The sequence below is a fragment of the Drosophila obscura genome, unplaced genomic scaffold, assembly GCF_018151105.1.
Source record: "Drosophila obscura isolate BZ-5 IFL unplaced genomic scaffold, ASM1815110v1 contig_29, whole genome shotgun sequence".
Classification (NCBI taxonomy): domain Eukaryota; kingdom Metazoa; phylum Arthropoda; class Insecta; order Diptera; family Drosophilidae; genus Drosophila; species Drosophila obscura.
Window position 1 is genome coordinate 303,099 of NW_024542816.1, and position 207,475 is coordinate 510,573.

Genomic DNA, 207,475 nt, shown 5'->3' on the forward strand with positions numbered 1-207,475 from the left:
TCATCAAGCACCCAAAACAAAATTCAAGACGCACGTCTGCCATGTAAACGCCTTTTCTGCTTCATTGCGTCTATTCCGATATCGATAGCAGACGCACCCAGTGTAAAAAGGCTATAATATTACCAGCTAGCTGGGACTTTCAGCCCTAAACAAATAATTTTATCCGATAGATTTTCTACAAGATTGGCAAGTTTTCAGAAGTCCTTTTTATTGCATTATTTACAAGAAAGGCTCAAACAAAATCAACATAAAACGAATGTGACGTCGTTTGTGGCGCTGCCAGACTCGTGCAATTCGTAGTTGCTGCGAGCTGCCATACCATGATATTTTGTGATGTGAAATTCGTCAATTTTGATATTCAGTTTAATATTACTAGGTAGTTGGCCCTCTCAGCCCTAAACAAATTATTTTATCAAATTCCTCAATGAATTTTGTTTAGGATTGGCTAGTTTTCAGAACTATTTTTAATGGGATTGTTTAGATAATAGGGTTCAAACAAAAACGGCCAAAGCATAAAACGTAAATGTTGACTTAATGTGACGTCAGTGTTGCTGGTCAACCAAGTTTCTTTTATGCGTATGGGCTTTTGTATACCTTATTTCTTTTAATTGATGTTAAATGTTTTGTTCCAAGCTCCATTGAAACATTATTTATTTGTATCCTAGATTGACATGTTTTTTACCTATATATGCACATGCTTGTGTTTTATAAATACATTTATCCCGGTTCTGCTACCTATTACACTACTCGACAAAACCGAACTTTTTTTTTCCTCGAGGATCCAAACCGACTTTTTCTGATAGATATGGGGCTTTAAAATTTTTTAAAGAATTATGGTTTTTTTTCTATGGCAGAACTTTTTTTTGAAGAATTTTTGAAGTCTGGTATTTTTTTTTAAGCTTTTTTCAGAGGTAGCGATAGTTTTTTTCACATAACTTTAATATCTTACGTCTGGTTGTACAGAACTTTGCTATTTTGGTAATTAAAACAGCTAGAAGTTGAGCCCAAATACTTTGTGATTTCAGCTTACTGTCTGGGAAATATAAAGCATTGAAATGCAAAAATGATGATTTTTGTGGGGTATTTTTAACGAAATTTTGACTTTAAAAATTCAGGAAAAGTCGAAAAAAAATTATATCTTGTGGCCTCTTTTTTTTTTTTTTTGTGTATAGGTGCGTTAATTTGGCGTCGTTTAAGGTATCGCTCATTAAAATCTATGGAGAGACTTTGGAGCTAAAATTCGTTAACCAAACCTAAAAAATGGAAAAAATGAACAAAAAATACGAAGGCGCGGGCCCAACTGCCAATCGGGAACAAAGCAAACGAGCAAGGGTTGTACATTTGGTACCTGATCGCGTTCCTTTGTTCCCAATTGGCAGTTGGGCCCGCCGCCTTCAAAAAGTCAAAATTTCGTAAAAAATACCCCACAAAAATCATCATTTTTGCATTTCAATGCTTTATATTTCCCAGACGGTAAGCTGAAATCACAAAGTGTTTGGCATCAAGTTCTTTACAACCAGACGTAAGATACTAGAGTTATGTGAAAAAAACAAGCGTTACCTCTGAAAAAAGCTTTAAAAAAAAATACCAGTTTTCAAAAATTCTTTAAAAAAAAGTTCTGCCATAGAAAAAAAAAATATCATCAAACCATTTCTAAGCCCCAAATCTTTAAGAAAAAGTTCGTTTTGTTCCTTGAGGAAAAATCGTGTTGACTAGTGTTATTGGGAGTCTTGAGCTGCAAAACTTTGTTAAAATCTTTAGAACAGAGACTGAGTAGTTTTTGCATTAATTGAAACCTGAAAATTCAAACAATATCTCAAGCCCATAATATCCATTTTTCCAAGGTATGCAGACTGTTGCTCATTCCGTGCCAAAGTTGCATAACAATGCTGCTACTTCATTTCCCCATGTTGCTGAAATTGTTGGTGCGCTAAATTGAGTTTGGCGGTCAATTTGAAATGTGTTTTTATATTTTGAAAAATAACTTGATTTTTTTTTGTCGAGTGACCTCAGAAACCGAGACTGGTTCTCCAGTAAATACAAAAAAAAAAAAATTAATAATTAATAATTTTTTTAGCCCGATACTATCATGATAGTATCGATTGTTTTTTGTACATGGTAACTACACGGTAACTACACTCTACAACATATTTATGAACTATGTACATTTTGTGTTCCATATTTTCTTTAATCAATGCCACTAACCATACAGTATATAGATGTGCCAGTTCATACAACGAAAGGGGCGCAGCTGAGTTTGCAGCGTACGTTCCCAGATCTTCGGCTTTGGGAATGGCCGCGTTCGGCTCATTACGTCACACGAGCCGACTGGCAGAAAGCATGCATGTGTTGTGTACGTGTACACTCCAAAATAATAATAATTAAATACCCTGCAGTACCAGAAATGAGCGATGACAAATTTCAACTACGCGTCATTCAGGATTATTTCTCTGCCGCTGCTACAGACGAGTAGAATATGACGTCGACGTCGCGATCGACGCGTCGGTCAGACCAAACTCTTTTTTTCTTTGTTTCTTTCTGTTACGACTCGTGCCGTAACAGAATTCGGTTTTGCCGTCGGCGTCGACAACGTAGTTAGAATTGTGCGGTGAAAAGTGAGACGCAGGTTTTGTTTATTTTGGGCAAAATTATTATCAGGTAAGTGCAGTGTTTCATTTAATTAAAAATAGTCTATTGTGCGTTGTAAAAAATGAAGAAAATGTGCGAAATTATATGCGTTTTGGACGAAATTTTTCATATTCATCAACGAAAAAAAAACAACCCGAGTGGTTCTTGCGAGTCTTGAGTCGAACAGGTACATATCTTGGCGAGTGTTTTGTTTTTGGCGCAAATGCACTGCTGATCTACTGAGAGCATTGTTAACAAATTGAAAAATATTTTAATTAACCCATCTTTTTTTAAAGGCGATTCAGTTGAACATGAGAAAATCAAATAAACTAAAAAGGTTCTGTGGAAAAAAGAACACACAGCACACAAATGTGAATATGTATACATTTTTATAAGAAAACAATAAATAAAAGAAATTTAATATTTTAAAACAGAATTTACCCATGCCTTTTTCATAAAAAAATTAAAATTTTTTACTTAAATACATCACTTATTAGGGCCTTACTTTTTAAGGGAAATTCATCGCTTATTAAGGCCTTACTTTTCAAGGGAAATTCATCGCTAATTGAGGCCTTACTTTCGGCTAATTCTCGCTTACTATGTCATCGATTATGCTCCTAGGACATCCCTGTGTTAAAGTAAACAGCCCATCGTATGGCAGGTCATCGCTTATGTCATCGAGCTGCATGACGTTGCCATCGATGTGTGGTTGCTTACACATCGCTTACCCGTACTGCAGGGTATGCATAGAATAATTTTTAGCTGCCGAAACCGACTTTGTTCGAGATTTCAGTTTACGTAAACGTGTGTGTGCCATGTATTCACACATACTGTGCTTGTGTGTGGGCTCTACAATTTTTGGCAGTTTGAATTGGTTTTTCGTTTTGTTTGAGGGCTGATGTGATGTAGCGACCTGTGCTGACCTGCCGCAATATAACTGAGGAATGGGCAGAGTGGGTGGGGGTGGGAAATAAATACAATATATAAAAATAAAGGATGTTATCTCTGCTCATATCTCCTAAACTAAAATTATCTTGAAAATTAGATTCGCTAAAGCTCTGGAAAATGTTCTACTAGATGTGTACATTTATTTTATTCAAGGCGTTCATAAAATATTTTTTCGTTTTGTTTTGAAAATCTGATGTTGCGACGGGCGCGCGGGGTATTTCTTCCATTCTCTTTTAGTTTAAGCCTAATACTCAGATCGAAAAAAACACCTAGCGAACAGAATCAGGGTTGATATTCGTATGAAACCGATAAGAAATGTAGGCTCTGTACGGAAGGCAGTACTCAGATCAAAAAACCAAAAGGTCGGTATATACTGGAAAAGTATCAGAAGTATTTGCTTGTTTTTTTTGGTATGTTTCGACCCACCTCGAAAAAGATATAAATTTGATATCTTTTGCCAGCAAACATTGCAATAAGAGAACAAAAAGCCAAATGAAATATTTTAATAATGAAGACAAATAGAATCAAATTAATGCAGCATTATATAAAGGACAATTATATGGATATTATAATATAATATTTTTATTAATTTTCATAAATATAAAACAAATATTGCTTTCAAAACAGTTTGTCTTCACGGTGGTCGGCACGGGTGGCGTCGCCATCTGCTGCTGCTGATAGTCAGACACATTACCTTGCCAATAAAATATTGGGGAGCCAAGGATATGGCTGGGGAAGAGCGACCCCAGCCGAAGAAGTGCATTTCATTAACTTTAAACAAAACCAAGCAGCTGTCTGAGCAGAGTAACCGTTCGGAATGACATGTTTTTGCTAGCAAAGAACTAGTCTTTACGGTATTTTTTAATAATGAGCAGGTATATTTCGGAGGGTCTGGAAGTATATTTTTTTTTGATAAATACGCGGTCACACTGTTTTGCCAACCGCGTGCGTACGAAATGAAAAATTTATAAAAAAAGTCGGAAACATCTGAAGACGAGCAAGCGCAGCTGCAAACAAGTGACGAAGAAGAGCTCAGTGGCGAGGAGGAAGACCAGATAGAGGAGTCAGACAACGAAAATGATGTCAACGAAGGGGGATAGCGGCGATGAGGATGAGGCCGCTAGAAGTGGGTCTGAGTCGGACGGTGCTGCACCAACTGAGGATCAAAAGTTAACATGGAAGGACCTTGTATGTTACCGTTAACCCCGCGTCTTGAACAAGTTTTATTTAACATTTGATCGGTCCACAGGGTCTGAACGACACTCTGTGCCAGGCATGCGATGAGCTGAAATGGAAGGCACCGTCAAAAATTCAAAGGGAGGCCATACCAGTGGCTCTTCAAGGCAAGGATGTGATCGGCCTGGCCGAGACCGGTTCTGGCAAGACAGGGGCCTTTGCCCTGCCCATTTTGCATGCGCTGCTGGAAAACCCGCAGCGCTATTTCGCGCTGGTGCTAACGCCCACACGTGAATTGGCCTTCCAGATAGGCGAGCAGTTCGAGGCGCTTGGTAAGTGCTCAACTAGTTTTTGATATCAGAACTTCCCTTCTGCACAATGATGTTAAACCAGTTTTGATTTTGTTGTTCAACGAAACCATGAAATTATTATTTTATTTATTCGTCACTACCTCTGAGCAAATACGGCTAGAGGCACGAAACGGATTCTCCTATAAACTCGCATCTCATGCAAGCATTTCCATTTGTCTCTTTCAGGCAGCGGAATTGGCATTAAATGCTGTGTGGTTGTGGGTGGCATGGACATGGTGGCCCAAGGCCTGCAACTGGCCAAGAAACCGCACATAATCATTGCCACACCGGGCCGTCTGGTGGACCACTTGGAGAACATGAAGGGCTTCAATTTAAAGGCCATCAAATATCTGGTCATGGACGAGGCAGATCGAATACTCAACATGGACTTTGAGGTGGAGCTGGATAAGATACTGAAGGTATTGCCACGCGAACGTCGCACATTCCTGTTCAGTGCCACAATGACCAAGAAAGTGAAGAAGCTGCAGAGGGCGTCATTGAAGGATCCCGTCAAGGTGGAGGTCTCCAACAAGTATCAGACTGTGGAGCAGCTGCAGCAATCGTACCTTTTCATACCCGTCAAGTACAAAGATGTCTATCTGGTGCACATACTCAACGAGCTGGCCGGCAATAGTTTCATGATCTTCTGCAGCACCTGCAACAACACTGTGAAGACGGCTCTCATGCTGCGTGCTCTGGGTCTGGCCGCCATTCCCCTTCATGGCCAAATGTCGCAGAACAAGCCTTTGGCGGCGCTCAACAAATTCAAGGCAAAGAATCGCTCCATTCTAATCTCCACAGACGTGGCCTCTTGCGGCCTGGACATTCCGCATGTCGACGTGGTCGTGAACTTTGACATACCCACCCACAGCAAGGACTACATTCATCGGGTGGGTCGCACAGCTCGAGCGGGACGCTCAGGCAGGGCCATCACCATTGTCAGCCAGTATGATATTGAGCTGTATCAGCGCATCGAGCATCTGCTGGGCAAACAGCTGCCGCTCTACAAGTGTGAGGAGGACGAAGTGATGGCCCTGCAGGAGCGTGTGGCTGAGGCGCAGCGCACGGCCAAGCTAGAGCTGAAAGATCTTGAGGACACCAAGGGCGGCAGAGGTCACAAGCGTGGTGGGGAAAATCACGATGATTCCGAGCACTTTGCAGGTGCGCGCAAGCGCATGAAGCCCATGGCCAATGGTGGTGGGGGAGGGGGTAAGGGCAAGAAGCCCTTTGCCAAGAAAAACTGGAGTAAGGGAAAGCAGAAAAGATAATAATAAATTAATTTTAAGTTATTTAAGTCCCGTTTTATTTAATTGTCATACAATTCGGAACACAAGAAAATAATTTATTTGTACGCAGCAGTTTATTTGGTTTTTATATCTTCAAATTTGCTGGTCCAGCGATCTCTTCAGTTGATGGTATCCTCAGAGGGAGTGTAACAAGGGCTCAGGCATATATCGTCGTCGATGTCGGCGTATGAATTGGTACTGGCATTATTATGATATCCAGGCTTAATAATCGGTGACTTCAGCAGTGTTTTTTTACACGCCGTTTTGCATGTAGCTTTGCAAGAGCTGTGTAGCCTTTAATTTCAATTCCGGACTTCCTTTAGTCGACGAGATAATTGTTGACAATATCTCGGGTGGTATTTTGAACCCTTCTGTCTTAAACATGTCGCTAAGCTGCTCAGTATAAGTATACCAGTTAGAAGATGCTACAAGTTGTAATATTTTAAGGTTCAGTTCTTTAAACTCGAGCGATTTACTGGTAGGCCATAGGTACTCCATAATGCAACCCATAGCTTGGATTTCCAACCCGTTGTTTTTCAAGATATGGAAGGTAAGACCAACAATGCCCGAACTATGAGATTTATACAGCCGACAATCGGCGAGCAAGTGCAACAAGTCGTCTAGTAGATTGCGTTTGTTGAAAGCATACGCGAAGCATTCAGCGAATTTCAAAAACAGAAACTGATGGCGCCGTAGCAGACCATATGTGATCAGAAGGCTATCCGCATCTAGGAGCAGCAGTTGGCTAAACACGTCTCCAGTGTCTCTGGTTGTATGCTTACAATTCGGAGCATTACATTCACCATCCATATTTCCAAAGCACTGGACCCCAAATAAATCCACCAACCAGTGTTAAGAGTGCTGCCTTTGTGTATCAATCACACTTATCAGCTTCGCAGGACGAGGGTGATAGTCCAGATCGAAATCAATTCCATTAACAGATTGATTTCCAAGTGATGACGACGTCTTCACTGAGGGGTTATACTCTTCTATATTCCTATGCTGTGACTGGGCATTCAGCGAGTGCATCATAGGTTCAGTCTGAGGTGGCACTACAGGCACAGCTGAAAGATTCATTACTGATTCAGTTGGAGGGCGCTGACCTAATAAAGTTGGAGGAGACACTGCATATAACATCTGCATCATGAACTGTTCTTGGTTGTGGTGTATTATTGGAGGAGGACGCGCTGAATATCTGTTTTGTGCGATTGGCATCCACCGTGCCTGGGCCTGGTCACTGGTTGGGTTTACGTTTACCCAAGTTGGCGGCACTGAAGTGTAACGCTTGTTCTGGCTTCCAGCTGGAGGAGCCTTTGAAAATTGTTTATGCTTGCATGGGCCCCTCTGAGTAGGCGCCACCTCTAGTGCCAGCTCAAATGTAGGGGGCACCGATGATTGTTGATTCGTTCGAGGGTTATTCTGTTCCTCATTAATTTTCCTTTTGTATGGCGAGGGCCTAGGCGGCTTAGTCTTTAGGTTTTTTTTATCATTCTGCATTTTTTTATTTGTATCATTTTTCGATGGCATTGTGCTTGGATTATTCTCGTCCTCCGAGCTCTTCTCCAAATCATCTGTGCCGTCTTTATAGGCGAGAGCATTCTCATTTTCATCTGAGAGCACATCCACGACATCGACCACAGTCGGTTTCGGGCAAAATGCTTTGGCGATTTCGTATGCTGATATTTTCCAAGACATTGTTAAGAAAATCTCATATGTTTAACAATATTTAAAATCGTGGCAGCAAATTCAAATCAGTTTAAGCACTAACCATACAGTATATAGATGTGCCAGTTCATACATCGAAAGGGGCGCAAGCTGAGTGTTCTGTCCCGGCTCCCAGCGCTTCGGCTCTGTGAGGCTGAGACATTCGGGTCGGGAGCCAGGCCATTCGGGTCGGGAGCTGGGCCGTTCGGCATGTATGACTCATGTCGGGAAGCGAAAGCAAGCTGAGAATTGCAAATGTATGTGTGTAAGCAGACACGACAAAATTTTGTATCAATTCTTATTTTCCGAAACCGTTTTGAGTTTGTTTTGAGTTTCGTTTCCAGGTTACGTAAATGTGTGTGTGCCATGTATTCACATACTGTGCTTGTGTGTGGGCTCTACAATTTTTGGCAGTTTGAATTGGTTTTTCGTTTTGTTTGAGGGCTGATGTGATGTAGCGACCTGTGCTGACCTGCCGCAATATAACTGAGGAATGGGCAGAGTGGGTGGGGGTGGGAAATAAATACAATATATAAAAATTAAAGGTATTAAAGAAATTGTTTCGCTGGCTCCGACCTTATACAAAATATATTTCTCAAATTTTACTGACGCAAACACTCTCGTTAAGAATAGCGATTTGAAAAAGATGAATATAGTAGCATTTATACCACGGAATTATGTGGAATCCTTTGGTATAATCAAAGGTGTTCCACTAGGTTTTTCGAATGAGGAAATCAGGGAGAACATAATGTCAAGTATCGCGATAAAATCGCTAGAAAGATTTGCAAGGAGGGAAAAAATGTTGATAGATGATACCAACTCAGAATTTAAGTTCATACCAACAGAGACGGTAAAAATCGGGTTTGAGGGTGCTGACATTCCAGAAAAGATCTCACTTTTCGGGATATGCAGCATGAAGGTATATCAATATATTCCAAAAGTACGTCAGTGCTTTAACTGTGGCAGAATTGGGCACACTTCAGCCAGATGCAAATCGGCGAGAAGGTGCACCAAATGTGGAGTGGGAGATTGCATCGGAACATGCACGGTTCTAAAGTGCATCTTATGTAACGGGAAGAATCATTCAGCCAGGGACAGATTTGTTTGCCCAGTATGGGAAAAAGAAAATGACATTAATAAGATTATGACAATAAAGAAAATAGCAAGAAAGGAAGTGCTAAATACCTATTCAGTACATCAGAATTATTCACAGATGGAAAATTATGAGGTTAATTATCCCAAATTAGTCAGAACCGAGGAAAATATACAAAATAAAAACATCCAAACCAATGAAATACTCAAAAAGCATAGTTATGCTAGCAGAGTAATTCAAAGACCAACCATTCCCATACAAAAACCACATTTTCAGCTAGAAGCTTATACAAACGATACTAGTGACCATATACCGGTCGCTGGTTATCAGAATTAGAAGAAAACAAATTTACTATCCAGCAGGTTATAAGCATGTTGTCGCAGTTCAGTTCAGTAAGTGGCATACGAAATATGTCCAAAAATTACATCAATACCAATGAAAATACAACGAAAATACCACAAAGGATATATAGGACACCAACAGAAGAAAATGAGAAAAGTTTAAAGTCTCGACGTGAATATGAAGTGCTTACAGCATAATATTCAATCGATAAAAGCAAACAAAAATGATCTTGAATTTTTTTTAAATAATGGAGACTTTAGTATTGCCATTCTGGCTGAAGTTTTTTCTCACGATCTCAGCTTTAGGAAATTAGCAAATTTCAATTTAATTGAAAAATACAGAGATGATGGCTATGGAGGTGTAGCGATCGCTTATAGAAACGATCTTAAAATGAAAAAGATAACCTATGAATCTGATCAGGACATTGTCATTGCAAGCACTACCCATAATAAACTAAATCTTTTTATCGCTTCCATATATTTTGAACCAACAACATCGTTTGAAACGTTTAAGCAAGCTATAAATACCCTTCTGGAAAAATTAGACCCCTTTGAAAATGCAATTGTGGCAGGGGATTTTAACGCTAGACACATAGGTTTTGGTGACACAATAAACAGTAGAAAAGGGGCTTTTTTAAAACAAGCGATGAACAATGCAGGATATGCTCTGGTAAATGATCGATGTCCTACATTTAGGAGAAATATAGATTCAATTGCAGGGTCCGTCTTGGACCTCACCTTTGTAAAGGGTATTAAAGTTCAGAATTGGAATTGTGAGAAACTGTTTCTGGGAGGTAGTCACCACCACCCTATAAGTTTTGAATTGATTGGAAGAGGAAAAAAGCTAAGTAAGTTTCTAGCTAAAAACAAACTAATTAAAAAACTGGGAAAAATAGATATAAAAAAAAACATAGGAGACTTAGCCAAATGCATGCAACATGAAATCAATGCTGCTACCTTTGAAGTTGACAACAAATGGCCAAAGTTATGGTGGGATGAGAGGTTAGCCAAACTATTTAACGAATTCTCTGAGGCCCAAAAAAAGGCATGCTCGGAGCCAGCTTTTCAGAATTATTGCAAGGCAGTAGATCTAAAAATCAAATGGAAGAAGGCTGTCAAAATTGCAAAGAAAACTAGCTACGCCAGAAAACTAACAGAGCTCAATGTGAAGGCAAATACTAGGGAAGCCTGGAAGTTTCTAGCTAACCTTAAAAATTGCAACATAGAAACTCAAGAACAATTTGATTTAGAAAAAGCTGGGTCGTACTTAGTATGGCTAAAAGAACAAGTACCTGCTGAAGCCAGAAGCATTGATGCCACTTTGCATGCATCAAAAGAAAACGAGAATCCGAAATTTACTCTTGAAGATCTAGAAATGGTCCTAGGTCGAAAAAAAAAAACTTCTGGAGGCTTTGACAAGATCACTTATGAGATGCTCAACGCATTAAACAGGGATACTAAGGCAGAATTAGTCAAATTCTACAACAACAAAATTGCAAACTGTGAAGTACCAGCTGAGTGGCGCACGATTAAAATCACGCCAATCCCAAAAAAAAACAAAGATCTATCAGACATAACAAATTTTCGACCAATATCCTTAATTTCGGTCCTGGCCAAAACAGTTAACAGTATTATCAAAAGCAAGCTTGAAAAATATATACAGGACAACGAAATTCTACCCTATAGGTCTTATGCGTATCAGAAGGATAAGTCAGCTGCAATGTGCATTAATGATGTGATCAATGAGGTAGCTGCAAGGAAAAAAAGCAAGGAGCATGTGATAGTAGCGGCTGTTGACCTAAACAACGCTTACAACTGTGTAAACTTGAATTTTTTAAAGATGTTAATGGAAAATGAAAGTTTTCCAAAATGTATGTGGACTGGATTATAAGTTTCATGTCCATTAGGTTGCTAAGACTGGGAGATGCAGTAGAAGTGGTGCAAGGAGGATTACCCCAGGGATCATGTCTTTCACCACTACTTTTTAATATCTACACCAAAAGACTCCATCAGGTAGGGGACTGCAACACACAAATCATGCAATTTGCCAACGATTTTATATTGGTGTCACACGGGTATAACTATGTGGGCCGTAGTTGCAAATCTGAAAAACAAATTAAACGATTTTAGCCTATTATGTGGCGATCTGGGTTTCAGTTTCAATCCTAGCAAATCTGTGATTATGAACATGGGAAGGGAAGGTGGAAGGTCTCTGAACATAGAAGTTAAAAATGTTCTAATACCTGTGAAAAAAAGCTTTTTGTTTCTAGGTAGGCTTATAAGTTCTAACATGTCCAATACCAGTCATATAAAAATGGTAAAAGAAGTAACTAGGAAAAGCAGTAGGCTTATACAATTAGCGACAACTATCAAGTCGGGACTGAAACCTAAGACTAGCGTTAATATCTTCAAATCATTTATAAGAAGCAAGCAAGAATATGCAATTACCAGCTTCTCTGACATGGGAGTTGGGTCCAATAAAGACATGGAAATTGCACAGGCAGGAGTGCTGAGAAGATGTGTAGGTGTGCCTCCTGATACAAGCAAGCACGAAATCTTTGTGTTGGCGGGTATAATGCCTCCAAGTTTCAGGGCTAAGTGGCTTACAGCCAAAGAACTTTTCAAGGTCAAGAAGCTGAATCCCAGGATGTTCGATAGCATAAGACGATCAAAAGCAAAGACGAGTTACACTTGTACCTTAGAAGAATTTAAAACTTTCTTCGACAATTCACAAAGCTGTGATAATTATAAACACTGTAAAAAGATTAATGTAAGAGAAAAAGAAATGACAAAGAACAAAGAAGAATACTCGAGGGAGGAAATCACAGCCAGATTCTCTGAAATCTTGGAAAAATATTCAAAAGAAGGCTGGAATATTCTGTTCACAGATGCATCGGTCACGCAGGACAGGTGTGGTATAGGAATTGTAGAGTTACCCAGTGGAAATATATATAAATATAGAACAGTTAATAGGCTTTCATCTGTAGGGGCCGAACTGATAGGTATTAAAAAAGCGAGTGAGATATGTGCCAATAATGGATACAAGAAAGCTGTTATTTGTTGTGATGGTCTAGGAGCGATAAAACTAGTAAACAATGAACAAACAGACTCATACATAGTAAGAGACATTCACAATATTATCGACACATCAGGCATGCAAAAACTGGATGTTCTATGGATTCCAGGGCACAAAGGGGTAACGATAAACGAAAAGGCTGATACGGCAGCAAAAGACGCCATACGAGAAGGGGAAACCATTTACATTCAATTTAGTGTGAAAGAAGCCTTAAGAGAAATTAAAAACTCCTTAGAACACAAGTGGAACGAGGAGTATAAACAAAAATGTAGTAACAAGTGCACTAGTTTAATCGAAATCTTTCCAAACATACCCAAAAAACCATGGCACTATAATTTAAAATGGAATGCAAAAAGCATAAAGACAATAAACAGACTGATGACAGGACACACGTACGATAAAGCCTTTCTATACAAAATTAAAGCGATTGATTCGGATATCTGCGAGTCATGTAATGTCACAGAATCCGCTGAACATCTGCTTTTTAAATTCCAAAGATTCGTCCGTCTTAGGGGTAAGTATCGAATTTTTAAATATTATAAGGATCTAAATGAACTCTTGATCAAAAAAGAGCCACTCCACCTCAGAAAATTGGCACAGTTTATAAAAAGCGCTAATATGGACTTTTAAGCATTTTGTGATAAATCATTTTAGATTAATAAAGTATAGGGAAATGACTTTTAACGCCTGTCAAGCTCGCTGACAGGAAGTCTGTGCAGGCCAAAAGGGGAGGCCTGTAAAAATTACATAAAAGATACAATTTTCACAAACAAGTTTTTAAACAATACTTTCGGAGGTTTTACACTCTTCGAACTCAAGATCTCACTAAACACATATTCTGGAGACACACCTTGGGCCCATCAAGCGTCCGAAACTGAATAATCGGACAATAAGTCATACACCAGTACCTGATCAATGTGGCAACACAGCTGCGATCAAACCCCTGTCATCCATGCGATGATTTAATCAAAAAAAAAAAAAAAAAAATGTCGGAAACATCTGAAGACGAGCAAGCGCAGCTGCATACCTACTGGTAGCTAGGTACTCCATAATGCAACCCATAGCTTGGATTTCCAACCCGTTGTTTTTCAAGATATGGAAGGTAAGACCAACAATGCCCGAACTATGAGATTTATACAGCCGACAATCGGCGAGCAAGTGCAACAAGTCGTCTAGTAGATTGCGTTTGTTGAAAGCATACGCGAAGCATTCAGCGAATTTCAAAAACAGAAACTGATGGCGCCGTAGCAGACCATATGTGATCAGAAGGCTATCCGCATCTAGGAGCAGCAGTTGGCTAAACACGTCTCCAGTGTCTCTGGTTGTATGCTTACAATTCGGAGCATTACATTCACCATCCATATTTCCAAAGCACTGGACCCCAAATAAATCCACCAACCAGTGTTAAGAGTGCTGCCTTTGTGTATCAATCACACTTATCAGCTTCGCAGGACGAGGGTGATAGTCCAGATCGAAATCAATTCCATTAACAGATTGATTTCCAAGTGATGACGACGTCTTCACTGAGGGGTTATACTCTTCTATATTCCTATGCTGTGACTGGGCATTCAGCGAGTGCATCATAGGTTCAGTCTGAGGTGGCACTACAGGCACAGCTGAAAGATTCATTACTGATTCAGTTGGAGGGCGCTGACCTAATAAAGTTGGAGGAGACACTGCATATAACATCTGCATCATGAACTGTTCTTGGTTGTGGTGTATTATTGGAGGAGGACGCGCTGAATATCTGTTTTGTGCGATTGGCATCCACCGTGCCTGGGCCTGGTCACTGGTTGGGTTTACGTTTACCCAAGTTGGCGGCACTGAAGTGTAACGCTTGTTCTGGCTTCCAGCTGGAGGAGCCTTTGAAAATTGTTTATGCTTGCATGGGCCCCTCTGAGTAGGCGCCACCTCTAGTGCCAGCTCAAATGTAGGGGGCACCGATGATTGTTGATTCGTTCGAGGGTTATTCTGTTCCTCATTAATTTTCCTTTTGTATGGCGAGGGCCTAGGCGGCTTAGTCTTTAGGTTTTTTTTATCATTCTGCATTTTTTTATTTGTATCATTTTTCGATGGCATTGTGCTTGGATTATTCTCGTCCTCCGAGCTCTTCTCCAAATCATCTGTGCCGTCTTTATAGGCGAGAGCATTCTCATTTTCATCTGAGAGCACATCCACGACATCGACCACAGTCGGTTTCGGGCAAAATGCTTTGGCGATTTCGTATGCTGATATTTTCCAAGACATTGTTAAGAAAATCTCATATGTTTAACAATATTTAAAATCGTGGCAGCAAATTCAAATCAGTTTAAGCACTAACCATACAGTATATAGATGTGCCAGTTCATACATCGAAAGGGGCGCAAGCTGAGTGTTCTGTCCCGGCTCCCAGCGCTTCGGCTCTGTGAGGCTGAGACATTCGGGTCGGGAGCCAGGCCATTCGGGTCGGGAGCTGGGCCGTTCGGCATGTATGACTCATGTCGGGAAGCGAAAGCAAGCTGAGAATTGCAAATGTATGTGTGTAAGCAGACACGACAAAATTTTGTATCAATTCTTATTTTCCGAAACCGTTTTGAGTTTGTTTTGAGTTTCGTTTCCAGGTTACGTAAATGTGTGTGTGCCATGTATTCACACATACTGTGCTTGTGTGTGGGCTCTACAATTTTTGGCAGTTTGAATTGGTTTTTCGTTTTGTTTGAGGGCTGATGTGATGTAGCGACCTGTGCTGACCTGCCGCAATATAACTGAGGAATGGGCAGAGTGGGTGGGGGTGGGAAATAAATACAATATATAAAAATTAAAGGTATTAAAGAAATTGTTTCGCTGGCTCCGACCTTATACAAAATATATTTCTCAAATTTTACTGACGCAAACACTCTCGTTAAGAATAGCGATTTGAAAAAGATGAATATAGTAGCATTTATACCACGGAATTATGTGGAATCCTTTGGTATAATCAAAGGTGTTCCACTAGGTTTTTCGAATGAGGAAATCAGGGAGAACATAATGTCAAGTATCGCGATAAAATCGCTAGAAAGATTTGCAAGGAGGGAAAAAATGTTGATAGATGATACCAACTCAGAATTTAAGTTCATACCAACAGAGACGGTAAAAATCGGGTTTGAGGGTGCTGACATTCCAGAAAAGATCTCACTTTTCGGGATATGCAGCATTAAGGTATATCAATATATTCCAAAAGTACGTCAGTGCTTTAACTGTGGCAGAATTGGGCACACTTCAGCCAGATGCAAATCGGCGAGAAGGTGCACCAAATGTGGAGTGGGAGATTGCATCGGAACATGCACGGTTCTAAAGTGCATCTTATGTAACGGGAAGAATCATTCAGCCAGGGACAGATTTGTTTGCCCAGTATGGGAAAAAGAAAATGACATTAATAAGATTATGACAATAAAGAAAATAGCAAGAAAGGAAGTGCTAAATACCTATTCAGTCCATCAGAATTATTCACAGATGGAAAATTATGAGGTTAATTATCCCAAATTAGTCAGAACCGAGGAAAATATACAAAATAAAAACATCCAAACCAATGAAATACTCAAAAAGCATAGTTATGCTAGCAGAGTAATTCAAAGACCAACCATTCCCATACAAAAACCACATTTTCAGCTAGAAGCTTATACAAACGATACTAGTGACCATATACCGGTCGCTGGTTATCAGAATTCAGAAGAAAACAAATTTACTATCCAGCAGGTTATAAGCATGTTGTCGCAGTTCAGTTCAGTAAGTGGCATACGAAATATGTCCAAAAATTACATCAATACCAATGAAAATACAACGAAAATACCACAAAGGATATATAGGACACCAACAGAAGAAAATGAGAAAAGTTTAAAGTCTCGACGTGAATATGAAGTGCTTACAGCATAATATTCAATCGATAAAAGCAAACAAAAATGATCTTGAATTTTTTTTAAATAATGGAGACTTTAGTATTGCCATTCTGGCTGAAGTTTTTTCTCACGATCTCAGCTTTAGGAAATTAGCAAATTTCAATTTAATTGAAAAATACAGAGATGATGGCTATGGAGGTGTAGCGATCGCTTATAGAAACGATCTTAAAATGAAAAAGATAACCTATGAATCTGATCAGGACATTGTCATTGCAAGCACTACCCATAATAAACTAAATCTTTTTATCGCTTCCATATATTTTGAACCAACAACATCGTTTGAAACGTTTAAGCAAGCTATAAATACCCTTCTGGAAAAATTAGACCCCTTTGAAAATGCAATTGTGGCAGGGGATTTTAACGCTAGACACATAGGTTTTGGTGACACAATAAACAGTAGAAAAGGGGCTTTTTTAAAACAAGCGATGAACAATGCAGGATATGCTCTGGTAAATGATCGATGTCCTACATTTAGGAGAAATATAGATTCAATTGCAGGGTCCGTCTTGGACCTCACCTTTGTAAAGGGTATTAAAGTTCAGAATTGGAATTGTGAGAAACTGTTTCTGGGAGGTAGTCACCACCACCCTATAAGTTTTGAATTGATTGGAAGAGGAAAAAAGCTAAGTAAGTTTCTAGCTAAAAACAAACTAATTAAAAAACTGGGAAAAATAGATATAAAAAAAAACATAGGAGACTTAGCCAAATGCATGCAACATGAAATCAATGCTGCTACCTTTGAAGTTGACAACAAATGGCCAAAGTTATGGTGGGATGAGAGGTTAGCCAAACTATTTAACGAATTCTCTGAGGCCCAAAAAAAGGCATGCTCGGAGCCAGCTTTTCAGAATTATTGCAAGGCAGTAGATCTAAAAATCAAATGGAAGAAGGCTGTCAAAATTGCAAAGAAAACTAGCTACGCCAGAAAACTAACAGAGCTCAATGTGAAGGCAAATACTAGGGAAGCCTGGAAGTTTCTAGCTAACCTTAAAAATTGCAACATAGAAACTCAAGAACAATTTGATTTAGAAAAAGCTGGGTCGTACTTAGTATGGCTAAAAGAACAAGTACCTGCTGAAGCCAGAAGCATTGATGCCACTTTGCATGCATCAAAAGAAAACGAGAATCCGAAATTTACTCTTGAAGATCTAGAAATGGTCCTAGGTCGAAAAAAAAAAACTTCTGGAGGCTTTGACAAGATCACTTATGAGATGCCCAACGCATTAAACAGGGATACTAAGGCAGAATTAGTCAAATTCTACAACAACAAAATTGCAAACTGTGAAGTACCAGCTGAGTGGCGCACGATTAAAATCACGCCAATCCCAAAAAAAAACAAAGATCTATCAGACATAACAAATTTTCGACCAATATCCTTAATTCGGTCCTGGCCAAAACAGTTAACAGTATTATCAAAAGCAAGCTTGAAAAATATATACAGGACAACGAAATTCTACCTATAGGTCTTATGCGTATCAGAAGGATAAGTCAGCTGCAATGTGCATTAATGATGTGATCAATGAGGTAGCTGCAAGGAAAAAAAGCAAGGAGCATGTGATAGTAGCGGCTGTTGACCTAAACAACGCTTACAACTGTGTAAACTTGAATTTTTTAAAGATGTTAATGGAAAATGAAAGTTTTCCAAAAATGTATATGGACTGGATTATAAGTTTCATGTCCATTAGGTTGCTAAGACTGGGAGATGCAGTAGAAGTGGTGCAAGGAGGATTACCCCAGGGATCATGTCTTTCACCACTACTTTTTAATATCTACACCAAAAGACTCCATCAGGTAGGGGACTGCAACACACAAATCATGCAATTTGCCGACGATTTTATATTGGTGTCACACGGGTATAACTATGCGGCCGTAGTTGCAAATCTGAAAAACAAATTAAACGATTTTAGCCTATTATGTGGCGATCTGGGTTTCAGTTTCAATCCTAGCAAATCTGTGATTATGAACATGGGAAGGGAAGGTGGAAGGTCTCTGAACATAGAAGTTAAAAATGTTCTAATACCTGTGAAAAAAAGCTTTTTGTTTCTAGGTAGGCTTATAAGTTCTAACATGTCCAATACCAGTCATATAAAAATGGTAAAAGAAGTAACTAGGAAAAGCAGTAGGCTTATACAATTAGCGACAACTATCAAGTCGGGACTGAAACCTAAGACTAGCGTTAATATCTTCAAATCATTTATAAGAAGCAAGCAAGAATATGCAATTACCAGCTTCTCTGACATGGGAGTTGGGTCCAATAAAGACATGGAAATTGCACAGGCAGGAGTGCTGAGAAGATGTGTAGGTGTGCCTCCTGATACAAGCAAGCACGAAATCTTTGTGTTGGCGGGTATAATGCCTCCAAGTTTCAGGGCTAAGTGGCTTACAGCCAAAGAACTTTTCAAGGTCAAGAAGCTGAATCCCAGGATGTTCGATAGCATAAGACGATCAAATGCAAAGAGTTACACTTGTACCTTAGAAGAATTTAAAACTTTCTTCGACAATTCACAAAGCTGTGATAATTATAAACACTGTAAAAAGATTAATGTAAGAGAAAAAGAAATTACAAAGAACAAAGAAGAATACTCGAGGGAGGAAATCAGAGCCAGATTCTCTGAAATCTTGGAAAAATATTCAAAAGAAGGCTGGAATATTCTGTTCACAGATGCATCGGTCACGCAGGACAGGTGTGGTATAGGAATTGTAGAGTTACCCAGTGGAAATATATATAAATATAGAACAGTTAATAGGCTTTCATCTGTAGGGGCCGAACTGATAGGTATTAAAAAAGCAAGTGAGATATGTGCCAATAATGGATACAAGAAAGCTGTTATTTGTTGTGATGGTCTAGGAGCGATAAAACTAGTAAACAATGAACAAACAGACTCATACATAGTAAGAGACATTCACAATATTATCGACACATCAGGCATGCAAAAACTGGATATTCTATGGATTCCAGGGCACAAAGGGGTAACGATAAACGAAAAGGCTGATACGGCAGCAAAAGACGCCATACGAGAAGGGGAAACCATTTACATTCAATTTAGTGTGAAAGAAGCCTTAAGAGAAATTAAAAACTCCTTAGAACACAAGTGGAACGAGGAGTATAAACAAAAATGTAGTAACAAGTGCACTAGTTTAATCGAAATCTTTCCAAACATACCCAAAAAACCATGGCACTATAATTTAAAATGGAATGCAAAAAGCATAAAGACAATAAACAGACTGATGACAGGACACACGTACGATAAAGCCTTTCTATACAAAATTAAAGCGATTGATTCGGATATCTGCGAGTCATGTAATGTCACAGAATCCGCTGAACATCTGCTTTTTAAATTCCAAAGATTCGTCCGTCTTAGGGGTAAGTATCGAATTTTTAAATATTATAAGGATCTAAATGAACTCTTGATCAAAAAAGAGCCACTCCACCTCAGAAAATTGGCACAGTTTATAAAAAGCGCTAATATGGACTTTTAAGCATTTTGTGATAAATCATTTTAGATTAATAAAGTATAGGGAAATGACTTTTAACGCCTGTCAAGCTCGCTGACAGGAAGTCTGTGCAGGCCAAAAGGGGAGGCCTGTAAAAATTACATAAAAGATACAATTTTCACAAACAAGTTTTTAAACAATACTTTCGGAGGTTTTACACTCTTCGAACTCAAGATCTCACTAAACACATATTCTGTAGACACACCTTGGGCCCATCAAGCGTCCGAAACTGAATAATCGGACAATAAGTCATACACCAGTACCTGATCAATGTGGCAACACAGCTGCGATCAAACCCCTGTCATCCATGCGATGATTTAATCAAAAAAAAAAAAATGTCGGAAACATCTGAAGACGAGCAAGCGCAGCTGCAAACAAGTGACGAAGAAGAGCTCAGTGGCGAGGAGGAAGACCAGATAGAGGAGTCAGACAACGAAAATGATGTCAACGAAGGGGATAGCGGCGATGAGGATGAGGCCGCTAGAAGTGGGTCTGAGTCGGACGGTGCTGCACCAACTGAGGATCAAAAGTTAACATGGAAGGACCTTGTATGTTACCGTTAACCCCGCGTCTTGAACAAGTTTTATTTAACATTTGATCGGTCCACAGGGTCTGAACGACACTCTGTGCCAGGCATGCGATGAGCTGAAATGGAAGGCACCGTCAAAAATTCAAAGGGAGGCCATACCAGTGGCTCTTCAAGGCAAGGATGTGATCGGCCTGGCCGAGACCGGTTCTGGCAAGACAGGGGCCTTTGCCCTGCCCATTTTGCATGCGCTGCTGGAAAACCCGCAGCGCTATTTCGCGCTGGTGCTAACGCCCACACGTGAATTGGCCTTCCAGATAGGCGAGCAGTTCGAGGCGCTTGGTAAGTGCTCAACTAGTTTTTGATATCAGAACTTCCCTTCTGCACAATGATGTTAAACCAGTTTTGATTTTGTTGTTCAACGAAACCATGAAATTATTATTTTATTTATTCGTCACTACCTCTGAGCAAATACGGCTAGAGGCACGAAACGGATTCTCCTATAAACTCGCATCTCATGCAAGCATTTCCATTTGTCTCTTTCAGGCAGCGGAATTGGCATTAAATGCTGTGTGGTTGTGGGTGGCATGGACATGGTGGCCCAAGGCCTGCAACTGGCCAAGAAACCGCACATAATCATTGCCACACCGGGCCGTCTGGTGGACCACTTGGAGAACATGAAGGGCTTCAATTTAAAGGCCATCAAATATCTGGTCATGGACGAGGCAGATCGAATACTCAACATGGACTTTGAGGTGGAGCTGGATAAGATACTGAAGGTATTGCCACGCGAACGTCGCACATTCCTGTTCAGTGCCACAATGACCAAGAAAGTGAAGAAGCTGCAGAGGGCGTCATTGAAGGATCCCGTCAAGGTGGAGGTCTCCAACAAGTATCAGACTGTGGAGCAGCTGCAGCAATCGTACCTTTTCATACCCGTCAAGTACAAAGATGTCTATCTGGTGCACATACTCAACGAGCTGGCCGGCAATAGTTTCATGATCTTCTGCAGCACCTGCAACAACACTGTGAAGACGGCTCTCATGCTGCGTGCTCTGGGTCTGGCCGCCATTCCCCTTCATGGCCAAATGTCGCAGAACAAGCGTTTGGCGGCGCTCAACAAATTCAAGGCAAAGAATCGCTCCATTCTAATCTCCACAGACGTGGCCTCTCGCGGCCTGGACATTCCGCATGTCGACGTGGTCGTGAACTTTGACATACCCACCCACAGCAAGGACTACATTCATCGGGTGGGTCGCACAGCTCGAGCGGGACGCTCAGGCAGGGCCATCACCATTGTCAGCCAGTATGATATTGAGCTGTATCAGCGCATCGAGCATCTGCTGGGCAAACAGCTGCCGCTCTACAAGTGTGAGGAGGACGAAGTGATGGCTCTGCAGGAGCGTGTGGCTGAGGCGCAGCGCACGGCCAAGCTAGAACTGAAAGATCTTGAGGACACCAAGGGCGGCAGAGGTCACAAGCGTGGTGGGGAAAATCACGATGATTCCGAGCACTTTGCAGGTGCGCGCAAGCGCATGAAGCCCATGGCCAATGGTGGTGGGGGAGGGGGTAAGGGCAAGAAGCCTTTTGCCAAGAAAAACTGGAGTAAGGGAAAGCAGAAAAGATAATAATAAATTAATTTTAAGTTATTTAAGTCCCGTTTTATTTAATTGTCATACAATTCGGAACACAAGAAAATATTTTATTTGTACGCAGCAGTTTTTTTGGTTTTTATATCTTCAAATTTGTTGGTCCAGCGATCTCTTCAGTTGATGGTATCCTCAGAGGGAGTGTAACAAGGGCTCAGGCATATATCGTCGTCGATGTCGGCGTATGAATTGGTACTGGCATTATTATGATATCCAGGCTTAATAATCGGTGACTTCAGCAGTGTTTTTTTACACGCCGTTTTGCATGTAGCTTTGCAAGAGCTGTGTAGCCTTTAATTTCAATTCCGGACTTCCTTTAGTCGACGAGATAATTGTTGACAATATCTCGGGTGGTATTTTGAACCCTTCTGTCTTAAACATGTCGCTAAGCTGCTCAGTATAAGTATACCAGTTAGAAGATTCTACAAGTTGTAATATTTTAAGGTTCAGTTCTTTAAACTCGAGCGATTTACTGGTAGGCCATAGGTACTCCATAATGCAACCCATAGCTTGGATTTCCAACCCGTTGTTTTTCAAGATATGGAAGGTAAGACCAACAATGCCCGAACTATGAGATTTATACAGCCGACAATCGGCGAGCAAGTGCAACAAGTCGTCTAGTAGATTGCGTTTGTTGAAAGCATACGCGAAGCATTCAGCGAATTTCAAAAACAGAAACTGATGGCGCCGTAGCAGACCATATGTGATCAGAAGGCTATCCGCATCTAGGGAGCAGCAGTTGGCTAAACACATCTCCAGTGTCTCTGGTTGTATGCTTACAATTCGGAGCATTACATTCACCATCCATATTTCCAAAGCACTGGACCCCAAATAAATCCACCAGCCAGTGTTGAGAGTGCTGCCATTGTGTATCAATCACACTTATCAGCTTCGCAGGACGGAGGGTGATAGTCCAGATCGAAATCAATTCCATTAACAGATTGATTTCCAAGTGATGACGACGTCTTCACTGATGGGTTATACTCTTCTATATTCCTATGCTGTGACTGGGCATTCAGCGAGTGCATCATAGGTTCAGTCTGAGGTGGCACTACAGGCACAGCTGAAAGATTCATTACTGATTCAGCTGGAGGGCGCTGACCTAATAAAGTTGGAGGAGACACTGCATATAACATCTGCATCATGAACTGTTCTTGGTTGTGGTGTATTATTGGAGGAGGAGGCGCTGAATATCTGTTTTGTGCGATTGGCATCCACCGTGCCTGGGCCTGGTCACTGGTTGGGTTTACGTTTACCCAAGTTGGCGGCACTGAAGTGTAACGCTTGTTCTGGCTTCCAGCTGGAGGAGCCTTTGAAAATTGTTTATGCTTGCATGGGCCCCTCTGAGTAGGCGCCACCTCTAGTGCCAGCTCAAATGTAGGGGGCACCGATGATTGTTGATTCGTTCGAGGGTTATTCTGTTCCTCATTAATTTTCCTTTTGTATGGCGAGGGCCTAGGCGGCTTAGTCTTTAGGTTTTTTTTATCATTCTGCATTTTTTTATTTGTATCATTTTTCGATGGCATTGTGCTTGGATTATTCTCGTCCTCCGAGCTCTTCTCCAAATCATCTGTGCCGTCTTTATAGGCGAGAGCATTCTCATTTTCATCTGAGAGCACATCCACGACATCGACCACAGTCGGTTTCGGGCAAAATGCTTTGGCGATTTCGTATGCTGATATTTTCCAAGACATTGTTAAGAAAATCTCATATGTTTAACAATATTTAAAATCGTGGCAGCAAATTCAAATCAGTTTAAGCAATGTGACTGCGGAATTATGGATAAAATATACCGTCAGATTCTCAGAAATATACCTTATCATTTCCAAAATATACCGTAAATATACTGACGGACACGACAAGATGTGTTGATATTCCTCGATTTCCTCGTATATGTATCATACGGGAACGCGTATGGAATGACGCAACAATGAATCTTTATTCCATACGCGTTCCCGTAAGATACATTTGATTTGTATGGGAAAAATTTCAGCAACATGGGGAAATGAAGTAGCAGCATTGTTGTGCAACGCGAATGAGCAACAATCTGCATACCTGGGAAAATGGATATTGTGGACTTGAGATATTGTTTGTAATTTCAGGCTCCAATTAATGCAGAAACTACTCAGTCTCTGTTTTAAAGATATTAACGATATTTTTTATCTCACGGGTTCCAATAATAGGTATCAGAACAGGGATAAAAGTATATATAAAACACAAACATGTGCATTAATATGTAAAAAACATGTCAATCTAGGATAAAATCACAAATAATGTTTCAAAGGAGCTGGAACAAAACATTTTACACCAATTAAAAGAAATAAGGTATACAAAAGTACATACGCATAGAAGAAACTTGGTTGACCAGCAACACTGACGTCACATTTAGTCAACATTTACGTTTTATACTTTGGCCGCTTTTGTTTGAACCTTATTATGTAAAAAATCGAATGAAAAGGAGTTTGAAAACTAGCCAATCCTGAACAAAATTAATTGAGGAATCGGAAAAAATTATTTGTTCAGGGCGAGAGGGCCAACTAGCTAGTAATATTAAACTAAATATCAAAATTGACGAATTTCATATCACAAAATATCACGGTATGGCAGCCCGCAGCAACTACAAATTGCACGAGTCTGGCAGCGCCACAAAACGACGTCACATTCGTTTTATGTTGTTTTTGTTTGAACCTTAATATGTAAATAATCCAATAAAAAGGACTTCTGAAAACCTTTCAATCTTGTAGAAAATGTATGTATCTATCGGATAAAATGATTTGTTTAGGGCTAAGAGTCCCAGCTAGCTAGTAATATTAAATCGAATATCAAAATCGAGGAATATCAACACATCTTGTCGTGTCCGTCAGTATATTTACGGTATATTTTGAAAATGATAAGGTATATTTCTGAGAATCTGACGGTATATTTTATCCATAATTCCGCAGTCACATTGCTTAAACTGATTTGAATTTGCTGCCACGATTTTAAATATTGTTAAACATATGAGATTTTCTTAACAATGTCTTGGAAAATATCAGCATACGAAATCGCCAAAGCATTTTGCCCGAAACCGACTGTGGTCGATGTCGTGGATGTGCTCTCAGATGAAAATGAGAATGCTCTCGCCTATAAAGACGGCACAGATGATTTGGAGAAGAGCTCGGAGGACGAGAATAATCCAAGCACAATGCCATCGAAAAATGATACAAATAAAAAAATGCAGAATGATAAAAAAAACCTAAAGACTAAGCCGCCTAGGCCCTCGCCATACAAAAGGAAAATTAATGAGGAACAGAATAACCCTCGAACGAATCAACAATCATCGGTGCCCCTACATTTGAGCTGGCACTAGAGGGTGGCGCCTACTCAGAGGGGCCCATGCAAGCATAAACAATTTTCAAAGGCTCCTCCAGCTGGAAGCCAGAACAAGCGTTACACTTCAGTGCCGCCAACTTGGGTAAACGTAAACCCAACCAGTGACCAGGCCCAGGCACGGTGGATGCCAATCGCACAAAACAGATATTCAGCGCCTCCTCCTCCAATAATACACCACAACCAAGAACAGTTCATGATGCAGATGTTATATGCAGTGTCTCCTCCAACTTTATTAGGTCAGCGCCCTCCAACTGAATCAGTAATGAATCTTTCAGCTGTGCCTGTAGTGCCACCTCAGACTGAACCTATGATGCACTCGCTGAATGCCCAGTCACAGCATAGGAATATAGAAGAGTATAACCCATCAGTGAAGACGTCGTCATCACTTGGAAATCAATCTGTTAATGGAATTGATTTCGATCTGGACTATCACCCTCGTCCTGCGAAGCTGATAAGTGTGATTGATACACAATGGCAGCACTCTCAACACTGGCTGGTGGATTTATTTGGGGTCCAGTGCTTTGGAAATATGGATGGTGAATGTAATGCTCCGAATTGTAAGCATACAACCAGAGACACTGGAGATGTGTTTAGCCAACTGCTGCTCCTAGATGCGGATAGCCTTCTGATCACATATGGTCTGCTACGGCGCCATCAGTTTCTGTTTTTGAAATTCGCTGAATGCTTCGCGTATGCTTTCAACAAACGCAATCTACTAGACGACTTGTTGCACTTGCTCGCCGATTGTCGGCTGTATAAATCTCATAGTTCGGGCATTGTTGGTCTTACCTTCCATATCTTGAAAAACAACGGGTTGGAAATCCAAGCTATGGGTTGCATTATGGAGTACCTATGGCCTACCAGTAAATCGCTCGAGTTTAAAGAACTGAACCTTAAAATATTACAACTTGTAGAATCTTCTAACTGGTATACTTATACTGAGCAGCTTAGCGACATGTTTAAGACAGAAGGGTTCAAAATACCACCCGAGATATTGTCAACAATTATCTCGTCGACTAAAGGAAGTCCGGAATTGAAATTAAAGGCTACACAGCTCTTGCAAAGCTACATGCAAAACGGCGTGTAAAAAAACACTGCTGAAGTCACCGATTATTAAGCCTGGATATCATAATAATGCCAGTACCAATTCATACGCCGACATCGACGACGATATATGCCTGAGCCCTTGTTACACTCCCTCTGAGGATACCATCAACTGAAGAGATCGCTGGACCAACAAATTTGAAGATATAAAAACCAAAAAAACTGCTGCGTACAAATAAAATATTTTCTTGTGTTCCGAATTGTATGACAATTAAATAAAACGGGACTTAAATAACTTAAAATTAATTTATTATTATCTTTTCTGCTTTCCCTTACTCCAGTTTTTCTTGGCAAAGGGCTTCTTGCCCTTACCCCCTCCCCCACCACCATTGGCCATGGGCTTCATGCGCTTGCGCGCACCTGCAAAGTGCTCGGAATCATCGTGATTTTCCCCACCACGCTTGTGACCTCTGCCGCCCTTGGTGTCCTCAAGATCTTTCAGTTCTAGCTTGGCCGTGCGCTGCGCCTCAGCCACACGCTCCTGCAGAGCCATCACTTCGTCCTCCTCACACTTGTAGAGCGGCAGCTGTTTGCCCAGCAGATGCTCGATGCGCTGATACAGCTCAATATCATACTGGCTGACAATGGTGATGGCCCTGCCTGAGCGTCCCGCTCGAGCTGTGCGACCCACCCGATGAATGTAGTCCTTGCTGTGGGTGGGTATGTCAAAGTTCACGACCACGTCGACATGCGGAATGTCCAGGCCGCGAGAGGCCACGTCTGTGGAGATTAGAATGGAGCGATTCTTTGCCTTGAATTTGTTGAGCGCCGCCAAACGCTTGTTCTGCGACATTTGGCCATGAAGGGGAATGGCGGCCAGACCCAGAGCACGCAGCATGAGAGCCGTCTTCACAGTGTTGTTGCAGGTGCTGCAGAAGATCATGAAACTATTGCCGGCCAGCTCGTTGAGTATGTGCACCAGATAGACATCTTTGTACTTGACGGGTATGAAAAGGTACGATTGCTGCAGCTGCTCCACAGTCTGATACTTGTTGGAGACCTCCACCTTGACGGGATCCTTCAATGACGCCCTCTGCAGCTTCTTCACTTTCTTGGTCATTGTGGCACTGAACAGGAATGTGCGACGTTCGCGTGGCAATACCTTCAGTATCTTATCCAGCTCCACCTCAAAGTCCATGTTGAGTATTCGATCTGCCTCGTCCATGACCAGATATTTGATGGCCTTTAAATTGAAGCCCTTCATGTTCTCCAAGTGGTCCACCAGACGGCCCGGTGTGGCAATGATTATGTGCGGTTTCTTGGCCAGTTGCAGGCCTTGGGCCACCATGTCCATGCCACCCACAACCACACAGCATTTAATGCCAATTCCGCTGCCTGAAAGAGACAAATGGAAATGCTTGCATGAGATGCGAGTTTATAGGAGAATCCGTTTCGTGCCTCTAGCCGTATTTGCTCAGAGGTAGTGACGAATAAATAAAATAATAATTTCATGGTTTCGTTGAACAACAAAATCAAAACTGGTTTAACATCATTGTGCAGAAGGGAAGTTCTGATATCAAAAACTAGTTGAGCACTTACCAAGCGCCTCGAACTGCTCGCCTATCTGGAAGGCCAATTCACGTGTGGGCGTTAGCACCAGCGCGAAATAGCGCTGCGGGTTTTCCAGCAGCGCATGCAAAATGGGCAGGGCAAAGGCCCCTGTCTTGCCAGAACCGGTCTCGGCCAGGCCGATCACATCCTTGCCTTGAAGAGCCACTGGTATGGCCTCCCTTTGAATTTTTGACGGTGCCTTCCATTTCAGCTCATCGCATGCCTGGCACAGAGTGTCGTTCAGACCCTGTGGACCGATCAAATGTTAAATAAAACTTGTTCAAGATGCGGGGTTAACGGTAACATACAAGGTCCTTCCATGTTAACTTTTGATCCTCAGTTGGTGCAGCACCGTCCGACTCAGACCCACTTCTAGCGGCCTCATCCTCATCGCCGCTATCCCTTCGTTGACATCATTTTCGTTGTCTGACTTCTATCTGGTCTTCCTCCTCGCCACTGAGCTCTTCTTCGTCACTTGTTTGCAGCTGCGCTTGCTCGTCTTCAGATGTTTCCGACATTTTTTTTTTTTTGATTAAATCATCGCATGGATGACAGGGGTTTGATCGCAGCTGTGTTGCCACATTGATCAGGTACTGGTGTATGACTTATTGTCCGATTATTCAGTTTCGGACGCTTGATGGGCCCAAGGTGTGTCTCCAGAATATGTGTTTAGTGAGATCTTGAGTTCGAAGAGTGTAAAACCTCCGAAAGTATTGTTTAAAAACTTGTTTGTGAAAATTGTATCTTTTATGTAATTTTTACAGGCCTCCCCTTTTGGCCTGCACAGACTTCCTGTCAGCGAGCTTGACAGGCGTTAAAAGTCATTTCCCTATACTTTATTAATCTAAAATGATTTATCACAAAATGCTTAAAAGTCCATATTAGCGCTTTTTATAAACTGTGCCAATTTTCTGAGGTGGAGTGGCTCTTTTTGATTAAGAGTTCATTTAGATCCTTATAATATTTAAAAATTCGATACTTACCCCTAAGACGGACGAATCTTTGGCATTTAAAAAGCAGATGTTCAGCGGATTCTGTGACATTACATGACTCGCAGATATCCGAATCAATCGCTTTAATTTTGTATAGAAAGGCTTTATCGTACGTGTGTCCTGTCATCAGTCTGTTTATTGTCTTTATGCTTTTTGCATTCCATTTTAAATTATAGTGCCATGGTTTTTTGGGTATGTTTGGAAAGATTTCGATTAAACTAGTGCACTTGTTACTACATTTTTGTTTATACTCCTCGTTCCACTTGTGTTCTAAGGAGTTTTTAATTTCTCTTAAGGCTTCTTTCACACTAAATTGAATGTAAATGGTTTCCCCTTCTCGTATGGCGTCTTTTGCTGCCGTATCAGCCTTTTCGTTTATCGTTACCCCTTTGTGCCCTGGAATCCATAGAATATCCAGTTTTTGCATGCCTGATGTGTCGATAATATTGTGAATGTCTCTTTCTATGTATGAGTCTGTTTGTTCATTGTTTACTAGTTTTATCGCTCCTAGACCATCACAACAAATAACAGCTTTCTTGTATCCATTATTGGCACATATCTCACTCGCTTTTTTAATACCTATCAGTTCGGCCCCTACAGATGAAAGCCTATTAACTGTTCTATATTTATATATATTTCCACTGGGTAACTCTACAATTCCTATACCACACCTGTCCTGCGTGACCGATGCATCTGTGAACAGAATATTCCAGCCTTCTTTTGAATATTTTTCCAAGATTTCAGAGAATCTGGCTGTGATTTCCTCCTCGAGTATTCTTCTTTGTTCTTTGTCATTTCTTTTTCTCTTACATTAATCTTTTTACAGTGTTTATAATTATCACAGCTTTGTGAATTGTCGAAGAAAGTTTTAAATTCTTCTAAGGTACAAGTGTAACTCGTCTTTGCTTTTGATCGTCTTATGCTATCGAACATCCTGGGATTCAGCTTCTTGACCTTGAAAAGTTCTTTGGCTGTAAGCCACTTAGCCCTGAAACTTGGAGGCATTATACCCGCCAACAAAGATTTCGTGCTTGCTTGTATCAGGAGGCACACCTACACATCTTCTCAGCACTCCTGCCTGTGCAATTTCCATGTCTTTATTGGACCCAACTCCCATGTCAGAGAAGCTGGTAATTGCATATTCTTGCTTGCTTCTTATAAATGATTTGAAGATATTAACGCTAGTCTTAGGTTTCAGTCCCGACTTGATAGTTGTCGCTAATTGTATAAGCCTACTGCTTTTCCTAGTTACTTCTTTTACCATTTTTATATGACTGGTATTGGACATGTTAGAACTTATAAGCCTACCTAGAAACAAAAAGCTTTTTTTCACAGGTATTAGAACATTTTTAACTTCTATGTTCAGAGACCTTCCACCTTCCCTTCCCATGTTCATAATCACAGATTTGCTAGGATTGAAACTGAAACCCAGATCGCCACATAATAGGCTAAAATCGTTTAATTTGTTTTTCAGATTTGCAACTACGGCCGCATAGTTATACCCGTGTGACACCAATATAAAATCGTCGGCAAATTGCATGATTTGTGTGTTGCAGTCCCCTACCTGATGGAGTCTTTTGGTGTAGATATTAAAAAGTAGTGGTGAAAGACATGATCCCTGGGGTAATCCTCCCTTGCACCACTTCTACTGCATCTCCCAGTCTTAGCAACCTAATGGACATGAAACTTATAATCCAGTCCACATACATTTTTGGAAAACTTTCATTTTCCATTAACATCTTTAAAAAATTCAAGTTTACACAGTTGTAAGCGTTGTTTAGGTCAACAGCCGCTACTATCACATGCTCCTTGCTTTTTTTCCTTGCAGCTACCTCATTGATCACATCATTAATGCACATTGCAGCTGACTTATCCTTCTGATACGCATAAGACCTATAGGGTAGAATTTCGTTGTCCTGTATATATTTTTCAAGCTTGCTTTTGATAATACTGTTAACTGTTTTGGCCAGGACCGAAATTAAGGATATTGGTCGAAAATTTGTTATGTCTGATAGATCTTTGTTTTTTTTTGGGATTGGCGTGATTTTAATCGTGCGCCACTCAGCTGGTACTTCACAGTTTGCAATTTTGTTGTTGTAGAATTTGACTAATTCTGCCTTAGTATCCCTGTTTAATGCGTTGAGCATCTCATAAGTGATCTTGTCAAAGCCTCCAGAAGTTTTTTTTTTCGACCTAGGACCATTTCTAGATCTTCAAGAGTAAATTTCGGATTCTCGTTTTCTTTTGATGCATGCAAAGTGGCATCAATGCTTCTGGCTTCAGCAGGTACTTGTTCTTTTAGCCATACTAAGTACGACCCAGCTTTTTCTAAATCAAATTGTTCTTGAGTTTCTATGTTGCAATTTTTAAGGTTAGCTAGAAACTTCCAGGCTTCCCTAGTATTTGCCTTCACATTGAGCTCTGTTAGTTTTCTGGCGTAGCTAGTTTTCTTTGCAATTTTGACAGCCTTCTTCCATTTGATTTTCAGATCTACTGCCTTGCAATAATTCTGAAAAGCTGGCTCCGAGCATGCCTTTTTTTGGGCCTCAGAGAATTCGTTAAATAGTTTGGCTAACCTCTCATCCCACCATAACTTTGGCCATTTGTTGTCAACTTCAAAGGTAGCAGCATTGATTTCATGTTGCATGCATTTGGCTAAGTCTCTATGTTTTTTTTTATATCTATTTTTCCCAGTTTTTTAATTAGTTTGTTTTTAGCTAGAAACTTACTTAGCTTTTTTCCTCTTCCAATCAATTCAAAACTTATAGGGTGGTGGTGACTACCTCCCAGAAACAGTTTCTCACAATTCCAATTCTGAACTTTAATACCCTTTACAAAGGTGAGGTCCAAGACGGACCCTGCAATTGAATCTATATTTCTCCTAAATGTAGGACATCGATCATTTTACCAGAGCATATCCTGCATTGTTCATCGCTTGTTTTAAAAAAGCCCCTTTTCTACTGTTTATTGTGTCACCAAAACCTATGTGTCTAGCGTTAAAATCCCTGCCACAATTGCATTTTCAAAGGGGTCTAATTTTTCCAGAAGGGTATTTATAGCTTGCTTAAACGTTTCAAACGATGTTGTTGGTTCAAAATATATGGAAGCGATAAAAAGATTTAGTTTATTATGGGTAGTGCTTGCAATGACAATGTCCTGATCAGATTCATAGGTTATCTTTTTCATTTTAAGATCGTTTCTATAAGCGATCGCTACACCTCCATAGCCATCATCTCTGTATTTTTCAATTAAATTGAAATTTGCTAATTTCCTAAAGCTGAGATCGTGAGAAAAAACTTCAGCCAGAATGGCAATACTAAAGTCTCCATTATTTAAAAAAAATTCAAGATCATTTTTGTTTGCTTTTATCGATTGAATATTATGCTGTAAGCACTTCATATTCACGTCGAGACTTTAAACTTTTCTCATTTTCTTCTGTTGGTGTCCTATATATCCTTTGTGGTATTTTCGTTGTATTTTCATTGGTATTGATGTAATTTTTGGACATATTTCGTATGCCACTTACTGAACTGAACTGCGACAACATGCTTATAACCTGCTGGATAGTAAATTTGTTTTCTTCTGAATTTGATAACCAGCGACCGGTATATGGTCACTAGTATCGTTTGTATAAGCTTCTAGCTGAAAATGTGGTTTTTGTATGGGAATGGTTGGTCTTTGAATTACTCTGCTAGCATAACTATGCTTTTTGAGTATTTCATTGGTTTGGATGTTTTTATTTTGTATATTTTCCTCGGTTCTGACTAATTTGGGAAAATTAACCTCATAATTTTCCATCTGTGAATAATTCTGATGGACTGAATAGGTATTTAGCACTTCCTTTCTTGCTATTTTCTTTATTGTCATAATCTTATTAATGTCATTTTCTTTTTCCCATACTGGGCAAACAAATCTGTCCCTGGCTGAATGATTCTTCCCGTTACATAAGATGCACTTTAGAACCGTGCATGTTCCGATGCAATCTCCCACTCCACATTTGGTGCACCTTCTCGCCGATTTGCATCTGGCTGAAGTGTGCCCAATTCTGCCACAGTTAAAGCACTGACGTACTTTTGGAATATATTGATATACCTTCATGCCTGCATATCCCGAAAAGTGAGATCTTTTCTGGAATGTCAGCACCCTCAAACCCGATTTTTACCGTCTCTGTTGGTATGAACTTAAATTCTGAGTTGGTATCATCTATCAACATTTTTTCCCTCCTTGCAAATCTTTCTAGCGATTTTATCGCGATACTTGACATTATGTTCTCCCTGATTTCCTCATTCGAAAAACCTAGTGGAACACCTTTGATTATACCAAAGGATTCCACATAATTCCGTGGTATAAATGCTACCATATTCATCTTTTTCAAATCGCTATTCTTAACGAGAGTGTTTGCGTCAGTAAAATTTGAGAAATATATTTTGTATAAGGTCGGAGCCAGCGAAACAATTTCTTTAATACCTTTAATTTTTATATATTGTATTTATTTCCCACCCCCACCCACTCTGCCCATTCCTCAGTTATATTGCGGCAGGTCAGCACAGGTCGCTACATCACATCAGCCCTCAAACAAAACGAAAAACCAATTCAAACTGCCAAAAATTGTAGAGCCCACACACAACACAGTATGTGTGAATACATGGCACACACACATTTACGTAACCTGGAAACAAAACTCAAAACAAACTCAAAACGGTTTCGGAAAATAAGAATTGATACAAAATTTGTGTCGTGTTTACATATTTTGCAATCTCCAGTTGTTTCCTCCATGAATCGAACATGTCGAAAAATTGCCGAACGTCTCAGGCCCACGACCCCGAACGTCTCAGCACCACAAGTAGGTCGGGCAACTTAGCCGAAGACCTGGGGTGCTGGGCAGGGATCAGCTGCGCCCCTTTCGTTGTATGAACTGGCACTCTATATACTGTATGGTTAGTGTCAATGCTCTGTCTGCATTAATATATTATTTTATTCATTGATCATTTTCATATTTTGATGGCACGTTTGTTTTAATGATTTAACATTCTTATAGTTCGTTCAACTTTGTAAGCTCACATACCTTTTCTATATGTTTTATTAGCTGATTGCTGCTTCAGGCGGTTTTGTCAACACTGGTAATGTTGGCGGGAATTGAACAAATGAGTTGAACAAAGTTTATGGGGCAATCGTTTTTAGCCATAAAATATTGGACTGCTGAATTAAGGCGCAGACGGACAAGCGTTTTTGACGAGTACCTTCCGGATTGGCAGATGAAGTCCACGGAATGATATTGAATGATCTCCAAAACAAGCAGCAACATTTTGCCCTAAACATTTCTCGTAAACGTGAAGAATCGTTTTTACACGAAAATTTAAATATGATTAAGCGGGTGGCGCGTCCTGTATGTGATGTCCTTCAAGCTGGCGTAGGGGCATCACGTGGGTTGGAGAGTCTTAATACAAGTGTCAACTGTTGGCAACGGATCTGGAAGTGATTTGGAAATCTCAGCGAAATGGAGCGGATATCTGGAATGCAATCAAGGGAGTCCGCCCGATTAGCCCAATGAGTCTGTCTGTGCATTTTTTTATTCATACTACGTTTATTTTTCGTATATATTTCTTTTTGTTTTCAGCATTTCAGCGACCGTTTTATTACTGCTCCTCACTTCTTCGTTTCAATGTCTTTTCGCACAATTTGCACATTTTATCAGCGACTAGATAGTCCCTCTCTGTCTGTCTCTCTCCCACTTATTTTCTCTCTCTCTCTCTCTCTCTGTCTTTCTCATTCACTTTCCACAGTACAGTCACACACATATATATATGTATGTACATGCGCAGCTTTATACTAATTTTTGTTGTTGTTTTTATATTTGTTTTTAATTTTTTACTAGTAATTCAATTGCTCCTTACGCTGTTCCCCTTCTTTTGCGTTACTTTTTGCACTTAATCTAAGTTCGCGAACTAGCGCCGTCTCCGTTCCCTACCGGCCGGATGCCGTCTCCGCCTCCTCACATCTCTTACATACACAGCGTTCACTTTATGGTTGCAAATTTGACTAAAACAAGGGCACGAACAAAAAAAAGGTACAATAAGTTAAAACTTGGATGGGAAGCGGGTTTTGTTTGCAGGCGGGAGGGGGATAGGATGTCTCGAAAAACTATCAACACAAGAGATTTTGGGCTTGGGGCTTGGGATTTTGGTTTGAAGCCTCCGCTTCCTATTCGCGCAGGGCCCGCTGCTTGGCATGCTTCTTTGATGTGGCCGTGGCCGTGGGCGTGGTCGCAGGCACTGGTACTGCCTTGACCGCCGCCGAGGCCGTTGCCGGAGCCGGTGATGGTGATGACGGTGAGGGAGTCTTTCGGTGCAGACGCTTGTGATAGCTTTGTCCCAGTGAGTTAACAATTGACACGACAAAATAGCACACCATTCCAATTACAAACGTCTCGAAAATCTTTGATAGCAGATTGCCCGAATCGGGTCCAACAGCAGCACCTTTGCCGGTGCCACGCTGCTGCCGATGGAGGCGCTGCTTTTGGTTTTTGAGAAAGGCCTTGAAGGGCTCTTGCAGCTTATGACCGAAGAAGGGCAGTGAGGCCAGCAGATCCACTGCCCGCTCGATCAGCGTTTCGTTGAAGGCAATTATCACGAACACTTTCTGAATGTGCATTTTGATGATGGCCTTGCCGATAAGTGTGGCGCCGAAAAAGGTCCAGAATGGCACTAAGAAATGGCCGCAGGTGATGCCAGCCAAATCAAACAATGGATTGGGAATCTGCAAAGGATTTCTTGGTCAGTACGGGATTCTGGGATTGTCTACATCCGTTCCCACTTACGCTTGCACAGGCCATGATGCCAAAGAAACCGATGCGCTCCACCACGCGCTCCATGAACAGCTTGCCCTTGTCCATCAGGCTGAGGTTCTTCTGGTTCCTTTTGGCGTTCAGGGCCTCAAACTCGGCCAGCTCCTCGGCATCGTCCGGATCGTATCCGGAGAGTCGCGCCGCCTTGGCCATGAAGTAGGGCGGCAGCTCTCCCAGGGCCGTGCCGGCGCCCCAAAGGAATGCCTCCAGTCGAACCTTCGACATGATGGCCCACAGATTGGGCACTCGCTTATCGTACGGCTCCTCCGGGCAGATGATGCTGCAGGTGAGTCAAACAAATAAAGCGGTCAATGCAGAGCCACACATCACGATTGGGAGGGAGTTTACTCACTCATCTGGGTATGGAGGGCGCGGGAATTTCAGTGAATTGCACTCGTATGCGGCAAGCGTGACGCTGGCTATGTGGGGCCCCAGATATAGAAGGAACGTGTGTAGGCCGGTGCCAAGTCCCACTGAGGAGAGAACGCCCAGTCCCAGCCAGTAGACAAAGAACCAGGTGTTCCGACGCACCAGCTCAATGGCCAGCTGATGTGGTCCATCGATTCTGTAAGTTATGCTAAATAAAATGCCTAATACTATCAAAGCGGCCAGCAGGAGACGTTGCTGCACCAATCTGAAAGATAAGAATTGAGTATTTTGAGTATTGTTTTCGGACTGAACATCCGTTGGGCCAGTGGACATTACCTTGCGCTCCAAGTGCGGAACAGCGCCAGCAGTTCGAGGCCACAATACATGGACGTGTCCAGGGGTCGACGCCAGAGCACCAACTGCTCGCGCTCGATGCGCTCCCTCTCGCGCTGTTTGTCTTTTTGGTTCTTCTCCTTTTTGCTCATTTGGAATTTTCCCTGTACCTGCGACAACTGGTTTGTCGACGACGAGGTGGACGGGGAGATGGAGGAGCTCGATCCTGATCCTGATCCCGATCTCGGTCCCAATCCCGATAATGTGGCCTGCATAATGGATACCTTGCTGCTGGTGCTGCTGCTGTTGGAGTTTTGGTTGGGTTTGGTGTTGGTGTTGGAATTGGCCTTTAGACTGCCGTTGGGTAGCTGCTTTTTGTGGCTGTGTTTATTCGTGCTGCTACTGCCGCTCGTGTGGCGTGTGCTCTGGGCATGGCTTTTCGTGCTGGTGGCGGCTGTTTCCTTTTCCCTTTTCGAGTGTAGTGACATTTAAGCGGTTTGCAAGCGGCTAAGAATGAAAACGAAAAAAATAAAGATGCAAAAATCTCCAATTTAGGTATTGAGGCCAATATTATTGAAAACAAAAATTCTTCTTTTACTGAATTGAATTTGAGTTGCAAGAATGCTAGTTAATGACACTATGACACATCCGACACATCATTCGTTATCGTAATCCTGGTAATCGCCGGGGCCTACTACTATTTTGTTTCAAATTTATGCAGAAAAACCGCGCTAGCAGGCGTTGCCAGATTGAATAATTATTTAAAAAATAAATAACTTTCCACAACTTGTGCGACTTTCCCACGGCAACGGCAACACATTGTGATACATATATGTGTGCACTTTTCCCTCTTTTCCCTTTACATATGCGGGCACAACTTTATTTCTAAATTGAATTAGATTGGTGACAATTTTCGACAGGCTAGCAGACACGCAGAAACACACACACACACACATATAGCGTCTCCCCATGCGCACGTGTTCGTGACTGTGTACGTGCGTATGTGTACGAGTAGCCCGCGGAAAAGCACAAGAACAACAATAGAAGGGAGATTATCATACGATACTCGGAGAACCAATAAAACGAATCCACATGCGCGTTTAACAGAGCAACGAAAGACTGTCTGTGCCACTGGCTGGTGTGCGGCCGGGTAGGGGTGTGGGGGTCGGTCCGGTGAGGTGCAGTGTCTTCTTGCTAATCAGCGTTTTTGCCACACAATAAATGGAACGGACACACTGGGGGCTGCTGTGACCAATTTTACACCCAAATCCGATGTTCTGAACTTGGAGTTTCAGTTTTTACGGGGTGGTAAGGCGGCAAAAGCGTGTGCTGCCAACCCCCTTTTGGAGCGACACTGACACCAATAACAACAAAGAAACAATGGCACAATGAAGTATCTCCAGAGGGATGGTGGGAAAGAGGCCAGTAAAAAAGAACGAAAGACAGGGCAAAACAACTAACAAACACAAAAATCAATTGCACTTGCACAAGTGCAAAAACAACAAAGACACGAAAACAGACGACCGCGAACCAGGAAAAAAAACCATAAACTAATCTTTGCTAATTTGTACGTCACGAGAACACCCAGCAGCACCAGCAACAACAACAACAAAAACCGTACAGCATAAGAAGCACTTTTTCGGCAGTATCGGCTGTTTTGTAACTGACTTGTAAATTGTTAAAAAAAAAACGGGGCAAAGGTAAAAGGTTCTCGAGGTGGCTGCTGCACTTTCTAATCAACGGCCATATTTACCTGGTACTCTAAATTTTTTCTACTGCCACCGGATTGGTTTTCAGCCGTGTTTGGACTGGAGCACGATTCACATGAAAACAGGAATTTGTTAATAATAATAAGTAGAAGTGCCCGAAATGATAAGTATATGTCAAACGTTTGACAACACTACAGATCAGTGCTGTGAAGCACTGGTATAGCCAAAAAGTGCTGCCAGACCGGGAGAGGGCTGCCATCTGGTTGCAGCTTAGCGCTAACTTCGAAGGGTGGCTTTCTCAAATGTCTTCGGGGATCTCAAATCAGAAACTCCGGATTTCGTTTGAGAGAAAAATATTTCTAAATAAGTTATTTAAATCTGCAGATACCGTGGCACCGACATCTTACAAATTTTAAAACTGAATACATTTTTGTTAAATAAGTATTTAGCCAATCTTATAGAAAATTAATACAATTTTGGGATACAATTCAAAATCCGCTTGAATTTTTCACTTCCTGCGAAACAGAATAATGCTAATTTTCTTCTGATGTCCGAAAACTCTGTTGGTATACCATGAATACCGTGAATGAATATGTATGCCCTTGGCCAACAAACAGAATGATGAATGAATGAACCATTGCAGGTGGAATGCACATTGCATCACTTTGCATTGCCACAGCGAGAATTGCTTATTTGAATGCATGGATTTCAAGGGGCATGGCCTCTTTCACAAGACAAAGTTTTAGCTTTTTTATATTCTTTTGTTTTTTTTTTGTTTTATTTATTTAATAATAGATTAATTACCGTAGACTTAAACCGAGAGAGTCCTATTCATAACCATACACACTAAATATGCACATCATTTGCTGCATTATTACACAAATTAAAGGCAAAAAAAAAAAACAAAAGAAAGTTGAAAAAACATTACACAGAAAATAGCGAATAAAGCAATGTATGTATGTACGGGTTCGATTGTACGGACCACCAGCACAGGCACAGCAATGTAACGTAAATGGGGGGGAAGGGCTGAATCGAACGGGCCCCAAGAGTTAATGGTAGGACAAAAGCATACTTTTAATCGGAAATACTAAGGTGTATAGAAAAAGTTATATATATAAAATAAGGTTCACATAACAATTCATTTTTGTTGGTTTGCTCATTTCCTCTGTTCAGATCATTTTTTTAAGTTCATCTTGTTGCATTTTGTGGTTTTTTTTTTCTCAATTCGTTTAGCTAACTCGCGTCGTATTGTATAAGCTGCATGCTAAACATAAAATATATTGATTTATATATATAGATTTCTGTATAGGGGGTTCATTTCATCTTCATCTCCATTTCCTTTAAGATTAGTAGGTGCCATAGACATTCTCATCGGAGTAGGCTATGTACAGGAAGTAGTCCTCCTCGTGGTGCTCCTGCGGGCATAATTAAAGTATTCAAAATGGTTAGGTTAGAGTATACTCAGAGGAGGGCTCTTAGGACGTACCTGGTACAAGGAGCCCATGGTAGCCGATGTTGGTGGAATGACATTGTTCACGAAGAAGAAGAGGGCATCTTCGGGACGCAGATGAATGCGCTTGCGTATGAGGAAATAGAACTGGCCCACAGTCAAATCCGATGGCACCAGATACTTCTTCTTGTCCAGATCCCCGATGCGTGCCTTGGGTGCCTTCTCTACAATCACCTGCAGGAATACAACAGAGGGGCAATCAGTAATGTTCGATGTTGAATAACAAGCAAATAAAAACATTTTATAGAGTAGAGTACGTGCCCTTGAAATATTTCAAAAACACACACATTTGGCGAAAATCATGAAATTGTAATTGCATTTTTCAGTGTCGCCACACAAGTTGCTCGTTGTATGCTCGACTACGTGATACCTCACAAATGTTTAGGGGTGTCATCACATGAGGAATTCCTCAATTATCTTTGGCGTTAACTGGTTACCCCTTCCCATTCCACCTACCCCGCCAGTTATTTAGCAGCCGAATTAAAGTTTAACTTGGAGCAGGAAGCATCAGCACAATGAATATACATGCGATTAGCATTCTAGCTGATTCTGCTATGTTTTCTCTCTCTTTCCTTTCCCTCCCCCTTTGTTAGCCGCATTAGCCAATCTGGTAAGCGTCATTGGCCGCGGCCAAGGTGTCGTGGATTCTATAGACGCTTATACTGGCTTAGATATTGAATTCGTTTGGATATGTATGCACATTGTACATAGATATGGTCTGACCAACCAGCTGGCCTTGCCTCTCGCTCTGCCGCTCGGTCAGCTGTTATGTGATTTTTGTGGCTGCCAAAAAAAACAGCAAATCAAAAATAACAAAAAGCAATACCCACATGCATATAAACAGGCGATTTGATTTCTCTTAGAATATGAACATAATGTACAATGTACATACAAATGTACCCTTTGCAGATGCTTCAAAATCAGAAGACTTTATGCAGGGACTCGCAACTGAATCGAAACATCAACTCAGGCGACTCCACTACACAATCGAAGCAATGCAACGGATGGGGGAGGGGGTGGGCACATGCAGGAGGGCTGATCGAGGAGTTTTCGCTGATAAGGTGAAATGGAATGGAAATGGTGAAATAGCAATATCAGACAATGGAGAAGTCCACTTTCAGACTATGACTAATTTCTGTGCAGCAGAGAGAGGGTTCTGTGCTGTTTCGGTTGCTGCACAAACAAAAACAATTGCTAACAACAAAAACAACAACCGACTGGTTGTATTAGTGAGCGATTTTGTTTTTATGCGCAGTATTCGTTTTTGTTTTTGCAGGCAAACAAAACCGAAAATACAAAATCAAAAACAACTGGTTGGGCGGAGGAGAGGGGTTGGGGTTGCTGCTGATGCTTGGTGGGGGATATGTGTAGGAAGGCATAGGAGAGTGGGAAGAGAACAACAGCACAACAGCTGAGCAAGTGGAACAGCTAGCTGGCTTGCGCACACTCGCACACACACACACACTCAAAACGCACAACGAAAAATAAGACAAAAAAAATTAAAGACAAAGCAACTCTACATGCATGTACGTTTGTATGCGTGCGTATGTGTGTAAGACAATTTTTCATTTTAATATTATTTTGCTATTGTTTTGCAAGTGCAGAAAGGCGTTTTGTGGTTAGAAAATTCGATTTTGTTATTAGCTCCAGACATTCATTTTATGAACAATTACCAACAACATCAATATGCGCATTATTGATTTTTCCTTGCCAACAAAAAAAAAAGATACGAACGACGCAAAACAAACGCATACATACATAGCCACACACTTGTGCAGGCACCACATACACACACAACACTTTTCCATATAATTTTATATATATGTACTTATATATTTGTTACTTACGGGTACACGATCTGGATATTTACGACGAATCTTGTCGCCCTCAGCGCGACGCTTCTCAAAAGCATGTTCTTCCTTATACTGGAACTTCATGATTTTGATAAGTTTAGCACAATCAGCTAGGAGACGCAGTTTTCACTTTTTTTCTTAGGTCCAACAAAATCGACAATAACTATAGCTGTTTGACTGTGTGTGTGGATTTGATTTTTGCAGTTTTCCCTGGCCTTATTTGCAACCGTGTTCGTGTAGTTCGTATTTTGTTGTGATGAGAGTCGAGCGAAGAAACATCGATGTTAACACCGATATCTTCGATGTTTTGGGCTGCAGACATCGATGATTTTACTCAAACATCGGCAAAACCAACCTTTATAAACTGGAAAATAGGACTCCTGGAACACTTTACTTTACAACAAGTGCCTGGAGGAGTAAGTGTGCAAGAATGTAATTATTGTACTGTAATATATAGTCATTATTAATACCATATCTGCATGAAGTTTTTTTTTCTTTGTATTGTTGTTGGTTTTCTTTCGGTCTGAAATACGTAATTTGAAATTGTTCGTCGTGAATGGCAATTATTTAGGACTGCATTTGAAAAATATCGCACAAAAATATCTATATTAAAAATATAAATATATATCGATATGTCAATATATATTCAACATACATCCCTAGGTTCCATTAAAATACTCTAAAAAAATATTGTTTTTCGCCTGAAAGCGGGGGCAAGGCGTACAATCTATATAATCTACGTAGTAAAAAAAGCCATAATACGAGGGTGAGTAGTGGGTAGGGGTCAATCGTAGCAACCTATCCGGCTGACACTCGAGGGTATTCGAGCAATTGTCTTGCGGCGTCATTTGTTAACAGTTCCTTACTCCACTCACACTCGTGCAGTTATACAACACACACACACACACACACCAACAGACTTCGGCCCACACATAGGCTCCCAGCGACGGAATGAGCAGCCAGGGACACCACAAGATGCATAGATCGTCCTCCTCCACCGGCAAGAGTAACAAACCTGAGCAGGAGTTCACCGATGAAATCGATCTGTGCGACCGCTTCTCGGCTGACATGGCTCGACTCTGCATGAACGAGCACTACTCGGACGTGGAGTTCGTTGTCGAGGAGCAGCTCCTGCCGGCCCATCGCGTCATTCTCGCAGCGCGCAGCGAGTACTTCCGAGCCCTGCTCTACGGGGGCATGTCAGAGACGACACAACGACGGATTACGCTGGAGGTGTCGCTGGATCCGTTCAAAGTGCTACTGCGGTACATTTACTCGGGCACGTTGCTGCTGTCCACCTTGGACGAGGATGCCGTGATTGACGTCCTCGGCATGGCAAACCAGTACGGGTTCCAGGACCTGGAGATGGCCATATCCAAATATCTGCGTCAGTATCTGGCCCTCAGCAATGTGTGCATGATTCTGGATGCAGCGCGCCTCTACAACCTGGACGAGCTGACCAATGTGTGTCTGGCGTTCATGGATCGCAATGCTCGCGACTTGCTGCAGCACGACTCGTTCAAAATGCTCTCCAAGGTGGGCCAGAGTCATTCAACCAGGAGACACGCACCAGCTAATCCCTAATGTATATGCGTATGTAATCTTGCAGGAATCTCTAGAGGAAGTGCTGCGACGGGACTCCTTTTTTGCCGCCGAGGTGCACATCTTTCAGGCCGTTTGGAAATGGAGCCGGTACAATCCGAATGTGGACATCAAGTCGGTCGTCTCGTTCGTCCGTCTGCCACTCATGAATCTCGAGGATTTGCTGCAGGTGGTGCGACCCTCTACCATTCTCGAGCCGGACAAAATACTCGATGCCCTTCAAGAGAGGAGCACCTCAAAGTCGCTGCCCTACAGGGCCGCCCTGTGGCCCGATGAGAATGTGGCCACGGAAAAGCATGATTCGCATTGCATTCAGGGCGATTGCCGGTCCGCCCTGCTCGACGGAGACGTCACCGACTACGACATGGAGAACGGGTACACGCGACACTCGATCACGGAAAACGATGCCGGCATTGTCGTCGAACTGGGCACCACCTTCATGATAAATCACATCCGCATGCTGTTGTGGGACCGGGACAGTCGGGCCTACTCCTACTACGTGGAGGTCTCTGGCGACATGATGCACTGGGAGTGCGTGGTAGACTACAGCGAGTTCCACTGCCGATCCTGGCAGTATCTGTACTTTCCGGCTCGTGCGGTCCGCTACATTCGGCTCGTGGGCACACAGAACACCGTCAATCGGGTAAGCCAGCGGCGTTTCCTTGCATCTAAAGATTCTTCTCAATTGAGGATTCCCCCTCCCCATCGGTCTCAGGTGTTTCACGTGGTCGGACTGGAGGCCATGCACACGAGCAATGTGCCCGATTTGGTCGGCCACTTTGTGGCCCCCCAGCGCAATGTGGCCACTGTCGATCTGAGCGCCATTGTCACGGACGGGGTCAGCCGCACCCGCAATGCCCTCATCAACGGCGACTATGTGCGCTATGACTGGGACTCGGGATACACCTGCCACCAGCTGGGCAGCGGCGATATCGTTGTCCGCCTAGGGCAGCCCTATCACGTGGGCTCGATGCGTCTGCTGCTGTGGGACTGCGACGATCGCACCTACAGCTTCTACATTGAGACCTCGACGAATCGCCGCGACTGGCAAATAGTGGTGGACCGGCGCAATGACAAGGTTCGCTCCTGGCAGAACTTTCATTTCACGCCCCGGCCCGTTGTCTTCATACGGATTGTGGGCACCAGAAATACAGCGAATGAGGTAAGCAATTGTCTATCCGTTGGCTTGGCCGGTGCCGCGAATCAACTCATGACTAGTCCCAAATACAGATATTCCACTGCGTCCATCTCGAGTGCCCCTCGCAGGACAAGAGCTATCTCAAGGAAAAGGAGAAGGAAAAGGAGTTTGCACGAGAGCGTGAACGGGAACGCAAACGAGATCTGGGAAATCTGCTCAAGCCGATTACCCCAACTGATGACAACATTGCCTCCACCTCAGCGTCAGCTATAGCCGCCCTTGCAGCTATCGGCTCATCAGCGGCGGATGAGCCCAACGAGAACGAGCTCAAAAGGAACATCCCTTTTTCGACGCAGCCAGCTGATGCACTGCTCGATGTTCCATCGAAGGCGGAGGCGGAGGCACAGCTTGAACCAGACACACCAGACAAAGTCTCCTCAGCGCCGCCTTCCCCTGTAACAACATCCACACCTGCAGAAGCACAAGCTGAACCACCTCTACGGCAGGAGAAGGACAAGGAAAAGGAGAAAGAAAAGGAGCAGGCTGCACTGCCCCAACCTGATGTTGAGTCTGTGCCAACACCCCTCCTGGTCGAGCTGGAGACAAATGAACCAGCAGCCAGCAACAACAGCAGCAGCAGCAGCAACAACAGCAGCAGCAGAAGCAGCAGCGGTCCTTCATCCCCAGCGACGCTGAGTGCTGAGGGCTGCTGAAAAGGAAGCTTATATATTTTGTACTTTGTTTCATGAGTGTCCGCCACTCTAAATACTCCTGTGGTCAAATTGTAATTGTTGTAGACGTAGACCCCTTACACCCAATGCTCCCATTGCACCCATTGTAGAGTGTGTCCTTGTGAGCCGTCCCCAGTTTAGTTGCAATCCTGCACCGTATTTGCACCGCCGTATTTGTTATCTAGTCCTTCCCAGTGCCGTCAACCCAAGACACGCTCGAAACATTCGCATCGCTAATTGTTGTTTTACATATGTATGTACGTTTTACGCGTATTTAACTTGTTTTAAAAATGGTTTTTTCCAATACTTAATTGGATAGGAGCTCCCTTTGTTTGCCAGGCATCAGAGATATTTTATTTCATAAGTTTTACCACTTAATTGTACAGATTGTGCGGGTGAGTCCCAGCAGCCGGTGAACCAAAATTGTATACGATATGCATCCCGGGGCAATCCCAACCGATACGCGACACCCGATACGGGATACGGATGTGCCTCTACACATACCAAATTTTATGAAAATTTTAAATATTCAAAAAATATCAACTGCACTTCGCATTAAGCTCCCATAGGTAGTTAAAGTAAGAGGAAAGCCCTCACAGATCACAGTTTCTGTAGGATAGTAGGCTGGCTATCCCTTGTGTGGTTTCCGAGCACGATCTTGCCCCGGGTGTACACCAAAATTTAAGTTATTAAAATTATACTTACTACTTGTCGTATATTATGCAATTTGTATCATAGATAATGCATACACTTCAATGGAAATTGCACCCAAAATAAAACCTAACCAAAAATGTTCCACACAAACAAAATCATGGTGAGGCAATAATCAAATGCAAGCTGCAGAGAGGGAGGAACCGCAACCAAGGCAGTGGGCGTCCAGAATGACAGAGACAGTAACAAAGCAGGGCACTAAGCAGTGCAAGCGAATTAGAGAGAGACGGAGATAGCTGGCTGTGCCGGCAGAGTAGTCAGCAAGACGCAGAAAATTGCAATAAATGTAGAGTCCACAGCGCAGGCGCAACTATGTATTGTGCTTGCGAGGGGGGGCAGCAGAGATGTGTGAGAGAGTGTGTAGCCGCCTGCCAGAGAGAGAGAAATATGGGAGCGAGCGCACCTCGCTCATTTTATGCAAGGTCTCTTAACATAAGGTGAGGCATTCCCAGAGAGGGCTTTCCCAACAACTCGCTTTCGTTTCTGAGGTCATATTTTGTGGCCATGTCTCAGGGGCATGTGTATATCAGATGTATCGTTTAAAGGGTATAGTAAATACGTAATCTATCGACGGATTGTACATAAAGCGGATCCGTAAAGTAAGAGCCTCCCAAGAATATAGTGATCATAGTGATCGGAGTGGGTATGCCATGCCCCCCACCTTGTTTATTTATATACCTTGGCTTTGTTAACCGTTATGCTGCAGGTAGCTAACTGGCAGTGGTAGCGGCAGCGGCAGCGAAGCAGCGCAGGTAATAAGCTTCGTCGTCGCTGTCACAATCGGCGACGCCTTGCGACACGACACTCTGCCTGCCGTCAAACGCGTCTCGTCCGCCGTGGCCACAGCAACGCATCGCATTCCCGATCTTGTGCCTCTGTGCTAATCAGATACCAAACACACGGACACACAAACACGCACCGATTGGCGCTATATATTTAAAAATCAGTGGCGCGAGGGTGTCATATATACGAGTATACCCACACCGATCTTGTATTTGCATCTAGAGGGGAAGAGAGAGCTTCACATCATCACATATACATATATTCTTTGAATAATATTCTTATTTTCTGTGACAAACCGAACGCGGAACAGTGTTTTAAAAATAGTTCCGTTCCCAATCGATCTATAAACTAAATAAATAAAACTAAATAAAAACCCAGCATCAAAATGGTCGAGACCGTTGTCAATGTTGAGCGCACAACAACAACTACAACAAATGGTCCACCCGGCGGACCATCAAGCGGCGATGGGGGCTTCTGGAGCGCCATACGGCTCAACATGGACTATTTCCGCACCCTGCCGGGCATCGTCAAGATTGTGGAATTCGTAAGTATTTATTTTCGTATTCCGAAATCAAAATTGGTATATGCGGACAGCAGACTCGGCAGACTTGCAGCCAATTGCATTGGGTGTTTATCGGGCAGGCAGTTAGTTATCGGGCGCTCCCCCTCCCTCCAGCTGTAACACCTGCCGGGCTAGATACTTGCACAGTTTTATCTATGGGTTTCTCAATCTTACCTTTATCAAAAGGCTTACCAATTGACACATTGGCAGCCCATATACGTACATACGTACGTATACAGTATACAGTGGAAGCACTCCGGAGTGGACACAGTGGAGGCTTCTGATTTCCAGCTAGCATGAAGCTTTCACTGTACCTGCAGCATGTACTCACGTGTGTGTCAGGATCTCATTAGACCTGCGACGGATAAGATAGGAAATCACGGCAAAGCCCAGAGAAATAATATGAAAAGAAGAGCGGACATGTGAGCCATGGGGCATGTGGTCAACGGCTGCCTCGGTACCCACCCCCCCCCCATTCGTACCCCTTCGAGAATTATGCAATTCCTTGGAAAGAAGAGTCGATGCTATTGCTGGAATTTGTTTCATTTCGTTTCGTTTCGCTTCGCTTCGATTACTATTACCACAGAATATTTCGATTGAAATTTTAAATTTGAATTTGAATTTAAATTTTCCCACAAGCGAACGAACAAACGAGACGAGCTCTGTTTTGGGATAATGGGAACAAATGTTTCGCCGTGTGGGCTGACTGACTGACTGCCTGACTGCCTGACTGCCGGCTGCTAGCAGCTCTGATCTGACCGATCTGCCCACAGCAAGTTGTTTGTCAATTGAACGCCAACACAACAACAGAATGTTGCTTTTGCTGCTGGTACTGAGGCGGTGCCCGTCTCCCCCTTTTGCCACTCGTCTCTGGTCATGGGAGTAAGAGTACACCTTGCAGTGATTGTCGCTGCCCAAAATACACAAAAGTTACGATAATTGATTTTGTTTACAGGCTCCTTTGGGTTCCTTTGGGTTCGATACTTTTTCTTGGCCACAAATCGAAGGAATAATTTCAAAAATTGACTTTAAACTGCCCAATTTGTTGCGGAAAGTATTCACCAATTGGACTTGCATCATATATAATTACTTTCCAAAACAAGGGCTAACCATATGGACAAATAATTAATGAAAACCCCCATTTGGGTATTTGGGTTTTTGTGGGGTCTGGTGTGGTGTGGTGTGGTGTGGCGTAGCGCGGATGGGTGGGTGGGATGGTGACAACTGCTTGAGCGTACACATGAAAAATGCATTATTAACTGCCGACAGCACTCGCCGTCGGTTGTTATAGAAAAATCAATAGGATGGGGAGTTACAGTTTAGTTGGGGGAACGCGAATGTGAAGGACAACGGTGGGTGGGAGGGTTAAAGTGCTGATATGATTACCATCGCAATAAGCTTTCGTTTATTAAGTGCTATTATTTATTGATTTTCTGCGACCGACCCCGAACCGACTCTCGCCGATTACCAGTCCCAGTCCCAGTGCCGGGCTCTCGAATGCGGTGACTAGTGACAGGTACAGGCTCGTCAAAGAGTCAACTATTCAAAGGAACCTGATCCATGCCCATGCCCATGCCCCAGACTGACTGATCCAATATTTCTGTATGTATGTACATATGTACATATGTATGTATGTATGTAGCTTGGTATTCTGTTTCTGTCAAAGGGGATTTATCATTTTATTTCGACCAACTAATCTTATCGTAGAACTCCGATAGTCTACACGAATATGCCCACTCCTGCATTTATTTGTGCCCCATTTAAAGTCTCCATCAAACCCTCCGAAGAAACTATGTACAATGTACATATGGATGTACATACATACATACATATGTATAACTATAAGTTAGCCAGACGTGAGTCATTGGCTAATGGTTAATCGGCCATTACTCATATGCATGGTTATCAGGGGGGACAGCGATAATGAGGCCGCCCCACCTGCCCCACCTGGCTAGCCAGGCACAGATTAAGCCACTTCGACTGCCTGTTGATGCCTGGTGACACCTGACCGAAAATTACTCATACGGCCCATGGACCCATGGACCCAAGCCCCAACCCCAGGCAGACCAAAACCAAACCCAAAACCCCAGAACTCTGTCACGAATTGAAGCCCATCTATCAGTTATACCTACATATATGCTGTGTGTATAGTGTGCATATATACATACATACATATATGTAATACTCCTATTGCAGATAAGATTGTTGTCCAGGCCATTAGTATTTTGGACCCATTCCCTTGCATTCCCCCACTTGTACTTGTGCCATACATATGTACATATACATACACATACATATATGCAAGTACTTGTCTAGTATATTCCTTCGATATTCCACATATATCGCAGACGTATTCATATAGCATAGCATTGGCACGATTTATTATTATTATTAATTTGTAGTGTTTATTTTTGTTTATTTTCTTAATAATAATAGACATTACGTAATGTATATGTATGTGTATGTTTGTATGTATGTATGCATGTATTTTGGAAGCTGGTGGGTCTACATTTAGCGCACAACATTGTTGTAGTACGTTAGTATGGCTATGGCTATGGCTATGGCTATTGTTGTTTCTGTTTCTGTTTCTGTTTCAGTTTCTGTTTCTGTTGATATTCATTTTAATGTTCTCCCCTCCAAAAGCGGAAATCATGACACACATTTGGTGTCAGATTTTTACTACAAGATCTAGTGGATGTTCGCCAAAAGGCGGGAGGAGCAGAGCTTTGTTTTGGCCCGTTGTTTCGTTTGTATGGGGGTGGTGACAGTGGTGACAGATCGCCAAAGTGATCCAGCCAAGGGGCGTTACAGTTCTGTAAGGTTTTCCTTCATTGAAGGGCAGCTGCAGGTGCTGGGGCTGGGGCTATCTCTCCTAAAGAATGTCTTTCCATCTTTAGGGCTGGGCAGCTCTTAAGCCGCCAGGCTTTCCTGTTTGTAGTTTGAAGAGCGGTTTCCTCATTGTATTGCACAAATGTGTTTATGAAACGGACTGCACTGGCCCCTCATTTGTATATATTTGTATATTTGTATATATGTATGTATGTATGCTTGTTAAGTAATTGTCGGTGACTAAGTGCACGAAGCTCTGACTGAAATGAGCTCATCTTTCAAGATCTGTAGAATGCCAGTAGACGTCAGATATGTACATATATGTATGTGTGTGTTTATTCCCCGGGCAATCATTATCCTGTACATGTGTATGTATCAGCTATTGCGATGGCGATTTGTTTGGCTTCTTGCCCCATAGCTGTGCATGGGTTGAATCTTGGATTCAGACATTCGGACTGAAGCAAAGGCGGAGGCCAAGAACTAGATACATTTCAGTGGCGTCTCATGTCATTGATCAGGCCCAAACGCACGCGTAAATAAATAGCAAATGATGAGCGAGCGAACCAGAACCATGCTCCACGATCGGTATTACTTATGACATATGTATGTATGTATGTGTGCGACGATCAGGCACTGCTTTTTCATGCTTCACAAAGCAAAGAAAATTGCCCATTACTTGTGCCCTGAGCAGGGGAGCCAACCCACTCACCCACCCACTCACTCACTAAGTACATACGTAAAACAGTGACATACATACATACATATGTAGGTTTGTAATTACTGTTGAAAAACAAACACAATTCTTCGAAAACAAATGTCGGAAAAGAATACAAATGGATTTAGAGATTCTTCCTGATGTGTCTGACAATCTTTACAGATATTGCACTATCCAAGTGGTAATTGTTTCCTAATACATACATCCGCTTATTTATATTAACATTAATTGATTTTGTGGCCAAAAATAATTATTATTTAAACCGCAACTGAACTAGAACGAACCTGGTTCTAGCAGGCGGTAGGGCAGGCAGGCAGGCAGGCAGGCTGTGGGCTGCTCTTCTTCCCTGGACCCGTGGAAACTGAGTGTGTCCAAGCATTACGCTTTTATATACACATTTACATATGTATGCAGCAGATATATCATACATACTATATATGTATATTTTTATACATCCAAACTGTATATTAGCTGTGACCAACACATCCACTTATGTACCACATACCACATCTACATGGTATATATGTATATATATATGTAGCTATACTTGTCATTCGCTTAATACATATATACAGCATTTCCACAGCACACCCAAAGCTGCACATAAATTATGCTTTCAAAGAAATAAAATTTAAATACTTTCCGGCTAGCTTTTCAGATTTCTTTCAAAACGTGACGCAAATTTTTGGTCTGGGAGCGGCAACGGAAACTAATAAAAACAGGCCAACGAATGGCCGAAGCCTCAAATCGGCAAATCGTTTCCATTATTGATCATAACTATCTTTGGATGCAGCTGAGATAAAATGATTCTTGCACACATTAAACTCGTGTGCTGGCCCCAGCAAAACCGAAGACAGATACCATACCCTCACCGATATACCCTGCATGGATGGGACATATGGGACTCTGGCTCCAAGAACACATCCATTGTATGGGACCTATCTATACACAAAACAGACATACCTGAAAATTGGACATTTGTGACGATGTTTTGTTTTGTTTGCAATCAAAAATCTACAAAATCGCTGATGTTTCAATCAGCCTTTGATTTTCTCAGCAGCAGCCGCCCCGCCCCGGCAATGCGCATCTGCTCCGTTTCTGTTTCTGTTTCTGTCTCTGTTGGTTAATTTTGCTTGCAAGATAGTAATATGTACTACTACTCACAAAGACAAGGCAGAGGCAAAAGAAAAAGCGACACAAGCAGCAAGTCGCTTTTGGCCCGGCCCCGACCCGGCGAACAACTTTCAGCTTTCACTTTTTACCCGCCTTTTGTTTTAGCCAAAAGCAGCAGCAGCAGCAGCAACACACACACACACACACACAAGATAAAGAAAATTCAATGGCAATGGCACAGGGACTGCGCACCTGTTCGTCGCCAAATGTTTATTACTTTTTAATTGCCCGAAAAACGAGTCGAGGGACAAATGTGTGGTGTGGTGGGGTGGGGTGTGCTCCTCTCTGTCACCGATAGACGTCGTGTCGTGTCATTGGGGCATATCGTTCACTTGGCCCGCAGATCGTCAGCGAGTATTAGCATTCAGCAGAGAGTATTCAGCTTAGAAATTCCACTGAAGACTGCCTGCCTAATGCTTTCAATAAATTATAGCTATGCATGAGACTGACTGACTTCGCTCATCGATCGCAGACAGGGTGTTCGTTCGTTCGTTCGAAATTAGTGCTCAATTAAGGGTGACATCATGGCCATGGCTCCAGTCAATTGGAGATCATGAGCATTGTACCGTACCGCACCATACCATAACCATAACCATTCATGAATGTTCTCTTCTTGTTTGCAATTCACTTTCAGGTTCTGGGCATTATTTGCATGGCCCTGGCCGCCCCGCCACTAAACTCGGCCACCTCGTTTTTTATGTTCGTGATCGTCATCTCGTTCATCATCACGATCCTGCTGATTGCCGCCTATTTCCTGGGCATACGCGAGGCCCTCAATGTGGCCGTCAACTGGATATTCTCTGTGAGTAGCCATCGCGTCGCACTGAAGCAGAAATTTGCAGCCAAAACTTATAATTTTGATGTTGATTCCTTCGCACCCCGCAGGAGCTGATCACCACCGCCGTGCTGACGCTGCTGTACTTCATTGGTTTCATTGTTCAGCTGGCCAGATGGTCGGAGTCCCAGGAAAAGGGCAACGGCTCCAACACGGCCGCCGGCGTCTTTGGGCTGTTCAACTTCTTGGCTTATGCGGCGGGCACGTACTTCCTTTTCCTGGCCCACAGATCGGGAGCTACCCATTAGTCTGGAAGCAGAAGCAGCAGCAGCAGCAGCAGAAGCAGCAGCAGCAAGCAGGAAGGATGAGCCGAGCCACATGGATGAAATCTAGCGTAGAATAATTATTAATTGTTAACAGAATAAGTGCAGTTTCTTCAACCCCAACACTACTCCCTAGCTCTATCTCCGTTTGTTTTTTCGTGAATGTATTCTTGTTTTTTTTGTTTTGTTTTTGTATGGTGTTAATCTACTCGTACATATGTACATATGTGAGGAGGACAGACAGGGCATGGCATCCATGGGTAAGGGAAGGGAAGGATCAGAATGCGCCCCAACCTAACCCCCAAGCTAATTTGTTTGTGGTGTTATTTTAATGATTATCTTTAACGCTGATCTGATGCTAACATTAAGTTGAAATCCAAACAAACACCCACACACACACACAGACACACACACACATTTACTAAACTAGAGACACACGCACACAAAGAAACAATAGCGCAAAGAATTAATAAGTTCAATAAATTATTTGTATTTTTTTTGTCAACGAAACGGCTATTGCTTTGATGGAAACCCTTCTCTCTGAGGTGTAGGTAGATTCTTCTACTTCGCCATCAATCATTGTACGTTCATTGCATTGTCCATTCCCTGCGATTTATTTGGCTATTCTACAGTATTCTTCCCTCCCCCCCAACCTACCTACATAGTTGTAGGCACTTATTCTGTGACATGAATCAGGAAGCAACATCGGTGCACATCCCATGTGAATGCCCTGCATTCCGTAGGAGGAGATCCCAACACTTGGGGGCAGCAACAGTGCAAACACCCACCGATACACAGCAAGCACATTCAGCATAACTCAACTTATATTTCTGTATAGTTTATAACCAGCGAACTATTCTAATTTGAGATCTGGAATCCGTTGGAATGGTTAGGCTGGGGACAGCCAGGCTAGTTGCTTCAGCCAGGAGGATGGTATTCTTGATATAGGGCTCCGAGACAAACGCCTGCTGGATGTGTCTAAAAGTACTTCTTGAACTCGTCGTAAATGGCGAGCACCAGGGCACCGCCTGTGCCGCGAATGACGTTCGACAGGGCGCCTTTGAAGAAGGCGGCCATGCCCTCCTGCTTGGCAATCACCAGCCAGCAGTGGGCCGTGTTCTTGTACAGCATCTCGGACTTCTTCAGGCCAGACTGCATCATCATGCGACGGCGCACCGTATCGAAGGGATACGAGGCAATGCCTGCGACAGTGGTGACCACCTGGGCAATGGCCCAGCTCACATAGAAGGGCGTGCTCTTCGGATTGGGCAAGAAGTCGCGGCACGTGTCATAGAAGCCAAAGTACGATGCACGATAGATGACGATGCCCTGCACGGACACAATGAATCCGCGATACAGGCCGATGGGACCATCCGACTTTACCACCTTTACCAGGCAATCGATGAGGCCGTTGAATTCACGGCTACCGCCCTTGCCCACGTCAGCGGCAAGACTGTGGAAAGAAAAGGAGCCAAGTTAAATACATAATACATAAATCCGTGCTGCTCTTGAAGGTGAGCAGCTAAGCCAGACCCATAGAGAATGGTCTATATGGTGGTATCTACTCTGGTTAAGAAGTAAGAGAAGGTAAGACAACGACAAATTCAAAGGATCCTCTTGTCACAATTCCTTCTCCCGATTCCATTCAATTAAAATCTGAATTAAAATTTCCCAGTCATTTAAGTGTAGGTTGAACCCTTAGCTTTCCAGCATGTTCCTCTCCTAGTCTAAATCTGCTCCAGTACTCACCGTGTTCGGGCAAAGTCCAATGGATAAACGAAGCACAACGAGGTGGCACCTGCAGCACCGCCAGAAGCTAGATTACCCATGAAATGACGCCAGAACTGCTTGTGCTTGTCCACACCGCCGAGGAAAACCTGTGGGGGAGAATGTTTTGGATTGGATTATATTTCACTGAATTGGAATGGGACTGATCAGAGATCACAGGGCATAGGACGTACGTACCGTTTTGTACACATCTTTGAAGGCAAAGTTAAGGGCCTGAGTGGGAAAGTAACGGATTACATTGGCCAAGTTGCCACGCCAGAGCGACGAGAATCCCTGCTCCTTGGGTATGCGAATGAAGCAGTCCATGATGCCCTTGTAGCGCTTATCCTGCGATATCTGCTTGGACACCTCCTGCACCTGGAGAATCAGCTTCACGCGCTCAATGGGCGCCACCGCTGTCTTGGCAATGGCCGCCGACACGCCGCCCATCATGAAGTCTAACATGAAGCCCTTAAAGTCCTTGCTTTTACCACCACCGCCGCCGCCTTCGTCACCCATTTTGGATATCTAAATTTGCTTGCTTCTGGGCCGAATTTCGGGATCAATTTAGTTGGGTTTAGGATAGTTGTGGTGAAAAATTGTACAAATTTGATTAATAATTTTGATTCAATACCGAAAAAATAAATTTTGCCGAAAATGGGTCTGAGTCTGATTCTGATTCAGATTACAGGCGCTCGGGTCTCTCCTAAAACTCAATTGAAATATAGGCTGGAGAATACAGGGCCTACGTTGCAGTTGAAGTCGGAACACAAAATATGAAAATACGAAAAACCCAAAAACATCAAGCGGCCGAACACCGAAAACCCCGAATGAGACAGAAATACGATCGTTTCAGTGGAAACCAAGTACAAACCGACATCCGATCCGACTAAAAGAATACGTTTTTCAATTTCAATGTGGAAGAGCGCGCAGCTCAACACTTTTACGTTGGTGAATTGGCGAACCTTTGCGAAGAGTTGGTCACACCAAATATAAAGCGGACTGAAGGAAGCCGAAATTCAGAAATTTCTGGTTCAAATATTAACGATTGTTGGGAATCACGATCCACGAAGGAAAAATGTTCCTTAGGAGCGAGTCTCAGTCACACACACGGCGTGTATTTTGTTTTTTGTCATTCTCAGGCACGAACAGCTGAATAACTCGCCGAGCAAGGGGAAAACGAGGTGCAAGGTACACACATATACCAAAGCCACATGATGATAAAGCTCAAACTGTTGCCAAGATCAGATAAATACCCGTACCGTAGCTTACCTATGTATGGGGTAAACCCCAGGACGGAGTGGGGCCACCAGGAGCCAGGGGCAATAGCAGTGACGAAAGAAAAACACATCCAACATTCTATTTTTATCAATTTTTATATATTTTATAAACCAACCTAAGTTGAGTTTGTTGTTTGTTGTTGGGTAGCAGGAGGCTGAAGAATCAACTAATGGTGTTGGGGTCGATTCTTGGTATGGTGCCCTCGCTATTGCCAACATTCTGGTTGGTGGCTAGAGAAATGGCGGCTGGCTCGGCAAACACGATTCACACGTACGAACGACCGATGCAGGATGCAGGACACAGGACACAGGATACACTATCCTATACTATAACCTAACCCAAAAACTTAACACAATACTATTCAATATCGTCGCTAATTTATTCGTTCGTCCATCCATCCACACACATGGCTATGGCTGCGGCTGCGTGTGTTTCTTGTGTGCTTTACCTCAGCCTCTTCCTCCTCTCCACCGATGTTGTTGCTGTTGCTGCTGTTGGTGTTGCTGGTGTTCTATTGATTCTGGCCATCGTTCAATTATTAATTATTATCCCAGTTATTCTATATCATATAATTTCGTAATTATATTTTGGGGAGGGGTGGCTGGCGGGGGCAGGAAGGAAAAGGGTTATTGCTTGCCGTTGTTCTGGTTAGGTGTTGTTTTGCAGATCAAACTCTGTTCTCTTCTCTGTTCAGTTTATCTAATATAATTAGCTGGTAGTGTTTTGTTTGTTGTTGTTGTTTTGTATGTATGTTGTGGTTTGTTGTATTTTGTTGGTTGAATAATTTAATAATTTAATTTACAAGACCTTCTTGATCTCATCGTACAACACAAGCACGAAAGCACCGCCAGTGCCTCTGAGAACGTTGGAGAAGGCGCCCTTGAAGAAGGCGCCAGTGCCTTCCTGCTTGGCAATGGTGCCCCAGCAGTGAATTGTGTTCTTGTAGATGATCTCGGTGGCCTTGCGACCAGACTGCATCATCATGCGACGACGCACGGTATCGAAGGGATAGGACACAATACCAGCGACGGTTGTCACAACCTGGGCGATGGCCCAGCTGATGTAGATGGGTGTGTTCTTGGGGTCGGGCAACATACCGCGAGCGGTATCGTAGAAGCCGAAGTATGCGGCACGGTAGATGATGATACCCTGCACGGACACACCGAAGCCGCGGTACAAGCCAACAAGGCCGTCACTCTTGAAGATCTTGGTCAAGCAGTTGCCCAGACCGGTGAATTCACGCTGTCCACCCTTGCCAGTATCAGCAGCCAAGCTGTGTGAGTTGAATTGAAAACATTCGTTAATATCGGATATCATTATACACATTGCATTTATATGGCACTTACCGAGTACGGGCAAAGTCCAAGGGGTAGACAAAGCACAGAGAAGTGGCACCAGCAGCACCGCCGGAGGCCAGGTTACCCATGAAGTAACGCCAGAACTGGGTGTTCTTGTCAACACCACCCAGGAAGACCTATGTGCGGGGAATGGCAGCGGAATGGCGGAATGGCGGAATAGATGTTAGAACTGCAACTCCATCTCCTCCGTTCGCATCGTCTGTTTGCTTACCTGCTTGTACTTGTCCTTGAAGGCAAAGTTCAGGGCCTGGGTTGGGAAGTATCTGATGACATTGGCCAAGTTACCACGCCAGAACGAGCTGAAACCCTGTTCCTTTGGAATGCGGATAAAGCAATCAACCATACCCTTGTATTGGCCTTCGGGGCTGATTTGTTTCGAGATGTGCTGAACCTGCAGAAGCAGCTTCACACGCTCGATGGGAGCGACGGCAGTCTTTGAGACGGCTGCGGAGATGCCTCCGGCAGCGAAGTCCTTGACGAATCCCATAGCATCGAAATCCTTGCCCATTTTGCTGTAATACACACATTTCAAGTTTGCCCGCGAGCAATCATTAGTTTCGTTCGACTCTCTGTCTCTCCTCCGATCGTCCGACTTCATCGCATCATTTTCTTCATCTTCTCTCTTATGTATATCCAAGCGCCCGATATTTATGTATGTTCCCGATATGCCCAATGGAGCCTCTCCCCAGGAGTCGTTGCATAATGCGGTGGTATGGTATGGTATGTGTGCGAGATGGGGTGGGGGTGTGGCGCGTATTTTATTTTCACAATTCACTTAATTACACAGGTACTGCACAAGCCACACAAAATAAAAGCCCAAAAGCCAAACGAATTTTGATAAAATTATCCAATGTTCCATGCACTTTTTTGTTTTGTTTTAAACACACAAAATAATATCACTTATATGTTACACATATATACAATTCCAATGAAAATTATAGGTAAAAATAAAAACACTTGCAACAAACGCGACAATGATCAATGATAATGATACAAACATATAAAATTTAGACCAAAAACCAAGTAAAAGTTTACATAAATAAATGAATGAATAAAATGTCAAATCACCAACACATATACAATGTACACAATCAGAAATATACTACACTCTTAAGGTTAACATGTTAGTGCTGCCATGGGAAAGGGTTACCAGGGTTATTTGAGATATGGCGGGGGGGTTATGTTTGGGTTTTGCTACGAGTAAATATATGATGTTTGTCGACTAGAGGGACCCTGTTTTGAATGCATTTAATTCAAGTTGTACTGGTGTTTATGCTCCCCCGCTAACTAACCCCGCTAACTATTCGAATTATTCACCGAATCACAAAGCCGAATCGTTCCTCGTAGTTTCAATTGAGGCAAATACCGCGTAAATTGCTTTCCAGCCGGTTCCAGTTCTAACCAGTTTCGGTTACAACTTTGATTCTCAGTTCCAAAGAGGCGGAAAAAAACGGTTACGTGGCAGACCATTAACCTTTTTTTGTAAATAAAATATTAAGAGGCATGGAACTTATTTTGCATATACTCTCATACGAATGCGTATTCCCATTTAAGATTTGTGGTGTTCTATTTTTCAGCTTTTTGGCAATGTTTGGATTGCATAATTATACGAAGAAAAGTTCATGGGTGTGTGTGTGCTCAGAGGGATGAGTGTAGAACAGGTATATGTATATATGTTCACCGATTTTGGCATTGAAGCGCTTCTGTGTTTCTGTTTCTCTTCGTTAAATTTAGAATTTCAAGTGTACCAAGGAGGAGACGGCAGCTAGCAGCAGTTAGAAAACACTGCGAGAGACAGAGAGAGCGCCATTTTATTTGATTTTAGCTAAATTAAATTAGCATAGTCTAGTCTCATGGACGAAAGCCAGATGATGGACTTATGTAACACCATTGAAAGAGAGCGTGAGCACAAGCACGGGCACGCTCGTGCTCTTGAAATTTCGCCTGCTCTCTTCGCGACAGCAAACAACTGTAAAAGCAGCGTTGCCTTGTGTTATCTAATCGGTTTTGACATTCGGTGAGAGAGAACAAGGCACAGCAGAAGAGCTTTTCTGCCAAGTTCAAAGAGAGCCCAAGCACACACGCGCACTCGTGATGTAATAGGTTCAGCTGGAAAAATTTTGCCGAACTGGTCAAAGAGGAGTTTGCCGCTTGCTTGGCACGTGGGAATCTAAAGCTGGCTAGCATTGTAAAGGCCTTTGGGCCATGGTTAATCCTGTCTTGTTGATTGCATAAGAGCGCACCAAACACAAGTAATAAAAAAAAAAAAACTAGAACACAATAGCTTTCAAGCGATTTATGTAACAGCAGAAAATTCTTTGCTGGAGTATAAAAAAAAAAGAAAAAAAAGTCACACACGAGATTCGATTGGTTTTGATTTGATTCGATGCTATTCGTATTATTATTATTTAGTTAATTGCAGTTCTATTTGCTTTTGCAATGGCATTTGCTATACGTACAATTTGTTTGTTTTATATCACAGCACAAAAAAAATATGATTAATCCTTATTCCTTCGAAATCAAAGGTCTGCACCGTCCGGCAACTAAATTGCTTGTGGCAGCAAGGTGCGTCTCTGCCAGCCAGCAAGCCTGCGCTGCTCCCCACAGCACAGCAGAGCAGAGGCCGACGACGCCAGCAGAGCCCCACCAAGTTCATCGCGGCACGCCCGCTCTTGCTCCCACTCACGCGCTGCCAGCAGAGCCACAGGGTGTATTTATATAGGGTAAACCATTCTCTCTGCACCGTTTGCTGAGCTAGCGATTTTGACAGCCAATTTCTCTCTCGCAATTGAAGCTGAAAATAGTGTACAACCGAAAGAGAGCTCCCCGGCAATGCTTCACCTTATTTCAAGCACCTTGGGCAGCAACAGTTGACAGTTGGGTTGAGAGCGATGGCTGAACGAAAGAGAGAGAGAACCGTGCTTGTGGTCCCACACCCCAAACTGAGTTGGCAACAACTTAGCACGTGTGCTCTCACGGACAACAAAAAAGAGACGGAACGGGATCGTTGTCGCCGTCTTATCAGTCTCCGTCACCATAAAGAATTCAATGCCATGTTGCATAACAGCGCCTCCCATTCATTTTGGGGCCAAATGGAACCAAGGAAGTGGCAAGAACACTTTCCTTTTAGGCCAAGAAGATGATCCAAATGCACATGTACATATGTTCGTACATATATGGCCAATTGTTTTTCATTTACCCCTTTCGAGGTTTTTGTGCTTTTGCTTAAGCACGATGCTTGCCAAAACCAAAAATTAGAAGAGAATTTCACTCAGTTGGCAACGCGACGAGCCGAGCCGAACCGAGCCGAAAGCGTCGACGCCCGCGTCAGCAGCGACGTAGCATGTGACTTGACTTTTTGACGTATGTATGTATGTCTGGTGGCGCAGCTCTTTCTTTCTGCTTCCCCCCATCTCCCGCACTCACTCATTCATCTATCGGCTCCCTGTTTCCCCGTCTCCCTCACTCGATCAGACGGAACAAAAATGCGTGAAGCGATTAGATAAACAGCACCACTAAATACAGTTATTTATATAAGTCGGCACAGCAATACTTTCAAGGTCCCCCCACCCCTTATCATAGCCATTACATAAAAAAATAGGCCGTAAGCAAAAAAAAAAAACATTTGGCGAGTTGCCCGACGTAAAGTGCAGCGGAGTTTGCCATTCAATTTATCTAGCCGGCCAAGTTTACGCAGTCTCAGATGTATGAATCAGCTGCAGCTGCCGCTTTTGCGTGGATCAGCAGAAATTTCCCCCTTCTCAAACTCTGAGTCAGTCTCGAGCTCGGATATCATTCCCCAGACTAAATACAAACAAGCCGTGGGTGTAAATTTCCTCTGTTAGTTATATTTGCCACTTGGAAACAGTTTCTGCTGAAGTAAGCGAATTGGATAACAGAGTTATCAAGAAATTGAGATGATGTATCAGTATGAAAAATGTTTGAGAAATGGCGTCAACGGCCACACTAAAACCCACACTCACACATGAGAAATGGCGCAAAACGAATACGCTGAAAGGCTCTCAAATAATTATAAATTACGCTTTCTTGAATTTTGTTGACGTCACAAGAGAGAGAAGGATAGCCCCATGAGAAACCGGTTCTTTTTCGGTGCAAAATGGCAAGAGAACTTTGTACTTTTGGGCAATTTCTTTTTCCGAAGAAAGCGGGTCAGAGAACACAAGAGAAACACAGTTACATGTTCGTTTACAAATACAGAAACAAGCAGTCACACACACTTAAGCTCCTGCACGCGCAAGGCACTGCCGAGCACCAGAGTGAGCGGGACAGAGCTATTAGCACATGGAATTCATATGCGGCTCTGAAGTGTGTCTGGGAGCGAGGGCAATAGAACAAGCAATTTCCAACACTTGTAAGACAATAAAATATGCATATGGGGGAATTTTCACCTCAATTAGTTTGAAAATCACTAAGTTTTTCAACTACAATTCTCAGTAGGCACTCACACACCCACATCTATAGGTCGCAGCAAGTGCAAGAGTGTGCGTTTGCCGCCGCAACTGCCAACTCACCGAAATTGCATAAGTTGGCAGTTCCAGCGTGGCTGCAAAAAAACCCAAGTGAATGAAAAATGATTCCAGCGTGGCTTGAAAGACTTTGAATTATATTAATTAAACTGAAGATCAATTTCGTATTAGTCCCCGACATATTTTCCTTAATCTTCCAATCAGCAGCGTGGAGACCCTCGCAACTTTTCAGCGCTGCCGCAAAATTGGCGAATTTTATTTTATGGTTATATAAGCACCGTTTTGCGGCATTTTTAGCGGCATGAAGATTTTTTTCGTGCAGCAAACATCATTTACTCAATATAGTATAAGTACGAACAAATTAAACCAACACCAGCACAATAAAAAAAAGAATTAGCACAATTACATAACTAAAAAATGTAGCGCAAGGTGAAGTGAAAAAAAATCAATGGCGGTACGAGAGTTCTTTATGGGACACCAGGCACTGTCCGTACTCCTGTTTTGTTCTTTTTTGCCCGTTTATAGCGTTCTCAATGTGATAATATAAAAAAATAGCACAATACCTTTAGTTGATAAACTTCTTACAAAAGTCACAGAATAAAAACTTCTTTTGCAGAATCAGACTTCCCACTGGCGATGCCGCGTGCTTGAACGAAATTCGTGAAGTGAAGTGTGGCCGCAGATTTATCGCTAAATATACCGCCTGACCCACAGAAATATACCCAAATATACTATGCCATTATCAAAATATACCGTAAATATACTGACGGATACGACAAGTCCTCGATTTTGATATTCCGTTTGATATTACTAGCTAGTTGGCCCTCTCAGCCCCAAACAAATAATTTTATCCGATAGATACGTCATTTTTCTACAAGATTGGCAAGTTTTCAGAAGTCCTTTTTATTGGATTATTTACATATTAAGGTTCAAACAAAAACAACATAAAACGAATGTGACGTCGTTTTCGTGGCGCTGCCAGACTCATCCAATTCGTAGTTGCTGCGGGATGCCATTACGTTCCCGTTAGATACATGTGGCTCACACCACGAAAATGAAGGGAAAGTCACCACGAAAACGCTCTCATCACCTCTGAAAAGAGATCAAATTTTGAAAACCCACCACGAATTGAGAGCGAAAAATGTCAGTATTTTTTGTGCGATAAATGAGTTTGGCGGTCAATTTGAAATGTGTCTTAATATATGGAAAAATAAATATTTCACTTGATAAACGTCATTTTCAAAATATGCCGTAAATATACCGAGAAAAATAATAGCTTAACCCCGCTCTATTTAATCAGGTGAACAGTTAATCCACGGAAAATATTACTCGTGTTTATTACTCATATATTACTCGCATATTACTCGTTGTACCTCGTTGACCTACAAATAATATTACCACGATATCTTTCACCTGAAATATTCAGAAATGTTTGTTAATTGGTCCCACTGGCGATGCCGCGTATTTGAACGAAAATTAGTGAAGTGAAGTGTGGCCGCAGATAAATCGCTAATATATACCCGTCTGACCCTCAAAAATATTCCAAAGTATACCTTCCCATTTTACAAAATATACTGTAAATATACCGATACAAAACTGAAATATCTTTTATCAATAAAATAGTTACAAAACCGTTATGTTTTAATACTTTTGTTATATTTTAGCCCCTTATTGAAATGTGCGTACATGTACATGACGTTTACGGTATTACTTTTCGGGAAAATTTGACGTCGAAATTGAGTTTATGGTATAGTACATACCATTCTACTTTGAAATGTCTAGGAAAACCTTTGTCATTAAATTTTCATAAATGAAAAGATATTAAGTGGGCTAGTTCGATATTTTTCCTTGGTATATTTACCGTATATGTTGGAAAAGAGAAGGTACATTTTGGTATAGTTCTGATGGTCAGGTTTACTTTGCGGTCACACTGCACCCATCAGCTGTTTCTGTAACCGGCGATTAAATTTTTTGTGGCATTTTAACGATCGGGTTTGTTTATCCTAGATAAGATTACAATTTATCGAGATAAGACGGCCCAAGCCATAGTACTAGTGGATTGATAAACGGCATAAACAAGCGCACACGCCTCCGGGACTTGGGGAGGCTTGGTGACAGAGAAGGTGGGGCAGTGGCGAGAGCTTGGAGTACGTGGCAATCATGCCGGGAATTCTGGCTTGAAAAGCACACAGACATTCCTCTCCCATTCAAGCAATATGACGGCCACATTGCGTTATCGTGGTGATAAAAGCAATCTTCTGGACTTTGCCAGGAATCTGGATGCCTTCAAGAAGGTCCCTGAGAAGTACACAGAAACCACGGAAATAGGCGGCACACGTAAGATTGAGGAAGTTTTATTCTAACCAGCAGCTCATTATTGTGTTTCCCGCTTTCCCCCAACAGTGTCCCTGCTGAGCCGCCTGCTGATTGTGTATCTGGTCTACACGGAGCTGCAATACTACTGGAATGAAACGGACATAGTGTACCAGTTCGAGCCGGACATTTCCTTGGACGAGCAGGTGCAGATGCACGTGGACATAACAGTGGCCATGCCTTGCGTCGCCCTCTCTGGTGTGGACCTCATGGACGAGACGCAGCAGGATGTATTCGCCTACGGCACGTTGCAGCGCGAGGGCGTCTGGTGGAAGATGTCGGATAAGGATCGCCAACACTTCCAGTTCATTCAGATGACCAACCATTATCTGCGCGAGGAGTTCCATTCGGTGGCCGATGTGCTTTTCAAGGACATCATGCGCGATCCGTATCCCATGAAGGGTGACCCCACCGCCGGCTCGGCCATGGCCCCAGTGGCTCCGCCTCCAGGGGCTGTGCCCGCCAGCCTGGAGCTGCATCTGCCCAATGGACAGCCGGAGACAAAGTTTGATGCCTGCCGCCTGCACGGCACTCTGGGCATTAACAAGGTTGCCGGCGTTCTGCATTTAGTGGGCGGCGCCCAGCCCGTGGTTGGACTGTTCGAGGACCACTGGGTGATCGAGCTTCGCCGTATGCCGGCCAACTTCACGCACCGCATCAACCGGCTCAGCTTTGGGCAGTACTCGCGGCGCATTGTGCAGCCGCTGGAGGGCGATGAGAGCATCATCCACGAGGAGGCCACCACAGTGCAATACTTTCTCAAGGTGGTGCCCACAGAGATCCATCAGACGTTCACCACGATCAATACCTTTCAATATGCCGTAACCGAGAATGTACGGAAGTTAGGTGAGCCCCAATTTGCGTTCGTCTGTCCTGTACGTTCCCTACTGATTCGATTTGATTTCGTTTCCCTTCAGACTCCGAGCGGAACTCCTACGGCTCGCCGGGCATTTACTTCAAGTACGACTGGTCGGCGCTGAAGATAGTCGTGAGAAATGATCGCGACCATCTGGTAAACTTTGTTATTCGCCTTTGTTCCATTATATCGGGTATTATTGTCATCTCGGGCTGCATTAACGCCCTGCTGCTCTGCTTGCATCGTTGCCTCCTGCGCACCTTTGCCCCGAACCTCTACCAGCGCCTGGGCAAGACCCCGTCCAGTGCAGCGGCGGCTGCCGCCCCGGTGCTGGCTGCGACGGCAGCGCCACAGCCAGCGGTGCCCATCAACGAGCTGCTGCAGACGGCCAACAGGATGGCCAACGTGGATATCTCGGCGTACCTGCCCACGGCCCAGCCCAAGTCTGGCCTCTAGATCGGATCGGCCCAAGTGGAATCTCCCCCCCAAGTCTATACAACTCCCAAATCTCTCCATCTCCTCTTCAAATATTTTATTAAGCTCGCCAAAAAAAAAAAGCAGGAAAAACTAACGAAATATGAAACATTTGTTATTGTACATAAATATGGATATGGATGTTTTTGTGCCTGGGCGCGATGCGGTGCGGTCCGGAATATCGATATCCGTCTCAATCGCTGCCAAGGATGCCCGTATCGATGTTACTCCAGTGGCCGGAGCGCCGATAGCCGAACATGCTCTTGAGGATCTCCAGGCCCGATTCGACGGTGGTGCGCACATCGCGCTCGTTTCCCAGCTTTGGATTGATCTCCACCAGGTCCACGCCCTGCACCCTCTTTGTGTCCCGCAGCGCCTCCACAATGCTGATGCCCTCGCGCAGCGTGAGGCCGCCGCGAACGGCAGTGCCGGTGCTGGGCGCCACGTTGCTATCCAGAGCATCAATGTCGAAGCTGACGTGGATCTTGTTCTGCGGATTCAACGCATCCAGGGTCATCTCTATGATTTTCGGCACACCCACGCGATCGATTGTCTGCAGAAGCAAGTACAGAAAAAGACAAAAATAATAAGAATAGCTGTGGAAGAGTAAGGAGGAAGTTCGATGTGCGAGGGATAGAGAGAGAAATAGAGATAAGGAAAGGGATAGATAGCGAATGGCACTGGCTCAGGGTATTTGAAGAAACTGATTGGCTGTGATTAATGATTTGATTTGATTTAAATTAATTTCCGCCCATCACATGTACAATACATTCTGGATTTTGCCGGTTATCTGCACAAGGGTTCCACTGCCATTCTATTTTTATGGGAACTCTATTATAGTCCATTATAGTAAGCCATTCTTTACAGTTTCCTATGTATTTGGGTAGCTAGTTAAGTAAGAATCGGAATCGAATCAGTGCCAGCTATCAGTATCAGCATCAGTCTCAAATGTTCGATGGGCACTTCCATTATCATATCATTTTATGGCCAACTGTACCACTAGCAGCCATTAGCCCAGTCCCAGTCCCAGACCACTGCCCTCCCCTCCCCCCATTCTACACCATGCCGCACGATCGAATATAATGAGGCTATAATAAATTTGCAGCTCTGGATATCGGGAACGAACATTAAACAATTTTTCAACAGACTTCAGACTTCGATTTTGCACGAGCCATAAATAATGGGCAACGAGAGCTGACAAGGATGCGAACGACGGATGTGGCTGCGCACGTTTTGGGCATATGTATAGCCACAGCCATAGCCGTAGCCATATAGCCACCACCATTGCCAATCTATACCGATCGGAAGTACCCAGAGCCTTGTAACGGGGGATGGGATGGGATGGGATGGGATGGAATGGGCGGGGTTGGCATCGTTCGCTTCCTGGTGGAGTGGGGGGCAGATTTAGGGGTAGGGCCCGGTAGGGAGGGTGTCTGTCCTGTCGATATGCTGCTCAGACAACCCCTATAAATGCCAAGCTTACAACATTACACACACACACACCAGGACATACTGTGTAATTCTCTGGGCATTCACGCACCTTCGTGTGTCATTTGATCCTGGGAGGATGGGAGCGAGAGAGAGCTACATATATAAACCGGAATTTTACAATCCATACAACCGGCATGGCATCGCAGGACGACTCGGGGGCATTCCCTCTGCTTGCTTTACCTAGGTGTCGCTCGCTTTCCCTTTACACATTTCTTTCGAGCTGAGCTGGTTTCGGAACTCGTATTCGGTTTCTACTCACATCCATGGCATAGTAGCGTATTCCAAATTTATTCAATATGAACGCCTCGTAGGGGTCAATGTCCCTCAGTCCAATGTAAACCAACTGATCCTTTGGCAAACTGAAATGACAAACAAGACGAATAAGAAGAAGGAAAGAAAATGAAAATGAACATAAGAAAAACAACTTCGGCAAAGTCACACATCATCGATTGTTGGGATGGGGATTGGGATCGGGATCGCGATCAGAATCGGAGAATGGGATGGATGGCATGGACCTCAAAACAGCTGACGAGCTGACGGCGTGGCGTGTAAACAAATAGGCGTGGGTTCCAGTTGAATGGGCCGGGCAGACCGGAAAAGAAGAATATGCAATGTGAAAGAGCAGGAGCAAAGATACAGCAGGAGAAATCCTTTAAGTGCAGCCACCACCCTTATTCGTCATCAGAAGAGAGGTTGGGTTAGGTCAGGCGACGATCAGAAGAATATCAGAGAAATGAGAATTTGTAATTGAAGTCATATAAAGTCATATTTTTCATTTGATTATTTTGACCATCGGTTAAAATCATCAGCTAGGAGCAATTAAAACAATTTGTTCGCCTAAGAGTTTAATTGATCGAAATATTATCGTAAAATGTAGATACAAAGGTATACATAAGATCCAAGAGTATTCTTTATTTTAATTTAAATAATTTTTCCCACTGTACTGCTTTGTACTTTTGTTTGATATTACAGCGATTCGATCTCTTCTGCGATTAGAACTGAACACTCAACCAAAACAAAGCTGGGGGGATTTGGAAGGTCAGAAAATGGGATCTATGGGATTCCCGAAGCCACATGCCCTTCCGGTTTCTTCTTTTTCCAACTTCAAGGAACTTTAAATTTATTGTTTTTTTTTTCGAGTTCGAGTTTTTAAAGTCGTTTACTTTAAAAAGAAAGAAACTATTTATAAAAATGAGATCAATTCTCTAAAGATCCTGCATTGTTTAGACTTTTTTTAGTTTCTTGTTTTGCCAAAAGGATAGGCCAACATTTCTCGTCAATTCCCATTCCTTCGGTATCACCCTCCCTCCTATTTCACCCACTGCCATTCGGCATTCCTGATTAGTAAGCCAGGTGGCTGGCAGCCGAGGGAACCCTGGTGTCTGCAACCGAATCGGATTCGAAAAGGGGAGTGGGAATCAGAATGGGAATGGGAGAGGCAGAGGGAGAGGGAACGGGAACGGCCATTGGCATTGGCATGAGAACGGGAGCAGACTGCAGATCGAGTCAACGGACAATGCTGAAAAAATTTGTAAAGAAAAAACGGCAACAAAAACAACAACAGAAACAGAAACATAACAGCGAGGGCAGGGAAGGGAAGGGAAGGGAAGGGCGACGGGGAGCAAAAGGAAACACATGCCACGATTCAAATGGCATGCAGCGTGTCCCCGAATGTCCTGCGATCGTTTCATTCAACCCTCCATTTCGTTCTTTCTCTCATTCTCATTCTCGCACTCTCACCTCACTCTCTCTGTCTGCCTGCCTCTCTGGGTCTCTGGTCCTGGACTTTGACCCGGTGTCTTATGGTAATTTCTATGATTATTAATATTAGTTTCGGGGAAAAAGTGCATCTGTCCATGGATAGGGATGGGGTTGGGGATCGGTGTCGGTGTCGGTTCTGCTGAGGACCTACGAGTAGTACTTCGTTTGTGCAGTGAGACGTGCAAAGTTAAAAGCGCCCCGAGGATCGCTATGTAAATATGTATGTGTACATATTCGTGAATACATGCATACATATGTATAAGGAATGGGTGACCAGACCAGACCAGACCAGGGGGTTGCATTGCCCTTATGCATATATTCATATGCTCTCGTACTCCTAAGGATGAATCATTGCAGCCAGCTCCTTTTGCTGTTCCTGTTCCTGCCCCGAGCTGTGCTGTGCTGTGCTGTGCTGTCTCCTAGACTAGACATTTTTTTGGGCGCATTCCCGGCACCTGGCTATACGAAAGCACTCGCTTAAGGGTGGGCCACGCCTCCCTATGCAACGGTTGTGTTGTTTGTGCGTGTCCCTCCCTTTCACTTCACTACACTCCACTCCACTCCACTTCCCATCACGTCACGTCACTCCAACTCCACATCCAGTCCATTCCATTTCCACTCCCATCTCAGCCCATCGACAACCCCTGGCCTTTAAATTTACCCCTGAATATTGTAATCTTGTGTTGGTTCTGCTTTTTTAATCCCGCTTTGTTGTAATATTCTGTTGCTGTTTTATTTTTGCCGGATTAGGCAACCCTTTCCTCCGGTCACGAATATTATTGCCTACTGTTTGGGGTATGGCATGGCACCCGTAAGAGAAGCTGCAGGATAGGGATAGAGCGGCATCTAGGGGGTGGAGATCCGTAGTTCAAGAGAGAAAGAGACGTGCCGTCTATTAGCTATCTCTGTCATCTCTGTCACACGTTTGAACAAAGCCGCGTTGTGCGTCTGCGAAATCAAATATTATCAATTATACTTATGGATAAAAACTAGTCGCTAATAAAGAGTAACCCATTTGCATGCCCATCGAATATCAATCTATCCATCTACCGTACAGATCAACGCACAATCCAAACGGCCGTCACGTAAGCCTGAAAGCTTTAAATTTGCATTGTTTAAACGTTTTAAACGATGCCCAACACGGACAACAACAACTGACCAACAACTTATGTTGTACCAATCGCAATAAAGTTTAAGTTCGGGTTGTAAGCTCCAAATTTGCAATTTAAGAAGTAAGTTGAAATATAGAAATATGTATTTTAGAGTTAAGGAAATTAAGAAAATAATTAAATATCATGTATTTATGATATTTAATTATTTTCGTTGTTCTTATGTACATGTATGTACATGTACTATGTTGTATGTAGTATATATGTACTGTGTATATATGTACTCGTACATATTTATATTCGTTGCAAACAAAACACTTGCGACGCCGATCTGTCTGAGCTCGCATCCGCAACTCCAGCATCGTCCTCGTCCTCGGCCGCAAACCACCCCCAAGACCGAATAACGTTGAGTTACAATTTTGATTGTATTTCGCGAGCCCGTTCAGTCCGTGAATTCGAACAGGAACAGGCTAGTCGTGGCCTGTAAACAGGGTAGCGCAACCATAAAAATCAGCACATTATATTGGGGGGGGGGGGTATCACGAACACAGGAACAGGAAGTTCAAATAGGGGGAGGAGGGTGACTATGTCGTGTGTGTGTGTGTGTGTGTGTGTGAGTGCTGAATATATTCTGTATACAGACGCAATTAAGCACATGCACGCAATACGGGTGCACGCACGCCTGGATTGGAGTTGAAATTGAACTGCCTCTTGGAACTGGGTCCTGGCCGGGTGGTAGAGGGTGTACAATTCTAAAGCAGGGCGGAAACAACCCCAGAGCTGCCAGCGCTGGTGGTTGCTACACACACAGTCCCGTCGACAGTGCAAAAACGAAAACGTGCACACGCCAAACAGCCCTTAGTTACTGCTGCTGCTGCTGCTGCTGCTTTTGCTCGTCTCTATTTGGTAAGGATAATGGTCGCGTGCATCATAAAACGGTTGACGACCTCACTGGAATACGCTTAGAGAGCATTGATTTCCAGCCTGGCCGATCTCCCCTGCACATCATGTTTTATGTTCGCATTAATAATGCTTTTTTGTTGATTTTTTGTTAGAAATTTTTGCAAAATGTAACATTTCCCTGCAGATCGATCGATCAGACTGACCGACGGCCATTTTAAGCCCTGTCTAAACGGGGAAGCATAAGCATGGCAGGAACATGCTGGATCGAAAATCAAACTAAGTTTGAGCATTATTACCAAATTAAATTGACATATTAAAAACAGACTTTTCGGCTGCGTTCCTTAATGTATGTATTAATACTTCATCCTCTTCAAGGATATAAAAATGCTCAAAATGTGGCTATTTGGCTAACAAAAAAAAACCGATATGACACAAATGATGCCAGACTGCTGCTGCCCCGTTTAAACACACGACTCTGTGGCAGCACTGCCATTTCATTCTCTCTGATGTTTGTCCTCTCTCTTTCTCTCTCCGTGTCTCTCTCTCTGATGTGGTGTGTTGTGCTTGGCAACATGGCCGTCGTTGTACAGCAACATTCAAGCAGAACGGGCAACATTTGAATACCCTTGAAAAAAAATATATAAAATTGATGAGATGAGACCTTAGTAACGCACATAAGTTTCGGGCCCAATATAGTTTCACACTCACGATCATTACAACGAAATTCAGGACTTTTACATGAATCGTTTTAAGGAAAAGGAATTATTTACCGTTTATTGAGAACTAGAGTGAATAAAAAATTTCATAAATAATTGAGTATATAGGGTATAAAAACTCCCATACCTAGCACTGTGCAGCAGAATGCGTTCGGGCTGCCAGCAACATGCAACTAGAGACGGGCAACATTTGCTAATTTTTTGACGCAGCGAAGGGCGTCGTTGTATGGGAAACGGCCTTGCCGCCTCAATCTTTTGGGCGCCGCGGACATTGAAACAACAGAAATTTTCCAGAATTCTGAAAAGTAGTTCCGACCCGCTCCGCGCTGCCACCTAACAACTAACAATCTCGTGCTCCATGTGTGCTCTTTTTTGCAATTGATTTTTTTTTCGAAAGTAGTGCAAAATAATAACCGTTGAACACAACAGTTAAGAACCAACCTCTTGGTCTCCTAAATAAAGTAACCAACAAAACCGAAACGGAAACCCAATCCCGTGGCAATAGCAACAACAACAGCAGCAGCAGTATCAGCAGCAACCAAAAGAAATGTAAGAATCTCTCGGCTACCGGACCCCGCTCCCGTCTTCTGGTAGAAACCTGAACGGTTTCTATCAAACAACAACAAAAACTGTGGCAACTACAAAGAAACAAATTGCTAAACGAGAAAATTGTTAAAATTGTTTGCCAAAATGAACGTGCGGCGCTGCATAATTGTGCAATTATACACATATTCGAGTGAACACATGTACATATATGTATGCATATTATATCCATGGTTTTTTTTTCGATAGTGTGTGTTTCTGAGTTTAAAAACTTAAACAATGTGCAATTTGGCATACAACAAAAACAAAGTAAGCGTCAGAAGTTGACGGGAGAGATACAGATAGAGAGAGAGAGAGAAAGGGATTGACTGATCTTTTTGAGCTGTGGGGCGCCTGGATAGATAGCCAGGGCAACTAACAGACATTCTCTCTCTCTCGCTCCCTCTATATAGTAGTAGTGGTGTAAAAATCTATTGCTAATGTGACGCTGCCCGATGCCATTCGCACCGTGTGCTGTGTATCTGTAAACGCTCTCTTCTATCTCACCAGGGTATGTTAAATAGAAGGTAGGACGGAGGGTGAGGGCAAGCAAGCTGTGGTACTCGGGGCGCCGGTACTGCCGTACCTTCTATTTAGCATGTCTTGTGCCTCCCATGTGTGTTTGTATGTTTGCCTGAGAGCGAGCGCCAGCTAGTGCTGTGAAAAGGGCGCAGCTAGCATATCGATTTTATGGTGCAAGGAGCATTGTACGGAGCCAGAAACAACAAAAAAAAACGCAAAAAGTACTCGACATTTTTTCCATTAACTGAAGTGGGTGTGTGTCGTGGCAGGAAGGTGAGGGCATACGCAAAAGTGAAGAATATTAATAGTAAACAAAACGCCGGTTGCCATAAAAAGCAAAACGCCCATGCATTTACATACATATGTGACTGTAGATGTACACATACACACACAACGCGTGGAAAACGCGCGGAAACAAAAATTGGAACAGTTTCAAGCAGCGGATCATCCATGTGCCGCCGCTCATCCAGAGATTTACGCAGAACAAAAAAATGTTTCTAAAAAAATTAAGGCAAAAACAAAAGCAAGGCGCGTGCTTAAGTTACAACAACCAAAAAAAAAAAACAACCTATAGATACTATGTGCTTGTACGTGTGTGTGAGTAGAGTCTCTCTCTGCGTGCCTGACTCGCTGTTTGTGTGCGTGCCATACTGTTTCGTTATAACAAAAACTAATTTAAACCCACGCAGCCATGTAGGTATACATATATATGTATATGTATATCATGTGTGTATGTATAATAACAATAGCAGCTGAGGCAGCCATACATTGTATTTTGGAAAGGAGTGTGTGAGGGAGGGAGGAGGATGGATAGCCACTGTTCCCGGCCTTCTGCTCTTCCCGCCATACACATACCATTTAAATCAGTGCAGCAGCCACTGAGCTAAGGCGAAAGAGAGAGAGTGAGAGTGAGAGAGCGATAGTAAAAATCAGCATTAGTATTGAAATATAGCAAAAATAGCAATCCATCCGTTTAGTGGAACAGAAATTGTATAATTGTACAGACGATATATGCACATACATAAATATGTATGCACGTACAGTAGATAAATTTGTTGTTGATGTTCATTTTTTTCGAGTGAAATGTAATTTTTCGTACTCCGAAAGTGTGTGTGTCCCCCCGACCCATTGGTGTGGTTGTAAATCAATAGAATCGATTAACGATCAAGCAAACTCACACAAACAAAATTTACCGCTGCATTTGTTTTGTTATTCTTTACCGTTTTTGTTTTTGTTCACATCAGACGGCAACAACGACGACGACGACGAGGAGGCCAGCGATTATTTATTGGCCTTACAAAAAAAAACTACGAAAGGAAAAGAGGCCTGGTCCAGGTTGAGACAGTGAAGAGAGGAGGCAGCGCCGTGTAGAGCGCAGGCGCGTAAATCCAGGATTCGAAGTCCAGCGAGTGAGAGAGAAAGCAATTATTAATTACTTAATTTTGCTGGCCATCGAGCAGAAAAATACAAATCCGTGGAATATCGCCCTCATCCCCAACACCCCGCAACGACCAACTAAACAGAAACAAGTGAGTATTTGAAGATGGGAAAGAATAGAATGTATTTCTTCCCTCTATCTACATATGTATGTATGCCTAAGTGTAAAAAAGGATAAATAACAGAAAGGGTGCGGTGCTGAAATTGCTGAATAGAGTGTGTGTGTGTGTGTTTCGTTCATTTAACCTTTTGACTCTTTCGTACCCCCATTCAAGAAAAGGTGCGAATTGGAACTTCTCATAGTTGAATGCCAGCCAATGTGACCCACTAGTTCCACTGATCTTTTGATCAGTTCCCAACCCCAACTAGTTCATTGAACTGGGGCTGAACTGCCGTACCCAAAAGCCGTTACCTACCGTTACCGTTACCGTTACAACGTTGCCACATCCCATGTAAATGTAACACAGTGGGGTGGTATTGCTCCGCTCACTGTTTGCATTTAACCCTTAAGCAGCGGCAAGTTTCCTGTTTTTTTTTTGCATCAGAATTATTACAACTTGCTTCTTGGTCGGTTTTAGGGGTTGATTTCAACAGCGTTGCGCCAGCCTGCACACACACACACACACCCACCCACTCACACACAAGCCGGGTCAAGAGCGTGTGTGGTGGGTGGGGGTTATACGAGCTCAAACGAACGAGCGGTTGCTCATTTTTCGCTGAACACACACAATTTTTGGCACTTTTCCTTCCTTTCGTTAAGGGGTGCGCTTTTGTATCCTGCCCCCTGGCCCCCTCTCCTGTATTACATAACTGGGTTGGGTGGGGGTATATAAAACTATGTATATGCCTGCATGTGTGTGTGTATGTGCCTGTAACAATTTCCCGTATCCAGAAGGGGGAGAAAGAGCATTAAATGAAAGAGCCTGGCCATGTCCTGCTCCTGGTCTGCGCTCAGAAGCATCGTGTGCCTTGTACGCAGCGGATCTGTTCTTGTAGCGGAAAAGGAACGGAACGGAACGGAAAGAAGAGGCAATTGCAATAGAAGCAGTAAACCAAATCGAGGCACACGGAATTCAAAAAGAAAGAAATAAAACAGAAAAAAAGCACAAGAGAAAAACTCGGAGAAGTTATTTTCCACAGCGAGCGGCGAGGTGTGTGTTTGTGTTTGTTTGTGAGTGCTTTGGCCTCTGAGCAGCAGGGGGTCAGTGTGTGCGTGCGTGGGTGACTGTGAGAAGAGAAGTGATAGATAGATAGAACAGAACAAGTAAGTGGGCCGCTGGGCGGCGCCAGTGAGCAAAGCTCCTTCAGCTTACCGTTAACCCCCGAGCTAACCCCAGGACCAGGGTTGAAAAGCACGCCTTAAAGTGATTTGCATCCCTGGCGGCACTTTAATATGTAGAATAGAATAATAAGTATAACTAACTAACACCGTACCTAATAGTAGCTGTAGAACGACTAACACAACATGCAAATGGTTTAATCTTGACATTTAACTACTCTTTCCATACGCCTCCCCCTGCGTTGGTCCCGCCATCGCCCCATCGTCACATCTAACTCAACTCAACCCCACCGATTGCCCCTCACCCAGTGGACTTTATGATGGCAAACACAGGAGCCGCCGGCGGAGTGGACACACAGGCGCAACTGATGCAGAGTGCAGCCGCCGCAGCGGCCGTGGCAGCCACTAATGTGGCCGCCGCCCCGGTACAGAATGCGGCAGCTGTCGCCGCCGCCGCCCAGCTGCAGCAGCAGCAACAGGTACAGCAGGCGATCCTTCAAGTGCAGCAGCAGCAGACACAGCAAGCGGTAGCCGCGGCCGCCGCCGCCGTCACGCAGCAGCTCCAGCAGCAGCAGCAGGCCGTGGCCCAGCAACAGCAGGCACAGCAGCAGCAGGCGCAGCAAGTGCAACAGCAAGTCCAGCAGCAGCAGGCGCAAGTGCAGGCAGTGGTGGCGCAGCAGCAAGTGCAGCAGCAGGTCCAGCAAGCGGTGGTGCCCCAGCCGCAGCCTCCGCCGAACACCAACGGCAATGCTGGCGTGCCGCAGAACGGTAGCAACGGCAGCACGGAGACGCGCACAAACCTGATTGTCAACTACTTGCCGCAGACGATGACGGAGGACGAAATCCGATCGCTCTTCAGCAGCGTGGGCGAGATCGAGTCCGTGAAGCTGATACGCGACAAGTCGCAGGTCTACATCGATCCGCTGAATCCGCAGGCGCCCAGCAAGGGTCAGAGCCTTGGCTATGGCTTCGTCAACTACGTGCGGCCGCAGGACGCCGAGCAGGCGGTCAACGTGCTGAATGGGCTCCGTTTGCAGAACAAGACGATTAAGGTGTCCTTCGCACGGCCCTCTTCGGACGCCATCAAGGGCGCCAATCTGTATGTGTCCGGGCTGCCCAAGACAATGACCCAGCAGGAGCTAGAGGCTATATTTGCCCCCTTCGGCGCGATCATCACGTCGCGTATCCTGCAGAACGCTGGCAATGATACCCAGACAAAGGGTGTTGGCTTCATACGCTTTGACAAACGCGAGGAGGCCACTCGGGCCATTATCGCCCTCAACGGCACAACGCCTTCCAGCTGCACGGACCCCATTGTGGTGAAGTTCTCCAATACGCCCGGCAGCACCAGCAAGATCATACAGCCGCAGCTGCCCGCGTTCCTCAATCCGCAGCTGGTGCGCCGCATTGGTGGCGCCATGCACACGCCTGTTAATAAGGGGCTAGCCCGCTTCTCGCCCATGGCTGGCGACATGTTGGACGTGATGTTGCCCAACGGACTGGGCGCAGCGGCGGCGGCGGCCACCACGCTGGCCAGCGGACCGGGCGGAGCCTATCCCATCTTTATTTACAATCTGGCGCCCGAGACCGAGGAGGCGGCCCTGTGGCAGCTATTTGGTCCCTTCGGGGCAGTGCAATCCGTGAAGATCGTCAAGGATCCCACAACGAATCAGTGCAAGGGCTACGGCTTCGTCTCCATGACGAACTACGACGAGGCGGCAATGGCCATCCGCGCCCTTAACGGTTATACCATGGGCAATAGGGTGCTTCAGGTCAGCTTTAAGACCAACAAGGCCAAGTAGGAGATGATCCCCGATCCACGAGGATGGGAGGGCCGAAATTACATATAGTCTACACTATTGTTCCCACATCCGCAGTTCCCTTAAGACACAGACACAGAACACACACATACACAACCTCACACATACCACACTCACACACACAAACACACATATATAAATATGCATGGTATAACGGTAACTAAGCGCAACAAAGAGTATGTGTAAAACACACACGAAACAAAACAAAACAAAACAAAAAGGGAAAGAAAGAAAGTAAATTCAAGAAAGCTCTCGTCAGAGGGCAGCAGGAGGTTGGAGTAGTGACACTGGCTCTCTCTCAAGCGTCGACACAACGAAAGGGGCGGCCCATCCTTGTAAACTCTGTAAATCCTGAACACCCCCAAAAATCTAATCCAAATCCCAAAGAATCATCCCAAATTGAAGGCCACCTCCGCCAAAAAGCCGTTGCAATAGCAAAATTCTTCTTGTTTAGCATTTAAGTAAGGAAACATAAACTAAACCAAAACAAAACAGCTGAGGTGAGAGAGAGAGAGGGTAATATGAGTGAAGAAGAAAGTAGAAGAAGGCATAAAGCATAACAAAGAAATCAACAAAACGAAGAAAAGCCCCCAAAGCAAATATGAAGAAAATACATTTAAAATTTAAAAAAAACTCCAAACTAGCAAAAGGAAACAAAAACAAGAAGCAAAGAATTTTAAAAAATGTATTAAAGTTAAGTAAAACAGCAATGAAATCTTCCAAAACAAAAAAAAAAAACAAAAACAAAAACAAAAAACTGGCAACAGGCAAGAAATCTGTTAGTAACACTCCAAAATTTTTCTACCATTAGCGAGGATTATCATGAAGGTACTAATAGAGTTCAGTGTCTAGGATATATGATAACAATATAGGGTGTGTGTGTCCGAAGGACATTGGTTCGGCTTGATGCTGCTGGGTGATTCTGGCAAAGTATTTGAAGATTCTATATAGTATATGTATACTCAACATGGAGGCTGCTACAGTATTACAAGAGAAACAAAAACTACATACTTAAGCGATGTGCAACAAAAAGTTCAATACTTCTATATATATATATTTATTTATATATATATATATATATATACATATATATCTAATCGAATGATAGTAATATATCTACCATATAGATATACACCTACATTGTGTACATATGCATGTGTACATGCGTAAAAAAATTTACAAATTTTGTTAGTGTTTTTTTTTTGTATGTTTCTTAACATTTAAAGTGGAGATTAGGGAGTGAAGAGATGTGAAAGATAAGAGGAAAGCCAGACCCAGATCAAGCTAAATTTGTGTCCTTTACACACACACGCACAGACACAAACATAAAAAATACGAACACACACACACACATACACACTGAAAAGCAGTTAGATCTGTAAAAACTTGGCTAAAAAAAATGAAGAAAAGCAAGAGTAATACAATAATTTATGCGCAAATTTGAAATGTTTTACTAAAGTAAATAATTGTTAGTGAATATTTATACTATAACTATGTCAAGTGTGTGCATGCATCTATATGGATATATGATATATTTGATATATAGATATAGATACGTGCAACCTATATACATATACATGCAGCATACTTTATCTAATGTATAGTTCAAGGAGCAAATAAGAGTCGAATATTTGCTAAAAACTACACAGTTTTTTAGCGTTTAACCAAAAGACAAAAGCGTAGCACAAAACATGAAAAAAACGAGAATAACTAAAAAACAAGTACGGCCACCACAAAAACAACAAACCATTTTTATATGACAAAAGTTGAAAACAAAGAAAAAGGAACAGAAACCGATAAAATGATGTATGAAATAGGTGTAAACAAAAGCATTAGCAAAGCGTTTTCTCTAGCAAAGTAAGTTAAGCGAAAAGTTAATAGAAGTCAGGCGAGATGGGAGAACCCTTAGCACATCCACCCGTATTGCCCCAAAACCCCAAATAATCTTTTGCGTTGATTTATCATCAGTTTTATTCACTTGAAAACTTTTGTTTTTGCTTCTGTTGATTGTTAAGCGAGAGAGTGGACACACAAGGAAAACACATTTACACACAGATATATTGTACGCCATATATTGTATAATTTCTGTTCTGAATTCCGTATTTCGATTAAGTTTTGTTTGATTTCTTTGTTTGCTTTGTGTAAAAATCGGAAATGGAGGCTCCTGCATACCCATAACCCAAACAGATCCATAAACTGATCCCAGCCCTGACATGAACTGACGCCATCAGAATTCCGACTTCAACCAGACCCAGACACAGACCCCACCCAGTCCAAACCTTAACGCAAACCCAGACCCAAACCATGCATATTTATAACAATGTTTTGTGTTTTGATCTATATTGATTTCATTATGAAATTATAGAAAAGACCCCCAACCCCCCCTTCCCCAACCAAAGAGAGTGCCCGAATTTGATTTCTCTCTCCCCTAATAGTGAAAATGATTAACTTAAGTTTTGATCAAAAGCAAACTGAACCGAACAGAACCGAATCCCCAGCAAGGGGGAGGAGGAGGAGGTGGAGCCACTTAGAAATTGATTGAATTCTGCTTATGATTAATCTACCTAGCTCTATAGAATATATATATATGTTTACCATATATCCCTAAATATAGTACCTTTTTTTTGTAACTGTAGGCCGTACAAGGAAAGGAATTTTTTTTTGTTTCTTTGTTTGAACAAAATTGCAACAAGAAATCTAGTCAGAAGAGATGGAAAAGGAGGAGATGATGATGATGATGGTGGAAAAAGAGCACTATAAAGTGGATGTAGAGAAGCATGAAAAAATATTTGAGGCAGCAGGATATGAGAGGAGAGAGAGAGCGTTAAATTGAAGATCAAACCAAAAGTACTAAGACAATTTATATCTACAACTAAGCATAGCGAAATGATTGATTTATTGATTGAGCCAAGCCTACACCCTCGCCCCTCATAACGCAGTAGAGAGCAAGTAAAAGAGAAATGAAGTGAGATCAAGTCCTTACACTCTTCTCCTGATTTTTTGCTTGTTGTTTCTGCCCTGCTAAACATTTTTAAAGAATCTGCTAGTTTATTTATATAGCACAATGTACATGATGCAGATATAAATATATAGTATGTATATCATATAGAGGAAAGTGCAAAGCAAGTCTAGGAAATCCGTTTTAATTGAAGAATCATGTACGTGATTTTTTAAATTTGTATTCGTATTCATATGCTCTTGCATATACATATGTGTGTGTACATGCATCTATATATATCTGTGTATATGTGTATGCTATATATATATATATTTAATTTAATTAACCCATTCTTTACCTTACTATATATATGGTTATTTTTTTTTGTCATCAATGATTTAATTAATTGTATTAATTATAATTTTTGTGCAATAGATTGCAACTTACGACAACAGCAACACATTTCATGCATCTCAATCTAACAATTAAAGATTATAATTTCAATAAGCAAAAAAAGGAAACAAAAAGAAGAATAAGGATCAGAAAAATACAAAACAAAAAAAAAAACAAAAAATAATGTTAGGGAAGAGAAGGATACAAGAGATGGAATCGAACCATCGATGACGATCGTGCAGGTTAAACCCATTATTATTCTATAAATCATGAAACAACAAGATCAAGATATGCAAGAAATCATATTATTTTTTTGCTTGTAATTTTACAAATGTAAGCGATTTTTCTATGTACATTATGTCTGTTCAAATGGATATGCATATTATTTATATTTATACCTCTCATAATTTTTTCTTTACGTATATTAAGTGAGCGAACAAAGAAACGACGGAGACAAGAGCAGAGAACAGAACAATCTTATTTATTGTATTTTTTATGAATTATGTAATTTATTGTAATGCAATTTGGGTTCAATATTCCTTTGATTATCGACCAAAGCGAAGATGAACTCGATGAAGAATATAGACTAATTATACACAAACACACTTTAACACATCAACACAAACATGCAGCGGGAGAGAGAGTATGGAGAAAGATGGAGAAGAAAGCGAGACCGCTATGTGGCACACCCAGATGCAACTCTGGGCCAATGTTTCAATTCACTCGTTCCTCCAGCTATATCTTTTTCCCTCTCCCTCTTTGGCCCCCTCTATGAAAACTTATATTTTGTTTAATTTTAATTTTGTATTTTATAATTTGTTTTCTTGATCCAAATTTTAACATTGTTTCAAGCTGGATTTCGATTTGTAAAGGCAACAAGAAGATGTAGTACGTTTAGAAATGCATCTACATACACGCGATGTACGATCCTTATGAATCGGAATTAGCATCAAATCGAATGAAAAAAATTACATTATGATTATGTTTATGATTTAGTTTGATTTTATTTTTCAATTTGATTTTTATGTATTTTATGGTTTTTGATTTAACTTAACGCCACGAACTGTGGAATTGTGCTCGACTATGATTATATTCATTATATTTACGTTTACACTTATGATTTCATTTGATTTCCGCACCGAACACGTAACAAGAGCAAAAAGCCAAATCGAAAAAATTTTCAATAAATGAAACACTTGATGAAAATTTTCGCATACTTATCTTTATTTATATATATTTCAATATTTATTTGTTTATCCTTTCTTTCTGTTGTATCATTTTCGTTGCCTTTCTTTTCTGTATTTTCTTTTTCCGTTTTTTTCCGAAACTATCGACGTTTTGTCATACCATACTAGTGGACTGTGCCCTGAACACTGGACCTAAGCCTGGACCACAGCGCAAGGGGCGGCGTGCTATCTGCCCTTTTATCCCCCTCTTTCTCTCTTTCTTTCCATCTTTATTTATCTCTCTTTTTACACACATACATACACACACATACTGACACACAGCTAGTCAAGCAGAGAAGCCATCGGAACCCATTGATCTCAGACAAAGACATTCCACCAGTACTAGTCCTAGGCCTAGTTTTAGCATAATCCCCCCAACTCGCACGCGACTCTCTGTGGGGCAGAAACTCCCAAACAAAAATTTAACCTTAAACGCATTCCAATTAAAACGATTTTCGGATGTTTTGTTCTTTCGGTTTAGAAGATGCGATATTATTTGTGTGCAAACCGGGGGAATACTCGTACTTATAATTTTGTGTAATGCCATTATGCTTAACGAATCACGATTCTTATTCCTAGTTTAGTTTAGTTTAGTTTAGTGGTACGACTGAGCCGAGTCAGTGCCGGTGACAGAGCCAGAGCTAGAGAGCAGAAATTGAACGCCTACAGTTGCGCTTCGCTCGGGCTAAGATGTAATTGATTGTATGATTTTTGAGTCTGTATCTTTGCTTAATTGTATCTGTACCTTTTTGTAATTTTTTTAAACAATTGACGACTTGATTTGTTCCACATCTAGATCGAAGTTTATCTATCATTTTCAAAGGGCGGTAAGCCGGCTAAACCGATGCCTGACGAACCGATGCCGATAGCGATACGATTACACAAATGATACCGTTAATAATCATGAAAGCAACAAAAAAAAAAGGATATATATAAATATATATATCTACATATATATATATATATATATACAAAGATTATTATGATAACGAAGATGATGAGGATGAAACTATTTAATTTATTTTATTAACATATTTATATCGATTAATTAATTAATTAATTAATAATATTTATCACACATTTCAAATGATATTTCAAAATGGAAACAATACAAAACCAAACCAAACAACAACCAAAAAAAATAACAAAAACAAAAAATGGATACAAGCAAAAGAGAAAAGAAGATATTAATATTATAAATGTATTTCAAAATATATAATTATGAGTTTTTCTTGCTTTTTGCATATATATATATCTCTCTATATAGTACTTATATATCAGAACACACCAAACTTTTTATTTCGATTGATTCTGTTTGCATTTTATTCTTTGATTGAGGTTTTAGTTGGACTTTCGTTCCCTTTCCCCTTCTTTCATATCAGTTCTATATTGTGTTTAAGCTCTGTTCAATTCGGTTTCTATTTCCGTTTTAAATCGGTTTATGTTTCTGTTTCTGTTCAAGTTCCATTTTCATTTTGATTTCCGTTTCTATTCGACTGCGTTTGCTTTGTTCCGTTCTCGAATTATTTCATTTTGTTAGCTCTGGTATGTTCTGGTCCCATCTTTGTCCTTGCCTTCTGTTCTTTGGTATTCGTTTCTCAAACACATAAATATTTTGTTGCAGTGCATCACACACTGACACACAAACACACACACACACATACACGGACACTATCTCTCTCTCTCTCTCTCTCTCTCTCTATTTCTCTATTTCTCTTTCCAAAATTTGTTTCAGTTTGTTGTGTGCTAAAAAGTTGACCCTCGCCCTTATGCTCTTATGATTTCGCTCAGTGTAATTTGAACGTACGCTTCTTGGTCCCACTGTACCTACGAGCCGGAAGCTAAATACCGCAAAATATGACAATGCCTGAGAAGGAGGAGACTTTGATCGGATTTTGACATTTGAGTTGTTGATTTCGTACCCGTACTACTTTCCCCATCCGCGCCAGTATCTCTCCCAGGGTATCGATTCGTGTTCGTAGCTGATTTTCGTTTTCAGATCTTTTCAGTTCGTTGTTTCTTGTTGCCGTTGTTATTGTTGTATTGTTGTACCTCACATACTTTTATTGTTTCGTCTGATTTTTCGGTAAGTAATTCGAGAGACAAAAAAATCGGAGGAAGAACAGACAGACAGACACGATGAGGCAGAAGATGAGGCAGAGAGCCAGACACCCACCCACCCACCTCATAGAACCATTCAAATGAACAAAAACTGATCCGAACTTCTGTTCTCTCTCTCTCTGCTGTGTACAATTTTTGGCACACGTTTTTTTTCCCCCAAATGAACATTTTGTCGACATTCAAAAGAACATAACTGATGATTTCACTAAATGATTTCCATTCTCTTTTTATTAATCTATTTGTAGCCCGAAAACTGAAACACAAGAAATACCAGCAGCAAAAAAAAAAAAACAAAAAAAGAATAATATATTTTTATAAAGCATTTTCTAATTTGTTTCTTTCTCTTGATTTATTTTCAGGCGTGTGTTCTTGTTGTTCGTTCGATTTTCAATTGAATTTATGCAAAAACAAAAAAACAAAAAAAAAAAACAAAAAGAACCGAAAAAAAAACAAAAACAAAATAGAAACACTTGACACATTTCTTCTTCGATTGAATTAGTTAATTGGTTAATTGATTAAAACCGATAATGATTGTGTAATTCTATTGATTCATTGATACTTTAATCTTTAATATTGATTGTAATTATTTAATGCATAAACCACGGAATATCCCATACTCCATCCTACTCCCCCACTTCCCCCCCATCGATTGATGATGTACATATATGATGTACATAAAGACATACAAGATGCATACATAGTATTTGTGTATTACCACTCACACCCACTAACACACACACACACACACACACTAAATACTTAATGTAACATCAGATGAAAACCCCTAGTTACAGATACTTTTCCATTTCCGAGAGAGCTTTTTCTAGTTTCTAGATTTGATTTTGATCAAGCAATGTTGCACCATCCACACCATAACAATTCACAATCTACTATCCACACCCGATCCACAATCCCCCAGCCCCCAGCCACTCAAAGCAAGCAAAAAAAAAAAAAGGAAAAGAACTTAAATCTTAAAAGAGGAAAACTATATATATTTATCTGGGTTTCCTGTGGGATCTGTGTGATGTGTTGTCATGTACATATATGAGTCTGACTTTCGTTTCTCCTCCGCATTGTCCGCTCTTTGTGATGTGGATCTGTGATCTGTTCTTAAGTTCGATCTTTCTTTTTTTGTACTATAAAAATTCAAACATGCCCTTGCCCATATCTACCCAATTCAGTTTAAATTCCAATTTAAGAAATTATATTCACAAACAAACAAAAAATCGTATTACGTATTAAACACGGAAGAAGGCGATCGTTTTAAATTTGACATTGAGTTTTCGGTTTATTCAATCGGTTTGATTTGTTTTTTTTTCTTTGTTATTGAGTAGCATCACCCAACAGCCCAACAACCCAAGAAACCATCACCAAAAACCCAACCTAAAACCCATGCAGCACAGCCCCTCCGACACCATCCCATTGAGGTCATGTATGTGTATTAGCCTTAACTGTACTCCGATAGTCGTTTGAACCTAGCTTAGACACAAGCCATATAAAAGTATATGTATGTATGTATGTACTATATATATATAGAAGAGAAATCGAGGCGCAGCCGAATCGATCGTAGTGCTCAAATTACTTTTTGTTTGATTTAAGGGAATTGTTTAGTTCTCACACGATTAGTTTGACTTTGGGTGATCTCGGATCCGATTTCGGATTTCGGTCTATATTCGTTTCTGTTAATTGTTTTTCGTTGTTTCGTTTCGATTGAGAAAGAATTGAAGCCCACAATTTTCCAAGCTCGGAAGCAAAACGACTAAACTGCCAAACAAAAAGCAATATTTAATTATTTAATTGTAAAGAAACTCTATAAATAAGACGATGAGAGGTTGATAGCAACTAAACCAAAGACTGAGGCAAACGCAGATAAAACAAACATAAGAAAAAAATTAAAAAATAACTAGACAACAAAAACAAACAAAAAACAAACAAATCAAAATCCAAATCCAAAGAATCGAAAAACAAAACAATATCAAAGCAAAAACGAGAAAGTAAAAAATCAAAAAGTAAAATCTAAAAATCTAAAAACAAAATATTTCTAGACCGTTAAGCCAACTGTGATAAGGGCAGGCCGCCGACCCCCCGCCTATGCCCCGCCCTTCCCACCACCCCCCCACACCCCCTGAATAGAGAGAGCCCCAACTGATAGGCAATCTTAAACATAGCCATACCATAGCCGTAAGCCCTCCTCTGTCTAGATGTAAGCGATCCAATAAATAAATCAATGCAACACCCAGAGAGATGGTGGAGATCAGAGATGGAGATACGTATGGAGTGGAGTGGAGTGGAGTATGAGATGTGGCACTCACCAGTTGGGAGCGAACTCGTCGAGGCCCGCATGCTGCCAGGTGGTGCGCAGCTGCTCCAGCAGAAAGGAGACGGGCATCCCATGTATGTTTCCCGACTGCGAGGTGCTGTGCAGATTGATATCCGCATGCGCGTCGATCCACACCAGAGACAGATTCGGTGTATGCTGCAGATGACCGGCCACAGAGCCTGCAAAGGGTGGATCAGACCCAGGTCAGGCCGATGGCATTCACAACGCGTACTCACCGAAACCGATGGCATGGTCACCGCCAATGGCCAGAAACTGCGAGTTCTGCTGCAACATCAGCTTCACCTGTTCGATCAGGGCCCGGTTGCAGGCCATGAAGTCGGCGTAGTTGCGGATGTGGTGATAGTGGACGCGCTGCTGCTGCAGCAGCGTCTCATCCACGGTATACTGCAGGTTTCCATAGTCCCGGATCACAAGTCCATCTATCCAATCCAATACAATCCAAATCAAATCAATGACAATGCCAATAAAGTTTCAGAATGCAATTCAATTTAAATGTTGGAGTTTTCTTGGCTTTGGTGGGGGAACTGTCCACCCCCCGTCTGCTTCAACCACTCACCGTGACTGCTCTGGAGCACTTGACGCAGATTGCTCTGGCGCAGCAGGTCCGGTGCCAACTCCACGCCCTGTTTGCCCTGGCCCTTGGCGAACGGCACCCCGATGATGCCCAGACTCTGTTCGGCCACAACGGAGGCTTTGGCCCTGCTGGAGCTGCTGCTGGTGGTGCTCTTGCAGCGCACGAGGCGCAGGCACTTTGAGGCTAGCTTTCGACTGCCCAACATGATGGTCTGCTCGCTTCGCTTAAAACCGCACAACTGAGGTGGAGACAACGACGACTACAACGAGTACGACGACAAAAACGTTGCCAGATGACAACTATCATCTTAGGACGGCGTCTGATAATGCCTGGCGACAGTTCAGATCGGTGCAAAACCGCGTGAAGGCTGCCTCCACCACTTTGTACGGAACGGAATTAAACTGAGCTGCGATGGAATATGGAAGCTTGAAGCTTCCGATGCTGTGCCAGCGATAAGGCGCTACAGATAACCTTGATCCTGGCTCTGACGACAACAACGATGACAATGACAATGGACCCATGCCGTGCTCGCTCGCTCTCTCTCTCTCTCGCCTATGGTTTCTCCGTATGTGTGAGCAGTGATGCTGCGATGTACGTACCATGTGATTCATCTGATCAGGAAGCTAACACATCTCTTTTGCTTCCGATTGGAAGCACACAGCTGTGTGTACAGTAGGGTGGGCAGGTGGGCAGGTTGGTAGGTACATTATACGTTTATTCATAGAATTGCTTACATAGCTATAATTGCCATATTTGTGGATATGTATACGGTCAAAGTACATACAGTATATATAATAGTGCATCGCCACATCATTATCCTCACTCTTTCCATCGATTTCTGCTTGCAGTTAAGATCATGCAGTGCCACAGCTATGTACACATATAGGTACAGATATATATATATACTATCTACATATGTATGCTTGTATCTGTATAATAGATTTGCAATTGCATTTGCATTTGCATTTGGTTTTGTTAACTTTGTGGGACTTACATTAAGTATATCGATAAGGTATCAAGAGGGGTATCAAGGCCATTGTTTTGAAAGCTGTTAACTGTTCTGTGCTGTTACTTTTTTAAGGCGCTCTTCTATTTTTAGGCCGGATCATTTATTGAAGCTATAACAGAGAGACATCGATTATGTACAGTGCGTACCACAGGCAAAAAGGAGAGAAACTTCCGGAAGGACTGAATGGGAAGACTAAGCTATAATGGTAGATCCATATAGGAAATCAAAAGCCCTGGAGTAAATGATCATAATAAGACTCTATAACTGAAACCAATTTCAGATTAATTTAGTCAGTTTTACAATTAAATATAGTGGCCATTAAATCTTAACAAAATATAAATGAAATACATATATATAAAAAAAAAACGTTTTCTGCCTTAATTGGCTTACAATCTAAAAATGTCGAGGGAGGCCTTGTTCACCTCTCATATTGCTGTGCAATGCACTGTACACTGAAAAGAAAGGGCGGGTGGGGAGGAAGAAGGTTAAGCCACACTAAGCTGCTGGAATGTGTGTTGGCAGTCACCGAATGCTGTTTGTTATTTTTAAATTGCTTCTTCACTTGCTTCTACTCTGGTTAGAATTGCACAAGAAGCTCTCAGTCTTAAGTTAAGTTGCGATTATGATTACAAGTACGATCAAGGGGTCTCGCCGGAGCAGAGGAGGGGGCATTGAGAGATTCGCCAAAGTTCGGCCAGTGCAGAGCGGGCGGGACGGGGCAAGGCGGTGGTGATGCCTTTTTCTATATGTATAAAGCTGGACTTTGCAGGCGCATTGTGATGCGAATATAATTACAAACATTTCACTAACAATAAATAGCAAGCGGCAAAGAATACGTTTCCATAAATTATGCAGGTATACCGAATAATAATTCTGTAGTTACGTTTACAGCACATACGAGTACGATTACGATTGCGATTGCGATTGCGATTACACCCATCTGACAATGGGTGATAAATAAGCGGCTGCAGCTGCGGCTTAACGTTCAATTTGGAGTATTGTTTCTTTTGAAGCATAATTGGAAGGGAATTATTTGTGTAGCCTTTTGAGAATGGGTTGGGCACTACTATCATTATTATTATTATGTTTACCGCAGCTGCATATTAATTAAAAAACAAAACAAAACAAAAAAAAGAGCAATTGCCTCGCTTGGGTTGGGATTTTCTTGAAAAAGTTTTGAATCACAGTTTTGTTGTGTGGTGTCTGCTGTAGCTGCTGTTGTGTGTGATCTGGATCTGGATCGGGACCTGTGCCTAGTGCCGGCGCGGCTTGCCGCTCTGATGCAACATGACAATCTCGTCGCCGCTGTCATCGGCCACATCCAACTCGGGCTCCATGCGCGGCCCATCTTCGTCGTCGTCCTCGTCATCCTCCTCGTCCGTGTGCAGAATCCTTTCCAGGTGCTCCTCATCGAAGTACGGCTGAATGGTCATGCCACCTGCAAAACAAAATCAACATTCAGATTTGGCAGCTGGAAGCGGAGTCAAATGTAATTGGGAACCCACGCTTGATGGGAGAACGGAATAGCTCCGTTTCGCCGTCATCGCCCGCATCGTCCTCCTCCAGGTCGAAGTGCTCCTTGCTCTTTTGTGGAAGCAGCGAGAAGTTGTAGTACGGCTTGTTGCCCCGGTGGCGCCGGTAGAACCAGAATTGGGCGCACAGCACGCACACGACCACGCCAACGATGATCATTACGCTGGCGAAGATGATGAAGAGGAAGCGCGGCAGGCCGAACACATGCTCGTTGAACTTCAGATGGAAGACGACATTCTCCGTGGGCAATCCGCCCTGGGCCAGGTTCAGCTGCCTCGTGGCCTCGAAGTGACGCGGTGCCTCCACCTTGAGGCTCACTGTGCCCAGGGGCACGGCGGACAGCCGGTATTCGCCCAGGCTGTTGGTGAAGTTGCGCAGCCGCTCGAGCCCGGCGGGAGCGATGACGGACACCTTGGCATTGCGAATGGGATGGTTGCCCTCGTCCAGCACGACGCCGACAATGCTAGTCGTGAACTTGGAGCCGATACCCGTCACGGAGTGGCTCGCAGGGTTATTGCTGGGCAGCTCCTCGACCTCGCCGCGTATGAGGGTGAACGGGTGCAGTCGGATGGCGCCCAGGTCGAGCAGCTGGCCCTGCTGCACCTCCGCCTTGATCACCTGCGACGCGTAGTTGGGGGCTGTCACCTCCAGGCCGTACAGCCCGCGAGGCAGCATTAGCTGGAAGCGAGCCGCATTCCGGGTCACATTGTACACCGTCTGGTGCTCCAGCAGCCGCACAAAGGCCTCGCGCAGCGGCTGCCCCCCATCGTTGTGCACGAGCCCAGCGACTCCCGTCTGGACGAGGCCCAGGAAGTTCTTGATCTTGTCGATGTTCTTGCGCCAGACGGAGGCGATCTGCTTGTGGGCGGGCATGCGGCAGCAGGAGACGCCCAGCGTGTACATGGGCAGGTGGTACATCTTGTAGAGGAGGTTCGTCAGCCGATCGCTGGTCTCGCGGTGCAGCTGCCTGGTCGCCGAGGGGCTGCACTGCAGCGGCGAGTAGTTGAACTCCGTGCGCTGGATGCTGTGGGCGAACTTCTCCAGTATGGAGTCGCCGTGCGGGAAGCCCAGCTCGGAGCTGCCCCCACTGAAGGTGAGCATCAGGTCGAAGCGCTCGCTGTGCAGGAACTGCAGCAGCATGTCGCGTCCCGGCTCCGTTTCGGGACTCAGCAGGCGCTCGGCCAGCTCGTCGCCCAGCACAGGATCACACACAGAGGAGCTGCAAGAGATGAATTAATATTTGTGGCTTTAATTTCTTGGGTCTTGGGCCGCTGGGCCGCGCTCACTTGGTGTTGTACAGGTCAAAGACCTCCGGGAACTTCTGCGTCTGCGGCAGGAAGTAGATGACACTGCATTGCAGCAGCTGCATCACGGTGGCGTCCTGCAGCTTGTAGCCCTCCACCAGATGACGGATGAGATTCAGCATGAGCTCCCTGCCCAAGGGCGCCGCTGTGTCGTACATGGAGCTAACCACCAGCAGCTTGTACTTGTGCTCCTCGGGCTCCCCGATCTGTGAGCGAAATAAAGCGATTGAGAAAGTGATGCATGAGGAAAACGGCAGCCCCAGACTCACATCGGAGGTCATCTTGAGGTAGTTAAAGTAGCGACTGAACTCGTTGTCCGCATAGCCGAAGCTCGCGATTTGTCCGTTCTGGTTCTCCAGCTCCGCCAGGCGGGAGCGGATCTCCGCGTTCGTGTGGTAGCGGGTGTTGACCACGTTCTCGATTATGCGGAAGTCGTTGGCCGAGGCCCAGTGCTGGGGATCGTCGGGCATGAGGGTCACGTCCAGGCGCATGTTGAAGGGCTCCGCTGCCGGCACCTCCACTTCCACGCGCAACGGGGCATAGTTGTCCCCCAGGACGGTGACGTTGTGCTGGCCGGGCAGTGCGAGCTTCCAGTAGTCGCCGAATGTCTGGCTGAAGCTGGAGTGATTGGCCCCGTCCAGGCGGACCACGGCACCAGCAATGGGCGTGCCGATGGTGCTGTGCACAAGGCCGTGGATGCCGTGGTGCACCTGCTCGATGAACTGGATCAGCGGCTCGCGGTTGTCGTGCCAGAACTGTGGCAGCTCCCGGGCCAGGGGGTACTTGTCGCAGCCCATCTCGATGGTCAGCTCCAGGCAGCCGGCGCGCACATAATTCCAGTCCTGCATGCCACCGGTCACGCTGTACCACTGGGCCCCGTTGGTGATGCCCTCGGGGAAGTGCTCGTTCTGGAAGAGTTCGCACGGCTTGCCCAGGTGCATGGTGGGGTGCGCCTGCGCATAGACTGCCGCCAGGTGTCGGAACAGGGCGTTGTCCTCGGTGGGATTGAGCTTGCGGCCGTTGATGCTGGCGTCGCGCAGGCGCGAGTACGGATCGTTGAAGTCGTTCTCGTTGTCGTCGAACGGATAGTTGGCCACCAGGGAGCCGCCGTGCAGGTTCGCCGAGAGCACGAACGGCAGGGACAGCGTCCAGTTCATGACCGCAGCCACCTCCGGCTCGGTGACCTTGTTGAACTTGTCGGTGCCGTACTGGTCCGGGAAGTTGCGATTCAGGTCAATATTGTGTGCATTGGGGCGTCCCAGGCCGCTCGTGCGGTCGCCCTCGTGCGACGCCTCATACCCGTCCGGGTTCATGCTGTAGAGGAAGTGCATCCGCGTGCCGTTCACCAGCCGGGTGACCCGCTCGTCGTTGCCGTACCGCTCCAGCAGGTACTTGCTGAGCAGCAGCAGCATCTCCTTGCCGACCACCTCGTTGCCGTGCATATTGGCCACGTACTTGAACTCGGGCACGCCGGGCACATGCGATCCTGGCGTGGCGAACAGCTCCAGCACCCACAGCTCCCTGCCCTGGACACTCTTCCCGATGCTGTAGAGCCTCGTCAGCGAGGGATAGCTGGCCGCCAGTTGCCTCAGGTAGCTGCAAAGTATCGGCAGGGAATGTCTCCAGGTTTGATTCCAAGCTGCACTCGCGTGTTCTACTCACCTCTCCATGGCCGTATAGTTGTGGTGCTCGAAGACGGTGTGGGTGAGGAAGCCGTCGAACTGCTCCTTCCTCGCCTCCGGCGGCTCAGCGCGTTCCACCTTCACCTTGCGGAAGTTGCCTACGGATGGGGATTTGGACATGGATTAGGGATATGTTCCAGTATATCTGTGTGGTGTGCATGTGTGCAAGTTTATATATGTATGTATGTACGTAAGATTAGCCATGCCAGGAGGATGTGGGAATGGGATTGGGATTAGTTGGGGTCAGAGAATTAGCCACAATTAGCCGGTGCAATGGAAAGCTGTCAAGGGGTGCGTCTAAGAGGCGAAAGCAGATGCAGTTGCAGTTGCATAATTTCGTTTGTTTATTTTCATTTTGTCATAGTTTTTATATTTATTGAGAGTAAAATCCAAGTAAAATGCCAAAGAAATTCTCAACCCTTTGTCATCGGGTGTGCCCCAACATACAATATTCCTTCCAACTCCAACTCCACCTCCAACTCTAGCTCCTCCTCCCCTTATACTCTTGTTGGCACACACATTTCGATTCGTTTGATTTCCGATTAGGTACTTAGTTCAATATACAATTAAAATTTCATTAAGAGTTCATTAAAATAATTTCCATCTACTTTCAGCAAAACATCTTTGACAGGCAGAGAGAGGATCATGGGAAAGCATTATATTATGTATATATATTCACACAAGAATGTGGGTGGGAGAATCGAATTGGAAAATAAACTAAACAAACAGAGAAATACTCTTTCAATGTGATCAACTAATTATTGTGCAAGGTTTCGTGTTGATGTGTGGGTGGGGTGGGGTGGGATGGGATGGGGTGAATTGAGGTGAAAATAAAACACACCAAAGCTAAAATCCACATTTTATTCTGCCTGTGCCAAGAATCGCCCTCTCAAACCGTTCAAATTGCACTCCCATTATAAGTAAACTCGAATATATATGTACTTTAGGCGACAGTTTTGCTATGAGGCTGGATCCATCTGTTCGTTCTTGTTATCCACTCGTAATACTCGTAGGTACATATTTCGTATAATAGACAGATAGATCATAATGCATAGAGCGTATGTAGAGTACGTAGTAATTGTCTCTCTAGGTTTCACCCACCTATATGGAAAGATTATCTACATATATGTATATATAGATTACATGGGATATATCCTTCATTTATGTGTACGTATGGTATAGATATTTGTATGGGTCTGGATATTGTAGCTATCCTTTGACACACTTAATCGAATATACATATATATTTTATATAATTTTATAAGTTTGTTGTGTTAGTGAACAAGTCCTCTCCACTCCTTTTCTGTTTGCTATATATGTATGTATATATATAGTCGTGTACGTAATATTTATTTTGTGTGTTGTATTATGGGGCTGGTATGGGGACGTACTCGTCCCTACATATACAAGTATAAATCGTGATGCATTGAAATGTGTTGTTGAACAAGTCCTTTTCGTTCAAAAAAAATCGACATGGATAGTGTTTATTCCTCTATATTTATGTACTTATAATTTGGATAGGTTTGCATACGTTTCATATGCATGCTTTGATCGTCGCTTCCTCTAAAATGTACCACAATATGTTTTGTATATATGTATGTAGTAGGTACGGGATATGGGCAGGCTGGGGGGGGGGGGGGGGGAACCGATTCACATAATATTCGATTCGTTGTTCCTCCTTTGTTCTCGTGGATAGGGTCATTCGATGACCTCAAGTGGGTTGATTTCTTTAGAAGTGCCTAAGTACAATTCGCTTATTTGATTAATTTTATTGCATTTTGTTCGTGTTTGTCGTTTTTTTGATATTTGATTTTTGGTTTTTTTGGTTTTTCGTTTCGTTCAGTTCTTACATATATACAAATCGAATCGGGGTTTCGGAATTATAATCAATCAGTGACTGTGTGTGGGTGTGAGTGTGTGCTGCATGAGAGATAGAGATAAGTATGTGTGTGGTGCGGTGCGGTGCGGTGCAGTGCAGGAAACAGAAAATGAACAAAACTTAATCTGGCAGTGGCGCAAAAAAAAGAGATTCCAGGATGTAGGAAACAAAGCGAAACAGAATACAAAATTCGGGGGAGACCCTTGGAGTCCGATTCGCCGAGCACAATTTATATTTAGAACAGCCATCGAATCGAACTGGGATCAAGAGAATCCCCCAAACCATATAAACATATACATAAATGAATGTCTGTGCGGTGCTATGCTGTGTGTTTCAAAATACAGTAGATGGCGGGTAGCGAAGTAGATGGCGGGTAGATAAAGGAGCGCTTAAAGCTGTGCATGGCAATAGAGAGCTGGTGCTGGGTGTATCAGGCGAGGGGAGGGGTTCATGGATGCAGTGATATCGGTTCAAATGACTGCTAGCATGTTACATATACGATGCACATTAGATGGGGGGATAGCTGTCGCTGGTGCTGGCGGTGACTGGGCATTCCTCACCGTCACGCCGCACGCGAGGGTTCTAGAAAAAATAGGGACTGTATAAGCTGCTAATACCATCAAAGTTCGTCTCGACGGGCAGAAGTTTGAAGTCCAGGCGCAGAGCCTCCACGTTGTCGTTGGTCACGCGCACCTCTTGCGGGGCACTGGTCTGGTACCTGGCGGTTGGAGGGAGGCAGAGGGAAACAAAATCAGTACGGGACCTGGAAAGGGAACCCGGGAAGGGGGGCGGGGGTGCGAGGCAGCCACTTACCCAAAGGCAGCCGCATGCACGCTGTACAGGCCGGGCGTGAGCAGGCGCCAGTACTCGCCACGCTTCGAGGTGCGAATGGGCTTCTCGTCCAGGCCGGCCACAATGATGTTCGCATCGCCGATGGGATAGCCGTTGGCGTCCTGCACCAGGCCCTTGATGCCGATGTGGGCTTGCTTCAGCAGCTGCATCAGCGCGCCCTTGTTGCGTTGCCACTCCGTGGGCAGAGTGCTGGCAGCCGGATACTTGCAGCACGAGAGCTCGATGGTTAGCTCGAAGCAGTTGCTGAAGGCGTAGTTGAAGTCCTGCATGCCGCCGGAGAGCTCGTACCAGTTGGCACCGTTGGTGATGCCTCCGGCAAAGGAGTCGTTGCAGTTGCTGCCCTTCCGCATGATCGGGTGGTTGTCCGAGTAGGCGTGCGCCAGCTGCTTGAATACGCGGTCATCCGGGGTCAGGCTCTCCTCGCAGCACTCATTGTGGGCACTAAAAGGGGGATAGATGGGGATGTGTGATGAAGAGTGAGTGGATTCCACGATCAGATCCCAACTGAAACCTACATGGAGTTGTCGTAGGGATAGCTGGCCACCACGGCTCCGCCATGGAAGTTAGCCGAGAGCACGAACGGCTTGCTGATGATCCAGTTGGCCAGAGCGGCCGTCTCCGGCTGGCGGGACTGCGCATGCAGCTGGTGGTGGGGCTCCTCCAGGCGGTCGGGGAAGTCGCGGTTTAGATCGATGCCCGCCGCATTGCCACGCCCCACATAATTGGGCAGCGATTCGCAGTTGCCTTCCTGTAAATGGAAGAGGAGGGGTGGAATAGAGGAAATATTAGCATAGGTATGGATTTTTCTTTCTCACTCTCACTCTCTTTCCCTCTATCCGTTGCGGGTTTATTTGTCATTCAGGTCAGTCCTGACCGAATTATTGCACTGCTTGGTATGTCTGTCAGGTGGGTCGGAGCTCTCTCTCTTTCCTCCCCACCCCCGAGCTGCTGATTACACCATTAACCCACACACCACTCGGAGAGAGTCATAATCGATATTCGATAACGATATTGCGCAATCGAACAGCAAGCCAATTATCAAAACAGAACGGCCCCAGCCATCACTCAAGTAACCGCAAATAAAGTGGAGCAGCAGCTGCTGCACAATCTGATTGAACGCACATGAACCGACCGACCCCGCAAAAAGCGATCACTGAGGATGGATGGATGGATGGATGGACTGCAGTGGAGTGGATTGGAGTGGAGTCTCGTCCATTGCCTAATCAACAAATTATATCATTTACTCGCACATACTACCCAAGTCACGCCACCGATCACCGATCATCAGAAGCAAAACAACACACACACACACACACACGCACAAAGGGTTATCCGTCCCACTGTGCACTGTGAATATGTAAATTCAGAAAGTTTCAACTCCAATTAAGAACTAATGGGGAGAATTGGGACAGGTGGTAGGCAGGCAAACTCTTGCACTCTGCACTAAGCATCTGGAAGGGGAGTGGGAAAACAGTTATTTGCTTACGAGAGAAAGATGCTTATGCTCAATGAATTTCAGAGCTTTGTCTCCCTCTCCCTCTCTCTTTCTCCTTTCTCTATCAGTTCAAAGTTCCCGTGCATCGGCCATACATACACATGCACATGTGTATGTATCTGCGCATTCACTGAAACCTTTGCTAAACGGTAAAATGATCCAGCAAAGCAAACTGTTCTCGTTTCCGCAGAAGATAATGAATAGAATATTAGCCATAATCTATGCATGTGTGCGTGCGTGGGTGTCTGGTGGCTGTGTGCCGATATGTCAACAGTTGTTGAATACTCAGGCGTGGCCAGTGGGCGGTAAAGGGATTGGGCTTGGGCCTAGCGCAATCGGATAAAAAGTGCGAATTTAAACGCCAACGTAAGCACAGAGAGAGAGCGAAAAGAGAGAGAGCCGCCTCTCTCACCCTGACACCCCCGAAGACTCTCACCCACAACACTCTCTGCCTTGGCTCTTGGTATTCTGAAATTTCACAATTATTGATTTTTCCCAGCTACCGTAAGAGACGAGACGGTACACAGTGAAGTGGCAGATATGTATGCAAACAGGTGACCCGCCAGCGTGTACTGGAGGGCGGACGTACCTGGGACAGGGCATAGCCATCGGGATTCATGCTGGGCATCAGATAGATGTCCGTGGAGTTCACCAGCTGGCCCACATCCGTGACGCGGTCGTAGTTGCCCAACAGGTACTGGGCCAGATAGACGAGCAGCTGCCGTCCCACCGTCTCGTCACCGTGCATATTGGCAATGTACTTGACGGGCGGTGTGAGCAAATTGCGCTGCCGCGTATTCTTCGAGATCTGCAGCACAATCAGGTTGCGGCCCTCCAGGGATCGGCCGAGATAGTGGACGCGAGCCTGCTCTGGATAGGCCTTCTCCAGGCCCGCAAACAGATCCTCCAGCTGCTCCTGGCTGGTGTAGTGGGGCTGCTGCAGGAAGCCCTCCTCCTCTTTGATGATGTAGCCTTGTCCAGTGGGCACCAGCTGGGCGACCATGGCCAAAGCCAGGCCAGTCACAATCCACTTTGCCAGCATCTTCTTGGGACTCGCCTCCACTTCTACGCCGGTCTTCCCGTCTTCGCAGCCGCTACGGGGGGGATGACCTCAATTGCTGGTTATCACGGGCGTGCAAATTGAATGCTGGATGCTCCAGATACAGTTCTTATTTGGTTTTATTTTTTTTTTGGTGGCGGAGCCCTCCGCCCGCGCGTCCTGTCTTGGTCGTCTGGGGGGGGTCGTCGATGTCGATGTCGTTGTCCGTTCCGTCGTCGGGTGGTCGGTGCAGCTCAGCTTCGAAAAATGAACTGCTTGAAAATTTGCTGCGTTGATTGGCCTTAAGCGCCCATGGGGCTGCTGCTGCTGCTGTCGCGGTGCCTGTTACCTCTCCTCTGCCAGCGTCGACGCCATCACACTCCGCTGAGAGCGGCGCAAAGCAAAGCGCGCGCTAATTGCAGGGAAATTACACGCCACAGAGAGCTTGAGAGCCGAATGTTTTTTTTTTTAGTTTTCCTTCTTTTGCCGTTATACATATATGTATGTATGCTTATGTATTTACCACAGCTTTCTGATGGCGTGTCACGAACCGTTGTTGTTATTTAAGTGTAAATTAATAGTTTGTCGTCGCTTTCGGATTCAATAATGATTATTATTGTTTCATTTGAGTGTTGACTAGCGTTGCCAGATGGCTGCCAAGGCGCCAGCGCGTGTGAGAGCGCAGTCGCCACCAAGCCACATCAGAGAGAGATAGTGCGCGAGAGAGAGATAAGGAGAAGAGAGGGAGAGTCGGATTTGCGTCGTACGTCAGCGAAAAGGATATTTTTAGCAAGAAATCAATAACTCCCACACTTGCAAAAGCTTTTGACGTCACAGCCAGCCGCCAGCCCACCCCATTGCCATTGTTCCTGGCGTGGGGTTCAAACGCCCACACACACCCACACACACACACACACGCCACACATTTCCATATGCCCTTATCGATAAACAAAATTCCCCAGGCCAATAAGGCCGTCCTCCTTATCAGCAAAGCGCAATTGAGTGGAGCGGATCGGCGAAAGCGGAGGTGATGGCTGGCAAAAAGCTTCTATATTCAAAGCTTCTCTTCAAATCACGCAGCAGTGCGACTTTGCTGGCACTTCTTTCAGGCACACACCGAAGCATGCATGCTCTGCGTGATTTACTCCATTATAAGAGTTTTTCTATTCCATATTTAAATAGGAATATTGATTCGTTTCAGGAGGACGCGACTACACATATTACCCACTCAGTCAGTATATAACATTTTGGATGCTTTTACAAACGATTCAATTTTATATTTAGTATAATATTTACCCACTTAATGTCGTTAAATTGTAAAGGAAATTTACAGAATCAAAGAGAATCGATACAAATGATTGGTTTCAATGGACGGGTATCAAATGGTAATAATTTTTAAACATTAAGTCTGCATGAAATCGTCAAACTATTGGTAGGATCTGATTCAGATTTGGAGAATTGTAGCAACAATGGCAGCAATCAAAGCGACGAACCGGTTGCATTTATTAAGTTTCAATTGCAGGAATATGAAATTAATTAAACCAAACAACAGATCGCCCAGACGGCTTTGTGGGGGCGGAAGGGGTATAGCTGCTGTTGTTGTTGTTGTTGTTGTTGTTGTTGGGACATGTAACCAGTTTCTGGAAACCAAATTTGGTTGCCCTAGCTCTTGGGCTGCTCCCACAGATCTAGTCGCTCAACAAGACGGACAGACAGATAGACAGACAGACGGACGGCAGACTGACAGCTACAGACAGACAGACAGATGGAGGGACAGACATGGCTAAAACTGTCACGCCACATGCTGATCAGAATCTATACGTCATGGGGTCGGAAACGTTTCCATATCTGCGTTACACACATCCACTTTAATCACACATCTAATATTGCCCCTAACTCTTTTTGGAGTACGCCCGGTATGAAAATATATGTTGTTTGCAGAGTACATATCACAATCACATACCACAACTTCTTTGACTATTTTGGATACCTTTCATATACGATTACTATATAAATTATAATTTTTACCCATATATGTAGTTTGAATTTTAAGGAATTTACAGAATAAAGAGAATCTATACGAATGATTGGTTTCAATGGACTGTATCAAATGGTATTTTCATTTTTAGAAACATTAAGTAGTTGCATCAAACGGAAATCGTCAAACTATTCGTAAGTACGCGGGCGTCTAGCGGGGAGAATAGTAACAACGACAACGACCACTGCAGCAATATAAGCGACGAACTGGTTGAATTTACTCGTAAAGTGTCTCAATTGCAGGAAAATGAAATTAACTAAACCAAAACAACACATCGCCCAGACGACGTCAACGGTGGCATACTGCCGTATAGCGGCTTCTGTTGTTGTTGTTGTGACATGTAACCAGTTTCTTGAAAGGTAATTGCACGGCTGCCTCCCTTTCGGGCTGAACTTGAACAGCTAACTAACGGCCGCCGCAGTTGGCAATCGCTGCCACAAAAATGCAATGAGTGCCCGGGGCATAAGGCCACACCAGGCTCCATCCACAAATTGGAGGGGCAGGATTTAGAACTGTCACCCACACGTAATCGTCTTAATCACATTGATAAGCACTTGGCATATTTGTTTAACAACAGTCTAATCTAATCAGACACGAACATTGCCACCACTCGAGGTGTCCGCCCGATATATGTATGTATGTGCATACCTGTTGCTCTTGGGATTACACAAAATTAGTTGAAAAACAGTGTGCGTTGAATACCCTGTACTAAAACTTATCAAGAATTTTATAGCAGTTGGTGTAGCTACCCTGACCACCAATAAAGCTCAACAAAGAAGACAGAGACTTATTAGGGAAGCTTTGGAATATAAAAGAGATAGCTGGATAATTTTTATTTGCTCATTCCCCTCTCAATACCCACCACTTGACGCAACTGAAGAGCTCTAAAATAAAAGTTGAATATCACTCATGAAGCAGAAGCCCAAACACTTGGCTTGGACATTCAGTGGGCCATCGAGTGGAGTGCCAGAGAGCAATGATGCACCAGATAATATCAGACGAAACTTCCAGATGCTAATTGCCAGATCACAGCTGACTTGAACCAGAAAAAGTGGGTCACCTATGGTACTATAGTTCAGGGTGTGGAGGGAAGGGGATTCCAATTGGATGGAGATACTTCCCTGGCTTTCCACTACAGATTCCAAACGCAGCGGGGCAGAGAAACAAAGCACAGAGGAAACAAAAGACAAAAAGCGTGAGAGAGAGAGGTGGGAGGGGATTCGATTCATGGATTGATCTGGTGGAGAAATGGGGTGGAGCTGGGGTAACACTTTATCCGAGTTACATTCACTTTTCGCTGTTGTTATATTGCTCCACAGCTGTCCATTGCAGACCCCCTCTGAGAGGGGATTGTGGTACAAGCAACTTTCTTCTAGAACTACCCATAGCTGGGGACGGGTTCGGGGCTCGTAGCATGACTCACCTGGGCGAGAGCAAAACCATCCGGATTGCAGCTGGGAAGAAAATGAATTTCTGTGGTGTTGAGCAGCCGTTGGACCTGGTCGTCCGTCTCGTAATTGCTGGCTAGGTACTCGGCCATGTACAGGACTATCTGGCGGCCCAGCGTCTCGTCGCCCCGAATGTTGGCCACCAGCTTCACCATGGGCCGCAGCAGATCCCCGCTCTTGTCGTCCGCCGGTGGGGCGTTCAGCGCTAGGGCATGCAGTGGCCTGCTCTGCACGGAGCGACCAACTGTGTAGGCCTGGGCCAGCTGAGGATAGTCCTTGGCCAGCTGGCCAAAGAGAGCGCCAATCTCATCGTTGTCCAGATAGTGTGGATGCGTCAGAAAGCTCTCCGTCTCTTCGATCACCTGAACCGCAGCGCTCTCGCTGTACTCTGCGGGGTCGGGGGCGGGGGCCGGCGAGCCAGCGACGAGGGCCAGGCACGCAATCACAAAAACGCCAACGCGCATATTATCTGCTATCTGGAGAGCAGATCGATCCGATCCAGACCCGCCGATGCGGACACGTAAGCAGCAACAACAAACGGGGGCGCAGGCGCGATGGGTACGCTGGACGAGGCGCTGCAGCACTTGTGGCTCGCTTTCTGCTGGCAGCTTTCTTTGATATGCAAATGATTGCCAATATTTTCACTCTAATACAGAAACTAGCACACAAATTAAACCAGAACACGGAGACACGGAGTAAACTTAAACTCGTTCTGCAGGTGGCTTGCCCTGCTCACGGGTGATGCGTTAGCCACACTGTCACTGCACTAAAATGCAAAATCACACGCCACAAAATGAATGAAAGCCGTAGGAATAAAACATATTTCCTTTCCACAAACAACAATTGTTGCACTATATTAAAAAAAAATTCAATACACAAAACATAAAACTACGCGGACTTATCGATAAAATACAATTCTGACCATCAGAAATATACCAAAACATACGGTCACATTTGAAAATATACCGGAAATATACCAGTATAGTATGGATACCGATGTCAAATATATATTGATATATCGATATTTATATTTTGCTGAGATTATTTAAATACGGCAGTATTTTCAATAAAAGTATGTGCTGGGCGCACATGGGTTAAAATTTTAAACTAGGTGAGCCTTTTAAATTTTTAATTTTCTAAACTCTGGCTTATCGAATCTATTAACAAATATTTAAAAAACGAACAAACTAGCCAAAAATAGGTTGCAATTGTGTACCATTAAAATATAAATCAGAATGATACCCCTAAGACTAATTAATGTTTACATACATATGTATGTATGGATGTACATCATATATGTTCTGAATGTACTTTAAAACATGTCGTATCAAAAACTAGTACAATACAATACGATTATGTTAAGGCAAATTTTGAAAAAGTGCATTCTCATTCAAATGGTATCAGACATTTGGTTTTCCTTGCATCGTAAAGTAGTGCCTTTTGCGCTTACACCAAGTCCTAACAGGGATTTAGGATACACGTTGTGTGTTGCTGTGTGGTGTGGGCTTTTGCGTGTATATAAAGTAGAGGATCTGTTTCTGTTTCGAGTCTAAATGCTTGGTGTTGCTTCTGATATCAATGTAGGATTAGGATCCAGTGCCCATTGCCCAGTTGATTGCTTTCGATTGGTGGTGGTGGTGGTGGTGGGGCCCCACTCTCTCCACCAGATTTGACACATTTCTTACAGCATTTTGCTTTGCTTTGGGATTTAGTTGGAGCGAGGGCCGACTGCTACCACTGGGCTTTGTTTGAGGTTAGGCTAACTAGCAGCTGGGCAATCAATAAAAATCATGGAATATTCATAAATTGCCCAGCCCACAAGCACTAACCCCCAACCCTTAGCTTAGCTTAGCTTAGCAGATATAGAGGGCCTCCCCCCCACCGTCTACTGTTCATTGGCCGTTACGATGGCGGGGAGTTCGGTGGTTGTGGTTTTGGTGCGCGGCTGCTGGCGTTGCTTCTTCTGCTTCTGCTCCTGGGAGGTGGCAATCCGCTTCTTGAGCATCTGGAACGTCTGCTGCATGCTGCGCATCTGAAAGCGTATCGAGGTGCTGACGTCACGCTGCAGTTGTTGCACCTCCAGGATGTCCTTGCGCAGATTTTGGTACTCGTTCTTCACCTCGGTCATGGACTCGAGCAGCTCCATCACCTCCATCTCGTCCATCTGCTCCATTGTGGTCTGCTCCAGGCTGCGCTCCACCGCGTGCAGCTTGTGGGCCATCGTGTACAGCTGGGAGCCAGCATTGGCCACCTGCAGTGGGAGTTTTTAACACATCTGCACATCCATATATCTATATCTATAGATATCCACTCCACGGCTATATATAAAATGTACATACGGATTTTTCCAGGGCGCTAATATCCTGATAGCCCGTGGCGGTCTCCATCTTTGCTGGTGTCCGTTCCCTAGCAGTGCTGTGGCATGGCAATGTGGCAACAAAGCTGCGCAAAATAATAGGATAGGTTTTCTATCAGGCGCCTGGCCGGAGCGCGCTCGCCTGCTGCTGGGTTGGTGGCATCCGAGCGAAAAAGCGAATCCTGCGGGGCGCTCGGCTATTTATACGCTCGGGCCCCATGCCCTCATACACACACACACACACACACACATGCTCCACATGTTGGAGAGTCCTGCTCCCTTCCGCTTCCTCACTGATGTCGCACTGGTGTCATGTCATGTGAATGGCGGCAACTCTGGCCAACAGCGAAAGTAGTTTTAATTATGTTGACCAGGAAGCGGAAGTCTTGGCGCAACTTTGTTTACCTTGGCGGAAAGTGGAAAGCGGAAAGTGAAAAGTCAAAGGAAAAGCAAAAGCAAAAGCATAAGCATACTGGCTGGATTGTGCTGACGGCTTGCACAGGATTTTGAATGTGGGCTAAACGGTTTGCGCCTAAAAGAATACCATCCTATTTTTTTGATTGGCAATCGAATTTACTTAGAAGCTTTTGGGATTTTTTAGTGCTTAAGCCAATGTTTACAGTTACGCTTTGTTTACAGTGGTGTCTGTTGTATATACATACATACACATGTATGTATGCTTTAGTTCTAAAACCACTTTATTTACTATTTAACAATCATCATACATACATTTTGTGCGATTAAATTTCATCTACATATGCACTAATATTTTTTTTTAATAAATCATATGTGAGTGTGTATGTGCATGTACATATGTATTTATGTTGTTTTCATCCGACACGTGCCATACACTAAAATACCAACAAAATACCAAATCCGAATATTGAATGCTCTTTGAAATGATATGGTGGGAGAAGTAGTTTAATACAAATTTAGTACGGTTTTTGAACATTGCCCCCTGTCAGCATCTCAAAGAGTAAGCTACCTTTTTTTTTTGCTCAATTAAGTATGTATGTACTTATGCACCATTGAGGCAATCATTATTCGAATGGATTGTTATACAAAACATTCCATATGGTCTCCAACATTTCCACTTAACTAATGCTCCTCAAAGGCGGGGCAACGAGAAAAAAGCAAACATCGCAAAAACAAACTCACACATATGCATGCCTATTCCGGCATACGCACGGACACACACACAACACAATGAAATCTCGAGCCCCCAACGAATAACAAAAACAAGAACAACAGCTGTTGTGCCAGGTTCTTCATATATATGTAGGTGTGTATGGTTTTCTGTACGCGTGTGCGCCCGCTATCGTAAGAACATTTCGACATTCCTCCGACCCCACCTGACCGCTCGCCCTAGCCAAACCACCATCCAGTCTTGACAGTCTTTTCCACGGTCTGTCTGCCTCTGTCCAGCCCCCACCCAACCGTTCCACTGCCACTGCTCGTATATCAACAATCACACCATACACACGGGCCCCTTCGACTTGGCACAGCCTCATAGCAATTGCTTTCAGTTCTAGTGGAACCACCGTTTGGACAGCACGCGATCTCGATCTCGATCCTTAAACTCTTGACCAAGAAGCGGCCAGTTTCCGAACACTCCTGCCCATATCCACCCACATCACTGTCCATCTCCCCAACCAGGATGGCTTTCCTGCGTGCAATCGGTGCTGAGGTAAGCGGGGGGAAATGATTTATTATCGATAAGCGCCAGTTGTAGTAAAAGAGTTTACATGCGTATGTAAATGTGTTTGCATACATATGTATGTGTGTACGCGTATGAATATGTAAAAGTGCAACAGCCATTCTGGTGAATGACTGACCTGCCACTCTCACTTTACATTTGCCAGAGTGTGCGTGTGGGTGTGGGTGTGTGTGTGTGGCCGTGAAAAAGAAATGCCAATTGACAACACATGTTACGTAATGCCGCTCCGTAGGCAGCCGCAGCAGCAGCAGCAGCGGAGCAGCAGAGCGGAGAAGATAGCGACGATCGCAAAATGCAAAAACAATTAGCAGAGCAGAGCACTTGAAATGGCATAAAATATATGTAATAAAACGCGATAAGCTAAGCCGTGTATTTGGCGTACAATTCCATTTGCCGAAGTGACCGAAAAGCCATAAAAACGCATGTTCGCCGCCATATGTGGGCCCAGTGGTAAGCGTGGGCGTGGCTATCGAGCCCTCCCCCCTTATCATAACTGTACATTCTTACTGTGCAAGTTGAGGTTAGGATTGCAGTTCGTCCAGGGAATTCCGATAAAATGGCATTCTGCCACTCTGAGATTATACTTTATTGTCCTCTCCCCTTTGCAGGCCCGCTACTTGACACAACGCGCCTACTCATCGGCCGCGCCCACCACCAAGCTGTTTATCGATGGCAAATTCGTAGAGTCCAAGACGAAGGAATGGATCGATGTGCACGATCCGGCCACAAACAAGGTGGTAACGCGTGTGCCCAAGGCCACGCAGGAAGAGATGCAAACGGCACTCGAGTCCAACAGGAAGGCATTCCGGTCGTGGAGCAACCAGTCGATCCTGACCCGTCAGGCGGTCATGTTCAAGCTGCAGGCTTTGATCAAGGAGAATATGGGCGAGCTGGCCAAGAACATTACCAAGGAGCAGGGCAAGACCCTGGCCGATGCTGAGGGCGATGTGTTGCGCGGACTCCAGGTGGTGGAGCACTGCTGCAGTATTCCGTCCCTGCAGATGGGCGAGACAGTGGCCAATGTGGCACGCGACATGGACACATACTCGCTGGTGATGCCACTGGGTGTGACCGCCGGCATTGCTCCCTTCAACTTCCCCGCCATGATCCCTCTGTGGATGTTCCCCGTGGCCATCACGACCGGCAACACAATGCTGCTGAAGCCCTCTGAGCGAGTGCCCGGCGCCACCATGCTACTGATGGAGCTGCTCAATGAGGCCGGCTGCCCCCCGGGCGTGGTCAACGTGATTCACGGCCAGCACGACGCTGTCAACTTCATCTGCGATGCGCCCGCCATCAAGGCCGTGTCCTTTGTGGGCTCCGACCAGGCCGGCAAGTACATCTACGAGCGTGCTGGAAAGAACGGCAAGCGTGTGCAGAGCAACATGGGCGCCAAGAACCACGGCGTGATCCTGTCCGATGCCAACAAGGAGAACACCTTGAACCAATTGGCTGGTGCCGCCTTCGGTGCTGCTGGTCAACGCTGCATGGCCCTGTCCACGGCTGTGTTTGTGGGCGAGGCCCAGGGCTGGGTTCCCGATCTGGTGGAGCGTGCCCAGAAGCTGAAGGTGAACGCCGGCCATGTGCCCGGCACCGATGTGGGACCCGTGATCAGTGCCGCCAGTCGCCAGCGCATTAACGATCTCATCGAATCCGGCGTGAAGGAGGGAGCCAAGCTCGTTCTCGACGGCCGCAAGATCAGCGTGCCCGGCTTTGAGGATGGCTACTTTGTGGGACCCACCATCCTGAGTGACGTCACCCCCACCATGAAGTGCTACACTGAGGAGATCTTTGGCCCCGTCTTGGTGATCCTCAAGGCCGACACCCTGGACGATGCCATTGACATTGTGAACGCCAATCCCTACGGCAACGGCACCGCCATCTTCACCACCAACGGTGCGGCTGCTCGCAAGTTTGTCAACGAGATCGATGCCGGCCAGGTCGGGGTCAATGTTCCCATTCCCGTGCCCCTGCCAATGTTCTCCTTCACCGGCACACGTGGCTCCTTCCGCGGCGACCATCACTTCTACGGCAAGCAGGGCATCAAGTTCTACACCCAGACGAAGACCGTCACCCAGCTGTGGCGCGAGACCGATGTGACCCACACTCAGGCAGCCGTGGCTATGCCCACCATGAAGTAGGGCGGCGGTGATGATTATGAGACGGATGACGAGGCGTAACTGTTCCACGTATTGAATTTCTAGATATATGCACAGGACGTATTTAGAACCTAGATACAAAGAAATTATTGCATTTATTTTTGTGCCTGTTTATTAGACTTAAGATGAAAATATAAAGGAAATTAATTAATTAAAAACTGACTTGCAAAACGAAACGAAACAGAAAAAAGTTTTGAAAAATGATAAAACCGATACGATGACATAACCCAATCCAATCCAATCCAAGAGCGGACTGCTGCTGGCCAGCAACACCTGAATCCGAATTAAAGGAACGAACTTCTCTCTCTCTCTCATTTAACATGGTCAATTCTGTATTTTACTAGGCTAAATAAAGCATTTTGATATTTGAACACATAGCCTCAATCCCCCGACCCAATCCCCGACGGGTCTTGAGTGGGCCAACAAAGAGCGCCAGCCACCAGCAAGCCGTGTGGCAGGCGATGGCGGCAAATCACACACCACATCTAATCCAACACCATATTATCTAATCCTACACCCCCCAAAGTGTGTAGAATATTCAAAACAATCACGAGGGTCGACCCCCAAAGGCCTGGCTGGCCACCAGCTCCCGAAATGCGCCCTCCTCAATGCGCATCAGGGTGTCGTAGGTGCCCTGCTCCACGATCCGACCCCCATCCAGCACAGCAATATTGTCCGCATTCCGGATCGTGCTCAGCCGGTGGGCAATTGTCAGCACGGTGCGTCCCTTGATGAGCCGGTCTAGGGCATTCTGCACCAGCTGCTCGGAGACGGCGTCAAGGGCACTGGTCGCCTCGTCCAGCAGAAGTATGGTGGGATTCTGGGGGCGGAGTACATATAATATTGCATTAGATAGGGTGGAGTTTTGCTTTGAGGATAATATTCTATTCGTCATACCTTTATCAGTGCCCGGGCAATGGCCACTCGCTGCTTCTGGCCACCGCTGAGCATCATGCCGCGCTGGCCCACAAGCGTATTGAGGCCATCTGGCAGTTTGCTGGTAAATTGTCCTATGTTGGCCTCCTCGACCACGCGCTGAAGCAGCTCCTCGCTTTGGTCCTCGCCGGGATTCACGCCGTACAGAATGTTCTCTCGTATCGTGCCAGAGAACAGCACTGGCTCCTGGCTGACAGCGCCCACGTTGTTGCGCAGCCACTGGGGATTGACGGTGCGGAGATCCATTCCATCCAGCGTGACGCTCCCCCCCTGGGGATCGTACAGGCGCAACAGGAGCAGGGCTATCGTCGTCTTGCCCGATCCGGATCGCCCAACGATGGCCGTTGTCTGGCCGGGCATCAGACTGAGCGTGAAGTCTTTAAGAACAAAGCTGTCGGGTCGCGAGGGGAAGTTGAAGTTGACCCCGTGGAAGCCGATCTCGCCAACGGGCTTGGACGTCGGCACGAGGCCCGTGTCAATGGGTATGCTGCATTTTCGATCGAGAATCTCCCAAATGCGCTCCGAGGCGCCAAGTCCCTTGTTCAGCAGACTGTAGAAATTGGACAGCCCGTTCATGGAGACGGCCACATAGCCGGCATACAGCATGAAGGAGGTGAGGGCGCCGATGGTCAGCGAATTGTCAAGTACCAGGGTGCCGCCGTAGTACAGCACCGATATGATGATAAAGTTCCCCGAGAAACCCGTCTAAGAAATTAACGAAGGTCAGAAGATATTTGGGACTAAGACTAGGACTAGCGCAGTGGGGCTTACCAGGCCAAAGAAAATGGATCTGGCGCGTGTCTCCTTGTAGCCAATTTGCAGCGCCTCATTGAGCTTCTCGTCGAAGGCGGTAACTTCCTGCTGCTCCCTGCAGAACGTCTTTACCGTCTTCACATTGCCGAATCGCTCCTCGGCATACTTCATTATCTCCGCATACTTGTCCAGTTCCGTTCTGGTGATGCGCCGCACATAGCGTCCATACACAATGGCCATGCCAGCCATGGCCGGCACCACAAGCGCACTGACCAAGGCCAGCTGTGGCGACGTGTAAATCTGCAATCAGATCGGTTCGCTTGTTAGGATGGGAGCATGAGCATGACAGTTAGTTGGGGGGAACGCACCATCATGCCGCTACCGACTGTAATCATGGCCACAGAGCGCAGACCATCGGAGACATTTTGGCTCAGCGAATTGCCCACCATGTAGGTGTCGTTGCTCAGTCTATTGATAAGTTCCCCAGTGCCCTTCGTGTCGAACCAGCCCACCTCCTGCATGAGCATCGATCGGTATAGGCGGGAGCGGAGCAGTCGCACAATGCGCAGAGCTGGGGGAGAGAGAGAGATTGCAGGTTCCGGACTGCGAATCATTTGTTTTTGGCATCCACTCACAGGCATTGCCGAACAGATAGACACGGGCAAAGTTGGCCAGGCCGCCCAAAACGAAGATAAAGAAGAGCATCAAGGAGTATTGTTGAAGACCGTCGAGGGCCGCACTATTCATGCCGCTCTTGTTGAACACCATATCGATCACCTTTCCCAGAAAGAACGGCACCGACATGCTGATGGCCGAGGAGACCACCAGGCAGGCGACACCCGCTGCAAAATGCAAATGTTGGGTTGGTCATCATTCAGAGGGTTGTGTGAAGGCCATGGGCTTGCTTACTTAATAGCACCCACTTCTCCGACGCGACCAAACGGAGCAGACGCCCAAACTCGGACTTGCCCATTTTAAGACGGGCCTGCACCGGGACAGCTTTAACATTTTTGACCAACACTTTTCCGCCTTGTGCCAGGCCGCGTCGCAGGCTCGGAACACAGGAGCCAACGCCGGCACAGGCACCGCTACTCCAGCAGCTCAGGATTGGTTTTCGATGTTTCGCTGGCTGGGGTATTCCAGGCGGTGGCCGGAGATTGCACTGGTATCGTCGTAACAGCGGCCTCGTCAATGAATTATATGAATTCAGAGCGTTTCCTGCTCGATTGATTCTCGAGAATAGTAGGCTCGGCGGGCCTTGTGTCAGTCTTGTACAGTGCAGTATCATCGTGATGTTGTGTGTTCCAAGGTGTCCCACCAAGACGAAAACGACTTCAAAAAAAAATAAAAAAAACACCACAAAGAAGTTGAAAACAAAATCCGAGCAGCTGTTCCAACATTCAACTTGGTCACACTGCTCGGGAACGCTGCAGAACCCAACACTGGTCGCGCGGCAACACGTGCGCCTTTTGGTTAGTAAACAGCATGGGCTCGGGCAAAGGTAAGTTTAAGTCGCTAATTACGGGATTTTACACATAATAACCCATATTACTGTGCAGAATGCATAGCCTGGCTGACGGACGAGGCAACCCCGTATCCGGAACGGGTCGAGTTTGGCCTGAATGTGTGGCAATCTGTGGATTATACGTATCCGAACAAATACGAAGTGTTCATAGAATGGCTGGCCAAGTCCCTGCCCGGCAACGAGCTGCCGGTGGTCCAACTGATGCGACTGTTCCAGCTGCGTGCGCAGCCGGGCATGGTCAGCCAGGACTGCAAGGCCTCGTTGATCCAGGCGCTGTTGAACACCATTGATCCCGCCAAATGTCAGGACAACACTGCCCTCAAGCTGCTGCAAAACATGTTCAACTTTGATCTGCTCCAGGATGTACTGCGAGCTGACTTCCCACTAATCTGCCGCTGCTATGGCGTACTCTTCGACTGCCAGCAAAGGTGCCTGAAGCTAAGAACCGAAGCACAGGCAGAGGAGGATCTGCAGACGGACGCGGAAATCGTTGTGGCCATGATCAAACAGCTGGCCGAGATTGCTCGCCGTTCCCAGAAGGTCCGCAAGCTCCGAACCTGCTACGATGAGCTGACAGTGCGTCCGCTGGTAGAGCTGATCCTCAACCTGAAGTCCTCGTGCATCGAGGAGATGGCTGGCCTGGAAAAGCAGCTGCAAGGCGAGTTCATCCTACCGCGCATCTCCGGCCAGCCCCTGCACGTGGTGCTGCTGCTCCTCGAGTGCAGCGTGCTGAATAACCGCTACAACACGGACACTCTGTCCCAACTCCTTAGGATGGTATTCGAAGAGAAAGCTGCCGCCGGGCCGCAGCACAGCCTGACCCTGGCCGCCCACTTGCTGGAGACTCTGCGCAAGTACGACGTATCCCTGCAATTTCCAATGGCAGAGGAGCAGCTGAATGACGACGAGCCAGACACAAATCCCAATCCAGAGGCGTCCTCCGATGAGGAGAGTGATTCGATGGATGTACCAGAGACAAAGGCAAAGAAGAAGGCTAAGCCAAAGGCAAAGAAAGGGACGGGGACGGACGAAAATGTTAAGCAAGCGAGTGCCTTTGTGTATGTATCGGAGCAACTGCAGCAGCTGGTCAAGACACACAAGCAGCACCATCTGCGGCCAGTGCTGATGGTGCTGTGCTCTGCACTGCGCCTGAATCCTCTGCTGCTGGAGTCCAGCAGCTATCAGATCACCATCTGGATGATGACAGCCCCCAAGAGGACCGCCGAGGAGGAGCATCTGTATTCCGCGTACCTGGTGCTGTTGCTGGACATGTTTCGGCGCCTGAGTCGATCCGAGCGCTTCATTATGAATCTGCTCAAGTCGCTCAAGGATTGGCTGGCCAAATACCCGCTGCCAGTGACGGGGGCCCCCGGCAAGAGGAAGCGCGAGCAGGAGCCCGCGAAGAGCGAAGACCTCGACGCCGCGGAGAAGCGTTTCATCAGCCTGATCTTTGCAGAATGCGTGCCAGTGCCAAGCGCGTCCGAGACCGAACGGCAGAACGATGAGTTCAAGCATTTGGCACACTTCTGGCCCAGCCATTCGGCCGGTGCCGCCTTCTCGGCGCTGGTCGGCCTTCTCAAGGCGAAGCCCTCGATGGTGATCTGGAAGACGCTGCTGCACGCCCTGATGGAGCTCCTGCAGGACGCTCCACCCACAGAGATCCTGCCAGCGAACCAGGAGTTTGCCCGAGAGCTGATCGTCGCCCTGCTCTGTCAGTATCTGCAGGGCACCCGCCTCACCGAGCATCTGCACCTGTACCTGGATGAGGTGGACGAACAGATGAACCGCACGGCCGAGTTGCTGGAGCGGTTTGGCCGCCTGCTGCTCAGCCAGGAGCACAACCGCCGCTCCATGGACGCCTTTCTCGAGTGCCTGAAGTGGGCCAGCAGCTACGAGGTGCTCCTGTTCCACTATTGGACGGACGCCAAGCCTAGGACCCACACCCACCGACGCCGCTGCTTCCTGCCGCCCGACCAGTGGCGGCTCATCCAGCAGCGGGTCTTTAACTTCGGAAAGACCGCCTGTGGCCAGCGCCTGCAGCGCCTCGAGCAGCAGCTGGTCGATAGCGGCTGGCTGGCGGAGGAGGCCCTGGCCGATGTGGTCAGCAAGCAGCAGCTGCACATGCTTACGCGGCAACAGAAGCAGCTGCGCATCCAACAAAAGCTGAGCGACATGGATCGGGACACGCTCATGGAGGATGCCGAGTGCGTGGAGCTGCTTTGTCTACAGCAACTGAACGATTATGCTGCGACCGTGCGGACAGCCAATGTCAAGGGTTCGCTGCTGGCCAAACTGAAGCTGGAAGAGCTGCCAGAGGAGGCCCATCTGGTGGCCACCATCCACAAGAAGGCGGCGCCCGGCAAGGAGTTGCAGCTGCCCCCCGCCCAGGAGCTGATTGAGTTTCTGCAAAGGCAGCATCACAACGAGCTGCCCGGCAAGATTAAGTTCCGTCTCTGGCTGACGTTGCTCGCCCTCCACCATGATCTGAGTCGCAGCGACCAGCAAGAGCAGGCCAAGGATGTGCTGGAGCTGCTAATAGGTGAGTGCAATGATGGTGGCTCCCCCAATCCACTCCAATCCACCGGCAACTAACTCTCTCTCTCTCTCTCTCTCTCTATTTGCATTCAACAGATCTGATGCACTTTGGTCAGCCGCTGGCCATCTGCAGCCACTTTGGAAAAGCTGAGGGAGCTGCTGTCCTTGGTGCCCACCACCTCGGCGACTAGTTGGAAGTTCTACGAGACGCTCTTCTCTCGCTGCATCCGCCTTCATGCAGCTGGCAGCGAAGCCTTCCTTGCCAGCTGCTCGCAGTATATCAAGGAGGAGCTGAACGGCACCATGAAGCTGCCCGCGGAGGCATTACGTTTCCTGCTGCTGGCCATTGAAACCACGGCGGCCGCCACAGGACCCCATGCCAAGCATATGCAGCGACAAGTGCAGCCGCTGCTCGATATCTTTGGCCAGATTGTGGCGCACAAGTTCCGACCGACAAAGAAGAAGGAAACGTCCGACTACAAGTTGTTTGTGGATGAAACCATCAAGAGCTACGGCACCTATTTAAGTGGCTGCATCAATCGGTCAGACAAGCTGAAGAGGGCACCTGCATCTGCACCCCCACCCGCATCCGAGGACGCCCAGTCAGCCGAGACGGCGGAGGCGGCGCAGGAGCTGGAAACCATAAATGAGGACTTTCGTCGCATCTGCAAGATCTACATTGGACACTCGGTGAGGCTCGTGGCTCGTGGCTGACCAACTGACCAAATGGGAAGACCCCCTATTAAATTTTGCTTCCTCTGCAGCTGAACTACAAGAATCCCCATGCCCTGAGGCTGCTGAATGTGGCCATCTCGCATCGCCAGAAGCTGCACTTTGATCCAGACGAAGTCGAATTCGTGCTGAGCAGCTATTGGAAGCAGCTCTACTCGGATATAGCTGCCGGCGATATTGCAGCGCTGGATGTCAACTGCCTGGAGCTGGCCTTTCCGCTGATCATTGGCTACAAGACCAAGGAGGATCTGTTGGTTCTGCTGCGCACGCTCACCTCGGAGGTGCAGGGTTTGCCCTCGCCCCTAAGCCCGGCCCACCGGATCGAGCTGCAGAATGTCCTAACCATACTGTCCTTCGTCGCCAAGTGCTCTGTGAGCACCATCAAGGGAGCGGTAAGTCCTCTACTGGATTCCGCCATTCAATGATAACTAGCCTGATGGTCCCTCCCGGCAGATGATCAACAAACATTTCGAGATTGTCAGCACCAACGTGGCCGGCCGCCTGAAGGACAACGCCCACAACAGTAAGTGCCTCGCCCTCGTCCTGCTGGAGGCTCAGCGCCACTTGGCCAACAACCGAACAGTGCCGCTGACAAACGAGTCCCTCGAGTACCTGTTCGGCACCATGAGTGTGGTGGCCATCGATCAATTCATCGACCGCGGCGGCAACTGGGCCGACTTTAGCCAGCTCTATGCGGCGCTCACCGACAACTGTGTGGGGCTGCTGCGGCAGCATTCGAACCTGGTGTCCGATCGGGCTGGCCAGCTGTCCGCTGTCTGTGAGACTCTGATAAAGGCCATTGTCGGCTATCGGTCCGGCCGACAGCGGGCCCAGGACCTCACTGAGACGGAGCTGGACGGACTCGCCGAGCTGGGCCTCAAGCTGGCCACGGTGATGGCCAACATTGGGGCCACCCAGTCGCTGCCCTTGAAGCGAGTCGCTCCGTTCCTCCTGACATTCACCATCAACCAGATGGTGGAAACGGAGCGCCCAACCACCATCTTTGAAAAGGTTCGTATTGCCTTTGTATGTTGAGAGAGAGCGACTGGACATAATTGCCACATCGTTTCGCTTTGTTGCAGGTCAAAGTGAACATGGAGCGCGTGTGCCACGAACTGATTGGCATAAGCGACCACCGGTCGGGACAGTTCGTCCTGCGGCACAACACCACAGCGGGGTCGAACATGTACAGCAGGCTGCTCAAGGATCACGACAAGTATCACAAGTTCCGTGGCAAGGTGTAAGGAGTGAGGCAGGGGGAACGAAATCCTCATATCTTTTTGTTACTCCACAAAATACATTTATCTCTACATTAGCACATGTACATAAATTAATAAAGAAGCCAACAAACACAGACACAAGAGACACAGCTGGAATCTATCCCAAAAACAGCATGGCGAGGGTGCAAGTTGTACTTGTGGGCAAAAAGGACGCACATAAGCTACTAATTCATTGCCAATGCGCTGGGTTGGAGTGCAGAAAGTCAGGCCGGCGACCCTCACAAATTTGAACACCATCGTTTGGAATAGAAAAAAAAAAGCAGCCACGTGGCATTGTTGCCACTTGTCCGCCATTTTGTGTTTACCTCAAAGCCGGTGCTGAGAATAGCAGTTTTCGAGCATATTGCGTGTCCCAAGATGCACCAGCAGCAACACTTGAATAAGATATGCAACAGGGACTGCATTTGCTCAACTTTAAAACGATTTATGCGAAAATGTCTATGAATTTTGAGGTTAATACGCAGCTGCGGCACTCACACACAGACACGTGTGGAGTCGCCATTTTGGAAGCCAAAACAAAAAAGAAACCACGTGTCTTACAAAAGTGTTTATAAAAAACTTGGTCAAGAATCATGAGAAGGTGCCACTTATTCTTTGGAAGGTGTAATTTGTGTAGTGTCGTGTGGCTTTGTGTTTGATTCAATGACCAGTTTTTTATATATTTATTTAAATGTTAGTGTTTATGTGTGTAAAAAGCACCGTGAGTCGAGCACGTGTTATGCTTCCCCGGACTTAAACAATAAGCTGTTTGGTATTCTGTGGTGTGTGTGTAGTGTGTGGAGGGGAAGCAACCGACCCAACGGATGCCCTAAGCTAAATACATTTGGCAGCGCTCGCACAACGGATCAGTAGCCTCGTCGGGATGATTACCACTGCAGGGACGAAAGAAAAAAAGAGTTAGGACGCCGACGCACAAACACACACATGCATATGTACACTCACAATACAGTAACGCAAGCGCGGCAAATGAACGTGGAACACTCGCGGCAGGAGTAGCCGCACTCCTCGCACAAATCGTCTGTGCAATTGGCGCAGTGGTCGTGTATTAGGGTCAGGCGCTGGCAACAGCGTGAGCGCCTGCGCTCCAGTCGCGGATTTACGACGTCATTTGCCATGCTTCGAATCAGTATGCCACCGTTGCCTGTGAGTCCATACAGCCTAGATTGATCCATTGGTGGAGCGTTTGTAGCTCCAGCAGCAGCGTTGGTGGATGCACCGTTATCTGGACTGGCAGAGGCGACAGCGTTTGGAGCTGCTGCGCCTGCAGCAACAGCAGCGGCCCCAGCAAACAACATCTGTCGAGTTTTTTCTGCAAATGGGATGGGGAAACGTTTTGGTTTATTTTTTATGTTCTGTTCAGCACTTTTGTCGGTTGAATTTGTCTAGTTTACTTACCATGAATTTGCTTCATTTTTTCTGGATCAGAAGCGTCGCTTATTTTCTGTGTAACGAAAACCTTGCTTTGGATTTTATTATTGTTCAATAGATCCTCGGTGGGCGAGCGGGAGCGTTTCACTGACTTGGGCTGCTGCATAATAACAAACGAAAACCAAAAGAACTTTTAGCTGAGTTGCGGGCCAAGTTTAGTGCTGCAAAACGGCTAAGGCAAAGCTTGTGGCGTTAGTGCAAGTTTTTTAATATGCGGGCAGTATGTAGATTGCGCGAATTTGAATTTTTAAATATGTTTACTTTGCTCGCCTGCTAAATAATTTTTGAAATGAATAACTTTTTGCGTTGATTTTGTGGCCGGTAGGTTTTTTTTATCAAACTAGACACAAATAATTTTTACTATTGAATTCGCTTGCCGATTGCCGTTGATGCGTTTACTCTTGTGCTATATGTATATTTGTGGTTTAAGTGGGCTTTTGTTGATGCGAAAGTTTGAACTGTTTGTTATTTGATTGACTACCAGTGTTTTGTATTGTTGTATTGCTTTCGCTGGTAGTACTATCTGGAATGTTATTATGTATATCACTCCTTTTTGAGCATAGCTTTCGTGTTGAGTTTCTGCGGCTCATCAGAGTTTTTCACATATGCGCCTCGGTCGTAGGAACATTTTTTTAGAGAAAGAGCCCCGTCGTTTAGCGATATAGATTCCGAGCGTTGCTCATTTAAAGAATTTAAACCTTTTGTTATTTCCAAACGTCGCTGGGCAGCTTTTTGACGCTCTTGGCGGACGACGGCCAGACGAGCCATATCGGCTTGTATCTCGTTGGATCGTTTTGTGCTGTGGCTGCGACGTTGTGGTTGTGGTCCACGACCTAGCTTGAGCGACGAGACCTTCAACGGCTTCTCGATGATTTCATCTTTCCAGGTACGTCGCGGTTTTGAGCGGTTGGGATTCGAAATTTCAATCAGGCTATGGACACCTTTATTTCGTAGTATGCGTCCATATCTGCCTTTATCTTGATTTTCATCACCTCCTGTACTCTTCCGCTCATCCTCATCATCAGAGGCGGGAAAAGCGCTTTTTGACGAAGTCCCCTTCATATACTCTTCCAACTCCTGCTGCAGCTCATCGGCTGGTGTAAACTCACGGGTCTTGCCCTTGTGGTTTACCTGCTTCTGCCTGGGCATATTTAAGCGGCTATCAGCTAACGAAAACGTAAAGGAATAAATTAAAGAACAAATGTGGATGACCCACGCAATAATTTTTTGAGTTCAATTGTCGAATTGAAAACTCGGAATGCCAAAAGTAAATTTCAGCTACCTTTTAAATTTAATATATTGATATCGAGCCTATCGATAGACTGCTAAAGAATCAAAGGATTTAGTGCTGCAAATTGTGATTTTGTAGCATGCACTGACATTGTTATATTTTTAGGAATTCTAATTAATTTCATTAATATGTAAAAACAGAAGTTTCAAATCAGCTTGGAAAACGGAATTTTAACATTAATTAAAGAAACGGTATATTTCGGTATATTCATGAGGGTCAGATACTCTTTCGATAAGGTCGCGGTCACACTAGTGCCGGCTGTTGTTTTACAGCACTGATCTCAAGGGAGTAGAGCTGCCAAACGATTGATAGTTAAGTCATCGATATTTTTGAATGCTTTGAAAAAACAATCGATACTATCATGATAGTATCGGGCTCAAATAATTATTAAAAAACCATTGAAACCTTTTAGGAACCTGTCCATTGTAAAAATTAGATACCACCTGACGATTTTTTTTACAAATTTGTCTTCGTATTTTATAGCAGCCAATCCAAACATATCAAAAGCGCAACGACTGTAGCTCGATACTATCATGATAGTCTCAAAACCATCGACAGTAGAGGCTAGCAGCAAAATATCGATACTATCGATAGTGCCCTCTTTGGTTGGACACCGGGAGCATTTTTTTCTTTGCTGTGTTTTCTAGCAAAAATATAGTTTTACATTAAATTTCTCACAAACTTCCAATAAAAATGGATGTTCGCCCGAATCAGACCATCTATATTAACAACCTAAACGAGAAGATCAAGAAGGAGGAGCTGAAGAAGTCTCTCTATGCCATCTTCTCACAGTTCGGCCAGATTCTCGATATTGTCGCCCTGAAGACACTGAAAATGCGCGGCCAGGCATTTGTTGTATTCAAAGAGATCGGCAGTGCGTCCAACGCATTGCGCACCATGCAGGGCTTCCCGTTCTACGACAAGCCCATGCGTATCGCCTACTCCAAGTGCGACTCGGACATTGTGGCCAAGCTGAAGGGCACATTCAAGGAGCGCCCCAAGAAGGTGAAGCCGCCAAAGCCGACACCGGGAATCGAAGACAAAAAGTGAGTAGCCACGATTCCATTCGCATGCAGAAACCATAATCAATTTTTTTCGCTTCCGCCCCCAGGGACAAGAAGAAGAAGCCGGTCACCACCGAAAATTCGAATCCAAATACTCAAACGGAGCAGCCGCCCAATCAAATTCTATTCCTTACCAATCTGCCGGAGGAAACCAACGAAATGATGCTGTCGATGTTGTTCAATCAGTTCCCCGGCTTCAAGGAGGTCCGCCTAGTGCCCAACCGCCACGACATTGCCTTTGTCGAGTTCACCACCGAACTGCAGAGCAATGCCGCCAAGGAGGCACTCCAGGGCTTAAGATTACACCTACACACGCCATGAAGATTACTTTCGCCAAGAAGTAGGACCACCAAGGCTGTAGTGCAAACACTCCCCGAAGCCCCCAAACCCGAGTAACATTTTTTTTTAAAAATGCTAATTTAAATAGAATAAACCAAACCATTATAAACAAAACAATTTGCAAAGTTTTGGTTGAACGGTGAACATATTTAATCAACATATTTAACCATTGAACAAAATATTCTAGTTGTAAGTTATCAGTTGAACAATTGGTGTGTTGTTAGTTTGTGTTTAGTTTTTTAAACAAATCTTAACATGTGTTATGTGCAATGCGTAATTGGTAGCCCACACAATTACGCATTAATGCATGGAATTGGTGGCAAATGTTGCAAATATCTCCAGTCGGTTATTTTGTTTAAGAACATGTTTTAACGTGTGTACAATTTTTAGATAATTCTCACCAGCATTTTGTGTTTCTGGTTGGTGCTGTGATAATCGTGTTGTTGGTTGTTTGGCTGTTTTTTTAGTTGCCTTTGTTGCTATTGCTCATATTTCTAGTTTTTAGTTTTTGTTTGCTTGCATTTTGTGTGCTTGGATGTGTGTTCTGGTTGTTTAGTGTCAGAAAATTGTACATTTCCGTCTGTTTGGGTCACACTTTTTGCTGATACCTGTGCTCCTTCCATGCCTCGTTTTCCAGGACGACCTGACTGGTCGAAGGCATCAATAATGTTGTTTGGTGTCTACAAATCATGCATTTTGTTACATCAATGAATTGCTATGAATTTGTTTCGACAACTCACTGTGCTCTTCTGTTGTGTTGTATGAGGCTGCTGCACCTTTTGGTGTACGGGTTTTCAGTTCTCCTGGCTCGCCTCGATGACGCCATCGTTGGTGGTGGTGGCGGCAGCTGCATCCTCAGCATCAGCGGCCTCCGATTCGTTTGAGCTGAGGGCGCACACATTGCTGTCGCTGATGCTTTCCCCCTCGCACGGCTCGTGGTCGTTGTTGTTCTGGTCGTACTCGAACTCGCAGTCGCAGGCCACATACTTCTCCATGGACTTGGCCAGCTTTTCGGAGTTGCAGCCAACGAAAACATCGACCACGGCCCCGTTCTTGATAAACACGAACGTGGGCATGCTGGTCACGTTGTACTGGATGGTTATCTCCTCGTTCTCGTCCACGTTCACCTTGAGGACGACGGCCCGGTCGGCATACTGCTGGGCCAGCTCCTCCAGCTTGGGGCTGATTATCTTGCAGGGTCCACACCAATTGGCATAGAAGTCGATCACGATCAGCTTGTCGCCTGCCTCGGTGACCTGCTGATCGAGGTCCTCCTTGCTCTGCACCAGATGCACCATCGTTAGTGGGGCTCTAAAAGAAAAACCAAAACCGAAATGCACAAACACAAACAAATTTTCAACACAATTTTTGATTTTTTTTTTCACTTTTTTCGACTTACGATTTAAGAAAAATCAAACAACCTTTTCGGTTGAGGAGCGAGTAACGACTGATTTCAGGCTGGGGCAAACTACAGAATGAAGCATACAACCAAGACTTTTTCAAATCCAAGGCCTACTTAATGCACAAATTTATTTCAAATTTTATACTGGCTTCGATAGTTTTACCCGTTTGCGATATCGTTTACGAAGTTTTGGTCCACTGGGAAGAGACATTGCAATTCCACGAATTCCAGCTTTATTGTGTAGATAAAAATGGCGGGAATTCCATAATCCGCTAATCGGCCCCGAGCGAGGCTATAAAAGGTACCCTGGGAAACACGCGGACCCCACAAGTAGCGAAAATTTGACGTCGAGCCAACGCATCCTCCGCTTGAGCAAAACCTCGAGACTGCAAAAGTTCTTTACACAGTTTTTGTTGAATCATCGTGTGCCTCTTACTCATTCCAACCAAAAATGTCTTGCATCCGTGGCATGAACGACTTTAAAAAGAAAATGGAAGCTGCCGAGGGTAAGGTGGTGGTCTTGGACTTTTACGCCAACTGGTGCCAGCCCTGCAAAGACATGGAAAAGGCCGTCAAGGCCATGGCCCTCAAGTACTCCTCAAAAGCGGTGGTACTCAAGATCAATGTGGACAAGTTCGATGATTTGACGGAGCAATACAAGATCACCCACATGCCCACATATATCTTCCAGCGGGGCACGAAGCGCCTTGACCGCTACACGGGCAACGATGAGAAAAAACTGATGAAAATAATGGCAAAGCTGATCAAGTAAAGCCAACCAAAGCCTCAGGCGGGAGACTGCAGGCGCCATCGCAAATTTTAACCTAACTTATTTTTTTTATTGAATGTGCGTTATATGTCTTTGTAAACCTCAAAAGAGGGAAAATGTCTTTGTGTATGTTTAGAATATAAGAAAATATGTATTTTTTTGTCTGGAAACTGTGAAAATTGTCAAACATAACCTCAATTAAATATTAAGCGAAAATTATATTCGGCATCTGCGATGTCGCTCCCCTTCCCCACACGCTTTAGCATAACCTCAATCTTACATAAGAAGAAGAAAACGAAAAGGAAAAGGGAAAAAAAAAACAAAAAACAATTGTGTATGTATGTAGTCGTGCATCTGTGATGCGAAAAGAAAAATGTTGCCATAAAATTAGATTTGATGGATATTTAACGTGTAGTGTAAGCTTGGAATGCCGCCGTAAAGAAGAAAAACTACTCGAAATGCCTTTTATATGATAATTTTGATTTAAACTTTAGAAATAAAGATTCCAACTTTGACTAAAAATTATGGATATGTGAATGTGAATTGTCTAAGTTGGCTTTGGGAAAAGGGGGCCTTGGCTTTTGACTTTTGGCTAAATGGTTCGCTCAGTCACATTAGGAAAAATCTTAAATCACATACACATGAAAAAATCACTTTCGTTATAATAAAAACCCGACAAAAAAACTTTAGGACGCAGCTAAATTCTCAATTGCAGTTTTAACCAAAATCAAAATCAAAGATAGTCTAGTCCCAACACACACCACCCCTTCTGTTCTCCAGCAGATAGCAGATTGCAGCATCTTACCAGTATGTCTTACCAGATCAAATCGACGCCGTATTTCCGCCGCATGTACAACAACAGCAAGCGGAATGGCCAGCTGCAGCGTTTGAGGGAGGAGTACGAGCGGATACAGGAGTTTAACGATCGCACCATCGAACTGAAGATGCGCCAGGTGAGGCTGAAGCGGCTCTTCCGCGAAATCGAGGAGATCAAGGAGGGCCCCGCACCCATGGCTGGCACTAGCACTGGTCTTGTCTCTGGTCCTGCCCCCTGCAACGCTGGAACCTCCTTTGCCACGTCCAGGGCGATGCACCGACGCCGTCGACAGGAGCTGGTGGCACCAACGGTCGAGCAGCAGCAGTATCTGCAGCGCCTGGACACGCTGGCCCGCGCCAAGGAGCTGGGCAAGGAGATTTCGCGCCGCAATGGCGAGCTGGCCGAGGCCGGTGTGGGCCACAGTCTGCGCAGCGATCTGCGGCTGACCACCAAAATGCAGGCGGCCGTCAATGCGAAGCGCGCGGCAGCGGACAGACGGGAGCGGACCGCCAAGCGGATCAGCTACGGCAATGCCCAGTCCAAGCAGAATCTGCAGCGCATCGTCAGCAGCCGGCAGCGGCGTCTCTGTGGTGGTGGATTCACTGGCACGGGCGTCGCCGCTGCTGGCTCGATGGACTACTGCTCCTCTGGCAGCTCCGGCCAGCAGGGGCCAGTGGCGGCCATCAACATGTCACGGCTGCAGCGTCCGGATCTGACCAAGAAGGCCATGCTCAAGCAGCGTCTGAACTACGGCAACTCCCGCTCCTGCAGCAACATGAGGCGTCAGGGACGCCAAAAGCAAGCCCAGGGCCAATCCCACGGCCACGTGCAGGTGGCTGGGAAATTGTCCAGCCAGCTGGATCTCCTGCCCGACTCCGAAGAGGAGGGTGATGATGAGGAGCAGCAGGGGTTGGAGCTACAGAGCGAGTCATCTGGTCACCGCCTGGACATGGACCACTACACGCCCAGCAGCGGCAACAGCGCCGGCACCCCAGTGGAAGACCACGAGCCACCAACCACGTCATTCAGAGAGCAGGATGACTCCGAGACAGAAATGTTCACGGCTCCTCTGGCGTCTACATCCCAGGCAACAGTACAGAGCCCCAAGTGCCCCAGGCACGAACCCATTCCGGCCCAGAATGTGGCCATGAGCCAGGAGGATGCTGTGTCTAGCACTCAGGACAACAACAACTGGCGCCGCATCTCCCTGACCCTGCCGTGGTTCAAGGCTTTCCCCAGATTCCTGGATGGCACCCTGCCAGTCTGCGCCACCGAGAGCATCTCGTCCAGCAGCAGCTTCGATGATCTGGTCGCCCCCAACCCCACCCACTTGCCGCCGCAGCATCAGGGATTCCTCCTGCCGCCCTTCAGGTTCCGCAAAACAAACAACTAGAAGGTGCTGGACAGGAAAGAACGAGACGGGGCCACGCAGCGATGAGGGACCAAAGCAAACAAACACACAGAAATGAACAAATATCAAATTTTAGTTGGATTCCAGTACAAGACTGGACCCGTGACCGGATCTGTGCTCAAGATTCAGGTCCAGATCCCACCGAAAGGGTAAGCATGGAATCCAAGGGGGGGATCCATGGGATATGCTAATCATCCACTGATCCTCCAGAACACAGGCGTGGCGGCTACAATTCTACTTTTTTGAACCCCGCTACGAGCGAGAGAGAGGCAAAAAATTCCAATTGTAACTCCCGAGACGCCAATCCCCCCTGCCCATAGTGTGGGGACCATACAGACGGACCGGACACGTGTCCAGGAGGGAATCCTCCTGCAGCAGAAGCGGAATACCAACTACAGGTGAAGACAGATTAGATGGATACAGAGAATAACACAGAGAATAAATTGAAATTTATTTGTTTTGGGCAAAACGCTACAAAGTTCATGCTTTATTTTTGTTTCTGTTTCTGGATTCTTGGCATCCAAATATAAAAAAAAGTACCAAAAAAATAGCAGAATATTCTTATAACTTTGAGGCATTGTATATGCACATTCACGTTCCTTCTCGTCCTTTCTTTTCTATGATAATGATTCCGTTTGTACTATCTTCCTTCTGCGCTTCGATTGGTTCTGCTTCTTTTTCTGCTAAATCTCTGTTTGCTGCTCCACAATTATGAGTGGATTCTGATGCCGATTCTGTATCTGTGTGCTTTTCTTTGTCCTTTGTCTGCTTATTAATGGCCAGCAATTTTTCGTAATAAGCGCGACGCTTCTTATCCTGCTCCTTGGCTTTGAGCGCGGCTTCCTTCTCCAGTTTCTGCCAGGGCATCTCCTGGTTCTTGTAGCTGACAAGCCAGTCGAGCAGCGCCTTTTGCAGGTCCTGTCGAAGAGGCTGCTTGCTTGGGGGAATCTTAAATTGCTTTAAATACGATGTTGTGGACATGATTTCATTGAAATCTTCATCCCCCCTATCTATGGGAATCAAACCAGTCTCGAGCATTTCAAATCTAAACGAGAGGTGGAATGGGAGTTCAGTGGTTCAGCATTTTAAATGAATCTCCCAAGGGAATACTCACGAGGGGAGACGCTCGCAAAAATAGCGAATGCGGCGTCCACAATGCTGTCGGATAATTTGCTTGTCAAAGTGTTCGCTTTCGCCAGCGAATTTCTTCCGAATCATATAGCTGTTCAGCGACTTGTTAGAGCGCTTGTATTTGTAAATTTGTATGAAGTAGATCTCCTCCTGCAGGTCCTCCTCAATTATGTGGGCAAAGCACTCGCGAGACATAACTGTACGACGGAAGGTGTCCGTCACATCGGCAGGCCATGTAAAGGCCAGCGGATGGACATGCGAGAGTGCTCCCCTGACGGCCATGGCCGGCATATTCGTGTACAGTTCAGGTAAGAAGCGCAGCTCGGTGCGTGCGATCTCCTCCAGACAGCCATAGTCCACGTAGAAGACAGAAACGTGCGTAGAATTCTCCTGCGGTGCGGACACAATGCGAGCCCGCTTCCAGCCTCCCCAGTTTGATTTGGCGGCACAAATGTATCCAGGGCGTAAGAAAAACCGAGTGACTGGCAATCCGTATAAACCGATTGCTTTTTTGTAGAAGTCGCTGTGGATATAGATAGATATATGTATGTATGTATCTCCGGTGAGGCTGCTGTCCAGAACAGGGGAATGGGAGACACAACAACATACCTTAGCTCAATATGCAGATCGTGCAGATTGTAACCATAATCGTTCTCAAGGAATTGGAACCAAAACTGAAAGGGGCTGTACACCTGAAAGAACAGAAACGGTTCATCAATGAATATCACACAGTTTGTGCTTCCTCAGAGGCAAGCATACGCATACGCATACATTGGTTACAAGGATTCTGAATTTGGCCTGGCGGTCGGCGGTTTCCATGGACCACATGGGCAAGCGGGGCAGCTTCTGGCCCAGCATCACCGCACAAAAGGGTCTATCCACCATGAACACCGAATCCGTCTGCTCACAAAAAAAGAGAGAATTAAATATATCCAAAGATTATATGGGGGATGCCGTTCACTGACCAAACAGCACTTCGGTGTGGCCTGACCACGAAAGGCTGCCCGGATTTCTACGCCGGATTCCTCTTCCTGCTGATCCACTACGTCGTCATCACTATTGTAGCTATATGTCAAATTTTCAGCAGCAGTGGCCTCTCTGTTCAGGCTATTAGCCTCGGGCTCCACGAGCTGAGCTTTGGACTCGCCGGACAGGGGTATTGCTTCTTCCTCGAATAACGACTCCGAATCTGCCTTTTTCTCGAATGACGAGTCAGGCTGTGCTTCTTCCTCGGACGACGAGTCAAGCTGTATCCTTTCCTCGAATGACGAGTCAGGCTGTTCCTGGATATTCTGATAAATCATGTATTCTTTGCCATCGTCGCATAATTGGCGACGGCCCAGCAACGGAGCACATTCGTCATCAGTGTCTGAATAATTCTCAGTGTCGCTGATGTCGTCTCCACTCTCTGCCAGTGGCAATCCAACAACTGATTGCGGCTAAAAATTTACCAATTGTACGTGTAAATTCCATTTTCAGTTCCCACAGCACTTACCTGGCATACGGAGGTGGAATCCGCATATGCATTTTTTTGTTGGTTGTCAGCTTCGAAGCACATGAAAGTATCTTGCACTTGGCGCTCCACATCGCTTTGTTTCTGACCATGGCGAAAGGTGCCACTGGTTGCCTGGTCGATTTGTGCTAGTTTTTCCATGCTTTATTTATTAAAGTTAATGTATTAATAAACGATTTCGTGCTAATAAATCCTCGCAAAAGCAACGAGCAGCATAAATGGACGCGCTCGGACCGGGTGGCAACGCTAGATAAGTAACGGAAAATTGAGTATCGGTAAACTATTAAATTTTAAAATGTTTGCATTGGTTACTGTAGTTATGTTTTACCTAATTTTATCTTAATTCGGAGCACATTTCCATTCGAATGCTTTGTAAGCCAAGTCAATGGTCGCTGCAGCGAATGGCCTAAAATTTACGCCAATTTACAGGGATGTATCTGCACTGCAGCGTTTTTCGTTCAAAAATATCGATAACGACAGCAGATGATCTGGTTTGTTTACCGTGCACGTGCTGTGGCCGGAATTGTTAATTGTTATTAAAATTAAATTAAGTTAAAATGGACAGCGAAGCAGATGATTATGAGCTGACCGGCTCCGAGCAGGAGTACGATGAGGACGAGCGCGAGATCCTGGAAGACTTGCGCAAACAGCGTAACAAGCGTAAGCAAGACGCATCTGCACCACAGGAGATTCTGGCATTCAGCGATGACGATGAGGACGATGATGACAATGTGGCTGACCTGATGCGCGACAGCGACATTGAAGGGGCTGACGATGATGACGATGGCCACTTGCCAAACACCATGGACTGGGGCAGCAAGCGAAGCACCTACTACAACACAGATTTCGTGGACCCCGACTACAGCAGCTACAACGCCCAGGAGGAGGAGGAGGCCAAGGCCGAGGAGGAGGAGGCCAAGAAGATTCAGCTGCGCCTGGCCAAGCGATTCAGCGAGGCTGACTTCCAGCTAGACGATGTGCCCGCTGCCAGCAGTGACGAAGAGGCTGATGACGATGTGGCCAAATCCCATGGCATCAAGGTGACAGCCGATCTGACGGGTCTCACGGGGCGCGAGCGCCTGCAGCTGCTACAGAAGGACTCGCCCGAGTTCCTAGGCCTCACCCAGGACTTTCAGCTGCATCTGGCCGAGGTGCAGCAGCTGATCACGCCCGTGCTCAACTACGTGCGGAACCATCAGACGGTTCCCATGGTGCCGGCCCTGCAGTTCGCCAGTCTCTACCACAACGTCCTGGCCACCTACTGCTCCAACGTGTCCTACTACCTGCTGCTCAAGGCCAGGCGCAGCAATGTCAAGCTGCATCCCGTGGTCAAGCGCCTCGTGCAGCTGAAGCAGCTGCGTGAACAGCTTACGCCACGCTATGAAACGTACATCAAGCCCCAGCTGGAGGCTCTGCTCGAGCGTATCCAGGATGGTGATGCCTTCACAGTCCTCGATGTCGCTCAGCGCAAGGCCAAACTGCAGATCCTCAACAGATTCGATCAGAGCAACGCCAGGGAGAACGGCATTGCGACCGCTGAAGATGCCCCTAGTGACAGCAGCGATGACGAGGATGACGCAAATCTGGCGCCTGACCAAGACGAGGCTGAGGAGGAGAACGACGACCCTGAAGGTGTGCGCCGCGGCATCACTTATCAAATGGCCAAGAACAAGGGCCTCACTCCACACCGCAAGAAGGAACTGCGCAATCCCCGTGTGAAGCATCGCGGCAAATACCGCAAGGCTCTCATCCGGCGCAAGGGCGCCGTTCGTGCTGTACGCAAGGAGACGCAACGCTATGGCGGCGAAATGTCCGGCATTAAGGCCACTGTAACCAAGAGCGTCAAATTCCGTACATAAATAAAGGAATCCAATATTTTTCTACACATTTTGTACATTTATTTACTTTGTTTTTGTTTATACTGCTGCACGGAAATGGTGGGGCGGGAGGGAACAACATTTAAACTCGTCCGTACGCATGGCGTATATTTGGGTGGCTGTGGGGGGTTAGGGGATTCTTTCCCTTCTTTAACAATTTAAAAAAAAAAACAAAAAAAAAAGGAATCGTCACAGACGCGCCTGTTCTAGAAAACAAATTTAAATTAAAAGTTCATACAATCTCTTATATACCTAATTTAAATCTAGTTTCATTTTATTTAGCCAAGTAATTTACGAAAATCTTCGTTTGACTTGGGCTTCTCCGACGATGTCGTTGGTGTATTGGAGGAATCTGGCTGCGTTGCTGCTTTCTCCTCATCATTCATAGCCACGTCCTCTGTCTTGGGGGCCGCGTCTGCCTCAGTGTCAAGTGACAGCACCTTGCGACGCTTGCTGGCCAGCATCTCACGGCGCACAACACTCGGTATTAGCGATGTGGCCCGCTAAACGACGTTTGACTGGCAAGACATTCGACGTCTTTGGTGGGGGATCAGAAATGGCAACAGATAGCTGCAACGGGGGGAATGAACGGCAATGCTTAGCGCTCCCTGGCATTCTCTAGTGTTCTATTATCTGTCTACTTACCACAGATCCGTTCAGATTATGGCCATTCAATTGTTCAACAGCCTTCTGGGCCGATTCCGCCTGTTCGTATTCAATGTACGCAATGTTTTTGCGTGTCTTGTACTGCCGACTGAGGAGTGGTAGCTTTTTGTGCACAATCCGAACATCCTTCAACGTGCCACAGGTGGCAAAGAGTTCTTTAAGCGTTTCTGCTGTGACATTTGGCAGAATGTTCTTGACAAACACTTTGGTTTTTTCCAGTTCCGCTGCAATCAAACCAAATATTTATTTATATTAAAATTTCCACCATTTGCCCATTCAATTCATGCTTCCATTTTCTAACGTTTCTTGAATACTCACTTGAATACTTGAGACCTGGTGGTGGTGGTGCTGCGGCTTCTTTGGCACGTGGGGCAGCTGCTTCTTTGGCACGTGGTGCACCTGCTGCTGCATTGGCACGTGGTGCTGCTGCTGCTTGGGCTCGCGATGGTGGCTGCGATGTCCGCATTGGTTTTCTCTCTCTTGGCTGCTCACGCCTATGCTGATGCCAGTGGGGCTCTGGCGGCAGTTCTATCTTCTGGCATGTGGTTATGGACTTGTAGTCGCCATGGCAACGCTCGTAGCGACGATATTGTTCGAGAACAAAGTGGCCATCCTTCAGGACGGGCTGACCGAGGGCCAGATTCAAAATCTCGCGACAACGAACACCGCCATTATATTCGGACTCCATCTGGGCCCACGTCATCCAAAGGTAACCGCTTCGCTGGCTGTCCTCGAAAGCTGCAACAAAAGTTGATAGTTAATCATTGTGGAGATACGACGGAGAGAGAACAAAAAACTCTTACACATGATGTACTCCCAGACTTTGTATCCCAGTGCTGGGTTCAATAGTTTGGAATACTCTACTTGGGCATAGAGCTGCAGCACCTCGTAGCTGGTGTCGGCCTTCTCGCCGTACAAATCGGAGAGTATGTTCCACGCGCCATCGAATCTCTGGCGCAACTGTGTGCACTGATCCATGTCCGATATATCGCAGTGGCGTACCCTGTACGCCAAGTAGTCCAAATGCAGCTCCACCGTCGCCTTTGTGTTGATTTCCAGCCTGTGAAAGATGCCCTCCAGCACGTTATCCACCTCCTGAACGCTGCAGCCTTCGGTCTCCATCAAATGGATGAGCTTGTGGTTCACCAGCCTGCTGTATGTGCTCATCGCAGCGCGCTTGGCCAGTTCCAGGGGGCTGCTTATCTGGTAGCCGCCTGTGGGTCGCTTAACACTCTTGTTGGCGTAGTTTATGTAGTCGAGCCAAACCCTTTCGACTGGCGGAAAATTCGAGACGGTTATTTCAAAGATTGTGCAACCAAGAGCATCGCGAATCTCGTCGGGGTAGTCCATATTGTTGATTTCCTCCAGCTGCAGAATGTGCACCGGGGAGAAGCACTCCCATTCGACATTCTCACGAGCATCACGTATGAGGGTGCTCAGCTTCTTCTTGTACTGATCCAAAAGCTCAGCCAACTCCGTACACTTTGCATCATTCGAGTTCCAGTTGATGCAGCGAGTCTCCATCACCGCTTTAATGGCTTCGGTATTTTTGTCTGCATTTGCCGCAGAGACCAAGAGCTCACGCAATTTCTCTATAAAATCAGGATTCTCCAAGGAGTACTTGGACAGCAGCGACGACCACAACGAGATGTTGTCGATGTTCTTCTGGGCACACATATAGTTGCAGATCATATTGGCCAAATCAACATCTAACAGGTGACAAATTACAAATGACAAATGAGAACATAAATAAGGTGGGCAGAAGGTGCGTGTGTTGTGCTTACCATAATAGGAATTCAAGGCTTCGGCGCAATCCTCTTCGAATGCAACGTGCTCCTCGGGAGAATGGGTAACCAGGAGACGAACGCGCAGGTATTTGCGCCATAGCTCAGGTGGCATGATGGCAATCTTTTTGAACTGCACAGCAGCCTGCAGAATCGAATCGTAATCATTTAGTGTGCTGCGGATAAAATAAAACAACAATACGGTCAGAGTTGTGGCCATGCCATGCAAATAGTTTCTACTTACTAGGCAATCTCGCTCATCCGCATCACTTGGCGGTACGTTAAGTTGCTATATTTTGAAAATTTGTCAAACTCTGCCTTCAACTCCAGCTCCTGTTTTTCCTTAACCAGCGATTTCGAGTCGGAGTCGCTCGAGGTCATCGAATCACAGTCGGAATCCGAATCAGAGCTTATTTCAATAGGGGCAACGATATTGAGGGTGTTGCTGACATCCCCGGCATTTTGAGCCTGCACAAATTTGTTCATGTTAGTTTTCACAGGCCACTCCAAGCATCCACTGAGAGTGCACTTACCTCTTCAGCTGCGTCACTATCCATATTGATAAATTCTTTTCTTTCAAGATGGGTTTATATGCAGTCTTGAAAAAACAGAAATTCTGTTTTTACGCGCGAATAGTTCTTCACAATTTCTGCGGCGTCGGAAAGAGAAGTATTGATGGTTGTCTGGTTGTATTGGTGTATTTGTTGTCTTCCAAAACTATCGGTAACATTTTTGGAGTCGATATTTTAAAAACATAAAATTAACGCATGATAATAAAATAATTAAAGCTAGCGCATTTCAATTAATCAATTTTTTAAAATGTAAATTATCGAAGCCGCAATATGGTAAGTTTAGCAATTTAACAATCCATGTTTTTTGATATAAAGCAAAAATTAACCACCATGTTTTCTCACCTTGTGTACTATCTAAATAAAAAGATATCGATATTATAAATATCAAAATATCTTAAAATATTGAACAAATAAACTTAACTTTTAACTCTTTTTTCTGCGAACACAATCATTTTCGGATAGCGAGAAATCACTTGTCAATTTAATTGATATTTAATTGATATATCAATAATGTTGTGCGATCTTATGGTCGCACTGGCCGAAACCTCGTTATGGTCACACTGCTCCCGCTCTGCACTTGCTATATATTCCCTTCCCATACGTGCACAAATTAATTCTGTTTTGTATTCCCGTAAACGTTCTCGTCGTCACGTCGCTGCAGCCACAGCAACAACACAAGCCACAAACAAAAACAGAAACAAAAACAACGAAGATAAATCGAAACGACGCAGTTGTAATTTGGCAATGTTATTGCTCTAGTAAAGTGCAACCACAAGCGGAAAAGCAGAAACTAAACCAACAACAGAATGCAGCCCTTGCATCAACTGCTGCTGCTGACGTCGCTACTCCTGGTGGCCGGCGGCGGCATTGGGTTCATCCCCCAAGTGCTGGGGGCTGAACCGGAGGAGGTCAACATTGTCCACTACCAGCCGGAGCAAGTGCATCTGGCCTTTGGCGGTGAGTCTTTCATTATATAAATAAACATTTTGTGTCGTGTGAGAATGAGTGTGTGTGCATGCCACGCATGATGTGTCCAAATGACTGTACTATCCCATCCCAGTGCTAAACTGCAAGCGAATCAAATCGCGCACTTGCACTAATCCCCTCCACTCCCAATCCCAAGGGCGATGGAATGTTCCAGTTACAGTTACAGCTCCACCCCGTTGGCACATGCATGTCGATCGCCTCCAAATGGAGCAAAGGCTGACTGCACTCAGGGGAACAATTATCAGCTGTCCAGGGCTCTCTCGTAACTCTCGCAAAGTTGTTAACTTTAAGTACAGCTTACACACACTTTCTTTTTGGGGGAGAAACATTATTCTTTTCGAAACTTCTGGAGCTGTCATGGTTATAGATAGCCTCCCAAGTAAACATACTGGGAAAGCAAATACCAAATCCAATTATAGAACTCGGTGTTGAAACGTGTGTGAGTGGCGCGTGGTGGGAGGGGGGGGCCCAAGCCTAGCCCCTATTATAGCGATAAGGGCGTAATCCGAGCAGCTTTTTGTGCTAGTTTCTGTAGCACCCATTGCGATAAGAAAACAATAACAATAACAGTAGCAATGACACGAGCTGCGGAACAAAGCAAACAAAAACAATAGAAATTAATCAGCAACGACATTTGATCTTGAATGCCTCTGATGCACCGCACCGAACTTCCCCCTTCTTTGGCCAAAAACGAAATTGCTCAAGTTTTGTTTCTTTTTTCTGCATTCCCGCATCCCTCGGCTTCAACCTCGCCAGAGCGCACCGCCAGCGAGATGGTTGTTACCTGGTCAACGCGCAGCCTGCCGCCGGATACGGCCAGCATTGTCGAGTACGGACTGATAGTGGCCGGACAGGCGCCCTCCTCCAGGCTCAATCAGCGTGCCCAAGGCACGGCCACCAAGTTCGTGGATGGCGGCCGCAAGCACTCCACGCAGTTTATCCACAGGGTATGCGCCTAGCGAGCAGGGTCCACTCTGCAGAGCACAGCCACTCATCCACTCCGCTCTCATTGCCTCCACTTAGGTGACGCTTAGCCAGCTAGAGGCGAACTCCTCCTATGCCTACCACTGCGGCAGCGCCCTCGGCTGGTCGGCCGTCTATCAGTTTCGCACGGTGCCCGACGCCGATGCAGACTGGTCGCCCTCGCTGGCCATCTACGGGGACATGGGCAACGAGAATGCCCAGTCGCTGGCCCGCCTGCAGCAGGAGACGCAGCAGGGGATGTATGATGCCATCATCCATGTGGGTGACTTTGCCTACGACATGAACACGAAGGAGGCGCGCGTCGGGGATGAGTTCATGCGGCAGATAGAGACGGTGGCCGCCTACCTGCCCTACATGGTGGTGCCGGGCAACCACGAAGAGAAGTTGTGAGTAGTCGGTAGTCGGTAGAGGAGTCCAGGGAGGACAGGGGTGCTGTGCTAATTCCGTGTGCTTTCCGTGCAGCAATTTCTCCAACTATCGGGCCCGATTCAGCATGCCGGGTGGGACGGAGAACATGTTCTACAGTTTCGATCTGGGACCCGTGCACTTCATCGGCATCTCGACGGAAGTCTACTACTTTATGAATTACGGCGTCAAGACCCTGGTCTTTCAGTACGAATGGCTGAGGAGGGACCTGGAGCAGGCCAATCTGCCTGAGAATCGGGCGAAGCGTCCGTGGATCATCATCTACGGCCATCGGCCCATGTACTGCAGCAACGAGAACGACAACGACTGCACCCACTCGGAGACCCTCACCAGGGTCGGCTGGCCCTTCGTTCACATGTTCGGACTGGAGCCGCTCCTCTACGAGTTTGGCGTGGATGTTGCCATCTGGGCCCACGAGCATTCGTACGAGAGACTGTGGCCCATTTACGACTACGAGGTGCGCAATGGAACGCTCCGGGACTCGCCCTACGAGAATCCCGGGGCGCCGGTACACATTGTCACTGGTTCGGCTGGCTGCAATGAGGGACGCGAGCCTTTCAAGGGCAAAATACCCGAGTGGAGTGCTTTCCACAGCCAGGACTATGGCTATACCCGCCTTAGGGCCCACAATCGCACCCACCTGCACTTCGAGCAGGTCTCCGACGACCAGAACGGAGCCATCATAGATCAATTCTGGCTAATCAAATCGAAACACGGCAGCTATCTGAATCAGAACTGAAGGCCAGGGCCTCGAAACCAAGCTGAACGAGTCTCCGTCAACCGACAACCGGCCAACAACCTGAGCACATATAGCTAGAACATTTAGTAGGAATTGTAGGATAACTGGCAGTATTATTAGCGCACATTCACAATCACAAATCAGGAATTAGCTTTACCTGGCGGCTGTAACATTTCCCCATTCCCCTTCGAGCCCAGAACAAACAACAAACTGTATTTTAACTAGACATTTCCAATGGCCCCCAGGCAATTATGTGGACACTACTTTTGCATCAAAGTGCATTTAGTTTTAATATCTATACTAGACATAAATATTTACATATGTATGTATATATTCTAAGAGCCCCGGTACTCGCATTGATATCGGAACAGAAGGTGGAGGGAGCTAGCGCTAAGTTATGTTGTTTCTCTATATATTTTAATTTACCTTGTGAGCGGCAGAAGCTCCTTTGTCCGTCTGAATTGTGTATCATTTATGTACACGTGTTGTGTACATATATATATGTATATATGATGGACTCTTATGGATTATCGGGCGATGTTACCCCTCATTCGTTTTCTTAAATGTAGCTAATTTATTGTCGCTCATTTCAGTGAGGCGAGCATTCTAAAAAGACGCTAACGAAATAACATCAGTTCGGTTTGCTTATAATATGTAAGTACATAGACTGAACGTCTGTCCCGCTCAGATTTCAAGTGAGAAAGGAGGGCACTTTAGTCATTATTGCTGGCGACGCCCCGGACTTGTGCTATCCACAGGTACGCGTAAACGAGGCATCATTAACATTGAAAGTGAGGAATGATCCGGGGTGTTCCTGCTTACATACATCTTGGAAGTACGCTGCATTCTTAAATGGTTTTAAGAGGACGCAGCGAAACTGCCTGCAAAAACAATGTTGCAGAGAATTCTTAATACAATGTTTGATAAACTTTTTGCCCCTTGGGGTCCACTAACCTAACCTATGTGAATATTGTAGAGATCAATCTATCAAGCTATAAATATTGTATTCACCGTAGATCCGCTCTATAATTTTGTTTAAAAAGCCTTTCTTCTTTTTGGGTTATAGTTTATATTTTATTTTACCTGCAGGCGAAATGTTAACAAAAATAGTTAGCGGTGTTCTATACCTACAAGCAGTTCAAGTTGAAACAAAAGACATGACGTGGCTTGTCTTGTTTGATTTTCAGTGAAAGAGTAGAGTCCCTCCCTCCCCCCACTTATCTTAATGGTCGGATCACTACGACTATGGCTTGTTGAATCTCTGTGTACCTTTTGTTCCATTAAACTGCTTTATCAACCAAACAAAAACAGAACTGCTTTGTCGTTGGGTAAGCAGTGGTGTGTGCGTTTATGCGTGTGTGTGTTTAAGTGCTTGAGTGTGTGGCTCAAAGTTAATCTCGGTTCGCCGTGTGCTCCGCTCCTGCAGAAACCGTGCTCGACATGGTCGTCACCTGGAACACGCGCGACAACACCAACGAATCGCTTTGCGAGTTCGGCATCGAGGGACTTCAGCGGCTGGCCAAAGGCGCCGCACGGACCCACAGCCTTTGTGGATGGCGGACCCAAGAAGGCCACACAGTACATTCATCGCGTGAGTATCCAGCATGCGGCTCACACACACACAGACACACACACTAACCTGGTGACTAAATGCAGGTGACGCTGACGAAACTGGAGCCCAACAGCACGTACCGCTACCATTGCGGGAGCCAGCTGGGCTGGTCGGCCACCTACTGGTTCCGCACGCAGTTCGGCCACAGCGACTGGTCGCCCTCGCTGGCCATCTACGGGGACATGGGCGTGGTGAATGCCGCCTCATTGCCGGCCCTGCAGCGGGAGACGCAGCGTGGCCTGTACGACGCCATAATCCATGTGGGCGACTTTGCCTACGACATGAGCAACGAGAACGGGGAGGTGGGCGACGAGTTTATGCGCCAGGTGGAGACAGTGGCCGCATATGCCCCATACATGGTCTGTGTGGGCAATCACGAGGAGAAGTAGTAAGTGGATCCGAGACGCTCGGTCAGACCGGTGCAGACCGAGACCGATGCCGATACCGATACCGAGAGTGCAGATTAATCCCAATCCATCGCCGCAGCAACTTTTCGCACTACATCAATCGGTTCAGCATGCCGGGCGGATCGGAGAACATGTTCTACAGCTTCGACATGGGACCCGTGCACTTTATCGGCTTCAGCACGGAGTTTTACTACTTCACACAGTTCGGCCTCAAGCAGATCGTATTGCAGTACGACTGGCTGGAGCGGGACCTCATCGATGCGAATCGGCCGGAGAACCGCCAGAGGCGTCCCTGGATCATCACCTTCGGGCACCGTCCCATGTACTGCAGCAATGCGAACAGCGATGATTGCACCAACCACGAGACTGTCGTGCGGAAGGGTCTGCCCTTTCTGGAGATGTTCGGTCTGGAGCCGCTCTTCTACAAGTACGGCGTGGACGTGGAACTGTGGGCCCACGAGCACTGCTACGAGCGGATGTGGCCCATGTACAACTACACGGTGTACAATGGCTCGCTGGCCGAGCCGTATGTGAATCCCGGTGCACCCGTTCACATAATTACGGGAGCTGCCGGCAACCATGAGGGCCGTGAACCCTTTCTCGAACGCATGCCACCCTGGAGCGCCTTCCACAGCCAGGACTTTGGCTATCTGCGCCTGCAGGCCCACAATCGAACCCACCTGTACTTTGAGCAGGTCTCTGACGACAAGAAGGGCGAGGTCATCGATCACTTCTGGGTGGTCAAGGACAAGCAGGGCGCCTACAGGTCTGAGCTGTGATCTCTGATCTGTGTGCTTCCTGATCTCTGCCATGGCTGGAAACTTTGTGATAATCTCCCACAAATTTTGTAAAAAGTTATTTTAAAGGTTTCCCAACACGAGAAGTGTGTTTATTTTTTCAATTTTATAGCGACGAAATAGTTGTATTTGTATTTTTATTGTACTATATACCACAAAAGTATCCTGTTCAAGTCCTGCATAAGAGGATTTTTAACCCAACTATCACGTTCGATATACACACATATATCTGTATCTGTATCTGTATCTGTATCCGTATTCGTATTCCAATTCCCCTTTTTATATTATTTTTATGCGGCGTGCAAATAAATCGAATTTTTACCGGAATAGTGTTTGAATGAAAGATGGACCCGCAGTCCTGCCTGCTAATTGATCTGCAGAATGTATGGTAGCCATACATACATAACTCTGCTAAGATCTGTTTAGCCCCAGGAGCTGCTAGCTTTGTGCTCTTGCTTGTTTTTATTTAATTGTCCCAAGTAAAAGCACAACGTTGCCATTGTTATTGCCATTGCAGACAGCCTGAGGGAGATTACGGTGACCTGGTCGACGCGCGGCTCTCCCAACGCCTCGCTGGTGAACTACGCCCGTGGAGCTTACGCCAAGGACAAGCTGACCGTGGTGAAGGGCACCTGGCAGCGCTTCGTGGACGGCGGCCGAAAGGCTCGTCGGCAGTACGTGCACAATGTGATGCTGAGGGACCTGCAGCCGGACACGCGATACGAGTACAGCTGCGGCAGTGAGCTGGGCTGGTCACCAGTGTTCAGCTTTAAGACACCGCCGGCGGGCGAGAACTGGTCGCCCTCGCTGGCCATTTTCGGGGACATGGGCAACGAGAATGCCCAGTCGCTGGGTCGGCTGCAGCAGGACACGGAGCAGGGGATGTACGATGCCATCATCCATGTGGGTGACTTTGCCTACGACATGGACACGGACAATGCGGCCGTGGGCGATGCCTTCATGCGCCAGATCGAGACGGTGGCCGCCTACGTGCCCTACATGGTCTGTCCAGGCAACCACGAGGAGAAGTAGTGAGTGTACATTGCACATGCCGCCATATCGGAACCCCTCCTAATCGGCTTCGGTCTTTTGCTTGTCTTGCAGCAACTTCTCGAACTATCGGGCCCGCTTCAACATGCCCGGGGAGACGGACAGCCTGTGGTACAGCTTCGATCTGGGGCCCGTGCACTTTGTCTCCTTCTCGACGGAGGTCTACTACTTCCTCAACTACGGCGTCAAGCTGCTGACGAAGCAGTTCGAGTGGCTGGAACGCGACCTGGCCGAGGCCAATCTGCCGGAGAATCGAGCGAAGCGACCCTGGATCATTACGTACGGCCACCGTCCGATGTACTGCAGCGACGAAAAGGAATACGACTGCGACGGCAAGCTGGAGACGTACATCCGCCAGGGCCTGCCCCTAGTCAAGTGGTTCGGCCTCGAAGATCTCTTCTACAAGCACGGCGTCGACGTGGAGATCTTCGCTCACGAGCACTTCTACACGCGTCTCTGGCCCATCTACGACTTCAAGGTCTACAACGGGAGTGCCCAGCAGCCGTACACGAATGCCAAGGCACCCATTCAGATAATTACCGGCTCGGCGGGCTGCAAGGAGGCTCGCGAACCCTTCTCCAACGATCTGCCCGCATGGAATGCCTTCCACAGCAACGTAGGTTACCCATTCCCAGTACTACATATATAGTTCAGAGTCGTCTCACATTATGAAGGCGGCATGTTCTGCTGTGTTCTGGAGTGAATAATCACTGTGCTGGTGCTCTCTTTTTCAGGACTATGGCTATACCCGGCTTAAGGCGCACAATGGCACTCATCTGCACTTCGAGCAGGTGTCCGACGACAAGGACGGTGACATTGTGGACTCCTTCTGGGTGATCAAGGACAAGCACGGCTCCTATGGCTCGTCCCACTAACTGACATTAATTATGTGTACTCGTGGATTAATCTCTTGGGATATTCCAGGATACTCCTCATCGTGCTGCTACTTCTGTTTTTTTATGCATTTTTTTTTTAATACAAATTAAGTTAGAAAAAAAATTGAAGACAAAAAAAAAATAGAGATAAATTCCACTAAGCTTAGATGCTGAACGTTGGGCGTTGGGCGTTGGGCGTGGGCGTGGGCATGGGCGAGGATGAACGGATGGAGGTCGAGTGCCGGGGATGTAGCACAACACCACCCTAGTAGACGGTGCCCGAGATGCCCGCTCCGTAGTTGTAGCCGGAACCGATGGGCGGCACGCCACCACCGGCCAGGGCGCCCAGGCCGCCGCCCACGACGCTGTTGCCGTAGTTGCTTGTGTAGTAGCTGGAGGGATAGCCGCCGGCTCCGAAGCGCGTGTTGTAGTAGGGATATCCAGTGCCAGCGCCGAGGCCGCTGCCCAGGCGCCCATTGTAGTACGACGACAGGGCGTAGGGATTCGAGTTGTAGGATCCGTAGCCGCCGACACCGCCGACGCCGCCCAGGCCGGAGCCGAAACCAGCCAAGCTGGATCCGTAGCCGCCCAAGCTGGATCCGTAGCCGCCCAAAGCAGATCCATAGCCACCCAGGGCGGAGCCGTAGCCTCCGTATCCGCCAACTGCAGAGCCATCTGTGGGTGGGGAACAAACAAAAGGGATGCGAGTGATTACCAACTCCGGATCAGGTCGAGCCGAAGCTCCGAAGAGAGCTGCGAACTCCATGTGGCGCTCACCCTCACCTAGGCCTCCCAGCGACCGGGAGCTGTACGGATTGTAGTAGCTGTCCACGCCCAGTCCGGCGCCAACGCCAACGCCCACGCCGCTGCCATAGCCTGCTGCTCCGTAGCCCGCTCCCAGGGGGCTGCCGTAGCCACTGCCATAGCCAGAATATCCGCCGTAGCCACCGTAGCCACCGTAGCCACCAACATAGCGCTTTTCCTGCTTCTTCTCCTGCAGCGGGGCATAGCTGCTGGCCGCGCTCACCTGATCCTCGGCCAGAGGTGCATCTACAGCCAGCTCCACCGCCGCCGGGTCCTCGGCCCAGACTGAGCTCAGCATCAGGCTGGCAGCAACCAGAACGAACTGCAAAATCAATCAATCACGGGGTTAGATCCCATAGGTAATGTAATCCCAGCCAGCTTGCGTCCTGGCTTGAGTCTGCGCCGCCTTACAAAGCACTTCATGTTGGGGACGCCTGTGGGTGTGTGGTCTCTGGACTGCAACTGATTACTGGAACTGGCTACTGCGCACGCGCCACTTGACACTTGTCTAATGATCCGAATGCCGCCCCAGCACTCGCTTTTATACACAACGGAATGGGCCACAAGCGCAAGTGGCTCTCTCCCCATCTCTCTCTGTTGCCAGCTTACTTTTTGGTCAAGTGCTGGCTGAGAGCGTGAGAGAGAGAGAGCTGTGAAGTTGAAGCTGCACGAGTGCCTGCCCTGCCCTGCCCTGTGTGATCTATCTCTTCTGCTCAGCGGAATGACACGAGCCAAGCTCTGATCAAGCTCAAGCGAATGTCTTTCCTGGGCAGGGGGGTTTCTTATCTTGACTGGGATGTGTTGACTCCGACTCGGGGATAGTAGATCCTCATAGATGAGTGGATAACTAAGAAAATGGAGAACTGATGTTGGATACATGTATATTTCTAGGATTATGCATAGCACACATCTTGTATTGGGTAACATATAAAGCATCCTACTTGATTGGACTGCCCTTTTGGGTACTTTCTGCTGAATCCCCTGCTGGATTCCAACTGTCAAGCGAGAGTCTCCTCTCCCCAATGATAAATACTCATAAATTTAACCCATCGTAGAAGGAATACGTTAAGGTAAGCTGCAGGTCGACTTCTCAGTGTTTCTTTCCCCTCAACAATTGATCTACATATGATTGGGTGTGTTTGTGGTGTGGTGTACGGGTGACGGGGGAGGCCGGTACACCATCATTATCAATATTCCCACGATCTGGGTATCAATTATCCCCCACTTCAAACGGCAGGGGCCATAACAATGATGACAAATGCTAATTGAATCATTAACTTGACCCTGGGCCAACTAATTGCCCAACATAAAACACAAAATAGTCGCAGTCACAAACAAACCGCAACGAAATGAAATGATTCAGGCCAAAAGCAGCAATCGTAGTACCAAACTCTCGTACATAATACATATCTAGATCCAGTCCAGTGCAGTGCAGGCGATTTAGTTGGATAATATTGGGGCTGTCGTACTTCGTACGTGAGTCATTGAAAGTGTTTCAAATCAGTTCGCACCTGGGGGCTGGTTGGGGGGGGAGGGATGGTTGGGTTTTTCACTTTCCAGGTCTTTGCTAAGCCAACTAAAATCTCGGGTATTGGGTATCTTCTACCTACAAACTGCCTACCAGAAAAGAGAAACCCAAGCGGATCTCTGTTTTTTGGCAACAAAGGAGTTAATTGTCACCAACTATCGCCTCTATGTCCGAGGGCAGACAGAGGCAGAGGCCTGCCTGCGGGTAAGTGCCCCCTCTCATTTTCAGGTCTCCAAGGGTGACTCATTTTTAAAATGTAACGGTCTGGAATCATAAAAATAAATTGAAATAGAAATGGGGATGGGTTCGGGGATGGAAATGGGATAAATGCTTCTGACATGGCTAAAGAGAGACTGACAGACTAAAGACTTTTCACCACGGAGCCCATGAAGGCAAGACATTTTTGAACTTAATCTAAGTGGGCATAAATAATTCGTATAAATACGAAATAAACACTTCGGCCCTCGTAAAAAAAGAGAATTCCCGAGAGTTCCCGTACTAAATCAACAATTATTACGTGTGCATGTGGGGGCCCCCCCCCCCAACGTTTCTATGTACAGATGTATGCATATTTTCTTCTTAAAGGGTACCTTCGATTGTAGCAGCCAAAATAATAATCCCTTCCCCACTTTAGTTATAGATACAGATACAGAAACGTGTGTCAATAGCGATAGTCATCCATCCACAGATACGAGTACATGTCAGAGTCAGAGTTGTGGCTGTCGATCTCGATGGGGCTGCCGCTGCCTCTCCCCATATGAGTGGAACAACATTGTTCTTCATGCCGGGCATGTGAAAAGTGTGAACCAAGTAGCTGGCTGGGAGCCCCAACTCTCAGGCCCGGCGATGACTTGGCCACTTGGCCATGGCTATGGCTATGGCTATGGCTATGTGTGTACATGGGCCTGAGAGTGGCCTGAGAGTTTGTGGCTCCAACTCTGCGACTGCGACAGCGACAGCCACTGAGACAATGATTCTTTAATGCCGAGGCCTAAAAGCTTATTACACAGAGCCCCATCAGCCCCCAACACGGCAGAGCCAAGGCAGCATTTCACAGAAAGCATTCAGCGTATACGTAATGCTCATGGATATGGAGGAGCCTAGCAGCAGTGTAGAAGCTGGCACAGATGGGGGCGTTAGCATATGTTTCGATGTTCTAATTTACAAAACCAAATCACGATCAGCAGCAGCAACAGCAACAGCAGCAACAGCAATGTTGCATCATTGCACGCCCACCAATTATATTTACAAATAGATTTAATTATAATTAAACAACACAGAAAGTGCTCGCCAGACGAGAGGGGGCAAAACCGCAGGCCAAGTGCACCGACCGGGTGCCCGGGCAAATGAAGCAGCAAATTATGATTATGATGATGATGATCGTGGGGAGTGGGTTTAGGTTGGGCTGGGCTGGGCTGGGAGGCACTCGCACTTGTACTACAGAGTACAACAAATCTCGAGTCTCAAGGGGGAACAATGAATGCGACAACGACAACGACAACACAGCGAAACAAAAACAAAACAAAACCATGGCCTTTTCCGTTGAACTTGCACTTTGCATAATTGCATGCTACTGCCAAGACCATTGGCCAAGACCAAGAATACTTCACACGATTATCCATGTGCATCGTGCGAACCCCTGCACCGGCCCAAGACCACAACCAAGCCCAAGTCCAAGCCCAAAGATCCATCCCACGGCGCCCGCTTGTGGGGGCTGATATGAAGTCATTACAACAGAACCATGGAACATGGGCAAATCGGAACTGAAGATCCACAGGTCGAGTACAGCCTGAGAGTAAATTGAACGGGAACAATTTTGTTGCCTACATCAGAGAGCGCAAGAAACGACTAGACCAGTGCAAACATCATTTTGGTAATATGTAGACTGCTGCGTACCTCTGAGAGCCCGCCCGTAGTGGAGATCCTCTAAAAAGTTCCACTGCCGTAGTTCCATCACTGAATCAAAGCCGCAATAGATGTGATGTGACAAGGCAGTGAGTCACTCCATTCGTTGTCTAATGATAGAACGCCAAACAATGAGTAATTTAAGCCAGGCTGGGGCATAAATTGTTGGGAGTTGACCTGGCCGGACAATGCCTGGGGGCACTGGAACTCAGATGATGCTGATGCTGACGCTGATGCTAGGGACATAGATCAGAGGATAGATCACCACCCGCCCGCGAAATGAAAAGGGATTTTATTTGATTTGATTGCTGTAAAAAATATACGTACACACAAATATATATAGGACTGACTGTCTCTTCCGCTATATATATATGTATGCATTCGTGTATATATCAATTTTATTAAGTCTTCTTCAAAAGTTCTTTTGCCCAGAATCAGGTTCAGCTTCGGGCTTCCCTCACGACGGGGCCGGGCCACGGGCCACGGGCCACGGGCCACTCGCCCCATCTCTCTAACTATTTAGTGTGTGATTTGTTTGTCTCTCTAGATCTTTTCACTTCATTCATTCTTTGTTTCTTTTAGTTTAGTTTCGTTTCGTTTTGATTATTCTTTTTCTTTTTTGTACGTTTTTTTCTCATTTTTTCATGTTCGATTTGTACAGAGGTTTGTGCTGAAAGAAAGTTAATTTAGGGTTTCATATAGGTATTCGATATTAGTCCTTTGAGTAAAATTAATCTAAATAGTGCTCTGCCTTCGCTCGCGCTTCGGCTCCCGCTCTCGCCGCCGCCGTTCTCGATCTCGCTCCATAATATCCTTGCGTTCCGGTTCAGCTCTGCTGTAGGTGCAGTTGCAGGTGTGGTTGCGTTGCTTTGGTGTTGCTGGTGGTGGTGCGGAGCGGAGCGGACGAGCGGAGCACAGAAGAGAAAAAGATAGCGATAGACTGTTTGATGTGTGTGAATATGAGAGGGATGGCATGATGGATTAATCAATTAAGTTGGAATGGGGGGTACAGTTGCGTTTTCACTGGCATTCACTGACGAGTAAATTTTTGATTGACTGCGGAACTGGAACTAGAACTGGGCATGGGATGGGATGGGATGGGATGAGGTTATAACAATTATAAACATAATTAAGTTAACAAACTTCAACAAAAACAAAAAAATCATTTCAATAAAATTAACTAAACAACAAAAATCTCTATGTGTGTGTGTGTGTATGTATGTATGCATATAGTAGTAGATACGAGTATCTTAAAATTATAATAAATATACGATATACGATTGAGTTCGTGCAGACATCGGGGGGTATGTAAAGCGCGCACACTCACGCAAACTCACTAGACTACAGTAGAGTAGAGTAACATCGAGTTGTCTGTCTGCCTACATATGTATGTACATATGTATGTACGTTCTTAACTATACAAAATGTTGTATGCTGTATGGATTTAATGGATAGAGAGCTCTAATGTTATGAAGCTGGGTGAAATGTGTGTTGTGTGTGTGTATAGGTGCGGGTAGGCCCGCACTCCCCCCAAAAGGAATCTTACAAGTAAGTAAATACATAAGAGTCACACACGCAGACTGGTTGTGTCTGGACGGGTGATTAGAGTCATAGAGTGAACTTAGTATCTAGTTTCATAGATGATATATAGATGTGTACAAAACAATAAGTTATATCAGGTCATAAAAGGTGGATGGGCGGGAGGGTATAGAAACAAAACATAGTATATTGCGGGACTGTGTGTGTGTGTGTGTGTGTGTGTGTGTGTGTCTAAGGAATAGATAGTTAATGTCATATAGTAGTTGTAGTAGTAGTAGTAGAGTAGTAGTAGTTTATGCGTAATAATAAGAATAATATAAAAATAATCACAGACTCGGATTTGCTTGGATTGGATTGGAATCGTTACTTTTGCAATATTATGTACTAGTATGTATATTCTCCACTACGAGTGTGGGTTCGGTTTTCGGTTTTCTGTTTTCTGTTTTGTTCAGTTTGTTCAGTGTCTTTTTTTGTTTTTTGTTTGTTTGTTCTTATAAAGCTAGAATCACGTGGCGTGGAATAACTTAAGATGTTTTTTATACAGTTATGCGGCTGCATGTTTTTTACGTATGCATGTAATATAATTTGTTTTTTATTAATCCATATATTATATCATATTGTATAGCATTACGATTATTAGAGCTATTTATGTACGTATATACCTACGTATATACGATACCATACCATTTCATTTCATTTATATTTGCATGCCAATTTGTATTCTTGCATTGAATAATATTTTGCGTGCTTTCTTTGTGTACTTTCTTCTCCTATAGTTATATATATAGCATAGAGACAATATGCACATCCCTATGTCTACATATGTATGTATGTGTGTTATATGCGGATACATGTGGTCACATTAATAAAATTTCAAACAAAATATATCTCAAGGACAAGAAGTTACAATTATAAACCGAAGAACCTGCTTCTTCTGCCTACATTTTTCGCATTAGGATTCGCTTTGATTATAATTATATCGGCATTTTGTGTATTTTTTGTTACAGGCAGGCATACAGTATTTATTTATGCATATGTATGCATATTTGCTTTGCTTTTGATCTCTAGTTATCTTTTATCCATTTAGCTCGTTGCTTCAATACATTCTCTGACTCTTTTACACCGTTTCAATGGAGCTTATACTTAAGTTTCGAATAGGATTTTAATTTTTCTTGAATCCTTTCTAGATATACACACATTATCGCACATCTATCTATCAGCGGTGTCAATATATATGTGTGGTGTGTAGTGTAGTTTGTGTGTGTGTGTGTGTGTGTCGCTTTTATGTGGTAATAAGTTAACAAGAATCGTAAATGGGTTTTATGGCTTGTGTTCCTTGGATTGGTGACTGCTCTCTTCTCTCGCTCAAACGGATCTATTAAGATCTGTCAATATGTATGCACGTGTGTAGCATGATTTCAATTTGTCTATGCGATTATAAAGTGAATATGGAAATGGTGGCGGATGGATTGGTGTACTGTGTACTTTTATGTGTTGTCTCATTTATAACATTATATTTTTCAAGAGCTTTAGCATCGGGACTTGTTTAGTTGTAGGAAATCTAGAGTTAAGGCCTAATGTTCCACTTGTTGTGGGTATTTTTCTTCATACAGGTTTCTGGTTTCAACTTATTTGCTAATGGGCTTGAGGTCTACAATTAACATTGATCAAAACACAAGCGAAACAAAATACAAAACATACAAAAAAAAAATATTTAAAAAAATTACACAAATATGTATGTAGTTAAATATCGCTTGCTGATAAAACAGTCTGGATTCCATTTCATTTCATTTTCAATAATTAATTCGAAGAGGCGGTAGGTAAGGTAAGAGGGTAAGAGTCATTACATCTGATTGAAGCAATTCGTTAAGTGAGCTTAATGTAGTTAAGAAACGAGACACTCATTCACAACTAAAATTGAATTACGCTATATATCCTTTATGATATATGTATATGTATGTATGTAGATAGTACATGTATATATGTATAAATATTTAGATTTAAATTTAAATTTATATGGGGTTGTTTGCATTCCACTAAATTTATATATCTGTCTGTCTTGTAGGGTTGGTTGGTTTCTGTTTTTCCCACTTCATCGTTTCTATTTGCTGATGTTGTTCAGGTCAAGCTTAAAGCATATCCCACACACTTAACTCTAAATTTAAATACAATTGTTGTTTGTTTGTTGTTGTTGTTGTTGTTGTTGTTAAGAAAACGAAGCACGTTTTAGTCATAGTTATACGATCTTTACACTTACAAGCTAACTCAATATCTCTATATATCTATGTAAATAGATACAATTAAGATTTGCATTATATTATTATGTATTATATATTCTATATGTTGTATGCGCAAATATATGTTTTTATACGGTAAACGTATACACGCACAAGGGGCTTACGCTTACTAATAACATCTACAGATCAACAATTTTAAGAACTTATCAATTTTAGAACTTACGATTCTACTGCCAATCAAATCTGCAACATTTATCGGCCAGAATAGAATTTTATAGAGAAAAATAAAACCATATATGTATCGGTTACAGTTTGCATTTTGGAGCTTAATTTTAGTTTTGCTGCCTCAATCGTTCTTCTGTTTCTCCAACTTTATCTTCTTCCCCTTCTCCTTCTCCATCTCCATTCCTCAATCATGCTTGAGTACAATGCGGGCCGGCCCTCGGCCACGCTGCTTGTGACCGCCCCCACTGCCGCTTCCTCCAGAGGATGCTGCTGCCTTCCGCTTCTCCAGTCGCTCAAAGATACCTCCGCCGCCTCCTGAGCTGCTGCCTCCCGCGTTACTCCCTTTCCTCTGCAGTAAATGGTCATCCCCACGCTGTCGCCTATCCCGCTGCCTGCCATGAGAGGACTGCTGCTGCTGCTGATCTCCTCCGCTCCCATTGCTGGTGGGCTTCAACACCACCCGCCTATTTGAGGAGCCAAAGCTGCCCGTTGACGACGAGTTGGTCCCACGAGCGGCTTTCTGAGTGCGCTTCACTACCAACATATCGGGCGTGGCCGAGCGCTTGCTGTTTGCCCTCTGCTGATGCTGATGCTGATGTTGATGCTGACTCTGGCTCTGATGCTGGGGTGGTGGTGGCGAGGGTGTGGCCAATAGGCGATCCTCCTCGTCCAGCATCAGTTCATCATCATCGTAGTCAAGCTCAACCTCATCGTCGCTGGGCGTGCCCAGACGCAGCGTATCGCGGGGCTTGCACGTAGTGGGTGGAGTTGCACCCCCAGTGCTGGCTGCGCCTCCACTCGATCTTGCTAGGGCGGCGGCCGCAGCTGATCCGTGCTGCGGCTTAGGGGTGGGCGCCAGATGCTCGGTTATACTTCGTTTAGCCTCCGGCGCTATCTTGGCCGCCGTCAGTTGCTTACGAGCGGGCGCCATCGATGACGTTTGCTGCTGTCTGCTGCTGCGCCCGCCGTTGCCGTTGCCACTGCCATTGCCATTGCCCCCTGCCTGGTCCTGGTCTTCGCGACGCTTCAGCGAGATTACCTTGCGCTCGTGGCTGCTGGCTGCCGGACGTTGCTTTTGTGGTGTGCTTAGTCCCGCACTAGCTGCCTCCTTCTCGTTACGGCCTGGCGAAATGTGCTGTTCGGCGCGCTTCTCCTAGAAAGTTATTTGGGTTTCTAGTTGGTGCTTTGCGTATCTCTTCATATATGTAATTCATTCGCCCTGACTGGACTGGGCTGGGCTGACTCCCAATATGCAATCGAGACTCGACTTACGACTAAGATGGTGGCACTTACCTCATGTAGCTTCTCCTCGGCCGCGCGCCTACGCTTCAGCTCCTTGTCGCGCAGTATCTTTTCGCGCAGCTGCTTCTGCTTCTCAATCTCCAGGCGATAGATGCGAGTCTCCTCATCCTCGTCGCTGGCCTGCAAAACGGAACGGAGCCAAGGTTAGCGGCGTCAAGCCAAGAGGTTTTCCCTTCACTGGTTCTTACCTTTCCACTGGCAGCGGTGCGACCACCGCCAACGTCCGAGGGTCGTCCGCGTGGCTCACCCGAGAAGGGGTTGCGAATCACAGCGCCGTTTGAGCCGCTGCGACGTCTCTTGCTGGGCACAACAGGACATCCGCCTCCGCCGCCCCCTCCACCGGCACTGGGTACTGGGGCACTTACTGGTGCGCCGCCTGCTCCACTGCGATTCTCATCTCGATCACGGCTAGCAACACGTCGGAATCCACGATTTGCGACTGGCCGATTCGTCGTTCCATACCGCTGTTCGCGTTCGCGCTCTCGTTCCCGGTCACGCTCTCGCTCGCGCTCCCGTTCCCGCTCCCTTTCGCGATCCCTTTCGGCACGCTTGGCGGGCGAATAGCTGCGACCACGGGAACGGCTGCGGCTACGACTGCGTCGCCTCTCCCCAGCCTGAACCGACGAAGAGGCTGCCCCAGAGCTCGAGCTGGAGCCAGCCGGTGGCGGCGAGCGCTCCATGCGCCGCTTCTCAAAGTACTGACGATTCTTATTGATGAACTCCTCCTGCTGGCGCAGCAGCTCCTCGTCACTGTTGATGGCCGGCATGAAGTGTGTCTCCTTGATGAACTTGTTTGTGGCTGCCTCAACGCCGCCCTTGAAATTCGGATTGATGAGCACCTTGCTGACCCGCGGTATAGCCGCTGGACCACCACCCTGTTGGGGCGGTGGACCGTTCGGTTGTGGCTGCTGCTGCTGCTGTTGAGTAGGATTAGGCGGCTGCTGCTGTTGTTGCTGCTGTGGTGCACGCACCGGCTGAGGCGGTGGCGGCTGCTGCTGGACCTGCTGCTGTTGCTGTGGTGGCGGGCCGCGCATTCCCACCATCCCATTGGGATAGTTGGGCGGCGCTCCTGGCATCATGTGTGGCGGCAGTGCCTGCAGGGGTGGACGCGGCATGCGTGCGCCGTCCCCCTGCGGCCTCCAGCCATTGTGCGGCCTCATGAACTGTGGCGGATGCACTGGCGGCGGATGGCCGTGATCGCCATAGCCGCCATAGCCAGATGGCGGCGGGCCAGCATTGCGATACAGTGGCGGACGCATTCCAGTTGGCTGCAGGAGTGGCGGACCCGGTCCCAGCAGCGCCCCATTCCGATAGCCGCCTGGTTGGGGGGCATACGCCATCGGTGGCTGCAATAGACCGACGCGCACTTGCTCATGCGGATGCGGCAGCAGATGCGGTGGTATCCCTCCATTCGGATTGTGATTGTGGTGCATCATGTGCGAGGGATTCAGCAGGGGCGAGGCAGGAGCATTATGTTGTTGTTGTTGTTGCTGTTGTTGGTTCGGTGCTTGTTGTGACTGGTTGGGTGGCTGGTTAGGCGGATATTGACCTGAAATTGGAAAGAATGTTTGAGCAGGAAGCTTGTCAAGTGTTTGTTCTCGCTGATGGATGGATGGATGAAGGATGTGGCAGAAGTCTTACCTGGCATGCCATATCGTTGCTGTGGTGGCGGCATCCCAGACATACCCATGCGCTGCTGCTGCTGCTGCTGTTGCATTGTCCCGAACATGGGCGTGGGATTGCGCAGCAGGTGATGACGCGCACCGCCCATTCCACGCAGCGGTTTGCCCATTTGATTCTGCTGCTGCTGTTGTTGCTGCTGCTGCTGGCCGTGCATGAATCGTCCACCGCCTCCCACTCGTGACTTGTCTGTGGGATGAAATCGATTTATTTTGTGGACATCAGACACTTCCTTAGGGGCTGGACACTTACCTGAATGGTTTTGGTGTCGCCGCTGAATTTGCTGATGCTGCTGAAATGGCGACATCGAGTGGGAGTGCTCCTGATGCTGCCTGTGGCTGCTTTCGACCCGCTCGCTGCCAGTCTTGTAGTTGGTGCGCTCCTCGCGCTCCTCCTCGTCCTCACGCAGATCGGCCAGCTCGGAGGCCGAGCTGCCACTGGGCAGGCTCTCCTGGGATGAGGCCAGCAATGAGGGTCCCAGTCCCAGTCCGGGCTCACTCTCACTGTCAGCCTCGCTCTGCTTGGCTGTGGAATCCCCAGCATCTCTGGATGATGTCTCTTTGGTGCTGATGCTAGTGGTGCTTGTGCTGGCCTTGGCACTGGCTTTGCCACTGCCACTTGGCTGAGTCGGTGGCGTGGCTTCCTTCTTCGACTGTGGCTGCACTTGTTCTGCGCTTTTCATTGTGGCCGTCGCTTCTGTTGCTCTCTCCACAGCCACTGCTGGCGGGGGAGAGACTGCCGTCACCACCGCGACCACTGTGGCGTCTGTCTGGACGCTTGGGGTAGATGCCACCGCGGTAGTTGGACTTTTAGTCGATGTGGCTGCCACAGTGGAGGGTGCAATTTCCGAACTAGATGCTGCTGCTGCTGCTGTAGCCGCAACTGGTTCTGATGTTGCTGCCTCAACTAAAGCGGCGGACTGTGCTTTTTGTTTGCGCTCATGCTGACGCAGTTGCTCCTGGGCCCATTCCTCGGCCTCGGCGCGCATTTGTTGCTTCACCTCGCTGGTGACATCTTTTTCCAGCTCTGCAAGGATATTCGATTCGATTGGATTACTTGTCCCCATTACAGAGCTGCTGGATAGGATAGCAGCAACGAGACGGGACGCCACCACTTACCTTCATCCGAAAGGAGCAGCTCATCCTCATCGGCGCCGAGCAGGGCCTGATCATCGATGTCGTCGCCCAGCTCGTAGTTAAGCAAATCATCGCTGCAATTTCCAAAATAAATTACAAATAAAAATAATCTTCCAGGAGTGACCCCAGCCCCCCGCAGACACCCACACACACAGGCACACACCCACACAGGCACACACTCACACATGCGCTTATAGATGTTAACGAAAAATCCCGTTTAATATATTTTGTTACTCTGATCAATACAAAAACAAACAAATAACAAAACTTATTGGTTTTGTTGGGATGACGGACATGACCCTTCCACTCGCTCCTGCACCCACACACGCACCACTGAACGGACACACACACTCGCAAAAACACCTTGAATGTGTTATACATAGAGGAAAGGTGGGTGCCCTCCCACCCTCCTTCAGACCCATCAGACCCACCATCCACACATCACACACGATAACCTAGCTGGGCACTTTTCTTTTATACTGAGATATGGTGCAACTGGCGGCTCCTTTTCACACTTTGAATTTTCCTCTTCGGCTACTTACTTAATGTCCGACATTTTGAAGGCGGGCGGCCAGGGCCAGGGCAGCTGTTGACACTCGGCGGCGTGTCTGTGTATGCGTGTGTTATTTAGAGAAGTAGAACAACGATTGCCCACCACTTTGTGTGCTACCCGATTATACCATATTGAAAATTTTGTCACTGCATTTTTTATCACTCCATTGAGACATGCACGCGAGTTTGCAAACACAAAAAACTTCCACGAAAATGTATTCTTTTTTTTTTTCACACAGGCAAGCAAAATTTGCTGTCAATTTATAGAGGGATGCAATCCGGGTCGGTGTGACTGTGTCTCTTCAGTCCAAAAACATTAACGCGCTAGAAGTGTTGTGATGTTTTCAGTATTTTTGCAGTGTGGGCATCAAAATGGCCAGGTCTGGCAACCATTTTTCTTATTCGAAATTTCAACGGCATTTATTAGTTATCTTTTCTTTTTTGCTTGGCCTGATGCACTCTAGTACAGCTAGTAATGTATAACCATAAGTACGTGTGTAAGTAAACTGTGCCAGTCCGGCTTTGTAATAGGTTCGTCTGCATCTTTGTCTTTGTATTGCCATCTCATGAGTGGCAGCACGCAGTGCTGGTCACACTCTTTCGGTATTTGCCATTCACCATAAATGGCTAATACTTAAATGAGTTGGCAGCACTGCGGCCGCCGCCATTTCATTTTGAATTTACCGAAATTTCGTCAGGCGTCATTCGCTTCTGTGCTGTGGCATTTTGCTTTGAGTAAATACATTTCACGTCCTAAATTATCTGTACAGCTCGGCAAACATTGGAGAAACTTCGTTGCAATAACCGCATCAATAAGAACTACTCCTGTTGTGCGCTGTGAGGCATGAGGCATATCAGGCGGCACACAAAATTATCATTGTGCAATTTGTGCAAACACAAAAAAAAAGGCGTCACGTCACTCATCTGAGCGGAGGACATTGCCTTGAGGCCAACACACTGTGCAATCACGAGATCGTTTGCGCATCAATTTCATTCGATACCCGAAGACAAGAAGTATTCCAATCAGCCATGGTGGAGCCAACCGCCATAAAGGCAGAGATCCTTGAGATGACCGGCGAGCATGTGGAGCAGCTCCATTCAATGTGGTCCTTCATGTTCGAGCCGAAGACATGCGTGGACTTTCTACACAAACTTAAGGCGCACGTGGACAACTTCTATGCGGATCTACTGACCGAGTCGCGGGAGAAGCAGGCGGCCATCCTCCATGACATTTCCGCACTCCGAGCCGAAGCCAGCGACCTCAGCCGACTGCTGCACGAGACGGTGGACATTGGCCAGCGGCCCGACGATATGCCGCTGATCATATGGCAGCTGAACCTGGACAAGAGCATTGAGCATCTGCGCGAGGAGCTCTCGAGACGCCGGTCGGAGATTGCAGAGCTGCTGCTGCAGCAGGAGCAGCTGTGCGAGGAGCTGGGCGCCTTGCCGCGCCCCCTACTGGCGGACCCGCTGCCCCTGCCCAAGGAAATGGACGGCTTTCGCGACCATCTGGACAATCTCCGTTCGCAGCGCGTTGTACGCCAGAAGGAGCTGGACCAGCTGCGCCAGGCCATCAAGCAGGACATGAAGATGCTGGAGCTGATGCCCCAGACCGATGCAGAGGATCGCCTGCTGAACGATCTGAACCACAATCTAACGCTGGAGACGTTAGAGCGGCTGCGCCAGTTGCGCAACTCCTTTGCTGAGCAGATCCAGGAGCTGTGCTCCAAAATCCATGACATGCGCGAGAAAATCCACGTTCTGTGGGATCGCCTCCAGGAGACGGACGAGAACGTCATGCGACGGGTGCGCGAGACCACCGAGAACACGCAGCGCACCTACGACATCCTCCACACGGAGCTGCAGCGGTGCCAGGCGCTGCGCAGCCAGAACCTCAAGACGTTCATCGAGCAGCTGCGCGTCGAGATAAGCAAATGGTGGGACCTAACGCTCAAGAGCCAGCAGGAGCGCAAGCGTTTCTCCAACTACTACAACAAGTACTACAATGAAGACCTGTTGGAGCTGCACGAACTGGAGCTAGACGACCTGAAGAGCTACTACAAGTGCAACAGGGAGATCTTCGATCTGTACGAGAGCCGCGCGGAGCTCTGGTCGCGTATGCAGGCCCTGGAGGCAAAGGCCAATGAGCCGAATCGCTTCAACAATCGCGGCGGCCAGCTGCTCAAGGAGGAGAAGGAGCGCAAGGCCATCAGCTCGAAGCTGCCCAAGATCGAGCAGCAGATCACCGAATTGGTGCAGGCCTATGAGGTGCAATCGCATGGCCCGTTCCTGGTGTACGGCGAGAACATACTGGAGCTGATGGCCGGCGAATGGGAGCGATATCGCCAGGCCAAGCTGATGGGCTCGACTCGCAAGAAGGCCCCGACCGGCACAGCAACGGGCAGCAGCAACAAACTGATGATGCCGCCGCCGGCTGCCGGTTCAGCGGCACCACGCACGCCCCGAACCTTGAGGAACATGTCCTCAATGTCGACATCGACAATGTCGCTGCGCAAGACTCCGACAATCCTATTGACCACGCCCAATATGACCAAGAGCACTGGGAATCTGCACAAGCGTCTAAATCCATCCACGGCCGCCAGCTCTTCGGGGTATCGCACCCCCAACGCCAGGCGCAGCCTGATGTCCTCGCTGAACTCGATTCGCCCGTCGCCGGCTGCCGCACAGCGGCTGGCCAACAGTCATATGAAGGTGTCCAAGTCGCCGCTAAAGCGGGTCCGTGTCCTGGACAACACATTGCGTCGCAGCGGTGGACTGGGCAGGCGCAGCGTTGGCACACGCTCGAACAAGAAGCCACGCACCAAGTCAACGGTGCCGTACACACCATCGCCCAGCGATGCCGAGTACATGACCGATGAAACGACCGAAAACGAGCCCGAAACCGGCATCTCCTATCACGAGTTTGTGCCCACGAGTCGCTCCTCAGTGCTGCCCGTCGGTGGGGCTTACCGTCAGCGCAATCATTTGGCTGTGCCACGTAGTCGCCATGTCCTCACGAACAACAATTCGGTGGCCACTACACCGTCGAAGCAGGCAGCCAAGCAGGAGGGGAAGCCTCGCATTGGCATTCAATTGAATCTGCCGTCGCCCCGTCAGAGCCGCATGTGGCCGACTCCACGATGAGATTATCCGTTGAATTAATTCTCGCCACTCCTAATATAGCTTAGCCTTAACAGGAACCCCACTTAATGCGGACATGTACCTTTTTTTATAATCTGATTTTCGAATTTCTATTTTATGTTTGATTTGATTTGATTTAATTTTTTGCATCTTTATCTTTATATGTTTTCCGTTTCATTTATTTTCAATGTTGGCCGAATAAAAATTATCTACAAGAAGAACCAACCGAGCGACTGTCTGCATATTCGAATAATCCTGGATATATAGGAATACTCCTTGTTGGGTTTGCATGCTATATGCACAGATGTTCCTTGCTTTTACCGCACTAATTTGAGTACAATTAAATGGAAACAATATAGGCCGCCCGCATGCAAAACACAAATTTATGTATGATTTTGTCAGCCTGCTAATTATGGACCAAGATAATAGTATTAATAATATGGAATTAATGATAAATACAGGAGAGGAATTTAGAGGGATAATTTCATTCCATACTATTGATATCTTGGTTCACAATGGTTAATTAATGGGCTCCAACATTCTTTTGTGTGCTTGCAGTTGTGGCTGTGATTGTTCCACTTGCCATAGAAATGCCAACCCAAATATAAATGAATTAGGCATTTATAAAATACATCCATTTACTGTGTGGCGTGGTGGGATGGGAATGGTGATGGGGTGGGATGCGGGGTGGTGCGTTGTGCTACATTTCATGTGATGTAAATTGGGATCTTACACTAATTGTTCTTATCACATAAAATTCTAAGACAAGAGAAGGGAAATTGGCCTGCTAGTCCTTTCCAGCATGCTGTAGTCGTCTCCATGAAATACTGCTGCCTGCTTCTATATACAACGGAGTGGGGGGTGGGGGGAGGGAATATAAGATTGCACTGGAATAATAGTTGGATAATAGTTTGTGTCTGCTGGTGGATTGATGCCAGTGGCTCAGTGGCTGTGGGAGTAGCAGCTGCAGCAACAGCAGCAGCTATTTGCCAGTCTCACTGCCGCTCTGACTGTGCTGGCTGCCACCAGCATGATTGTACATTAGATGCGCTGCAGCAGAGAGGAAGAAAAATAAATATTTGCAAGCCCTTGGAACACTTTTGGCTGGCTTACCCATAACGACGGGTGGAAAATTGAAGGCCCCAAAGGGTGCTGCATTCCCAGGTGCTGGCGGTGCCGGGGCCGGTGCATAGGCGGCACCATCTAGAGTGGTCACCGCCGACGTTGCTGTTGTTGTGGGCACAGCCCCTGTGGTCACGGGCGAGGCATTGTACGCCGAGGCGGCCTCTGGCGACGAATGCGAATGATGATGAATGATGTTGGCGGACGAGCTCTCGATCCCCGTGCCCATTGCAGCCACCGGCGCACCCATTTGTTGCTCCATCTGGCTGGGATGATCCGGCCCCCCCGACGACGACGACTGATAGCGAACGGGAGGCATCACGACAGTGGTCAGGTGGGATTGAGTGCCATCCTCGAGGAGGCCTGTACGCTGCAGGCGACCCGTCTTCGTCTCAATATGCTTGTTGTGGGCGCTCAGGCAGTGGTTGCGCATGTTGTACAGCTGCAGAAAGTAGGCATCGCAGTGCGGACACTTGTACCGCTCGCCCGTATGCCGCCGGATGTGGGCCTTGAGGTCGTTGCTTTGGGTGAAGCTCTTCGGGCACTGGTCGCACTTGTACGGCCGCTCGCCCGTGTGGGTGCGCATGTGGATCGTTAGGTTGTAGGCCCGATGGAAGCTCTTGCCGCACGTGTTGCACAGATTGGGCTTGGTGCCCGTGTGATACCTGAAAGAGAAACGGAACGAAACGAAACGGAACAGATGGACGAAAGGATCGTTGGGAGTGACGGTGAACCTACCGCTCGTGAACTTTGAGATCGGTGGCCCGGGGAAAGGCCTTCACACAGTAGCGGCACTTGTACGGCTTCTCGCCATTATGCCGCCGCATGTGCACACGCAGATAGTCGTTGCGGGCAAAGCTGTCGCCGCAGATGCAGCACAGAAAATTGCGCTGCCCGGTGTGGCTCTTTTCGTGCTCGCGCAGCTGCTGGCGCTCCTTGAAGGTCTCCTCGCAGCTCTTGCAGGCGTACAGAAAGTCGGTGTGGAGCAGCGTGTGCTTGCGCAAATACGTTTTGCTGGAGAAACGCTTCGAACAGTACTCACAGGTGTGCTCCGCCAGCTGGAGTTTCAGTTCGTTGCCCGCCTCCAGGCCCTCACCGTTGTGCTTGCTCACCTTGTGCCGCTCGAGGGCCTCGGGACGGGCAAAGGCGGCCTCGCACAGCGTACACTTGTGCTCTTTGTTGCTGTGCAGGCTCTGGACATGGGCCTTGAGGTGGTCGCTGCGTGCAAATGCCTTGGGGCACTGCGGGCAGCTGTGCGGCTTCTTCTCCAGGTGGGAGAGCTTGTGCCGCAGCAGGTGGCAGTGGCGGGAGAATGTCCGCTGGCATACATCGCAGCGATTCTCCGGATTGGCCTCGCCGCTCTGTTTGTTGCGACGCCGTCGCTTCAGGGGCTTGCTTTTCCTCAGATAATCTCTCACGATCTCCAATTTGGATTTGTCCATGTCTCCGGGGGGGGCATCATCCTCCTCTGCATCTCCATCTCCATCATCATCATCGTGCTCCTCGTCATCCAAGTCGCTCTCCTCATCCTCATCCTCATCCCCATACTCGTACTCCTCCTCCTCCTCCGCATCATCACTGAGGGGCAGCTCCACCTGCCCGCCAGGCCGGCTGGAACCTTCTATGAAGTCATCTTCATCACGACCTTGATCCTCATCCACGCTGCCAGCTGCCGTCTGGCTTTCCTCTTTGATGTGCAGCGTCGGCTGGGCGGCGGCGGCGGTGTCTGTGCTGGGCAAAGGCTCATCTGGAACACAAAAAGGTTCATTAAATGTGAGGCTGCAGGAATGGGTTCACTGCGACTCACCCTTGACAGCGGCGGCATCGGTGGAGGTCTGCCGCTCCTCGGTTTCAGTCTTCTCTTTCCGCCGGCGCAGCTTCTTCTCGAGCTGCAGATCGAGATCCTCGGCTTCTAGGCAGGGCTCCGGTTTGATGTGCAGCCACAGCTCCTTCTTGGCCTCCTCGTCATTGACCTCGTCCTCCTCCTCGTTGCTGGATATGGGATTGATATTGCACTGGTAGGCATTGCCCTCGTCATTCTCGTCCTCGTTCAGCAATACCTCGGCCGAAACGAGCTCATCCCCGGGAGAGCTCTGCATTGTTGCCTCGTCCTCCAGCGGCCTGGCGCTGTCTGCCTCCTTTTTGTGTATGTTGCGTATGTGACGAAGCATATGGTCCCGCCGGGTGAAGGCTGACTGGCAGTGGGGACACTGGAGGCGCTCCGTTTGGTTATGACTCCGAGCCAGATGCGTGCGAAGCTGGCGCAGATGCGGGAAATGCTGCGGACAGAACTTACACTTGAGCTGCTGGACCACCGCACCTTCACTGGCACCAGCACTATTGCTGGTGCTGGTGCCAGTGCCGCTGTCCCTGGTTTTGTGCACCCTATTCCGATGTAGTCTCAGCTCCAGGCTGTTCAAAAACTGGTCATGGCACATCTCGCAGGGCAGAAGGGCCACCTGTTCTGTTTGGGTGCACACGTCGCTGCTGCTGCTGCTGTTGAGCGGGCGTCCGAGCAGCGCCATCAGGGAGCAATAGGACTTTTCCGCATCCCGCTTGAAACGGAAGGCGTGGCGGGCCGCCTTGATGCACAGCTCGCACATTTTAAGCGGCATCTTGTCGTCGAATCGGTCGCAGGTGTAGCGCGTGCACTCGTTCAGTATCTGGGCGAGATTGGCTCCCTGCTCCACAGGCGCCTCGTCGTAGATGAAGTGCATCTCTTCGCCCACCGTTACACTGCGCAGGCAAATGCGGCAGACAATCTCAGCATCGAAATCGAAGCTGCCGCCCGCCGGCACTGGTTGGGCGGACGCGGAGGCGGCCATTGCAGTTGTTTAGGTGTGGATTTTGATTGTTATTGCATACATTTACAAATTATTGCCGCTGCTACTGCATTTGCTTTAGAGGTGGAGAAACATCGATGGAAATATCGATGCATCGATGTTTTTAAAATTTTTGCAAACTTCTATGTTCGATGTTTTAGTTCGCAGAAGGTATGTTTGTTAAAAATATATTTATAGTTTGAACATTGCATATTAATAATAAATAATTAATAACTGAAGTGAATGAGTGGGAGCAAAAAAGAATCGCCTTCGAAGCAAATTGAAAGACACATCGATATCCCTATACTAAAAATATCGCATTCGAACCGAAGGCGCCACGCTCAAGCCATTTAAATTACACATTTAAAATAATAGAAACCATTATTTATTATATACAAAAGCCGCTTGCTCCTGGAAATTCTACAAGTCACTTAATTTGTGATCCAGCTCCCGCATCCACAATCAAGGTCAGCTGGCCTTGCGTGGGATCCACCCATGCAGCGGGAAACTGTTTATCCTGCTCCAGGAACACACGCTGCAATATAAATTCCATTAATTAGTAAATGCAGCAAATCATATTGAGCACCTCCCACTGCTCCCACCTTTACAACATCCGATTTGCTGGCGCCGGTCACCACAAATGCAACATCCCTGGCATTGTTGATCAGCGGCAGAGTAAAGGTGATGCGCTCGGGCGGCGGCTTTGGAGAATTTCGTATGGGAATCACCAGGCGAGAGGTCTCCTTCAGTGTGGCTGGCTGCTCAGGGAACAAGGAGCAGGTGTGGCCATCCGGTCCCATGCCCAGCAGCAACAAATCGAATTGTGGCAGACTGGCACTGTTGCCCAGTTTGACCTTCACTCTCGCCTCGTAATCGGCGGCACATGCATCCAACGGCTTGGTGGTGTCCGCCTTGACAAACTGAGAGTCCAGAATGGCTGGCAGCTGGTCCAGCCACTCGGTTCTATAGGCGTGATAGGTGGAGTCGCTGTGATTATCAGCCACATAGCGTTCATCGCAGAAGAAGAACTCCCAGTTGGTGGTGTCCAGTGCACTTCTCTTTAGGGCTTTTGTCAGCAGCTGCACAAGAGAGCCACCTGTCCACGGAGGAACAAACGGCATTTGTGAATGGAAAATTATACACTAACAAGGTCACCTTAAGTTGAGCTTATCAACACCACACACACACACATGCACGCAAACGGATCGATCCGATCCTCACCTGAGAGGCCAATGCTGAAAGTGGGAAGTGGCGAGAGCTGGGTCGCCTTCTCTGAGCACTGCTTCAGCAGATTGCTCAGACTTTCAATCAAATTATCCTCGGACTCGGCCAAGCTTATTTTGAAGGAACATTTGCGGTCGGGCATATTGAAAATTATATTAACACCTTGGACTCGATTCGACTCGACGCGACTTCTTTTCTGTTTAATATATCGATTGGGATTGTTGATATTATATCGATATATACAGAAATATATACAGAAATATCAACAATCCATTTATACGATATATAGGACAGGCCAGGGAAACTTTGTTACTCAACTCGATATCTATCGCCAGCAGCAGTGTCAGATTTTGCGAAATGTATTGATATGTGCACATCCTTAAATAATTTCATTAAATTGCGTTTCATTTTTTTTTGTGTGTGAATGCCGTCTAAAATATTTTCTTTATCCAAAATATAATCATTTTAAGTGCGATTTAGGCATCAAATCAAACAGTGGATAGCACGTAGCATAATTACAAACGCAACGCGTTGTGCTAGCAGTTTAGAGCGCGCATTGTTTTTTCTGGCATTTGGCGAGGCAAAAAAAAAAAAAGAAAAGGACGGCAGAAAAGCAGAATCCCAGCAACAACAACAACAACACAGCTGCTGGCGGTGCACGAAACGAAACCAACGTGCGCGCGTTCTCTGAAATAAAATATTTACTTTTTCTGTGAGAAACAACAAAAACAATGCCTAAACGCGGCGGCGGTGTTGGCGGCGGTGGCGGCAGCCAGCGTTACAATAATAACAATGTTGGCAATGGCGGCGGTGGCGGCGGCTCACGTTACTCTGCCCTTAAAGATTTTGATGGTGAGTGGCCCGCAACATTTTATGAATTATATGCGATGCACCAATGCAACAATATTGATAAATTGTACAATTTAGCCGATGGCGATGATCTGCAACGTCGCAAGGACCGCAACAAGAGACGTGTCAGCTTCAAGCCTCCACAATTTCCACACAAAAAGGATGTCAAACTGCGTATGGAGGATTTGCGTCGTTGGGATGAAGATGATGATATGAACGAAATGACAACAGCAGCCAAAGTAAGACCAAAACGCATTCCCCCGCCTCCACCCACCGACTCACATTGAATGTTGCATCTCTCTTTCTCTCTCTCTCTCTCTGTGTGGTAGGATCGTAGTGCATTGCGCCGTCGTGGCTCGCCGATTCCACGGGGAAAATTTGGCAAACTGATGCCCAACACCTTCGGGTGGTATCAAGTCACGGTAAGTCATAGCAACAAGCCAAAAGCCACAAGCCATAAAGCAAGTGGTAATCCATTGTGCGAGAACCACAACACCATATAGATATCCGCAGTGTACCATATATCCTATATACCTATCATATACCATGTATCATCGTCTGTGGGCAATTTAGAACTAGCAATTTTTCAACATATACAGATTTATGGTGTAAAACGTAATCGGCGGGAAACTATTTCGGATCCTTTATAGCAGGCTGCTTGGTGCTTGTTGCTTGCTGCTTATCGCAGGCACACATGTGACCGAGCGGTGTCTGCTCTCGAATAGATTCCCGAATTTAGCAACATCCGTCAGAAACTTGTGGACTGTGTGGGACCACAGTGTCCCCCAGTCCCAGCCCCAGTCCCAGTCTGTGCTCAGTTGTGTTTATTAATTAATTTTAATCGTAAAAATCGTAAAGTAAACAACAAAATCCCAATAACAGACGCAGACACACAGCCATAGACACACGTGGTGTGGGAGGAGAGGGAACGGGAACAACAATTACAATTGCAAGCAAGCAAATAAATATTTATGGTCGAGTCGGGTCTGGGGCCGGAGCCGACAGTGCCTGCCACTAGTAGATGGTCGGTACCCCCCAGCATTGATAGCGCATGGTTAGCAGATTCTTCTGAAATATACACATGTGCATATATGCATATAGCCTGCCTGGCCTGGCCTATCTGTGGATGCTTTAGCTGCTTAGCTGTTTAGGTAGGTGTCCCTCTCTGTTGGGGCAGCAACTTTCGGCCACTCTGTGTGCGTGCTGTGCCGCCATCCAGCTTGCACCACACTCATTGCTATCTCTCTCGGCGGTGTCATAAAAACGACCCAAGCAGAAAGCAAAAAGCAGCCAGCCCTATGCTGACGGTGCTCCTTTAGGCCCGCTTGTCAGCAGAACAGAACAGAACAGAACTGGCTCTGGCTCTGGCCATTGGGCACTGCCTTCATTTCATCGACGGCCGGCAAACGTTAAAGACTGTGAAACTGTGAGAGCGCGCGCTGCCGTTGAATCTCAAGAGGCACGATTAGAGGCCGGCGTGGTAGACCCTAGACCAGCCCAGCCCAGCCCAGACACCACACCACACCACACCACCCACTTATCACACTCGGGTGTGATTAGATGTGCGATTAGCTACACGATACCCCAAAGCACAAGCGAGCGAGAGAGAGACAGAAGAGAGTGAAGAAGAAATGGGAGCCACTTTGGGAGCCTGGGACTATGCCATCCTGGCGGTGGTGCTCATCATCTCTGTGCTGATTGGCCTCTACTACCGATTTGTGGGCCAGAGGCAGAGCACCACAACGGATTACCTGCTGGCTGGCCGCTCGATGGGCGTCACCCCGGTGGCGTTTAGTCTGATGGCCAGCTTCATGTCGGCCATCACCATACTGGGCGTATCGATGGAGAACTACCAGTTCGGGACCATGTTCGTGATGATCAATCTGTCGTATGTGATATCCACGCCCATTGCCGCCTACCTCATCCTGCCGGTCTTCTTTCGCCTGAAGACGGCCAGCGTGTATGAATATCTGGAGCTGAGGTTCGGCTATGGCGCCCGATTGGCCGCCTCCGTAAGCTTCTCGCTGCAGATGATCCTCTACATGGGCATTGTGGTGTATGCCCCGGCCCTGGCCCTCGAGGCCGTCACGGGCGTCAATCAGATCTTCTCGATTGTCATCGTGGGCGTCGTGTGCACCTTCTATGCCACAATTGGCGGCATGAAGGCCGTGCTCGTCACGGACATCTATCAGTCGCTGCTGATGTTCGTCGCCGTCTTCAGTGTGATCATCTGTGCCTGGGTGAAGTCTGGCAGCCTCGGGGAGATCTGGCGCACGGCGCAGGAGAACGGACGCATCGACTTCACCAACTTCAGTGTGGATCCAACGGAGCGGCACACCTGGTTCACCCAGATCCTGGGCGGCTGTGCCACCTACCTGGCCATCTACGGCGTCAATCAGGCCCAGGTGCAGCGCCTGCTGGCCGTCCGCAATCTGAGCTCGGCCCAGGCGGCGCTCTGGTGGTGCCTGCCCATCCTGTGCCTGCTCAGCCTGAGCACCTGCTTCTCGGGGCTGTGCATCTACTGGTACTACCGCGACTGCGACCCCGTCCTGGAGGGACGCGTCAATTCGCGGGATCAGGTTATGCCCCTGTTCGTGGTGGACACCATGGGCGAGTACACCGGCCTGGCGGGGCTCTTCGTGTCGGGCATCTTCTGTGCGAGCCTCTCCACCATTAGCTCGATCATCAGCTCCCTGGCGGCTGTCACCCTGGAGGACTACCTCAAGCCGCTCTTCAAGTGCTGCTCCAGTCGCGGCGGCAGCCTCTCGGACCGCCAGACCCTGCTGTACTCCAAGCTGCTGTCCGTGTTCTATGGCCTGCTGTGCATTGGTCTGGCATTCCTAGCCGGCTCCATTGGGGGACTGCTGCAGGCGGCGCTCTCCATTTTCGGCATCGTCGGGGGACCGCTGCTGGGCCTTTTCACCCTGGGCATGTATGTGACGTCGGCCAACCAGAAGGGGGCTGTCGGGGGGCTGCTCATTTCGTTGGCTCTGTGCTTCTGGATTGGATTCGGGCAGCCGAAACCGCCGCTGGTCAGCCTGCCCATGTCCACGGCGGGATGTCCGATTGATAAATCCTACGCCAGCGACGCATTCTACGTCAAAGTGAAGCCGGAGCAGCGTCAGGATGAGGATTACTTTTACCTGTACAGGATCAGCTACATGTGGTATGCCGCCCTGGGCTTCCTGGTGGCCTTCTTCGGGGGCTGGCTGATCTCCTGGCTGTGTGCGCTGCTCAAGTGGGACGACAATCGGCGCATCTACCAGGACGCCGAGTGCACGCTGATCAAGCACGATCTGTTTGTGCCTCCACTGGCCAAGAGGCTGCAGCGGCGTCAGATGCCGCGGCTGGTTGTTACCGGCACCAGTTCGGAGATTGGGGGCATTGCAGTGGTGGCGCCGCTGCGACTCGATCAGATCGAGTGGGAGAAGCAGAAGGACGTGGCGTAGCGCAGAAGTTTTCTTTCTTTATTGCATAATATAACTTCATAACTTTGGGCCACACAACAATAATAAACACAATAAAAAAATAAAGGAAAGACGAGGGAGGGGCCGGGCCGGCCGCACTCTAGCCAGCGATCACTGGAGCAGGACTCGCCTCGTAGTAGTTGCGACCCGACGAGAGGTGCCACAGGGCCAGTAGGCGGGTGAGCTCCTTGTAGCTGAGTGTGTGCAGATCCCGACGCTCGGCCGTGTAGACCCCAGCTGCCTGTAGCTCCTGCACAATGGTGTTGAAAATCTCCGGTCGATCCTCATGGGCCATGGCTTCGCCTCGTGCAGCGATGCGTGAAATGTGCGATGGCTGCGCTGCTGGCTGGGCTGCTGGCTGGCTGCTGAATCCATGGCATCCAAGGCAGCCACCAGCTCCAGATCATTGGTCATGGGCAGGGCATTCAATGTGCCTGCTGCTAGCAAGAGCCCTGCTAGCACTAGTCCTAGTCCCATTAGTCCCGACATCTTTTCCATTGTGTCCGTCCGTCCGCTTGCACGAAGCTTTGCCTTTGCACTGAGTGCCTGCGGCAATTGAATCACAACGATTAGAATACGCCTCCTAACCGAACCGCAGTTTGAGTTTCAGTTTCAATTTCTGCTGCTGACTCTTCCCGTCGATCGGGGCCTCGGCTCTTCTCTAGTTATATCGGTTCCTCGGTCTCTCGGCCCCTCGGTCCCTCTGGGGTGCGCTCCAATTCTGATTCTCTCCCTCCGCTTCTGATCCACCATTTCTGTTGATTGAAAAGTCACTGTAGGGTCGTTCAATTACTTTATCTATGTACAGGCAGACATACATGTACATGTGCCATGTGTGCGTCTCTTTCGCTTCGCTTCGCATTGGTATAAGTTGGGTCTGGGCTGGGCTGTGGCCTGGTCTGGTCTGGCCTCTTGTCCAGTTTCCAATTTGTGTACACAAATTTCTTTAATTGTTTTGTGCTTTCGTTTTATTTTGATTTTGATTTTGATTTTGGTTCTTCGTTTTGGGCCCCTGCCCTGCCCTGCACAGCGATCCAAGGCGATCCGATCCAATTTACGATTAGTATCTGCGCAGTTTGTGCTCTCTGCCATGCAATGGTTTTCCGTTTTCTGGCTTGTTCTCTTTTGTGGCCTTATCTTATCTGCCTCGATACCCACCCACCCCCTAGATAAGTACTCCCAGAGGCAGTATTCGTTGGCTTTATATTATGGAACATGTCAAATTAAGGATCACTTAGTAGTGACTAAGGGATATGTTGGAACGAGCGCAGACTGACTATTCAAAAACAAACAAAATACATGCCGTGTAGGGGATTTTTTACCACAAAAACAATACCATATCACAATAGATATTTTAGTGGCCCAAATAAGATGATTTCGTCCTGGCAGATTTGTTCTAGAAATGCGTTTGTATTTCCGATATGCATCAGGGACCAATCCATACATATATGTATGTTTTTATGCTGTGACTAAAACTATTATACCCTGTGGCAGGGCAAGGGGTATACACCCACAATTTAAGCAGAGCATTATGGATCTTTTTCGTGTTGCCGGCTTTTGGGGCGTTGTGAAAAAATAAAAAATAGCAAACCAGAAAAATTCGCCAGGCAGGCAGTGCGAACACAACACAACCAGCTGAGGTACACTGACGTGAGTTCTCTATCGAATGGGCGGCGCTTACACTGGCACACGAGTGACGACGAGTGTGACGAGTGGAAAACAGCTGCTCTATGAAAACAGCTGATTTGTGTGTGTTCAATGGCGATATGAAAAGCAACTGAATTTAGAATTTTAGAAATCAACTAAAATATTGAAAAATTGTATTTGAAGGTCCGAATTTCTTCAATTGTTCTGCCAATTCCTGGTGTATGGTCTTGGGGGCGCAACACAAAAATGTAACCAGTGTAAACAGGGTAGTATTAGCCAACAGTCTGGCAACGCTGCCTAAGTGGTATTAAATGCAAATTGTGATTTGCATTTCCTTAATTGATGCATATCTCCGAATGCGAATGCGCATCCGAAGGGGAATGCGCATTGCATGCATAAGTAGACATGCATACATACACACATACATATGTACGTACTCGAACTCGTCTAAATGGAATGGAATGGAATGGAATGAGATATTCGATTGAGATGGGCTTAAACATTCCGGCGATATGGTTTTTGTTATTGTGGTGGAGGTGCTGCAATGACTGATCGCTGACGGCTAACACGTGCCGATGGCTCATGGCTCATGGCTGGGGGCTTAGTCACATTTTGGCCTAAACCCTAAACGAAAATAACAAACCCATTGATAACTAGAGCAATGCTGGAACACTGACTGACTCACGGTAAGTGGGTGTGGGGGGCGCACCACCCATCAACCCACCCACTGTCTCTCTCTCTCTCTCTCTCGCTCTGGCTGCCTCTCTGGTTGGTTCTGTTTCTGTTTCTGTTGTTTGTGTTTTGTGCTTTTCCGCTGGCTCTGCTTCTTGCGTCTCTCTGTCGTCTGTTGTGTGCCGTGCGTTGCCGTTCTTTTGTGCATCGCCTGATGTCATCGGCCAGCAATGCGTTGGATCGTTGGATCCGCTGAAATCGTTCTCCTTATCTCGTTCTCCAATTAAATTGGCATGGCCCCTGCTTGTCCCCTGATCTCGCTCGCTCGCTCGATCGCTCTCTTGCCTGCTCTCTCTTGTGCTTGTGTTTGTTTGTTTTACCGTTAATTTTGCCGCCTTTACTTCGAATTTCGTTGTGTGATTTGGTTTTGATTTTGATGTTTGGTGTGGGGTGCGGTGCGGTGCGGTGGAAATATTGCAACATTTTTGGCTATTCAACAGTTTATTTATTTATTCTAGCGAATAAAAAAAAAACACCTTCACTTGATTCATATGTTCACATGGTCTTATGTACTCTCTTCCCTGTTATGTACATACGTTCGGCATACATATTTACGCATAGATATATATGTACATATGGGAGGTAAGAACCCACTTCTCCGACTCATTCTTTTTCTTTCGAGCAAACACACTTGTCCCCACATGGCATTGAAATACCACAAAAATCGTAAAAAAACAAAAAAAAATATTTAAAAAAAAATAATTATGATGTTATTGTAGGATACAATAATTATGGCTCCACTTTAGGTCTATACATATTTGCAGATGGATCCATATCCATTTATCCATTTATCCATTGGCTACGCTACTCCTGGTCACCATCGCTGGTGGTGGTCACCGTTTTCTCCTGTGTGCTCGTTGTGGTGGTGCGTGTGAGGGTAAACACTCCGGTGGTGCCCACATCATCCATGGGCTGGGCAATGATGGTCGATGTGGTGCTCTGTAGTTGCGGAGAGGGAGAGGGGGAGAGAGGGGGTGTGTGAAGTGTAGGATGATCTCTCTCTGTCTCTCTTTTTGGAGAGAAAATAACTTACACCATTTTTGGTCTCCTCGGGACTCCAGGAGCGCTTATCATCCAAATCCTTTGAGCAACAGCTTCCCATTTTTGGTTGAATGTGAATTCGTCTGCGGGTATTGTGGGTATTGGGGATGTTGGGGATTATGGAGCTTCAGCTGCTGGGTAGCTGGCTAGCTGGGTAGCTGGGTGGCTGGGTGGGTTTCGGTTTTGTTGCTGCTTCAACTTCGCACGTCTGTCATCGAATGCCGTGCTGTGCCGTGCCGTGCCGTTTCGTTCCGTTCCGTTCGCCGGTGTTCGTTCACTTGTTAGGCCCCCACGGGCCCCAACCCATCAAGAGCGTTGCTGCCAGCGATGACAGCGACCGAGGCAGAGAGCAGAATCAGAGATAGAAACAGAAACAGAGACAGAGGCAGAGGCAGAGACTGAGGCGTCATAGCTCCATATCAATTCTAGAAATATGTCTCAGTGCTCCGCTCGTATTCCGTATTGTGAGGAATACAATGGGGAATTCATATATATAAGTATATATTCTCTATATATTGTACGAATAAATGTACTCCCCCTACCCCGTACTACCAGTAAAAGCCTCCCAAATACAGAACACAGAACACAGTCATCGTCTTTATTTGCAAAAGCCTTTGCAATATTTCAGTCTATATGTCTGTCTGTCTGTCTGTCTGTGTGTCTGGCCTTGTGGCCTCTTAACGGTTACAGTTCCGATAGGTCAGGTGCGCGCGACGACAACCGACAGCCACCGATAGCCAGGGTTGCTATTGTCATTCCAGGCAGACGACTCACAAGGGAAAAACCAGTGAAATTCTAGGGCAATCCACAGCATATACTTTTGGATCCTATGGCCACTAAATGGATAGTCCTACGAAGACCCATAAAGAGTCTGTAAGACTTGGGGGCCTTGAGGGCTGTGGTGTACACCCGTAAAAGAGACAAAATTAATCATAACTAATGCCCCGTAATAAATAAATTTATCGCACTAATGCGAAATGAATGAGTGGGTGTGCTGTTGTGTGCTGTGTGCTGCGACGATTGCAGACTTATCTTGTTTATAGCAAGCACAGGAATACGCTGCCCCACTATTCACACGATCATTATTTGCATGAGGTGGTGTCTGCTGGTATCATCTTTGTTTGCAGACTGTTTGACTGTACTCGAAACTCGATCGTATAAATTGAATTACTCTCAACTGATTCAACTGATTCAACTGATTCTTGGTCTGCGATTGTATGCCTACATATATACAAGTACAAGTACTTGTACCATAAAGCACCGATTAGATACTACGCGTATAATAATAGCCGAGTGACCGATATTGATAGCTGTCACACACAATGCCCTGACCTTTGCAGTCACAGTATCCTCCGCAACACTCCCACTCCCAGTCCCACTTCGAACTCCGAAACTCCAAACCCTACACCCAGAGAAAAAAATAACTGAAATTGTATTTACACATATTTTAGGTATTTTCTAGCCATGAATTTTCTGCAAGAGTGAAATTGGGGAAATTGTAAAAACAAAGTGGAAAATTAATTGGAAAATATTAGTTTTCAACTTTGAATTTAAATCAATGTAAATTAATTGTATTTCAAAACCAAATTAAATTTAATTAAAATTGGGTGTGTCCATTTGTACTATGCCCATTTTTCTCCGAGTGTATCTCTGAGTGTACTGTCTCTGGTTCGGCGTGCGTACGTTCGTGTGTGTGGTTCTCATACACTCATCATAATCACAATTAAATCAGAGATAGACGCAGAGAAATAGGAAAGAGAGAGAGGGAGGGAGAGATACACTGGAGTTGCTAGCGATAAGCCTGAAAAAGTAATTAAACGACGAGTCACTGATTCGGAAATGCTATTCAAATATCGTACATACATACATATGTACAGCTGTACATATGTACATAACGTAATAGATTCTATTGGTTAAATGCGAATTTTGGGACATTTGATGTGGAGGGGAAGGAAAAGTAAAAGCTTTATATACTGCAACCGGAGACACTTATCGATAAACAAAGAAATCGAAAAGTATCAACAAATTGAAAATACGGAACTAAAAAAATTAACAAAAATTATTCTTAATTGGTCTATTGTGATTAGGTGGGGGAGAGGTTATACCACCGATAAGTAGAGCAAAAGTAGACCAAAAGTGGAGCACTTTTGTGGGCGATAGTCATGCGAGGGGATGACACAATTTGGGCCGCTATCTCTAGTCAATAACGAATCCACACTGACTGACTCGCTTCCGTATCTTTATGTGTGCAATGCATTTATCTCCATTGCTATCATTTCATTGCTATTTTGCTCTCTCCCTCTCCCACTCCAGATTCATAATGGACAGATGTACGGAAAGGATGTACTGCTGCGTGCCCTGTTGGCGGCCTTATCTCCGCATTCCTTTGCCGCCCAGTACTGGCGTGCCGAAAGAGATAGCGTCTTCTTCTATGTGGACGACTTTGAGGTGGCGGAGCGCATCCAACAGCTGGGAAAGCATGCATCGCTGCCCGATGGCTTTCGCCTGTCGCCACGCGTGCGCAACGGCATTCCGCAGGTGACCGTCGACGATGCTCTCAAGGAGCGCATGAAGCAGGTCATGGCAAAGCGTTACAATGCACAGACCAAGGCCCTCGATATGTCCCGCTTCTATGCCGATCCCGATATCAGGCAGGTGTTCTGCCCCCTGTTTCGGGCCAATGTGATGGGCGTCGCTCTCGACATCATGTGCGACAATATACCCGATCTGGAGGCCCTCAATCTGAACGACAACAATCTGGTGTCCATGGAGGCATTCCGACGTGTCGATAAGCGCCTGCCCCACCTCAAGATACTCTACTTGGGAGATAATAAGGTGAGTATCTCAGTAGCCTGTATACCTTGTGGCCACAACTCAACGCGTCATCTCTCCTCTCGTCCGCAGCTTCCTTCGCTGGCCCATCTATTGGTGTTTCGCAATCTGCCCATTGTTGAGTTGGTACTGCGGAACAATCCGTGCCGTTCGCGCTCCAAGGACTCGCAGCAGTTTGTCAGGTATACTACGGTGTGATTTGTTTGGCTTTTTCTAGAGGATGTCGCTGTCTGTCTCTGTCTCTGTCCTGTCGCTCGTGCCATTGTGTGGCCAGTCCAGTCGACGTGGGAGACACCTCGTCGAGCGTCCAATACACACAGGATTAGGATTTGCATTTCCATTTCCACTTTTTGAGTTGTCTCCCATTCCACCATCCCAACCTCCGAGCTCTAAACTCTAATCAAGGCTGCTGCACTCTGCTCTGGAATGCTGGAGGCCCCAACCGAGGATCATTACTGATCGATCATTCCGTTTTATTGATTCATCCAACGCGGTATTTGACTGGGCCAATGTACTTGTGCTTAGAGCTTGTTTATGGTTTTAATCATCTGCTGTTGTCTGTCGCAAAGCACAGACAGACACCTAGGCAGAACAGGGCTCTCAAGCAGAGCAAAAAGAAAAACAAAAAAAAAAAAAAACAAAAAGAAAACACAAAAGAAAAAAAAAAAAAAGAAAGTAAAAACCCATCTTCAAGTCTCAAACAAAAGCCCAAGAAAGGACACTACACAGGTTTGATGCAGCGGTTTGATACGGGACTGAACCTGAACCTGAAACTGAAACTGACCTTTGGACAGACATGCAGACGGACACACGGCCACACGACAAACGGCACTGAACGGCGCTGAAGCTCCGCACACACATGTGTCCACTGTGCGGGCAACATTCCACATGCAACATATATATTTTGGTATGACAATGAAACATCATAACGGCACATTATTGTAGCCAACCACACAATAGCAACAACAACAACAATTTAACACCAACCCACACGCCGCACACCCCGTCTCAAGAACCCGAAGACGTGTGCGCGCACACACACACACAAACAGGCACGCGTCCGCAAGCCCACACGTGCGTGCATGTGTGAGAGATGCGTTGCTCTGTGCTGTGCTGCTGTTGTGTTGTTGCCTGTGCGGGAAGCGGTGGTGGAAGCGGCGGCGTTGGCGGTGACGGTGGCGTCGTAGTAGGGACAAGGCGGTGACGCCAATTGGTTCCGGTGATGGGCTTGGGCTGGGGCTGGGGCTGGGAAAGCAACACACATTTTGCAAAATTGTTTGTATGGCTCCTGGGCTGGGCGCATGCGTTGCCCGTGGAGTGGATGGGTGTGTGTGGGCGAGCTGCAACAGCAGACATCGAACCGATCACCGATCAGCGATCACTGCTCATCAAATCGAACATACGCATCGAACCAAACCGTTTGATGTGATGCAGCAGGCAGCTTTTTTGAGCTTGAAAAAAAAGAGAGAAAAAAAACTTAAAAAAGGGATACAAAAAATGCATAAAAAATATATAGAAAAGTGTGAACTATAAAAAAAGATGCCCACGGCACAATGCAATGCTTGAGGGCTCTCTTCCGCTTGTGATTACATTTTTTTGGATAAACCTTTTGCAAAACACCAAACCAGATGATATATGAAGAATCCAAGTGCCTTTGCCCATTCAAACAAAAGCTCCTGCAATAAGTTGAGCCAGTCATCCATTTTGTATAGCATCAGAGGTAAAGGTGGGAGCCGTAGGATCTGCCCAAGTGGCAGGCCCACCTCCAACTTCCACCTCCAGCTTAAGCTGTGAGCAGTGTGGAAATGCCTAATGGAGTAATGTTATATATCATTTTGTTATATTGTTCACATCATCGTCACAATGCTAATGCCGAACCACAAACGGCGCCTATCCCAATCAAACTATTTACAGCGAAGTACGACGAAAGTTCCCCAAACTGGTCAAACTGGTAAGAGCGCCTCGCTATTCTATTGGATAATCCATAATATCTAGATCTCTGTGTCTCTCTCTATCTCTCTCTGTCCACGTGGTTGCATGGGTGATGCAATAATAAACAGGATGGGGAATCACTGGGGCCGGTAGTTGCCTTCGATTTGGCCGGAGCTGGGACAATGCCAACCACCCAGGCCTCATTTCTGTGCGACAATGGCGGTGCCGATGTGGTGCGCCAATTCCTGGACCAATATTTTAACATATTCGATATGGAGAGCCGTCAGTCGCTGCTGGATGCCTATCACGAGCATGCCATGCTGTCCATAACAATGCCAAATGCGGGCCATGCGGGCAGGTAAGGAATTCCCCCCATTCCCCCATTTGATCGATCTCCCACCACCACCTGTACCAATCTATTTCCTTTGTGCCGCAGATTGAACAACTTTTGGAAGTTTAATCGCAACTTTCGCCGCATGGTGAACCATGAACGCGATGACCATCGCACGAGGCTGCTCAAAAACGGGCGACTGGCCTGTGTGGCTACCCTGAACGAATGGCCACGCACGCTGCACGAGCGCCGCACCTTCACCGTCGATCTAACCATTTACAACGTGAGCCATCCAGATCCAGCCATTCATCCTGTTGCCCCACCTCTATTGTGTCCCTCTTTTCAGCCCCAAATGATTGTGTTCACTGTGACGGGTCTGTTCAAAGAGCTGAGCGACGAAGGCGACAGACCATCCACCTCGCAGTCGTACGAGTTGCGCCACTTTATGCGCACGTATGTGGTGGTGCCCCAGAACTCTGGCTTCTGCATTCGCAACGAGACGATCTTCATTACGGCCGCCACAAATGAGCAGGTGCGCGAGTTCAAGCGATCGCAGCATCAGCCAGCTCCCGGCGGTGCCACAACTGCTGCTGGCGGCGGCACCACAGCTTTGGGCATGGCAACTGCATCCGCATCCTCGCTACAGAATCGTCTGGGTCCGGCAAGCAACAGGATCCCGTCCACAGCTGCAATTTTACCAGAAGTTGCCGCAATGTCCCTCAATGCTGTTACCAGTCCCGCCGGGGTGCCCCCTCAGCAGCCAACCGTCTTTGCCAATTCCGGATCAGCGACAGATGACGCCACGAAAATACAAATGGTGCAGGCCATGAGTTCACGTAGTCAAATGAATCTGGAATGGAGTCGCAAGTAAGTGCCGAGGAGGAGGAGGAGGAGGCAACGCTTGGGCTCATTTCTAATCAATCTCTATTTCGCTGTGCAGGTGCCTAGAGGAGACAAATTGGGACTATAACCATGCCGGCTTTGTTTTCGAGAAACTTTTCAAGGAGAACAAAATACCGCCAGAGGCCTTTATCAAATAGAGCTGCCAATCCCCCAGCCCCCAGCAGTAACATTAACAGTGGCTGGCGCAGGAAGAACAGGAGTAAAAGCAGCAACTCACATACCGATACACAAACAGACCCTTTTGCAATGTATATCCTTCGAGCACACACACACATACACACCCTACACACTCCACACACACACACTGCTCCTCCGACTACGCCAACGTCCACGCCCGACAGAGTCAGAGCCAGAGCCCGCTGGAGCGCCAGGCTCTGTAAAATATTTGTTTTGTATATTAATATACATACACATATATATATATATATCTATAGATATTCGTATATATATATTATATAGTTGTTTTGGTTTTTTTTTATAAGTCACAAAAATGATTTGGAATAAGCTAAGAAGCAAGGCCAAACTGGCGGCCCAGAGCCGCTGCACCTGCATGACCCCTTTGATAGGATAATTTATTTTGATTTAAGCCATGCGCTGGACCTGGACTCTTGATGGATCGAGCCGCATCTCTTTCGAGCGTTCAAGCAGGGCGCAGGCACTAAATGTAGTTTTTTTTTTTAGTTTTATTTTTTAGCACCCAAAATAAAACAAAATCAAGTCTGGCACAAAGCAAATAATACACACAGAAGGCATACACCCCCCCATACCCATACCTGCATCCCCCGATCAAAAATCCCCTCCACGTAGCCTTATATTTGTATAAATGTAAAATGTAAAATGCAAAACAGCAAACCAACGAGAAGTTTGAAACAAGAAACAAAACAAAATGCAGAAGCGAAAGAGAGAGATTATCCCATAAGAGATTTTTGGAAACAAACAAAACCGAAAACCAAAATCAATAATACTAATGACCGATTATGTACATTTGATAATGAAATAATGATACAGAAATCAGATTTTCTAGTGTTTTGTTCTGTTTTCCTTAACTAATTAATAGCAGAAATAAAAAATTGCTCGTGCATCCCCTGCACACGAGCCCTAGCCATAAGTCCCAATTGAATTACGAATTACACATTGCAGTGTATACAAAAAATATACACAGAATGCGTGGATAATTATAGTTTAGGAAACTAAATAAATGTACGGAGAGTCGGAATGTAAAAAGGAGGGGGGCTCTCTTGGTCTTGCTCGAATTCATTTCAATTGTTCAATGTTTTTATGGCGTGCAACGGATAAGGGATTGTCCATGGTGGGGGGTTATCCAGACAAAGTATCTACAATTGAACAGATATGCGGTACTTAGATGGCAGGATTTTTTTTTGCTTCTGACTGGATGATCCAGTGGATAATGGATGATGGTTCCCTAGGCTTGTATTTCGAATAGAATGAGTACTCCTAAGAGGGATTATAGATTCCTGGCATCCATGCCATAGATTGAATAGGAACCAATTGTACTCGTTACTCGTTACTTTGCTCAGTGTGCTCTACATTTACAATCAATGTTTGTTTTCGTATACTTAGTATTTTTACAAATTCTCAGCATAAAATGCGTTTCCATGTGCTGTGCATTGTTTGGCTGATCGAAGTGAGTACGGGAACGAACCATTTATGCTCTTAACTGGAACCTGCGCTCAACACAACGAAACCTCTGCAGATGAACTATTTTGATACACTCGCAGCCAGGCCGATTCCTAGATCTACACATTCACCCACAGGGCTAGAGCCGCCGCAGCTACCAATCGATGCGGGAGTAAAGGACGACGAGCCGAAGCCCGACTTAGAAAACACCATGGGTGCAGGTGGCATGGGAGGCTTGACATTGCGCCGTTCTCGGCGTCAGCTTCCACCGCGTATGCCTCGACGCATACTCGCCGAGGACAGCATTGGGAAACCAAAGCCAAGAGGCAAAGAACTCAGTATACCCGTTCAGATCAACTGCGGCACGCCGAATAGGAAAAGGTTCAAGCTCATTGAAGAGCTCTATTGCGAGGCCCTGAGTCTCACCAAAAATCAGGAGATTGGCGTCCACTACCCCCACAAGGAGTCGCCAAGTCACAAACACAAACCTCACCAACCCCCCCCCCGCTAACGTATAGGCTCACGCGAATAGGAACGAAGGTTCAAGCTCCCATTAGAAGAGCTCTAATTGACTCTCAGTCTTCACCAAAAATCAGGACCAATTGGCAGTTTGCCACCCTATCGAATTCATAGAATACCAACGTAGATCTATTAAAAACCATGCTATGTACAAATTTTGTAACATGTTTGATTCCGACCCTTTGTAATTTCCACATAATAAAAATACACATAATTATTATACAATATTTGTAGTATTAATGTTTTTTATACAACTATTTGTGTTCTAATTCAAAACTTTAATCTGGCGGCTTAATGCTCCATGGCAAAGGGTGGGTGCTACGAAACTTTTTCTTAAAGATGTTGCGGAAATAAACGAAGGCTGCTAATTTTGAAATTGTATATAAATATGTATGTTGCGAAGAGAGTACAACGCTGCCAGACCGTCAGACATGAACAACGCCAAGTGCAAGAGAAAGCGCGCAATTAAAAAAAAAAAATAAAAATAAATAGAATTTGCTTTTAGTTTTCCAACTTGTCACCTTGAACACTTCTCACGTCATTGCCTTGCCTCCACTTAAATATCTACCTACTCACGGCAAACAATGTGAGTGCCTAATGACTCCTGTTGCGTACATTGTAACCGGCACATGTGGCGGCTGACTTCACACATGACTGAGGTCCTGAATATGTGGAAGAGGCTAATTCAGCGGGGTGGGGTGGCGAAGTTTTCTCGTTTCAGTGCTGCGTGGCTGCTCGTTAAACAGCTTAAGATGCGACAAATTAAATTAAACGAATACCAAGTAATGTCGCAATGACTGGAACATACGCAAAGGGCAAGGCGTGGAGGGTGTTCTCATTGTCAGGGTCGCTTAGAGTCCCCCCTCCAATGCCCACACCCACATACATAACCTCTGAAAAGTGACGAAAACTGCTGCCGCTGCTGGGTCCCAGGTCCTTCCTTTCGGGTCTTCCTGTTGACCCAAGCAGCTGTCAAAGGTCCTTCATCTTATACGTTCGCCAGCACCAGTGCTGCCAGAAATTCCAGAGTCAATGTTAGCTTCGATGGTTTTGCAATCCTATGACATGAAGCCTCGGATAACAATTTCTTGTTCACATGAGGACGAATCACCTTCACGAATTGGATCCGATACATTCACGCAACGATAGAATCCAGAAGAGATAATATTCTCAGCTTTTATAAGCTTTGAATAAAGCTAAATCTAGCCGGAACCAAGCTAAAATGCAGCACTGGCCAACACTCACGAAAAATCCCTCTCTCTGTCTCCTCGCGCAACGCTCAAGGGCTGAATTCTCCCTTCTTTCGGTTGCCTCTCTCTTTTGACAGGCTGCCTGTCAGAAAATGTTGCTGGTAAACATCCACATGTTGCTAGAAAAACATTTACAGAGCTTATTGGTACAACGAGGTAGAACATTTTTCACATGCTAGCAAAGCTTGCGGTACAATTATCACAGTTTCGTCAGGAAAAGTTGGAATAAATTTTTAAACAACACAGAAAACCCACGAAAGACGATTTTGAAAGCAATGTTTTGTTTTCAATAAAATTTAAAAATAATAAAATTGTTAGCTAATTCTTTTTTTTTGTATTTACATCTAAGTACGCAATTTGCTTAATAATAAAATACCGAATAAAAATATGTTCTAGCACTAGATAAATAATGGTACACTTTGTTCGAAAAATATGGTACTAGCAACATTTGGTTGGGCTTCCAGCAACATGCCGAGAACAGACCCGACCGACCCCACCGAATATACCATATATATATATAATTGTACTGGCAAAAGAGCGCGCGAATTACCGTTTTGAATCGGGGAGACAGGTTCGTGGCGCCCGCTCGCGTTGTGTGTCCCCACCTTCGCACATCCGCAGCAACATTTGACTCGTGCGAGGCGAAGCAGCAGCAGCAGCAGCGGCAGCAGCGGCCTCAAAAAGCGTCAGAACAGATTGCAGCAGCAGTAGAAGCAAAGTAGAAGCAGTAGAGAAAGCAGTAGAGGAAAAGCAGTAGAAGCAGTAGAGGAAGCTTTAGTGACCAGAGTCTCGAGTCGACAGCCAGCCTGGTCGCCCCTGGAGCCGCAACGGAACCAGAGACAGAGCCAGAGACAAAAGTTGGTAGCTGCTCCAGCTCTAGCTCCAGCACCAGCACCAGCACCAAGCAAATCCCCAAAAAAACTCGCGCAAATTGTTACTCCTGTTTTCTGTTAACTGTTACTTTTACCCGCTCTCTTATTTCCATTCCCCGCCCAAAAATCCGCATAAAATCCCGCTCCATCACATTGTTGTTGCTTTTGCGCCTACCAACCAACCGCTCCGCCGCTCTCTGCGGCAAGGAGGCAGGCAGAGAAATAGAGAGATAGAGGAAGAGCGAAAGACCCGACCACTGAGAGAAGCAGAGTAATTTTTTTTTGTTATTTATTTCGCGTGTGGCGCGTGTAAACAAATTCTCTCGTTCTCGGTGTTTTTTTTTGTTGGCAATTTTTTTTGATTGTGTTTGCAGCGTTAAATGAATTAAAGTGCATAACGGGAAAGGAAACAAAAGATAAATATAAATATAAACAACAAACAACGATAGACAGAAGAAGCAGAATAAAAGGAAGAACGAGAGCGGAGGAGGAGGAGCAGCAAGCAGCAGGAAATCCTCCGGAAGGGAAGGTAGAGGAAATAAGGAAATTCCTCTCGAAGAAACGAGCAGCAAAGACCCCACCTCTCACGAGGAGAAGAAAGTGCAACATATCCAGAAGCAGCAGCAGCATCATCCTTACGAAGAGCAGAGGAGAAAGTGTGGAGCAGGAAGAAGCACTGGACGAACTGGACTCAACTGGTAAGAGCATTTCTTTGCATGCCCATGGCTATGGCTTAGGCTATTGATGGGTCCAATCTCCAGTTCCCCTTCGAAACCTTCAAGGCACAAGCCCTGAGTGAGTGCAGCATTTGTGCAGCCTGCTTTTAGGCGCAGCCCAGGGCACGGTTCGCATGAAAGGACTGCCATCGGAACCAAACCCCCACAACCCCCACAAAACTCAGGCCACAGATATCGTTTATGAATAAAAACATATACATATGTATGTTCATATGTAGTGATCCCTTAAGCTTATTTAGATGTTGGTTGAGCAATGTTTTGGTTGGAACATCTTTGGAAACAACAACTTTATACATACATACATATATCCTTTGTTAAGTAAAGCATAGCGCCAAGAAATTTAAATTTTCCCCAAACATTCCTGACCTAGAGTCGCTCTATCAATCTATTTGTTATTAATGCAAACGACTCCCCTAGTTTTTAAGCATTTCCAACTAAATTCAAACATTTTTTCATATGTAATTAGGGAAACAGCACGATCGTACAATTTATTACATGGCCGTAGCTGCTGCGATTAGTGGTCCCATTTTCCTAACAGGCTGTTTTTATTCCCCCTTACTCAGAGTACAGCACTTGTGCCCCGACAAAAATGTTACGACTGGTACAATACTGGTTTTTGGCAGCTGGTATGGATGGGGGAAGAGATCTGAACTGAAAAGAGGGAAGGATGTGCGCTTTATCGACTCAAGAATGTGTGTGCAAAGATTCTTTATGTAGGGTGGGAATAGCTTCCACGAGCTTCCCATGGAGAGATGCATCTGGCATTGCAGCAGGGACTGCGAGAGAGAGAGCGAGACGATCGATCACCCCTGTTTGTTCCAGTGTTGGTCCGGTTGGTCCCCCTGTGAATAAAAACAATTGTATGTTTAAAGATCTCTTGGAATGCCTTCATTGCTGAGCTTTCAGACAAGACTGCACACGCTCTCATTCTCTCTCCAGAGTTCTGGCCAGCTTTGAGAGAAACAATCTAGGGAGTGAGAGGGCGAGATCTTACCTACCCCCTGCCTGGGAATCACAAGTCAAACAAACCCGAAGAAAACGTTCTCTCATTCGAAATCGTGTTCTAAATTGATCCGTCCCCACACAGAATGCAGAGCAAAGCTTCACTGATCCTGGCCGCCATGCTCCACTTGGCTCAGCGGCTACCACAGACACCCTGCCTGTTCACGATCGCCATCATCTGCCTGCTCTGGCTCTGCGACATACTGCCCCTGTGGCTGCGGCAATGGGCGGGCCACGGTGCCGACGTACTCGAGTTCCTGGGCGCCTGGCTACTTCTCGACCTGTCTGACATTCGGCTCTGGCATAGCGTGAAACTTGGATTGGACCATGGAGACAGCTACTGCCACTACTGCTCCGTGGGGGCCATGTGTGGGAGCCTGCTGCTGCTATGGAGGTTTCTCCTGATGGCACTCCCTGATCTAGACGAGCTGGATGAACCCCCAGAGACGCCACCCTCTGATGGGGCACCTCCTCTTGAGTGGTGGGCAGAGGCAGAGGCGTAGGGGTAGAGGTAGAGGTAGAGCCAGGGAAACGGAACCAGGAGGAAAGCGGCGCAAATACATAAGTAAATGAATAAATAATGTAAACAAAATATTAAATTAGAAGAAATTTACTTGTGCACTCATGAGGAGGGGAAAAGGGCAGTGGGAAAGTAAATAGAATTCGCACCTCTCCTCGCTCGCTTTCTCTCTCTCTCATCCCACCATCTAAATACAGTTTGAGCAGCACAGCGCATCAGCCAGACACTTGTTTCGCCACCAGCCCCGTCTCCCCATTAACAAAAGCAACTGTAAAACAGAAACAGCGACGTCAGCAGAAGTAAGGCTGCGTCAAAGGTACACTTACAGTTAGATATGTACACATGTACATGCATATGTATGTACATTCATACATGCATGTGTATGTACATAGGTGCGGTACCAGCTAAATTTTCTTAAGGGTACATCGTACAGGTGTAGGGGATCGAAAATCTTGGTGCTCTTGATACACTTTTCAAAAGAGAGTACTATGATTTTGGCCAGGTGTTCGATCCGTTGGGGGCATATCTGATCATCTTTGATTTGGGGACAATCCAATAAATTTGAACGTTTAAGAAAATTAATTCTGTTGTAGCTAAGGCAAACCCTTTTTTATCCAAAGATAATCTTAATCAAAAGCGTTCTTAGCGAAGCGATGGCTCGTCTGTAAGGGTATCGAATAGTTTCGGTGCCCGCTGCTCTCACGTTTCGCCTGATGTTTGTTGTTCTTGTTTCCTGCCTTTTTGCCTGCTGCGTTTGTTTGTTTGCTTTCTGACGGGCTGCTCACGACGCTGGCGTTGCTGTCTGCCTCCCTCAATTGCTCCCGCTGCTGCTGCGAGGTGGATTGTGCAATAAAAGCTACAATAACAAACAAATGGATCCACGTTACAGCCACATTCATCGAAAACCCCCCCATATAGAGAGGGTGGGGAACGGGCCAAGAACAATAATCATATTTGCACTCGCTCTGGCTCTCTCTCTCTCCCACGATCAGACGGCGGCTGCCACCCACGCACGCACACACAGACGCAGATTAAAGATAGAGAGTGAGTGCAGGAGAGGAAGAGCGAGCGATGGCCCAAGGTGTAGTCAAACAAGGTGGATGGATGCTCACCCACTCCTCTAAATTAGCTATCCCTTCAATATCGCTCTAATTGTGTCCCACGTAAAGTAGCAGTTGAAAGAGCAATTTCTGAGAAGCCTCCACCTCTTGTACTACATCCCGGTCAATGTTTTGTTTAAAGCAAGGTACATTTAATATACGGAAAGGCAATTCAAGATAGCAGCCGTAGAACGAACATAAGTATGGAGCTAGGAAGAAGGCGATTCTGGATAAACACCGCAGCGACAGTCGGCACCGAAGGCGTATTAGGCATATGAAAAATAGATGCTTGCGCTTGCTGAAGACTACCCTATAAGTTTTACCCTGCGTTTGAATTGAAGCATTGGTTCTCTTTTCTTTTTATCTCTCGCCTTTGCAGGGCTCATTAATGAAACGCGAAATTGAGCATTTCGCTGAGCTTTTCCCGCTAGTCGGAGAAAATTCGCACTCGCAATAAACAGAAGAGTGGGAGGGAGGGTGAGAGAGAGCGTGAGAAGTCAGCAGAGAGTGTGAATGGGAAAGCAGAAGAACGGTTTTAAGGGGAGCAGGCAACGTGTTTCGGTTTCGGTTTCGTTTGGCTCTGGCTCTGCCGCCGCCTCTGCTACACGGGCACGGGCCTACAAAAATATACAAAAACGTTTTCTTTTGTTGATTTTTTTTAAGTTTGCAAAAAGTTTCATGGCGATCAAAGTGTTGTATTTCTTTCCAGTAGAAAATAGAGAAAGAAAGGGATAGAAACAATGAGAGTGAGAGTGGGAAAGAGAGTGTGATAAAAATGCAACAAACTAATTAGCCACAAAGCGGCAATCAGGTGTCAGTGCCAGAGAGAGAGAGAGAACAAAACGGTGAGAGCAAGCATAAGAAAAGAGAGGTGGCAAGAGAGGGTCTATTCGATCCATGCTGTTAAAACAGTAAGCGCCAAAAGCTGCTTACAATGCTTCTCAAACCCTCATATGCGAATGCAGAGCAAACAAAAAAGGAAAAACGGAAAAACAAAACCAGAAACTAATTAAATACGTGAGTAAAGCACAAATACAAAAGCAAACATACACGCACACACACACACACACATCGATTAACGGTTAAGATCAATGGAAACGAGCAGGAAAGAGAAAGAGAGGAGAAACATCTACCACATGGAGGCGATACTCTTTCTTTTTTATTCGCAAACTAAAGAAAACAGAGAGGGTATTACTCTCTGAAAGGGTATGCAAATCACAGATAGGGAAATACAGTAGGGAAGGAATGACGTTTGATTCATAATTCGCTTGCATAAATTCAATGGAAATTTCAGAACACTCGATGACTAACCCCTGCCCGGCCGTTGCCACTCCAAAAAATAGAGAGAGAGAAAAAAGAGTATTCCCCAAATGTTGGAAAAATATCTGATAAGGAAAATTATCTGATGTCTGCGCAAAAAACATTCTGATCCCCAACAAGGGAGATTATGTTGGATGTTCCTGATCAAATAGAATAAATAGAATCGGATCGGATCTAATATTTTATGAAATAAGCCAAAGAAATATCCAATTAAATCCACCGATGGAATATTAAATGCGTAATGCATGCTCCAAGTAAACCTAGTAAACTTTATATTCAGGATATTGAAGATATTGATTCCCCCACATACCACTATTCAAACAGAATAAAACCAACTGAAAATCGCTGTTATCGCTGCCATAGGAAAATATTGTTGTATTTATGGTGTTGTGTTGTGCCGTGTTGTAAGCAGTAAATAATAAACCAGAATTATCATAAATTTATCATTTATCAAGTGCCAGAGATAATACAGTGCTTTAGGTACTGCTACTATTTCATCAAACGTTTCGCCATCCATCCAGCAGATACTGAATTACACTCTCTTATTGGATTGCCGATTTCAACTAATTACAAATGATTTTGTTTGATTCAAGTTTTTGGGCTGTTTTCCTTTTCTTTAAATGTGTACAGAGTACCCTTTTTGTTGTCGGTATTGTTGGTTCAGGTTCAGGTTCAGGTTCCCCCATTATCCGATGAGCTGTGTGCAAATTCTCAATTCTCAATTCTCAATGATAATGATGAGGATGAGGATGATGATGTGGTGTGGTCACCAACCTCCCAGTTACAGTAGCAGTCCCAGTGCCAGTGCCAGTGCCAGTGCCAGTGCCAGTTCCATTCCCATTGCAAGTCTCCCATTCGTACCTTCCCATGTGGGCCACAGGCAGCGCGCACATACTGACAATTACGGGCTCTCACATTGCATTATGTGTTAATCTAGTTAATGCCATCAATTCGGCGGGCCTTTTGTCATCCGGCTCAGTTCACATCGCTCGAGTGGAGCCAAAGCTTCTGTTCAATCAACTGGCGTTGGGGTTGGGCTGCGTCTCCTCCCACCACCCCCGCCAACTCAGTGAAATGTACAGCGGTGTACTCGCGGCGTATGCGTAATTTCTTGTGTCACTTTCAAACAAGAGGAGGTTCGCAGCGTACAAGACTATATACATATTCCGATGTGGAGAACAAATTTTTTCCTGTTTTTATTTAAATGATTAGTTTGGATCCTTTTGGAGCATTGCCGCCTCTGAAAAAAAAACATTCCCATTAAGATTCCTAGTTGAAAAAAAAAAAAAATGAGTATAATGTTTGCAGCCACCCATCCCCATTCCCCATTGTGCCATTTTGAGTTTGATAACCGATCCGGAACGAATTTGAATTGAATTGAATTTGCGGTCAGCCGCAAAGTAAGCAAAGTGACGCGAGATGCAGTTTGACAGTCACCAGCAGTCGCGGGGCGGACAGTGAGCTAGAAATGGACTTGCAAGTTTAAAATTAAATATGGATGAGTGTGACCCAATTTCGATTTGTCTTTGGAATACAAAAAAAAAATTTTATTGTTATCGTCTTTATGGGAATTTCATGCTGGAAAAAGCAACGAAAAATGTCATTCAAATGGATGCATTCCAAACCGAATTAATCATCAGATCTTTTTACCAGTAATGGAGTTGCTCCAGCCACCAGACTCCTGTGACATTAAACTGAAACAATTGTCTGCATCATTCCCCAGAAATTGCGATTAATGCTTCGCTTTGGTTCATAGCTGGATGGGCCTTCGATCCTGTTGATGGAGTGGAGTTCCTTCTTGCTGCTCGATTATAACTTTTGGTGGAACAAAAAAAAACTGCAACAGCATCCAATGATTAAGAAGCTCGTTCTAATGATGCCACCGCGCTATAGCTCGTATTCCTTTAATGATTCCGCCTTTAACTCATTTCCGTCATTTACTTTCACTCTCAGTCGTCCTTAAAGTCGCCTCCGTTTCTCTCTCTCTCGCTCTCGCTCTCTGCTGTCGACATTGCGAAAATATCAAACGAGCAAAATTACATTATTGACTTACTTGGGCTTTCGCTTTCGTTTTCACTTTGGCTTTGGCTTTTGCTCCTACGGTTCTCCCTCTTTGGAACCGCACCGCACGCCATTTTGACAGTTTGAACGCTTTGCAAATAGACCGTCAGGAGGCGCATAGCGTGGCATGGTATGGCATGGCGTTGACGGCCGTCGCCTGTCGTCCTCGTCCTCGTCCTCGTCATAGGCATCGTCATCGTCATCGTCCTGCTGCCTGATAATACCAGGCGATGGATTGGGGGCTAGGGCTAGGGCTAGGGCTAGGGCTGGTGATGTGCTATAGTTTGGGGAGCGGGATGGGCACGGCACACTCTGGGGGTTGTAGTGTAGTTTAGATACGTTTTTCCCGGACAAGCAATTACCTGAGTACAACGCGGCAGACGGCGGCAGGAGATACAGCTACAGCTACAGCTATAGCAACAGCAACAGCAACAGATACAGGCCAGGGGCAGCAGATACAACGAAGATTAGATACGGAAACCGGACAGATACGGGAAATGAGTCGTATCTGCATCGATTCATGCAGAATGTATCTCGCCCCTTGCTGAAAAGAAAGATACATGCATACATATATGTGTCGGTATGTACATCTAATGATCCAATAATCGAATTTGTTTCGCTTAACGGCAACTGTAGATGCATCCTACAAGCCATGGGAGTCGTTTCGCTTATTCGCTGGGAAATGGAGAAGTGAGTGTTATGGGGAATGAAGGAATGGAGAAGTGTATCCCCTGCGAGTATCCCCATATCTGATGGATATCAGATATTAGAGCTCATTCAAGCTCAAAACAATCGGATCTCAGCTGTGTGTCAAGCCCTCGGAAAGCATACAAAAAAAATGTATCTTTGGGCTGCGATAACTATCTGAAGGGGCCAATCATATGATAATCTGTATCTGAGAGATGCAGCTAGTGGGTATAATGAGCACTTAAGATACAGGTACGTTTACACTGTGGCTGTGCCTTTCTATTTGATCAAAAGATTGCTGCTGGGCAGGCAACCTCTCCCTACCGCTGGGCTGTGGTGTGGGGTTTGGGGGTTTTCTGGGAAATCAAGGGAGAAAATCGAATCAGTCTTCAACATAAAACGGCACACACACACACACACACACACATAGAGAGAGCGAGAGAGCAAAGTGAACAATTTTATTAAAGCATCCGTGTGTTGCGTGAAAAGCCAAAAGGTTTTTCCTACTCAGAGATTCTCTGTCTTCCCTTCCCTTCCCTACTCGACCACAAGAGGGGGTTGTGGCATGTCCGCTTGATTGACTCACTGTGAGAGAGAGCGAGAGAGCGCGCGAGGAGTGGGATGGGTGGGGAGGGGAGTACTGCAGAGGAGTGTCCTTGGCTGCATAGTTTTTAATTAAAATATCATTAGGGCAACGAAATGAATGCCCTGAGAGCCCTGCGAGACCTGAGCGAGAGAGAGAGAGGCGCATAATGGTCCAACCAAAACCACGAAGGATGAAGGCTGAAGGCTGAAGGCTGAAGGATGACGATGTGGCAGGGGTTGTGTGGCAACGGCGTGTGGCATGTACAAACATCATCAAACTAATTATGAGGCCAGAGAAAACCAGGATATAAAACGCAGGAGAAACTGGCGACCGGCCAGCGGGAGGCAGCCTCTGGAATATCTACGACTAACTACGAGTATCTTTTGCATATGAAAGCAGTTCTGAAATTGGAACATTGCCCTCTAACCCCGTGAACAGCAGCAGACCAGGCCCCCCCCCGCCCTGCTCCACCCTGCTCATTGATTAAAAGTTTCCACAAAGTCAACACAGGACAGGCACAGGACCACTACAGGACCACCACAGGAATACAGGCCAACAGGACTAAGACACAGAGGGACAGGGAGTAGACCATCGTCATCGTCATCATCATCATCTCTGGACCATCCACAGCTGCAATTTGCACTCAAAAGAGTCACAAAAGTTGGAACTGAATTATTCAATGTTTTGTTGTTGTGCAGGAAGAGAATCTCTCCCTGCTCCCTGCCGTCCCCACCTTCAAAAGGACGTGGAAAAGAAAGTCTACACTTGGAAAAAAAAAAACCAAAAAAAATATCAGAAAAACTTCCACAGAAGCTTCTGTCTCTTCCATTGCGGCTTTGTTGTAAAGGGAGGGGGGTTTTTATGGCAGAGTGACAGAATTTAAAGAGGATACTTTTCTGTATATTTAAAACGCAGAAATTCTTCTGCTTTTTCTCACAGCGTGGCTTAGCTGTGCAGAATGGGATTTTGCTTGTGGCTTTATGTAATTTTTGTTTGTCATTTAAAGTCACACATTTCTCTACGTGTAACAGCAGAATATCCTGTGTCCTTTCTGTGCGACTCTGTGAAGGGCGTCTGTAGGCGTGGCACTTGAGGACATGGCAGTGTGTATGTGCCACAGATGCCCCTTCCACCATCTTTCTTCTTGATTTTTATATATACATATATATTTTTTTTTGCAATTTCGCTGCTCATTTGCCGGGTTTTTTATTTGCATAGCCACGTCGCCTCCTGCTCCACCACTTACCTGAGCATCATCCTCATACCAGGGGCTGCTGCCTCCTGCTTTAGCCTCCTTTGCCTGCCTGCTGCTGCTGCTTCTTCTCCCTCTGTTGTATTTTATTTTATTTGCATTTGTTTGTAAATGATTAAGAAAGAGGTTAATGTGCACAGGGCGGCGCACAGAGCGAGAGAGCGAGAGATAAGCAGCGGCACAAAAAGAGGCACCGCCTCTCCGTATCCATATCCGTATCCGTATCCGCATCCGAGCCCTCTGTCCCTGCCTCTGGCCTCTGCAACATTTTAAAGAGGCAGAAAAAACAGCTGGAGCAGAAATCGTGCAGCAGAATGGAGATTAATACACTGAAAACAATAAATTACGAGTACAAACAAAAGATCTTTCCAACTTTCAAAGCGATTTTAGATTGTAGATGATTCTGAAAGATATTTAGAGCATGAAAAAACTCTACACAAAAATCGTTCACCCCTTCAGATAGTTATCACTGCCCAAAGATACATTTTGGGCATGCTCTCGAGTGATTGCCAGTCACCCGAATTACCCTGTGAGCCTGGCACAATATCTCAGCAGCGAAGTATCCTTTGCATTCATTAATTTCTCTCAGTGCATGAAAACTTGGGCCAAAGGCAGGCAAAGAAATGGAAATTTTGTTCATTAGGCACCAGCGTTGATTTTTCGTGTGTGTAGAAAAGGGAGAGGGAGAGGGAGAGAGTGAAAGTGTCATCTTCAGGAGATGCAACATGGAATGACCTTCACACACACACACAGCTTTTTTTTCTCCTCTTGTGGGGGGGTGGGGGGTATGCCTTTTTTGCTGTTGGTCCCTTCTTTGATTTGAAAAATTAAGGCCGAATGCAGAGGATAAAAGACTCATTCAAACACGAGCACTTCAATGCACTTACATACGAATATTACATACAAATATCTCAAGCTATATCTATTTATGTGTACACACACACACACATTTTCTGATATTTAGTTTAATTTTTATTTGCAGCTCATTGCCGTATTGTAGGACCTCCAGCTCTGTGCTGAATGTTTTGGGTAAGTTGTTGCTGTACTTAATATGAACGAGAAGGAACGTGTGAGTCGCTTCTGGGGACGCGACTCTACTTATACCCGTACTCAGTCAGTATATACATTTTTGAGCAATTAAACAAAAAATTTTACATTTTACATTTTTTTGCTACATTTGTTATCTACATCTCATCTACAATGTCTATTCTACATCTAACATGTAGTTTGTACAAGTACCATTGATTCCACTCTCCTCCGCTAGGGTTGCTCGCGTACTGAACGCGGCAGAGTGTGCGAGCGAGAAGGAAAATGAGTTGCGTTGTCTGGAACGGGAGGGGGGGGAAGCAACTGAAAATGAATTTCTTCATTCTGGCTATAATTATGATCCGATCTAATTCAGATTCGGCAGCTCGTAGATAGGGTCATTCTCTACGATACTGCGTTTTTAGTTTTATCGTATCTTTAAAAATGTGCCTGCCACAGATTTTCGTCCTTTGTGTGGGCGGAAGGGGGCGGGGCGAAATTTCGAAATACACTTGTAGCAGTGTGATATCACATGAGTCTGGAAACCAAATTTGGTTTCTCTAGCTCTTATAGTCTCTGAGATCCAGGCGCTCATCAAGACGGACGGACGGACAGACGGACATGGCTATATAGACTCGGCTATTGATGCTGATCAAGAATATATATACTTTATGGGGTCGGAAACGTTTCCTTCTCTGCGTTGCACACATCCACTTTTACCACAAATCTAATATACCCCTTAACTCTTTTTTGAGTACGGGTATAAAAATACTGATGCTGACTATCATCAGAGATTGAGTGGGAAAAAGGTGATCCTTTGAGATTAGATCTGTCCTTAAAGACAGAAAACAATGCTTAGGTCTAGCAGTGAACAATCAATGCATCGATGAGACGAATTTATCGCACGAGAGCAGAGCTTGGGGAGCATTTTGTTGTGGAAACTTTTCTGTGTGAATACCCGAGAATCGATTACGGAAAGCGAACCGCACATATCCTGCTCCTGCTCCTGTTCCCGTTCCGGCTGCTCCTTCTGCTCCAATCCTGCCTCGTAATTCCATTAATTTCTTTGGTTTTAAGTCCCGGATCCTGGGCTGCTGTGGGGCTGTGCGTGTGAGAGAACCTGGTCTCAATCCTGGGGGGGGGGGCAAGCTGAAAACTTTCTTCGGGCTTCTTTTTTGGGGTTTTTATTATTTTATTATTATTCTGGTTGGCTCGTTCGTTGGCTGCTTTATGTATATTTCATATGTGCTGGCATCGCGAGCACAGGGGCTAAAAGTTTTGTCATGGATTTGTCGGCAGTCGGCAGTCGCCTCATGCGGCACGCCTCAACGTACGGAACGGAACGGAACGTACGGGAGTATGCAACACACTTGTGGCTCATGTTGTATTAATATAATCACTTTGGGAATTTTATCCCCAAAAGGGAGAATGAGAGAACTGGAAACAGAATAGAGCCAGCCAGCCAGCCAGCCAGCCAGCCAGCCAGCACGGAGGCAGAGCATGCTAAATGGATATTAAACTATACCTTTTTTTGTTTTTGTTTTGTTTTGTGTTTTTGTGTTTGTGGAATGGAAAAGGAAAAGGACTGCTGCTGCTGCTGCTGCTGCTGCTGCTCCCCATTCGAGTTTATGCTCCGTGTCCGCAGTCCCTGATTATGACAGTTACATGTCGTGTGTGGGTGGATGGGGCGCCTGGGTGCGTCAGTGTCCCACTTCCCCACCGCAACAACACCGCAGCACCATCAGCTTCTGGGTCTGGGTCTGCTTCTACTTCAGAGGCATAATCTGCACTTGAAGCTCCCTTGCCCCACCCCACAGCCCCACTCTGCCTCTCTCTCTCTCTCTCTCTCTCTATCTCTCTCTGTGTGTGCGGCACAACAAAAGGGTTAAACAGATTTTAATGACCCGCTAACTGGCTGGAAATGAATCGGTTGAGGTTTTTCTTGGGGCGATGGGTCGGACAGGTTCTCGTTGTTTCCCAGTGAGCTGTGACCCTTTAATTACTTTTCTCCTGATTGAATTGAACCTGAATCGAGAACCTGAATCGAAATTCTCTCACACATTCACATGTGTCATTCGCTTAGGGGACATTTATGCAGCTCATTGGATGATTCCAGCAGGGGCTAAGCTAAGCATGTGTTTATATCGACTCCGCCCAGCATTGCCCCCCTATCAATATGTAATAAAATGGAAATGGAATATTTAAGTATGTATTGTACGCTCCCTTACACCCCCTCCCAATGATTGTAGGGTATTCCCAAAATTGTATTAATTTGGAAAAGTTTTCTAATCTCACTTTTGCCTTTTCCGGTTAACAAGACAAGGCAGAGGAGCAGAGGAGCAGGGCAGGGCATCCCTTTTGTTTTTCAGACTCGGTTTTTCCCTTTTTTGTCATAATTTTGGGGCATGTTAATTTGCCGGGCTTATGGCTTTTGAGTGGCGTGCCGTGCGCCGTGCGCCCTGTGCCCTGAGCCCTGTGCCATGCGTATTCTTGTATCCTCCGACCCTCAAAGGCTGCTGCTGCTGCTCGGTCCCGCTCTCTCTCTCTTTCTTTCTCTCTCTATATTCCACTTTTGGCACGGCCAGAAATAACACACACACACATGGATACGGACACGGACACGGACACGGGTACGGGTACGGACACACACACACATACGGATGGATGGGTGGCCATCAAAAAGTGTAGCATACAGTTTTGCGTCGCTTATGTAATGCTCAAGCATCTGACGGCGTTGTCTGCCCTGCCGCCTGCCCTGCCCTTCCGCCTGCCCTGCCCTTCCGCCTGCCTTTCCGCCCTGTCCTCCGTGTGCCTGCGCCTTGACTTTCATGCGTATGCAAAAGTAGAGAGGGAGAGAGAGCGAGAAAATGTAGGGGATAGCGTGGCAGCAGGCAGCAGGCAGCAGAAAGATAGCGAGAATAAAGGAGAAACACAGAGAGAAAAATAAAAACAAGAAACATAAGAGAATAAAGAGAGAAGGAGAAGGAGGGTGTGTGTGTGTGTGTGTGTGTGTGGATGGACCTACGGTGCTACGTGCACATACATTAAACGGCCGCCTAATGTCGGCGTCATTAGCCGCGCCACCAACACCCCAACACCCCAGCACCCGCACCCGCACCCTCCTCCTGTGCTCCTGTCCTCCTTCCCTTTGCTTCCACCTTGCTTCGTTTTGCCACCCGCCGCGCCCGCCATTCTGCTGCTCCTTGCAGCAGTCCGTTCCCCCAGCAGTCGATTTTTGCACTGAGAGAAGTTGCACGGGGCTTAGGTGTGGGTGTGGCTATGGGTTCCTGGCAATTACATTATTCGCGGAGTTCCCCATAACCGTTTCAAACCCGTTTCACAGCCGTTTGATTTTTTTTAACCGATTCGAAACTGTTTTAAACACTTTTAATTCGAGTGGCCATTTTTAAAGTGAAATTTCGCTCAGTGAGCGGCCCCCAGTGGGCCCATCTACGGCGGGAGAGTTGACTTTCGCATTAGGGGCAGCCTCTGCCACTGCCTCTGCCACTGCCTCTGCCACTGCCACACCGTTTGGCACTGTATTTGTTCTGCTCTATTGGTAGTGTGCTCACGGCGCTGTGCTACCGTCAGCCTAGCCTGCCTGCCTTGAACTATGGAGGCTAGGAGTCGCCGCCGACTCGATCCAACGATCAACTTTGATGGCTTTTGATGGCCATAATGGCGGTAATGGATCGCCACTTATCCAGCTGCCGCCGTAATGCTGATGACATCTCGGCAGCCAGGCTGCTGCTGCTGCACTCCAGCGGTGTGCCACAGGAGAGCAGGCAGTAGCAGAGAAGGAGGAGCAGAATGAGGACACACACAGGGGCAGGCAGCATCTCTCTCTCTCTCTCTCTCTCTCTCTCTGTTGTTTGACTAATGATTTACAAAATATCCAGCTGTGCGGCGCTCTCTCTCTCTCTCTCTCTCTCTCCCTCTCTGCTGCGTCACAGGCGGCACAAAAGACTCGAAAGGAAGAGCCTGGAGCCCCTTTTGTAGCCGTTTTTTTTTTCATTTCTGTGCCGGGCCCCTTTTTATCTGTCGATTTGATGGCAATTACCCCGAAGAAGCAACAGCATCCTACAACGCACATTCAGCCACTGAACCATTCAAGCAGCAGGCACCGACATATCTAATCGGTATGAGGCATGGGGCATGAGCCATGAGACAACCGGATCTATGTCAACAGGCCCATCAGAGCTGGAATGTCTTCTCTACTACTCGTGTATCGGCCGTAGCCGGTCTTCAATTAGAGGCTGGCTGTGAGTGCAATCAAACGCGTGTATCGAGTCAGACGAGGCAGCGCACAGGACGTGAGGACGACAGGACGACGTGTCTATGGGCCGACATGAATGTCTAACCATGTCTAACGCATTATTTACACAATACGACCAAGTTAATTGGTGCCAATGGAAGGACCTCAATGAACCCTAATCAAAGCAGCACCCAATATCCACTCCTCCACCCCTGCACCCCCCCTCAACCACTCTACACCTACACCCTTTCACCCTTCCATCCAGCCAGCCATGCTCCCATCCAGCTGTCCTTCAGTTTGGCAGACGATGTTTGTGTTCTGTTTATAAATGGATACGTTACGAGGATAGTCGGTCGGTCGGTTGGTTGGTTGCTTGCTCGCTTGCCTCCCTCCCCCCCCATCCACGTCGAAAGTGTGCGCAATTAATTATTTGTCATTGGTCTTCTCCCCACCCCCAATACCCCCAATTCCACTCTCCGCACTCTTCGCACTCTTCGCACTCTCCTTCTTCAGCTCTCTCTTTCTCTCTGTTGTTGTTGGTATCTTGTCTCACTGTGAATGACGTGCAAACGTCTGGAGTGTCATCTGGTGAGTGTCGCGTCCCTCGTTTAAGGACTCTCTGCTCCGGATTTACGTTTGACTGGGAGTGGAGTGGCTTTAAGCGAAGATCATACTCAATGCTTTGAGCAGCGCAGTGTGCAGTGTGCAGTGTGTGGGGCAGTGTGGGGTGAGGGGCATTCTGCATTTTTGGTAGCAGTCCCAGAGACTCGAGGCGTGGACTTGCGGGCATTGCGGGAAGAGACCAAAGCGTAGGATTGCCACTCATTTTCCACTCAATATTGATGCTTAGATGCTGCCCCTGCCCCTGCCCCAGCCCCAGCCATGTGGCACCCGTTGTCCTTCCTCCGGAGAGAGCTTCGGGGCCACATTCACGTGAGAGCCCTGCCCTGCCCTGCCCTGCCCGTGTGCTAGTTTTTTGCTGCGTCTCTGCTTTTAATTTCATTGTTGATGGGGCGCTGAAAACGATTTCCGGCGTCGCTCTTTATTGGGCATTTTGGGCAGTTCAAAATTTATTTGTTTGTGTCTTCTGTTTCGTTTCCCTATTTATTGCATCGTGCCCTCGAGCCCTCCTTCTGAGGAGAACCCAATCCAGCAGCAATTAATTGATCGAAGCGTGAACGTATCCGTGAGCTACCGCTACCTGTAGCCAAGGGGCTCAAGTCCAGCAGATGCAGATGCTGAATGCTGAATGCAAGCGAATGAAACATGCTCCATGCATTATGCTGGTACGCTGCGGTACCCTCTTGGGGGCACCATGCGCCGTGCAAATGTGCCCCTAAACGAGCCTCAAGCAACTGTGGGTGGGGTGGGGTGGGGTGGGGTGGCCTTTGATTGTTAATTGGAAAACCAAGTCCAGCACCCCAATTAGAGAATTATGTCGACACACACACACAGCAAATAATTCCCGAGAAGCGGGTGGCCATCCGTGGGCATCCGTGGGTATCCGTATCCGCGCGAGTTGCTGCTTGTATCTTCTTGGTATTTACTTTTAGCCACGCTTTGGCTTTGATTTGCTAGAGCTGGCCTTAACCTTTCGCTGAAGTCGTGGAGCGGCGGGGGGTGTCGTGGGTGGAAGCCGTAATTTGATGCGCTTAACCTTTTTCGCATTGGTCGCCATGGAAATTGCTTAATTTTCTGCCTCAAGAAGAGCGAAGAAGGCGGCGTAAAAGTAAAAATAAATTAAGAATAACAAAAGAAAACGAGGGGACAGAGACAGGGACAGGGGCAGGGCGGCAGTGGCAGTGGCAGAAACATCACTTCATCAAAACAATAAACAAAATGCGTAATCTACGGGCGAGAGAGAGAGCCGAATAAATGAACTACCCAACGAGTACGGGAGAGTGCGGGATGGGATGGCCATACTCGTACCACATATATCTGTCCATCAGATTGTATCTTACTCTGTTTGTGTACCTCTTAATTCCTCTGTATCTGCATCTGCATCTGTATCTGTATCCGTATCTGTGTGCATTGGATATAAACTCAGTAAAATGGTAATTAAAATTGAATTTTCTATTCGACTTTTGGGGCTCTGGGAAGATCATTTCGCCGCCACCCTGCCTCCCCACGGGGCTAACCAATTGAGCAATCGGCTAATCATCTAATAAATTCGATTGGCTCTGGTGCCACAGCTAGATATCGATTCAGGTTAAAATATAGGGGATAACCGTGGGGGATGTTTGAATCAACCATAGAGTAAAGGATACAAAGAAACTGAAAGTCTGCAGAGATACCAGGAAGCTGGAGCTTTGTAATGGAAAATATGGGCAGCCTTTTATAGTTTCACATAGTGATAAAGCAAGGATTACAAATTACAGAATGCAAGGGCGCACACGAGTGAGCTAATGAATAGCGTTCGGTTAACGACATCTACGTATTCCGCCCGTGGACCCAAAAGTCTGTGCTGTGCAGATACAATGATCCTGCTGCTGTTGGCATTGTGACATGAAGATAATACCTCGGATTCAGGCTCTCTCCCGCAGATGCCACAGCGCCAGCGCCAGCAGCAGCAGCAGCAGCAGCAGCGCCCCCCTTTGTGTAATTAACGCACATTAATATTTCAGCATTGAGCAACCTTCGATGCTTTGTTTGCCTTTGACAGCACAGCCCCCCTACCCCTACCCCTACCCCTACCCCTACCCCTACCCCATCCAGCAGTGCCCCCTCCCATCTTTGGCCCCCTCGATTAGCAGCTAAAATGCTGCTAGATAAATATTTGCCATACAAATAATTCTCGTTGCTGGTTTTTGGGTTTTCGGCTTTTTGGTTTTTGCTTTTTTTGTGGTGCTTGAAATGTTCATAGACCTCAAATGCGCATTCTTTCAATTTAATTGTTTATAAACAAATAACAGACAGCTAATAAATAAATCAAATTAATTTCGATTCACCTCCTACCTCCTCCAAGAGAGGGAAAGGGAGAGGGAGGGAAACAACTGCCCCTGGGGAGGGATCAAACACTCGTCCCTGGGATCCGCACTCGTACGAGTATATCCGCCCATACCATTGTTGCACACGGGTGGGGCCTCCACGAGGGACGACGGGGTCGTGCATGGGAAACGGCATTTTCAATGATGCTGATGGCCTCGCATTCAATGTAAATAAATCAACAGAGCACACATCATAGTCATCATAGAAGTCTCTATAAAAAAAACCAATGGCCACCCAATGGATACCCTTAAAGCTACAGTCCGATCCGCTCCTATATTACGAGTATGTGCTGCATTGTGGGCAGATCTTTTGGCTGCGAGAAGGTATCCATTGGGGTCCCACAGCAAAGGAATTTTGCATGCAAAAATATATAATAATATTTGCTGCTGTGGGACCTGGGATCTAAGATCTGGGATTTATGCTCGTTCCGTTCTGTTCCAGTCAAATTAAATCAAATCAAATCAATTTGCAATTGGGAATAGTCTTCCCGTTTGCAAAGTGTATAATCGAGTAAATTGTATGCGAAAATAAATCATTATGTAATTACGATGCGCAATGCGGGGGCCACCCACACACGCACACACACGCACACACACACGCACGCACGCACACTCGTGCACACTGCCACACACAGATACACAAAGAAATTAACTAACTAAACAAAATGTCCGCACGTGTAACGGGGAAATGTGTTTACGATTCAGAGCTCGTCCCTTGCCGCACTGTGGCGTCCCATCTCCCTATGCCACTATGCCACTCAGCGGGTGCGTGGGCTGTTGCTGCTGCTGCTGCTGCTGCTGTTGCTGCTGCCTGGAATGCTGCTGCCATTCAAATGACAGACTATAAATAGCTCAAACAGCGGACTGCAGCCAAATACCCAGAAAAGAGATACACATACACACAGGAGAGCAGAAAAGTCAGTACAGAGAGACAGAGACAAAGCTACACCACAGCGGGACACTGTTGATGGGGAGCCAGTGGAGCCAGTGGAGCCAGTGGAGCCAGTGGAGCCAGGAATTAGATGCGCAATCAGCGAACAGCGACCAGGAGCCAGGAGTCAACATTAAAATGTCAAAGTTGCATCCTGCATCGATGGATGCCACTTGCCAGCAGACACTTGGCACTTGCACAACGGACAAGAAATGGCCCCTCCATCTAGAATTAAGAGTCATCTGTGGCTCGTTCTCCATTTCAAAGTGGAACTCAATTCAAAAGTTAGTTAATCGGAGTTCTAATCGGAAATCATTCGCAGAGGAAACTTAATTAATTTGCTGGCAAGAATTTTTGGATTGTTTTTGCACTTTAGGGGGGGGATTGGATTTGATTGGACATTGGAACATCTCTTCATCATTGCGTAGGCTGCGGGGTGGGCCGGGCTGCTTGGACTGCTTGGACATCTTCGAAACCTCTGGCATCTCTGTCTGCTCTGTCGCTGCCATTGATCCCGATGCCTTGCCCGGCCAATCCAATTTGAGTGCCGCGGCAGCACTTTTGATTATTGTCAAAGCGAAATCGAGCTCGGACTTGGCCTCCTGGACGGACTCACTGAATTCGGCCAACTGGGCCCATGTCTTGTTCAACTCCTTTTCCAGATTCTGCATCTGCTCCGGCACAAAGCTGTGCCCGCGCAGCTCTGGACTCTCGGCTCTCCCTGTGATCGGTGAACCCGTAGTCGGAGATTGGCCCTCCACTAGCTGATCCTCTGGCACTGGACAAATCGATTCTCCCATCGGGAGGGAGTCCTCCAAACAATCCAAACAATTGCCCGAATCACTCATTGTGCAGCTGAATTTCTGGGATAAGCAAATACAAATTTTGGCTACTAAATATCTGTGTTTTGTGTTCGGTTTGGGTTCCTGGTGTAGACTGCCTGAACTGGGGATTTCGGCACGAAAGTGAGTCTGTCGGGCTACTGTGTTGACTGGCCTAGAAAATACAAAACTAGAGCTGGCCGTTGGGATGGGGATCTGCGCGTAATTGCTCAATTGTCAGCGATCCCGGGGAGTGCGCTAATTGCTGGGAGGTAGAGCCAGAAACGGGTCGAGGCCAACACAGGAGGCGGTGCTGCAGCTCGAGCTGGGGCTGGGGCTGGGGCTGAAACCAATGATTTTTTGATTAAATGACAGCAACTAAGCTGATTACGTATACGTAATGCAATCCATCCTCCACCTGCTACCATCCTCCATTCCATTCCATTCCATTCCATTCCTTACAGACGCACACGAGCTCGCTCTCGGATGCACTCAACGACACGGCTAATCAAAGTGGCTTGGTGTGTGTGTGTGTGTGTGTGTGGCCACACGGGGACTCTGGAAGGGTGGCAGGTGATGGCAGGCAGAACGGGTGGCAGGTTCCACACCACACACAGTTTGGCTTCTCGATTGAAAAATTGTTCGGGTTGGATGTCGTAATGGCGTCGTTGATGTTTTCCTGTATTCATCCATTCAGGTGAAGGCTGACGCTGACGCTGACCATCCCGTCCCGTCCCGTCCCGTCCATCTGTCTCCTTGCCTACAAGGAATGTGCATTTGTCTGTCCCTCTCCCTCTCTCTCTGTCCCTACTATCTGTCACTCTGTTAATTAGTGCAATCGGAGAAGCAGGTCGTAAATGCTGTGCACTTTATAGATTGCTCTAATTTATGATATTGACACATTACCGATTGGATTGGATGGGATTAGATTGGATTGCATTGGGCAGCTTTTCGTGGCAGGAGTCGTGTGTTCGTTCGTGTTCGTGTTCATCATTTCCATTGCAAATTTCGAGGGAAATGGAAAAGGGCGAACATTGTGCAATGCATTCCACTTCCACCTACGATCCACACCCACAGAATATTTTTTGCTGTTACTTTTTTCGCATTCGTAATCATTTTAAGCTGGTAATATATGAATTTGAATATCATCCACATGCGATCCACATGTAATCCACACACAAATTATGTTTTACTGTTGGTTTGTTGCAACAAGAATCATGTGTAGTTTGAAAAATGTAAATTTGTGTATCATCCACATGGCATCCACATGCAATCCACAAAATAAATAACACAGATAATTCCCCACCACAGAGAAACATTTCTTTTCCAATATTTGACGCTAATTGGCAATTTTGCTTTGCCTCCAGAAACCCTTCCACAGCCGCATTGAACGTATTTTCTTGAGGTTTTTTCCGTAAGCTTCCTAATTGGATACCTTTCCCTCGCCCGCACCCCCCACCGCCCGCCCCGCACCAAGCGAAGGGCTCCTCTAACAATGTCCCAACAATGCGCTCTATTGACGTGAAACTGCATTACGAATCCCGTTCAAGGGCCCCAGGACCAAGCAGCCAAAGAGATGGAGAAGAGGGAGACGGAGACAGCACAGAGATGACACAGAGAAAGGAGAACTAATGACGTTGGCAGTAAAGCTTACAAATTGAGTAAACAGAAATATTTTATTTGCATATTCACAAATACATAGTTAGTGGCAGAGAGGGCAGTGGCTGACAGTGGGTGACAGTGGGAGGGGTGGGAATTCCCTAGGGTATTCTTAACATTCACTTGATGGCATTACCCCTCGCATGGGTTATCCACTTAAAATTGGAGGACAGGACGATGCAATGCGATGCGATGCGATGGAGTGGCTGGCCCCGTATGAGCTAAAGCCAAGAAGAGCTCACTGAATGAATGAGGTGAATGCTGAATGGGGAATGGAAAATGAAATGAAAATGAAAATGCAAGGGTCTGTCTGTCTTTTTAGTGTTCCCTGGTCCCAGTGTGTGCCCTTGTGTGTCCGTTGCCTCCGTCTCTGTTTCTGCAATTAATACGCTTAAAAAGTATTAAAATGAAATTATGCTCACGGCTTACAGCTTAAGCTGCAGCCCGGGGAACAAAAGAATGCAGAATCTGTTGAGTGGCGCCCAAAGGCCACCAAAGAAATGCAACGCAAAAAGTAAAAGTGAAAGTAGCAAAAACAGCGAACGGAAAAAAAAAAAACAAACTTGTTTTGAATGCATGCAGTAAGAAGTAAGCAGTAAGCAGTCAGTGGCAGTAGACTGGCAGCAAAATGGAGCAATCGTGCACGGAATTACAACTTTTCGATGGAAACTTTGTTTGATGGAAAAAGAAACTTGGCTGTTGGTGCCTCCCTCTCTCTCTCTCTCTCTGCTCTCTCCTCCTGATGCTTGATGCTTTTGGCATTTCCATCAGTGTCTGTCCTTGTGTCTGTGTCTCTGGTGGGGGGGTGGGGCCTGAAGCTGAAATGAGATGAACTCTTCCTGCCAGCACAAGAGAGCGAAAAGTTTTTGGGCTTCTGTCTCTGACAATTGCCCTGCCACTTGGCTGCTCCAATTTGTAACTTGATCGCTGCCTCATTGTTCTAATGATATTCTCTATTGTATACTCGTATTGAGTTGTTCCCTGGTGCTGACTCTGGTTCTGTCTCTAACTCTGGCTCTGCCTGACTCTGGTTTAGTTTTCATTTGATTCGGATACTAAAAACTTTTTAGGGACCACACAACACAGAATTTTCCTTTAGTTTTTACGACTTCTATTACGACCGAGTGCTTACGATGGGTGGGAGTGGGGTTGGGGGTGGGGTAACTGGGACTTGACAAAACTCTTTCTATATCTGTACGTTTTGCCTGGCTTGGGTTTTTTTTTGGTTAATTTGTGAAAATAACACTACGAGGATCCCACACACACAGCATTCGGAATTAGTTGTAGGCAATATAATGCTATATAAAATATTCACAGCATCCACATGGCAGCCACACACACACACACACACAATATGTTTCTCCCATAGCATCCGCCTGTTGTATGCCAAGTCCATGTACTTGCACCAGTCGAACTACATACCTATGTACATAGGTACGTGCATATATTTCTAAGCAAGGCAAGGGGGAATTGTGACGGGGCAGGTAAGAAAGCAAATCAATTCAATTAAAAGCTCATTAAATACAAATTGTCCGAGGGAGCAATCGATAAAGCGCCTATTGGAACCACTTAAATGGGCTCACAGGCCTCTGAATTCCCATGTCCTTCTACGAAAACCCTTCTGTGCATACCGCTGTGCATGTGCCATGTGTCCCATCAACCCAAAATTATCGAGAAATTAGTAGGTATAAATGCTGCTCTGATGGCTCCTACTCTACCTCCATTCCAAGAAGCCACCAAAGGACTGCCAGGATTCCGCCACGGGGCTGGGCTTCCACTTAAGTCCTCTCTTCGCTGTGTGCTGTGTGTGGTTTTTCCCCCCACCCCTTGGACAAATTAAAGCGCGAAAATATTGTCTATCCCTTTGAATATTTGCATACCCTTCTGGAGACCAACGAGCGAAAGGATTGCCAAGAAAAGTATTTATGGACTGAGTGGGGCATTGAGTATAAAGAATTTCGATACTGTTTGGGTGTAAATTGAATGTGCTGCAAGTTTTTGCATGGATTCTCCTATGTGTTCCACTTAATGGTTGCTGGTGGGACTTATTCCCCACTCCGCACTCCCCACTGAACTATGTTCGATATAAATTTGCCAGTTAGGGAATTTCAAAGTTCGTTGAGTGCTGGATTCGTGTGGATCTGGATCCCATCCATCTCTCTCCTTTTGTCGAGGAGTATTAAACTTTGACGATGGTTTTTCCATCGTCTCTGTCTTGCCATCAACGTCTTTCTGTTTTCTCCGTTCCCTCCGCTTTCTCCCACACTTTCACTTTCACTTTCACTGTCATATATTTAATATGCACAATTTCTCCCAAGGACAATAGCAACAACAACAAAAACAATAACAAAGGTGGGTGTGGGTGTGGGTGTGGGTGAGGGTGGGGTGTGGCGTTCCAGTTTTCAGCAATGCGTCCCGCCCCCTTGATGATGTATTGTTTTGATTTGGGGATTCGAAGTTTTTTTGTTCTAAAAATAAACCACCGCCCACCGCCCTGTGCCCTGTGCCCGTCGCCTACGTGCCACATTGTGATGTTGGGGGCAGGGCACTTCTACTGCCTCCCTGCCTGCCTGCCTGCCAGCCAGCGGGGCCCCAAAGCCCCAGGAGAGGCACGGCACGGACACACGGGGCCAGAGTTCCGTTCAGTTCGCTCCCAACGATCTGCTGTCGAATGTTGTTTAGTTCCATTTTTTTTCCTTCCATCCACAGGACCTTTCGCTCCTTTGTTTTATTTCTTTCTTTTATTTTTACCTTCGTCGTCTTTCTTTGGTTTTCCTTTGGTTTCGTTTAACTTCTTTTGACAGTTGCTGACAGTTTGTTTGAAGGATGCCGCAAGTCCCACACCCACACCTACGCCCACGCCCACGCCCATCATTCAGTTTTGATTTGGCTGCGTCCCACCTTAAGGCCTGACGCCCGTGCCACTGCCACTGCCCCTGCCCGACCGTATGTTCTATGTGCAGGAGGAGGAATCTCTTCCTTTTCCATGCTCCATCTCCATGCGTTTCGTCCGGCTGTCCCTTTGTTGACGGATGCTGCGTGGTGCGTGCCTAAGCGAGTTTCTTGCTCCTGTGAGAGGGGACGCGGGACTTTGCATATTCCCACGCTGCGCAAGTATCCCCCCTTCCCGCTCCTACCACACTCTTCTCTTGTATCTGACGAGGTCCGACCTGTATCCATCACCTACAAATGTGTCTGCAAATGTATCTGTAGCTGTATCCTCCTCCCTCCCCCTAAAGAGGGGCAAACATCGAACCGATTGAAACGCTTTTCGGTGATATTCACGTGTGGTTCCTTCTTGTGCCCGGGGGGTTCTTGTGGTTCGCGCTGCTTGCACCTCCAATGGCAGATTAATTCAATCCACAAAAATCTTTGATGCACATCCTCAAGCAGGTCGTACGACCCACTGTTGGTGGTGCTGGTGGGTACAGCATTCTGCTGTAGAATTTTGTGGGAATTTCATTCCCCTGCCGCATGCCACATGCCACACACACACACACAGGAGTGACCCCCTTTGACCCACATCAACTTAGATGTGTGGGGAGAGGTGTGCAGACACACATACATATGTACATACATATGTGCTATATATATATATCAATTTTGAAATTTTGTAGAGGGGGAGAGTGAGTGAGGAAGACAGAGACAAAGAGAGAGAGAGAGAGGGCGAGAGAAAGTCAACTAAATGCCATTTCCCGTTGATGTGCATTACTCCTTCTGCCTCCTGCCCCCTGCCTCCTGCCTCCAGCTGCTGCTGCTCCCCTACATTTTGATGGAATTTCATAAAACTTCGGTACACAACAAACGAATACATGTGTACATAAACATGTACATATGTATGTATCATATGTATGTACCATATAAATATTTATGTAGAATATTTTGTGTGGTGCTCTGCTTTAATTAAATGACAAATATTCACAAAATGGAGGTAGAGCAGGAAAGGTAGGGGGGGGATAGGGGTGAGGGATAGAAAGAGACGGAGACGGAGACGGAGACAGAGAAAGGTTACGGGTAATATTGGAAAGGGGAAATTGCATTCAGTTAAATAATTTGGGCATACATATGTACATTGTACATATGTACATACACATGTATGCACGACATGTATATTTGTATATTTTCATTGCATTTTCCTGTCATTTAATCAGAGATTCGTTTTTCAGCAGAGTAAAGCATCTCCCTCTAGCTCCCTCTCTCTCTATTTCTGTCTCTCTCTCTCTCTCTCTCTCTATTTCTGTCTCTCTCTCTCTCTCGTTCAGTGTGTAGTTTTGTTGATGAATATCCTGCCTGTATGCCCGGCAAATGTTTGTGCATACAATGAAAAAAGAACTTTGTTTATCGCACGGCAATTACTTTTGGTCTGGTCTGGTCTGGTCTGGTCTGGCCTTCAGCCGCTGTCTCCCCTGCTCCCTGCTCCCTGCTCCCTGCCCGGACTTTGGTTTTGGATTACACTTCGCACTGCCGTCCCGCCCTCTGATTGATGTAATTGAGTGAGCGTTTGATTGATTGACTGACGGACAGAGAGAGAGAGAGAGAGAGAGAGAGAACAGCACATGAAATGCAATGCCACGCCATGACATCAAATGTTGATGGATGCCAAAAAACAAGGTCAAGTTGTGTGACCCCAAACCCCCAAACCCCCAACCCCAAAACCCTGTCCCCAAAGGGATGCCCTCCACTCAATATTTCATTTGTCCAATCAGTGCTCGAGAATGGGAAATGGGAAATGGGAACACAATCCACGCATCTCTCCACGCTCTCCCCCCCTTGACTTTCTCCGGGGGGTGGCTTGGACGCTCATCAAATATTTAAATGCCAATTTCACAAATATTCTACGGACTCGCAAATTCAATTTCGCAAATGTAATGCCGCTGCCAGCAGCAACAGCAGCAACATCTCACCTCATCTCCTCGATGTACAAAGTAGGAAATTAGATACCAAAAAAAATCATCAGCATTTGGCGGCAAAGTGCAGCATATTCCACAGCATAATGGACGGATGGGATGGATGGGATGGATGGGATGGGTACGATGCGTACGCCCCCCCGAGATATTTTCTGAGGGGCAGAGCTACGCCCCTTTTGGGCTCCTATTGCCACAGATTGCCAGAACTACTTTTTTGTACGGCACACGACAATGTGTCAAAGGAGGCAGCGAGAAGGGCAAAGAAAGGAGGGGGGAACATCCACACATGAATATTTGCATCTGCCTTTCTACAGTTTCCCCTTTGGCAGTGGCAGTTGCAGTTGCAGTTGTGCAGCTTTTGTGGCATGCCACAGCCAAGTGCTGGCTGGCATGTGCTAGCACACAAAGGGTATGAGAATGGGTACGGGGTGTGGGGGGTGGGGGGGGTGTGGGGGTATGGGAATGTCGCGTGCAGAGAATTTTCCACAAATTGAATGCTCCTGTCCATAAGTAGAATATGTGTATCTTTAGGATATTCAAACGAGCCGAGCGCCTTGCAGGACATGCAACAAGAGGAGGCAGGCCGCAACTTTTATGGCCGCAAAGTATGCAATAATAAATTGAGCAATTGTCGCTGGCAGGCAGTCGACACAGGCAGGGTTAAAGGGCTGGCAGGATGGCTCACTGGCTGGCTGGCTGGCTCACTGGCTGGCTCACTGGCTGGCTCACTGGCTGGCTGGCTGGCTGGCTGCCTGGCTGCCTGGCTGGCTGGCTGCCTGGCTGGCTGGCTGCCTGGCTGGCTGGCTGGCTGGCTGGCTGGCTGGCTGGCTGGCTGGCTGGTGGTGGTATGTGTGGTGGCCCAGCCCTGGAGTGGCTGCCACTTGGCGCGCACGTAATGAGCATATTTGTAGCACACTTCTGAGACGTACGTGTGGCAGTGCGTTGTCTGTGTGTGTGTGTGTGTCCTTTGAAGGAAAGTTTTCGCAAGTTATTTTTACTTTCTACCTTTCTCCACCCCTCCCTCGCTCGAAGCCCCCCCACTTGAGCCGAATTTCTGGTCGATTCATCTCGCATACGCAGATACACAGGTGATGAGGCGTGGCAGCAGAGACAGCAGCAGCAGCAGCAAATGGCGCAGGTATATCCTTCGAGAGCTGCCAGCAGAAGTGGGATCTCCGAATGCACCTCGGGTTTCCCCCCATCCACTTCAGCATGTAACATAATAATTATTGCAGCTAAAATAATGAGGGGGGGGAGTACTCAATAAATCTGAGTAGCAGAGGGCTTCTCTCTCGCTCTCCGTGTGCCCCTTTCTGCATTTAATGGCCGTCACAGGAGCCCAGCAGCAGCAGCAGCGACTGGACCCGTAAATCTCCCCCGAAACGATCCAAACACACACACACACACACACACACACACACACACACAGACACAAAAAACTAGGGCAACGAAAACGAAACCCAACACTGCTCTGAGCTATGGGCCATTGTCCTGGGTCCTGGGTCCTGGGCTGTGGGTCCTTGGGCCTCCTGCTCATTAGGCAGCGAATGTAATCCAAGACGAGTGCATTCGCAACTCCACCTGCTCCTTCGGCCCAGCCCGGCAGCCAGCAAAAATTGAAAGTTCAAATGCGCTCAGAAGAGCGTAAATTCATTAAACGCTCGCCGGAGTATTTTCGGGCAGCTCCGGGCCCCACTCCGCGCGCCCCCTCTAACGAGCTTCAAGCTTCAAGCTTCAACAATGAGCGAAAATTTTGCAGCTCATTGAATTTGAAGTCATGTGTAACATGACAGCACAGAAGGTCCTCCGAAAGAAAGTAAAGGAAATCAGTGGGCGCCCAGTTGGGGGGGGGAACAAGGGGCGGCACACGGGGCACGAGAGTAATCAGTCAGCCATACTCGCATAGCGAGTGGCAGAGGCCATTGGTGGAGCACCAGCTGCGGGCATAAATGTCACACAAAGGACTCGACGCCTCCTGGAGAGCGGAGCGTGGCGTCGCATCGCATCGCATAGCGTCGCGTCGCGTCGGTCTTCTGTCGAAAATATAAATAAAGAGAAGCCCCAAACGGAAAGGAATCACCGGGGGAGGTGGGGGGGTTGTGCCCGCCACAAAGAGAAATCAGTGGGCATGGCCGCCAACAAATTGAAAAGCCAACAAGGAAAAAAAAAAATTCCAGCCACTTGACTTCGCCACAGCCGAAGCCACAAGCCCCACAGCCACCAGAAGAGCAGCCCAACAGCCCAACAGCCCAGTTGCCCCCATTGTTGGGTGAACCCCACACACAAAGAGACACGAAACCCCGTCAAAGTCAGGTGCACGAGGCCATGGCCGTGGGTGCAGTGAAGGAAGCCCCCAAAGTGATACCAAAAAGCGCAGAGAAATCGAAATCGAAGTCGAAGCAGCGAACCTGTGGCCATGGCCCTGACACCGCCACACTGCCACAATGCCACAATGCCACTGTGTCGCTAACGCTGACGCCATCCGCTAATTTCATTAGGCGCCAACGTCAAAAGCCGTTGTCCAAGACATCGGATGTTTCGTGGCTTCCGGCTCGAACGATTTCGAATTTCAGCGTGTTTCAGACTTAACCGTTGTGTCAGTCAACCAGCTGTGGTCGAACCAAAAGATACAGATACGTGCCCCCAACAACCCAACAACCGAACAACCCAACAACCAAAGTCTGTGCCTCAATCTGCTAGGATCTGCCTGTGCCTGTGCCTGTGCCTCGCATCCTGTGCGCCATTTGGTTGCAGTGACTGTGTTCCTTCCAGAGTTTTGAGAACCTCAGAGCACATTTGGCGCCGAGTGTGAAATGTTTTTGCCTTCAGTGAGTTTTTTTCATGTGGTTTTTATTTTCAAGTTGTGACTGGAATGGTTCAAGACCGTTACCAAACCCATTTCCATTGAAATCAAGAATTCCGAGTGTCCTGTTGTCAAAGTGAATAAAGTGCCACAACCTGCGCATAGCCAGCCGATCCATAACCGGCTTATTGGCCGATAGCCGAGCTCTTAAGCCGGCATACCCGATGCCAAAACCAAGTTTATTTTTGAGGCCAGTTCAGATTGCACGAACAATGAAACAATCTGCTGCCAGTCAAAATCAGCTCAAAGTCCTCCTCGGATCTCTCGTGGCAGTGGATTGTGGATTCAGTGGGCCCAACCCAACCCATTAGGTTTTGCTTTGGTTTATTATGCTCCTATTTGTC

The 207,475-nt window shown here is 46.2% G+C and overlaps 37 protein-coding genes across 43 annotated transcripts; 18 read left to right on the plus strand and 19 right to left on the minus strand.

The window, feature by feature from the left end:
• Positions 1-4,532: 4,532 nt before the first annotated feature.
• Positions 4,533-6,425, plus strand: LOC121404651 (probable ATP-dependent RNA helicase DDX47). The gene is made up of 3 exons (XM_041594530.1): positions 4,533-4,764; positions 4,826-5,084; positions 5,289-6,425. Exons 1-3 carry the CDS (start codon positions 4,654-4,656, stop codon positions 6,368-6,370), a joined length of 1,452 nt encoding a protein of 483 aa, XP_041450464.1. The 5' UTR covers positions 4,533-4,653; the 3' UTR covers positions 6,371-6,425.
• Positions 6,426-20,327: 13,902 nt separating this feature from the next.
• On the plus strand, positions 20,328-22,180 carry LOC111075831 (probable ATP-dependent RNA helicase DDX47). The gene is made up of 3 exons (XM_022369323.2): positions 20,328-20,559; positions 20,621-20,879; positions 21,084-22,180. The coding sequence occupies exons 1-3, from the start codon at positions 20,347-20,349 to the stop codon at positions 22,163-22,165; spliced, it is 1,554 nt and encodes a 517-aa protein (XP_022225015.2). The 5' UTR covers positions 20,328-20,346; the 3' UTR covers positions 22,166-22,180.
• A 4,675-nt stretch (positions 22,181-26,855) lies between these two features.
• On the minus strand, positions 26,856-28,746 carry LOC121404648 (probable ATP-dependent RNA helicase DDX47). The gene is given in 3 exon segments (XM_041594493.1): positions 26,856-27,997; positions 28,202-28,460; positions 28,522-28,746. Coding segments are annotated over 3 exon segments (1,551 nt in total). The 5' UTR covers positions 28,732-28,746; the 3' UTR covers positions 26,856-26,915.
• Positions 28,747-35,009: 6,263 nt separating this feature from the next.
• On the minus strand, positions 35,010-38,648 carry LOC111077520 (vacuole membrane protein 1). The gene is made up of 5 exons (XM_022371825.2): positions 38,505-38,648; positions 36,755-37,258; positions 36,402-36,683; positions 36,023-36,329; positions 35,010-35,961 (listed from the first exon to the last, which is right to left on the minus strand). Exons 2-5 carry the CDS (start codon positions 37,237-37,239, stop codon positions 35,407-35,409), a joined length of 1,629 nt encoding a protein of 542 aa, XP_022227517.2. The 5' UTR covers positions 37,240-37,258; positions 38,505-38,648; the 3' UTR covers positions 35,010-35,406.
• An 884-nt stretch (positions 38,649-39,532) lies between these two features.
• LOC111077526 (gamma-aminobutyric acid receptor-associated protein) lies at positions 39,533-42,087 on the minus strand. The gene is made up of 3 exons (XM_022371834.2): positions 41,818-42,087; positions 39,947-40,144; positions 39,533-39,875 (listed from the first exon to the last, which is right to left on the minus strand). Exons 1-3 carry the CDS (start codon positions 41,905-41,907, stop codon positions 39,807-39,809), a joined length of 357 nt encoding a protein of 118 aa, XP_022227526.1. The 5' UTR covers positions 41,908-42,087; the 3' UTR covers positions 39,533-39,806.
• Positions 42,088-42,479: 392 nt separating this feature from the next.
• Positions 42,480-46,098, plus strand: LOC111077522 (BTB/POZ domain-containing protein 9). 2 transcript variants are annotated; one of them, XM_022371827.2, is made up of 5 exons: positions 42,480-42,589; positions 42,709-43,359; positions 43,433-44,068; positions 44,141-44,587; positions 44,644-46,098. In XM_022371827.2, the coding sequence occupies exons 2-5, from the start codon at positions 42,775-42,777 to the stop codon at positions 45,274-45,276; spliced, it is 2,301 nt and encodes a 766-aa protein (XP_022227519.2). In that variant the 5' UTR covers positions 42,480-42,589; positions 42,709-42,774; the 3' UTR covers positions 45,277-46,098. The 2 variants fall into 2 exon arrangements, with proteins under 2 accessions (XP_022227519.2, XP_022227521.2); XM_022371829.2 differs by having other exon boundaries at positions 44,656-46,098.
• Positions 46,099-46,800: 702 nt separating this feature from the next.
• On the plus strand, positions 46,801-53,186 carry LOC111077525 (proteolipid protein 2). The gene is made up of 3 exons (XM_022371833.2): positions 46,801-47,332; positions 52,702-52,869; positions 52,953-53,186. The coding sequence occupies exons 1-3, from the start codon at positions 47,174-47,176 to the stop codon at positions 53,148-53,150; spliced, it is 525 nt and encodes a 174-aa protein (XP_022227525.1). The 5' UTR covers positions 46,801-47,173; the 3' UTR covers positions 53,151-53,186.
• A 782-nt stretch (positions 53,187-53,968) lies between these two features.
• Positions 53,969-55,649, minus strand: LOC111077523 (ADP,ATP carrier protein). Its single transcript, XM_022371830.2, has 3 exons — positions 55,131-55,649; positions 54,915-55,042; positions 53,969-54,618 (listed from the first exon to the last, which is right to left on the minus strand). Exons 1-3 carry the CDS (start codon positions 55,449-55,451, stop codon positions 54,144-54,146), a joined length of 924 nt encoding a protein of 307 aa, XP_022227522.1. The 5' UTR covers positions 55,452-55,649; the 3' UTR covers positions 53,969-54,143.
• A 640-nt stretch (positions 55,650-56,289) lies between these two features.
• On the minus strand, positions 56,290-62,732 carry LOC111077524 (ADP,ATP carrier protein). Of its 2 annotated transcripts, none has more exons than XM_022371832.2 (4): positions 62,622-62,732; positions 57,783-58,083; positions 57,560-57,687; positions 56,290-57,486 (listed from the first exon to the last, which is right to left on the minus strand). In XM_022371832.2, the coding sequence occupies exons 2-4, from the start codon at positions 58,077-58,079 to the stop codon at positions 57,012-57,014; spliced, it is 900 nt and encodes a 299-aa protein (XP_022227524.1). In that variant the 5' UTR covers positions 58,080-58,083; positions 62,622-62,732; the 3' UTR covers positions 56,290-57,011. The 2 variants fall into 2 exon arrangements, with proteins under 2 accessions (XP_022227524.1, XP_022227523.1); XM_022371831.2 differs by lacking the exon at positions 62,622-62,732 and adding an exon at positions 60,031-60,135.
• A 1,244-nt stretch (positions 62,733-63,976) lies between these two features.
• LOC111077503 (endoplasmic reticulum-Golgi intermediate compartment protein 2) lies at positions 63,977-65,890 on the plus strand. Its single transcript, XM_022371805.2, has 3 exons — positions 63,977-64,395; positions 64,462-65,277; positions 65,349-65,890. The coding sequence occupies exons 1-3, from the start codon at positions 64,275-64,277 to the stop codon at positions 65,741-65,743; spliced, it is 1,332 nt and encodes a 443-aa protein (XP_022227497.2). The 5' UTR covers positions 63,977-64,274; the 3' UTR covers positions 65,744-65,890.
• Positions 65,805-87,297, minus strand: LOC111077504 (arginase-1). Its single transcript, XM_022371806.2, has 5 exons — positions 86,957-87,297; positions 86,616-86,819; positions 86,372-86,558; positions 67,512-67,611; positions 65,805-66,314 (listed from the first exon to the last, which is right to left on the minus strand). The coding sequence occupies exons 1-5, from the start codon at positions 87,177-87,179 to the stop codon at positions 65,955-65,957; spliced, it is 1,074 nt and encodes a 357-aa protein (XP_022227498.1). The 5' UTR covers positions 87,180-87,297; the 3' UTR covers positions 65,805-65,954.
• On the plus strand, positions 71,977-78,027 carry LOC111077505 (protein elav). Its single transcript, XM_041594560.1, has 4 exons — positions 71,977-72,290; positions 74,090-74,374; positions 75,871-76,217; positions 76,263-78,027. Coding segments are annotated over exons 2-4 (1,449 nt in total). The 5' UTR covers positions 71,977-72,290; positions 74,090-74,373; the 3' UTR covers positions 77,364-78,027.
• A 925-nt stretch (positions 87,298-88,222) lies between the features above and the next one.
• LOC111077502 (carboxypeptidase D) lies at positions 88,223-102,150 on the minus strand. Of its 2 annotated transcripts, none has more exons than XM_022371802.2 (9): positions 101,229-102,150; positions 95,749-95,981; positions 95,195-95,674; positions 94,999-95,099; positions 92,483-92,600; positions 91,090-92,416; positions 90,803-91,026; positions 89,489-90,735; positions 88,223-89,421 (listed from the first exon to the last, which is right to left on the minus strand). In XM_022371802.2, the coding sequence occupies exons 1-9, from the start codon at positions 101,715-101,717 to the stop codon at positions 89,237-89,239; spliced, it is 4,404 nt and encodes a 1,467-aa protein (XP_022227494.2). In that variant the 5' UTR covers positions 101,718-102,150; the 3' UTR covers positions 88,223-89,236. The 2 variants fall into 2 exon arrangements, with proteins under 2 accessions (XP_022227494.2, XP_022227495.2); XM_022371803.2 differs by lacking the exon at positions 101,229-102,150 and adding an exon at positions 97,318-98,359 and having other exon boundaries at positions 88,224-89,421.
• A 987-nt stretch (positions 102,151-103,137) lies between these two features.
• LOC111077519 lies at positions 103,138-103,857 on the minus strand. 2 transcript variants are annotated; one of them, XM_022371824.2, is made up of 2 exons: positions 103,593-103,857; positions 103,138-103,528 (listed from the first exon to the last, which is right to left on the minus strand). In XM_022371824.2, the coding sequence occupies exon 2, from the start codon at positions 103,472-103,474 to the stop codon at positions 103,139-103,141; it is 336 nt and encodes a 111-aa protein (XP_022227516.1). In that variant the 5' UTR covers positions 103,475-103,528; positions 103,593-103,857; the 3' UTR covers position 103,138. The 2 variants fall into 2 exon arrangements, with proteins under 2 accessions (XP_022227516.1, XP_022227515.1); XM_022371823.2 differs by having other exon boundaries at positions 103,138-103,504; positions 103,593-103,852.
• A 1,270-nt stretch (positions 103,858-105,127) lies between these two features.
• On the plus strand, positions 105,128-107,661 carry LOC111077512 (probable methylmalonate-semialdehyde dehydrogenase [acylating], mitochondrial). The gene is made up of 2 exons (XM_022371815.2): positions 105,128-105,296; positions 105,935-107,661. Exons 1-2 carry the CDS (start codon positions 105,267-105,269, stop codon positions 107,465-107,467), a joined length of 1,563 nt encoding a protein of 520 aa, XP_022227507.2. The 5' UTR covers positions 105,128-105,266; the 3' UTR covers positions 107,468-107,661.
• Positions 107,549-110,525, minus strand: LOC111077510 (ATP-binding cassette sub-family B member 10, mitochondrial). The gene is made up of 6 exons (XM_022371813.2): positions 110,084-110,525; positions 109,810-110,016; positions 109,543-109,745; positions 109,193-109,474; positions 108,383-109,126; positions 107,549-108,305 (listed from the first exon to the last, which is right to left on the minus strand). Exons 1-6 carry the CDS (start codon positions 110,460-110,462, stop codon positions 108,033-108,035), a joined length of 2,088 nt encoding a protein of 695 aa, XP_022227505.1. The 5' UTR covers positions 110,463-110,525; the 3' UTR covers positions 107,549-108,032.
• Positions 110,526-110,529: 4 nt separating this feature from the next.
• On the plus strand, positions 110,530-115,335 carry LOC111077508. Its single transcript, XM_022371810.2, is given in 7 exon segments — positions 110,530-110,675; positions 110,734-113,238; positions 113,331-113,374; positions 113,376-113,924; positions 113,999-114,358; positions 114,420-114,977; positions 115,049-115,335. Coding segments are annotated over 7 exon segments (4,194 nt in total). The 5' UTR covers positions 110,530-110,659; the 3' UTR covers positions 115,211-115,335.
• A 447-nt stretch (positions 115,336-115,782) lies between these two features.
• On the minus strand, positions 115,783-116,928 carry LOC111077516 (apoptosis regulatory protein Siva-like). The gene is made up of 3 exons (XM_022371819.2): positions 116,642-116,928; positions 116,189-116,555; positions 115,783-116,118 (listed from the first exon to the last, which is right to left on the minus strand). The coding sequence occupies exons 1-3, from the start codon at positions 116,778-116,780 to the stop codon at positions 116,055-116,057; spliced, it is 570 nt and encodes a 189-aa protein (XP_022227511.2). The 5' UTR covers positions 116,781-116,928; the 3' UTR covers positions 115,783-116,054.
• Positions 116,929-118,558: 1,630 nt separating this feature from the next.
• LOC111077515 (U1 small nuclear ribonucleoprotein A) lies at positions 118,559-119,483 on the plus strand. Its single transcript, XM_022371818.2, has 2 exons — positions 118,559-119,011; positions 119,077-119,483. The coding sequence occupies exons 1-2, from the start codon at positions 118,659-118,661 to the stop codon at positions 119,348-119,350; spliced, it is 627 nt and encodes a 208-aa protein (XP_022227510.2). The 5' UTR covers positions 118,559-118,658; the 3' UTR covers positions 119,351-119,483.
• Positions 119,484-120,001: 518 nt separating this feature from the next.
• On the minus strand, positions 120,002-120,865 carry LOC111077517 (thioredoxin-T). The gene is made up of 3 exons (XM_022371821.2): positions 120,768-120,865; positions 120,109-120,679; positions 120,002-120,048 (listed from the first exon to the last, which is right to left on the minus strand). The coding sequence occupies exon 2, from the start codon at positions 120,664-120,666 to the stop codon at positions 120,163-120,165; it is 504 nt and encodes a 167-aa protein (XP_022227513.2). The 5' UTR covers positions 120,667-120,679; positions 120,768-120,865; the 3' UTR covers positions 120,002-120,048; positions 120,109-120,162.
• Positions 120,866-121,084: 219 nt separating this feature from the next.
• LOC111077518 (thioredoxin-1) lies at positions 121,085-122,061 on the plus strand. The gene has a single exon (XM_022371822.2). It carries the CDS (start codon positions 121,222-121,224, stop codon positions 121,540-121,542), a length of 321 nt encoding a protein of 106 aa, XP_022227514.1. The 5' UTR covers positions 121,085-121,221; the 3' UTR covers positions 121,543-122,061.
• Positions 122,062-122,136: 75 nt separating this feature from the next.
• Positions 122,137-124,037, plus strand: LOC111077513. Its single transcript, XM_022371816.2, has 2 exons — positions 122,137-123,916; positions 123,978-124,037. The coding sequence occupies exon 1, from the start codon at positions 122,349-122,351 to the stop codon at positions 123,747-123,749; it is 1,401 nt and encodes a 466-aa protein (XP_022227508.2). The 5' UTR covers positions 122,137-122,348; the 3' UTR covers positions 123,750-123,916; positions 123,978-124,037.
• Positions 124,038-124,358: 321 nt separating this feature from the next.
• On the minus strand, positions 124,359-126,653 carry LOC111077511. The gene is made up of 6 exons (XM_022371814.2): positions 126,394-126,653; positions 125,864-126,337; positions 125,670-125,798; positions 125,508-125,590; positions 124,882-125,421; positions 124,359-124,812 (listed from the first exon to the last, which is right to left on the minus strand). The coding sequence occupies exons 1-6, from the start codon at positions 126,550-126,552 to the stop codon at positions 124,359-124,361; spliced, it is 1,839 nt and encodes a 612-aa protein (XP_022227506.2). The 5' UTR covers positions 126,553-126,653.
• A 236-nt stretch (positions 126,654-126,889) lies between these two features.
• LOC111077514 (something about silencing protein 10) lies at positions 126,890-128,299 on the plus strand. The gene has a single exon (XM_022371817.2). The coding sequence runs from the start codon at positions 126,969-126,971 to the stop codon at positions 128,268-128,270; it is 1,302 nt and encodes a 433-aa protein (XP_022227509.2). The 5' UTR covers positions 126,890-126,968; the 3' UTR covers positions 128,271-128,299.
• LOC111077509 (RNA-binding protein 4F) lies at positions 128,293-131,432 on the minus strand. Its single transcript, XM_022371811.2, is given in 8 exon segments — positions 128,293-128,788; positions 128,790-128,858; positions 128,934-129,178; positions 129,273-129,692; positions 129,758-130,663; positions 130,739-130,914; positions 130,983-131,206; positions 131,272-131,432. Coding segments are annotated over 8 exon segments (2,286 nt in total). The 5' UTR covers positions 131,296-131,432; the 3' UTR covers positions 128,293-128,566.
• A 426-nt stretch (positions 131,433-131,858) lies between these two features.
• Positions 131,859-139,337, plus strand: LOC111077498 (acid phosphatase type 7). Of its 2 annotated transcripts, none has more exons than XM_022371793.2 (4): positions 131,859-132,267; positions 133,054-133,244; positions 133,321-133,667; positions 133,744-134,971. In XM_022371793.2, the coding sequence occupies exons 1-4, from the start codon at positions 132,117-132,119 to the stop codon at positions 134,444-134,446; spliced, it is 1,392 nt and encodes a 463-aa protein (XP_022227485.2). In that variant the 5' UTR covers positions 131,859-132,116; the 3' UTR covers positions 134,447-134,971. The 2 variants fall into 2 exon arrangements, with proteins under 2 accessions (XP_022227485.2, XP_022227486.2); XM_022371794.2 differs by lacking the exons at positions 133,054-133,244; positions 133,321-133,667; positions 133,744-134,971 and adding exons at positions 137,780-138,293; positions 138,367-138,928; positions 139,047-139,337 and having other exon boundaries at positions 131,874-132,267.
• On the plus strand, positions 135,887-137,517 carry LOC121403776 (acid phosphatase type 7-like). Its single transcript, XM_041594540.1, is given in 4 exon segments — positions 135,887-135,940; positions 135,942-136,037; positions 136,103-136,446; positions 136,545-137,517. Coding segments are annotated over 4 exon segments (1,194 nt in total). The 3' UTR covers positions 137,245-137,517.
• Positions 139,268-140,514, minus strand: LOC111077499 (keratin-associated protein 6-2). 2 transcript variants are annotated; one of them, XM_022371798.2, is made up of 3 exons: positions 140,403-140,514; positions 139,965-140,313; positions 139,268-139,862 (listed from the first exon to the last, which is right to left on the minus strand). In XM_022371798.2, the coding sequence occupies exons 1-3, from the start codon at positions 140,412-140,414 to the stop codon at positions 139,453-139,455; spliced, it is 771 nt and encodes a 256-aa protein (XP_022227490.2). In that variant the 5' UTR covers positions 140,415-140,514; the 3' UTR covers positions 139,268-139,452. The 2 variants fall into 2 exon arrangements, with proteins under 2 accessions (XP_022227490.2, XP_022227491.2); XM_022371799.2 differs by having other exon boundaries at positions 139,270-139,862; positions 139,971-140,313.
• A 7,077-nt stretch (positions 140,515-147,591) lies between these two features.
• LOC111077506 (homeotic protein female sterile) lies at positions 147,592-152,391 on the minus strand. Its single transcript, XM_022371808.2, has 7 exons — positions 152,086-152,391; positions 151,526-151,617; positions 150,660-151,433; positions 150,369-150,596; positions 148,916-150,276; positions 148,719-148,847; positions 147,592-148,578 (listed from the first exon to the last, which is right to left on the minus strand). Exons 1-7 carry the CDS (start codon positions 152,097-152,099, stop codon positions 147,610-147,612), a joined length of 3,567 nt encoding a protein of 1,188 aa, XP_022227500.2. The 5' UTR covers positions 152,100-152,391; the 3' UTR covers positions 147,592-147,609.
• Positions 152,392-152,911: 520 nt separating this feature from the next.
• LOC111077500 (protein regulator of cytokinesis 1) lies at positions 152,912-155,467 on the plus strand. Its single transcript, XM_022371800.2, has one exon. It carries the CDS (start codon positions 153,125-153,127, stop codon positions 155,237-155,239), a length of 2,115 nt encoding a protein of 704 aa, XP_022227492.2. The 5' UTR covers positions 152,912-153,124; the 3' UTR covers positions 155,240-155,467.
• A 391-nt stretch (positions 155,468-155,858) lies between these two features.
• LOC111077501 (zinc finger protein 37) lies at positions 155,859-159,278 on the minus strand. The gene is made up of 4 exons (XM_022371801.2): positions 158,166-159,278; positions 157,097-158,105; positions 156,350-157,023; positions 155,859-156,286 (listed from the first exon to the last, which is right to left on the minus strand). The coding sequence occupies exons 1-4, from the start codon at positions 159,181-159,183 to the stop codon at positions 156,219-156,221; spliced, it is 2,769 nt and encodes a 922-aa protein (XP_022227493.2). The 5' UTR covers positions 159,184-159,278; the 3' UTR covers positions 155,859-156,218.
• Positions 159,279-159,549: 271 nt separating this feature from the next.
• On the minus strand, positions 159,550-160,611 carry LOC111077507 (probable 6-phosphogluconolactonase). The gene is made up of 3 exons (XM_022371809.1): positions 160,402-160,611; positions 159,783-160,276; positions 159,550-159,715 (listed from the first exon to the last, which is right to left on the minus strand). The coding sequence occupies exons 1-3, from the start codon at positions 160,544-160,546 to the stop codon at positions 159,608-159,610; spliced, it is 747 nt and encodes a 248-aa protein (XP_022227501.1). The 5' UTR covers positions 160,547-160,611; the 3' UTR covers positions 159,550-159,607.
• Positions 160,612-161,061: 450 nt separating this feature from the next.
• LOC111077493 (nuclear RNA export factor 1) lies at positions 161,062-174,543 on the plus strand. The gene is made up of 10 exons (XM_022371789.2): positions 161,062-161,256; positions 161,332-161,492; positions 161,583-161,675; positions 170,454-170,975; positions 171,045-171,154; positions 172,887-172,923; positions 173,033-173,262; positions 173,341-173,518; positions 173,582-174,102; positions 174,176-174,543. The coding sequence occupies exons 1-10, from the start codon at positions 161,136-161,138 to the stop codon at positions 174,273-174,275; spliced, it is 2,073 nt and encodes a 690-aa protein (XP_022227481.2). The 5' UTR covers positions 161,062-161,135; the 3' UTR covers positions 174,276-174,543.
• Positions 162,631-164,797, plus strand: LOC111077494 (putative sodium-dependent multivitamin transporter). Its single transcript, XM_022371790.2, has one exon. It carries the CDS (start codon positions 162,885-162,887, stop codon positions 164,700-164,702), a length of 1,818 nt encoding a protein of 605 aa, XP_022227482.1. The 5' UTR covers positions 162,631-162,884; the 3' UTR covers positions 164,703-164,797.
• Positions 167,790-168,292, minus strand: LOC111077496. The gene is made up of 2 exons (XM_022371792.2): positions 168,133-168,292; positions 167,790-168,038 (listed from the first exon to the last, which is right to left on the minus strand). The coding sequence occupies exons 1-2, from the start codon at positions 168,199-168,201 to the stop codon at positions 167,904-167,906; spliced, it is 204 nt and encodes a 67-aa protein (XP_022227484.1). The 5' UTR covers positions 168,202-168,292; the 3' UTR covers positions 167,790-167,903.
• A 1,132-nt stretch (positions 174,544-175,675) lies between the features above and the next one.
• LOC111077521 lies at positions 175,676-176,428 on the plus strand. The gene is made up of 3 exons (XM_041594538.1): positions 175,676-175,783; positions 175,853-176,226; positions 176,395-176,428. The coding sequence occupies exons 1-3, from the start codon at positions 175,745-175,747 to the stop codon at positions 176,420-176,422; spliced, it is 441 nt and encodes a 146-aa protein (XP_041450472.1). The 5' UTR covers positions 175,676-175,744; the 3' UTR covers positions 176,423-176,428.
• A 20,263-nt stretch (positions 176,429-196,691) lies between these two features.
• LOC121404643 (putative uncharacterized protein DDB_G0288537) lies at positions 196,692-197,681 on the minus strand. Its single transcript, XM_041594473.1, has 2 exons — positions 197,290-197,681; positions 196,692-196,791 (listed from the first exon to the last, which is right to left on the minus strand). Exons 1-2 carry the CDS (start codon positions 197,679-197,681, stop codon positions 196,692-196,694), a joined length of 492 nt encoding a protein of 163 aa, XP_041450407.1.
• Positions 197,682-207,475: the final 9,794 nt, after the last annotated feature.

Excerpts from the sequence above, each read along its gene's own strand:
- LOC111077498 (XM_022371793.2), top strand. The coding sequence starts at position 132,117 with ATGCAGCCCTTGCATCAACTGCTGCTGCTGACGTCGCTACTCCTGGTG. Across the intron at positions 133,245-133,320 it reads CCACGCAGTTTATCCACAGG|GTGACGCTTAGCCAGCTAGA; the intron begins GTATGCGCCTAG and ends GCCTCCACTTAG. Across the intron at positions 133,668-133,743 it reads GGCAACCACGAAGAGAAGTT|CAATTTCTCCAACTATCGGG; the intron begins GTGAGTAGTCGG and ends CTTTCCGTGCAG.
- LOC111077506 (XM_022371808.2), bottom strand. Across the intron at positions 150,597-150,659 it reads GCGACACCAAAACCATTCAG|ACAAGTCACGAGTGGGAGGC; the intron begins GTAAGTGTCCAG and ends TTCATCCCACAG. Across the intron at positions 148,579-148,718 it reads CCGAGGAGAAGCTACATGAG|GAGAAGCGCGCCGAACAGCA; the intron begins GTAAGTGCCACC and ends ATAACTTTCTAG.
- LOC111075831 (XM_022369323.2), top strand. The coding sequence starts at position 20,347 with ATGTCGGAAACATCTGAAGACGAGCAAGCGCAGCTGCAAACAAGTGAC. Across the intron at positions 20,560-20,620 it reads AGTTAACATGGAAGGACCTT|GGTCTGAACGACACTCTGTG; the intron begins GTATGTTACCGT and ends ATCGGTCCACAG. Across the intron at positions 20,880-21,083 it reads CGAGCAGTTCGAGGCGCTTG|GCAGCGGAATTGGCATTAAA; the intron begins GTAAGTGCTCAA and ends TGTCTCTTTCAG.
- LOC111077503 (XM_022371805.2), top strand. The coding sequence starts at position 64,275 with ATGACGGCCACATTGCGTTATCGTGGTGATAAAAGCAATCTTCTGGAC. Across the intron at positions 64,396-64,461 it reads CACGGAAATAGGCGGCACAC|TGTCCCTGCTGAGCCGCCTG; the intron begins GTAAGATTGAGG and ends TTCCCCCAACAG. Across the intron at positions 65,278-65,348 it reads CGAGAATGTACGGAAGTTAG|ACTCCGAGCGGAACTCCTAC; the intron begins GTGAGCCCCAAT and ends GTTTCCCTTCAG.
- LOC111077511 (XM_022371814.2), bottom strand. The coding sequence starts at position 126,552 with ATGGAAAAACTAGCACAAATCGACCAGGCAACCAGTGGCACCTTTCGC. Across the intron at positions 126,338-126,393 it reads ATTCCACCTCCGTATGCCAG|CCGCAATCAGTTGTTGGATT; the intron begins GTAAGTGCTGTG and ends GTAAATTTTTAG. Across the intron at positions 125,799-125,863 it reads CCACACCGAAGTGCTGTTTG|ACGGATTCGGTGTTCATGGT; the intron begins GTCAGTGAACGG and ends TTTTGTGAGCAG.
- LOC111077521 (XM_041594538.1), top strand. The coding sequence starts at position 175,745 with ATGCGTTTCCATGTGCTGTGCATTGTTTGGCTGATCGAA. Across the intron at positions 175,784-175,852 it reads GCATTGTTTGGCTGATCGAA|ATGAACTATTTTGATACACT; the intron begins GTGAGTACGGGA and ends AAACCTCTGCAG. Across the intron at positions 176,227-176,394 it reads AATCAGGAGATTGGCGTCCA|CTATCGAATTCATAGAATAC; the intron begins CTACCCCCACAA and ends CAGTTTGCCACC.
- LOC121404643 (XM_041594473.1), bottom strand. The coding sequence starts at position 197,681 with ATGGGAGAATCGATTTGTCCAGTGCCAGAGGATCAGCTAGTGGAGGGC. Across the intron at positions 196,792-197,289 it reads CTACGCAATGATGAAGAGAT|TCTGTCATTTGAATGGCAGC; the intron begins GTTCCAATGTCC and ends AGCTATTTATAG.
- LOC111077519 (XM_022371823.2), bottom strand. The coding sequence starts at position 103,640 with ATGGAGACCGCCACGGGCTATCAGGATATTAGCGCCCTGGAAAAATCC. Across the intron at positions 103,505-103,592 it reads TTAGCGCCCTGGAAAAATCC|GTGGCCAATGCTGGCTCCCA; the intron begins GTATGTACATTT and ends CTCCCACTGCAG.
- LOC111077525 (XM_022371833.2), top strand. The coding sequence starts at position 47,174 with ATGGTCGAGACCGTTGTCAATGTTGAGCGCACAACAACAACTACAACA. Across the intron at positions 47,333-52,701 it reads TCGTCAAGATTGTGGAATTC|GTTCTGGGCATTATTTGCAT; the intron begins GTAAGTATTTAT and ends ATTCACTTTCAG. Across the intron at positions 52,870-52,952 it reads CCGTCAACTGGATATTCTCT|GAGCTGATCACCACCGCCGT; the intron begins GTGAGTAGCCAT and ends CGCACCCCGCAG.
- LOC111077502 (XM_022371802.2), bottom strand. The coding sequence starts at position 101,717 with ATGCGCGTTGGCGTTTTTGTGATTGCGTGCCTGGCCCTCGTCGCTGGC. Across the intron at positions 95,675-95,748 it reads TATCCCTACGACAACTCCAT|TGCCCACAATGAGTGCTGCG; the intron begins GTAGGTTTCAGT and ends TCCCCCTTTTAG. Across the intron at positions 92,601-94,998 it reads CGTCGAGACGAACTTTGATG|GCAACTTCCGCAAGGTGAAG; the intron begins GTATTAGCAGCT and ends CCCCATCCGTAG.
- LOC111077513 (XM_022371816.2), top strand. The coding sequence starts at position 122,349 with ATGTCTTACCAGATCAAATCGACGCCGTATTTCCGCCGCATGTACAAC.
- LOC111077500 (XM_022371800.2), top strand. The coding sequence starts at position 153,125 with ATGGTGGAGCCAACCGCCATAAAGGCAGAGATCCTTGAGATGACCGGC.
- LOC111077514 (XM_022371817.2), top strand. The coding sequence starts at position 126,969 with ATGGACAGCGAAGCAGATGATTATGAGCTGACCGGCTCCGAGCAGGAG.
- LOC111077520 (XM_022371825.2), bottom strand. The coding sequence starts at position 37,239 with ATGTCACTACACTCGAAAAGGGAAAAGGAAACAGCCGCCACCAGCACG. Across the intron at positions 36,330-36,401 it reads CGCCCTCCATACCCAGATGA|CATCATCTGCCCGGAGGAGC; the intron begins GTGAGTAAACTC and ends ACTCACCTGCAG. Across the intron at positions 35,962-36,022 it reads GCATCATGGCCTGTGCAAGC|ATTCCCAATCCATTGTTTGA; the intron begins GTAAGTGGGAAC and ends AATCCTTTGCAG.
- LOC111077493 (XM_022371789.2), top strand. The coding sequence starts at position 161,136 with ATGCCTAAACGCGGCGGCGGTGTTGGCGGCGGTGGCGGCAGCCAGCGT. Across the intron at positions 170,976-171,044 it reads TCTACTTGGGAGATAATAAG|CTTCCTTCGCTGGCCCATCT; the intron begins GTGAGTATCTCA and ends TCTCGTCCGCAG. Across the intron at positions 173,263-173,340 it reads AATGCGGGCCATGCGGGCAG|ATTGAACAACTTTTGGAAGT; the intron begins GTAAGGAATTCC and ends TTTGTGCCGCAG.
- LOC111077517 (XM_022371821.2), bottom strand. The coding sequence starts at position 120,666 with ATGGTGCATCTGGTGCAGAGCAAGGAGGACCTCGATCAGCAGGTCACC.
- LOC111077522 (XM_022371827.2), top strand. The coding sequence starts at position 42,775 with ATGAGCAGCCAGGGACACCACAAGATGCATAGATCGTCCTCCTCCACC. Across the intron at positions 44,069-44,140 it reads CACAGAACACCGTCAATCGG|GTGTTTCACGTGGTCGGACT; the intron begins GTAAGCCAGCGG and ends CATCGGTCTCAG. Across the intron at positions 44,588-44,643 it reads CCAGAAATACAGCGAATGAG|TCCCAAATACAGATATTCCA; the intron begins GTAAGCAATTGT and ends ACTCATGACTAG.
- LOC111077507 (XM_022371809.1), bottom strand. The coding sequence starts at position 160,546 with ATGCCCGACCGCAAATGTTCCTTCAAAATAAGCTTGGCCGAGTCCGAG. Across the intron at positions 160,277-160,401 it reads TTTCAGCATTGGCCTCTCAG|GTGGCTCTCTTGTGCAGCTG; the intron begins GTGAGGATCGGA and ends CTCCGTGGACAG. Across the intron at positions 159,716-159,782 it reads GCAAATCGGATGTTGTAAAG|CGTGTGTTCCTGGAGCAGGA; the intron begins GTGGGAGCAGTG and ends TTTATATTGCAG.
- LOC111077504 (XM_022371806.2), bottom strand. The coding sequence starts at position 87,179 with ATGTTGGGCAGTCGAAAGCTAGCCTCAAAGTGCCTGCGCCTCGTGCGC. Across the intron at positions 86,559-86,615 it reads TGACCATGCCATCGGTTTCG|GCTCTGTGGCCGGTCATCTG; the intron begins GTGAGTACGCGT and ends CACCCTTTGCAG. Across the intron at positions 67,612-86,371 it reads GACGAGTTCGCTCCCAACTG|TTTGCCAAAGGATCAGTTGG; the intron begins GTGAGTGCCACA and ends TTGTCATTTCAG.
- LOC111077501 (XM_022371801.2), bottom strand. The coding sequence starts at position 159,183 with ATGGCCGCCTCCGCGTCCGCCCAACCAGTGCCGGCGGGCGGCAGCTTC. Across the intron at positions 158,106-158,165 it reads CGATGCCGCCGCTGTCAAGG|ATGAGCCTTTGCCCAGCACA; the intron begins GTGAGTCGCAGT and ends TTTGTGTTCCAG. Across the intron at positions 157,024-157,096 it reads GATCTCAAAGTTCACGAGCG|GTATCACACGGGCACCAAGC; the intron begins GTAGGTTCACCG and ends TTTCTCTTTCAG.
- LOC121404651 (XM_041594530.1), top strand. The coding sequence starts at position 4,654 with ATGATGTCAACGAAGGGGGATAGCGGCGATGAGGATGAGGCCGCTAGA. Across the intron at positions 4,765-4,825 it reads AGTTAACATGGAAGGACCTT|GGTCTGAACGACACTCTGTG; the intron begins GTATGTTACCGT and ends ATCGGTCCACAG. Across the intron at positions 5,085-5,288 it reads CGAGCAGTTCGAGGCGCTTG|GCAGCGGAATTGGCATTAAA; the intron begins GTAAGTGCTCAA and ends TGTCTCTTTCAG.
- LOC111077505 (XM_041594560.1), top strand. Across the intron at positions 76,218-76,262 it reads TCCAGCAGCAGCAGGCGCAA|CAAGCGGTGGTGCCCCAGCC; the intron begins GTGCAGGCAGTG and ends CAGCAGGTCCAG.
- LOC111077516 (XM_022371819.2), bottom strand. The coding sequence starts at position 116,780 with ATGCAGCAGCCCAAGTCAGTGAAACGCTCCCGCTCGCCCACCGAGGAT. Across the intron at positions 116,556-116,641 it reads AAAAATGAAGCAAATTCATG|AAAAAACTCGACAGATGTTG; the intron begins GTAAGTAAACTA and ends TCCCATTTGCAG. Across the intron at positions 116,119-116,188 it reads CGCGCTTGCGTTACTGTATT|TGGTAATCATCCCGACGAGG; the intron begins GTGAGTGTACAT and ends TCGTCCCTGCAG.
- LOC111077524 (XM_022371832.2), bottom strand. The coding sequence starts at position 58,079 with ATGGGCAAGGATTTCGATGCTATGGGATTCGTCAAGGACTTCGCTGCC. Across the intron at positions 57,688-57,782 it reads TCAAGGACAAGTACAAGCAG|GTCTTCCTGGGTGGTGTTGA; the intron begins GTAAGCAAACAG and ends CCCCGCACATAG. Across the intron at positions 57,487-57,559 it reads TTGGACTTTGCCCGTACTCG|CTTGGCTGCTGATACTGGCA; the intron begins GTAAGTGCCATA and ends CAACTCACACAG.
- LOC111077518 (XM_022371822.2), top strand. The coding sequence starts at position 121,222 with ATGTCTTGCATCCGTGGCATGAACGACTTTAAAAAGAAAATGGAAGCT.
- LOC111077494 (XM_022371790.2), top strand. The coding sequence starts at position 162,885 with ATGGGAGCCACTTTGGGAGCCTGGGACTATGCCATCCTGGCGGTGGTG.
- LOC111077523 (XM_022371830.2), bottom strand. The coding sequence starts at position 55,451 with ATGGGTGACGAAGGCGGCGGCGGTGGTGGTAAAAGCAAGGACTTTAAG. Across the intron at positions 55,043-55,130 it reads TCAAAGATGTGTACAAAACG|GTTTTCCTCGGCGGTGTGGA; the intron begins GTACGTACGTCC and ends TCTCCCCCACAG. Across the intron at positions 54,619-54,914 it reads TTGGACTTTGCCCGAACACG|TCTTGCCGCTGACGTGGGCA; the intron begins GTGAGTACTGGA and ends TTCTTTCCACAG.
- LOC111077496 (XM_022371792.2), bottom strand. The coding sequence starts at position 168,201 with ATGGGAAGCTGTTGCTCAAAGGATTTGGATGATAAGCGCTCCTGGAGT. Across the intron at positions 168,039-168,132 it reads CCGAGGAGACCAAAAATGGT|AGCACCACATCGACCATCAT; the intron begins GTAAGTTATTTT and ends CCGCAACTACAG.
- LOC111077499 (XM_022371798.2), bottom strand. Across the intron at positions 139,863-139,964 it reads GCTGGGAGGCCTAGGTGAGG|ATGGCTCTGCAGTTGGCGGA; the intron begins GTGAGCGCCACA and ends CCCCACCCACAG.
- LOC111077512 (XM_022371815.2), top strand. The coding sequence starts at position 105,267 with ATGGCTTTCCTGCGTGCAATCGGTGCTGAG. Across the intron at positions 105,297-105,934 it reads TGCGTGCAATCGGTGCTGAG|GCCCGCTACTTGACACAACG; the intron begins GTAAGCGGGGGG and ends TCCCCTTTGCAG.
- LOC111077526 (XM_022371834.2), bottom strand. The coding sequence starts at position 41,907 with ATGAAGTTCCAGTATAAGGAAGAACATGCTTTTGAGAAGCGTCGCGCT. Across the intron at positions 40,145-41,817 it reads AATATCCAGATCGTGTACCC|GTGATTGTAGAGAAGGCACC; the intron begins GTAAGTAACAAA and ends GTATTCCTGCAG. Across the intron at positions 39,876-39,946 it reads CCATGGGCTCCTTGTACCAG|GAGCACCACGAGGAGGACTA; the intron begins GTACGTCCTAAG and ends TTATGCCCGCAG.
- LOC111077510 (XM_022371813.2), bottom strand. The coding sequence starts at position 110,462 with ATGATACTGCACTGTACAAGACTGACACAAGGCCCGCCGAGCCTACTA. Across the intron at positions 110,017-110,083 it reads GGAGAAGTGGGTGCTATTAA|CGGGTGTCGCCTGCCTGGTG; the intron begins GTAAGCAAGCCC and ends TGCATTTTGCAG. Across the intron at positions 108,306-108,382 it reads TTGCCCGGGCACTGATAAAG|AATCCCACCATACTTCTGCT; the intron begins GTATGACGAATA and ends CTCCGCCCCCAG.
- LOC111077515 (XM_022371818.2), top strand. The coding sequence starts at position 118,659 with ATGGATGTTCGCCCGAATCAGACCATCTATATTAACAACCTAAACGAG. Across the intron at positions 119,012-119,076 it reads CCGGGAATCGAAGACAAAAA|GGACAAGAAGAAGAAGCCGG; the intron begins GTGAGTAGCCAC and ends TTCCGCCCCCAG.